At 40.4% G+C, this 288,358-nt stretch overlaps 2 protein-coding genes across 5 annotated transcripts; both read left to right on the forward strand.

Annotated features, from left to right (window-relative positions):
* Positions 1-42,393: 42,393 nt before the first annotated feature.
* On the forward strand, positions 42,394-202,054 carry LOC126262921 (UPF0415 protein C7orf25 homolog). Of its 4 annotated transcripts, XM_049959840.1 has the most exons (10): positions 42,644-42,660; positions 44,457-44,624; positions 94,024-94,123; positions 104,895-105,132; positions 131,734-131,828; positions 159,050-159,267; positions 159,440-159,603; positions 163,899-164,164; positions 201,504-201,576; positions 201,745-202,054. In XM_049959840.1, the coding sequence occupies exons 4-10, from the start codon at positions 104,919-104,921 to the stop codon at positions 201,756-201,758; spliced, it is 1,044 nt and encodes a 347-aa protein (XP_049815797.1). In that variant the 5' UTR covers positions 42,644-42,660; positions 44,457-44,624; positions 94,024-94,123; positions 104,895-104,918; the 3' UTR covers positions 201,759-202,054. The 4 variants fall into 4 exon arrangements, with proteins under 4 accessions (XP_049815795.1, XP_049815798.1, XP_049815797.1 ...); XM_049959841.1 differs by lacking the exon at positions 44,457-44,624 and having other exon boundaries at positions 42,524-42,660; XM_049959842.1 differs by lacking the exons at positions 42,644-42,660; positions 44,457-44,624 and adding an exon at positions 46,112-46,859.
* Positions 202,055-234,529: 32,475 nt separating this feature from the next.
* LOC126262660 (methylglutaconyl-CoA hydratase, mitochondrial) lies at positions 234,530-236,948 on the forward strand. Its single transcript, XM_049959429.1, has one exon. It carries the CDS (start codon positions 234,695-234,697, stop codon positions 235,580-235,582), a length of 888 nt encoding a protein of 295 aa, XP_049815386.1. The 5' UTR covers positions 234,530-234,694; the 3' UTR covers positions 235,583-236,948.
* Positions 236,949-288,358: the final 51,410 nt, after the last annotated feature.

The raw sequence follows: 288,358 nt of genomic DNA on the forward strand, positions 1-288,358 counted from the left end.
TTTTCAGTTCAATTTTTACTCGTAGAGTATCATGTTAATTAAATGGTAAAGACCTTTCTCTTTGGCTAGTAACATAGAAACTACTTAATTATTTTACGAATGTAAAAGTAAGTCATAGATATTTTTTATTCTATTAGTTACATTTTACATTTAGAAGCGAATTTATTTATTACCTACATAAATAAAAGTTGTGATTTCTTTTTCACTCACTGTCGTGAAAGATTCAAATGACAAAATGTGACTGAAGAACATTACATATAGTCTTTCCCCATGGCAGTGTAACATGATGTGGGTGGAGAGGAGAGGAAGAAGATTACGGCAGCCTCAGGGTGAGGAGGGGGAGGGGGGAATGTTTTATCTTTATGTGCATTGTTATCAACTCAGGCGCGACGCAACGAATAGCTGCTATGGTACAAAATGCACACGGGATTAACGTTTCGTGAAGACGTGTGAAATCGCAATTGTACGAGACCCAGATGGAGCAGGAATATCTTCATCGTCGTTAACCGCTAAATGCCTTGTTGATTAATACTGAACACACGTTCATAGAGCAGCTACAAAGCAACTGTTCGAACGTAGCGGCTGGCAGAATTTGAAAACATGATGTCATAGCCACGAAGACTACCAACTTGTGCCAATACGTATGAAGCAGCACTATGGAGCAAAGTGACACTGGTACGGCGGCAGGCGGTGGCAGCTGTTGTTTATATCGGAACCTTGTGGTGTTATGTTTTTGATTATAAGATATTAATGATTTCTCATTGTAAGTCTTATCACAAGTCTCTCTCTGTGGCCAGGGGATGGTGGGGTGGGGGTGGGGGGATTGTTAGAAGGGGGCGCGTTCCGTCACCTAAAAGTTTAGAAATTAAGCACTGGTGTGACGGTCTCGTGCGCAACTTATTTTTGTAGTCAGCACCATTTAAATCCCACAAACACCTATGCCTAGCACAGATATCCAATAAACGAACAATTTTCTCCGTTCCCCACTTCATACTTCAATTTGTTTATACTCTACTGACACAACGAGTTGCGTAAACTCGCGCCGCACACGCGCGGTGTCTGGTAGCACAGTTACTTGTAATCCATTGTTGTCGTGTGAACTTGACTTAATCGCGGGAGTCCTGAGTGAGGGGGAGCAGGCAGGCAACTTGGCTGTTGTGTGCACAGTAGAGTTGTGGCGATACGTGAATGAGTCGTTCATTTGAACGACTCTAAAGAAAGAATCGTAAGAATCGAATCGTGATACGGACGAATCGCCGTTCAAAAGAATCTTAAGAACAATTTCGTGTTTCCGAGTTGTGACGATTCCAAGTTCCAACGATTCATCGATTCTTAGTACGCTATGCTTCGAAGGCAACCTCCAAATCATGCCGAGTCGTGCCGAACGATTACGACCGCCAGATGGCAGTCAAGTGGAGGATGCGCGTGAACAAAGGAAGCTCGGAATGAACAAACGAAGTTCGTGGGCCGTAATATTACTCGTGAAAACCAAGCTGACACTTGGCGGTGGCTGACGGGAACGAGCGTAAAAGGCATTTCCCATTTACTATAGCTTTTTTTTTATCTTACTCTTCGATTTTCCTCTCTAATTGCATGCAGTGAAAAGTTGCTATTCCTTCACATGCGGACTTCCCACGCAGCGTCCTTCGTCACCCGGGTGGGCCGGTGACAGGCGAGTTCCGCTGAGCTTGAAAGAGTTAAGCCGACGGGTGTGAGGGAGTCGAGTGGATGCTTTCCAGAAGCCGACATTGTCATAAGAGCGGGAGCGACACGCCCAGATGCGCCGGAAGGGGCGGCTGGGCTAGAGATTCCGTTACTTCGCAGAAACTTAGTGAAAACCGTTTCTGGCGGGCTACCAGCGAAGCGTGGGAATGACTTGTGTTCCCAGGCAGTCTTGGCGGGCAAATTCCCGCGTTTTCTGCAAAATCGTAACTGTGATTGGCTTGCTCAGGGCATAGCTCCGTGACGTAGCAAAATCGGCGCAGAAATTGGCGCCAAGAATCTCCATTGGTGGAATGGTAGTGCTTTGGCAATAGAGTGGAATTCTCCGCCGGTTTTCGAGTTGCTGATTGGAACGTTTAACCACGGCCACTGTCGTGGGCGCGGGAATGTTCTGTGTTCAGTTTGTACGGGTGCTCTTGAAGGTAGTCGGCTCTCGCCTTTCGGTCGGAGTAGGTTACAAGACTGAGCTCTCGCTGCCCTGGACAGCCTGCCTTCCGTTGGCTGTCTAATATACTTTTATTTAATTGTAACTGTTTGACGAAGTTGCTGAAGTTTCGACTTCAACGTAACTTTCCAAGTACAGTTGGCAATTGAGCGTTCTGCGTACAAGTGGCCTATGTTGTCAGTCTTGAGCAGTTTTGGCTAAAGTTGACTGTATCGGAGTTACTGTATGACTTCGCTTGTTAAAATCAATCACTGTACCGTCAGTGATTGTTTGGGGAGCCTTCTTCGTCTCCCTCAGAGGCGCATTTGTATTGCTAGGAAGTCTTTAGTCTGGAACAACCAGACCAGGATAATTTGTTTCGGGCTATACTCGCGACATTATCATCACCACGACGGGACGTCAAAGCAACCAGCCATCGCCTCCAGTACACTACATCGTGTCCTTGCAGTTAAGAAGACAGCTTGGTAATGTATGTCCGCAGCACCGGCAGATAGGGATCTTCCTAGGTGATAATCAGAGCTCAGCAAAGCGCGCCTGTTCGACTTTTTCTAACTTTGTTCTGTCTTGGGTGTTCATTGTCTGAGTTCTCACTACTGTTGCAGGAATTAATGTTGGGTTGGCTGTGTGTTTCTCTTAAGATTTGAGTTGCAAGGAATTGGTTCCACATACCACTTTGTCATAAAAGTCACAATCTAGTTTAGGGACAACTTCACCTTCACAGTATTTATTTGAGTATCCAATTTGAGCCAATTTGATGTATTGTAAATGTTTCATGTGTTTCGTTTATGATTTTGAGTTTCGTCATAATAAATCAAATTGTTATTTTGGACAGAACTTTCATTCTGATAAGCGGTAGAGCAACCTTTTCTTTTCTCACTACGTTACTGAAACTTCCCTTTATTTAAGTAATGTCTATCAAATTAAATTATTGCAGGTGCCAAACTCTTTTCTACTCCACTTGCAGGGTCGATTACAGTCAGTTCGCGTTCCTTCTTAACCCATGTGCAACAGCAAAAGTCGGAGTTAGAATAGGGGGGGGGGGGGCTTAGAGCATCATTTACATATGAAGATTCTAGAAGAATTTAGTGTTAAATACACTGCTAGCCCTGGCACTTCACATAAAATGGCGACCCTTAGCCTTGGATGTTTCCTGTGAATCACTGATAAGCAAATAGTGTTCTTAGTAGGATAATGCAAATTCTTCTTCTCTATTTTTTAATAATTAATACCCAAGGTCTTTTTCTTGTAGTTCCGCGATTAGTTTTTAAGTAGCGGCGCATTATTACAGTTTTTGGTTTAGTGTGTATATTTTTTGTTTGTTCATTGCTTTTTGTGTTTCTTTGATGTGGTGTCCGTATCACATCATCACACTTTGTCGGGTTTGCGTGCGGTTTCTGTACCACAACAAATTGTGCATGTAACTACAGCGTTGGAACGGCGATGTTGAAATTTATGTCTATGTGTAAAAATGTAGAGAGTAGATTATTTTTATCGTGCATTTTAGATAAATTTGTTTTTCATGAATGATCACGAGAAGTAAGGCACGACTATTAGGGAGGGAAGCTAAAACAAAAGACGATAGCATAATGGATAAGGGGCAGGTTACTGACGGGGGTAGGTTCAGAGATGAGATGGGCACATTTTTAGCAGGACAGGACGACAGACTCATTGATGAGGAAGCTGATTTGGACGTGATCTTAGAGCAACGTCGCGGCCGTGATAATGATAGTGAGGTAGAGGATGAAACAGAGACAGGCACACAGGTCGAGACGGTAGCAGAAGTTTACAGTCAAACAAACGAGAGCAGACAGAGGCCAGCTCGGTCACGTCAGAGCTCTAGCGCCCAGGTGTCCAGAGTTACATCGCCCATGTGTGACGAGGATCAAAAAGATGACATAAACCCAATACTGAGCTTCCTACGATCAATGAAAGAAGAAGCTGACGAACGACGCAGGAAGGAGAAGGAAGAAGATGAGAAACAGAGTAAGAAGGAGAAGGAAGAAGATGAGAAACAGCGTAAGAAGGAGAAGGAAGAAGATGAGAAACAACGTAAGAAGGAGAAGGAATAAGCTGAGAAACAACGTAAGAAGGAGAAGGAAGAAGCTGACGAACAGCGTGAGAAGGACACTGAGGCAATAATTTCGCATATAGGGGAAATTCGTGGGGAATTACTGACAATAAAGAAAGAATGTGGAGAAGCAAAACAAATGTCAATGGTAGCACAAAAAGTAGCAGGCCTAGCCAAAACGCCAACAACAGGGGCAATGAAAATCGCAAAAGTAACTTCTCAACTCGCAGGGCGCTTGCGACGTGCGACACAAGCCCACTCAAAATCCCTAGCGGTCTTAAAGACTCAAGGTAATATTGTGGTTATGAACATCACGAAACGAATGAAAGAAGTAGAGAGTCGGATAGAAAAACTAGAGCGAAACGGGCGAACGAACACTGCGCGTTCGGATACCAATGATGGAGTACACAGAATTGTGTCTCCGAGGAAAAGCCTGCCGTGCTCTAGCCCAGTGACAGAGTGAGGAACTAACAATGCACACGCAGAAAAAGCGAGTAATAGCTCCAATAATTGCAGCCCACTTAGAAGAGTGAATGCTGAATGCCACTTCCACTGTGATACAGAGGTAGCACATCACAGTCATCAGCAAGATAGATCAGGACACTCAGCAGACGTGCAAGTATCGGAAACGAGTGACAACACCAGTGCGAGGATCGGACAGGATTTTGATCACAATCACTTCCTGTCGATACTAAAATTCCAGGAATTCAAAGATAATGGAGGGTCGATGCATCCGAAGAGCTGGGTGATGCAGTTTACAAATTCATTACCGTCGTCATGGCCAACCCAGGCAAAATTCGAATTCATGTGTGGACACATCGAAGGCCAAGCCGCGGGAAAGATGCGGGGTGTGGCAGCGACGTGTCGGACTTATCAGGAATTTGTTGGTGCATTCCTGCGGACCTACTGGTCAAAGGAAACGCAAGACAGGATTAAAGAGGAAATAATATTTTGTCCTGAACTGGAAGTGTCCGGGCATACGAGCGCAACCAAATTTTTTGATTATTTACTCAAGAAGAATCAGTTTTTAGGTACTCCATATAGCAACGGAGAAATCATTAAATTTTGCTTTTCCAAATTGCCAGTTAGGTATCAACAGACACTTGTCAGGAAGTGTGGATCTGACATAGAAGCATTCAAGAGTCTATTGCGCGTACTTGAAGTAGTCTTCGATAACCAATACGCAAAGGACAGGAAGAAGGCGCAAAATAACAAATACCACGGGCCAGCATTGGAAGACGACAACAGATCGCATCATCGCACTGGTCAGTTAGGAAACCAGATTTACGGAAATCAAGGTTACGCTATTCAAGGTTATGGAAACCAGAGACACGGAAACCAGAACGTCAGGGAACAGGGTCAATCTAGACAAGGAATCTGGGACAGGAGGAATAACGAACGGCAAAGTGACCGTAATTGGAGAGAGCGAAATCAAGGACAACAGGAGAACCAGGAGATTGAAATTAGACCTGCAAATCCTAATGCACGTCAGAGGAGGGGGAGTCTAACAAGGGATTGGCGCTAGTCCATAGGACTCCACCACATCTCTCACACAAAGAAGTTCGTGGAAGAATAGTAGTTTAAGTGGTGTACATAGTAGAATAGGCAAATATATGAACCTTTCTTCGGGGAACAATAATCGTTGCATTAATAGATTAAGATTGTTAAACTATTAACACGCTGTGTTGTCTCACATAAGAATTTACTGCTGCTTTCCTTTTTGGTTTATGCTCGCGACTTACAATGTTGATGGAGTAGGAGGCACTACCATTCCATGAGCAATGTTTTTGTCCTTTCCTGTGTGGTGTCCATGTTGAGGGATAATGATGAGTGAGGAGATGTCGCACAAACGGCGCATACAAGAACGTGCTCCGCGAAGCGTTCTGGGAAGTCGTGATACGCTGCATAGCGGCCACAACCAGTTCGCGAGACGTTCATAACAATGCTTGCAAGCACGCGTCAGTGCACTGCAAGATTGTGGTATATAGCGTGATTTCGAGGATGAATATGGGCAGTATTGTTTTTACAGTAGTGCGCCAGCATCGTTGTCTTGCAAGTCGGGGTGAACCAGTGAGCGTTTTACTCCAATGGTGCCCTAGACGGTAGAAATGCGGGCATAAAGCCTACCATGCCAATGTGCTGGTTGAGGATTTAACGTGCTGCTCGTGACTCGCTAGTTGTACATCGCGAACCGGGGGCTCAAGGATGCAACAGTTCGAAAATATTCCAAAGCATAGTGCAGCACTGCCCGCTGAGCGCCTAGCGAGTCGGTGACGCAACCCGCCCGACTTGGCTCTGCGCCACGTGGTCCGGACGCACCAGCGGAGCGCGCTGCTAGAGCTACTACAGCGCGCGTACGGGATAACGTCTCCGGCTGGAACGTGCAGAGTCTTAAAGTCCCGTATCAGCAGCTGACGTAATCAAGGTCACCCGTTCTCTATATAAGCGGGCAGTGCACGCCAGTGGAACCATTCCGTTGTGAGCTTTATCTGCAACAGCATCGAAGCGCTATGCCTCGTCGTCGTGTATATCGTCAACGTCTAGAAAGATAACTGTCACGTGCCATGCCATGCATCAACCCATGGATCTTGTAGTGCAATGTAAGAGAAGCACACCACTGAAGAATAACTTTGTCATCCCAGCCTCTGCCGTCTCGTTTAAGAACGGATTCGATGAATTGCGGATAGTTAACTGCCGCCGAGAACCGCAGATCCTTCCAAGACGCATGTTGTGTGGCAAATGCTGAGTCGTTAATTGAAGAACAGCTAAGTGTTATAGAAACCTCCCATGCCGAGTATGTGGGCGAAATTAGCGCTACCACTACGGGACAAGTTCTTCTAGCTCGACTATCACCAGGCCGCACTAAGGAACAACAGAAGAATCTACTTGCCATTCTTCAAGAGTTCTCTAAATGCTTCAATCCACAGGTGAAGAGCAAATTAGCCAAATCGATGGTGAAGCAGCGGATTAGCACTGGAGACCATCAACCAATAAGCCAGAGAGCATACCATGTGTCAGCAACAGAACGTCGAATAATTCACGACGAGGTAGAGAAAATGATGAATGACATCATTCAGCCTTCGCAGAGCCCATGGTCAACACCAGTGGTCCTCGTCAGGAAGAAGGAAGGCAGTTGGCGCTTTGTATTGATTATAGGAAGCTTAATAAGATAACTAAATAGGGCGTTTACCCTCTTCCACGAATTGACGTTACATTAGATTGTCTGAAGGGGGCTAAGTTTTTCTCAACCACGGACATGTATTCAGGATACTGGCAAATCGAAGTACATAAGGCTGATCGTGAGAAAACTGCATTCTTCATCCCTGAGGGCCTGTACAAGTTTAAGGTAATGCTGTTTGGTTTATGTAATGCACCAGCAACTTTTGAACGGATGATGGATAATCTTCTACGTCACCTGAAGTGGACGATGTGTCTTTGTTATTTAGATGACATTATAGTTTTCTCAGAGACTTTTGATGAACATATAAAAAGACTGAGGGCCGTTCTTAAGTGTCTCCAACAAGGCGGACTGAAACTTAATCCAAGAAAGTGTCTTTCTGGAGCAAAAGAGGACAAAATATTTGGACACCTTGTGTCAAAAGAAGGTGTGCGGCCAGACCCAGAAAAGGTGAGGTCTGTAACAGAATTTCCTATTCCTAAAAGTATTAGAGATGTGAGAAGCTTCCTCAGATTACGTTCTTATTACCGCCGTTTTATCAAAGACTTTTGTATCAGAGCCAGCCCACTCCAAGAGTTGTTAGAAGCTGATGCTAAATTTATCTGGGGTGGTGCTCAACAAGATTCTTTCGATGTGCTGCGGAAAGTTCTGACGACTGACCCTGTGCTTGGTCTGTATGATTGATGAGGGAGCACCTACAGAACTACACACAGATTCCAGTGGGTATGGGATTGGTGTTGTTCTGGTGCAAATTTCGGATAGAAAAGAGAAGGTTATAGCCTATGCTTCTACGAGTAGGACACTTACAAAAGCCGAGAGAAACTACTCAACTACAGAAACAGAATGTCACGCTGTGATGTGGGTATATGCAAATTTTGACAGTATCTCTATGGAAGACCATTCACAGTTGTTACAGACCATCAACGTCTTCAAGAGTATGACATTACCACAGTGTACAAAAGAGGAAGAAAACACCAAGATGCCGACTGTCTCTCAAGAAGCCCTGCCTGTATAGATCAACAAGACTTTGATGAAGATAGTGACTGTCTCGCTGCACTCCAAGATCTCTCTGCTGAGCAAAAGAAGGACGCCAAGATATCTCAAATTACGCTTGTCTTAAATCAGCCAGAGGATGTGAAAGGACAATTTAAGATAGTGAATGGATTACTTTGCAAGAAAAACTTTGATCCGTTTGGAAAGTGGTGGCTACCAGTGATTCCTAAACAAATGCGCTTAGATGTTCTACAGAAATTCCATGAATCACCTGAGGCCGGACATTTAGGATTTATTAAGACATACGATAGAATCCGCAAGAGGTTTCTCTGGTCAGGTTTATTTAGGACTGTCCGTCACTATGTGTCGCACTGTCGAGAGTGCCAGAGGAGAGAGGCAGTCCCTCAGAAACCACCTGACCGACTGATACCAATTTCACCAGCCGAAACGTCTTTCCAGCGTTTGGGGTTTACCTTCTCGGACGATTTCCGACGTCTGCTAGTGGCAATAGGTGGATTATTGTTTTCACTGATTATTTGACACGCTATGCCATTACAAAAGCCGTGAAAACAGCCGAAGCATCAGAGGTACCCAAATTCATCGTGCAAGACATTGTATTAAAACACGGTGCCCCAAGGTCGTTAATTACGGGCCGAGGGAAAGTTTTTCAATCGAATATTGTGACAGTGATAAACCGTCGGTGCAACATTTCTCATCACATGACGACTACCTACCATCCGCAAACTAACGGGCTTACTGAACGCCTTAATAAGACCTTGGCCGACATGCTATCAATGTTCGTCAATGTTGAGCAGAGCAATGGGATGAGGTGCTACCTTTCGTGATGTTTGCCTACAACACCGCCAAACAAGACACAACAGGATTTATGCCATTTTTCCTAGTGCATGGTAGTGGGGTGACTACGGCGATGAACACTGTGTTTCCGTTACATCATAATGACGTGGACGACGACTACATCGGCCAGGTGTTAACCAGAGCTGAGGAAGCTCGGCAGATAGCTCGACTCCGCACGCTGCAGACTCAAGAAAACGATCGCCGAAGGTATGACGCGAGCCACTGCCCTGTTGTTTACCTGCCTGGTGACCTCGTCTGGATCTTCACTCCTGTTCGGAAGATTGGTCTTTCTCAGAAGTTCCTCAGGCGCTACTTTGGACCTTATAACGTTGTAAGTCAGTTGTCTGATGTTACTTATGAAATTGAAGTTTTCGACCCCGACGCAAGACGACAAAAGATCAGAGATACGGTACACGTCCTTCAAATGAAGCCCTACAAGGATCCTGCAACCCAGGGTACATACGAAGGTTCAGTGACAGGCAACAAGCAGAAAGGTGACGAAGAGCGTAGCGGCAAAATAAGTTCTAAGAAGATCACCGCCAGGGCGAACTGCAGTCATCGGGAGTCAGAATATGCAGGACCGATCACTCGTTCCCAGACTAGGACGACGTAACAACGAGACGCTGTTCACGTAAGGAGGGAGCACTGTCGCAGCAACAGGTGAGTAGCACCGTGGTGGTGTGGTTATGATACTAAACCGTTGCATGGAGGGTCATGAGTTCAAAACTCAACTGCACTGTACACTTTTAATTTCTTTATTCGGTTCGAGTACATGCTAGAAGTATCCACAAATGTCAAGCATCATTGTACTGGAATGTTCTGTAGCTGTATATATACTGTATGTGTTCTGGCCAGAGGCAGTTCGCTCCGCGCTCTTGTATGTGCAACTTCTGAATAAACCTTCCTTAAGTGAAGTTAGTGTTCGTCATTCATCTATTTACACCTTCTTCGACGTGACAATATTACTGGTATTTTGCAATTAGCATAGTTTCTAGGTAATCTAATTATACCTATGAGTTCTAATTAACTAAAAGTTTAATGAATAATAAAGTTAAGATGTCTAACAATAAGACCTGAGTTAATATTCAAGATTTGGGCAACGTGCACAAACCATAAGAATAGGACTATCGAAGATATTTCGAAAAAATAAAATTTTTTGGAAAAGTAAAAAATAACAGGGAAAGCGCCCTCCTGCTTTGTTACACGCTCACTGAACCAAGTAGCGATACTCTGCAGGTCTTTCTGCATTGCGCTACACTTTTATTTTATTACAACTTTTTTATATTCAACAGCATCCTCCACGAAAATCCTCATGGAACTTCTGACGTTATCACTAGCTCATTTATATTTATTTTGGAAATGGTCGTATAACCCTCCCTTGGGACACACCTGTAGTTACTTTTGTCTGAAGATATCTCCCCATTCAGGGAGACATGCTGAGTTCTGTTTGCTAGAAACTCTTCAGTCCAATCACACAATTGTCCTAATAGTATGTACACTTCTATTTTGTTCATTAGGTGGCAGTGAAGAATTGTATTATCTTAGACCTCCTAAAAGCTTTAACTTAATACTGGTATCAGTTTACCTGACATTTAATAATAACATATTTTAACAAGAATGACATGTTTTTGGTAAATCTTCAGTGAGTTGTCGCCTTGAAGTGGCATACTTTCATAACAAGTTAAATATGATATGAAATCAACAAATCCTTAGATTGTTTAACTATTAATATGACGTTTTTCTTACAACTAATTGTGAAAATATCGAAGCAATTTCGAGAGATTCCCATTGAACTGGTGTTTCGAAACAGCATATCGTCATAGGAAGGAAGTTGCATCATAAAACCCACCAAATACAATATTAAAATAAGAAGGATGAAATCCAACACTGTATCTCCCTAGATATCTCAGAAGTCGATGACCAGCTCTTGCCCTCTTTAATACAGCATGTGACGTTACATTTGCCTCATGTGCTGTGATCTTACTGTTAACCAACTGTTGTTTAGAAAGCATCCCGCATTTATAGGCTCTTTGGCAGTAAATTTGTGCATTTACACAGATCACATACATATTATAGCTGTTAATGTACTAGCCGACTGTGTGTTGTTGGTAGTGTTTATTGCCATCAACACTTTTACACAGATATTATTTATGTGATTCTTCCATGTCAAACACACATCTATCACCTCACCCAGATATTTACAGCTTTGTCTCTTTTACATTTAAGTCTACAATCTTCAAGGCAATATTTTTTCTATTTCATCCTGTTCCACCCAGTTATTTACCAATGTGAATCCAACCATTTGAAATGCATTGTAGAATTTTTGATGTGACATTCCTTTCCTGTCCATCAAGTGTGTCTCGGACCGATGATGATCAAAATATAAGTTGTCGTTGTTGTGGTCTTCAGTCCTGAGACTGGTTTGATGCAGCTCTCCATGCTACTCTATCCTGTGCAAGCTGCTTCATCTCCCAGTACCTACTGCAGCCTACATCCTTCTGAATCTGCTTAGTGTATTGACCTCTTGGTCTCCCTCTACGATTTTTACCCTCCACGCTGTCCTGCAATACTAAATGGGTGATCCCTTGATGTCTCAGAACATGTTCTACCAACCGACCCCTTCTTCTAGTCAAGTTGTGCCACAAACTTCTCTTTTCCCCAATCCTATTCAGTACCTCCACATTAGTTATGTGATCTACCCATCTAACATCTACATCTACATCTACATCTATACTCCGCGAGCCACCTTACGGTGTGTGGCGGAGGGTACTTATTGTACCACTATCTGATCCCCCCTTCCCTGTTCCATTCACGAATTGTGCGTGGGAAGAACGACTGCTTGTAAGTCTCCGTATTTGCTCTAATTTCTCGGATCTTTTCGTTGTGATCATTACGCGAGATATATGTGGGCGGTAGTAATATGTTGCCCATCTCTTCCCGGAATGTGCTCTCTCGTAATTTCGATAATAAACCTCTCCGTATTGCGTAACGCCTTTCTTGAAGTGTCTGCCACTGGAGCTTGTTCAGCATCTCCGTAACGCTCTCGCGCTGACTAAATGTCCCCATGACGAATCGCGCTGCTTTTCGCTGGATCATGTCTATCTCTTCTATTAATCCAACCTGGTAAGGGTCCCATACTGATGAGCAATACTCAAGAATCGGACGAACAAGCGTTTTGTAAGCTACTTCTTTCGTCGATGAGTCACATTTTCTTAGAATTCTTCCTATGAATCTCAACCTGGCGCCTGCTTTTCCCACTATTTGTTTTATGTGATCATTCCACTTCAGATCGCTCCGGATAGTAACTCCTAAGTATTTTACGGTCGTTACCGCTTCCAATGATTTACCACCTATGGCATAATCGTACTGGAATGGATTTCTGCCCCTATGTATGCGCATTATATTACATTTATCTACATTTAGGGAAAGCTGCCATCTGTCGCACCATTCATTAATCCTCTGCAGGTCTTCCTGGAGTACGTACGAGTCTTCTGATGTTGCTACTTTCTTGTAGACAACCGTGTCATCTGCAAATAGCCTCACGGAGCTACCGATGTTGTCAACTAAGTCATTTATGTATATTGTAAACAATAAAGGTCCTATCACGCTTCCTTGCGGTACTCCCGAAATTACCTCTACATCTGCAGATTTTGAACCGTTAAGAATGACATGTTGTGTTCTTTCTTCTAGGAAATCCTGAATCCAATCACAAACCTGGTCCGATATTCCGTAAGCACGTATTTTTTTCACTAAACGTAAGTGCGGAACCGTATCAAATGCCTTCCTGAAGTCCAGGAATACGGCATCAATCTGCTCGCCAGTGTCTACGGCACTGTGAATTTCTTGGGCAAATAGGGCGAGCTGGGTTTCACATGATCTCTGTTTGCGGAATCCATGTTGGTTATGATGAAGGAGATTTGTATTATCTAAGAACGTCATAATACGAGAACACAAAACATGTTCCATTATTCTACAACAGATTGACGTAAGTGAAATAGGCCTATAATTATTCGCATCTGATTTATGACCCTTCTTGAAAATGGGAACGACCTGTGCTTTCTTCCAGTCGCTAGGTACTTTACGTTCTTCCAGAGATCTACGATAAATTGCTGATAGAAAGGGGGCAAGTTCTTTAGCATAATCACTGTAGAATCTTAAGGGTATCTCGTCTGGTCCGGATGCTTTTCCGCTACTAAGTGATAGCAGTTGTTTTTCAATTCCGATATCGTTTATTTCAATATTTTCCATTTTGGCGTCCGTGCGACGGCTGAAGTCAGGGACCGTGTTACGATTTTCCGCAGTGAAACAGTTTCGGAACACTGAATTCAGTATTTCTGCCTTTCTTCGGTCGTCCTCTGTTTCGGTGCCATCGTGGTCAACGAGTGACTGAATAGGGGATTTAGATCCGCTTACCGATTTTACATATGACCAAAACTTTTTAGGGTTCTTGTTTAGATTGTTTGCCAATGTTTTATGTTCGAATTCGTTGAATGCTTCTCTCATTGCTCTCTTTACGCTCTTTTTCGCTTCGTTCAGCTTTTCCTTATCAGCTATGATTCGACTACTCTTAAACCTATGGTGAAGCTTTCTTTGTTTCCGTAGTACCTTTCGTACATGATTGTTATACCACGGTGGATCTTTCCCCTCGCTTTGGACCTTAGTCGGTACGAACTTATCTAAGGCGTACTGGACGATGTTTCTGAATTTTTTCCATTTTTGTTCCACATCCTCTTCCTCAGAAATGAACGTTTGATGGTGGTCACTCAGATATTCTGCGATTTGTGCCCTATCACTCTTGTTAAGCAAATAGATTTTCCTTCCTTTCTTGGCATTTCTTATTACACTTGTAGTCATTGATGCAACCACTGACTTATGATCACTGATACCCTCTTCTACATTCACGGAGTCGAAAAGTTCCGGTCTGTTTGTTGCTATGAGGTCTAAAACGTTAGCTTCACGAGTTGGTTCTCTAACTATCTGCTCGAAGTAATTCTCGGACAAGGCAGTCAGGATAATGTCACAAGAGTCTCTGTCCCTGGCTCCAGTTCTGATTGTGTGACTATCCCATTCTATACCTGGCATTCTTCTGTAGCGCCACATTTTGAAAGCTTCTATTCTCTTCTTGTCCAAATTATTTATCGTCCATGTTTCACATCCATACATGGCTACACTCTATACAAATACTTTCAGAAACGACTTCCTAACACTTAAATCAATACTCGATGTTAACAAATTTCTTTTGTTCAGAAACGCTTTCCTTGTCATTGCCAGTCTACATTTTATATCCTCTCTACTTCGACCATCATCAGTTATTTTGCTCCCCAAATAGCAAAACTCCTTTACTACTTTAAGTGTTTCATTTCCTAATCTAATTCCCTCAGCATCTCCCGACTTAATTCGACTACATTCCATTATCCTTGTTTTGCTTTTGTAGATGTTCATCTTATATCCTCCCTCCAAGACACTATCCATTCCGTTCAACTACTCTTCCAAGTCCTTTGCTGTCTCTGACAGAATTACAATGTCATCGGCAAACCTCAAAGTTTTTATTTCTTCTCCATGGATTTTAATACCTACTCCGAATTTTTCTTTTGTTTCCTTCACTGCTTGCTCAATATACAGATTGAATAACATCGGGGTAAGGCTACAACCCTGTCTCACTCCCTTCCCAACCACTGCTTCCCTTTCATGTCCCTCGACTTTTATAACTGCCATCTGGTTTCTGTACAAATTATAAATAGCCTTTTGCTCCCTGTATTTTACCCCTGCTACCTTCAGAATTTGAAAGAGAGTATTCCAGTCAACATAGTCAAAAGCTGTCTCTAAGTCTACAATGCTAGAAACGTAGGTTTGCCTTTCCTTAATCTATTTTCTAAGATAAGTCGTAGGATCAGTATTGCCTCACGTGTTCCAATATTTCTACGGAATCCAAACTGATCTTCCCAGAGGTCGGCTTCTACTAGTTTTTCCATTCATCTATAAATAATTCGCGTTAGTATTTTGCAGCTGTGACTTATTAAACTGATAGTTCGGTAATTTTCACATCTGTCAACACCTGCATTCGTTGGGATCGGAATTATTATATCCTTCTTAAAGTCTGAGGGTATTTCACCTGTCTCATACATCTTGCTCACCAGATGGTAGAGTTTTGTCAGAACTGGCTCTCCCAAGGCTGTCAGTAGTTCTAATGGAATGTTGCCTATTCCCGGGGCCGTGTTTCAACTCAGGTCTCTCAATGCTCTGTCAAACTCTTCACGCAGCATCATATCTCCCATTCATCTGCATCTATATCCTCTCCTATTTCCATGATATTGTCCTCAAGTACATCGCCCTTCTATAAACTCTCTATATACTCCTTCCACCTTTCTGCTTTCCCTTCTTTGCTTAGAACTGGGTTTCCATCTGAGCTCTTGGTATTCACAAAAGTGGTTCTCTTTTCTCCAAAGGTCTCTTTAATTTTCCTGTAGGCTGTATCTATCTTACCCCTAGTGAGATAGGCCTCTACATCCTTACATTTGTCCTCTAGCCATCCCTGCTTAGCCATTTTGCACTTCCTGTCGATCTCATTTTTGAGACGTTTGTATTCCTTTTTGCCTGCTTCATTTACTGCATTTTTATATTTTCTCCTATCATCAATTAAATTCAATATTTCTTCTGTTACCCAAGGAGTTCTACTAGCCCTCGTCTTTTTAGCTACTTGATCCTCTGCTGCCTTCACTACTTCATCCCTCAGAGCTATCCATTCTTCTTCTACTGTATTTCTTTCCCCCATTCTTGTCAATTGTTCCCTTATGCTCTCCCTGAAACTCTGTACAATCCCTGGTTTAGTCAGTTTATCCAGGTCCCATGTCCTTAAATTCCTAACTTTTTGCAGTTTCTTCAGTTTTAGTCTACAGTTCATAACCAATAGATTGTGGTCAGAGTCCACATCCGCCCCTGGAAATGTCTTACAATTTAAAACCTGGTTCCTAAATCTCTGTCTTACCATTATATAATCTATCTGAGACCTGTCAGTATCTCCAGGCTTCTTCCATGTATACAGCCTTCTTTTATGATTCTTGAACCAAGTGTTAGCTATGATTAAGTTGTGCTCTGTGCAAAATTCTACCAAGCGGCTTCCTCTTTCATTTCTTAGCCTCAGTCCATATTCACCTACTATGTTTCCTTCTCTCCCTTTCCCTACTACCGAATTCCAGTCACCCATGACTATTAAATTTTCGTCTCCCTTCACTATCTGAATAATTTCTTTGATTTCATCATACATTTCTTCAATTTCTTCGTCATCTGCTGAGCTAGTTGGCATATAAACTTGTACTACTGTAGTAGGCGTGGGCTTCGTGTCTATCTTGGCCACAATAATGCATTCACTATGCTGTTCGTAGTAGCTTACCTGCACTCCTATTTTTTTATTCATTATTAAACCTACTCCTGCATTACCCCTATTTGATTTTGTATTTATAATCCTGTATTCGCCTGACCAAAAGTCTTGTTCCTCCTGCCATCGAACTTCACTAATTCCCACTATATCTAACTTTAACCTATCCATTTCCCTTTTTAAATTTTCTAACCTACCTGCCCGATTAAGGGATCTGACATTCCACGCTCCGATCCGTAGAACGCCAGTTTTCTTTATCCTGATAACGACGTCCTCCTGACTAGTCCCCGCCCGGAGATCTGGATGGGGGACTATTTTATCGCCGGAATATTTTACCTAGGAGGACGCCATCATCATTTAACCATACAGTAAAACTGCATGCCCTCGAGAAAAATTACAGCTGTAGTTTCCCCTTGCTTTCAGCCATTCGCAGTACCAGTACAGCAAGGCCATTTTGGTTAGTGTTACAAGGCCAGATCAGTCAATCATCCAGACTGTTGCCCCTGCAACTACTGTAAAGGCTGCTGACACTCTTCCAGAAAATTATGGACGATGGGGATGACACAGTCACACAAATCAAGATCTCTGGGATTACTGGCGTCAGAGAGGTACGTTTTTGGTCAGAACCAGGAACCAGGCATCTTGTTATGGGCCCCTCAAAATGCTTAAGGCTTTACACGTAAGTAAGATTAGCTAATTTCATCAGAAATAATGTAAAAGATCTTTATTTTTCTTTGGAAAATTCACAGAGATCTGAAAGGATAGACATCCCGAATCTATGTGAGCACCACATGAACACAGGGTCACAGCAGTTAAATACAAAGATTACACTCTAGCATCTTATTTGTGTAGAACTGATGTTGGAAAAGGAGGAATTGCTACATGGTTGGAGAAAGAACAGACGTTCAAAAACAATGAAACAACTAAATTTTGTAGTAACCAGCCCATAGAAGAGTGTGTTCGTGAATCAATTTTGAAAAATAGTTTCAGTTCCAATTTTACCTGTCTATGGACACACAATGCAAAATTTTTAACTGAGTATGTGGCATGTTGATTCATTATCATGCTGTCAGACAGCAACAAGCAGTTAATTGTCTCTGGTGGTTCCAATATAGTTTTTCTAAAGTAAAGAAATGAAACATGCATATGGTTTTTGTGGGCATGAGATCTTATTCAGGTTTTTTCGGATGCCTGGTGGAAATCTATCCATCCAAAACCACTTTGGTGACTTGCACATCGATGATGATGAGGACAACACACGCATCCAGTCCTGAGCAGAGAATATCAGTGGCCAAGCTGGGAATCAAACACTAGATCGTGTAATTGAAGGTCATCAGTGTTAACCAAAGACTATGAGCTGGAGACTTTCTAAGGTATTGTAATAGGATGAATTGGATACTACATTTTGATCTTAGTAATTAACTGTCCAACATGGATGGACAAAGGAAATAGGATCCTAATTGATAAGGATTTCTTTGCTGAAGTTCAAAGCAAAAAAAAAAACGACTGTATACCCAACAACAAATGCTCTCTCTGATCAAAATGTAGATCTAGTTAGGTTAAATAAAATAGTGTCAACAGTACAGGTACTCCTCAGCTGAAACCAGTTATTATTTAATGAACTGTGCACAAGAAATGATATGGGATGAAATTAATAATAAACCAAATACTGACATGAAAAGTAATCTATTCCAGAATAAAATCATATCATGATTTGAAAACAGTTTTCCACATTAGCTAACCAGAAAGGAGATTAAACAGCCACGTAAAATATCATGGATCATTAGAGGATTAAAGTGTTCAGTGAAATGAAAAGGGAAATGCATTTGTTAGCAAGAACTAGTAAAGATGCTGCAGTAGCTGCTCACTACAAAACTACTCAAAATTACTGAGTAAGTTACTTAAGCATCACAGAGCATGTACATTCTGTCAGAAATCAGTAATTATGACAACATACTTAAGGTTACACGGAATATAATAAAACAAGAGACAGGACAACAAGCCACGGATCTGGATAACATCACTATTAATTTATATGGAAAGTCACAAGCAGTGGATATGTTTAATGATTATTTCTTAAATGTGGTAGAAAATATAGGGATGAACAGTTTAAGAGAAAATCTAACAGAGTATGTTGAACAATCAACTTACATAAGATTCAGTTGTATGGATTCTCAACCTCTGCTCGTTCTAAAATTAAGAAAATTATATATTCTCTTAAAAATAAGAGCTCATCTGCATATAATGGTGTTTCCAACACAGTGCTAAAGATTTGTTCCCATGTCATAAGCACTGTCTCTTCTGAAATGTGTAATAAATCAGCACCTTGGGGCATTTTTTTAGAGAGATTGAAATATGCCATTGTTGAATCCCAAAATAAGAAATATGATAGGAGAAATGTCAATAACTTCCAACTCATTTCACCACTGACATCGTTTACCAAAATTTTTGAGAAGGTGATGTATTCTGGAATAGTATTCCATCAAAACCAAGATAATATCCTCGGTAAATCGCAGTTTGGATTTTCAGAACAGTTGCTTAGCTGAGAATGCCATTTACACATTCACTCACCAAATTTTACACTTACTAAGTACAAAACAGCAACAGTTTGTATTTTCTGTGTGTGACGTGTCTGATATATTTGACTGTGTGAATCACAATATTTTCTTGCATAACTAGTGATTTTGGAATTGATAGGATAGTCAACCAATGGATAATATCTATGCAAAAGGATGCAGAAAGTTATACTTCATAACTCTGCCAATTGAACCAGGGGAGATTCTGCTCACTGCGAAGAAATTACTTATGGGTTTTCATAAGCCTCAGTCTTAGGACCACTATTGTTTCCCATATATGTAACCGAAATTCTATCTAGGCTAGATGCTACTGTCGGACGTGCGTGCACTCGTTTTCTTAGTGTTGATTTCGCATTGAGTGTCACACTTCTACGTGAGAATCACATACTGAAGAATTGCCATGACGTTTGTCTTCATTCTGAGTACAGGGGATGTGTGCTTATTGTTCAAAAATCCGACGCTGTGGCAGAGGATCTCCATTTTTACGCCCTGGGTGGCATTATTACCCATCGTACTCGCATTTTCAGTGGAGAGAACCCTGGCCAACAGCATCCATCGACGAGGTAAGTACTGGCTCGAACAACTATAGTTCACTTATTAATGTATCAAGCGTTATGAGCCACGATACTCAGAAATGACTTCGTTGCACACGCATTTTAATGTCACCATACTTGACCATCCACTTGTTGAAAGACACATAAAGCTGTCCAAAACATTGTATAAATTTCTTGTCTTTAAAGTTCATTTCTTCACATGGAGTTTGGTTTCCAATGCAGATTCATACAAGGATTGATTTACAACAGTATATATAACATGATAGCTTATACCTATGGCTGACATTCCTTCCATCACTTATACTATGAACATACATTTCTTAAGTTTTAAAACGTAATAAAATTTTCGTTAACTGGGTTCTGTTACTACGGTTTGTTTGTTGGTTTTTAACTTATCCTGCTTCACATCACATATACAAAATAATTACATAACACATTATTATGATACAATACAATCATATGATACATTTATACTTCGTTTATAGATAGGCTTTTCTCACTTATGGGAGCTCATTTCTTCCTTAGGAAAACTGGGTTCTGTTACCACAGTTTGTTAATTAGTTTTAACTTATCTTCATTCACATCACATGTAGAAATTAATTACATACACATTATTATGATACAATACAAGAATATGATACATTTATGCTTCATTTTGTAGATAGACTTATATCACTTATGGGAGCTCATTGCTTCCTTAGGTAGAGAAGGGAAAAAACATTGGAAATAGAATTAAAACATTACGCATCGCTGGCCTAACTATGCTTGACGCCACCTCCTTTGTTAGGGAGAGAAGAAAGGAAATACTCATATGCTGGTTCAAGGATTTAAGAGAAAAAGTTACTTGTACAGTCGTGGATTAGTTGCCAAGGAACTTTTATTTCATGGAAATAATGTGTACTGACTAATCATTCATGTAGTATCATGCTGTTTCTTCATGTGCTAGTGCTGTTTACTTCAATTCACATGTAGCTTAGTGTGAAATATGAAGTTTTAACAATCCTACACTTATCTTTCTCAAATAGCTGGAAATCTCGTTATTCAAGCCTTCATGTGACACGATAAAAATTTATGGGTTTTTGTAAAATCACATACTGAAACGTTTATGTGTACTCTGCAGCGGATCAGTACTGATAAATGTCACGTAGATATGTTGCGACGATGCACATTTCATTTTCCATTTGCCTTATGACCTTTGTATAAATATCCTTATAAGCAAATTGTTTACTCAAGGTGAGGCCCTTTTCTTCATTTGGTACCTGTTACTCCATACACAATTCTCTTTTTCTGTGCTGTGACGATTTATCGGTCGCTGAAAGAAAAAAAATTTAAAACTAATAAAAAATTACATATTTTGTTTAAATTCATAGACATTTGTGATTCTTCAACTTCTCCCAGCGTATTTCTTGGTCGAACAGTCCACGGTACATCTAAATACTGGGACAACGTTGTTAGAGAGGGTATCGAAATTAGTACCAGGGATGGACTCATCAACAGTGATTGCGGTTATAACATCAGCAAGGCATGGGAACCATCACTGAGTATAATTAAAAAGAGGCTCAGCAAAGAAAACGAAAGAGCAATCAGGGCGGACGAGGCAGTTACACCAACGCCACCACAGACGCCAACGCCAGCCTCTCAGCGACCACCGACGCGCGGCCGCGGAGAGGACGCCTCACGGGGGAAGGGTATTTAGGAGGACGGCTGCCCGCCCTCAGAACCTCAGTTCGTCAGCGCATCTGACCATGGCGACATGTCTGATTGCCGAAATACTGTGCCCGTTGGACACTATGGACCGGCAGTACAACTGTGGACTGCTCTATCATAGACATTTGTTTATTCTGTTACCCTTTATGATCATTTACTCTGCAAAGAAAATTATTTTACATTACTTACGGTATTTGGTAGTTTTTCCTTAGCTTACACATATAATTTTTCATAATGCTTCCTTTTGCTTCTAAATATGTTGTACAAAGCTTAGTGTTTAATTTAATCTCTGTGTACATACTGTATATCAATAGGTTTCTTACTTCTTACATAGTAGATGCAATTGCTTAGTATTTCCATTTACTTTGTATTTAAGTTAAGTACCTGTCCATATTGCATTCCTATTTGGTTGCAGCTTCTGCCAGACTATCACGCATGCACACAGGTTAATGTCTCCTCTCCTACTACTGACGTCAGCGTGTACTGTGAGGTGGCTTACAAAACACTCATTCGACCTATACTTGAGTATTGCTCATCAGTGTGGGATCCGTACCAGATCGGGTTGACGGAGGAGATAGAGAAGATCCAAAGGAGAGCGGCGCGTTTCGTCACAGGGTTATTTGGCAAGCGTGATAGCATTACGTAGATATTTAGCAAACTCAAGTGGCAGACTCTGCAAGAGAGGCGCTCTGCATCGCGGTGTAGCTTGCTCGCCAGGTTTCGAGAGGGTGCGTTTGTGGATGAGGTATCGAATATATTGCTTCCCCCTACTTATACGTCCCGAGGAGATCACGAATGTAAAATTAGAGAGATTAGAGCGCGCACAGAGGCTTTCAGACAGTCGTTCTTCCCGCGAACCATACGAGACTGGAACAGGAAAGGGAGGTAATGACAGTGGCACGTAAAGTGCCCTCCGCCACACACCGTTGGGTGGCTTGCGGAGTATAAATGTAGATGTAGATATACTGTTGAGTGTGAACAGCTGAGCAATAAGCTAATTTTGTTTATACTTTCGCTTTGCTTGAGGCAGTGTATTACTTTTCATTGCTGTTAATTTTATGCCTATGTGTACAAATCAAAAGAATCACTTATACCTATACACATTACTTTATCTTAAAATGCACTCCAGAAGAAAAATTACTTTTAGAGTTATGTACACTATGTACAATTATCTTGTGATGGAAAGTAAAAATGCTACGTAGCCTCATCATTCTATAAAAGCTTTTATGTCTTTGTGTGGGTGGAGACCCTTGTCTCTCCCTGTTTTCTCATGGGCTAATCTGTATGTCCCAGGGTAGGGTATTTTGGAAATAATATATGGTCCTGAATAGAGTAATTGCTACTTCTTATTCAGTTTGCCAAATTTTGTCGATTTAGGGTGTGTCTGTAAGAGGACTCGTTGCCCTTCAAAAACTGTGTAACACGTTTTAGTTTCTTATTATAAATTTTCTTTCTATACTCGTCCCTGTTTTCTAGTGTAACACTGGCTTGTTTGATTTTGTCTTGTAGTGTCATTTCTGTAGTGGGTACTTTTTGTATGGGCGACTCTCACTAATTCGATTGTTTTGCATGGAACATCAAATCGTTAGGTGTCAAACCTGTTGAAGAATGTAGAACGTTATTGAGAACTTGGATGAAGGGAGTTTCTTATTCTACCCACTGGGTGTGTTTGTGAGTGGTGTATGTCATAATAAACCATTTAAACACCTTAAAGACTCGTTCTACTGAGCTTGCTTCTAGGTGAAAAAAACTTACTAATTTCTGGTTTTGTCATGGAGCTTTATTTGCCAATAGGACATCTTGAGGTCGAGTATACTGAAATATTTTGTATTGTAGAACTTTAGAAGCTGTTCATCCAAGTTGTCTGGTCTTATGTGTAGTGGTAGACTACTAAACTCTTGTTGACACCTCTAGCATAGAGAACTATCTTACAGATCTGTCTGGTTTACTTACTGGTAATATAGGACTACAATAGGGTGAAAATGAAGGTTGCGTAATTGCCCATTTAATCATATGATTGATCTCTTCCCTTAATGCCTCTCGTTTTGTCCACAGAATAGGATATGACATTACACAAAATGTTTCATGTGGATAGACTTCAAATTTTTATTCATAGTATTTGATTACTCCTGGCACCTTACTGAAAACATTTGCATACTTGAACAACAAGTTAGAAAGTTCGTGTCGTTGCATATCATTTAGTATCTGTGATTGACTTAGTTTCTGCTCTACCGTTTCGTAACTAACCTCAGTGTTTGCTTCTTGTTCAGTATCAAATTTATTTGTCAAAAATACAGCTGAAAAGGAATACTGTACTATTAAATTTGACTCTGGTTTGTTTTTGTTACTTTCGTCAGGTGTTTTGACCAAATCAATAGAAAAAATCTGATCCTATACATAAAAGTGGTATTTACCATTACCTATATCAATCTATGTTTTGTATGTTCTAAATGTGTCCAAGCCAATAAGATAATTAACTATAAGTTTGTCAATTACAAGAAAGTTGCACTTCACTGTAAAATGTTCAGTTTGTAATGGAATAAATGCCTGATGTTTAACCAATTTAGTCTTACTGCCTGTAGCAGTTTGCACCTTGCAATTTTGGAGAGAAAATGTTGGGAATTTGCCTCTCTTCTTCAGTTCACACGAAAACGCATTTGACATTAGGTTGGTATGTGGTATTGATAGCAACGATGTCACGGCATAGTTTCATAAGTTGGCACGATGAGACACTGACGACAGTGCACTCTAGCTGGAGCGGGAGAGCTCCACGAGCTCCGCTCCAGTTTCAGCCCATTTGATCAAGAGCAGACGGCTGGGACACTTCGCTTCAGCTTCGCCCCTCAGGGCAAAGTTATGTTTTACTATTGTTGCTAAAGTAAAGGTGATTTTAATTCACACTGCAGTACCTAGAGATTTTCGCCTTTTCCTGCGCCGCCTTCCAGGCAGGATACAAAATGGTAGTTGAACCTGTATCTAAAATTAATTGTGTGTCAATATTTAATATTTTCACCTTAATGATTGCTTGTATTTGTTCTTCCTGTATATTATTTGTTGTATTTAACTCATGCTGATGCAGATCATCCTTGATGTCACTTTGTTTGTCAAACCTTATGAAACATGTTTGTAGTTCTGCTGTGCCCCCAACCCCTGAGAGGTCAATAGCCTGAGGCTGAATTAAGACCGTTTGGAGCTTTCTGACGATGTAGTGTGACTTAATTCATTACCTGGAGTAATTTAAGTTAGTGGCACTGTGTGGGTATTTCGCCAATTTATGTCATTGGCTGTTGTGCAGTTATTTTGCTGCCCAAAGGTCGGCTGTGGTACAGCATAAGGCATGGCACTGTTGCCGCGCGTCGGTGACTAATGGCAGTGGCAGTTATATTCAGGTAGTGAAGGCAGACGAAAATTTAACAGTCATGGGTGACTGTAATTCGAGAGTAGGAAAAGGGAGAGAAGGAAACATAGTAAGTGAATATGGATTGGGGGGAGAAATGAAAGAGGAAGCCGCTTGGTAGAATTTTGCACAGAGCATAACTTAATCATAGCTAACACTTGGTTTAAGAATCATAAAAGTAGGTTGTATACATGGAAGAATCCTGGAGACACTAGAAGGTATCCTATAGATTATATAATGGTAAGACAGAGATTTAGGAACCAGGTTTTAAATTGTAAGACATTTCCAGGGGCAGATGTGGACTCTGACCACAATCTATTGGTTATGAACTGTAGACCAAAACTGAAGAAACTGCAAAAAGGTGGGAATTTAAGGAGATGGGACCTGGATAAACTGACTAAACCAGAGGTTGTACAGAGTTTCAGGGAGAGCATAAGAGTACAATTGACAGGAATGGGGGAAAGAAATACAGTAGAAGAAGAATGGGTAGCTCTGAGGGATGAAGTAGTGAAGGCAGCAGAGGATCAAGTAGGTAAAAAGACGAGGGCTAGTAGAAATCCTTGGGTAACAGAAGAAATATTGAATTTAATTGATGAAAGGAGAAAATATAGAAACGCAGTAAATGAAGCAGGCAAAAAGGAATACAAACGTCTCAAAAATGAGATCGACAGGAAGTGCAAAATGGCTAAGCAAGGATGGCTAGAGGACAAATGTAAGGATGTAGAGGCTTATCTCACTAGGAGTAAGATAGATACTGCCTACAGGAAAATTAAAGAGATCTTTGGAGAAAAGAGAACCACTTGTATGAATATCAAGAGCTCAGATGGCAACGTAGTTCTAAGCAAAGAAGGGAAGGCAGAAAGGTGGAAGGAGTATACAGAGGGTTTATACAAGGGCGATGTACTTGAGGACAATATTATGGAAATGGAAGGGGATGTAGATGAAGATGAAATGAGAGATATGATACTGCGTGAAGAGTTTGACAGAGCACTGAAAGACCTGGGTCGAAACAAGGCCCCGGGAGTAGACAACATTCCATTAGAACTACTGATGGCCTTGGGAGAGCCAGTCCTGACAAAACTCTACCATCTGGTGAGCAAGATGTATGTGACAGGCAAAATACCCACAGACTTCAAGAAGAATATAATAATTCCAATCCCAAAGAAAGCAGGTGTTGACAGATGTGAAAATTACCGAACTATCAGTTTAATAAGTCACAGCTGCAAAATACTAACGCGAATTCTTTACAGATGAATGGAAAAACTGGTAGAAGCCGATCTCAGGGAAGATCAGTTTGGATTCCGTAGAAATGTTGGAACACGTGAGGCAATACTGACCTTACGACTTATCTTAGAAGAAAGATTAAGGAAAGGCAAACCTACGTTTCTAGCATTTGTAGACTTAGAGAAAGCTTTTGACAACATTAACTGGAATACTCTCTTTCAAATTCTGAAGATGGCAGGGGTAAAATACAGGGAGCGAAAGGCTATTTACAATTTGTACAGAAACCAGATGGCAGTTATAAGAGTCAAGGGGCATGAAAGGGAAGCAGTGGTTGGGAAGAGAGTGAGACAGGGTTGTAGCCTTACCCCGATGTTATTCAATCTGTATATTGAGCAAGCAGTAAAGGAAACAAAAGAAAAATTCAGAGTAGGTATTAAAATCCATGGAGAAAAAATAAAAACTTTGAGGTTCGCTGATGACATTGCAGTTATGTCAGAGACAGCAGAGGGCTTGGAAGAGCAGTTGAACGGAATGGAGAGTGTCTTGAAAGGATGATATAAGATGAACATCAACAAAAGCAAAACTAGGGTAATGGAATATAGTCGAATTAAGTCGGGTGATGCTGAGGGAATTAAATTAGGAAATGAGACACTTAAAGTAGTAAATGAGTTTTGCTATTTGGGGAGCAAAATAACTGATGATGGTGGAAGTAGAGAGGAAATAAAATGTAGACTAGCAATGGCAAGGAAAGTGTTTCTGAAGAAGAGAAATTTGTTAACATCGAGTATAGATTTAGGTGTCAGGAAGTCGTTTCTGAAAGTATTTGTATGGATTGTAGCCATGTATGTAAGTGAAACATGGACGATAAATAGTTTGGACAAAAAGAGAATAGAAGCTTTCGAAATGTGGTGCTCCAGAAGAATGCTGAAGATTAGATGGGTAAATCGCATAACTAATGAGGAGGTATTGAATAGAACTGGGAAGTAGCGGAGTTTGTGGCACAACTTGACAAGAAGAAGGGACCGGTTGGTAGGACATATTCTGAGGCATCTAGGGATCACCAATTTAGCATTGGAGGGCAGCGTGGAGGGTAAAAATCGTAGAGGGAGACCAAGAGATGAATACACTAAGCAGATTCAGTAGGATGTGGGTTGCAGTAAGTACTGGGAGATGAAGAAGCTTGCACAGGATAGAGTAGCATGGAGAGCTGCAGAAAACCAGTCTCAGGACTGAAGACCACAACAAAAACACCTTTGATATTGGGTTCGTCCAGTAGCGTGTCTTGTTCAGGTATTTTTCAAAATATCTACGTAGACTACCATATTTGCCATTGAATTGTTCAGGGTTGAGGACATCACATCTAATACTTTCTTGCACTGGCTCACACCAGTAGTTGCCGAGGAAAGCTCGTTCACATTGGATATAAGTGGTGCAACGTTCAGCCACTTCAGTTGCTCATAAAAGAACGTCACCTTCCGTATGTCCCACGACAAATCTGATTTTCTATGCTTCCGTCCAGTTGAAGGAAATATATGACGGAAAGTACCGGTAAGTACTACTGGAATCAGTCTTTCACCTTCAGTAGTGAATATGGAAACTGTCGATGTCTCAGCAAACCTTCGTCTGCAAAAGTAGTTGATAGACACGTGGCATTTTCAGTCATGTTTATGTTGTTATTGTAGTTAACTGTAATTCCGGTTGGTAATTGTTCAGGTAACGGAGTTACGGGTATGTTTACATTTTGCACCCTTACAACTGCCACTGGTACTTGCTGTGGGACTCATGACAATTTGTGAATAAATACCGACAGGTTATGGTTTGCTCAGTGCAGCCTGTGTATTATTTACATGCATATTTCGAGATCCGGTAACAATTAACATTGTGGATCCTATTTTATGCTGCTTATAGGTTATTGTTTACTTTGGTCACTATTTCATTTTTCAACATGTTGTCACGATTCATATCTGTATCGCTCTCCAATGTTTCACTGATGAGCGGTATATCGCTGTGGGAGATACTTGGCATTGTCTCATCAGTTGTAAACATTGTGCCATTAAGGTTATTCTGTTGTGGAGTATCGCTATCATTTGTCACACCTGTGGCACTCATCTCTGACCCACTTAAACTTTCTGCAGTAGGCATGCATGGCGCTTGAATTTCAATTGTTTGATCATGCAATTTAACGCCATCTTGGCTGATTGCGTTTCCGCTATTACTATCAACAATGGACATATATTTTTCTGCCATGTTGTACGAATATGCAAAATAAATTTTCACAAGATGCTAAAATTTCAGAAGCTAATTATTACACTTGATAATTGTAATTTACGTGGTGTCAAAGCCTGTTTTATGTCTATTATGATTCACAAACTACTCTACAGCAATTCCTTACGTTTTACTGACAATTTGTATCACACTGACAAATTCCTGTAAATTTTTCGCAATAAAATTCAAGGAAGGGAATAATGAGGAAAAGATTTCTATCTACATCAAAAGAGGCAATTTCAAGCATAACCATGCAAGCAACTTGCATAGCCTCTGCTGCGCCAAACAAAACGGGCACTATGGAAAATTTTACATAACCTGTGTCCAGTTCTTATTCCTTTCCAAATTTTCTATTCATTTTTTGCCTTTTTGTTTTACTAGCTCCCCATTTTGATTTATGTACACATAATATACCGACAATTAGTTTTTATGGCTAATATCAATGTCATAGAAATTTCTTGCTGTAAAAATAGTTAACAAATTCTCCTCACAACTAGTGGTCTGAAGTTCTGGCACTCAGGTCGCCAGTTGTGTTAGAATAAATAAATATAATAATAATAATAATAAATATGGATGGAAAAAATTAATTTAAAGTATATTGCAATTGCATTACTAGAAATGTTGTGCTTGTACGATTTTTGGCTAATGGGACTTCCTGTCTTACATTTCAATTGAAGATGCTGGCAGCTGACTTCAAGGACACCAGTGTGTGTCAAAAATAAGAAAATCCTCCTTACATGATTCCACTTCAACAAAACATACTTAATACTGATATAAAATCTTCTCTTATTTCGCTACATATATGACACAAAACGCTCGTAGCTCGTCATTCTCTGAGTTGCACTTCTTAACATAAACTTCTACATACCAGAGAGTGAGAAAACAAAATCATCTATAAGGAAAAATGAATGATAATTTTTTTCATTTCTCTGCGCCTTCCATGTATTCATATCACAGGCCAATGAAGAAAAAACTTTTTTTGCTGAAAATACCTTATTCTTATGTTTTTTAGAGTGAGAAATCCAAATATGATACTTAAAAAACTTATCACGCACCTTTTCTTCGCATTTTACAGTTAAATTTATTAAATTAAGCAATTTTTTAAAGAATTTAACAGCTTTTATACACTTAAAATCATTCAAAAATGAGTTGTCATGAATGTAGATGACGTTGGTGGCACTGCTGAAAAATATTTGCTAGCAAAAAAAGGTCGATACTATTTTTGTGTTAACAGATGGTTTTTTGTTTATTGTAAACCTAACCTCACTTCCCCATTTCCTGTACATGTGCTTAGTACAATGTCTAATCGTGGTTGGAAAAATTCTATTGACAGTTTTTGTTATATTTGTTTTGAATTTGTGATTAAAAAACACCAAAGAAATATTACAGACTTTGTGAAAAAGGTTTATCTATCATGCTTTGGATCTAAACTTGCTGATCAAGATAAATCTTGGGCGCTGCATAAGACATGTTATGTGTGTGTTGACGATCTGAGATAATGGACCAAAAAGGAGAAGAAAGCCTTTAGATTTGCTGTTCCCGTGATATGTTGGGAGCCAATAAATCATTCCGATGGTTGCTACTTTAGCAGTGTTGATATAACTGGTCATAATTCGAAAAACAAGAAGTTAATAAGCTACCCTAACCTTCTGTTCTCCATCCGTTCAGTAGGGCATGGTTTAGATTTGCCGGTTGCTGAACCACCAGATGATTTAAATTCTATTCCAACAAAAGTATTTTCTGATTTACATGAACCAGATGATGATGAATTCCATTGTAATACATAAAGTGTAGAGCCCAAATTCTTTACTCAGACCGCGCTTAACAATTTGGTTAGGGATCTGAGCTTAATGAAAGAAAAAGCTGAATTGCTTGGCTCTAGTTTAAAGGAAAGGAACTTACTGGCAGTTGGAACCAGCATATCATGTATAGAGAGAGAGAGAGCAGCAATTTTTCAAGTTTTTCAAGAAGAAGGTGATTTTGTGTAGTGCTCAGAAATTCCCATCCGATGAATGAGTTTGGTATTGAATACAAAAAGGAAGACTAGAGGCTGTTTATTGATTCATCCAAAACCAGTTTAAAGGCTGTTTTATTACACAATGGTAACTTGTATGCATCTATACCTCTTGGGCATTCTGTACATATGAAAGAAAGCTATAAACACCTAGAAATAGTGCTACATAAAATAGACTATTCTGCTCTTGGTTGGATGATATGTGGCGACCTAAAAGTAACATATATGCTCCTTGGTTAGCAAGCTCGCTTTACCAAATTTCCATCTTTCTTGTGTGAATGGGACAGGAGGACTGCGGATCAACATTGGTGCAGAAAGAACTGGCCTGTGAGAAGAACATTCTATGCAAAAACCTTGTAGGTCCGAGAAACGTACTCCTACCACCTCTACATATAAAGTTGGGCCTAATGAAACAGTCTGTAAAGGCTTTGCCTAAAGATGGACCACGTTTTAAGTATCTCCGCCAAAAGTTTCCACACCTTTCAGAAGCTAAACTAAAAGAAGCCGTCTTTGTCGGACCTGACATTAAAAAATTGATGATTGATGTCAACTTTGAATCCACAATGACCTTAAATGAGAAAGAGGCATGGGTATCATTCAAGCAAGATGTTACAAAGTTCTTAGGACATGAAAAAGACCCAGAATATGTTTCTATTATCGCTACAATGTTAAAGACGTTTAAACGTTTAGGAAGTTTCATGAGCCAGAAAGTTCACTTTTTCAACAGTCACCTTGATTACTTCCCGAACAATATGGGAGATGTTAGTGAGGAGCAAGGAGAGGATTTTCACCAGGATATTAAAGTGATGGAAAAAGGCCGCTAGAACGTCAACATGATGAGGGACTAGTGTTTGTCACTTCAGCGAGAAATTAAGCAAGTGACTTATCATAGAAAAAGCTAAAGAAGAAACTTCAAAGAAAAAAGAGAAACAAAATACAAACCAAGTCCAACTGACAAGTGAAACCTCTATTAACATATATCATTGTTTTAAGTAGCTTACTGTAAATAAAAACCATGCTTATGTTGTAACAAAGCATTTCATTAATTTCCCCATTTACCGTATAGCACAGGATTTTTATACTATATACTAAAAAGCATATTGCTCGAAAACTATGGGTGATACAAAAAACTAAGCCTAGATTTGGATTCAGCTCATAAAAATCTATTAAGACCAGCTATCAAAGTAAAAAAAAGTTTTTCAAAAAAATTTTTCGTTGGCCTGTGTAATTAATATCTTTGCTAATGCTTATGGTCGACCATTTTGCACAGAGCATAACATAATCACGTCTAACACTTGGTTCAAGAATCATAAAAGAAGGTTGTATACATGGAAGAGTCTTGGAGATACTAGAAGGTAGATTATATAATGGTAAGGCAGAGATTTAGGAACCAGGTTTTAAATTGTAAGACATTTCCAGGAGCAGATGTGGACTCTGACCACAATCTATTGGTTATGAACTGTAGGTTAAAACTGAAGAAACTGCAAAAAGGTGGGAATTTAAGGAGATGGGACCTGGATAAACTGACTAAACCAGAGGTTGTACAGAGTTTCAGGGAGAGCATAAGTGAACAGTTGACAAGAATGGGGGAAAGAAATACAGTAGAAGAAGAATGGGTAGCTTTGAGAGATAAAGTAGTGAGAGCAGCAGAGGATCAAGTAGGTAAAAAGACGAGGGCTAGTAGAAATCCTTGGGTAACAGAAGAAATATTGAATTTAATTGATGAAAGGAGAAAATATAGAAATGCAGTAAATGAAGCAGGCAAAAGGGAATACAAACGTCTCAAAAATGAGTTCGACAGGAAGTGCAAAATGGCTAAGCAAGGATGGCTAGAGGACAAATGTAAGGATGTAGAGGCTTATCTCACTAGGGGTAAGATAGATACTGCCTACAGGAAAATTAAAGAGACCTTTGGAGAAAAGAGAGCCACTTATATGAATATCAAGAGCTCAGATGGAAACCCAGTTCTAAGCAAAGAAGGGAAAGCAAAAAGGTGGAAGGAGTGTATAGAGGGTCTATACAAGGGCGATGTACTTGAGGACAATATTATGGAAATGGAAGGGGATGTAGATGAAGATGAAATGAGAGATACGACACTGCGTGAAGAGTTTGACAGAGCACTGAAAGACCTGAGTCGAAACAAGGCCCCGGGAGTAGACAACATTCCATTGGAACTACTGACGGCCTTGGGAGAGCCAGTCCTGACAAAACTCTACCGTCTGGTGAGCAAGATGTAAGAGACAGACGAAATACCCTCAGACTTCAAGCAGAATATAATAATTCCAATCCCAAAGAAAGCAGATGTTGACAGATGTGAAAATTACCGAACTATCAGTTTAATAAGTCACAGCTGCAAAATGCTAACGCGAATTCTTTACAGATGAATGGAAAAACTGGTAGAAGCCGACCTCTGGGAAGATCAGTTTGGATTCCGCAGAAATGTTTGAAAACGTGAGGCAATACTGACCCTAGTGTCTTGAAAGGAGGATATAAGATGAACATCAACAAAAGCAAAACGAGGATAACGGAATGTAGTTGAATTAAGTCGGGTGATGCTGAGGGATTTAGATTAGGAAATGAGACACTTAAAGTAGTAAAGGAGTTTTGCTATTTGGGGAGCAAGATAACTGTTGATGATCGAAGTAGAGGAGATATAAAATGTAGACTGGCAATGGCAAGGAAAGCGTTTCTGAAGAAGCGAAATTTGTTAACATCGAGTATAGATTTAAGTGTCAGGAAGTCGTTTCTGAAAGTATTTGTATGGAGTGTAGCCATGTATGGAAGTGAAACATGGACGATAAATAATTTGGACAAGAAGAGAATAGAAGCTTTCAAAATGTGGCGCTACATAAGAATGCTGAAGGTTAGATGGGTAGATCACATAACTAATGTGGAGGTACTGAATAGGATTGGGGAAAAGAGAAGTTTGTGGCACAACTTGACTAGAAGAAGGGGTCGGTTGGTAGAACATGTTCTGAGACATCAAGGGATCACCCATTTAGTATTGCAGGACAGCGTGGAGGGTAAAAATCGTAGAGGGAGACCAAGAGGTCAATACACTAAGCAGATTCAGAAGGATGTAGGCTGCAGTAGGTACTGGGAGATGAAGCAGCTTGCACAGGATAGAGTAGCATGGAGAGCTGCATCAAACCAGTCTCGGGACTGAAGACAACAACAACAACAATAACAACAACAACATGGTCGATCGGCGTATCATTTTTTGTTTTTAATAAATTCTAACTTTATGATGACCTGTGGGTCTTTCGCCATGTTCCTACACAGTGTCCATATTGAAGAGACTTTAAATTGGAAAAAATACGTTTTAGAGCTCATAAAACAGCTTATGTCATTCACTATTACACTTCAAATCTTTGCAAATCTGAGGGGGGGGGGGGAGGAATCAGTAAGTTGACATATTTTGTATATTTCCATTCAATAATCTCATGTGGAAAAATAATCTGGCTTTACTCATCTTTAAGAAAGCATCTGCTCATTGATCAAAAACATGCTGTAAGAATAACATGTGGTGCTCACACACAATTATCTGGTCCACATCTGTTAGGCATTTTGACAAGTACCCCACAATGCATTTGTGAAAAGCAAAAAAGAAAGAGCTAACCCACAATATAGTATTTAGAGTTGTTGTGTGTTGTATGCTTGATTAATTTCAAAGACAAGAATATATATATGAGCGAGGTTTCTATGGCTGCCACCACCTCTCGCATCCCAATCTCCAATGTTCACCGGCGTTCCAGTCTCCTTCATTAAGACTTCTCGCCGCCATTGCTTCACTGATATCGTCTTTCCAGCATCTCGTATTTCTACCGCACTTTCTTCTTTGATGTGGAGTCCATTGCCATACATGTTTTGGCCATCTTGTGTCTGGCATACGCTGTAAGTGACCATACCAGAGTAATCGCTTCCTTTCTATGTGGTCTAGGGTTGTGCTTTCGACATTCATAACCTCTCTGATCCTATCATTGCTAATATGATCAAGCCTGGAATATCCACAACTCTGTCTCCAGAAAACCATCTCAACAGCCAGCAGGCGATTTTTCTGCCTCTAAGTTAGTTCCCTCAACTCTGTTCCATATATCGTGATACTTTCTATAATTGTGTGGTAGCTGGTATATTTTGTTCTGTGCGTTATGTTTTTGTTCCTGATAATACTATTTAGTTGTTTTATGGCTCGCTTGCCCTGGCCAATTTTGTTGTTTATATCGTCCATACTTCTACCATTGGACGACAGTGTCAGTCCCAGGTACTTAAAATTATGACACCCCTAAAGAGTATCAGCACTGAGTTGTAAGTCGTTAACAGCATTTTTTCCCACTTTAAGATATTCTGTTCTAGATACGTTTATGACAAGACCCCATCTGTCATATTGTTTAAGTTTATGAAGCATGCAATTTGCATCTTCATCATCTCCAGCCACTAACTCTTCGTCATCAGAAAAAAATAAAGTGAACAAGATCTCATTTTCTATGGGTAACCCATTCCTCTGCATTTCCTTTTCCAGGATTTTAGTGCCTCCTCTAGGTAGATCTTAAAGAGAGCAGGAGCGAGTGTGCATCCACGGTGTAGTCCCTTTGTCACCTCATACTCTTGAGATAGTTGATTTCTCACTTTTACCATTGTCGTACAACCTTGGTAGAGGAGTCCAACAGCTTTCACATAACTTGGTGACACGCCATTGTCAATTAGACTTGTCCATAATGCATTCTGTGGATCTGTGTCATAATCTTTCTGGAGGTCTATAAAGACAAGGTGGGTCGTAAGGCCTTTTGCTGTCCTTTTCTCTGCTATGTTTTTGTGGGTAAATACTCCATCAGTACAGGAGCGGCCAGATCTGAATTTGTTCTTCAGATTCAGTTATTTCTTCTTCTACCCACTTTTTTAGGATACGGCCATAGACTTTCGCCATGGATGGCATCACATTAATTTCTTCACCATATTGTACCACTATGTTGTCATTAGCTTTCCATCCTGTTCTGGCATTTAGGTCTACTAGTAAAATGATTTCTTTGCTATTCCCTATATTTTCAAGCGATCTTGTCAATTGAGTGTAGAATAAGTCTTTCTTCGCTACATCAGCGTCGTCGTTTGGTGAATGGACCACAATAATCACCAAAGAATGGCCCTTTATTTTCATCTGTACTTGCAGAATTCTATCACAGACATATTCCCAGCTGGTTTTCTTTAGTTGTTTCTTTATGGCAATGGCGACTCCACTTTGGGCTCACTGTTCCTGTGGTACGCCACTATAAATGTATATGTAATTAATTGTCTCTTCTGTACCATGCCCTTTCACTTTGGTTCCTGTAGTCCCACTATGTCAATGTCAAGGCACTTTATTTCTTTAAAGACTTCACATTTCTTTGTAGAAATTCCTTGTATATTCCATGTTGCAATTCTCATTATCCTTTTTCATGCCTGTTGTCGTCTTCATTTTGATCCATTCTGTTCCAAGGCTAAATTGGGAGGTTTTGCGTGTGATTTCTTTTGCTAGGGTGGGATGCAGGTCCAACGCCTAAATCCCTGACTTGGAGGACTAAGTGATTTTTAATCGTGGTTGTCTTCCGCTAGAAGATTGCCTTTCTGGGCTCAGGAACTCTGTCTGTCCCAGCCTTGGGTTCCTGTGGGAATGAAGCGCCACTTACCCCAAATCCGTGGTACTGAAGTTCATCTTCTTCGCCTTCCTTGCAGAAATAATAAATTGTATAGTAGAAATCTGCGTCTAGTGGTACACATGCAAAGAACATGTTAGCAACATAAGGTGGATTCAAAAACGTAGTAGATATCGTGAGCATTACTAAATCGAGGGTTAGATCTTTCTTCTGCCAACCCCTTTATTTATTCCCTCATGAAGTTTACTGTAAATAATTGATTGCAGTTTATGGGAACAATGATCTACATAATTACAACTCTAGAATAAAATATGATATTCATTGCACCATATTACAGTTGTCTCTAGCACAAAAAGGGAGCACAATGCTGCCACCAATATGTCTGATCACTTACTAAATCATATGATAGATAGCAATGTTAAATTTGAAAAAAAAAATGAAAATATTTCTCTTTGACAACTCCTGCTAATGTATAGAAAAATTTCTATTTTTGTTTTAAAAGATGATGGGTAGGAATTACTAACTTCCAATTGAATTAAAAATAACACAGTTGTATATGGTCAGCATGTAGGAATATTTAAATATGGATGTGTAATGTGACTGTAAACTGACTCATTATTCATCATTACAATTAATTATATACATGATCCATGGAACATGAAACTAACTAACTAAGTTATGTGTTTTGTTTGTATGTGTTTGGAAATGTGTGGTTTTGTTACCATTTATAAAAATACTATTTGCACTGAAGTAATTGTTTCCATTTTTCACATTTAGTGAAGCTTTCTTGTGTAAATCGTCTGTTGAAACACTACTGATAACAATGAAGTGTCATTCACATTCATGGTAGCATTTCCAATTACTATTTTGGCCATCTAATTTACATATAAAATAAAAAATGGGGGACCAAACACTGATCCTTTAGACACACCGTATTTGACAAATTTAAAAATCGAATAGATATTTGTAATGGTACTGCTCACTTTATACTTTATATCTGTGGACTTTTCTATACTTCTTTAATGCAGAATTCTGGTACTGTAGCATGAAACCTCAGTGTGCTGCAGATTCTTGTTGTCTTTGTCATCTGCCATTTTGTGGTTAGGTAAAATGTCTTGATTGGACTGAATGTGATTAAGGATTATTTACTTATTACTGGTGGTGGTGGTTAGTGTTTAACGTCCCGTCGACAACGAGGTCATTAGAGACGGAGCGCAAGCTCGGGTTAGGGAATGATTGGGAAGGAAATCGGCCGTGAACTTTCAAAGGAACCATCCCGGCATTTGCCTGAAACGATTTAGGGAAATCACGGAAAACCTAAATCAGGATGGCCGGAGACGGGATTGAACCGTCGTCCTCCCGAATTTATTACTTGTTATGCCATTGACAGTAGCAGCTTTTGAAACAAGGAACTGTCAGAGTAGCAAAAGATTGCCGTACTTTACTAGAAGACAGTCAGATACACAGAATAATTCTTTCATTAACACAAGCTAAATATTTTACATTTGATCTTACAGTTTTGTCCCCACAAATACAGACAGAACGTCACGACTGCTTATTAAATTTTATCGTGAAGGGTCATTTACTGAGTATATTCTGCAGGAAATTGACAAGTATTTCCAACACAATTCGAAAAAGCCATTGCTTCTTTCATTTTACAAGTCTCTCTGTTGTCGAAAATAAAGTACCTTTATGTGCAGATTATTTCCCGAAACCTCGAAATTTACTGTTCTGAGGTGGAAAAATACATTATCACACTTGCAGCACATGTTTCTTACATTCCTGCACCTAGTGGGAACACAGTTGCTGCTAGGTAATGCATCCTTTCACATACCAAGTATATGTTAATATCAGTTTCCAGTTAAGGAATACTCATGTAGTTGGTTCGAAATTTTTATCGTCGGTAGTGGCATATCTAAGAAAATGACATCAACTTTGCTCAAGAAGCATTACCATAGTTCGGTACGACTCGTCTCGCTAAGAAGACATACTGGTACTCTAATATTTACCTGATATACTATCTAATTTATTTATTTCAACTGTACCTCATGACTTTATTCTAACCTCCTTGGGTAGAACTTAATAATGATCAAGACTCCAGGAAGAACTGCAACAGTGATTTTGACTGATCATTATTGAAAGCAATCTTTCAGTCTTATGTAATTACTTATATTAATTGTTAGTAGTATGTTGTGCTGAATAAATTCAGTGTTTCAACAAATTCAAAAAATAAGTTTTTTACCTTCGGTTTACATTCAGCTATTTTCATTTCTCATTATTTTTGATAAAAAAAATACATAATTTGTAAGTAAAACTGTCGTGGTTGAACATGTACCATTGTTGTTGTTGTGGTCTTCAGTCCTGAGACTGGTTTGATGCAGCTCTCCATGCTACTCTATCCTGTGCAAGCTTCTTCATCTCCCAGTACCTACTGCAACCTACATCCTTCTGAATCTGCTTAGTGTATTGATCTCTTGGTCTCCCTCTACGATTTTTACCCTCCACACTGCCCTCCAATGCTAAATTTGTGATCCCTTGATGCCTCAAAACATGTCCTACCAAGCGATCCCTTCTTCTAGTCAAGGTGTGCCACAAACTTCTCTTCTCCCCAATCCTATTCAATACCTCCTCATTAGTTAGGTGATCTACCCACCTTATCTTCAGCATTCTTCTGTAGCACCACATTTCGAAAGCTTCTATTCTCTTCTTGTCCAAACTAGTCATCGTCCATGTTTCACTTCCATACATGGCTACACTCCATACAAATACTTTCAGAAACGACTTCCTGACACTTAAATCTATACTCGATGTTAACAAATTTCTCTTCTTCAGAAACGATTTTCTTGCCATTGCCAGTCTACATTTTATATCCTCTCTACTTGGACCATCATCAGTTATTTTGCTCCCTAAATAGCAAAACTCCTTTACTACTTTAAGTGTCTCATCTCCTAATCTAATCCCCTCAGCATCACCCGATTTAATTTGACTACATTCCATTATCCTCGTTTTGCTTTTGTTGATGTTCATCTTATATCCTCCTTTCAAGACACTGTCCATTCCGTTCAACTGCTCTTCCAAGTCCTTTGCTGTCTCTGACAGAATTACAATGTCATCGGCGAACCTCAAAGTTTTTACTTCTTCTCCATGAATTTTAATACCTACTCTGAATTTTTCTTTTGTTTCCTTTACTGCTTGCTCAATATACAGATTGAATAACATCGGGGAGAGGCTACAACCCTGTCTCACTCCTTTCCCAACCACTGCTTCCCTTTCATGCCCCTCGACTCTTATAACTGCCATCTGGTTTCTGTACAAATTGTAAATAGCCTTTCGCTCCCTGTATTTTACCCCTGCCACCTTCAGAATTTCAAAGAGAGTATTCCAGCTAACGTTGTCAAAAGCTTTCTCTAAGTCTACAAATGCTAGAAACGTAGGTTTGCCTTTTCTTAATCTTTCTTCTAAGATAAGTCGTAAGGTTAGTATTGCCTCACGTGTTCCAACATTTCTACGGAATCCAAACTGATCTTCCCCGAGGTCCGCTTCTACTAGTTTTTCCATTCGTCTGTAAAGAATTCGCGTTAGCATTTTGCAGCTGTGACTTATTAAACTGATAGTTCGGTAATTTTCACATCCACCTGCTTTCTTTGGGCTTGGAATTATTATATTCTTCTTGAAGTCTGTGGGTATTTCGCCTGTCTCATACATCTTGCTCACCAGATGGTAGAGTTTTGTCATGACTGGCTCTCCCAAGGCCATCAGTAGTTCTAATGGAATGTTGTCTACTCCCGGGGCCTTGTTTCGACTCAGGTCTTTCAGTGCTCTGTCAAACTCTTCACGCAGTATCTTATCTCCCATTTCATCTTCATCTACATCCTCTTCCATTTCCATAATATTGTCCTCAAGTACATCGCCCTTGTATAGACCCTCTATATACTCCTTCCACCTTTCTGCCTTCCCTTCTTTGCTTAGAACTGGGTTGCCATCTGAGCTCTTGATATTCATACAAGTGGTTCTCTTCTCTCCAAAGGTCTCTTTAATTTTCCTGTAGGCAGTATCTATCTTACCCCTAGTGAGACAAGCCTCTACATCTTTACATTTGTCCTCTAGCCATCCCTGCTTAGCCATTTTGCACTTCCTGTCGATCTCATTTTTGAGACGTTTGTATTCCTTTTTGCCTGCTTCATTTACTGCATTTTTATATTTTCTCCTTTCATCAATTAAATTCAATATTTCTTCTGTTACCCAAGGATTTCTATTAGCCCTCATCTTTTTACCTACTTGATCCTCTGCTGCCTTCACTACTTCATCCCTCAAAGCTACCCATTCTTCTTCTACTGTATTTCTTTCCCCCATTCCTGTCAATTGTTCCCTTATACTCTCCCTGAAACTCTGTACAACCTCTGGTTCTTTCAGTTTATCCAGGTCCCATCTCCTTAAATTCCCACCTTTTTGCAGTTTCTTCAGTTTCAATCTGCAGTTCATAACCAATAGATTGTGGTCAGAATTCACATCTGCCCCTGGAAATGTCTTACAATTTAATACCTGGTTCCTAAATCTCTGTCTTACCATTATATAATCTATCTGATACCTTTTAGTATCTCCAGGATTCTTCCAGTTCTAAGCAAAGAAGGGAAGGCAGAAAGGTGGAAGGAGTATATAGAGGGTTTATACAAGGGCGATGTACTTGAGGACAATATACCATTAGTGAGAAATATTTCTGCCAGCACAAAACACAGGTAATGGTGCCAGTACTGCGTGAAAGAGTCTTCTCACCATTCCTCTCTCCACGGCAGTCCTAAAGCCCTACCACACGCAACGATCTGTCTGCGCAGACATCGGCGCAGATGTCTGTACATGCAAAAGATCGCTGCAGATGTGGTGTGTTCACACGACACAAACCCCAATCTACTACTCGTCCGCCATCTGTCGGTGCAGAAAAGAAATTTCAGTGGCAAGCGACTACGATCCCCGTAAACTTCAAAAATTTAATTCAGTTATTTTGAAATATAGAAATGGAGGAAGTTCTGTTGTGGTCTGTGTTCGCAACTTGTGTTGCAAAAAACATTCAGACCAACCGCAGGAAACAGAGAAAGCGGTCAAAATGTTGTAGACAGTGGCTGCTAAAGCGAAAGCAGTTTTCTCACGTAAATTTACTGCGAGAGTTGCAGGGCGAACCTGTTTTGTTTTACATTACCTCGTGTTCCATTTCCTCGCACATTGACACTCCAATTTCATCTTCAATTGTACTCCTGCTTGGTCTTGGCGTTTCTTGATCACTAAGTAAGCCAAGCAGATCAACATACCATAACGTTGGCTGGTATACTTGATATACTCCTACATCAGATCTTCTAGATTTCTGAACCTTGGATAACTCTTTTCGGTAAACAGTTCGCTGACAGACTTAATTTACTTGACTTGCTTTCATGAACTCATCCTTCAGGACAGCGTAAATAGCTTCACATGTGTTGGGTATTATTTCACTCAACGCTTGTTTCGATATTGCAGTTGAAAATTCCAAATACTTGTAACTCCTTCCTGTTGCTAGGAATTTTAATAATACCGCCCGCCGTTCATGAGGAGAAATTGCCCTTCTCATACAACTATTTTTTCTCATACTGTGAGGGGTTACAAGCTGTAAGAGATAATTATAAGTTTCGACATTCATCCGCAAATAATTTCGCCAATTCGCAACGATTTTTTTTTATTACTGTTTCTCTGTTTGCCGAGGCGTCAACTGCCCGAAATTTTTCAACTAGAGCATTGTATGCTGCTGTCTTTTTGTCTCGGTCACTATTATATTCTTTACTTTTAATCTTCCACAAACCTGGCTGGTATCTATATATTTCAATGAATTCACTTACAAACTCTCGAGAACACTGACGAGTATCAGCCATTTTAATGCCCTGTGCGTACAAATACAAACACTAGACTGAGCAAACAGCTATTTCGCGCCAGATTTGCGGCGATCTCCTGTCCACACGCTCCAACTTGTCTGCGCAGATGTGGTTTGAACCCACAGATTTGAGACGTTTCGCTCAAATCTCCAACTCCAACTTCCAGGTTTGCACACACCTCAGGCTGTCCACACTGAACGATCTGTCTGCGCAGATGTGATGTGCGCAGACAGATCGTTGCGTGTGGACGGGCCTTAATGCGAGAGCAAGGCACATTTCCTGCCATTCCCTTATCCCTATAGCAGCCGTGCGAAGGATCAAGTTTATCGTGACCAGATTTTGTGGTTCACAGGCAGCGATTTTAAATCTAAAATAATTGCTCAACCATATAAATTCCTATTCTATCAGCTTAAATCTATTTCAAAACTTACAACTGGTTTTGAAACTCGAAAGTAAGGTCATCAAATCAAAGATTGTATTGTAGCAGTAATGATTACGACAAAGAGGTTAGATCATTACAGAGTGTTACTTTTTTGCTTTACGTATAGAACAACAACAACAACAGAGTAGAAGCACGTGTTGTCGTGTTGACATTTTGCTGACGTAGGTGATATTAGTAATGTCATCAGAAGAGCTTAAAACAGTTTTTGATGAAAAGATTCATGTGGGACAGGAACTACTGGCTTATTTGACAAAACATGGTAGTGTTAGAGGCATTGCGAAATTAAAGAAAAAAATTAATGTAGAAATTTGTTTTCTAACGAAGGTACGAGAATAAGAAAGTAGTCTACAGATTTAGTACTTTATTAACAAATGAATGTTACACGACTGTTCATTAGGTTATTTTAGCTTTGTTTATTGTGGCCGGTTTAAGTGATGTAACATGCATTAAGTAAGAGTTCACTTGCAGAAACGTTTTTAAGAAACTTAAAAATTCATGATGGTCTTTAAATTATCATTACGTAGTTATACGTATGTGGATAACATTCTTGGCGAATTTCCTTGGAAGTTCATAGTACAAAACAATTGTATTCTTTTTAGTACATCGGTTTCTTTTTTTTAATTTGTTGGAGACACTAGACAACTGTGATTGTATGGATGAGCTCAAAACAGACACTATTTCTGTTACATTGATGCAGACAGCGTTACACAAACGTGCCTTAATACAGTTAAAACCTTATTAAAATGTGTGTAGATAGAGGGCCTATACAGACACCCAATCCGAGAACACACTATCATAACCAAAAAAATATAAAAAAAACATGATCGATTTCCACTTTTGTGGCCACACAAATCCACACCACGATCTTAACATTTATTCACTTTTATGTTTCTGCTTCTGCACACTACATCAATACACTCACTAATCTTCACTATTGTACCCTTTGGCAGTGTCACCTATACAGCACCTTGTTTGTCCAAGGTAAATGTAACAAAGAACGAGCAGCAACAGCATCACTCATATAAAGGGAAAATATGTAGGTCCAACAGTGTATAAAATGATTCCTGGTTTATGAACACACAAAGATCTTGCTTGAAAGTGATCCTCTTTATTGCCTACCTTGTAGGTATTCTTTTAGGATATGTAGGAGTGATGAGACAGAGAACTTAAATTTATGAATAAATACAGATTTCTTTTGAACGTATTTTATGCTATGTGGTGTGTATGGCATAAAAAGAACTGCAAATCTGACTGCAAGGAAAAAAAATCACAGAACTTCATATCTGGACTGCCCTAATAATCATTCCTGTGTATCATATTGTGTTCGTTTATGTCTGTAATTAATTAAACAGAACAATTTTTCAAGCACTTGTTACAAATATATACCTGAAGGGGCAGTCATGATATGAAGTTCGGTGGTTTTTTTTTTTTTGTGTAGTCAGACTTGCAGTTCTTTTAAAAGTCTTCTTTTGAAGTTTCACTAACATCTTTACATGCATGTGTGGCACTTTTTCCATCCCATAATCCTGTGTGATATGATAGTGCTTATTTTGGAGTATGATATGCATGTGCTTATTTTTGAGCATACTTTGTTCATATTGTCCTCCCACGTGAAGTGTGTAGCAACTACAGCAACAAGCAGTTTGTGATTTCATACTACTTTTATAAAATTGCTATGGGATCCAGACCATTAGCTGCTTACAGGCATTGATAAATATCAACGAGCATAGTTGAAATGTGTGCCCCAACCAGGACTCAAACCCAGGATCTCCTGCTTACATGGCAGATGCTCTACCCGACTGAGTGAGTAGTTGGATGGAGTGTCTGCCATGTAAGCAGGAGATCCCGGTCAGGGCACATATTTTCAACTGTCCCAGTTGATATTTATCGATGCCTGTAAGCAGCTTATGGTCTGGATTTCATTGTAATTTCATTCTTTGAGAGCTGCAAGTTCACCAATTGTATCTGTTCTTTCAGACATGTCTTCATACTACTTTAATAGCTGAATCGTCTAGTGCAAGCCAGATATCTTTAGTCTACAGTTTTATTTGTTTGTCTTTGTAAGTGTGTTGCCTTATTTGTGTTTACAGACAAGTTGTTCTCACTGAAATATTTGTTAGTCTGCTTCAGATTTAGAGAAGCTTCTGACTCCAGTACTTTTACTGAGTCACTTTTTGCTGTGAGTGATGTCTCATCTGCAAACATTATTACATGGTCACCTGCCAGTGATGGTATACCATTTACATAGAGTTAAATGAAAAGAAGGGATTACAGATCTGAAGTTCAAGGTATGCGTAACTTTATCGGCTCAAAATTAGTGCCACTGTTTTATGCTTTACTTTCACGAACTGCTGTGTGTTTCCCACAACAGATTTTAGGCCCTATAATGTCAGCTGCTTTACACCTGAAGCCATAACAATTTATTTTGTGTATTACTATGTTGTGACAAACACACAAATGAATGCATTTGGAAGATCAAGGAAAACTCCACAGATGTATAAGCTCATCTAATGCTTCAATTACATCAGCTCCAAAATTAGCTGAGGCTGTGGTTGTAGACGTACATTTTATAAACCAGTGCTGTGGCTCATTGAATGTTATTTTTGACTTTGACATTTTACTTGCCAAACTTAGCAGCCTAAATTTCTCACCAATGAAGTGGAATCATTTCTGTTATACCTGATGTCTCACCAGCAATGCATCGTGTCACGCACTGTTAAGTTACAATGGAGACAAGAAGTATCTGGCATCCTCCATGGTTCACTATTAGGTCCTGTACTGTCGTGATTGCAGGCTTTATCGGCATATTCCTATGATGAAACCTTTTTCCTTGAGTGATCAGCTGAGTGGTGGCATTGTCTTGTCACAATGTTTTGATGAGTTTTATACCCATCATCTTCAAGCAAAGGACATTGTAACCAGACAACGCCACCCCTCGGATCATCACCTGAGATTTCATAGTCCTATACTCTTTTGTTGTATGTCAATGATGTGTCATCAGTTTTCCCCTTCTGCAAATACTACATGTATGCTGATGACCTCCAGTTGTATTAAATTATAAAACCAATAAACCTGAAGAATTTCAGTAATGACCTTCAGCCATTATCAAAATGGGCACAGAATGTAGGATTAAAGCTCAGCCCATCCAAAACTCAAGCTGTCCTCGTTAGTCATCCCAGTCTCATTAGCCTAAATATCAGGAATTATTACTATCTTTAATCCTTTATTGGACAAATATCAACTTCTCTCCCTAAGAAAGGAGTCCAGGAGTAATAAAATATGAAAATTTAAATTGGACTGAGCACACAACTGCAATGTGCAAGAAGGTATCAACATATCTCCATGCCCTACAAAAATATAAAAAACTCTACCCTTTTGAGCTAAATAAGGAGCTTGTACAAATGATTATACTTCCTATTATTGATTACAGTGATGTTATCATGCAAGTCTCTTTCAGGAAAGCTCATGGTACCTGGTACTAGTTATGAATGCTTGTGTTTGTTTTATCTCTGATGTTCAACTCTTTGATCATATGCACGATTATCCTAGCTGAGTGCAGACAAGTGTCTTTTCAATGTAACTTTCCCTTATACAGGGTGGTCCATTGATCATGACCAGGCCAAATATCTCACAAAATAGTGAGATCTACAAAGAACGAAACTTATCTAGCTTGAAGGGGGAAACCAGATGGCGCTATGGTTGGCCCTCTAGGTGGCGCTGCCATAGGTCAAACGGATATCAACTGTGTTTTTTTAAATAGGAACCCCCATTTTTTATTACATATTCGTGTAGTACGTAAAGAAATATGAATGTTTTAGTTGTACCACTTTTTTTCCTTTGTGATAGATGGCACTGTAATAATCACAAACATATGGCTCACAATTTTAGATGAACAGTTGATAACAGGTAGGTTTTTTTAAGTTAAAATACAGAACGTAGGTACATTTGAACATTTTATTTCGGTTGTTCCAATGCAAGCCTGGGCTCTTCAAGACCCAAAAAAGCGAGAGCGAGACAGGTGAAGAGCAAAGTGAAGAGCATGATCATCATTTTCTTTGATACCAAAGGAATTGTGCACAGAGAATTCGTCCCACCCAACCAAACAGTGAATTCTGCATACTAATGTGCCATTTTGCTCCGTGAAAACGTGTGGCAACGACAGCCCGAACTTTGGCATCTAGGGAACTGGCTGCTGCATCATGACAATGCGCCCTGTCACACGTCCTTACTCACTAGAACCTTTTTGGCAAAAAAAAAAAAAAACATGGCAGTTGTACCCCACCCACCGTATTCACCAGATTTGGCACCTCATGACTTCGCGCTATTCCCAAAACTGAAACTCAAGTTGAAAGGCCATCGGTTTGACACTCTAGAGAGGATTCAAGAAGCATCGCTGGCGGTGATAAACACCCTCGAAGAACAGGACTTCTAGAAAACATTTGACCTGTGGCAGAAGTGCTGGGACCAGTGTGTATGTGCAGATGGGAACTACTTCGAGGATAATGGTGACCATTATCCCAAAGGTAAGGTTTTCAACAGATGGCAGCACCTGTTCCGAAAACTTTGGATAGCACCTCGTACGTATCAAACAGACAGAACTCCCAAACCAACCCCAAACTACCCACCTAACCCCCCCCCCCCAACCTAATATCAAAACAGGCAAACAAATAAAAAACACCTCCCCCCCCCCCCCGACACTTGCACATACCCAATCCCTTCAACTAATCAACCTCTACATCGTACCCACATCCCTCAAAACCCCACAGGAAATACAATAATATCGAGGCGTGCTCTTCTGCCAGCAATACTCATTTAAATGAGATCGCAGGTTAGAAGACCGCCTCTTCCCCCTTCCTATAACTGATTTAACTAGTCCCCAAAACCCCTATACCCCTATTTTGTATTGGTGCATGCCCCAATTTTATAATTTAACTCATGACTGTGGCTGACAACTAAATGATCATAACCTCTGTTCCCCAAACCTGTATATGATGAAAAATCATCTGATACAACAGTACACCCCTCCTCAACACATTCTTCTTTCAATCCTACCAATTTCCTCTTAGTACACCTCTCCAAAACCCTGAAAATGCAGCCACCTCCCAAAATGACAACCCCCTACACCCGCAAACCAACCTGAGAACCACCCCTCCCATACTTCCTTTTCCCAAACTATGACTCGTCATCTCAACCACCACCCCCAACCCGTCCAACTTTCCCCTGTAATTCATGTATTCAGAACAAACTTCCCTGTTGTTGTTGTCGTGGTCTTCAGTCCTGAGACTGGTTTGCTGCAGCTCTCCATGCTACTCTATCCTGTGCAAGCTTCTTCATCTCCCAGTACCTACTGCAACCTACATCCTTCTGAATCTGCTTAGTGTATTCATCTCTTGGTCTACCTCTACGATTTTTACCCTCCACACTGCCCTCCAATGCTAAATTTGTGATCCCTTGATGCCTCAAAACATGTCCTACCAAGCGATCCCTTCTTCTAGTCAAGGTGTGCCACAAACTTCTCTTCTCCCCAATCCTATTCAATACCTCCTCATTAGTTAGGTGATCTACCCACCTTATCTTCAGCATTCTTCTGTAGCACCACATTTCGAAAGCTTCTATTCTCTTCTTGTCCAAACTGGTTATCGTCCATGTTTCACTTCCATACATGGCTACACTCCATACAAATACTTTCAGAAACGACTTCCTGACACTTAAATCTATACTCGATGTTAACAAATTTCTCTTCTTCAGAAGCGATTTCCTTGCCATTGCCAGTCTACATTTTATATCCTCTCTACTTCCACCATCATCAGTTATTTTACTCCCTAAATAGCAAAATCCTTTACTACTTTAAGTGTCTCATTTCCTAATCTAATCTCCTCAGCATCACCCGATTTAATTTGACTACATTCCATTATCCTCGTTTTGCTTTTGTTGATGTTCATCTTATATCCTCCTTTCAAGACACTGTCCATTCCGTTCAACTGCTCTTCCAAGTCCTTTGCTGTCTCTGACAGAATTACAATGTCATCGGCGAACCTCAAAGTTTTTACTTCTTCTCCATGAATTTTAATACCTACTCTGAATTTTTCTTTTGTTTCCTTTACTGCTTGCTCAATATACAGATTGAATAACATCGGGGAGAGGCTACAACCCTGTCTCACTCCTTTCCCAACCACTGCTTCCCTTTCATGCCCCTCGACTCTTATAACTGCCATCTGGTTTCTGTACAAATTGTAAATAGCCTTTCGCTCCCTGTAAATTACCCCTGCCACCTTCAGAATTTGAGAGAGAGTATTCCAGTTAACATTGTCAAAAGCTTTCTCTAAGTCTACAAATGCTAGAAACGTAGGTTTGCCTTTTCTTAATCTTTCTTCTAAGATAAGTCGTAAGGTTAGTATTGCCTCACATGTTCCAACAATTCTACGGAATCCAAACTGATCTTCCCCGAGGTCCGCTTCTACCAGTTTTTCCATTCGTCTGTAAAGAATTCGCGTTAGTATTTTGCAGCTGTGACTTATTAAACTGATAGTTCGGTAATTTTCACATCTGTCAACACCTGCTTTCTTTGGGATTGGAATTATTATATTCTTCTTGAAGTCTGTGGGTATTTTGCCTGTCTCGTACATCTTGCTCACCAGATGGTAGAGTTTTGTCATGACCGGCTCTCCCAAGGCCATCAGTAGTTCTAATGGAATGTTGTCTACTCCCGGGGCCTTGTTTCGACCCAGGTCTTTCAGTGCTCTGTCAAACTCTTCACGCAGTGTCGTATCTCTCATTTCATCTTCATCTACATCCCCTTCCATTTCCATAATATTGTCCTCAAGTACATCGCCCTTGTATAAACCCTCTGTATACTCCTTCCACCTTTCTGCCTTCCCTTCTTTGCTTAGAACTACGTTGCCATCTGAGCTCTTGATATTCATACAAGTGGTTCTCTTCTCTCCAAAGGTCTCTTTAATTTTCCTATAGGCAGTATCTATCTTACCCCTAGTGAGACACCGAGCGAGGTGGCGCAGTGGTTAGACACTGGACTCGCATTCGGGAGGACGACGGTTCAATCCCGCGTCCGGCCATCCTGATTTAGGTTTTCCGTGATTTCCCTAAATCGCTCCAGGCAAATGCCGGGATGGTTCCTTTCGAAGGGCACGGCCGACTTCCTTCCCCGTCCTTCCCTAATCCGATGAGACCGATGACCCCGCTGTCTGGTCTCCTTCCCGAAAACCAACCAACCAACCTAGTGAGACAAGCCTCTACATTCTTACATTTGTCCTCTAGCCTTCCCTGCTTAGCCATTTTGCACTTCCTGTCGATCTCATTTTTGAGATGTTTGTATTCCTTTTTGCCTGCTTCATTTACTGCATTTTTATATTTTCTCCTTTCATCAATTAAATTCAATATTTCTTCTGCTACCCAAGGATTTCTATTAGCCCTCATCTTTTTACCTACTTGATCCTCTGCTGCCTTCACTACTTCATCCCTCAGAGCTACCCATTCTTCTTCTACTGTATTTCTTTCCCCCATTCCTTTCAATTATTCCCTTATGCTCTCCCTGAAACTCTCTACAACCTCTGGTTCTTTCAGTTTATCCAGCTCCCATCTCCTTAAATTCCCACCTTTTTGCAGTTTCTTCAGTTTCAATCTGCAGTTCATAACCAATAGAATGTGGTCAGAATTCACATCTGCCCCTGGAAATGTCTTACAATTTAAAACCTGGTTCCTAAATCTCTGTCTTACCATTATATAATCTATCTGATACCTTTTAGTATCTCCAGGATTCTTCCAGGTATACAACCTTCTTTTATGATTCTTAAACCAAGTGTTAGCTATGATTAAGTCATGCTCTGTGCAAAATTCTACAAGGCGGCTTCCTCTTTCATTTCTTCCCCCCAATCCATATTCGCCTACTATGTTTCCTTCTCTCCCTTTTCCTACTGATGAATTCCAGTCACCCATGACTATTAAATTTTCGTCTCCCTTCACTACCTGAATAATTTCTTTTATCTCGTCATACATTTCATCAATTTCTTCATCATCTGCAGAGCTAGTTGGCATATAAACTTGTACTACTGTAGTAGGCATGGGCTTTGTGTCTATCTTGGCCACAAAAATGCGTTCACTATGCTGTTTGTAGTAGCTAACCCGCACTCCTATTTTTTTGTTCATTATTAAACCTACTCCTGCATTACCTCTATTTGATTTTGTATTTATAACCCTGTAATCACCTGACCAAAAGTCTTGTTCCTCCTGCCACCGAACTTCACTAATTCCCACTATATCTAACTTTAACCTATCCATTTCCCTTTTCAAATTTTCTAACCTACCTGCCCGATTAAGGGATCTGACATTCCACGCTCCGATCTGTAGAATGCCAGTTTTCTTTCTCCTGATACACACTTCCCTACAGAAAGAAAACCAAACTAAAACCGTTCTCTTACTTCAGCCTCATGCGCACAAAAACTAATTGAAGACCTATAACAGAAATAATACATTAACAAAACAATCTCTCTCATGGCCAACCTAGTTTTCTCGAACCATTTACTGTGTTTAATGGAGCACTAGATGTTAGTATGCTGATACCACCATATATACGCATCTCTGGTGCGAGATGTGGGAACTCTTTCAGCCTCATATTCTCGCCATAAACGCTGCATCTCACAAATACTGCGATAAGCCCAAACAACTGAAGGAACTTAATGTCCAACAAGATATCCTTCCCTGTCTCGCCCCGCAATGAAGCACTGTTACATGATACTTCCCCAAATGCTAACAATGCAAGTGACTTTACACTGTCAACACCAAAGCCCAAATGAACCCAATACTACATGTTAAACTCAGCATGTCCATTTCCACCACCAGAGGGCACTGGCATCTACAAATACAAACAACTCTAAACTCTGCACCGAAATGACGCCACACACGACAACCCCAGGCTTGTGTCATAGGTCGAAGTGGATTGGTGGAATCGGATGCTTCTGGTGACCCCAAAATTCTGTCTATCCCATTGCATCACTCAGTTGCTATCTCAAAATTTCTTTCAGCAGCAGAAACTTGGCTCTGGTATAACTTCCCTCACTATATCAGGGAACCAAATAACACAACCAGTTTCAAAAGACCAATGATGACATATCTACTGATGCAACAATAATGTCTAACATCATTCCCATATGCACTTGTTACCCCATTACATTTTTCTTTCCAACCAGATCTGCCTCATTTCCCAGTGCTCTTAGCTGGCGCAGTCTACTTAAATTTGCTTCCTCAGAACTTGTTACATCAGATAGTATCAATTTTGTACACATATACATATAAATACTTTTTATATCAGCCAGCAAGTATTAACTGCTTAGTCAGTACTGTTTATTCACATTGTCTCTACTTACACTCAAATCATTTTGTTGTCATTTGTCATATTAAAATTATTGTTATTTCTTAGGCAATTATAATGTAAGCCTAAAAAATATTGTATGTGTGAAACCCTGGTCTGAAGTAAGAGAGGGCCTGGAGGCTCTAATTTGATCAGGTTAAATAAATGAAAGTTTTTGTACCTTTTTGTGGCCACAAACATCCTGTAATCATTTCTTCTGTTCCCTAATACTCTCATAATAGACTTCAGACTTGATAGTTTGACCATTAGGGAGGATAATGAACAGAATAACCCCTTCAAGAGTCCTAGAAGCCTGTAGACTTGACTTTACCAAATGAGGGTGATGTTTTGAACTTTTGTAGCAAAGGAGACCTTGTGTGGCACCGCTCCATGGATTGCCATTATATTTCAGACTTAATGTGGTGAACCCATGTTTCATTGTCTGTGACAATGTTCAACAAGAAATTGCCTCACAACAAACAAGCAATTTGATACAGATGTTCTTTATTTCCTCTTTATGCTCTTCAGTTAGGCTTTGTCACGTCGGTATCACCGGTTCCTGCCCAATCACCGAAGTTCAGCAACATTGGGCCCAGCTAATTCTTGGATGGGTGACTGTCCGCAGAAGGTCAGCTGCTGTTGGTTTCAAGGACACACAAGTCACATGAGTGGCTATATACAGTTGAAAGACTTGCGCCAGGTTGTCATGCCACATGTCTCTGAGGAACTCTCCAGGCACAAACTTTTGAATATACTAACTGGTGGACAAGTCAGCACTACCAATAGAGGTGACAAGTTGGGCACAGAGTTGATCCACTGCCCAGTGTCCATAGACATTCAGTAAAGTCTTGTGAATATTTGAGGTGACCTGATTTCTTGCCAGAAGAATTTCAGTAACTGCTCTTTACTGGAACACACCTCTGTTGCAGACACAGTTTGAAGACTGGAAGTATATGGTGTGACATAGGAATGTGTAAGGACATTGCAAACAAAATTACAGTTTTTTAATCAAAACTCGTTGAGAAAAAAATTTGGTGCATTACTTGTTGAATGCCTCATATTATTTAGCTATCTCTGATTCATTTGTTGGCAGCATAACACTGAAGTTATTATTTGCACTTTTTGGTTTGTGGGAGGCACTGATATCTTTTATGAATTTTCCACTGTCAGCTTAATGTTGATTAAAAATATTGCTGATATCATTTGGTTTTCTCCATTCCTTCTTTGTCTACTTCTCTCTTATGATTCATTTATGTAAGGGCATTCAGTCTTATAAATGTTGTTGGAACCTGACATTTCATGTTGATAAATGCTGGATTTTGTTTATTTTAGTAGCCTGCCATAAACTCTCTTATTGTGTCAGTGCTGCCTGTAGTTTTATGTGGCAATTTTTATATTCAATTTTTAGTTTCTTCCTTGGTTTTATATCTGTTGAGACAAATCTTTTAGTATTATTCATATTTAGATTTTTTAATACATCGGGACATGCAGTTTTTATGTAGTGAACTAATATTGAACAGACGTATTCCCATCTCACCTCTGTCTTACTAGGTCAGTGTATTTACCTCCAGCCTTCTCCCTTTAGTAATATCTGTAGAAGATTTTCCAGCGTCAGCTGCCTGATTGCTACCAATAATTTTTTTTGTGAACATTGATTCTTGATATTTCAACTAATTTCCCATAATTATCTGAAATTTCAGTATTCATTATTTGCACAATTTGCGTACGCTGAGGAATTGCTTGATTTATCAATACCTGTGAGGTCTTGTTTACCCATTTACACATACATTGAGATTGTAGGTAGTGATAAGATCAAAGGAACTTTTGTATGGGTGCTATCTTGTAATGTATCAATATTTGGATCAACATTATGGCCTAATCTGTAAGCACTTCTAGTTATTCTAGAAAATGGTTTGAGAGCTGGGTGATGGGTACAGATGTAATATCAAATCCTTACCACTCTGTAAATTTATCTCCAAAGCAGCTACTTTAAAAAAAATTATGAACTATTTTCTACCAGCCATGGGGTATTTTCAATCTGATCAGTCATAAAATATTGGAAATGCTATGCATGCACAGTGGACAAGGTGATGTTGGTTGGTGACTGGGCTGCCCCTGATGGTTGACTTGCAGAGGGCACCATTTGAATGTCGGCATGCCCTACACTTGCCATAGCGGCTCAACTTACATTAGCTGTGGGTTGTAGGTGTAGTAACTGGCGAGTTATTACATTCTTCCTCCTTTATGGGGGAGGAGGAGGAGATGTCAAGCATTACTATTCATGATGCTTTGACTGAAGAGACGTCTATGGCATCTGTGACTGTGGCAGCAGCCAAAGGTACTAGAAGTTCCTGATCCACGCAGACCAGTGCATACAGGTGAAAGTAAGTGGGATGAGGACATCCCTGCTGTCCACGGGCCTCAGGGTAATTGGTGGATAAGAGGACCAGTGATGGGGATGGGAGCCATCTCGATGTCGGAGTCTACAACAAGGGGCACTGGCTTGGGCAGCAACACCAGCGGACTGGAGAGGAGAGGCTCTGGTGACACAGACCCGGCCTACCACAGGAAGCAAACACACTGTCAGTGCTGACAAAGCTCCAACTGCCACAATAAGTAGACACCACATGACGTGCATGACACCCAGCGTGGCCAGTGCTAACAAAGGACAAAGTGTGGGGCCACGGCCCAAGGAGGAGTCCCTGTGCCCATTTGGGACGCAGTTGGTTCTGGTGATGTGCCATGAGTCGATCTTCAGTGTGAACCATGAATCTGTAGGAACCATGCCGACTGTGTATGATGGCTGGAATCCAGTGTGGGTACTGTCCAGACACTGTGGTCGAGATTGTGTGTCAGATGCAAACATTGAAGCAACTGGTGCCCCTGAGAAACGTCTGCCTGGCAGCAAGAGAATGAGCAGCGTCCACAGCTGTGCATGAGTTTGGGAGGGCTCTTGGACCCAGTGGGCGTTGTTCTGTAAGAACTTAAAAAAAAAAAAAAAAAAAAAAAAAAACACTGTGGGTGTTTCCTTGGTTGTGAAGTCTTCTATATACTTGAACACCTGCATCTTAAACGTTTGGACAGGGCATTGCACCTTGCCATTCAAATGCGGATGGAAGAGAGGTGCCATGACATGGCAAATACCATTATGTGTACAAAAGTCCTTAATGATTGTGCCACAAACTGAGAACCATTGTCTGAAACCAGGGTGCAAGACAAGCCTTCTGTGGAGAATATCTTTGACATGCTGTTGACAGTCACATCTGCTGTCATGAATGGTGAACAAATGACATATGGAAAATCAGAAAAAGCATAAATTGCTAATAACCGAAAAGTGTCTAAAAAGATCAGTGAAATTGATGTGGTCTCTCCCAAGGCTGTGGAAGGTCAGCAACGGCAAAAAAGATGCACTCCACCACTGACTGGAACTCTTGTGGCTGGCCACAACAAGGTGTTCCACCTCTGGATTGATGTCTAGCCAAAACACATGGCAGTATGCATACAGTTTTGTGCAGGAGCTCTCCCAGTGCTCCTAATGTAATAAGCGGAGGATCTCCCACTGCAGAGCCACTGGAACCACAACCCAGGGGAGTGAGCCCTTCCATCTACAGAATAACACCATCCAAGAGGGAGAGGCAATGGTGCAACACATAAAAATTCCCAAGCGGTTCTAATACCCAACCCATTTTGTATAATGCATATTTTTATAAACCCTCATTGCCAGTTTTGTAAAGTCCTCATCGCTACTGCTTTGAAGGCTGAGTCATCACTGTTGTTACGGTAGGCCAAGTGTGTGAGTTTGTGAAATGGCTTCTGGTGCAGTACACCGCTAAGACAGTTACTCCTTGCCACTACTACACAGCTACGCCCCAAGATAACATAACAGGATATGAGAACGAAGGTTCTACAACACTCCAACAAATTAGTAACAAAGTCACACAAATGAGTTAAAAAGGTTTACTTATATCGTGACTTCTTGAACAATGAGGTCTGCAGTAATCCATGTATTATAATGCAGAAAAAGACCAAGTGAGGTGGCACAGTGGTTAGAACACTGGACTCGCATTCGCGAGGACGACAGTTCACCCCGCGTCTGGCCATCCTGATTTAGGTTTTCGTGATTTTCCTAAATCACTCCAGGCAAATTCTGGGATGATTCCTTTGAAAGGGCACAGCCGATTTCCTTCCCCATCCTTCTCTAATCCGATGGGACTGATGACATCGCTCTTTGGGCCCCTCCCCCAAAACCAACCAACGAACACAAAAAAGGCCCTCAGTGGCTAAGTGCAAATAAATGTGGGTAAACTTCACAGTGCATAGCAAATGCAATTTACAACAACTGTCTGTTCACTTCTAAGAGTTCGCTATACAACATTTCGTGTTTAAGTCAGCCCTAGACAATGATCTATAACCAAGGGGGTGAGAGCTGCTTGTCTACCTTCCGAGCAGGCTTCTGTTCGTTGTTGTTCGGTCATTGGCGTATTGTACTTGGCTGGCAATTGACTGAGGCATAGTTGTTACTCAGTGCTGCCAGTGGCATTGGTGGAACTTGCGCAAGTGGCAAGTCTCTGTGGTACTGGCACCAGTTCGCATCTTTGTGCTTCTGGTGGTATTTCCCTGGTCGTGTCTTGTTCAGACGACATGGCACATATAACCTGCAGGAGCACTGGATCTGATACATCAGAGGCAACATGGGAATAGTGATGGGGAAGCCATCCACTGTGTGCCTCACCTCCGTATCCAGTTATAAGCAAAGCAGTTCCTCGTGGACAGGTGAGGGTGTCAGGATCCATGGGGAGCCAGGACAGAGCAGCTACATTCACATGTTATGATGTTGAATGAAAACGGATCTCATAACTCTACTGTGAGAAGAACAGAGCCCAATGCTGAAGACAATGAGCGGCTTTCTCCAGTAAGGAAGCTGATGAGCTACACAGGCAAATCAAGGTCTTATGGTTGATAATTAAATGACATTTTGCAGAATACAAGAGAACTTAAATTTTTTTAAAGGCATATACAATAGCAAGAGCTTTTTTTTGCACCTGAGAATAATGTTGCTGAGCCAAGTTGAGTGATTTCAATGCACAGGCAATAGGCTATTTGGAGATGTCTGAATAGGGATGGGCCAAAACTGTCCCCACCCCATAAGTGGAAACATCCATGGCCAGGATCAGGTGCTTGCCAGGTTGAAATGTTGCAAGACATGGTGCGAAGCAAAGACTATTCTTAAACAGCACAAAAGTGCACTCAAAAGCTGCAGACCAAACAAAAGAAGCATGTTTCTGAAACAGCAGATGCAAGTTTGGGTAATAGTAGTCACTCTGAGAATAAATTTGTGATAGTAAGCCACTTTGCTGAGCAATGCCTGAATTTCTCATAGAGTAGACAGATGGGGCAATGCCATAATGGTGATGACATTTTGTTCTGTGGAGCGCATGCCTTGCCCAGAAATTTCATGATCCAAATACACAATGGAGGGCTGGAAAAACTGAGACTTAGTGAGAATACATTTGAGGTCTACTGCCTGTAGAACGGTAAACAAAGAATGGAGGTTATATAGGTGATCCTCTGTGGTAGCACCTGTCACACTGATATCATCAAGATAGTTAATGCAGTGAAGAAGAACTGTTATAGTCTGTTCTAAAGAACATTGAAAGAGAGCAGGCATATGAGGGACCTCTAAAATTAGCCAGTGACACTGATAGAGGTCGAAAAGCATAATAACCACAATAAATTGTTTTGAGGCCTCGTCCAATGAAATCCGAAAGTAGGCTTCTGCCATGTCTGTTTTTGAAAAGAATTGATGCCCAGCTGGCTTTGTGATCAACTCTTCCAGATGAAGCAGGGGATAAGTATCTATTACTGATTGACGCCATTGATAGTGACCTCAAGTCACCACAGAGCTGAAGCTGACAGCAAGGTTTCTTAACGGTCACTAAGGGCGGAAGAAATTGGTCTAATCACTCCCAGTGGCATTAAGCTATTTGTCTCTGACTTAACCTGGTTACACAAAGCCACAGGAACTGGCTGCTTCCTAAAGAAAACGAGGTTGGGCGGTGGGTTTGAGTGTGATGTGTGCCATGAAATTTTTTCACAAGCTAACCCTGGGGCAAACAGACCTGAAAATTCGTAACACAAAGAATACAATTTGCGATCTGACACCGGGTTTGAGTGTGATGTGTGCCATGAAATTTTTTCACAAGCTAACCCTGGGGCAAACAGACCTGAAAATTCGTAACACAAAGAATACAATTTGCGATCTGACACCAGATACATCGCATCCATAATAGAAAAACCAAAAGCAGCAACGGCGTCCAACCAAATGTCTTTTTAGTACTTGCTCTCGTAACCACCAATTACATAATGCAGTGGACAACTGAGTTGTAATCTGTGTCACCTTTGAATTGGCCAAGAATAGGAATCTGCTGTTTGTTACAGCTTACCAATCAACTCTTGACGCATGCCGACAGTGGGGACTCGAGCCTAGCATTGAGTTGAGTAGGGACACAGTGGATCCTGTGTTGACTTGTAGGAATAATGGATAATCCATTACTTGCACTTCAATGAAAAATTTGTTCTGGCCTGCAGATAATGGTGAACATGATGACGGAACAGTAGAAATGTCGACGTCCATGAATTCTTGCTATAACTTTGTGGGGGTGGGGGTGGGGGGTCTGAATTGGCCTGGTTGGCTTGTTTGTACTGTGATTACCTCCTCTTTTGTCAGTGTGCCATGCTCCATGCCCTGGGGCTGCATGCTGTCAACAAAGGTGACTTCGCTCTAAGCCTCTAACTGGTAGCCTGTGGCTAGGGAACGACTGTGCAGTATTCAAAACCATTTCCAGTGTAGGATCCTCAAGCTGAAGGTTGATGCAGCTACTTGCCTGGGGCCAATAGAATGATTACATCCCTAACCTTGTTAACCCCATAAGACTCCTGAGACTTCGCTGTGTTGGACTGACATTACTGAAGCTGTGAATCTTGACTTTCCAAGTGCAGTATGATTTCTGTGGCTGTTTGCAACATTGGTAGAATTCAAAACTTGCAGTGATCACATAAGTACACTTTTGGTATTAGTAGCACAGCAAACTACACATACTATCAAAAGAAAGTGATGCTAGTTCCTGCATAGGAGCTAACTGGCAGAGTAAGTGATGCATACAAGGGGATACCCATGATAAGAAAATAGCTTTACAGACCTCCTTGTTGACCACTCGGAATGCCATGAAAAGTTCACACCTGAGTCGCTATAGCCAACACCTGTTGCGATATGGCCATATAAGCCTGATGCTGGTGCAAAAGTGACTTGAGAAAAGCCTCTATCGAAGAACCAAATGGCAGAAAAATCACAATATCTGAAACGAAGGAAAATTTAAACCTCTCATGTCACCACTTGTGTTGTAACTAGGAATGCAACGAAATACATGAACGTAAAAGAGATATAATTTATTGGGTCACAGAATGACAGCAACAAGAGTAGTGTGTAGGTGTTGTGGAATGGTGATAGTTACACACCTCAAAAACATTAATGACTGAGGGCCTGGAGGACTGTGCCTATCCTTATAAAGATGCTGTCCCCGTCTGGTGTCGCTGACGTAGTCCTGCACGTGCACATTGGACCAGGTGATGCCCCTGGCAGCTGCCTCATGTAGTTGCATGTGCACAGTTTGAATGTCAGTGTGCACTATGTTTGCTGTGGCTGTTAAGTGTAACCAGCTGGTTACTGCGAATGAAGGCAAGACCCCTTTAGGATATATATTACAAGTAATCTTTAAAAGTTGTTTGACTACAGGTGAACCAAAGAGAATATGTTACACCAGGAAAGGCATTTTGCATCTTTGTTTCAATTATATAGTATATTTAGAATTATTCAGTATATATATTCATTTGAAATGGTGATGACAACTCAAAAAATAATACAATGTTTCCTAATACATCTTAAAGTAAAAAACAAAGAATCATAATGAACCAGAAATTCAGTAACACCCAATTATTTATTGCCCAGAAACAGTTCATTAAAATTCTGTGTGTTGTTGTTATTGTTGTGGTGGTGGTAGTGGTCTTCAGTCTGAAAACTTGTTTGATACAGCTGTCCATGCTGGTCTGTCCTGCGCAAGACTAAGGGACTACCCTATCATGTTGCACAATTAGTGGAAATAAAAAATATGACACATTGCAGCCCTCTGAGGCAGGTTCATACAAAGCAGTGAGGCTTATTAATGAGTACAGGATACGATGTTTTAAGACTAAGTTAAGAGATGGTATGGGATAAGGCATATATAGAAAGAAGAGATGCTAATATCAAATTCAATTTATTCCATAGTAATTTTGTGTCATTCTTTGAAAGTTGCTTTCCTAAAATGTTATCCACGAGATAAATAAATAAAAAAAAGTCATGGATGACTAAGGGAATTAAAATCTGATGTAAGAGCAAGAGGGAAATTTATATAAAGGCCAGAGTAAATTGAGATCTGACATTACTTGCATACTACAAAAAATAATCAAGAATTTATTTATTTATTTAGTCCTTCAAATCCTACATGTATAGAATATATACAAGGATATTGGACATGGTTAGGTATTCACAAGATAAAATACAGTTTGCATTGCATTCCTAAGGACTAGATATTGAAGTAATTTAGCAAAGAATCATACATACAACAAACATTAGAGGCAACATACAAAGCAGAATATTCATAATGCATCTTTATGTTTTTTGTTTGGCTTCTAGGTACTCTGTCAAACTGTAAAAGCAATGATCAATTAAATATGCCTTTAGTTCAGCCTTAAAACTACTGAGTTAACCTACTGATTTAATATGGTTAGGCAGATTATTGTAAATCTTTATCCCAGTGTGTAGTGTGCCTTTTTGGCACAATTATGATCTCACCTGTTTCATATGAAGGTCAGATTTTTGCCTTGTATTGTATGCATGTATATCTTCATTTTTTAATAAGATATCTGGGTGTCTATCAATATATTGTTTGATGAAAACTGATGTTTCGTAGATAAAAATGCAAGGAACAGGAAGAACTGACAGTTTTTTGAATATGGGTCTGCATGATTTCATATTGTTTACCCCTTCAATAATTCTTAATATTCTCTTTTGCATCCTGAAAAGTTTAATATTTGTTATTTCATTGCCCCAGAAGATTATGCCACATTTAATTACAGAATGCACATATGAGTAGTATACATTTAACAGGCTGGCTTTGCTGCAACAAGTTTGTAAGATCCTTATCATGTTGCAGGTTTTGCTTAGTTTTCTTTGCAAATATTCAGTGTGTACCTCCCATTTTGTGTTGTTCTGGAGCCAGAGTCCCAGAAATTTTGTGCGGTCAACACTTTCAAGAACTCTGTCCCTAAGTTTTATTTGTATGTGTGGATGGTGTCTTCCTTTTAGATTATAGAAGTTCAGTGCTACTGTCTTTTCTTTGTTTATAATTAGCTTGTTATAGCTGAACCACTGTTGTACACTGTTCATTGTTTCGCTAGCAGAGTCTTTTAGTTTTTCTTCTGTTTTACTGCTAATAAGAAAGCTTGTATCGTCTGCAAATTGGAGGGTAATTTGGCAATACTTGTTGTACATAAGATCATTGACATAGAGGAGAAACAGAATTGGTCCTAATACTGATCCTTGAGGGATGCTATATTTTACATTTTCATAGCCTGAATAGTAGTAGCTGATTTTGTTATGGTCAGTATATTGCACTTCAACCACCTGTTTGCGACCACATAGGTATGTCCTGAGCCACTCATTGGATATACCTCTAATTGCTAATTGGTCAAGCTTCTGCAATAGAGCATTATGGTCAGGTTAATTTGTAATTTTAATTTGTAATTCTTCAGGTACAAATGAAATTAATGAGGCACATTCTGTGTCTTTGCTATATTGTGTAATCGTCTTTTCTCTGCACAAGAGATGCTACCTGTTGTAACCCATGTTAAGGACAGTCATTCAGAATTATGCATGTCCTAACAGAAATAAATAATACAGGTAACAAGATTAAGACTATATGGAATATTGTTAAACTGGAGGCAGGACAGCCAGTCAGTGTACAAGATACCCTAACGATTAAACTAAATGACAATGTTGTGACTGATAACTCATACACTGCGAGTACTTTTCATTATCACTTTCTAAATGTAGCAGGAAAAATAGGATTAAATTTTTCAACTGAAGAAGCAAGAGACTAGATTAAAAATGTCATTCCACAAAACTTATAGCAACTAGAAGTAGCACCAACATCCTTCACTGCAATTATGATGGAATTTCAAACAAAATTATGAAAAGTTGTTCCATCTGAATAAGAAAGGTCCTAGTGGCATATCTAATGCATCATTGGCACAGGTTAAAATATGCAGTTGTTAAACCTCTTCACAAGAAAGGTGATAAGACAGAAATAAACAATTATTGTCCAATTTTCTTACTGACATATTTTTTCAAAATATTAAAAATGGTCATGAATTTAAGAGTAGTCTCACACTTAAATAGAAACAATTTACTTATCACAGTTTGGATTCCAGAATAATTCATCAACTGAGAATGCTATTCATCCTTTTAATCATAAAACAGTACAAACATTAAATAATGAAATATCACTTGTTGGAATTTTTTGTGATCTTTCCAAGGCAGTTGGTTGTATAGATCACATTACTATCTTAGAAAACTCATGTTTTATGGAATTGATGGTTTTACAACACAGCTGGTTTCGATCATTCTATACAAACAGAATTGGTACTTTTTGCAGGCAACACTAAGTGTTATAATAAATTCCGTCAGAGAGAAAACAACAGAAGAGATTGTAAACAATATTTTCCATATAATTATAAAGTGGTCCTTATAAAATTGACTCTCCCTAAATTTTGAAAAAACACTATATTCAGTTGTCTGCAACAAATACACTCATACCAACAGTTGATATAGCAAATGAGCAGCAGTCAGTAAAAAATTTAGGATGCTCCAAATTTTTGAGCATATGTACTGATGAAAATTTGAACTGGAAGAAGCACATTACTGAGCTTCTCAAACAAAGTTCAGCTACATTTGCTCTTTGTATAACTGATAATCTTGGAAACTAGTGAATTAAGCTCCTGATGTATTTTGCATATTTCCACTCAGTAATGTCTTATGGACTAATTTTCTGGAATAACTCATCACCTAGAAGGAAAGTATTGATTACACAAAAGTGAGCAGTGGGAATAATGTGTGGTGCATATCTACAGGTGTCGTGTGGGTACCTCTTTAAGGAACTAGACAGTTTAACTGCACTTTCACAATACATATATTTGCCAATGAAATTCATCATATAGAATTTGTCTTAATTTGAGAACAGTGATGTCCATACCTACAAAACTAGAGGGGGAAAATGACCTTTATTGCCCACTGCTGAAGCTGTTAGTGGCCCAGAAAAGGAGTTCATTGTGCAGCAAAAAATTTTTTTGATCATTTGCCTAATACCACATGTCTGACAGGTAGCAAAGCAAGTTTTTAAATCTAAATTAAAATCATTTCTCCTGGGCAACTTCTTTTATTATGTTGACAAATTTATATTTAAAAAGCTGATAGCCAGTCAAAAAAATCTTATTCAAAGTCTATTTTCATGAGTAGGACTAAGAAAATAATGTGTTCATTAATGTTAACACCAGTCATGTGTACACATCCTGTAAACTGAGTCATTTCACATCATTTCTATAAAAGAATTGTTCAAACGATCCAGGGAACTTTTAACTAACTAACTACCAAGTCTCATCAACTCAGCATGACCACTGCAACCTACAGCCATTTGAACTTGTGTGCTGCACTGAAACCTGGCTCTCTCTCTACAATTTATACCCCCAATCCCCCCTCCATCACCACTACATTAATAAATTAACTATTAATTGAAGCTGCAGGATGTGTCTATCATCATGTACTTCCTTTAATTATATGAGATGCACAAATAGACCTACATATATTGTAGACATTTACTCATTAACTGAAAAACTGAGAGCAACCACCAATTTCATTTAGTTAGAAAATAAATTGATAAAATTTGATTCAGAAAAATGGTGAATTTCATTGCCTTGACCTTAGATTAACAAATTGTCAAGTGGGCGTATGAAGGCAGATGCTGGGGTGATGTGTAGTGGCAAGGAACATCTTGTGTTGTCATGCTCCATCCAGTAGCACCATTCTGCCTTGTCTGCCTGTAACATATACATCCATATGTGCATAGAACCTTTAGTTTTGATTTTCACATTAGTTTAGATATGGTGAAGTTACTTAGCTATTATAGGGTTTATTATGGGCGGCATAAAGCAATTACAAAAAGCAATGTGTTAAGAAATGACAACTTTATTTAACTGAGCTTATGAATATTTCTGGGGAGAGTCAGAAATCGAAACATTGGCCCAACACGGCATTATCCCATTGTTACCAGTTACCAGGGTGGCCAGTGGCTGGAGCTTGTGTTGTTGGACAGGGACAGAGTGTACACTGGCAACACTGGAAAATATTCTTTGTCTCTCTGCTTGCAAAAAGCTTCACACACCCACATTTTTATTTGCATGTGACTAGGACTCCAATGAAATAGATACTGATGAAGCCATTTGGTAATCTAGTCACAGATGTAAAATTGCCTGCAGGTGGAGAAAAGTGCTTAGAACCATATTACAGTACTTTCTCTAGTTTAAATTTTGTTCTCGTGGACAGCTGTAGCAGTGCTCCATAGTTATGAAATGTGTTATTCCTTGGTAACTCTTGTATGGTACAGTGGTTCCCCAGTAGGAGTACATACTCAGTGACACCGCTGTAAATTTCAAACTTTTAGGGCACCTTTAGTTAGTGACTTACATGTTCCATGGATCATTTTGCACAATAGATCATAATGATGTGGACAAGTCATTTTACATTCACATCACAAATTAATTTGTATGTATGGTTATATTAAGAACATTTCTAAGATTTTCTATTTTTACTTATTTGTTTATTACAAAAAGAAAAGATGTACAGATGTGTGTTAGTAATTCCTAACCACCATCTTTTATGCATTATAGTAATAGAAATTCTTCAACAGAATAAAAGGAGTTGTCAGGGAGAAACTTTCTCAGTACATTTTCAAATTTTAATTTGCTGTCTGTCACACATTTTATATCACTGGGTAAGTGATCAAAAATTTTTGTTGTAGCATTGTACAACCCCTTTTGTGCTGAAGACAACCTTAATGTTGAGCAATGAAAGTCATCTCTGATTTTAATCCAATATGAATAAACGTTGACAAATAACACATTGTGCGCCACAGTTTGTAGCATTGTTTATAATATTTTTGTGATTTTTTTCTACACGTAGGTTTCGATTTTAGTACACTGCACTTCACTGACACTGAATATATTTTCATATTGTGTAGATCCATTTGCACCTTGTGGTATAAAGTAATCCTGCACAGCATAAAAGGAAAATATAGTCATTGTCAGTGAAGTGCAGTGTACTAAAATTGCACACTAATATGTAGAAGTAAAGAAGTAGAAACAAAAAATCTGACCTTTTAAGATACTGTGAAATAAAAATAAATTAATGTAGTCTAGATAAGAATTTTTTAGTCACAAAAGATGGTATCTGACATTTATTACTTGTATAAATATAACTGCAGAAAGGAGACCTAACAACAAAATAGACAACATTAAAAGCAATGTTGAATATCAAGCCCATTGGGTTTTTGAAATTTCTATTATTGAGGGATCAGGGAAAGGGAAAGTGTATGTTCAGGCTCCAAATCGAGGGAAAAATCATTTCAAATCTTGAATCCAGTAATAAAAGTACAGCAAAATTATTATTTTAAGCTTCTGGCTGTTTCCATACTTGTATCTAATGTTTTTGAGGGCAGTTTGTTAAAACTTACATGCATCCTCATACCCAATAAAATTATTGCTTTACAGCTGTCCAATCATTTTATGCCACAAAAATCTGTTGTTACAAATTTCAGTAGTGACAGTAGGAATCGATCAGACAACAGACCTGCCAAATCAGTCATAATGCTTAGGAGATCATGTGTGTGTGTGTAACATATGTAGTGTTAACATCAACAGTAGTGTAACTACTTTGTGAAACAGCATGCAGCCAGTCAAATGAGATCCTAAGTAATTTGCTTACATATATAACTACCAGCTGAGAGTGAAAGGAAATGTTTAAGTCAACCAGTAATATTCATTTGGTAAGTAATCATTATTAGAAGGAATTTCCAAATTTGGTACAGAAATTCTTGTACAGTTAATTTTGTGGCTTGCTCTTCTGTGTCAGCAGTTATTTATAACACATATGTAAGTACAAGAGTGTGTTGATAAGTAATACCTCCAATTTTTTATACGAAAACTTTTAAAACTTTTTAAAGAAAATGTTGTTAACATTCTACATCTTTAGTCTTCATGTACATATTTGCAGCCCTCTGCCACTAGAGTGCTCCGAATCGTAGCGTTTAACGTGGAGGTGTGTAATGTTACTATGTTGGTGCATGAGAAACATTGTGCTGTAATCGAGCTTTGAATTCAAAGAGTCCATACACATGTGGAGCATCCTCTCCTTCAGCATGACAATGCCAAACCACACACGAGTGCTGCGACACCTGTAATAATCTGATGCCTTGGGTTCACTGTCATTGATTATCTTCCACACAGCCCAGCTTGGTCCCATCAGATATTCATCTGTTTCCAAAACTTAATGCCTTCAAGGACTTCACTTAGAGAATGACAAACTGGTGCAAGCAGAGTGAGGTTCTGACTCCGTCAACAAAGTCAAAACATTCGACAGTGATGGTACCGACAAACTAGTCCCCTGGGAGAAATATATTTGTAGCCAGGGTGACTATGATGAGAAATAAAAATTTAGACATTATGGATAAAGATGTAGAATGTTAATAACTTTTGTTTTATTTAAAAACCTCTCCGAGATTCCACGTAAAAAATTAGAAGGCATTACTTTTCAGCACACATTCTCACTTTGCACCATGAAACAAAAGTCAGTAAGTTTACATTAAAATAAGTGTCCTGAACCACAAGAAAATTGAAAAAATTCACATAACTAATTCACTGTGCACATTGGTTAAACTGAATACAAGCAAGTAGACAGGTCTGGCAAAATTGATAGACATTGGTAGAAACTTCTGCAATGGTTAGTTTGCTTGACACAGTGGTGGGAACCTTGACAATAGTTATTTTGCTTGAATGGACAAGCATACCAGTCCATAGGTGCCAAAACATAACTTCAGTCTAGCAATCTCATGCGCAAACTTAGTCAACTTGCATAACAATAAGAGGGGTAAAAATGTGAAACACAAATACTGGCACCATTGAGTTTGTATAGTGTACACTGATGATGATGCAGAGGAGTGAATTGAGAGTGAGTGACAAAGGAAGAGAGTTTGAGAGGAAGATTGTGTGGATGCAGGTTGAGTGTAGTGAAGGTTCTGGAGCTGGACATCGGCCAGGGGGTTAGTGGAAGTTGAGGCCAGGAAGATTGCAGGAAAAACTGTTTGTTGCAAGTACATCTCCCTTCTATGTAGTTAGTGGTGGGGGGTAGGAACCAGATGGCAAAAATTCTGAAGCAGCTACTGAAATCAGCAGTGCTGGCGGCTGTGTACTGCTTCCCTCTCCCACCTGCATTTCTGTTCGTACACCTGCTACCTCCCTCCAAGCCATCAGCTAACGTTCTCCAATCCTCTGCGCTGCTCCTTGCTTCCTATCTCCCCTTTCCCATTCCACTCAACACAATTTCTCACCCCATTCGACAACTCAGTGCCCCTACTATTTGGTGACTTCTTACTTTGCCTTCTAAATTACATTCTGCCAGAACTTTCCATACCATATTTATGTACATGTTTTGCTCTAGCCAGCTTTTGTTTATTGTTAATCTACATCTACATCCATACTCCGCAAGCCACCTGACAGTGTGTGGCGGAGGGTACCTTGAGTACCTCTATCGGTTCTCCCTTCTATTACAGTCTCGTATTGTTCATGGAAATAAAGATTGTCGTTATGCCTCTGTGTGGGCTCTAATCTCTCTGATTTTATCCTCATGGTCTCTTCACGAGATGCACGTAGGAGGAAGCAATATACTGCTTGCCTCCTCGGTGAAGGTATGTTCTCGAAACTTCAACAAAAGCCCGTACCGAGCTACTGAGCGTCTCTCTTGCAGTCTTCCACTGGAGTTTATCTGTCATCTCCGTAATGCTTTCGCGATTACTAAATGATCCTGTAACGAAGCGTGCTGCTCTCCATTGGATCTGTCTCTTCTATCAACCCTATCTGGTACGGATCCCGCACCGGTGAGCAGTATTCAAGCAGTGGGCAAACAAGTGTACTGTAACCTACTTCCTTTGTTTTCGGATTGTATTTCCTTAGGATTCTTCCAATAAATCTCAGTCTGGCATCTGCTTTACTGACGATCAACTTTATATGATCATTCCATTTTAAATCACTCCTAATGCCTACTCCCAGATAATTTATGGAATTAACTGCTTCCAGTTGCTGACCTGCTATATTGTAGCTAAATGATAAGGGATCTTTCTTTCTATGTATTCGCAGCACATTACACTTGTCTACATTGAGATTCAATTACCATTCCCTGCACCATGCGTCGATTCACTGCAGATCCTCCTGCATTTCAGTACAATTTTCCATTGTTACAACCTCTCGATATACCACAGCATCATCCGTAAAAAGCCTCAGTGAACTTCCGATGTTATCCACAAGGTCATTTATGTATATTGTGAATAGCAACGGTCCTACGACACTCCCCTGCGGCACACCTGAAATCACTCTTACTTCGGAAGACTTCTCTCCATTAAGAATGACATGCTGCATTCTGTTATCTAGGAACTCTTCAATCCAATCACACAATTGGTCTGATAGTCCATATGCTCTTACTTTGTTCATTAAACGACAGTGGGGAACTGTATCAAACGCCTTGCGGAAGTCAAGAAACATGGCGTCTACCTGGGAACCCGTGTCTATGGCCCTCTGGGTCTCGTGGACGAATAGCGCAAGCTGGGTTTCATACGATCATCTTTTTCGAAACCCATGCTGATTCCTACAGAGTAGATTTCTAGTCTCCAGAAAAGTCATTATACTCAAACATAATACGTGTTCCAAATTCTACAACTGATCAACGTTAGAGATATAGGTCTATAGTTCTGCACATGTGTTCGACGTCCCTTCTTGAAAACGGGGATGACCTGTGCCCTTTTCCAATCCTTTGGAACGCTATGCTCTTCTAGAGACCTACGGTACACCGCTGCAAGAAGGGGGGCAAGTTCCTTCGCGTACTCTGTGTAAAATCGAACTGGTATCCCATCAGGTCCAGTGGCCTTTCCTCTTTTGAGTGATTTTAATTGTTTTGCTATCCCTCTGTCGTCTATTTTGATATCTACCATTCTGTCATCTGTGCGACAATCTAGAGAAGGAAGTACAGTGCAGTTTTCCTCTGTGAAACAGCTTTGGAGAAAGACATTTAGTATTTCGGCCTTTAGTCTGTCATCCTCTGTTTCAGTACCATTTTGGTCACAGAGTGTCTGGACATTTTGTTTTGATCCACCTACCGCTTTGACATAAGACCAAAATTTCTTAGGATTTTCTGCCAAGTCAGTACATAGAACTTTACTTTCGAATTCATTGAACGCCTCTCGCATAGCTCTCCTCACACTACATTTCGCTTCACCTAATTTTTGTTTGTCTGCAAGGCTTTGGCTATATTTATGTTTGCTGTGAAGTTCCCTTTGCTTCCACTGCAGTTTTCTAACTCGGTTGTTGTACCACGGTGGCTCTTTTCCATCTCTTACAATCTTGCTTGGCACGTACTCATCTAATGCATATTGTATGATGGTTTTGAACTTTGCCCACTGATCCTCAACACTATCTGTACTTGAGACAAAACTTTTGTGTTGAGCAATCGAGTACTCTGAAATCTGCTTTTTGTCACTTTTGCTAAACAGAAAAATCTTCCTACATTTTTTAATATTTCTATTTACGGCTGAAATCATCGATGCAGTGACCGCTTTATGATCGCTGATTACCTGTTCTGCGTTAACTGTTTCAAATAGTTTGGGTCTGTTTGTCACCAGAAGGTCTAATATGTTATCGCCACGAATCGGTTCTCTGTTTAACTGCTCAAGGTAGTTTTCAGATAATGCACTTAAAAAAATTTCACTGGATGCTTTGTCCGTGCCACCAGTTATAAACGTTTGAGTCTCCCAGTCTACAATTAAGGTTTCTAAGAAACTCCAGTGAAACTCTCTCTACTTTTGTGACAACTTTCTAGTATTGTTTTTCTCTCATAGTCATTACATTTTTATATGGAATGAAGTAATATTTTTGTAGTCTCAGTGTGAAATGCCTGTACAGTGAGGGTATGTTTTCTTGTGATACACAACATCTTTCTTATTGCAGTTCCATTGAATTCATTAAACATTCCTTGGTTTTATCACTTTGAGGATACAAACCTGCAGTGAAACCCACAGTTTTTCTTCGTCTCTTAATTGAACCGATGAACCATATTTAAACACCAGTCATTGTGATATTTTGTAGCTGCCTGCTCTATAAAGCAGTTAAATTTTATTGGAATCATGGTTTGGTATCTGCCTCCAACATAACTAGCTTTATGTAATTTTTTGTAAATTAAATCACACCAGATAGGTACCCAGTTGTAAAAGTTGTAAATGATCAATTACTGTAATCTCTGAAAGAGTAGTTGAACAGAATCAGGTCATTCTGTGTATTTGTGCACACAAGTTTGAAACATCAGTATCTGTTTTCTGCAGGTCACTGTGAAGTTCGAGGCGAGGATACTTTTTATCGTATCATATATTAGTTTCTTCCCATTCAGTTTATCAATCAAACATAGGGAAAATGACTACACACGTCTGTGTGACTTGTTATTGCTCCGATTTTTTTGAAGCTGAAGAATAATCATAGTTTCTGCCCTGAAAGTAAGTTCTTGAATTATTGTAAGCAGGTCCTCATGAGATGTATGATGTATTCTCAGAGTGTCAGCGAGTTAAGATGTTTTGACAGTTTGTTACACTTTCTGCCCAGTCATCGAAGCCTGTGATATTTGGACCATCCTTCTTTGTATGTCCTTGATGTATCCTTTTGGTTCACCATACTATACACTTCAGCAGTATTGAAGTATGGGTCACGTAGGATTTGTTTGCAGTCTCTTTTGTAGGCTAAATGCAGTTTTCTAGTGCTCTGCCTGTGAATCCCTGCAGCTGAGCGTATGTGGTCATTCCCAGTTCATCTCTATATGTATTGTTAAGTGCAAATCTTTGTGTGACATGACTGACTCTAGTTTTGACTTATTAATCATGTGGTCAATTATATCACATTTTTAAGGGCCGTGAGAGCACAGTTTTGAATTTTTCATTATTAAGATCCTATTACACTTCTTTGAGACCCATCAGTGTTTGTACATGAGTCTTCATCCACGATAAGAGAGGACGTGGTTTAAATTCCCAACCATCCATCCAGATTTATGTTTCCCATTATTTACCTAAATTGCTCCAGGTAAATAGTGGGATGGCTCCTTTGAAAATGGCATGGCCAATTTCCTTCCCCAACCTTTTGTAATCCGTGCTTGGACTCTGTCTCTAATGACAGCACTGTTTTTGGGATGTTAAACTCTAATCTCTCGCTTTCAGGGTAAGGTCGTGTGTCCCACCTGTCAGTCCATTAGCAAACCATGTTAGATATTGTATAAGAATGTTTTCTTGAGAGGAAGTTGATTTACTGCTGAATCAAACAGTTTTTGAAAGGCTAGAAACACCGAATCAGCTTTTATTTCCTAAATCCACAGCACTGAGAATATCATTAGTGAAGAGAGCGAGTTTAGAAGCACTTTCAGTCTATTGTTTGACTGGTCCACTCTTGAATAGTGTATGGGAAAAATGAACACTTAAAATTTTCCATGCAAGTTCTGATGTCTCATATTTTATAATGATGATCATTTCTTCCTGTGTAGGTGAGTCAATAAAACATTTTGATATTCAGAGGGAAAAGTCAGTGCTTGAAATTTCATGAAAGATCTTACATCAGTGAAAAAGTCTTTATTTTATTGACTGCCACCTTAACTTGCTTATCATCTCTGTGACAATCTCACCTCTATTTTGTGATAATATTAAACAAGCTCCTCTTTGAATTTTTTTCAATGTTCTTGATCAGTCTTTTGAGGTAAGGATCCCTTACCACACTTCAGTACTCCAGAAGAGGATGTACATACATAGTTCAAGCATTTCCTTTAGTAGATATGTTGCATCTTTGAAGTGTTCTGTCATTAAAATACACTCTTTGATTTAACTTCCTCTGAAATTTGCTGCGTGATGATTCCAATTTAAATTGTTTGTAATTGTAATCCCTCAGTATTTTACTGAGTCTACAGCCTTTAAATTTGTGTTATTTAATGGAATTTTTTAGTATTCATGTGGAGGACCTAACTTTTTTTTAACTGTTTAGCATCAAGGCTACTTTCTGTATAATATGTATATCATGTCTAAATCAACTTGCAATTTGTTTTTATCTTCTGATGACTTTACTAGACAGTGAATTACAGGATCATCTGCAGACAGACTAAGATGGTTGCTCACATTGTTTCCTTATTTGTTTATATATTTTAAGAACAGCAGATGACTTGTAATGCTTCCTTTGTGAACCTCGGGCATGGTAGATGATTTCCAGTCAATTACTACAAACTGTGACCTTCAACTGGTCCTTCACTACAACACATCTTCATCCTTCTGACCTGAGTATTTATTACTCCCTCTTCCTACTTCTCACTGTCTTTATGACATCCCTCTTAAATCTTCTCTCTCCTGATATGTCTTTTAACATCTTCCACAGTTTTCTCTTTGGTTTCTGATTTTTTCTCCATCTCCCTTTCTCTTTCTTCCCTCCCTCCTTCCTTCCTTCCTTCCTTCCTTCCTTCCTTCCATCTCCCCTCCCTCACTCCCTTCCTTCCTTTGTATGATGTCCCACTTTCTGTGCTTGCACTTGGGAAAACTGTCATTGCTCACATATTTCAGTCCTTCTTCTTAGCTATCTCTGTCTCCTTACACCTCTTCTGCATTCAGTACAGCATCCACATTGAAGACAACTTACATATTGTTCTGTGTGAAATGTAAATAAGATACTGAAATTTCATTTAAAACTGAGAACAGAATGATATTTCATTCTCTAGTTGTTGGTTTTTATATCTGATGGATGGTCATGGACAACATTTCCATCACTGTGCATTGGTAATCATGTGTTCATAACAATCATCACATTTCATAAAAGGTTTAAGGTATCAAAAGGAGTGTTAATTTTCAAATGATACCATGCAAAAAGGCATGAATATTATGTGATAAATACAGGGTGTTTCAGAATGAACATACCAGTTTTAAGGCATTATAGCATTTATTATATTCATCTTACAATTGTAAATAATACACCAAATGAAAGATAAACTCAAACAGTTTTGTTTGTGTATCTGTGCACAATGGGAAGAGTATGGAATGACAAAGAGTGACTGCAAAACATGTTGAACGAGTGTGAGCCGTTCATGCTTAACCCCAAGAAATATCCCCTTGGAAAGTTTACGGGCCTTTCGTTTTGGTGAATCAACTGTCACTGATGTTCAGCATCTTGATGTGCTACTGCTATGGCCTGTGCCTCTATGGGAAGAAGCTGAACAACACATCTTTATTTGGGAGCAAGATGGTGCGCTGCCTCACAGGCATAACTCGGTACGTGACTGGTTGAACGATATTGTATCCGCCTGATGGATTTGGCCCAAGGGACCGGTTGACACAGAATTTTATGCATGACCTTCACATTCACACACGATCTGACATGATCATGCGTATGTGCCTCCAAAACCAGCTGATCTATCTGACTTTAGAAACAGTGTTGTTGCAACAGTTACTCCTGACACATTGTTCAAGGTTTCAGAACAACTCACCTACCCACTCGATGTGTGATTGGTGTTCACACTGAATAATAGTAAGAAAAACTGTTTGAGTTGCTCTTTCAAGTGGTGTATTATTTACAGTTGTAAGGTGAATGTAGTATGTGCTACAAAGCCTTAAAACCTGTATATTCATTTTGAAACACCCTGTACTTGAAACTTTTTTTATTCACCAAGAACTCATCCTCAGCAGCGAGAGGGTTGGACCCATAAATATCCCAGGAGTGCATAAGTTCTCAAAAAATTTACATGTAGAGTGTGAGCTATTTTCGAGTGGCAGTTTGCAAATGGGACCCCTAGCCCAGCAGTCAGACACTCTGAATGTCAGTTCATTGGCTCCCCAAGTTTGATTCTTGCTGCTACCAATTCTTAATTTTTGTTTCCATCTTAGTGCTAAACAGTTAATTACGCAATTTAAATATATTTAAACAGTTCAAGTTGTTGTGGTCTTAGCCCAGAGACTGGTTTGATGCAGCTCTCCAAGCTACTCTATCCTGTGCAAGCTTCTTCATCTCCGAGTAACTACTGCAACCTACATCGTTCTGAATCTGCTTAGTGCATTCATCTCTTGGTCTCCCTCTACAATTTTTACCCTCTATGCTTCCCTCCAATACTAAATTGGTGATCCCTTGATGCCTTAGAATGTTTCTGCCAACCAATCTCCTTTTTTAGTCAAGTTGTGCCACAAATTTCTCTTCTCCCCAATTCTGTGCAGTATTTCCTCAATAGTTACGTGATCTACCCATCTAATCTTCAGAATTCTTCTGTAGCACCACAGTTCGAAAGCTTCTATTCACTTCTTATCTAAACTATTTATCGTTCATGTTTCACTTCCATACATGTCTACACTCTATGCAAATACTTCCAGAAAAGACTTCCTGACAGTTAAATCTGTATTATATGTTAAAAAATTTCTCTTCTTCAGAAACACTTCCCTTGCCATAGCCTGTCTACGTTTTATATCCTTTCTACTTTGACCACCATCAGTTATTTTGCTCCGCAAATAGCAAAACTCATCTACTACTTTAAGTGTCTCATTTCGTAATCTAATTTCCTCAGTATCACCTGATTTAATTTGACTACATTCCACAATCCTCATTTTGCTTTTGTTGATGTTCATCTTATAGCCTCCTTTTAGGACACTGTCCATTCCATTCAACTGCTCTTCTAAGTCCTAATTACAATGTCATTGGCAAACCTTCTCCATGGATTTTAATTCCTACTCCAAATTTTTCATTTAATCTATCTTCTAAGATAAGTCATAGGATTAGTATTGCCTCAGATGTTCCAACATTTCTATGGAATCCAAACTGATCTTCTCCGAGGTCGGCTTCAACCAGTCTTTCCATTTGTCTGTAAACTATTCGTGTTAGTATTTTGCAGCCATTACTTATTAAACTGATAATTCCTGAATTTTCACACCTTTCAACACCTGCTTTCTTCGGGATTGGAATTACTTTCTGTGGAGAGGCTTTGAATTTAATGCAGGGCATTGGTGCAAAGTCTGGTGATCAGTAATGTTTGCCACTATCTCTTCTCCCAGATACTAGAAGTTTCAAGATGAAAATTTCTTCCGCTACCAGCATTTTAACTGCCTTACTTCCTAGTTGGATGCCACCACAGTGGAGTGTGTTAATGACCTCTCATACTGAGATAGGTAGGAGAATAATTAGCATGTGTCTTTGAGCATCTGCCAATTCAGAGTTTTCACCATATCTATGTCGGGCTCTCAACAATCTAATAAATTTGTGACTGTTTTAAAAAGGATAGTTTGCTACTCACTGCAAAGATAAGATGCTGAATTGCAGATAGTCACAAAATAAGACTATTACACATAGAGTTCTCAGCCATAGCCTTCTTCAGAAAAGAAAACACACACACACACACACACACACACACACATTCACACAAACCGGCACACCTCATACACGCGTGACTGCTATCTCCGGTTGCTCTACCCATGAACCAAAATATGGCAACGGCTTTGCTTATCATTTAATGTATGTAATCATACCATTTCATATTCCCAAAAATTGTGTCATCCAGATAGTTTTAGGTGTTGCCTGATTCCCATGTGGCTCATTAATATTGTAGTCGTGGGATACTACATCAATTTTTACATACTGCGAGGTGTAAAATGTAAAGATTCACATCTGGAAATATCACATTTGCTATTATATTGTTGGGCACTTATCTAAAAGCTAGAAGGCTTTCATTGTTGTTTGTGTACCTGTCAATGACTCAATGTCTGTATTATTTGCTAAGTTGTTACTTTTACTCCTAAATTATTTACTTATGATATGATACACTGCCTGACAAAGAAAGTGAATCAACCATAAGAGGAGGAGGAAATGAAATGAAACTTCACAAATCAAGAAGGTGTATGATGGTACTGCAGTGATTACAAAATATAGTCAACTTTATAAAGAACTTGACAGTATGAGCCCATTTATCAGTATGACATTGCAACCCTCTGGCCTGGATGCATGCTCTGAATTGGCTGAGAATGATGCTGTAAAGCTGTTGTGTCCTCTCCTGGGGCAAGCTGGCCCACAACTGCCGAAACTTGTCGTTGATTCATGGGCACTGGGATAGAACTGACATTTGAGCTGATCCCGCATGTTCTGTCAGTGACAGATTTTGGGATCTCACTGGCCACAGGAGTACCTCAACATCAAGCATACACTTCATAAAGATGTGTACCATGCATGGATCAGCATTGTCCTGTTGAAAAATGGCACCATGAGCTGTAACACATGAGGATGGTAGGGTGCCCATGATGTACTGTTGTGCTGTTAGAGTTTCCTCAGTTGGTACCAGCAATAACCCGAAGACATACACAGTGGCTCCCCAAACCAGAAGTAACACCGTTGTGCCTCTCCAAAATGTTGCAAGAGTGGGACTTAACCATGAATGCTGCCATACTTGCTGATGATGTAATGTTGTAATGTTAAATGGCATGTAACGATAAGTCTCTAATCCAGCTGCTGCTTGTGTCTGGTCAGTGGTGTGGGATGACACAGAATGTTGCCAGGTGTCCATTACTTGTTCTACACTGAAGAGCCAAAAAAGCTGATACACTTGCCTAATGTAGTGTGGGGCCCCTGCAGCACACACAAGTGCTGCAATATGATGTGGCATGGACTCAACTAATGTCTGAAGTAGTGGGGAGGGAACTGACACCATGAATCCTATAGGGCTGTCTATAAATCCGTAAGAGTACGATGGGATCTCTTCTGAACAGCACGTTGCAAGGCATCCCAGATAGACTCAATAATGTGCATGTCTGGGGAGTTTGGTGGCCTGCAGAAGTGTTTAAACTCACAAGAGTGTTCCTGGAGCCACTCTGTAGCAAGGACATGTGGGTGTTGCATTGTCCTGCTGAGATTACCCAAGTCTGCTGGAATGCACAATGGATATGAATGGATTCAGGTGATCAGACGGGATTCTTATGTATGTGCTACCTGTCAGAGTCATACCTAGATGTATCAGGGGTCCCATATCACTCTGATTGCATACGCCCCACGCCTGGAAGGGAAGTGCCATTCTAAACTGAAGCCTACACTCACACTCACATTTTTTGTAAATATTAAGTGGAGCCCATCCATGCCCACACTTCAAAGGCAACCATTCAAAATGATCTACTGTAACCTCTGCTTTGGTTAATATCTAGAAATAGTTCCAAAAAATGCAACAAAAGCAGCAATTTAATTTCACCAAGCTTGTTGTTAACCCTTTGTGACTTTCAGAGAAGTGTCATGAGTGGCTAATTTTGGGTGAAACCTACATTTCTCTTGTTGCCATGTTAAAATTTACTTCTTTTGGCAAAACACAGTGGATCTTACAAAATGTCACCTCACTAACATGTTGTGCAGACAAAATTGTAGAATTCTGAAACCATGGTTTACTAAATTTATTAAGTGAGGAACTGAGGAAAAGTAAAGTCAATAGCTTATGAAAAAGCACATACTCAGTGCAAAAATAAATGTGTAATGTGTCTACTTATGCTGTTCCAAAACACACAATATTTCTCGTGTAACCCGCTAATGATGGCCCTTAAAAATTACATTCTTTCATGGAAAAAGTCTGTAGTTTGTGGAATAATACAGTACATAATGAAGTTCTCCATAATAACCATATGGCAATAGATGCTCCTCTTTGTGTGCTATCATTTGCTAAAATCTCATTTCAGTATCTCAAACCATTTATGAAATATGAGGAATGCTGTGGATATTTCATTCTGGCTTTATCGCTGGTGCGCATGATCGCTAATGAGTTTGCTACACCAGATTGATGACAGGTAGAGACCTCTACCCAAGTGTAAAGAAATATTGGTGTGTTAGCCAAATTTCATACACAGCAACACATTATATAATATGCACCAAACACAAAATCATAGTGACCTCTATTTTTTCTTGCAAACTTTTTCTAATTTCATGCAGTGTGGTACTTAAATGTAAATCCTCCATCCTCGGGTGGCCAAGGCTGGCGTATCTGCAGTGACAAGAAGTTCCTTGCCCAGTACACTGAGGGTCTTACCAAGGCCTTCACAGACAGGCACAACCCCCTCCCCCCAGACCTAGTCCACAAACAGGTCTCCTGTGCCATTTACACTCTCACCCCCAGTCCTTCCACCACCTCCAAGGAATGCTCCCTTTGTCACCCAGCACCAACATGGACTGGGACAACTGAACCACATCCATCGCCAGGCTTTGATTACCTATCATCATGCCCTGAAATGAGGGACATCCTACCCAAGATCCTTCCCAAGATCCTTTCCCACCCTGTCACAGGTTTACCGTACCAAATCTGGGACTGGACCATCTACATCTACATGATTACTCTGCAATTCACATTTAAGTGCTTGGCAGCTGTGAAAGCAGCCATGTCATTTACCAGCTCTGCTGCAATCATTGCACAGCTTTTTATAGTGGTATGACTACCAACCAGCTGTCCGTCAGGATAGACAGCCACTGCCAAACTGTGGCCCACAGCGAAGTAGACCACCCTGTGGGACAACATGTCGCTGAACATAACATGCTTGATTTCAATGCTTGCTTCACTACGCGAGCCATCTGGATCTTCCCTCCACTACAAGCTTTCCTGAACTGTGCATATGAGAGTTATCGTTACAACACACACAGTCTCTACTCCCGTGATTATCTTGGGCACAACCTGTGGTAACACACTTTCCCCACGCCCTCCACCCAACAGTTTCCACTCCCTCTCATCTCCTCCCCTTTCTTGTCTTCCATCCTCTGCTAATTCATCTTCCCATCTTTCCCTGCTCCTCTGCTTTTTTTCTCCCTTTATCCCCATGTCCCTGTCCCAAAGCCTCTCGACACTGCAGCTGTTGGCTTTCTAGTCCCTGCACTCTCTGCCAGATGGTGTTGTTTTCTTCCCCCCATCTGTACACTACTATTCCTTCCCTTTCGCCACCTCCTCCAGATTGCTTCTACCATCACACGTGATAGTTGATTTCTGGCCTGAGCTGTCGGAGTTGGCGGTCATGTATGCATAAGGTGTGCTTGCTTATGTGTATGAATGATGTGTGTTTCTCTTTTGCTGAAGGCTGTGGCTGAAAGCTTTGTGTAAGTGTCTTTTAATTGTGCCTGTCTGCAACGTAATGTGTCTTCTTTACGGTAAATAGCAATCTGTCTTTTCTTACATTGTTGATATTCCTAGATGGAGTTTCCATTGTTTACTACTACTAATACTAATACTACTACTACTAATAATAATAATAGCACATTTTTGAATTGTGTATTAATGTTAGTTTGGCACCAAGATTGTGAATGACCACTGCAGTTCCATAATAAAATATAAAATGGTTATCATGGTGTATGAAACAACTATTGTAGTTACCAACATTGCACTTTGCAGTAAGTTGTAGCACATTGTATTGATTGTACATCACAGTTGTCTTTAACAGTTGTTCATAAGGCCCAGAACATTTGAATACTTTATTCACTTTTAGAGCATTATTACTTGTGGATGAAAATACATCTCTTTTTCTTCATGATATTGATAGATATCATTAAGTGAACATATAGGCTACAGCAGAAAGAATTTTCTGATTTGGAAGAGACATAGCTTCAACCGAGGATTGAATGATTGAAAAATGATGTATTTGCCATTTCAGTGTATACCAGTGTCTTGTTTGGCAAATAGGAACCTTTTACTGTTGAGGAGTTTATAAAACAGGGTGAGTTTGTGTCTGCTTTGCAATTGGTCAATGGGGGAGAGTTCCTGATAATAAAATTATTTAGTATTGGCTGTCAAATTTTAGACAAACAAGCCCTACATTAAAAAATAACATGTCTAGTTGGATCATGGACTGCAACAAGACCGGACAGTTTGCAGTTGGTCAAGGCTTTGACTCAGAAATCATCTCAGGGTTCTGCGTGGAAACATATGATTGCACTCCAGTTGTCTGACAGAAGCATGAGGAGAATTCTGCACTAAGATCTGTGATGGTGCAGGACAAGTTAGGAACAGGATACTGCATACCACGCCACAAGTATTGTGCAGCCAATTGTTAGCCTCAGCCAGGTGACAAAGGACATATGGAATTTGTGCAAAGGTTTTGGCAAAGAGGATCAGGTTATTATAATAGGTGGAGCAGGGAACAACCTGACTGAGAGCAGTAATTACAGCATTAACGGTGACGTGGGTGAAATAGGAGTAGCAGCTGCACACACACGTGTGAGTTTTGTGGAGGTACTGCAATGCTGTGACCAGCCCTGGATAAACACTGCTGTGAGCTGAGCAGGCAGCCACTGACTAAAATGAAATCTGATGTGAGTGCAGTACCTGTTGCAATAATTGGGAGATGGGGATATACTAGATGTGGCGCACTCCTAAACAGGAGTGGGAAATGTAGGTTGGCTAGCTTCTTTCAGATAATATATGGGGGTTACTGGTGTCAGAGGGGCACCTTTTTTATGATAGAATCAGGATTCAGGCAACCTGTTTTAAAAGAAGTGAAAATAACAGAAGAGCCCCTCAAAATGCTTATGAATACACAGAAAAGTAAGGTTAGGTTAGTTCATCAAAATATTAGAGGACTGAGTAATAATGTACAAGAGCTTCTTGTCTGTTTGGAAAATTCAGAGAGCTCTGGAAAGATGTAAACATCCTCTGCTGTCTGAGCACCACATAACCATAGGGTTAGATAAGGTACATATTAAAGATTACACTCCATCTACTTACTCATGCAGAATTAATATGGAAAAAGGGAGAAATGGTTACATATATTAAGATGGAACACAAGTTCAGAAACATTGAGACAAGCAGAATTTTTATTGATCAACACAAAAATTTGCACTTGTGAATTAATACTGAAAAATAGTTCACTTTTAATTGTAACTTTATATACAGTGTGGCACCAATAAAAGAGCCCATGTAAGTACGAGGGTTGACTGAAAAATAATGCCTCCACCCTTGTAACTCTTCAACAGTTGGCAGCATTGCTACGCGGCAGGTGCTGACTTGTTCTGTAGCCTCTTCTCTACAGCTCCAGTTGACGGGAAACCTTAGCCTTGAACAATTGAGTTGTTACAGTGTAAAGTATGGAACCCCGCACATACGGTCGGTCAATGTGATTTAAGTAATGTGCAGTCATTGAATTCTTGACAGCAGAAGGTTCACCCCAAAGGAGATTCATCAGAGAATGAATGCAGTTTATGGTGATTGTGTTGAAGTGAGTACTGCATGTCTTTATTCTCGTAATACGAGAGGAGTTCCTGGCAAATTTCAAATCTGTGCACTTTCATTTTAGGAGTCAGCATCCAGGGTACGCATCATGCACAGATCTTCCGATAGCCAAGCAAAGCAATAATGTGACCAACACTTTCTTGTGAAATGCCAATTGTGCTTGCAATTTCTCTATGATCAGGATGATCGTCGTATCACTCAGTCTGTCAACATTTTGCTTGTGAAACTTGGTGGTTGCTTTCACAGGACGTCCAACTCTTCCTTTGTTATGCAGGTCAGATGCTCCCATCTCAACATCTTTAAACTTATTTGCCCAACAACGCACAGTACTCACATCAGCACAATCACCATAAACTGCTTTCATTCTCTGATGAATCTCCTTTGGGTTGACACCTTCTGCTGTCAAGAATTCAATGATGGCACATTGCTTTAAATCACATTGATCGACCATCTGCGCAGGGTTCCATACTTTACACTGTAAAAACTCAACCATTCAGTGCTAAGGCTTCCCGCCAACTGGAGCTGTAGAGAACAGGCTACAGAACAAGTCGGTATCTGCTGCATACCAATGCTGCCAACTGTTGAAGAGTTACGAAGGTGGAGGCATTACTTTTCAGTCAACCCTCGTATAAAGGAAATGCAGTGAAATTACAGAAAAGAAGAGCTGAAATAGATGTACCATTTATTTACAATGAAAAATACAGTGAAAACTAAATTTATAGAATATGTTGAAAGTGACCCCCTGAAACATCAATATACAGCTGTACACATCTAAATGCATTCAGATATACCCGGCATAAAGTTTACATATCGATGACAACTTCATGGCTGATGTTATCTTTCAGTACCTATACTGTGTGTGGATTTGTTCATAGACCTTGCTCTTCAAGTTTCCCCTCAGAAAAAAATCGTGTTGCTAGATCCAGTGAACTTGGTTGCCATAAATGTTTGTTGACAGTTTGTTCCTCAGTGAAGACATCATGGACTCTTTCCAGGGATACTTTAGACATGTGGCAAGTTGCCCCGTCTTGCTGGAAGAAGCAGTATTGTTTTTCATATTCAGTGAGTTGAGCACGAAAGTATCAAAAATTTACGTGTATGCAACCATTTTGAGGGATGCGTCAAAAAATATCAGTCCAATGATGTACATTCCTGTTACACCGCAACAAATGCCGATTTTTTCATCATGGAGTGGTTGTTGACACATGGTGTTAGGGTTCTCCATTGCCCAGTACCTCATGTTCTCTGAATTCACATGACTGGAAAGATGAAACCACACTTTATCACTCATGATGTAATGGAAAGGATCTAACAAGCCATCATTGATGTTATTCTAAAACCACTTGCAGTAATCTTCACATTCCTGACTGTCATCCTCCCATAATTGCTGCACAACTGTCACATGGTATGGCTTCAAATGAAGACTTTTCAATATCCGCTGGCAACTCCTCCTACTTAGATTTGCCTATTGGGCCAATTTATGTGAAGACTTCTTTGGGCTCTGAGTAATTCTTCAAGTGTCTGCAATAATGTCTGGTTTGCAATCTGAAAGAATCCTTTGTCATTTTAACATTTGCACAGATCCATAGGCGTGCCAGTTTATATACAGACTCTGTGTTGCTCTCTTTGCTGGTGGTCCCCTGTCTGAATACTTGACCCCAAAAATTTCATGAATTTCCTTGATTGAACCTGTTTCCACATATGCTTCCACAATCTAAATTCTTTCTTCTATCAAGAAAGTCATTTTGCAGACCGCAAAGAGAAGCATCTAACTACACTGATTAATTAAACTGAAATGCTGGCAGAAGAATGCTAGCAAATGATTATTTCATAAAACTGTCTATTGTAGTTGGAAGTCCAAATATTGCATTCACATTCAAAGCGAGGTGGGCTATTTTTAACTGCGCTGCCCTGTAGATCCACATTCGGAAATTTTGAACTGTTTATGAGGAATCTGGATTCCTTACTGTGCTGTCTAGCAGACAGTAGCAAGCAGCTGATAGTTTGTAGTGACTTTTTGGTAAGAAAAATGATCTGGAAACATTATTTGGATCCTCATATTTGATCTCAGTAATTAACTTTCCAACAGGGCTGGATAGAGACAGTAGGACACTAACTAATAAGTGTTTTCTTTCGTGAAACTCAGAGTAAGAAAATAACTGTTTACCCAGTAACAAATGCTCTCTCTGATCAAGATGCACAGTTAGGATAAGAAACATAGTACCTTACAGTATGGACATTATCAGTGGAAATCAGTTAAAATAATTAATGATTCCAGGACAGATATTTTAGAATAGTTTACAGGAGATGATATGGGATATAATTTGTAATGAAACAAATGCTGACGAAATTTAATCTGTTCCATGATAAATTTATACCGTCGTCCAGGGTTACTTTGGGCCAGTTTTTCATGTTTTCACTTTCATATTAATGAATAAAAAAGGTAATAAATAGATATTCAACATAAAAATTGAGTTTTAACTAATTAAGAAAGCATAAAGAAGTAAACAGTCTCAACTTTTTAAAAAGAAATTATCATTTTAATTTTTTCACTATTTTTTAAATGTTGGAACAAAGTAACCCCTGCTCGGGCCTACTTTGGACCACTCACTTATTTTAATGCAAATTGAATACAAATCACATGTTGGGCTATTGTAACCCCTTACTCAACCAGGCTGTTGTAAGCCCTTACACAACCATCAGGTAATGAAATGACAATACAAAGTAGTTGTTGTTGTTGTGGTCTTCAGTCCTGAGACTGGTTTGATGCAGCTCTCCATGCTACTCTATCCTGTGCAAGCTTCTTCATCTCCCAGTACCTACTGCAACCTACATCCTTCTGAATCTGCTTAGTGTATTGATCTCTTGGTCTCCCTCTACGATTTTTACCCTCCATGCTGCCCTCCAATGCTAAATTTGTGATCCCTTGATGCCTCAAAACATGTCCTACCAAGCGATCCCTGCTTCTAGTCAAGTTGTGCCACAAACTTCTCTTCTCCCCAATCCTATTCAATACCTCCTCATTAGTTACGTGATCTACCCACCTTATCTTCAGCATTCTTCTGTAGCACCACATTTCGAAAGCTTCTATTCTCTTCTTGTCCAAACTGGTTATCGTCCATGTTTCACTTCCATACATGGCTACACTCCATACAAATACTTTCAGAAACAACTTCCTGACACTTAAATCTATACTCGATGTTAACAAATTTCTCTTCTTCAGAAACGCTTTCCTTGCCATTGCCAGTCTACATTTTATATCCTCTCTACTTCCACCATCATCAGTTATTTTACTCCCTAAATAGCAAAACTCATTTACTACTTTAAGTGTCTCATTTCCTAATCTAATCCCCTCAGCATCACCCAATTTAATTTGACTACATTCCATTATCCTCGCTTTGCTTTTGTTGATGTTCATCTTATATCCTCCTTTCAAGACACTGTCCATTCCGTTCAACTGCTCTTCCAAGTCCTTTGCTGTCTCTGACAGAATTACAATGTCATCGGCGAACCTCAAAGTTTTTACTTCTTCTCCATGAATTTTAATACCTACTCTGAATTTTTCTTTTGTTTCCTTTACTGCTTGCTCAATATACAGATTGAATAACATCGGGGAGAGGCTACAACCCTGTCTCACTCCTTTCCCAACCACTGCTTCCCTTTCATGCCCCTCGACTCTTATAACTGCCATCTGGTTTCTGTACAAATTGTAAATAGCCTTTTGCTCCTTGTATTTTACCCCTGCCACCTTCAGAATTTGAAAGAGAGTATTCCAGTTAACGTTGTCAAAAGCTTTCTCTAAGTCTACAAATGCTAGAAACGTAGGTTTGCCTTTTCTTAACCTTTCTTCTAAGATAAGTCGTAAGGTCAGTATTGCCTCACGTGTTCCAACATTTCTACAGAATCCAAACTGATATCTTCCCCGAGGTCCGCTTCTACCAGTTTTTCCATTCGTCTGTAAAGAATTCGCGTTAGTATTTTGCAGCTGTGACTTATTAAACTGATAGTTCGGTAATTTTCACATCTGTCAACGCCTGCTTTCTTTGGGATTGGAATTATTATATTCTTCTTGAAGTCTGTGGGTATTTTGCCTGTCTCATACATCTTGCTCGCCAGATGGTAGAGTTTTGTCATGACTGGCTCTCCCAAGGCCATCAGTAGTTCTAATGGAATGTTGTCTACTCCCGGGGCCTTGTTTCGACTCAGGTCTTTCAGTGCTCTGTCAAACTCTTCACGCAGTATCTTATCTCCCATTTCATCTTCATCTACATCCTCTTCCGTTTCCATAATATTGTCCTCAAGTACATTGCCCTTGTATAAACCCTCTATATACTCCTTCCACCTTCCTGCCTTCCCTTCTTTGCTTAGAACTGGGTTGCCATCTGAGCTCTTGATATTCATACAAGTGGTTCTCTTCTCTCCAAAGGTCTCTTTAATTTTCCTGTAGGCAGTATCTATCTTACCCCTAGTGAGACAAGCCTCTACATCCTTACATTTGTCCTCTAGCCATCCCTGCTTAGCCATTTTGCACTTCCTGTCGATCTCATTCTTGAGACGTTTGTATTCCTTTTTGCCTGCTTCATTTACTGCATTTTTATATTTTCTCCTTTCATCAATTAAATTCAATATTTCTTCTGTTACCCAAGGATTTCTATTAGCCCTCGTCTTTTTACCTACTTGATCCTCTGCTGCCTTCACTACTTCATCCCTCAGAGCTACCCATTCTTCTTCTACTGTATTTCTTTCCCCCATTCCTGTCAATTGTTCCCTTATGCTCTCCCTGAAACTCTCTACAACCTCTGGTTCTTTCAGTTTATCCAGGTCTCATCTCCTTAAATTCCCACCTTTTTGCAGTTTCTTCAGTTTCAATCTGCAGTTCATAACCAATAGATTGTGGTCAGAATCCACATCTGCCCCTGGAAATGTCTTACAATTTAAAACCTGGTTCCTAAATCTCTGTCTTACCATTATATAATCTATCTGATACCTTTTAGTATCTCCAGGATTCTTCCAGGTATACAACCTTCTTTTATGATTCTTGAACCAAGTGTTAGCTATGATTAAGTTGTGCTCTGTGCAAAATTCTACAAGGGGGCTTCCTCTTTCATTTCTTCCACCCAATCCATATTCACCTACTATGTTTCCTTCTCTCCCTTTTCCTACTGACGAATTCCAGTCACCCATGACTATTAAATTTTCGTCTCCCATCACTACCTGAATAATTTCTTTTATCTTGTCATACATTTCATCAATTTCTTCATCATCTGCAGAGCTAGTTGGCATATAAACTTGTACTACTGTAGTAGGCATGGGCTTTGTGTCTATCTTGGCCACAATAATGCGTTCACTATGCTGTTTGTAGTAGCTAACCCGCACTCCTATTTTTTTATTCATTATTAAACCTACTCCTGCATTACCCCTATTTGATTTTGTATTTATAAATCTGTAATCACCTGACCAAAAGTCTTGTTCCTCCTGCCACCGAACTTCACTAATTCCCACTATATCTAACTTTAACCTATCAGCAAGTGAATCAGATAACTCTAGTTCTTACAGTCTTCATGATCACAGTGCTTCTGATGATGGCTCACACCTTTCTGTAACTGAAAGTGAATCTGAAGATTTCTATGAAGAATTTGGTACCATAAAGCCTATCAAGGAAACACCACCGGCACTGGACCTAGAATCATTAAAACGTAACTTGAAAGATGTTGACTTTGTTATTGTCATGTATGAAGGAAAATACTAGCCAGGTTTGATAACAAAAGTGCATAATGGGGGAGAGTTCAGCACTACAGTAGACTGTATGAGCAAGACCAAAATGTCCTGGAAGTGGCCCAGCAAAAAGGATATTCTTGTTCACGAGTGGACTGACATGAATAAAAAAATCAACCCCCTCGGGCCCCTTTTTTCAGCTTAGGTGTAGAAGTTGATGCAGCTTCAAAGTCCATTTCATTTTCACTCAACTCATCAAACAATTTTGAACAAGAACTTTTTCCAGCTGGAACATCCAACTTCTTATGCTTCTGAGTTGGCCTAGTACTTTTTGTCACATCCTTCCTTTTTTCTGCAAGTGTTGCGTGAAACTTTCTCCAATTAGACTTTTCATAGTTCAGTTGAAGTTACCATGTTGAGGCAAGCACTCCAGTCAAAAGGTGTCATACCTGTTTTTTTAAAACCATGTATCATATTTTCCTTCTTTTCCACATACAATCAACTAACCAGTTGTTTTAGCAGTTTAGGAAATTAATCCTTGGGCAAGCCTGTCATTGGCTTGTTTCTTTCCTTCCACGATGTCAATATCTTACTTCCTTTTCATAGGGCCATAGTAGGTGATGTCCAATGGTTGGGTGATATGTGTCAAGTTGGATGGCATACACGCAAACTTTACATTGTTATCCTCACAAGCGAAGTTGATATGGGAACTTAACTTGTCCCCGATCACAACCTTGACACCAGGCAGCTTTTTCAACCGAGGAAGTAAGGTAATTAAGAAAGCATAAAGAAGTAAACAATGTCAACTTTTTTAAAAGAAATTAGCATTTTTAAATGTTGGAACAAAGTAACCCCTGCTCCGGCCTACTTTGGACCACTCACTTCTTTTAATGCAAATTGAATACAAATCACGTGTTGGGCTATTGTATCCCCTTACACAACCAGGCTGTTGTAAGCTCTTACACAACCACCAGGTAATGAAATCACAATACAAAGTATCAAAAAACAATTATTTAATGTCCCCAAATCAAACCACCCACTCTTTGTTCTTTGGTACCTGCATCCTGCAGGACCACCTTCAGTCCATGTTGACCATAAATGCTCAGACTTATACACCATGTAGGGTGGTAACATCTCTCCACAGCCACTTCCACAAACCATTAAAGAAATACAAAACTTTGTAGACTCCATTATGTGTTCAACATTTTTCTGGCCCCTTTTACAATATGATCTTGCTTGCTCCAGGGTCATCTTGCAGGGTCATCTCATCTTGTCATAATTCCATATGTTGCTTGCTGTATGCACCATTAACTTATGGTGATGTTTTCTAAATGACGCTGCCTGATTGGGACCTGGAAAGATGTTTTTAAAACTCTTTACTGTATGCCCCTGTTTGTCAAGATAGTATTTTATGGAGTATCTTAGATCAAGATCAGTGATAGGAAATACAAATGTAGCTAATGAGCCTCAAAGGCTTGTTCTTCTTCTTGATTTAAAACTGTAGGATGGCCATGTCTTTTTGTAGGTAGGCTTGCCAGTACCAGTAAACCATAGGTCTTAAGCTTATTTATTATTGTGCTTCTAGGTTCATTGTAATACTGACTTGCACTTCATTGTGTCCTTACTCCACTTCGTGAAAGAAGCTTCCATGAACTTAGCATTATAATCAGTGTACTTTCTTGAATCTGGCTTTCTCTTGTAGATTCTCGTCATTCTGCGAGCAGAAACTGGAACAAAAACAACCAAAATAATATTGCACAACAGTAATGTATACAGCAATGTCAGTAAAAATATTTTTGTTTTAGTTTGGAAGTAAAAAACATATTTGTAAATTGATTGGGCTACTTTAGTCCAAATTAGGCCTGGTACAAAGTAGCCCCAAAAAACTAGCTTTTAGGTGAAATTTACAAAAAGTTAAACATGTACTGTTTAAAAAAAGAATAAGGAAAAACACTTATCACACATTGATAAAAGAATACGAAAGATAATATTTTGACACTTACCTTATTTTTATTTTGTTACTGAATTCACCCATGATGAAAAGTTTGGAGGTAAACAAATCTTACATCATAACAAAGATTTACAAAAACTCCAGTGTTGCCAATGGCAAAAATTTTAAATTACCCAAAACTACTAAAATACTCTCAAGCAGGGTATAAAATATATTTTAATCCCAAAAATACCAATATATCTTGTTTTGTTTCTTCAGCACAAAAATTTAATTTTGTGTGTGTGTGTGTGTATGTATGTGTGTGTGTGTGTGTGTGTGTGTGTGTGTGTGTGTGTGTTGGACTAAAGTAACCCCAGTCGACATTACCATTATCTGCAAATAGCTTTCCGCATAAGCTAATCAGAATGGACACTAAACGGCCATTTAAAAAACTGTGGCTCACTAGAGACATTAAAAGTATCTTGTGAAAGGAAAAGGGGTGTGTAAGTTTTGGCAAGAACAAGTAGGGATCCTGCAGTAGTTGCACTCTACAAAAACTACTCAAAATTACTAAGAAAGGTTGTTTAAAATCAAGGAACATGAACATGTCAGAAATCAGTAAATGTGACACCAGACATAAGAGTATATGGAATGTAGTGAAATGAGAGACAGGACTACCATCCACAGAACAACACATCATCACTACTGAACTGAATGGAAGGGCTACAAATGACAATTCACAGGTAGCAATTGTATTTAATAATCATTTGTTAAATGTAGTAGAACGCATAGAGAGAAATATTTCAAGAGAACAGTCACAGCAGATGTTTTGAAAAGTAACTTCCATAAAATCCAACCAAATGAATGTATCACCAACTTCTGCTTCTGAAGTTAAAAGAAAATTATAAAAGCCCATCTGGTTTTGATGATGTTTCCAATAGAGTACTAAAGATTTGTTCCCATATAATAAGCCCAGTCTTATCTGAAATATGTAATGCATTATTAACTCAGTCTTTTTCCAGAGAGACTGAAATATACTGTTGTCAAACCCCACTTTAAGGAATTTGATAAAAGAGATGCCAATAACTACTGCCCTGTTTCACTGCTGACATCATTTTCCAAAATTTTTAAGAATGTGATGTTTCCTGGATCAGTAGCTCACATTAGCAACAGTAATATCCTCAGCAAACCACAGTTAGGGTTTCAGAAGGGTTGCTCTACTGACAGTACTATTTACATGATCACTCGCCAGATTTTAGTTTTGTCTAGAGCAACATATAGAAACACGTGCCTGTCAACATAAACTGAAGGAGGGCACTTTTATAATTGTAACAGTATATAGGCCCCCTTCAGGAAACTTTCATTTATTCTTGGAAAACTTGGATGCCTTGTTGTGCTATCTGTCACACAGGGGAAAGCAAATTATTATTTGTGGGGGACTTCAATGTTGATTCACTGAAAGAGTGTAATAGGAAGAATGACCTGGAAGTCTTGCTTGGTTCTTTCAGTTTGACATCTGTCATTAATTTTCCTACTTGGGTAGTAAAGGACAGCAGCACATTGATAGATAACACTTTTATACACCAAGATAAGTTTAATAACATAAATTCTTGTCCTTTTGAGAATGGCCTTTCTGATCATGGTGCACAGCTAGTTACAGTATATGACATAGCTCCATTCAGTAATTCAAAACTACCCTCCAAAGTTGTGTGTTCAATTAATGACTCAACAATTAGAAATATCAGGGAAAATCTTCAGCAGTCAGACTGGGATGAGATGTACAAGGAACTCGGTGCTAATTTAAAATATAACTTATTTCATGATACACTTGTAATAGAATTTGAAAACTGTTTCCCCAAGAAAGTAGTTAAATCTAATTATAAGAAACCATGCAAAAAACCTTGGCTCACTAAAGGAATAAAAGTGTAACCACAAAAGGGAAATGTATCTAACAACAAGAAAGAGTAATGACCCAGAAACAGCCAAATATTGTAAAAACTACTGTGCTACATTAAGAAAGGTTATTAAAAAGTACAGAAGCATGTGCATCATGTCTGAGATTAATACCTCTGATAACAAAATCAAAACAATTTGGAATCTTATTGCAAGGGAGAGAGAGCAACCATGAGTACAGGATGACGGCACTACCATCAAAGTAAATGGAAACTTGACAAACAACAACCTGGAAGTCGAAAACATTTTGAATAATCATTTTTTAAATCTTGTAGAGAAAATAGAATCTAAATGTTCATTAGAAGAAGCAAGGCAGTTAATGGAAGAGGCCTCACCCACACAATTTGATACAATTGAAATTCCACCTACCTCTCCTTCTGAAATTAGGAAGATAATAAACTCTCTCAAGAATAAAAGCTCACATGCAATTGATGGCATTTCCAGCAGGATAATAAAAGCTTGTTCCCAAGAGATAAGTGGGATTCTTAGCCACATATGTGATAGCTCTCTGAAGCAGGGTATTTTCCCAGATAGACTGAAGTATGCCATTGTTAAACCACTGCATAAAATAGGGGATATGTCTGATGTCAACAACTACTGCCCAATCTCTCTTCTGACTGCCTTATCCAAAATTCTTGAAAAAGTAATGTATTATAGAGTAGCTTCACACCTTTGTAAAAATAAAGTTTTAACAAAATGTCAATTTGGTTTCCAGAAAGGTTTTTCAACGGAAAATGCTATATATACTTTCACTCATGAAATATTAAATGCTCTGAGTAACCGGAAGTCACTCATTGGGATTTTTTGTGATCTCTCAAAGGCTTTTGATTGTGTAACTCATGGAATACTTCTAGATAAGCTCAAGTACTGTGGGATGAATAGGACAGTGCGCAAATGGTTTAAATCATACTTAACTGGAAGAGTGCAGAAAGTTGAAATAAGCAGTTCACATAATATGCAGAAAAACTGGTGATTTCTCAAACTGGGGAACAATTGAGAATGGGGTGCCACAAGGTTCGGTCTTGGATCCTCTGCTGTTCTTAATACACTCCTGGAAATGGAAAAAAGAACACATTGACACCGGTGTGTCAGACCCACCATACTCGCTCCGGACACTGCGAGAGGGCTGTACAAGCAATGATCACATGCACGGCACAGCGGACACACCAGGAACCGCGGTGTTGGCCGTCGAATGGCGCTAGCTGCGCAGCATTTGTGCACCGCCGCCGTCAGTGTCAGCCAGTTTGCCGTGGCATACGGAGCTCCATCGCAGTCTTTAACACTGGTAGCATGCCGCGACAGCGTGGACGTGAACCGTATGTGCAGTTGACGGACTTTGAGCGAGCGCGTATAGTGGGCATGCGGGAGGCCGGGTGGACGTACCGCCGAATTGCTCAACACGTGGGGCGTGAGGTCTCCACAGTACATCGATGTTGTCGCCAGTGGTCGGCGGAAGGTGCACGTGCCCGTTGACCTGGGACCGGACCGCAGCGACGCACGGATGCACGCCAAGACCGTAGGATCCTACGCAGTGCCGTAGGGGACCGCACCGCCACTTCCCAGCAAATTAGGGACACTGTTGCTCCTGGGGTATCGGCGAGGACCATTCGCAACCGTCTCCATGAAGCTGGGCTACGGTCCCGCACACCGTTAGGCCGTCTTCCGCTCACGCCCCAACATCGTGCAGCCCGCCTCCAGTGGTGTCGCGACAGGCGTGAATGGAGGGACGAATGGAGACGTGTCATCTTCAGCGATGAGAGTCGCTTCTGCCTTGGTGCCAATGATGGTCGTATGCATGTTTGGCACCGTGCAGGTGAGCGCCACAATCAGGACTGCATACGGCCGAGGCACACAGGGCCAACACCCGGCATCATGGTGTGGGGAGCGATCTCCTACACTGGCCGTACACCACTGGTGATCATCGAGGGGACACTGAATAGTGCACGGTACATCCAAACCGTCATCGAACCCATCGTTCTACCATTCCTAGACCGGCAAGGGAACTTGCTGTTCCAACAGGACAATGCACGTCCGCATGTATCCCGTGCCACCCAACATGCTCTAGAAGGTGTAAGTCAACTACCCTGGCCAGCAAGATCTCCGGATCTGTCCCCCATTGAGCATGTTTGGGACTGGAAGAAGCGTCGTCTCACGCGGTCTGCACGTCCAGCACGAACGCTGGTCCAACTGAGGCGCCAGGTGGAAATGGCATGGCAAGCCGTTCCACAGGACTACATCCAGCATCTCTACGATCGTCTCCATGGGAGAATAGCAGCCTGCATTGCTGCAAAAGGTGGATATACACTGTACTAGTGCCGACATTGTGCATGCTCTGTTGCCTGTGTCTATGTGCCTGTGGTTCTGTCAGTGTGATCATGTGATGTATCTGACCCCAGGAATGTGTCAATAAAGTTTCCCCTTCCTGGGACAATGAATTCACGGTGTTCTTATTTCAATTTCCAGGAGTGTATATTGTTAATGACTTGCTATTCTATATTCACAAAGATGCAAAGCTGGTACTTTTTGCCGATGATACAAGTATAGCTATCACACTCAACAGACAAGAATTAACTGGTGAAATTGCAAACAATGTTTTTCAGAAAATCATTAAATGATTCTCTGCAAATGGGCTCTCATTAAACCTTGAAAAAACACAGTATATAACTCCATTCTTACAAATAGTTGTTACACAAGCATAGAAGGCAAGTGATGAGAGAGAGAGAGAGAGAGAGAGATTTCTGATATCTTCTTTACACATATAAGCAATAGACCTACAGTCTTTGTGCTAATGTTTCACTTGTAGCGTGTAAAAAAGAAAAGAAGTTTCATTTACATCTTTTGATGGCATTAGCTATTGAAATAGAGTAACATGATGGATTGCTGTAAGGTAATGCTTCTTTCAAATTGAGTTGTGTAAAATTAACAAATTGTCTATTCTGTTTTCAGAAATGTTGCTCTGTACCGTGAATTATGTGCATTCTATGATATACAGTGTGAGTCACGTAAGATGTAATACCGCTTTTATTTTGTGAATGGTTCCAGGTATTGATACGAGATTTCTGGCAAATGAAAGTACACTGGGAGGCATGTACTTTTATATGTGATACAGTGCCTTAACTCTTGTATTGATCAAGATATTGAAGTAAGTATGATTTTTTTAAATAGAATGTTATACTTTTTATAGTGACATACGAAAGTGCTTCAAAAGATGAGTACAGTGATGTAGTGCTTGTTAATGCTGAGGTTGAAACTCTTTGCAAAAGAATCCAAGAAACATTCTAAAATTGGAAAGCAATGTGACCAGAGTCAGCTGTTGTGGTGTAAACACTGCCAAGCAGATCTCTCATGCAAGGCTGTGTTGTTATATGCAGCATCACAGGTCAATGCCAATCTCATTTCCTATATGAAGTAGATACAGGGTCAGTCATGATTTTTGTGTATGGAACTATGGCATATGCTATTTTGTGGTGCATCAAATAGGGGCTTAGAAAAACTATTTCACATGTGTGTACATTTCCAGGTTTTTGTGTAAACTAGAGTTTAGACATCCTATTTTCCATTTAACCCTCCCCATTGGTGTTTACTTGTCAGGGGCAAAACAGAAATGTCGGTCACGCATACTCCATAATAATAAACACTTCTGTTCAATGGGAAAAGGAAACTACTATATAACTTCAGTAGATTATTTTTGTGTGTGTGTGTGGGGGGGGGGGGGGGGGGGGGGAGAAGGAAAGAAAGAAAGAATGATGTCTGTCTGGTCTTTATCTGCAGACACCAGAACACTTCTGAAAGTAAACCAACTACTGTCAGACAAATGTGTCTGCAGATATTACATGAAATTATAATTGAATAGAATATGCTTTAAATAAACTAAACAGTTTATTGAGAATGAGTGAGAACCCATCACCAACAAAATAAGTACATTTTTCAACTAAACGTAGTGCTGCACTTTACTTAAGTGTGTGCTCAAATGGTTTACCATTGACTGCAGTGCACATTTGCAGTCACTTTCAATAGATAGGTGAACAGACGAAAAACATTGGATGATAGGCCACTGCATGCTGAGGCAATTTGATGGTGCATATTGTCTGGTGTAGTTGGAGCTTCATGATAAACTACATTTTTCAGTGCTCCACATAGAAAAAAATCAAGAAGAGTCAAATAAAAAGACCTTGCCAGCCATTGTACTGTAGCATTCTGTCCTATCCACCAGTCAGGAAACTTTTCATTCTTCACTTGAATTTCAACATGGGTAGTGTAAGTTGGGCAGCCATCATGTTTGAGCCACATATACTGTTGCTTGGAACTTCTTCTGGGACAGCAGATAGAATTTTCATATGAAAATGTGCATATGTATTTGCATTTAACATCCCTAGAATGAAGTATGGTCCCACAATGGAATTTTCCATGATGTTGCACCACAGGTTTATGCTTCATGGTTGTAGTTGTTGTACCTGACAAAACCAGGATGCATTTTCAGCTACCCAGGTAGTGCATGTCATGTAAATTTACATTACTGTTCCTCATAAGCATTACAATGTCAGTAAAGAGCACACAATTTGGGAATAACAAAGTATAATATCCCAAGTGATGCAGAGAAAACCAACAAAAAACTTTCAAAATCACATCTGCCAAGAGCCTGATGTAGTGACAGATGATAAGGGTGGAATTTATGTTGATGCAAGATATAGATGACACTCCCCTAGCTGCTCCCACATTTGTTGGCAATACGTCTCATGCCACCAATTTCTGTGTAGAAGTAGCATGTCTAATTTCTCCTCACTGGTGTACATCTCTGCATGCAAGAAATGTCGAAGTGAAAATGACCTGCCAATTGACAACGTACTTCCTGCTAGTTCTGCAGTACAGAGAAGTAAACAGTTGAAAGGCTTGATACAACAATGTAGTGTGTGTGCAACACAAATAGCCGATTCTGGCTGACTTGCTTTTCAACTTTAGGATGTTCCTCGGATTCTTTTGCAAACATTTTCAGCTTCAAATTAGCTAGCATTATATCACTGCACTTGTCTTTTTAATGGACTTTTTATCACGTACTGAAGTACAGGCTCCTTAGTGTACTATCATTTGCTGAAAACCTTGTTTCAATATCTGGAACCATTCCTGAAATAAAAGGGGTGTTACATCTTACGTGACTCGTCCTGTATTTAAGACATATTTTTCAGCATCTTTATTCCACCTAAATACTTTTACTTAAAGGTTTTGAGACAATAGTGTGTGAAATTTGTAATGTGAAACTTTAACTTCACCTTGTCTTTAAAAAAGGAAAAAAAAAAAAAAAGAAATTTCTTTGTATAACAATGCTGGCAAAGACTGAAAAATTATCTGTTTGCATAATTATTCTGACTGTGATGAGACATTACTGCTTATACTGCAATCACTGCTTCACTGGATGCCTTTGTGCTTCTGTTAACTCATACCTTAGTGACTTTGGAATAGGAAGTTTGGTATAAGGATCTGTCGAAGCAGCAGAAAGTGGCTTTAAAAAAATGTTGTTGTTGTTGTTGTTGTGGTCTTCAGTCCTGAGACTGGTTTGATGTAGCTCTCCATGCTACCCTATCCTGTGCAAGCTTCTTCATCTCCCAGTACTTACTGCAACTCACATCCTTCTGAATCTGCTTAGTGTATTCATCTCTTGGTCTCCCTCTACGATATTTACCCTCCATGCTGCCCTCCAATGCTAAATTTGTGATCCCTTGATGCCTCAGAACATGTCCTACTAACCAGTCCCTTCTTTTTGTCAAGTTGTGCCACAACTTCTCCCCAATTATATTCAATACTTCATCATTAGTTATGTGATCTACTCATACCTTAGTGACTTTGGAATAGGAAGTTTGGTATAAGGATCTGTCCAAAAAAATAAAAAAATAAAGATTGCCATATGTATGAGTAGCCAGATATCACTGTATGCATCAGTACCCAAGTGAGAAACTGGTGAAGCCACAAGACAAAAGGGCTGGCTGCAGATGAGATCATGATACCAAGTGATAGTCAAGCTGAACATAGCCGACAGTGGACAATACACAGACTACAATAAGCCCAGAACGTTGGTGGAATGGAAGGCTATGTAGTGCTGGAGTGGGAGTAAGGAAGGTGGTAGGTGAGTAATGGAAAGGTATAGTGAAGGTTGATGCCAGAGGGTTTATGGAAACGTAGGGTATATTGCAGGGCTAGTCCCCACCTGCAGAATTCAGAAAAGCTTGTGTTGGTAGGAAGGATCCAGGTGGCACAGACTGTCATTGAATTGAGCACATTGTATTCAGCAGGTGGTATGTTTATGGCCATTCATGCAGATATACAGCATGTTTGCGTACATTAAGTGGATTATGGAAACCATCATCTCTAGTGGATTATGGATAACCATCAGCTCTATGAATGATTGATGACAATGAAAATATATTTCAGACCAGAAGTCAAACCCAGATTTCCCACTTACCACAAGCAGTCACCTTACCATTTGGCTACCCTAGCATGCTCCAAGGGCAGATCAAAAAGCTCCATATGTCACCAACTGTTTGTCTACAATCTTAATGCAAACATTCATTATGTATATTCCCAGGGGATGAGACATTGTAATTGAAGGTTGCTTTTCTGGTGTCAGTGAATAAATATGCTATTGAAGTGCCTATGTTGTTCAGAAGTATGGTGCAGTGTTCCTTATGACGTGCTTGCATGTACAAAGGAACAGCATGTTCGTTCTCATGCCCATGTAGAAAGCAGCACAGTGGTTGCAGCTTAGTTTGTGAATCACATGACTGATTTTACAGGTAGCCCTGCCTGCAGGAAATGGACAGATGACATAATGGCTGTGACATGCTGCTCCCTGTAGATGGCTGGCGAACTGCTTACCATGGCTGGTGTTGACCTGGTCATGAATTTGGTCACTTGTTCTCTCTGACAGTTGTGGAATTTACCAGAGTGATCCCGACTGGCATGGGCACATAGGAGGTTTAGTTGTTCTTGGGCAAGATGGACAGCCAGGGGTGTTCATGGGATGTCCTGGAGCCACAACCCTATTTTAACTAGTGGGGCTACATCGGATATACTCCGTGTATGATGCCATAGTAGCAGTAGCAATTTGCTACACGGAAGGGAGACTGGGAGGGGCAATGTGATTGGGGCTGCACAGCAGTAGGTTGCTGATCAACAGGACAACTTGTGATATAGTGGGAGTGACTCTCCAGCATCTGGCCAATCACCAGGATGAACATAACTTGGCCACTGTTGTACTGGCTGAATTGACCATTAAGGGTACACCTAGTGCAGAACCTGACTTACCCGCATAGTTCTCTGGAACCTAACCTCATCCTCTCCATGAACCACCTCCATCCCAGGAGAGGCGTATTTCTGCGAATCAGATGCTGCAGCACATACAGTTGTGACAATGAGCATCACCATATCCAGCACCTTACTCAGTTCTTTGTACCCTTCATCTACCTTAGGTGGAGAGCCATTCACCAATGTGATTCCCATACACCAGATACTAGTAAAATGGACAACCTGTTGGGTGCAGAATATGATTAAATGAGAAACGATATGTTATGAGAATTTGTAAGAGTGGAAGAGTCTAACAGTGTTACTTTTAGTTTTATTTGTATTTATTGCAGCTAGTGATAGTGTTATGTGCATTCATAATTAAGGTTATCCAGTTAAATAAATGGAAGATTGTACTAAAGACTGTTAAGGGATATCCAACAGAAGAGAGGATTTTGGTAGCATTATTCTTTTAGTTGATAAATTATTACTTAAGAAAATTGTAGATCATGTAAATAGAAAGCCAGTGGGCTGATGCTATAGGCTTAACCTTGTGGTTCAAACAGAATGGACATAAGAAAAATGCATTGCACACCACTGTGGAAGTATATGCTGAGTCTTTACAGAACTACCCTGAGCTAAGATTCAGGGACTGGATCTGCTAGAGGAGGGATGTAATGTAGTGGTGCTGTTATTTTTTGGCATTACTAAGTAAAATAGCAGCACTGCCACAGCTACCACTAATGGACCACAGATACCAGTAGGTGCAGAATGAGACAAACACCATAGCAGGTGATGCAGCAATATCACCAGCCTGTTTCCATATTGTGGACCAGGGGCCAGCACTCACAGTACCAGTGATGCAACAGAAAGACAAACCAACCATGGCAATAACAAGCGAGTTGACACACCTTCTCACCTTGTTTCCATGTATTTGGTTGGAAGCAATGTGTTGGCACAACTAGTGGGCAAAGGACGTGTATAAATATCAATAATTTTTAGTCAAAGGGATCACAGTCTCTCAGTGCCAACCACAGGGTTGGTAGGGAAGGTGAATGGTTGACTTCGGTGTATCGGAATAATTTTAGGAAAATGTGGTTCACCTGTAAAGGAGACTGCATGTAGGATGCTGGTGCAACCTATTCTTGAGTACTGCTGGAGTGTTTGGGATCTGTACCAAGTCAGATTTAAGGAAGATATTGAAGCAACACACAGGCAGACTGCTACATTTGCTACCGGTGGGTTTGAACAACATGTAAGTTGAGATGCATCCAGAACTGAAATGGGTATCCCTGGAGGGAAGGTGATGTTCTTTCTGAGAAACACTGTTGAGAAAATTTAGAGAACCAGCATTTGTGACTGCCGAACAATTCTACTGCCACCAGCTGGTGATGTTCTTTCTGAGAAACACTGTTGAGAAAATTTAGAGAACCAGCATTTGTGACTGCCAAACAATTCTACTGCCACCAGCATGCATTCCATGTAAGGACCACGAAGTTAAGATGCGAGAATTTTCGGCTCATACAGAGACATATAGATAGTCATTTTTCCCTCACTCTATTAGCAAGTGGAAGAATAAAGGAAATGACAAGTAATAGGACAGGGTACCCTGCGCCAAGCATTGCAGGTTGGCTTGCAGAGTATTTATGTAGATGTAGATGTAAATCATGAGCCCTGGGTTCCACGACCGAAAAGTTGACTTCTGATTTAAAGTCCACTCCGTTGGACTTGGTGCCTTCTGCCAGTTTGGCCACCTCAGAGTGCACTTCAGCTACAACTGGACTTCTACCTAGGAGGGCAGCCATTCATTTCATGAATGGAGTAGTGTAGCTGCCCGTCTGCCTGTACTTGTGCAAGCAAACTGACACCATAAGGCACCACCCACAAGGACAGATACCACCACCGGTGGCTTGGCTATCTTCCTTTGCAAGAATCATAGTGGGATTTTGTGTCTGCTGGTGCACCTTGCCCCGAGCTGCAGATTTGTGATGGGATGGTGTGTGTGCTGCCACAGCCATTTCATGCCAGCATTCTGACCTGGCTACCATCCGACTGCTGGCTGCTTGTTGCCTCCGCACTACTGTCCACATGCACCGAGGCAGTTTGCTACTGTGGAATGACACTACGAGTGATGAGCTTGTTTTCTAATAAAACTGGTGACTGTTTATGGTGGTCTCTTGAGTCACCACCAGACAACACCCTGATATCAACCCACCACCTTAACTCGACCCTGTCACTGTTGAGGCCATCCACCCAGGGCTTCTACGACAAGGTGGTCAAAATAAACTGGTCCAGAAAATATTTACAATAAAACTGATGCAGGACTGACCCTCATTAATAAATATCACAGAAGAACCTGGAAATAGTCATTGATAATACTGACACAGTACTGTACTTGATTTATCAAACTGTGACACACACATAACAGGTCTGCCTGGGGGATAGGAGCAGTATTATTTTCAATGTTCTGCTGTAGCTCTTGCAGTATGTGAGGATTACGTGAGTGAACCTGACCCATTAAGTTTTGCACCACATGTAGAAATCACAGGGGGAGAGGTCAGGTGATTGAGATGGGCAGGAGACTTCATTGTCTCTTTTGATTGTATTCCGTTCACCAAAAACACCTCCTGTGCTCTTTACTAGGTTGCCAAGGTGGTACATGCTGTTGCTATATTTTGCTGAACATATCCATACAGTCATTTATCTTCTGTGAGTTGATCCACATATGGATTAACCAGTTTCTGGACTTACCAGTTACCATTAACAGTTTTGGACCAGTTTTATTTTGCCCAATTTGTACGTATAGGGCACGCAGTATTATATACACCACAACAAGCAATATTAGAATATCAGTTATAATATGATATATGTTTTACATATCATACAGCTTGAGAAATTGTTTCAGCTTGCTGTTAATCATATAAGGGTTGTTGGTGTCCTTGTTTGTGTTCAGTCGAAGTTTATTGTAAATCCATATTCCAGACTAGATAACTGCTTTTCATATTACACTCCTGGAAATGGAAAAAAGAACACATTGACACTGGTGTGTCAGACCCACAATACTTGCTCCGGACACTGCGAGAGGGCTGTACAAGCATTGATCACACGCACGGCACAGCGGACACACCAGGAACCGCGGTGTTGGCCGTCGAATGGCGCTAGCTGCGCAGCATTTGTGCACCACCACCGTCAGTGTCAGCCAGTTTGCCGTGGCATACGGAGCTCCATCGCAGTCTTTAACACTGGTAGCATGCCGCGACAGCGTGGACGTGAACCGTATGTGCAGTTGACGGACTTTGAACGAGGGCGTATAGTGGGCATGCGGGAGGCCGGCTGGACGTACCGCCGAATTGCTCAACACGTGGGGCGTGAGGTCTCCGCAGTACATCGATATTGTCGCCAGTGGTCGGCGGAAGGTGCACGTGCCCGTCGGCCTGGGACCGGACCGCAGCGACGCACGGATGCACGCCAAGACCGTAGGATCCTACGCAGTGCCGTAGGGGACCGCACCGCCACTTCCCAGCAAATTAGGGACACTGTTGCTCCTGGGGTATCGGCGAGGACCATTCGCAACCGTCTCCATGAAGCTGGGCTACGGTCCCGCACACCGTTAGGCCGTCTTCCGCTCACGCCCCAACATCGTGCAGCCCGCCTCCAGTGGTGTCGCGACAGGCGTGAATGGAGGGACGAATGGAGACGTGTCATCTTCAGCGATGAGAGTCGCTTCTGCTTTGGTGCCAATGATGGTCGTATGCGTGTTTGGCGCCGTGCAGGTGAGCGCCACAATCAGGACTGCATACGACCGAGGCACACAGGGCCAACACCCGGCATCATGGTGTGGGGAGCGATCTCCTACACTGGCCGTACACCACTGGTGATCGTCGAGGGGACACTGAATAGTGCACGGTACATCCAAACCGTCATCGAACCCATCGTTCTACCATTCCTAGACCGGCAAGGGAACTTGCTGTTCCAACAGGACAATGCACGTCCGCATGTATCCCGTGCCACCCAACATGCTCTAGAAGGTGTAAGTCAACTACCCTGGCCAGCAAGATCTCCGGATCTGTCCCCCATTGAGCATGTTTGGGACTGGAAGAAGCGTCGTCTCACGCGGTCTGCACGTCCAGCACGAACGCTGGTCCAACTGAGGCGCCAGGTGGAAATGGCATGGCAAGCCGTTCCACAGGACTACATCCAGCATCTCTACGATCGTCTCCATGGGAGAATAGCAGCCTGCATTGCTGCGAAAGGTGGATATACACTGTACTAGTGCCGACATTGTGCATGCTCTGTTGCCTGTGTCTATGTGCCTGTGGTTCTGTCAGTGTGATCATGTGATGTATCTGACCCCAGGAATGTGTCAATAAAGTTCCCCCTTCCTGGGACAATGAATTCACGGTGTTCTTATTTCAATTTCCAGGAGTGTATATTGAGAATTATCGAGTCTGAATATATCTGACATTGACAGAATATGAGAAAGCAATCATAAGCAGATAATCAAATGTAAAATATAGAAATTTCAAAAACTTCCAGTTAAACTTTTTAACACAATCAAAAATTTTCTATATATTATCTCAGTCACATTTAACATTAAAAGTTTTTTACAAAGTGATGACCAGTCTCAGTAGCTTAACTACCACCTTCAGGTCTGAGAAAAAAAAAGAAATACCTTAAGTAACAAAGTAATGTAAAAATTTCTATTACCTTCCTTTTTTAAAAAAATATAGAGAATTAATATAGGGCATGTAGTATTATAAGTGCACTCACAGTATACAACACCACTGCATCATCTGTGGTATGTTAATTTTTTTTTTTTAAAGTAAGCCAGTAGCTATTTGTGGTGTCACCGCTAGACACCACACTTGCTAGGTGGTAACTTAAATCGGCCGCGGTCCTGTAGTACATGTCGGACCCGCGTGTCGCCACTATGTAATCGCAAACCTAGCGCCACCACATGGCAGGTCACAAGCCACGGACTTGACCTCGCCCCAGTTGTACGGACGACATAGCTTGCGACCAGACCTACCAAGTCTTACTCTCATTTGCCGAGAGACAGATTAAATAGCCTTCAGCTAGTCCATCGCTACTACCTAGCAAGGCGCCATGTGTATCATTGCTAATTGCTTACTACTATGCAAGAGATGTATTTCAACAAGAACAAGACTACATTAAAGTTAAGTATATTAAAATCTCTCTTCTTTTCTTTATAGTTTTCATCCAGTCTCCTGTTTCAGAATTTACGCCCGTCTGCGTTAGTTTCGCGTGCACCTAGCCACTCATTGTGTCGAGACCTTAGGGAATCGACACAACACTATTTTTACACAACTTTGTTATTTAAGCCAATTTTTCTTTTGGTTTGTCTGTTCCCAGTTCTGAAGATGGTAGTTAAGCCACAGAAACTGGTCATCACTTTGTAAAACATTTTTAGTTATTGAGTCTTTGTGAAGGCTTTGCATCTGCCTTGTCTTTTGTTTGTGAATGTCACAGTTAGTTTGCAAAAATGTTTTATTGTTGATTGCAAATGTCATCAGTGAGTAGCTGTCCAATTTGTAACACAGATCAACCTCACAGCTCTTTTTTGTAGTCTAAAAATGATTTTCAATTTTGCAGCATTTACCCGGAATATTATACATTAGAGGAAAGATAGAGTAAATCTCAAAATATAACTCAATTATTATTTCCCTCTCAATATGGAGTAAAACATTTCTTAGTGCAAAACACTACTGATATTAGTTTCTTGAGCAGGTGCTTAATATATTCATTCCATCATAACCAATTATCTATTTATATGCCTAGAAATTATATGTCAAGTTTTTAAGTTTTTTCCTCAACAATATTTATTTCAAGAACAGGTAGTGTGTTTGCTGTTGGAAACTGCATTAGAGTTGTTTTTGAAAGGTTTAATGATAGACTATTGGCTTTGACTTGCTTTGTGTACTTGCTGTGTTATTATTTGAGTTGTAATTTGTATCAGCAGCAGCCAACACTGTATTTGCTTTGTTATTAGCTGATGCTGGTAGATCATTAATGTACACCATGAAGATCCGTGATCCAACAATCCAGCCCCAGCGAATGCCATACATAACAGTTCAGCATTCTGATTTTGTTCTTCCACCGGCACCTGTTAAGGCAACTCTTTGTTTCCTGTTATTTAAGTGAAATCCAGGCCAATGTAGTGGTTTGTTTTTGATGTCATGTGGGAGTGAGTTTTTGTGCTAATGTGTTACGTTTTACACTGTGAAAAGCTTTACCAAAGTTACAGAAAATCCCCACAGTATACCTTCTACATTACAATATGATAAGTCAATCACAATATCTGGTGAATGAATGTCATTAAAAAATAATAATAATCGTCAACAGAGGAATATGTAAAGATACTTGAAGCTGTATTGTAACGGCTATTTACTTCATGTATACTGGGTTTAAAAAATATTTCACTTACAAAACACAAGCAGATCATAGAAGCTTAATCTCTATACTGTATCAATGCAATATTTGTGGTGAAAAGGCTGATATTCAAGTCTAACAAAGATTAAGAAATACACAGTGTAAAACTTAATTTACAATAATGAGCTTATTAGTTGTCTAACAAATTATTATTTTTATATTTTTATTATGAAGCTGTCAAAATGTTTCAGGTTTTGAATTCAGGGCATGCAAAAATGGAGCATGCTCTGACATCCAACATTACTTGGTATGAGGCATTAATATCTGTGATGAAACTTCATGATGATATTACTGCAGTTCTTGAAGCATTTTCAGTGGAACTCGAAACAGGCACTAAAAAACTGTCCATTGATATTGTTGTTAAACATGGTTATGAGTGGATAAAAGTCATAGCAAAGAATGCAAGAAATGTCATATGTTCCTTGGAGGGTAAGTAACATCTTTTTTTCATGAAGTACTGGGAAAAAGAGATTATGTTTCAAGAAATATGGCTGAATTCTTCCAATGTTAAGTCAAGATATATTTTCTCTCTCTCTCTCTCTCTCTCTCTCTCTCTCACACACACACACACACAGAGAGAGAGAGAGAGAGAGAGAGAGAGAGAGAGAGAGAGATTTTGTGGGGAGGGAGGTAGGGAAAGAAGTGAAACTAGTTGTTCTTTTAACACAGGGCAATTTAAATGGGAACAGTACGGATTAAAGAGAAAATATATCATAACATCTACTTCTTATAATTATTTGTCAGCACATGGGAATTGAGTTAGCAGAGTTTCTATCAATACACCCTCACCACGATTGTCTAGAGTACGAAATTGGTCCAGTGGTTGGAACACGTCTCATTTAAAGGAAAGATGTCCAATTGCTTATCTCGATTTATGTTTCCTGTTATTTGCATAAATCAATTACTTGAACATACCACAGCTGCTTCCTCCCGGTATTCTCCAACTTAGCAGCTTATTTCTCTTTAATAACTTTAATACTGATAAGATCATAACCTTTTGACCTTCCTCCCTTTGACAGTCTTATAGAGAATGTTTGCAGAAATTTACGTTTTCAGTTAAACAACACATCAACCTGTATTAATTACTTAGTGCAGTCAAATAATAATTAGGTAACCAGTCTGACTGACCAACAACCGTCTTCATATCATCACTGTAATTGATATCTTAAGACATCAAACAGTGTTAACCACCACAAAATTGTTTCTATGAGTAACTTGTCATCAAAGTATAAAAAATCTGACCATATGTAATATTTGAAACTCAGTATATCTTTTACGACAAAAATCAAACAATGGAAAATCCAGGATGGAATGCAACAACATTATTAAGTCTGGCTTCAGCTGCCAGAGGGTGCAGTCATGTGTGCGAGAGTCGCATTTACATGTGTGTGTGTGTATGCGTGCGTGCGTGTGTGTGTGTGTGTGTGTGTGTGTGTGTGTGTGTGTGTGTGTGTGTGTTCTATTTTCAACAAAGACCTTGTTGAGCGAAAGCTTATATTGTGACAGGCTTTTTTTTGTCTGCAACTCAGCATCTCCTCTATATGGTGAGAATTTTTCATCATCATCATTTTCCAATTCCAGTTTCCTTGCCATCTCGCTCTGTCTTCACAGATCTTCTGTTCCAGGACACCTCCCCATTTGTGTCCTTTCTTCTCCACATCTGATCTTACTGTCTCTATCCAGCATTTTCTTGGTCTTCCCTGTGGTCTTCTTCCTAATGAGGCTCGGATTGAAATACCTTTTGGCACGTCTTTGGCTGTTCATTCTCATTATGTGCCCATACCTCTGAAGCCTGCATTTCTTTATGACACTGGTAACAGGAATGTAAATACCAGCTACTTTTCTGTTCACTTCATTCCTGATTTTATCCTTTCTAGTTGTTTGATTCATGGTTCTAATGAATCTTATTTCTATTGCCTGAATTCTACTGAATTCTTTGTTTAGTAGGGTCCATGTTTCTAAACCATATGTTAGGACTGGCACAAAATAGATGTGGTGCATAGTCTCTTTTGATTGTCATGGAATTTTATCATCCCAGAGAAGAGTTCTGATTTTGCTGTAAAAATTGGATGCTTTATGTGTCCTGCTAAATATTTCCTGCTTAATGGTATTGTCTTTTGAGGTCATGCTTCCTAGGTACTTGAAATGTGAAACAGATTCTACGTTGGCTCCTTCTAGAAATATATTTGAGGTTGTTCATTGCCTGATGATAGTCATTTCTACTCTCTTTGTTTTACTTGTTTTCAGTCCACAATTTTTGAATGTGTTGTTCCAATCATTAAATTTATTCTGTGCTTCAGCTTTTATCTCTCCCCATACTATCAAATCATCACCAAAAAGCTGGGGATTCGGTTTGATGTCAACTTTCTTGACAGATTTTTATGATCTTGTCCATTGGTATTACAAACAGGAGTGGTGATAGGGCACTTCCATGTTGGACACTTCTCTTGGTTTCAAACCTGTCTGGACACAACTGTAACACTTTTGGTATAGCATCTTGTCTTTGTCAATAAGGTACTTTGGCACTTTTAGGACATCCAAACATTCCCATATCTTGTTTTGAGGAACACTGTCATACACTTTTTCTATGGCAAGTACAATCACGAGATTTCTTCTATATTCCCAGTACTTTCCTGTCGACATTCGTACTGCAAAAATAAGATCCACAGTATCTTGGTATTCCCTGAATCCATGTTGCCGTTATTCAAGTGAAGGTTCTACTACCTTTCTAATTCTCATTTCTATGATCTTTTCTAGCAGCTTAAAGATGTGTGACAGCAGAGTGATGCTTCTGTAATTTTCAAATTTTCATCGATTGCCCTTTTTGAACAGATGTAAGAGGACTTCTTTACCCAAGTCCTCTGGGATTTTGTTTTCTTTCCAAACCACTCATAACACTCTATATAGCCAATTTAAGCCTAATATACCAGCTGCCTTTATCATGTCTGAGCTGAGATCATCAAAGCCTGTCGACTTTCCATTCTGCATGCTCTTTAATGCTGTTTCTACCTCACGAGGCTGATGTACTTGAGGACAATATTATGGAAATGGAAGAGGATGTAGATGAAGATGAAATGGGAGATACGATACTGCGTGAAGAGTTTGACAGAGCACTGAAAGACCTGAGTCGAAACAAGGCCCCCGGAGTAGATAACATTCCATTGGAACTACTGACGGCCTGGGAAAGCCAGTCCTGACAAAACTCTACCATCTGGTGAGCAAGATGTATGAAACAGGCGAAATACCCTCAGACTTCAAGAAGAATATAATAATTCCAATCCCAAAGAAAGCAGGTGTTGACAGATGTGAAAATTACCGAACTATCAGTTTAATAAGCCACAGCTGCAAAATACTAACACGAATTCTTTACAGACGAATGGAAAAACTAGTAGAAGCCGACCTCGGGGAAGATCAGTTTGGATTCCGTAGAAATACTGGAACACGTGAGGCAATACTGACCTTACGACTTATCTTAGAAGAAAGATTAAGGAAAGGCAAACCTACGTTTCTAGCATTTGTAGACTTAGAGAAAGCTTTTGACAATTTTGACTGGAATACTCTCTTTCAAATTCTAAAGGTGGTAGGGGTAAAAGACAGGGAGCGAAAGGCTATTTACAATTTGTACAGAAAGCAGATGGCATTTATAAGAGTCGAGGGACATGAAAGGGAAGCAGTTGTTGGGAAGGGAGTGAGACAGGGTTGTAGCCTCTCCCCGATGTTATTCAATCTGTATATTGAGCAATCAGTAAAGGAAACAAAAGAAAAATTTGGAGTAGGTATTAAAATCCATGGAGAAGAAATAAAAACTTTGAGGTTCGCCGATGACATTGTAATTCTGTCAGAGACAGCAAAGGACTTGGAAGAGCAGTTGAATGGAATGGATAGTGTCTTGAAAGGAGGATATAAGATGAACATCAACAAAAGCAAAACGAGGATAATGGAATGTAGTCAAATTAAGTCGGGTGATGATGAGGGAATTAGATTATGAAATGAGACACTTAATGTAGTAAAGGAGTTTTGCTATTGGGGAGCAAAGTAACTGATGATGGTCTAAGTAGAGAGGACATAAAATGTAGACTGGCAATGGCAAGGAAAGCGTTTCTGAAGAAGAGAAATTTGTTAACATCGAGTATAGATTTAAGTGTCAGGAAGTCATTTCTGAAAGTATTTGTATGGAGTGTAGCCATGTATGGAAGTGAAACATGGACGATAAATAGTTTGGACAAGAAGAGAATAGAAGCTTTCGAAATGTGGTGCTACAGAAGAATGCTGAAGATTAGATGGGTAGATCACATAACTAATGAGGAAGTATTGAATAGGATTGGGGAGAAGAGAAGTTTGTGGCACAACTTGACCAGAAGAAGGGATTGGTTGGTAGGACATGTTCTGAGGCATCAAGGGATCACCAATTTAGTATTGGAGGGCAGCGTGGAGGGTAAAAATCGTAGAGGGAGACCAAGAGATGAATACACTAAGCAGATTCAGAAGGATGTAGGTTGCAGTAGGTACTGGGAGATGATGAAGCTTGCACAGGATAGAGTAGCATGGAGAGCTTGCATCAAACCAGTCTCAGAACTGAAGACCACAACAACAACAACAACAACAACAACCTTACGCCATGTTAATGGGTGTCCGTTAGTTTGGACTTTGTTAATTTCTCTACAGTTGTTGATGGTTGTGTTGTCACCATCTCCATTTAACAGCATGTTGAAGTACTTTTTCATTTCATCCCAGATCCCTTTCTCTGTTCGTATTAAGTTACTGTCATCCATTTCCAGGGCAAGGATATTTACATATTCATTTTGTTTGCTCTTCAGTACTTTGTATAGTTATTTCCCACTTCCCTGAAAGCCTTCCTTTCACCTTGCAGTAAAGCATTCACAGCACTTTTCCTTTTCTTCCGATCATTCCACCTTGGTGTTCCCTTCGCTTCTGGTGTGGCACTTGTTTTTCCACAGATGTCCGTGGCATCTGTAACAAATCAAACAATGGGAAATCCAGGATGGGTTGTACAATATTATGAGAGTCTTTTTATTGTGCCTATCTGCAACTCAGCATCTCCACTATATGGTAAGTAGGAGCTTCTCTAACAAAGATTTCTTTGAATACAGACCATTCTTCTTCTGCTCCCTCTTTCTCAGTTTTGGGTAATTTGGCTGCTGTTCATGCTTTACACTTTCTATTCTTTTCCACATCCTTCAACAACCAAGTCTTAATCTTTGGTGTTCTCTTTTGTTTAAATTTTGGCACTTGATCATCTTTTAGGTCAGCAGTTACTAGCCGGTGGTCGCTATTAGGCACTCACTGGGTATGACTTTAACATCTATAACATACTGACCAGCTTTTCTATCAGTGATGATGAAGTCTATCATAATCCTAAGCTTACCATACCAGCTGTATCTCATAACTTTATGAGTTTCCTTCTTCTGATACCAAGTGTTCTTTATGGCTAAGATGTTTCACACACAGAAAAGGAACCCATGCCCAGGGTTATGGACAAAGACCTTAACGGCACCTTCGGCAGAGAAGGAGACCTACGGAATGGCAGAGATGGCAGATGAGGCAACCCATCCTCCCTAGGGATAATTAGAAGAGGGCACCACTGCCTTGTGGAAAAGAGCAACCTTCAAAGCTAAGGGAGTAAGCCCTGAAAGAAAATCCTCACTTGTGTTAGGTGTAGCAAGACAGCAGTTGAGCAAATAGATACTGCTTTCAAAACTAAACTAAAGCTCAGATGAATATTTTTATGACAAAAAATAATTTATATTTATGTTTGCACTTAATGGTGCACCTCATTTATACAATAACTACACATGAAAATGCTCATTTATGCTCAGAAATTCACTAATTGAGTTGAATGAATTTTGCAGTAGGTACTCTTCCAATTTGCTCTTGAATTCTGGTTTCCAAGTGCAAGTTAGATAGAGCATCAAAAACTTTCATGCCTGAGTTATGAACTCCTTTCTGCACAAGGCTAAAATTTGCCTGGTTACTATGTAAACCCTGTTTTGACCTCATGTTATGCCCATGATAGGCACTATTCATTTTGGAAAGAGAATGGATTTTGTTGATGAAATATACAGGGGGAAGATATACTGAGATGTTATTGTAAAAATCTTTAGTTTCCAGAACAGGTTAATGCAAATATATCTTGGATAGCCCACCCAGCTAGCCACATGGTCTAACGCGCTGCTTCCCAAGCAGGAAGGCATGTCAGTCCGCAGCACAAATCTGCCCGGCGGATTAATGTCGAGGTCCAGTGTGCCGGCCAGCCTGTGGATGGTTTTTAAGGCGGTTTTCCATCTGCCTTAGTGAATGCGGGCTGGTTACCCTTATTCCACCTCAGTTACACTATGTCAGCGATTGTTGCAAACACTGTCTCCACATACATGTACACCATAATTACACACAGACATTTGGGGATACACTCGTCTGGTATGAGACGTACCCGGGGCGGGTCCACTGGGGGCCGAACCGCACAATAACCCTGGGTTCAGTGTGAGGCAGCGGTGGGGTGGGTAGACTGCTGTGGCTTGTGGGGTTGTGACCCACTGAGGACTACAGCAGGATGAAGCCTCTCCGTTGTTTCTAGGTCCCCAATTTAATACACAATATCTTGGATGAACAACAATATAATGCATGTAACTCCTTTCTGAGCACCAAATTTATTTATTTATTTATTTTATTTTTTGCCTATGGCTGAATACCATGAAAGATTACGCTGTAATACAGCAACACATGGGAATATCCAAAATAGATATCTTTGTTGGCATCCTTATATGTAGATGATCCATTTATGTGTAAGGCAGAAGCTAGAAGCTGCAGAATGAAGTCTCTTGCCAGATCTATGATATAGTCAGATAAGTCTAATGTGCTTCATTGTACACACCCAAGAACTTAGCAGGTCTCACTTGCTGTATTTGTTGTCAAAATAATAATAATAATAATAATAATAATAATAATAATAATAATAATCTGCAGCAAATTGTGTGCCTAAGCTACTCCAGTTATCCATCCAGGGAAAGGGGATCTACAGTTTAACATGGAATCTAAACAATGTGTCATTCCTGGTCGCTCCTCACATCATTGAGAGATTGAGGTTAAATAAAAAATATATAGACTGAAAGATCAAAGGCCTGACCAGGAGTCAGACCCATAATATCTTGATTTCCAGTCATGCACTTCACTGCTAGACCACCAGACTTCACTGTTGTTCATTACATTTTATATTTATGTCGTCTTGTTCCTTCTGTGTCACATGAGATTGTACATAATGACTTTGTTTGACACTCAGAGAGAACCCATTATAAGTAAATCAGTTGAGGTTATCATGAAATATGCTGTTAGCAGAGGTTTGCAAGTTTTTCCCTTGTGTTTTATCCACTAGGAGACAAGTTGCATCTGCAAAGAGGGTGAACTTGCTCAGTTTAGTGGTAAGGAGTGGTAGGTCACTTATATGAGGAGAGTTCAATAAGTAATGCAAAACATTTTTTCTGAAAGCAAGTCAGTTTTATTCAGGATTCCAATACATCATATTATTCCCCACTCTTTGGGCTACAATATCCTATTTTTTAACATAATCTCTGTTCAGTGTAATGACTTTGCCACCTTAATGGAAGGGCCTGTATGCTCACTCCACTGGTTGATGTCAGAGTCAGTGTCTGGCTGCATCAATAACCTCCCATCATCCACATACTGCTTCCCATGGAGTGCCAAACAGATAGCAGTTGAAAGGTGTGAGATCCGGACTTGTAGCTGAGGACGAACAGCCCAATGTAGTTTTGTGAGCTCCTCTCAGGTGTGCAGACTTGTGTGAGGCCTTGTGTTGTCATGGAGAAGGAGAAGTTAATTTGCATTTTTGTGGTGGTAAACACTCCTTTTCCGCTACTCCTCCCCCCCCCCCCCCCTCCCCACACTCTCCGTCTGACCTGCAGCACTTCATTGTTTGCCAGGCCCACCATCCTGTCCCTCCCCCTCCTTGCTCCAGCCATCTCCTTATCCCCACCCAGTCACCACTCCCATCGTGCACTGGTGCTGCTGCTCACAGTGTGGTTTCAGTTGCCTGAGACTGCAGTCGTGTATGTGAGTTGCAGTTGTGTGTGTGAGTTGCCTTTGTGTGGGTGTGTGTATGTGTGTCTATTGTTGATGAAGGCCTTAATGGCCGAAAGCTTTAAGTGTGAGAGCCTTTTTTTGTACCTATCTGCGACTCAGATCTCCGCAATATGGTGAGTATCTACTTTCTTTCTCCTAATATTGTTACATGTTTTTCCTATATAAACCCTATAAACTGTCTAGTATAGTTTTCGTGACTGCAGCAGCACATCAGAGGACAGTGTTTCATTTTGTGAGTTTGGTATAGCTTCTTGTAAGAAGCTACTTACTTTAAGTTTCCTCTGTGTTCTTTAATTTTGTGTGTGCTCATTTATCAGGCACAGTGCCATGTTTATTGGCTGTCTAGAGTATATTTTTGCCATCTTTAGTATGGATAGGAACTGTGGTTACTATGTTCAGATGCAGGCTGAGTTGGTGACCCTTTACTCACAGCTCCAGGCAGTGTTGGCTTCAGTCACACAGCTTGAAGCTTCTGTTAGCAGGCATCACTGTGGGGGGCTGGTCATGGGGATCCAACGGTTGTCCACCACATCTCGTGTGTTCCTGATCACTTGACTGCTGTGACTGGCGGAGGTACTGGCTGTTGAGGATGACCCCTCACTTGTGGCCGAGTGGGACATCATTCCAAGGTGTGGCAGACAGTGAAAGACTGTCTGAGGGGCTATTGAAGAGGCTCCCCAGTTCATCTGATGAACTGGTTTTGGGAACTACCTGTTACTGTCGAAATCCCCGAGCCAGATGCAGTTGCTCACCCTGTTCTAGAGGAAGCCTCTCGACCTGCAAAGTCTGGGCATTCACAGAAGGCAGGCTTAGTGGTAGTTGGAGTTCCAACATTAGATGTGTAATATGGCCCATTAGGGACATAGCTGCCAAAGAGGAGAAGGAAACCACTGTGCACTCTGTGAACATACCAGCAAGAGTCATTCCAGATGTGGAAATGATGCTGCTGGATACTGTGAAGAGCACAGGGTACAGCCAACTGTAGTCTGTAGCTCATGTCGGTACCAACAGTGTGTATTACTTTGGATTGGAAGAGATTCTGTCTGGTTTCGAGCGGCTAGCTGAAGTAGTAAAGACTGCCAGTCTTGCTTACGAGATGAAGTCAGAGCTCACCTTCTGCAGCATCATTGACAGAACTGACAGTGGAACTTTGGTACAGAGCTGAGTGGAGCATTTGAATCAGAGGCTTATGCAGTTCTGTGACCATGTAGGTTGCAGATTCCTTGATTTGCACCATTGGGTGGTGAGTGTCTGAGTTGCGCGTAATAGGGCAGGGATCCACTACATACAGGAAGTAGCTACATGGGTAGCAGGGGCTATGTGGAGGGCATTGGGCAGTTTTGTTTTTAGGTTAGAAGGTCTCAGGAAACTACAGAAAGGGCATCAGTCTAAAAGGGCACAGGGCAAACACAGGAAGGTAGACCTAGCAACAATCAGTATTGTGGCTGTAAACTGTCATAGAAAGCACTGAAGTTCAAATCGTTATAGGTACGGAAAACTGGCTAAAGCTGGAAGTCAGTTCAACCAAAATTTTTTCAGAGAACCTAAGAATGTTGAGAAAGGATAGATTAAATACAGTTGATGATACCCCTACTAATACAATTACAGGTGTTGGTGACTTCAATCTACCCTTGATATGTTGGTGAAAATACATGTTAAAAGCTGGTGGTAGGCATAAAATGTCATCCGAAATTGAACTGAATGCATTCTCAGAAAATTATTTCAAACCTTCAGTTCATGAACCCATTCAAAGTGTAAATGGCTGGGAAAACATACTTGACCTATTAGCAACAAATAATTCTGAGCAAACATGGAGCATCATGATGGATACAGGGATTAGTGATCACAAGGCAGTTGTAGCAAGACTGAATACCTAGTAAAAGCAAAGTACACCTATTTAAAAAAGCAGATAAAAATTCTCTTGATGCCTTTCTAAGAGACAGTTTCCACGCCTTCTGATCTGACTATGTAGGTGTAGACCAGCTGTGGTTTCAATTCAGAGAAATAGTATTGATGCAATTGAGAGGTATATGCCATGTAAATTAATGAGAGATGGTACTGATCACTCCGGTATGCAAAATGGGTCCATTGTTGCAAAATCAATGAAAAAAATGCCAAATTTAAAAGAGTGCAAAATCCCCAAGATTAGTAAAGTTTACAGAAGCTTGAAATTGAGCCCGAACTTCAAAGTGAGATGCTTTTAATAGTTTCCACAATGAAACTCTGTCTTTAAATCTGGCAGAAATATCAAAGATATTCGAGTCATATGTAAAGTACACCAGCAGCAAGACACAAGCAATACCTTCTCTGTGCTAAAACAGTGGTGATGTTACTGATGAAAGTGCCACTAAAGCAGAGTTACTAAAAATGGTTTTCCAAAACTCCTTCACTAAAGAAGTCAAAATAAATATTCCACAGTTCGAATCTAGAACAGTCGCCAATGGCAAATACTCAGCATGGATTCAGAAAATACCATTCTAGTGAAACACAGCTAGCTGTTTAGTCTCACAAAGTAATGACTGATATTGATAAGCAATGACAAATTGATTCAATATTACTAAAATGTCATGTTCATTATAATTATCCGGGCTGTTATGCCGTGGTCGGTTGATGAATTTTGTGTCAATTTCCAACGTTTTGTCCCCGTCTGCAGAGGACATCTTCAAGGGGGTCTGTAGCTCGATGGAATTTCCAACACACCCACTGGCTCACTACTCAGTCAGTAGCGAGGCAGTGGGTGTGTTGGACCTTCTGTCGAGCTACAGACCCCCTTGAAGATGTCCTCCGCAGACGGGGATGAAACATTGGGAATTGACACAGAATTCATCAACCGACCACGGAAAAACAACCCGGATAATTATAATGGGCTTGATTCCATATTCCAGAATGAATGATTCCATATTTTTAAATTTCCAGAACACTTTTGATATTGTTCCTCACAAGTGTTCTCTAGTCAAACCTCTGGCTATGGAGTATCGCCTCAGTTGTGTGACTCAATTCACGATTTTCCATCAGAAAGGTTACAGTTTGTACTAACTAACAGAAAGTTATAGAGTAAAACAGAAGTATTATCTGGTATTCCCCAAGGAAATGTTACAGGCCCTCTGATGATCCTGATCTACATAAACGACGTAGGTGACAATCTGAACAACCCTCTTAGATTGTTTGCAGATGATGCAGTCATTTATCGTCTTGTAAAGTCATCAGATGATCAAAATCAATTGCAAATTGAGTTAGACAACATATCTGCATGGTGCAAAAAGTGGCAATTGACTCTGAATAATGAAAAGTGTGAACTCATACACATGAGTCACTTGCTATGGCAGCATGACTAGGTGCTATGTTTCAGTGAAATAAATGGGCACCGGAGTCATATAAACAAGTCTCAATTTTAAGGCAGGGATCACTCGTCATCACTGGAAGCCAGAAATAGCATTACAACACCAGACAATGAGGCAACTGGGCTCTGCCAGCTGCAACCATGGCTTCGAGACCAGGCTGCACTTGCTTTCTACCCAAAGTTCTTACTGGAAGCTGTGTTACTACGTGACTATTATGTGAAATAACCCTTGCACAGAAGTTAGTAACTTACCTAATAAATGATTATTATTATAATTTCCTTCACTATCAGAGGATTACATACTAGCTTCTACTTTCTCTAGCCATTCTTCCATCTCATTGCTAATTACAGAAAGTATTTCAACTTTCTTATTTGTGATGCTTTCTAAATTAACTTTCCACCTAATTGTTCCTATTCACTAAAATATTCTGTACAGATTTAATTATGTGGAAATATCCTACTTTCTTTTCCAATCTTTCTTCCATTTATTCTAGAGGTTCATATACAGGGTGGTCATAAACAGTCTGAAAAGCTTGCAAGGGTGTTGAACGGGAGGTTGTGCTGACAAATAACTGATAAGGGGGAGGGGGGGGGGGGAATTCAATACATTGTGCCGTTTCTGCGTTATTTATCATTGAGTTTAACCAATCATGTTTTTTGTTTAGTTTGCTCAAACTGTACAAGCATAGCTTTTGTTTACCTAGCTTAAATTTAACACTTCCAAAAAAGGGCACATTTTAACTAGTAATGACCATTTGAACAATAAGTATCTAAGAAATGGAGCATCATATCCAATTTTTTTCTTATCAATTATTTCTCAGCACAGCCTCCCCTGCAACAATCTTAGAAGCTTTTCAGACTGTTTTAGGCCACCATATATTTCCTTTCCTTGTTATAATCCTAATTACGACCTCCTTTCTAGCTTGTCCATCCTTCCATGTAAATGAGACATTATCTCAAACAGTGTTTTGTTCATCTGAGCAAATCTATTACCTATTTTGCTAGAAAACCTTTCATCCATTTTTAAAAATTTTTTTTGTTCATTTCTGCTTTTATTTCTGTTGATTGATTTAAAATCACCTGCTTAAATTTATTATACATTTCATTCATTTGTGTTGACTGCAATGAAATCACTGTTAAGTGGTTACTGTGCAATGAATTCTTAGTTGCAATTATGACACTGACCTTGTCAGCTGAATATCTAGATATACAGTTGATTTATTTAGACAATGTTCTACATAAACAGTGAAGTTATTTGTGGAATTTCATTAATTAGTTAATAATGCAGACAAAGCAAGTAAAGATCATTTACTGTTAATATCTTACACATCACAAAGAAACACTATCCACTGGGTTGTGTATAGCAAGCCCCACTTAAAGAGTTTGTAGATGCTGCAGAATGCATCTGCGTCTCATCTGCAACTGCCTCGCACACCCACCTGTCATAGTTGGTTGCTGACTGCACCTCCTGGCCACACTGTGTTTGACTGCTAACTGTGAATTGTAGGTTGCCAATTACCACTGAGGTGGGTGAGGATGTTCACTGTGCTCTCTGTCACCATTTTCTCAAACTATTCTTCTTGTAGACTGATGGACAACCATGTCACAGAATTAGTGCAGGCCAAAACTCTGTATGTAGCTTTGATGATCAGCATTTTACTTTCCAGTGTTTAAGAATAGTGAAAATGAAATACAGTTTGCAGAAAATTTTTATTTGATATTGATTGCTAAATGTTGCTGAATAATGTTTATCAGTACTTTTTTTTTTTTAAATTCATATTGAATATTTTAAAATCAATTCAAGTTCAAAATATGTGGCATTTAAAAATATCTTAATGTATTAAATATTCTTTTATGTCTCTTCTGGTTAACGTTAATTCCTTAATGGTGTAAATGTTGTATGTACGTATTTCACACCATGTAATAACAATACTTCAGCATTGCTTTAAAATGATGTCTTAATTCACTTTAGAGGTGAAACATGAAATCCAGTCTTCAATTTTATATCACATTCAATGGAATCACAAAGCTTTTAGTCCCTTTTATGTCATGCAGATGCCTAGCTTTTCTCACTTTATGGCAGTGCTCACATACGTAGTTATATTATCTGCACTACTAAGTAAAGTATTCTTCAGTAAATCATTTCTCCCTTTTTTATAATATTTCAATCTTCTTAAAAAAAATTCCAAAGTGAATTACTTCACTGCAGATTCATTTTTCACAACGGTCACCACATGGAAGGGTTCCAAGTTGCAAGACAGTAAAGATCTTTGATATGGAATTCTTCTTAAAATATTACTTAATAATTATTCTTCTGTTTATACTTTTTCAGAATGGTTTTCAATAATTTAAAGTAACTGTGAACATTTATTGAGGATTCCACTACAAACATCTGCTCTGAGAGGAGTCTAACTCCCACTAATTCAGATTATTCAAAATTTTTCAATATCAACATAAGTCATTATTGTCTTGCATGTTCTTTAACAGCTCATGTTGTTTACTGTTCTGAGAGCCCCCTTTATGCAGTCCAGGCTGTGGCTAAGCCACGTCTCCGCAATATCCTTTCTTTCAGGAGTGCTAGTTCTGCAAGGTTCGCAGGAGAGCTTCTGTAAAGTTTGGAAGGTAGGAGACGAGGTACTGGCAGAAGTAAAGCTGTGAGGACGGGGCGTGAGTCGTGCTTGGGTAGCTCAGTTGGTAGAGCACTTGCCCGTGAAAGGCAAAGGTCCCGAGTTCGAGTCTCGGTCGGGCACACAGTTTTAATCTGCCAGGAAGTTTCAAATAAAAGGCTGTTTGTATTGTGCTGTAAGTGTTTTGCCTCCTGTTATTTGCAAATTATTTTCAGTGGCTTGTAACACAGTAATTTTTGTATAAAATAATTGTTTTGTCTAACACTTACAGATTTATTACCACACCACAGTTTTTTGTTATTCTTTTGTTGTATGATGAGAAGCAGCTTTTTGTAGCACAATTTTCATGACGTTAAATTGTTATTTATTTATATGTAGGATATATGATCTTATTAGTGCATATGTCCTGTCCTGAAGTACTTAGTTGGTCTGCATACATATGTTGTCCAGTTTTTATCATTTTTCAGACACACTAAACCAAAAAATGGTGGACAGTGAATGTAAGGTGTTAAGTTGATATATGTTGGAAAATGCCAAAAATCAGACGTTCTGAGGAAACGGGCTGACTAAGTACAACTCCAGGACATCATATATGCACTAACGAGATCACAGATCATAAGTAGAAACAAAATGTTATTTAACCTCATGAAAATTGTATCTCACCTAACAACAAGGGGATAACAAAAAAAACTAATTTAGTAACAAATTTATAATTATTATATGATGCAGTTATTGTGTACAAAAACAAACAAGTACATTGATCAGCCAGAACATTATGACCAGCGACCTGCTATTGATATAAACCCATTCAGCCGATAGCAGTGTCTCCTGGCAAGGAATGACTGCTAGTCAGACACATGCATGGTGCCTGTAGTATCAGTGAATGTGCCATCTGTGTGTAGAGTGGAGAAGGCGCCCAATCTGTCTGAGTTTAACTGAGGGCAGATTGTGGTGGCCCGGAGGTTTGGCATGAGCATTTCGGAAACTACACAAGTTTTCGGGTGTTCGAGGAGCACTGTGGTGAGTGTCTTCAACATGTGGTGAAAGCAAGATGAAATCACGTCGAGACATCATGGGGTTCGGCGGCCACCCTTTATTACAGATAAGGGTAGACTGATAAAACAGGACAGGTGGCGAACTGTGGTTGAACTAACATGAGACTTTAATGCTGGGCAGAGTATAAGTGTAACTGAACACACAGTGCACCGAACACTCCTAACGATGGGCCTCCAGCCAACAACCCATGCATGTGACAATGTTAACACCATGACATTGGCAACTATGACTGAAATTGTCATGTGGCTATCAGAACTGGACATTGGTGCAGTGGCAGAGTGTTGCACAGTTTGATGAATCCCACCAATAGGAGGGCATGAATCTGTCATCTTCCAGTGGAACAGCTCCTTGACATCTGTACTATAGGAAGGAGACTAGCTGGTGGCATTTCAACTATGCTCTGGGGAACATTCATGTGGCCGTCTGTGGGTCCAGTTGAGCTCGAAAAGCCAAGGAGTATCATATCCTGATTGCAGACCATGTAACCCCTTCCCAGCAATCGTGTTTTTCGATGTCAGTGTCATTTTTCGACAAGATAATGCACCATGTCTCAAGGCCAGGAGTGTGATGGAGTGGTTCAAGGAACACAGTGGCAAGTTCCAGTTGATGTGCTGGTCCCCAGACTCGACCAGCTTTTAACTTGATCGAACACTTCTGTGATGTGACTGACCGTGGTGTCAGAGCTCATTGTCCTCCTCCCTGGAATTTGCAGGAATTAGGTGACCTGTGTGTGCAGATGTGGTGCCAGCTCCCTCTAGTGATGTACCAAGGCCTCATTGCTTCCATGCCATGAAGCAATGCCACTGTTATCCATGCCAAATGTGGACGTACTGGCTGTCAGATACAAGGTCATAATGTTCTGACTGATCGGTGTATAACAGACCACTGAAGATACTTCACAAATAAAAAGAAGCAAAACATCTAAGCCATAATATGTACAACCTTTCATTTAGTTGCATTAGATGATCCACATCCCCAAGAATGTGGTAATTTAGCCAACTGAAAGGAGAGCATCAAACTTGAGATCTAAGGTTCTTGGCTAATCTATAGCCATATTACTCGTACTTCCATACAGCAAGCAGAGTGATACCAGTCTTGTTGTTCATCTAGAGCAGTAGTTGTCTTCACTCCTCCTCTGTTATATGCGTAGGCAGTTATAATGTGTACAAGATACATGTAAGCTTGTCACCAGTGCACCTGGGTCATGGCTTGGGTGAGGTGACGACAGACATATCTGAGTACAATGACATCTCTTTCAGTATCATTGCTGCTCTCTGTGCAGATGATGTTAAGCAATCATGTGGCACATTCTACAATAATTCCCTGGCATCCTACTTTCATCTAAAGCAAATTCCTTTCACATATCAACAGCTAAATAATATTTACAGAGCCAGTGCAGTTTGTGTTTTGCTGCTTTACAAAAGAGGCATGTAGTGGCAAAGCTGCTAACAGTTACTACATGAAGTATTTGCAAAACAGCATTTTTGAACTGAAACAAGTTAAGAGTATGAAATGAGAGAAATTACGTATGTGTTGCAGCTTCTCCTGTCTCCACAGTACATTACATAAGTACACAAATCCACAGAATAAACTGTCTCCCTAACTCATTCCAGCATTAAACAGACTTTTAATTAATAAATATTAAAAAAAAAATTACTTTGAAAGTAGGAAGAAGATAGACATGTAATTTGTGTGTGTGTGTGTGTGTGTGTGTGTGTGTGTGTGTGTGTGTGTGTGTGTGTGTGTGTGCGTGCGTGCGTGCGTGTGCGTGTGTGTGCGCGTGCTGGCTGGGTTCTTTCTGGCAGTGTTTTCCACATAAATGCCATTATTTGCATTAGTAAAGGGTCTTGTTTCATAGCTTAGGTGGCAGTGGTTTCGTATTGGTAAACCTTCCACTACCAAGCTGAAGTCCATGTCAAGTTGAACACATACAATATAAACAATAACTTGTTTAACAAAGTTCAACATTTGCAAATGGGAAAGCGCATTTGTGTTTGCATGTTTAATAGTTGATTTGTAATAAATTTGACAATTTTATTCACTGAGAAAAGCAGTAAACACTGGGATGTTTTCCCAGAAGTGCCATCACGAGACCCAAAATTGGTTACTACTGTTTTAGTTTCTGTGATTAGATTAAACTTGTAACATTGCCTTCTACTTCAAAGTATGTAGACTACATTCAGAGGATGTCACAGCAAGATAGTTTGTAGTATCTATCACTTGAAATTTGGTTGTCCATCTGTTTATTAACTACAGAAGCTCTATGTTGCAAATGGACTTCTGCAGGCATGCAAATACAAATATTTTAGTTTGAGAAGGAGTGAATCCACACCCCTCATGTAATTGTTAAACAGTATTTGAGAGCCTGGAAAAAATTTGGTTGATGTAAACTGATAATCAAATGTATTCCGAACTGTGAGTTTGTGTTTTACTTTTGGTTTGATGCACAGAAGTTTTATGGCCATATTTTTTACAATAGTTACATTCAGCCTCATGAAATGAACGTAGTGGCCAATCATGCAACTGTAAACTGTGATCACGAGATTGCAGTTAAGAAGACTGCTGGCATTTACCACAAATGTAATGATGTTAAAGTGATGTGCTTACATTTGGGCAGAAATGTGGAGCTAGTTGAGTTATTTGCTGTTTGATTGCTGCCACAGCTTGATACAAGGGAGGTAATGCTGTTGTGCTTTAGACAGGTCAGGGTAGGTAGCAGATGTGAGATGTTGCATTTAGGGAATTTTCTTTGTTCTTGCAGCTGTCATATGTATCCTTTGCTATTTTAAACAACTGATCAGTTTGTAGACACCTGCTAAAAATAATTCAGATATTGTTACTGACTCTTTCATTACCTCCTCATCTGGATGAATTAATTCCTCTTCATACAATTACCAACATTTAGGCAGACAAATCTACACTTACAGCTTAATCTGCTGAGATCTCTCATTCATCTGTGATATGATTAACTATATTGGCATTTATACTGGTGGAAATTTAATCTGAAACTAACAGTGAGAGTCTTGTTATTGAAACATACACTTAATCAGTCACAAATTTCATCAAAGAATAGTGTTAATGAGTCCACTACAGTGGTGAGTTTCTTTAACAAGTAAAAAGTGCCACCTTGACCAAGATACAAGAAAGTGTTATTGAGTATTAATAGCTTCTGGGTGTTCTACTGAGTTTTTCTTTCCATTTTATGCACAATATTTTGATGATGAAACATAAAATGGAAACAACAACTCAGCAGAACACCCAGAGGCACACTGTTAATCAGTCACCCTGAGGAAACCTGAGAGATCATATTCCTGAATACTGAAGTGAAATAAAAGAGCATTCTTGTAGTAGAACTGTGCCAGCCAAATTTACTTTCATTCTATCATCCTGATGCTACTCATAAAAAATGTTACCTTCTTCAGTTTTGACAGTAACCTTTGTGTAGTTTCTTGATGCAGTGGACCTGCTAGGCAGTGCCACTGTGACTACTCCAACTCACTATGAAATTGTGTGTCCACTTTTAACAAACTCTTGTGTATTCTGCTTCTTTCATAAAACATATACAATTGTGGGTATACAGATCACAATGCTATCACCATCATGTAGTTAGGCTCTCATTCATATATGTTATGACGGAACAGTCAATAGACGACAGATTGTCCCTTCTTCTGTTTCTGTATGTGGTTATTGTTGCCAGTGCCCCTTGAGTTCCAAGGCACTGCCAAGCTGTGACTTCACAGAATAAGCGGATCACCACAGTGATGGAGACATGCAATTGCTGCTACGCCTTGTTGATGTTTAGAGTTTTTATATGTACATTAGGAATCTGCAAATCACTGTGAAGGGCATGGCAGAGAGTATCTCCCATTTTGCCAGTTATTAGGACATCTTCCCATTCCATTCACATATGGAGCGCAGAAAGAATGATTGTTTAAATGCCTCTGTGCATGCTGTTATTAATCCAATCTTGTCCTCATGAACTATATGCGAGTGATACATAGGGGTTTGTGGTTTATTCCTAAGGTCATCATTTAAACACAGTTCTTGAAACTTTGTAAGTTGGCTTTCATGGAATGGTTTATGTCTATCTTCAAAACTCTGCAAGTTCAGTTTCTCCGGCATCTCTGTGACAGTCTCCCCCAGGCCAAACAAGCCTGTAACAATTTGTGCTGATGTTTCTCTTTACATGTTCAATATCCTCTGTTAGTCCTCTTTGGTACTGGTCCCACACACTGGAGCAATATTCTAGGATGGGTCACACAAGAGATTTGTAAGCAATCTCCTTTGTAGACTGATTACACTTCCCCAGTATTCTACCAGTAAACTGAAGTCTACCAGCTGCTTTACCCGTGATGGAGCCTTTGTGTTCATTTCATTTCATATTCCTGCAAAGTGTTACACCCAGATATTTATATGAGTTGGCCAATTCCAGCAGTGACTCATTTTATTACATTCATAGGATACTATGTTTTTATTTTGTTCTTTGAAGTGCAGAAATTTACATTTCTGAACATTTCAGGTAAGTTGCCAGTGTTTGTACCACTTTGAAATCTTATCAATATCTGACTGAATATTTATGCACCTTCTTTCAGACAGTACTTCATTTTAGATAATTGCATCATCTGCAAAAAGGCTGAGGTTACTATTAATATTGTCTGCATTGTAGACGCTTGTGACCTGTGCTTTCTTCCAAGACCTGGGACGGGGGTTTTTGTCAAGGGATCTACAATAGATTGTAGTTAGAAGAGGGACTAACTTAACTGCAAATTCAGTATAGAACAGCAAGGGTTCCAACACACTTCCCTGGAGCGAACCCAAAGTTACTCCTACATCTGACGATGACTCTCCATCCCTGATAACACGCTGTGTTCTCCCAATCAAAAGAGCCTTAATCCAGTCACAAATTTCACTTGATACCCATATGATTGATCTTTTGGCAATAAGTATAGGTGTGGTACTTAGTCAAATGCTTTTAGGAAATCAAGAAATACTGCATCTACCTGACTGCCTTGATCCAAGGATGTCAGTACGTCATGTGAGAAAAGTGAGAGTTGGGTTTCACATTATCTATATTTTCTGAATCCATGCTGGATAGCATAGAGGAGGTCATTCTGTTAAGAGATAACTCATTAGCTTTGGACTGTCAACATGTTCTAAGATTCTACAACAAATTAATACCAATGATATTGGACAGTGGTTTTGTGGCTCACTTAGACCACCCTTCTTGTAGACGCTTGTGACCTGTGCTTTCTTCCAAGACCTGGGACGGGGGTTTTTGTTCAAGGGATCTACAATATATTGTAGTTAGAAGAGGGACTAACTCAACTGCAAATTCAGTACAGAATCTGATAGAGATTCCATTGGGCCCTGGAGATTTGTTGATTTTAACTGTTTCAGCCATTTCCAGGGTGGCTACTTACTTGGAAAAAAATTCCCCAAGAATTCCAAGTGTGAGGAGGAAGATGGCATCAAGAAGCTCCTGATAAATTAATAATTAATGGTGAGCAGCAGCAGCAGGGGGGGGGGGGTCAGCATACCCTGCAGGGAGGGGGGACACCATACCCCTTCCCCTCCCACCAGTGCAGAATATGAGGGAAATGAAGGAGCAGCACCGAGGTTGTTGAGGCGATGTGGCAGTCAGTCTGCATCAGGCATCGTGTGTGGGAAGTTTGCCTGACCAGCCACACTGTGATTGGCCATGAAGGGGAGGGGGAGTGGCTGGGCCATTTCTCACAGGTGTGAATCTCTTCTGGCCAACCATGTCATGGCTGGGGTAGGAACTAGGCATGGCTGAACCATTTCTGATAGGCGATGAGGCACAGATATGTGTGACCAGATGTGCCATGGTGGGCACCTTCTAGACACGAGTGGGCCTTTTCGCAACGTTGCAGTGTGTGTCATACAAATACTGAACAGTATCAGTTGTTGACATGGGGAATGTCCAATGTCCACACGGAACTCTGGTGGTGTGACCAAAAAGAGGGGGTGATGGGGTGTTGGTGGTGAGGATGTTGGGATATGGAGGCCACATGTACCAAAGGGACTCTGATCTGATCAATGTGACAGCGTATATTAGGAAGGCAGTACTGTTGATGTGAGTCGCTAATTTATTAACTTTAATGGGTGTAGCCTGTGCAATGACTGGCCTTGATGGGCTGGAGGCCAAGAGGAGGCAGGAATGCTGGGTACTGATCCGTTTTGAGTTGTAGTTGAAACTGGTATAGGTGGAGATGCAGTTGTAGAGTCTGGCATTTTTGTGTTGAACTCATCTCAGGAAGAGGAGTTGTAGTTGTCAGCGACAGTAGGAGGTGAAATGTGCAACTAACAGTGGTCATACAGTGTCATGTTGTGTTTGATTCCTCCAATGTGTACCGAGTGTGGCATTGTGGTAGGTGTGCAGTAATTGAATGTGGAACCAGGCAAACATAGTCAGTGGAGTCAGTAATGTAGTATGAAGATCAGCAGCAGATGGTGATTGAGCTACGTTCTGGTGAATCACGGCAGAAGAGATGGCGACAGTGTACTGTCCAGTCAGAGGGGCATGCCCGAAGATGCCAGTGTGGAGAAGCCACTTGGTGAGGAGAAACTTGGTGTACGGTCATGTGTGTTATGTTGCATGTCCAGGATCGGTGACCATGCAGATGCTGGGTGGAATGGGGAATGGGCATGGTAATATATCAGGTAGGCATGACCAGTTGGTGGTTCTGGGGTCACGCATGGACAGCCACACTCATTGTCATGATGACTGTGTGCTGATCATGAGCTTCTCACGTGCTGTGGTGAGATGGTGAGAGCAGTGGATGTCGTTATTATGTTGTGGGAGTAATGCGGTCCCCATATGAAGTGTGCCTGATAATGCACGGCAGTCATTATAGTGATGGTGAATCACGAAGAACTCATCTTATGAGGAGTCACACTGCTTAAGTGTGTTAACAGCTATACGATTGTCTTCCTGCTGTTGGTCTCGAATGAGCAATGTAACATATAGGAGCACAGGTGCCAGGGCCAAAGGTCCTGGAATGCAGCAGCCTATGTCGAAGTACAGGAGTGCATTGTGGTGTACAGACAAGGAGAGTTGGAATTGGTATAAAAGGTCCAACGCTAGGTCCATTTTTGTGATGTCCTTATGAGAGAGTGTCCATATGAGGCAGCGAGATGATGACACTTGGAAAGTCTGGGTCATGGATCCATGAACTGTGATCGATGGGCCTACAGCATCGTGCTATTGCAGTGCTGTAGGTTTGTCCATTGTTGATGAACCATCAAGCAGTAGTGAGTTGATATCAGAGCTGATGTCTGGCAGAAAATGATTTGTTGGAAGTGGGACGGGGTGAAGGTGGAAGCCTCACTGAACAGTTGTCAGAATCCGAGTCGGTGAGGAGATGATATTCATGTATGCAATCGAAGATGTGATATCCAGTAGCAGTCATTGTTAGTGGTGTGAGAAAAGATTCACTGCTGTGCGGCATATAGAGCCGACCAGGACAGCCTTACTGATTGTATGAACTTGTTGTGAACAATATCAAGTTGTAACAAGATTGGGGGGGGGGGGGGCAGTTATGCAGTGTGTCAGTGAACTGCTCTCGTATGGATATTGCAGGGGTGTGGTGGCATGGCATGAAGTGCTGGCCAAAGCAATTCGCCAAGGTGCAATGCAGTCGATCACATAGAACTGCTGTGTGGGCACGTTGTGGTTGGTAATGTTCTGTACAGGTGAGAATGCAGCATACGTGGTGGCCTTCTGTGCAGGTCTGGGCATGATGAGGATGGGAATGGTCTGTGCAGGTGTAGGCGTGGTGTACTCGGTGGCGTTCTGCACAGGCCTGCGTGTGATGCAGTTGGGGATGCTTTGCGCAGGTGTGAGAGCAGCATGCTCAGTGGAATCCTTCACAAGCCCGGGCATGACACAGATGCTGATGTTCCGTGCAAGTGTGGGCACAGAGCGGGTTGCAGGGAGGTGAGCTTTTGTTGTTGCACAAAGATCGTCGATCAGGCCAGGGGCAGTGACATCAGAGTTGGAAGTGATTGGGCAAAGATGGTCGGTCTCAGCTACTGCGTGGAAGGAAGCAAGCAAACCGAGGCTGATTCTACTGCACATGATGGCCAGCATTGTCTTCAACAGTGGGAATATATTGTCGGGGGGGGGGGGGGGGTTCTTGATGTGAATATTCAAAATAGCTCCATAGAATGCCTACCATCATAGTCCAATTCGTGCAGGTATTATCTTAAGAAAACCTTATAATTGTAACAGTGAGAATGCTGTAGACCAGATGTGGGCAAATAGCAGCCTGGAGGCTGCATGTGGCGCACGAGTGGTTTCTGTGTGGCCTGCCAAGACAATCATAATTTTTATGCAACAATTTATACCTTTTCTGACTTTCAAAGTTAACTAATGCCTGCAATTATTTTAAATGGTGTTACCCTCTGCTAGCCTCTGCTTCCACAGAGTGGCCCTGCCCGAGCCAAAACTATTGCTCACCAATGCTGTAGACAATAATACTACCAACTTCTAAGATCAGCTCATGCTATGCATGTCATGGTCAGATGATCATGAGTAGTTCAACTGATATGAAATAGTGATGCATGTAATGTGGCAAAACCCATATCAACTGGTCAGCCTTCATCAATTCTGCAGTTATATTGCTGTTTATATTGAGCAATATAACACAGACCTTCCATTATCCCACTTCAGTGAGGAATCTACGTATGGAAGAAACATTTGACACATTGTATTTACCTAAAATCAGAATATGTAAAAAAATAATTGTATTTATGATCTAAGAATCATAACCTTTCACTGCCATGCAGAGAACTTTTCATCTTGCCCACGTAGTATAACATTCCAGTCTCCCAATACTATTGTCTCCATCTTTTTACATGTTGTTGTTGTTGTTGTGGTCTTCAGTCCTGAGACTGGTTTGATGCAGCCCTCCATGCTACTCTATCCTGTGCAAGCTTCTTCATCTCCCAGTACTTACTGCAATCTACATCCTTCTGAATCTCCTTAGTGTATTCATCTCTTGGTCTCCCTCTACAATTTTTACCCTCCAATGCTAAATTTGTGATCCCTTGATGCCTCAGAACATGTCCTACCAACCAGTCCCTTCTTCTTGTCAAGTTATGCCACAAACTCCTCTTCTCCCCAATTATATTCAATACCTCCTCATTAGTTATGTGATCTACCCATCTAATCTTCAGCATTCTTCTGTAGCAGCACATTTCAAAAGCTTCTATTCTCTTCTTGTCTAAACTATTTATCATCCATGTTTCACTTCCATACATGGCTACACTCCATACAAATACTTTCAGAAACGACTTCCTGACACTTAAATCTATACTCGATGTTAACAAATTTCTCATAATCAGAAATGCTTTCCTTGCCATTGCCAGTCTACATTTTATATCCTCTGTACTTTGACTATCATCAGTTATTTTGCTCCCCAAATAGCAAAACTCCTTTACTACTTTAAGTGTGTCATTTCCTAATCTAATTCCCTCAGCATCATCTGACTGAATTCGTCTACATTCCATTATCCTCGTTTTGCTTTTGTTAATGTTCATCTTATATCCTCCTTTCAAGACACTGTCCATTCTGTTCAGCTGCTCTTCCAAGTCCTTTGCTGTCTCTGACAGAATTACAATGTCATTGGCGAACCTCGAAGTTTTTATTTCTTCTTCATGGATTTTAATACCTAATCCAAATTTTTCTTTTGTTTCCTTTACTGCTTGCTCAATATACAGATTGAATAACATTGGGGAGAGGCTACAACCCTGTATCACTCCCTTCCCAACCACTGCTTCCCTTTCATGCCCCTCGACTCTTATAACTGCCATCTGCTTTCTGTACAAATTGTAAATAGCCTTTCGCTCCCTGTATTTTACCCCTGCAACCTTTAGAATTTGAAAGAGAGTATTCCAGTCAACATTGTCAAAAGCTTTCTCTAAGTCTACAAATGCTAGAAACATAGGTTTGCCTTTCCTTAATCTTTCTTCTAAGATAAGTTGTAGAGTCAGTATTGTCTCACATGTTCCAATATTTCTACGGACTCCAAACTGATCTTTTCCGAGGTCGGCTTCTACCAGTTTTTCCATTCGTCTGTAAAGAATTCATGTTAGTATTTTGCAGCTGTGACTTATTAAACAGATAGTTCGGTAATTTTCACATCTGTCAACACCTGTTTTCTTTGGGATTGGAATTATTATATTCTTCTTGAAGTCTGAGGGAATTTCGCCTGTCTACATCCTTACATTTGTCCTCTAGCCATCCCTGCTTAGCCATTTTGCACTTCCTGTCGATCTCATTTTTGTGATGTTTGTATTCCTTTTTGCCTGCTTCATTTACTGCATTTTTATATTTTCTCCTTTCATCAATTAAATTCAATATTTCTTCTGTTACCCAAGGATTTCTACTAGCCCTCGTCTTTTTACCTACTTGATCCTCTGCTGCCTTCGCTAATTCATCCCTCAGAGCTACCCATTCTTCTTCTACTGTATTTCTTTCCTCCATTCGTGACAATTGTTCCCTTATTCTCTCCCTGAAACTCTGTAAAACCTCTGGTTTAGTCAGTTTATCCAGGTCCCATCTCCTTAAATTCCCGCCTTTTTGCAGTTTCTTCAGTTTTAATCTACAGTTCATAACCAATAGATTGTGGTCAGAGTCCACATCTGCCCTGGAAATGTCTTACAATTTAAAACCTGGTTCCTAAATCTCTGTCTTACCATTATATAATCTGTCTGATACCTTCTAGTATCTCCAGTATTCTTCCATGTGTACAAACTTCTTTTATGATTCTTGAACCAAGTGTTAGCTATGATTAATATATGCTCTGTGCAAAATTTCATTTCTTACCCCCAATCCATATTCACCTACTATGTTTCCTTCTCTCCCTTTTCCTACTCTCGAATTCCAGTCACCCATGACTATTAAATTTTTGTCTCCCTTCACTACCTGAATAACTTCTTTTATCTCATCATACATTTCATCAATTTCGCCATCATCTGCAGAGCTAGTTGGCATATAAACTTGTACTACTGTAGCAGGCGTGGGCTTCGTGTCTATCTTGGCCACAATAATGCGTTCACTATGCTGTTTGTAGTAGCTTACCCGCACTCCTATTTTTTTATTCATTATTAAACCTACTCCTGCATTATCTCTACTTGATTTTGTATTTATAACCGTATATTCACCTGACCAAAAGTCTTGCTCCTCCTGCCACCGAACTTCACTAATTCCCACTATATCTAACTTTAACCTATCCATTCCCCCTTTTAAATTTTCAAACCTACCTGCCCGATTAAGGGATCTGACATTCCACGCTCTGACCCGTAGAACGCCAGTTTTCTTTCTCCTGATAACGACGTCCTCTTGAGTAGTCCCCGCACGGAGATCCGAATGGGGGACTATTTTACCTCCGGAATATTTTACCCAAGAGGACGCCATCATCATTTAATCATACAGTAAAGCTGCATGCCCTTGGTAAATATTATTAAGCTTCATTTTTAATTTTTGTTTGGAGGAACCTTTTTATTTTAATTTATTTTTTGTGTTAGTTGTTTATTTTAGAGTGTTTTCTCAAAATGTGGAATCTGCAGTTTTGATACTGTGTTTTTGAATGTGATGAGACTGATAAAATGATGGTTTACAAATTTAATAAAGACTTTTAAATTAAATTTGTCTATTTGCTGCTCTTACTGTGGATTCTCAAACACTTGTTTGAATTTGTACTTGATGTTACTGTATTGTAGAGACTTATAAACTTCAAGATGATCTAAAATCTGAGCACTATACATTCTAAAGTCTCTTAGTGTCTGTTGTGTCTGTTCACATAAATAAAACCTGAAACAAACAAAGTTAGTGTGTAATGATTGTTATACATCTCTTCCCCTCTTCCATAGGTGATTGCAGTTACGGGAAACGAACCTACATTGATCAAGCAAAAGATATACTTCTGTGTGCAGAGAAACATGCCCTTTATTTCAAAACACCTAAGGTAGGTGTAGTGTCATGTAGTGTGTGTGTGTGTGTGTGTGTGTGTGTGTGTGTGTGTGTGTGTGTGTAGGGTGGGGGAAGGTGGCAAACTTCTACTGTTATGTCTATCTATGTGTTCAGTATAATGCTGCCAAAACGTAGTTCAAGCAGAATTCAGATATTAGTGAATGATAGCCCACCTGTTGTTGAAGTGACTGAAAAATAAAAAAAAGACTTAGTAAAAAGAACTGGAAAATAAGTGTTGGATGGGCTGTGTTATGGTAGCTGTAACTCATTCAAATGGATCAAAATGATTACGGATTATCATCTAGTCATCTGATTCTTTATAGTCTCCAGCAATGTCTCCAACATTTGGTGATAAAATGTTAGGCACAAAACATGCCTTAGATCATGACCTAATGCCCATGTAACAAAAATCAACAAGCATGTGTTTTCCAGTTCATGTTATTATCAGTGCGAACACGTAAAAATGTAGAACAGGGATGTTGAACCTTTTATCTTATCTGGGCCAACTGGAAGAAAATGAATTTTTTGGGCCACATATAATATACTTAAAGAAAAAAAAATTGAGATGTACTGATGAGAGAAAAGCATCACGTAGAGGGATATTCATATTGAAAATATTCAATTTATCGTAACTTCACATCAATAGAATTTTTTGGAAAGTTTCTTTTTTGCCAGTCTTGGGGTAGATGCTTACTACTTAGACCACTTTGATACTTGTTATAGGTTGCAAGCAGGCTGCAGGTTGGGTACCCCTGATGTAGAATGCTGTGTTTCGTTTATTGATTTACACTCGTACGTTATGTCCATTGGTATGGTCAGACTTGATTCTAATACTTGCATTGTCAGCAGAGAGAACTGGCTTTTTAAATTTATGTTGGTAGGTCATATATAAAAACAAGAAAAAGAGTGAACGTCCGTCCTCAGAGACCAAAAACAGGAAAAGTTAACATAATATTGGTAAACTGCAGGAGTATCCAGGGCAAGGTTCCTGAATTAGTATCGCTTATTGAAGGAAATAGTGCGCATATAGTATTAGGAACGGAAAGTTGGTTAAAACCGGAAGTGAACAGTAACGAAATCCTAGACACAGAATGGAATATATACCACAAGGATAGGATAAACGCCAATGGTGGAGGAGTATTTATAGCAGTAAAGAATTCAATAATATCCAGTGAAGTTATTAGCGAATGCGAATGTGAAATAATCTGGGTTAAGTTAAGTATCAAAGGTGGGTCAGGTATGATAGTCGGGGGTTAAGTTAAGTATCAAAGGTGGGTCAGGTATGATAGTCGGATGCTTCTATAGACCACCTGCATCAGCAACCGTAGTAGTTGAGCGCCTCAGAGAGAACCTGCAGAACGTCGTGAAGAAGTTTCGTGATCATACTATTGTAATAGGGGGAGACTTCAATCTACCAGGTATAGAATGGGATAGTCACACAATCAGAACTGGAGCCAGGGACAGAGACTCTTGTGAAATTATCCTGACTGCCTTGTCCGAGAATTACTTCGAGCAGATAGTTAGAGAACCAACTCGTGAAGCTAACGTTTTAGACCTCATAGCAACAAATAGACCGGAACTTTTCGACTCCGTGAATGTAGAAGAGGGTATCAGTGATCATAAGTCAGTGGTTGCATCAATGACTACAAGTGTAATAAGAAATGCCAAGAAAGGAAGGAAAATATATTTGCTTAACAAGAGTGATAGGGCACAAATCGCAGAATATCTGAGTGACCACCATCAAACATTCATTTCTGAGGAAGAGGATGTGGAACAAAAATGGAAAAAATTCAGAAACATCGTCCAGTACGCCTTAGATAAGTTCGTACAGACTAAGGTCCAAAGCGAGGGGAAAGATCCACCGTGGTATAACAATCATGTACGAAAGGTACTACGGAAACAAAGAAAGCTTCACCATAGGTTTAAGAGTAGTCGAATCATAGCTGATAAGGAAAAGCTGAACGAAGCGAAAAAGAGCGTAAAGAGAGCAATGAGAGAAGCATTCAACGAATTCGAACATAAAACATTGGCAAACAATCTAAACAAGAACCCTAAAAAGTTTTGGTCATATGTAAAATCGGTAAGCGGATCTAAATCCCCTATTCAGTCACTCGTTGACCACGATGGCACCGAAACAGAGGACGACCGAAGAAAGGCAGAAATACTGAATTCAGTGTTCCGAAACTGTTTCACTGCGGAAAATCGTAACACGGTCCCTGACTTCAGCCGTCGCACGGACGCCAAAATGGAAAATATTGAAATAAACGATATCGGAATTGAAAAACAATTGCTATCACTTAGTAGCGGAAAAGCATCCGGACCAGACGAGATACCCGTAAGATTCTACAGTGATTATGCTAAAGAACTTGCCCCCTTTCTATCAGCAATTTATCGTAGATCTCTGGAAGAACGTAAAGTACCTAGCGACTGGAAGAAAGCGCAGGTCGTTCCCATTTTCAAGAAGGGTCATAAATCAGATGCGAATAATTATAGGCCTATTTCGCTTACGTCAATCTGTTGTAGAATAATGGAACATGTTTTATGTTCTCGTATTATGACGTTCTTAGATAATACAAATCTCCTTCATCATAACCAACATGGATTCCGCAAACAGAGATCATGTGAAACTCAGCTCGCCCTATTTGTCCAAGAAATTCACAGTGCCGTAGACACTGGCGAGCAGATTGATGCCGTATTCCTGGACTTCAGGAAGGCATTTGATACGGTTCCGCACTTACGTTTAGTGAAAAAAATACGAGCTTACGGAATATCGGACCAGGTTTGTGATTGGATTCAGGATTTCCTAGAAGAAAGAACACAACATGTCATTCTTAACGGTTCAAAATCTGCAGATATAGAGGTAATTTCGGGAGTACCGCAAGGAAGCGTGATAGGACCTTTATTGTTTACAATATAAATAAATGACTTAGTTGACAACATCGGTAGCTCCGTGAGGCTATTTGCAGATGACACGGTTGTATACAAGAAAGTAGCAACATCAGAAGACTCGTACGTACTCCAGGAAGACCTGCAGAGGATTAATGAATGGTGCGACAGCTGGCAGCTTTCCCTAAACGTAGATAAATGTAATATAATGCGCATACATAGGGGCAGAAATCCATTCCAGTAGGATTATGCCATAGGTGGTAAATCATTGGAAGCGGTAACGACCGTAAAATACTTAGGAGTTACTATCCGGAGCGATCTGAAGTGGAATGATCACATAAAACAAATAGTGGGAAAAGCAGGCGCCAGGTTGAGATTCATAGGAAGAATTCTAAGAAAATGTGACTCATCGACGAAAGAAGTAGCTTACAAAACGCTTGTTCGTCCGATTCTTGAGTATTGCTCATCAGTATGGGACCCTTACCAGGTTGGATTAATAGAAGAGATAGACATGATCCAGCGAAAAGCAGCGCGATTCGTCATGGGGACATTTAGTCAGCGCGAGAGCGTTACGGAGATGCTGAACAAGCTCCAGTGGCAGACACTTCAAGAAAGGCGTTACGCAATACAGAGAGGTTTATTATCGAAATTACGAGAGAGCACATTCCGGGAAGAGATGGGCAACATATTACTACCGCCCACATATATCTCGCGTAATGATCACAACGAAAAGATCCGAGAAATTAGAGCAAATACGGAGACTTACAAGCAGTCGTTCTTCCCACGCACAATTCGTGAATGGAACAGGGAAGGGGGGATCAGATAGTGGTACAATAAGTACCCTCCGCCACACACCGTAAGGTGGCTCGCGGAGTATAGATGTAGATGTAGATGTAGATCAGTCCCTGTGGTACTCCTGTAGTGATTATTATCCATTCTAAAGATGATGTTTTGTTTGTGTGCACTCCCTGATGATGGAGCTTTCACTTTGATATGTGTTTCAGAAATGAAGCCTAAAAAACTGAAATACAGACTGTCAACCAGACAACTGGCTTTTGTTCATAAAATATATACTTCTCATTGTCTCTGGATGCAACATGAAACTATTATGGATTTCCAAAAAAGAAAAAAAAAATTGTATTGTGTTCTGAAAAGCTGATGTCTGTCATTTCAATGTCATAATCAAATATTTGTTCTGAGTTGAATATCTGGACAACTGTTGTTTTTGATTCCATGTCCATATTTTATTGTTTCTTGTAATGTTGACAAATTATAAGTGTTTAATTAGTTAACCTGTTGATCCCTTCTGTAGTTATTTAGAGTCTGACTTAAATATTTGTACTGTTATAATTACAAGATGTACTGTTATAATTACAAGAGAGACCAAAGAATGAACCACAGCAAGGTGTCAGTTGTCTCTCCCCCTCACCCCCCAACAAGTTTTCAGTTCAGGATGTTAATTCGTAAACTGCAAGTTCCATGGTTCACAGCACCTCTGATGCTTAATACTTGTCAGTACATTCATCAACAAATTGACTTGCTGCTTGTCGGTACTGATAACTCGAAACTGAACTTCCTCCATTCATTAATTCATGAATATAGTGGTGCCTCACGTCAGTTTGTTTAGTTCAAGTGTGATGCACCCTGTTTTGACTCAGTGCAATGACACATCTATTATCACAGAGCACATTGATTTTTCGCTGTGTTTAGTACCAATGGAACACTAAATAAAATACACTGCCAGAAAAAAAAAATAGTACACCCTTTTAGAGGTTTCCAATTCACTCAAGATTTAATTGTTGCAACAGTCCATAAGAAGTACATGAAACGATTAAAATTACAGATCAGTAGCAAAGACAGTTCTGAGGTACCAGGTGTCGACCCATACTGAAACACCCTGATTTGTATGTGGTGTAGCCTCCACGGCTGGCAATGCAGACGGTGACTCTGGCGTCAGGCACTGACTCTGGCATCCAGATAATTGTATGGATGGTGAATATTGTCCTGGGATACGTAATTCCATGCCTACTCGACATGTTCATTTAGTGTTGTTGATTGATGTGATGCACAAGTCATTTCTTGTCCCAGCATGTCCCACACATGCTTGATAGATTGTGCTGGCCAGGGAAGTTGCTGCATGTCTTGAAGAAATGTCGAGTTTTATGGACAGTGTTTGGTAGAGCATTATCCTGTTGGAACAATGCATCGCCTTCCTGTTACAAGAATGGCAAAAGAACTGGTCTAATAACATTCTGCATATACCAAGTGCTGGTTAACACCCCCTCCAGAAACACCAAAGGTGAACAAGAGTTCCAGCTTATCACACCACAGACCACAAGGCGTGAGGTGAGGCCAGTGTGTCCTGAATGAATGCATTCCACGAGACAACACTCACCTGGTCTAGACCATATGCGCAAACGACTATCACTTGTATGCAGGCAGAGTCTGTTTTCATCACTGAAGACCGTGCCTTGCCATTCCATCTTCCAACTGATCCTCTGATGGCTCCAGTCAAGCCATGTATGTCGATGCTGCAGCATGAGTGGAAGACTGGCTAGAAGTGTGCATGCGTGTAGTCCCACTGCTAATAACCAGTTTGCCACAGCTTGTGTGACACGTCTTGGCTCACAAGTGCTCTTATCTGTGCTGTGGTAACTGTATGATCTGCCCTGCCACTGCTGCCCTTACAATACGACAATCCTGGCAGACATCTGTGCTGCATGGAGGTGTGAAAATGTTCTTGTGACCACTGACACCAGCATCATTGCACAACTGATGCAGCATGTCCAACTTGGGTGGCAATTTTGCAAAAGGACCACCTGCCATGTGGGCAGCCACAATTTGACCTCGTTCACACCCGTTGTAGGAAGCATGAATGCAGCTCTGTGGCATGGTTGCCTGCTTGCTTCACATGTTTGCACCACAGTGAGCCTTCTGGCTGTGAGCATTCGCTATTAAAAGGTAGACACAGATGGTACTCTGGTAGCTATGCCACCGTGCTATCTGTTGGCACATGATGTTGAAGACATTATCAGTGTCATCTGCTATACCCCAGGTGGCATATGCCACCAAGGGATCAAAATCGACATCATCTTTCCAAATGTACTGTTCTCCCCACTTTGCACAGCACCCTGCTGTGTGGAATTATATTCAGCACTAACATGCCACCTAGTTCAGTCATTTTTCTTAACTCAGAAAGGAATTTTAAGAGTGATGCAACAGGCTCAACAAACAGAAAGTCTTTAAACTGTGACCAATCCTCGCACTTTCCTGTGTATATTACAAACTTGTCAATGTGATGGAAAGAATTAAAAGACATAATTAAAAATTTTAATATTCATGAGCATGATGCAGAGCAAAAAGAAAAATTTCATGTCCATTGGGTAAGGTCACCAACTTTTAAAACTTGCACTACAAATAGTACAATACAAGTTTACGATAAGTGTTCCTCATAGGGTAAAAATTGTTTCATTATTCTCACTTTAATAATTCTAGATGTTTTGTAAGGTTATCTGCTATACTTGTTGGTGAAAGTGTTTGCTGTTTGAATGAGTGTGTGCTGTCTGTGTTGGTGTAAAAATTGGAAATACTGTTTTAAGTGCTTTGTGTATGTTGCTGTGCTCTGTCTGTGTGTCTGTATTCGTCATGTAATGTCCTTGAGGCATCATTAGCAATTTTATTTATTACATCCCATTTGTCTTTATCCCTTATTCCCCATATCATGTCATTGTTGTACTGGTGTTGGTGTCAGGTGTGCTGCTCTGTATTGGTGACAGTGAAAAAATGTGTGTTCTGGGGGTCCATGTTCTCCACATATATAAGCAGCACTCTGGCTGCAGCATACATGGAGTAAGTGTGCATGGTAAGGGCTGTGACCTGTCAGAAAGTGAACCATACCCTGACTGGGAGTGATGTGACTCAGTCTCAGATGTTTCCTGATGTCTGGGAAGAAATGATAAACCCTATGGCCTTTATAGGTTAGCTCCCATTCCATTTGACAGGTATCCACCTGCCATTTAATGACTTGGTGCTTCTCGGTGATGTTCTGTCCAGTAATCTCGATTACCTTATCCTGCCTCACCCTCCTTAGCCAGTACACTGCAGCCCAAAACCAAATGGTTATGTCGATACAGAAGGTTACAAGCACCACGCAGAGTGATTACACTGACATGGTGTTCAAAGCTCCAGACAGCCTTACCAGGACATTTCTCTGCCTTATCTGCATGATGTTCCTATTCATCACCAGATATATTCAGTGGCCGCATGCACAGGACTGGAGCAACTGAATCACTTTCTCCACCAGGATTTTGACTGCCTCTCACCATGTCCTGAAATGAGAAGTATCCCCCCCACTACCCCCCCCCTCCCCCCCCCTCCAGAGTGGCATTCTGCTGCCCACCCAACCTGTGCAATAGTGTTGTCTATCCTTATTCCACACCTGCTCCCACCCCCTGGTCTCATGGCTCATATCCTTGCAGTAGACCCTAGATGCATCCATCTTCCCATTATTGCCTACTCCATCTCTGTCACACATCTCCTAACCCATTGAAGGAAGGGCCACCTGTGAAAGCAACCAAGGATGTGATCTACCAACTTATCTGCAGCCACTGTGCCACAGTCTATGTAGACATGACAACTAACATGCCGTCTGTTCACATGAATGAATACCACTAAACTGTGGCCAGGAGACAGCTGGAGCAGCCAGTTGCTGAGCCTGCTCTCCAACACATATGACTTTAATGACTATTTCACAGCTTGTGATATCTGGATTCTTCCCACCACCACCACCACCACCACCACCACCTTTTCTGAAGTTGGCACTCTGTTCCAACATACCCTTCATTCCCATAAAACGCTTGCCTCAACTTTCACTAGTGCCTATCCTCCACCTGCATATCCCCTTATCTGCTCCCACTCCAGTACTACCCACAATTTCTATCCCACTAATGGACCTGCATAGTCCTTTTCCCATCTGTACCTCCCCCCCCCCCCCCCCCCCCCCCCCCCGCTAGCAGCCCTACCGTGTCTCCACCATGTACTTCATGCTTTCTCAGGCTGCACTAACACTTTTCACCATCTCTACCGGGCTCTCCCTCCCTACCCCATTCCTTTTCTATATCTGGACTGAACAAAGTGACAAAGTGGTTGGCACATTGGACTCACATTTGGGAAGACGACAGTTCAACTCTGTGTTTGGCCATCCAGATTTACATTTTTCATGGTTTCTGAAATCACTCCAGGCAAATGATGGAATGGTTTGTTTGAAAGGGCATGGTCATTTTCCTCCCCAATCCTTGGCAAAAAAAGGAGCGTGTGCTCCATCTCTAATGACCTTGATGTTGATGGAACAATACAGTCTAATCTTTTGTTCTTCCCCTATACCCCCACTACCCACTCCAGCAAAGATTGCCCACTACCCACTCCAGCAAAGATTGCTGCTTACCTCAGATACAGTCGCAGTCAGCCTTAGTGCCTGAAGATGACAGTGGCCATGTTTGTGGGAACTGTGCATGTGTGAAGTGAGTTTTCTACACCTGATGAAAGGGTTAGTCTGATAGCTGAATATTTTCTCTTTCATTATGCCTGTATGTGACTCAATGCCTCCCCTGTGTGGCGAATAGGAGTCTATCCTTCCCATATTGTTGTTATTCCAAACTGAGTGTTCCATTGTGTGTTTTTACTATTGGGAAATGTTAGTCCTAGTATGCTACCTTGGTGAAATCCTGTATAAATACATTTTGGTTATGTTAGCTGCTTCATTAAAACTTTAACATTATTTGAGGTTTGTGTTAAGTCTTCATACTCTCTCTCCTAGTTATGATTCGAACAAGTCAGTAGCTATGCCTCTCATTCCTAAAGATTTTAGATTATTCAGTAGAATCAACAGTATCAAAAGCCTAGATCTGATTTGATCTAACTAACACATGGAAACAAAATCAACATTGGTCTTAGCCCACTGTTGCCCACACCTAAAATGAGTTTATTGTGGGGTTTTGTTCCCTGTGATTCTAGTAAAGCCAGTGCCCTCAAAAAGCAGTAAGAGACAGTTTACTATTTCCTTATTAGACATGTTTTCTTGAGGACATAATGATCTGAATATTGTGTTTCTCATTTCCTCCATTGCTTCACATTGGAAGATTAAATGTGGTGTGGTTTCTTCCACCTCACCTCATAGTCTACACTTATGGACTTCTTCCTCTATACCCACTGTTTGTAGGTGTTTTCTTAAAGTTCCCATGACCACTCGTAAGTCCCACCATGTTCTTCATTTGTCTCCTGCTCAGTTCCAGAATTACAGAACTTATCTTGAAACAAGGCTCAGGCATCATTAGCTTACTGTGTTTTGTTTTTGGATCATAGATCCAGTTCTTTGTCACTAATTCCTGTGTGTTCAGGGATCCACAGCAGGTTTACCCCATTGCTTTCTGCGCTAGGGCTTCATGACGTTTTGCAACAATCTTTGATCTCATTGCAGGGGTTGATAGAAGCTTTAGAGCTGCTTGGCTGTGTGAATAAATGTTGTAGCATGTATGAAAATTCTCCCATGGGCACGTTTGATAGCAGATATTTCTGCCTGGAGTACTGTGGCCAGCTTCCCTAGAGAGATTTCCCTCTCCAGTCTAGGCTGCAGCCCATATACTCTGGACCCAGCACCTACATCTGTTTTCTACCCATCAGTAAACCAGACTATGTCTCCTGAATCATGAAGCTGTTTTCTTCTTCCAATTGTTACTCTGAAAGGTTTATTGAATGGCTTCTACAGGTCATGAAAAAGTAATGGAAATGATCAAGTGGTCATGAAAGTAATGAAAAGGTAAAGAAATTCAGTTGGTGGTCATGAATTTCATTTTGTATGTCAGTCAGGTGTGGTTCTAGAAGGCTGTAGCAAGTTAGAGCTACCTCAAAAAAACATTCCACGTAGGAAAAATATATCTAAAAACATAGATGATGTGACTTACCAAATGAAAGTGCTGGCAGGTCGACAGACACACAAACAAACACAAACATACACACAAAATTCAAGCTTTCGCAACAAACTGTTGCCTCATCAGGAAAGAGGGAAGGAGAGGGAAAGACGAAAGGATGTGGGTTTTAAGGGATAGGGTAAGGAGTCATTCCAATCCCGGGAACGGAAAGACTTACCTTAGGGGGAAAAAAGGATGGGTATACACTCGCACACACACACATATCCATCGACACATATACAGACACAAGCAGACATATTTAAAGATATGTTGTGGGTCAGGATGAAGCTGGCTAAGGTAATGAGGAAAGAGGTTTTAGGTATGGTGGCAGGTGATCAGCGTGAAAGGAAATGCTCCATCGCAGCGAGGCCCTGGACGTGCGGAATATTTGTGTATAAGAAGAGAGTACGAGAGTAGGACATATCTTTAAATATGTCTGCTTGTGTCTGTATATGTGTGGATGGATATGTGTGTGTGTGTGTGTGTGCGAGTGTATACCCATCCTTTTTTCCCCCTAAGGTAAGTCTTTCCGCTCCCGGGATTGGAATGACTCCTTACCCTCTCCCTTAACACCCACATCCTTTCGCCTTTCCCTCTCCTTCCCTCTTTCCTGATGAGGCAACAGTTTGTTGCGAAAGCTTGAATTTTGTGTGTATGTTTGTGTTTGTTTGTGTGTCTGTCGACCTGCCAGCACTTTCATTTGGTAAGTCACATCATATATATATATATATATATATATATATATATATATATATATATATATATATATATATAGAGGAAAACATTCCACGTGGGAAAAATATATCTAAAAAAAAAAGATGATGTGACTTACCAAACGAAAGCGCTGGCAGATCAATAGACACAAAAACAAACACAAACATACACACAAAATTCAAGCTTTCGCAACAAACTGTTGCCTCATCAGGAAAGAGGGCAGGAGAGGGAAAGACGAAAGGATGTGGGTTTTAAGGGAGAGGGTAAGGAGTCATTCCAATCTCGGGAGCGGAAAGACTTACCTTAGGGGGAATAAAGGACGGGTATACACTCGCACACACACACATATCCATCCACACATATACAGACACAAGCAGACATATTTAAAGACAAAGAGTTTGGGTAGAGATGTCAGTCGAGGCGGAAGTGCAGAGGCAAAGATGTTGTTGAATGACAGGTGAGGTATGAGTGGCGGCAACTTGAAATTAGCGGAGATTGAGGCCTGGTGGGTAACGGGAAGAGAGGATATATTGAAGAGCAAGTTCCCATCTCCGGAGTTCGGATAGGTTGGTGTTGGTGGGAAGTATCCAGATAACCCGGACAGTGTAACACTGTGCCAAGATGTGCTGGCCGTGCACCAAGGCATGTTTAGCCACAGGGTGATCCTCATTACCAACAAACACTGTCTGCCTGTGTCCATTCATGCGAATAGACAGTTTGTTGCTGGTCATTCCCACATAAAATGCATCACAGTGTAGGCAGGTCAGTTGGTAAATCACGTGGGTGCTTTCACATGTGGCTCTGCCTTTGATCGTGTACACCTTCCGGGTTACAGGACTGGAGTAGGTGGTGGTGGGAGGGTGCATGGGACAGGGTTTACACCGGGGGCGGTTACAAGGATAGGAGAAGGTGGTTTGGGGATTTCATAGGAATGAACTAACAGGTTACGAAGGTTAGGTGGACGGCGGAAAGACACTCTTGGTGGAGTGGGGAGGATTTCATGAAGGATGGATCTCATTTCAGGGCAGGATTTGAGGAAGTCGTATCCCTGCTCTGAGAGCCACATTCAGAGTCTGGTCCAGTCCCGGAAAGTATCCTGTCACAAGTGGGGCACTTTTGTGGTTCTTCTGTGGGAGCTTCTGGGTTTGAGGGGATGAGGAAGTGGCTCTGGTTATTTGCTTCTGTACCAGGTCGGGACGGTAGTTATGGGATGCGAAAGCTGTTTTCAGGTTGTTGGTGTAATGGTTCAGGGATTCCGGACTGGAGCAGATTTGTTTGCCATGAAGACCTAGGCTGTAGGGAAGGGACCGTTTGATGTGGAATGGGTGGCAGCTGTCATAATGCAGGTACTGTTGCTTGTTGGTGGGTTTGATGTGGACGGACGTGCGAAGCTGGCCATTGGACAGATGGAGGTCAACGTCAAGGAAAGTGGCTTGGGATTTGGAGTAGGATCAGGTGAATCTGATGGAACCAAAGGACTTGAGTCTGGAGAGGAAATTCTGGAGTTCTTCTTCACTGTGAGTCCAGATCATGAAGATGTCATCAATAAATCTGTACCAAACTTTGGGTTGGCAGGCCTGGGTAACCAAGAAGGCTTCCTCTAGGCGACCCATGAATAGGTTGGCGTACGAGGGGGCCCATCCTGGTACCCATGGCTGTTCTCTTTAATTGTTGGTATGTCTGGCCTTCAAAAGTGAAGATGTTGTGGGTCAGGATGAAGCTGGCTAAGGTAATGAGGAAAGAGGTTTTAGGTATGGTGGCAGGTGATCGGCGTGAAAGGAAATGCTCCATCGCAGCGAGGCCCTGGACATGTGGAATATTTGTGTATAAGCAGAGGGTACGAGAGTAGGACATATCACTTTGCCACGAAGAAGAAAAATGATCCTAATCCTACTCCCAATGATCCAACTCCCCAGGACACTATCCAAATTGAATCCTGCATGGAACAGTTCCGTCCTCCGCCGCAGCGGGACCCACCTCCTCTTCCTCAAAATCACCCTCTCCAAACCTTCCAGGAATTTCTGACTTCCAGCCTTGCATCTCAATCCTTTTTAAAAAACCTTAATCCTACTCCCAACATCACCACTGCTGAAGCCCAGGCTATCCATGATCTGAAGGCTGACCGATCCATCGTCATTCTTCCGGCGGACAAGGGTTCCACGACCATGGTACTTGATCGTCGGGAGTATGTGGCTGAGGGACTGCGTCAGCTTTCACACAACACCACATACAAAGTTTGACAAGGTAATCCCATTCCCGATGTCCAGGCGGATCTTCAAGGAATCCTCAGAATCTTAGGCCCCCTGCAAAACCTTTCACCTGACTCCATCAACCTCCTGACCCCACCGACAGCCCGCACCCCTACCTTCTTCCTAAAATTCACAAACCCAATCATCCTGGCCGCCCCATTGTAGCTGGTTACCAAGCCCCCACAGAACGTATCTCTGCCTACGTAGATCAACACCTTCAACCCATTACATGCAGTCTCCCATCCTTCATCAAAGACACCAACCACTTTCTCGAACGCCTGGAATCCTTACCCAATCTGTTACCCCCGGAAACCATCCTTGTAACCATTGATGCCACTTCCTTATACACAAATATTCCGCACATCCAGGGCCCCGCTGTGATGGAGCATTTCCTTTCATGCCGATCACCTGCCACCCTACCTAAAACCTCTTTCCTCATTACCTTAGCCAGCTTCATCCTGACACACAACTTCTTCACTTTTGAAGGCCAGACATACCAATAATTAAAGGGAACAGCCATGGGTACCAGGATGGCCCCCTCGTACGCCAACCTATTCATGGGTCGCCTAGAGGAAGCCTTCTTGGTTACCCAGGCCTGCCAACCCAAAGTTTGGTACAGATTTATTGATGACATCTTCATGATCTGGACTCACAGTGAAGAAGAACTCCAGAATTTCCTCTCCAACCTCAACTCCTTTGGTTCCATCAGATTCACCTGGTCCTACTCCAAATCCCATGCCACTTTCCTTGACGTTGACCTCCATCTGTCCAATGGCCAGCTTCACACGTCCGTCCACATCAAACCCACCAACAAGCAACAGTACCTGCATTATGACAGCTGCCACCCATTCCACATCAAATGGTCCCTTCCCTACAGCCTAGGTCTTCGTGGCAAACGAATCTGCTCCAGTCCGGAATCCCTGAACCATTACACCAACAACCTGACAACAGCTTTCGCATCCCGTAACTACCGTCCCGACCTGGTACAGAAGCAAATAACCAGAGCCACTTCCTCATCCCCTCAAACCCAGAAGCTCCCACAGAAGAACCACAAAAGTGCCCCACTTGTGACAGGATACTTTCCGGGACTGGACCAGACTCTGAATGTGGCTCTCAGAGCAGGGATACGACTTCCTCAAAGCCTGCCCTGAAATGAGATCCATCCTTCATGAAATCCTCCCCACTCCACCAAGAGTGTCTTTCCGCTGTCCACCTAACCTTCGTAACCTGTTAGTTCATACCTATGAAATCCCCAAACCACCTTCCCTACCCTCTGTCTTCTATCCTTGTAACCGCCCCCGGTGTAAAACCTGTCCCATGCACCCTCCCACCACCACCTACTCCAGTCCTGTAACCCGGAAGGTGTACAAGATCAAAGGCAGAGCCACATGTGAAAGCACCCACGTGATTTACCAACTGACCTGCCTACACTGTGATGCATTCTATATGGGAATGACCAGCAACAAACTGTCCATTTGCATGAATGGACACAGGCAGACAGTGTTTGTTGGTAATGAGGATCACCCTGTGGCTAAACATGCCTTGGTGCACGGCCAGCACATCTTGGCACAGTGTTAAACCATCCGGGTTATCTGGATACTTCCCACCAACACCAACCTATCCGAACTCCGGAGATGGGAACTTGCTCTTCAATATATCCTCTCTTCCCGTTACCCAATCTCCGCTAATTTCAAGTTGCCGCCACTCATACCTCACCTGTCATTCAACAACATCTTTGCCTCTGGACTTCCACCTCGACTGATATCTCTACCCAAACTCTTTGTCTTTAAATATGTCTGCTTGTGTCTGTATATGTGTGGACGGATATGTGTGTGCGTGCGAGTATATATATATATAAAAACAAAGATGATGTGACGTACCAAATGAAAGTGCTGGCAGGTGGACAGACACACAAACAAACACAAACATACACACAAAATTCAAGCTTTTGCAACAAACTGTTGCCTCATCAGGAAGGAGGGAAGGAGAGGGAAAGACGAAAGGATGTGGGTTTTAAGGGAGAGGGTAAGGGTCATTCCAATCCCGGGAACGGAAAGACTTACCTTAGGGGGAAAAAAGGACGGGTATACACTCGCACACACACACATATCCATCCACACATATACAGACACAAGCAGACATCTCACAAGCAGACATATTTAAAGACAAAGAGTTTGGGCAGAGATGTCAGTCAAGGCGGAAGTGAAGAGGCAAAGATGATGTTGAATGACAGGTGAGGTTGAGTGGCGGCAACACCCGGAAGGTGTACACGATCAAAGGCAGAGCCACATGTGAAAGCACCCAAGTGATTTACCAACTGACCTGCCTACACTGTGATGCATTTTATGTGGGAATGACCAGCAACAAACTGTCTATTCGCATGAATGGACACAGGCAGACAGTGTTTGTTGGTAATGAGGATCACCCTGTGGCTAAACATGCCTTGGTGCACGGCCAGCACATCTTGTCACAGTGTTACACTGTCTGGGTTATCTGGATACTTCCCACCAACACCAACCTATCCGAACTCCGGAGATGGGAACTTGCTCTTCAATATATCATCTCTTCCCGTTACCCACCAGGCCTCAATCTCCGCTAATTTCAAGTTGCCGCCACTCATACCTCACCTGTCATTCAACATCATCTTTGCCTCTTCACTTCCGCCTCGACTGACATCTCTGCCCAAACTCTTTGTTTTTAAATATGTCTGCTTGTGAGATGTCTGCCTGTGTCTGTATATGTGTGGATGGATATGTGTGTGTGTGCGAGTGTATACCCGTCCTTTTTTCCCCCTAAGGTAAGTCTTTCCGCTCCCGGGATTGGAATGACTCCTTAACCTCTCCCTTTTAACCCACATCCTTTCGTCTTTCCCTCTCCTTCCCTCTTTCCTGATGAGGCAACAGTTTGTTGCGAAAGCTTGAATTTTGTGTGTGTGTTTGTGTTTGTTTTTTGTGTCTATCGACCTGCCAGCGCTTTATATATATATAAAACAAAGATGATGTGACTTACCAAACGAAAGCGCGGGCACGTTGTTAGACACACAAACAAACACAAATATACACACAAAATTCTGGTTTGCAACCTTGAGGGGAAATTGAGAAATTTGGAGGTGTGGCTTTGTTGAGCTATGTGTGGTGTATACACATAGTGGAAATGACTTACAAATTATAGCTCTGCTCATGAAAGTACTGCCATCTCATGTATTGCTGGAGGATTATCAGTTAGAACAGCTGTTTTTTAATTTGTCCACTCCCACTGCAGTTTAAATCTCTGTGATCTCCATTTTTTTGGAAAGACATTTCCTTAAAATTTTTTAATAGTTGACATAAAATTATTGTAATTTAATCTCCTTTTAAAGGTGTAAAGGACAATTGCAGTAAAATTGATTACTCGCTAGCCAAAATGTTTCCCACATCATATTAGTATTACTCATGAACTATACCTACCTCTGTCAAGCATTTTGTGCAAATCTGACTTTGAAATTAGAGCCAGTGGCATTTCATGTGTATGAGCACATGAAAGAGACATTCAGCAGTGGTTCATTCACTAGTTTCAAGGCAACAAAACAAGTTGTTTTTTGGTGTAGTAAAAACAGTGCCAGCACACTCTCAAGTTTCACAAGTTTCTTCTGAACAGAATTTGAATGGCAGTAATGAATTACAATCACTTGCTCCCGCTACAATTGCTAGAACTTCAGCTGAAGAGAGTTATAAAACAAACTCAATAAAACTTTTTTAGTTGATGATAAGACAGTATTGTATTGTATTGTATTGTATTGTATTGTATGTTAACCGGGGACCTAGAAACGATGGAGAGGCTCCGTCCCCACCACAGCCCCAGTGGTCCACAACCCCACGACGACTATCGCAGTCCACTTCACAACCCCTCCGCCCCACACCGAACCCAGGGTTATTGTGCGGTTCGGCCCCCAGTGGACCCCCCAGGGAATGTCTCACACCAAACGAGTGTAACCCCTATGTTTGTGTGGTAGAATAATGGTGGTGTACGCATACGTGGAGAACTTGTTTGCGCAGCAATCGCCGACATAGTGTAACTGAGGCGGAATAACGGGAACCAGCCCGCATTCGCCGAGGCAGATGGAAAACCACCTAAAAACCATCCACGGAGTGGCCGGTTCACTGGACTTCAACACAAATCCGCCAGGCGGATTCGTGCCGGGGACCAGGCGCTCCTTCCCACCCAGAAAGCCATGCGTCAGACCGCACGGCCAACCGGGCAAATTACAAATTATGTTTCCTGATAGTGTGATGGCCAAAGAAATATAGTTATGCAAGGGTAAATTGTCATATATAATTACTTATGGACTTGGCCCTTATTTCCAGAATCTCCTGGCTAACATAGCCAGGTTAGATTAGATTAGATTAGATTAATACTTGTTCCATAGATCATGAATACGACACTTTGTAATGATGTGGAACGTGTCAGGTTAATAAAAGATGTCTGTACAAGATATTACATTACACAAAATATTGCATGACGCTAATGTTTAAGTTGGTTTTTTTTCCCTCCCTTGATTTATATCTAAAAATTCAGCCAATGAGTAGAAGGAGTTGTCATCTAGAAATTCTTTTAATTTATTTCTAAATGTTGGTTGGCTATCTGTCAGGCTTTTGATGCTGTTTGGTAGGTGACCAAAGACTTTAGTGGCAGCATAATTTACCCCTTTCTGTGCCAAAGTCAGATTTAACCTTGCATAGTGAAGATCATCCTTTCTCCTGGTGTTATAGCTATGCACACTGCTATTACTTTTGAACTGGGTTGGATTATTAACAACAAATTTCATAAGTGAATATATATACTGTGAGGTTACTGTGAGGATCCCTAGATCGTTAAATAGATGTCTGCAGGATGACCGTGGGTGGGCTCCAGCAATTATTCTGATTACACGTTTTTGAGCAATGAATACTTTTCTACTCAACGATGAATTACCCCACAATATGATGCCATACGAAAGCAGTGAATGAAAGTAGGCATAGTAAGCCAATTTACTGAGATTCTTATCACCAAAATTTGCAATAACCCTAATAGCATACGTAGCTGAACTCAGACATTTCAGCAGACCATCAATGTGTTGGTTCCAGTTTAACCTCTCATCAATGGACACACGCCTAAAAATTTTGAAAATTCTACCTTAGCTACAGACTTCTGTTCAAAGTCTATATTTGTTACTGGAGTTGTGCCATTTACTGTACGGAACTGTATATACTGTGTTTTATCAAAATTTAAAGAGAGTTTGTTTGCTGAGAACCACTTAATAATTTTGTGAAAAACATCATTTACAATTACATCACTTAGTTCTTGGTTTTTGGATGTTATTACTATACTTGTATCATCAGCCAAAAGAACTAACTTTGCATCTTCATCAATGTGGAATGGTAAGTCATTAATGTATATCAAGAACAGTAAAGGACCTAAGACCGAACCCTGTGGGACCCCATACTTGATAGCCCCCCAGTTTGAGGAATCAGCTGTTGTTTTAACATTACATGAACCACTTATTTCAACTTTCTGCATTCTTCCAGTTAAGTATGAATTAAACCATTTGTGCACTGCCCCTATCAAGCCATAATGATTTAGCTTATGTAAAAGAATTCCATGATTTACACAATCAAAGGCCTTTGAGAGATCACAAAAAATACCAATGGGTGATGTCCGGTTATTCAGAGCATTTAATATTTGATCAGTGAAAGCGTATATAGCATTTTCTGTTGATAAGCCTTTCTGAAAACCAAACTGACATGTTGTTAGTACTTTATTTTTACAAATATGGGAGGCTACTCTTGAATACATTACTTTCTCAAAAATTTTTGATAGAGCTGTCAGAAGAGAGATTGGGCGATAGTTGTTGACATCCGACGTATCCCCCTTTTTATGCAACGGTTTTACAATGGCATATTTCAGTCTTATCGGTGAAAACACCCTGCTCCAAAGAGCTATTACATACGTGGCTGAGAATCCTACTTATCTGTGGGGAACAAGCTTTAAGTACCTTGCTGGAAATGCCATCAATTCCGTAAGAGCTTTTACTTTTCAGTGAGTTTATTATTTTACTGATTTCAGAGGGAGAGGTTGGTGGAAATACAGTTGTTTCAAACTGCACAGGTATGGCCTTGCCCCTTCTAGTGAAGATCTAGATCCTATTTTCTCCACAACATTTGAAAAATTATTATTGAAAATATTTTCAATTTCTGTTTGTTTGTTAGTACACTTGTCATTCAGTTTTATGGCACTAAAGTCTTCCTGTGCTCTTGGTTGCCCTGTTTCCCTTTCAATAATATTCCAAATTGCTTTAATTTTATTATCAGAGTTACTGATCTCAGACATGATACACATGCTTCTGGACTTTTTAATAACTTTTCTTAGTACCGCACAATAGTTTTTATAATATTGAACAGGGAAGTTGTGTTCTTCTGTGTGTCATATGATGAGAGTTAGAAGTTGTCCAAAAGGTACAGACAGATTTGATGGTTTGTTTCTGGAATGAATAAAAGCAGTCTACTTCTAGAAGATATTTAACATTTACGTTTTTGAAATCTGCCACATATTCTGATTTTCAGTCAAGTTTCCTGGAGTGTCTGAATAGTTTGAATTTGTCACCTAAGAACATACCTGTAATTGAAATTTCAATTCATGGGCCAAATGTGAACTTGAAGATGTTACATTATCTGCAAGGCTTCTAATCAATGAAAAAAGTAATCAACCACAAATGTTTCATTGTGGCATTTGCTCACTTCATGTAGTGAACGGAGTTTTGAAAACTGCTCATAATAAAAGTGGTTGGAATGTTCATGAATTTCTTAGATTATCTGGTACTTATTGAAGGATTTTCCCTCAAAGAGGGCAACCTTTTCAGATATCACTGGGGTTTCCAAATTTCTATTCAAATATGTTCTACAAGATGGACAAGAAATATGGAATACACGAAGAAAGCACTTGAACTTATTCCACATTTGAAGAAGTAGTTGCTGAAGTACATAAAAGACCACCTGAAAGTAGAAACTTTGAAAATATTAAACATCAGTAAGAAGATAAATTTCTTTGTGCAAAACTTCAATTTCTTGTATCATTATCAGTTAGCCTTGAGGGGTTTTTAACTAAGTATCAGTCAAATGACTCTATTATCCCATTTTTGTACAAAGATTTGTTCAGTTTAATGTATAGCATTGCTTCTCAGTTCAAAAAGAAAACTGTTGTGAAAAATTCTAGCAAATTACTTGCTATTGATGTTACTAAAGTATGTAGCTGTAAAACAAGTCATCATGTAGAGATTCGATTTGGTGTCACTGCTGCTAGCAAGAACTACGTGGAAAAGTTAATCTTATTTTCAGAAATAGGTGCAAAAGAATTTTTCAAAATCTATGTCTGAAAATTGCAAAGCAGAGTCCTTTGAAATTAAAGGTAGTCAAAGGTGGCTTATTTTTATCATCCAAAGTTAAGCAGAGCATCATTTTGAGAAATTCTTGAGTGGCAAGTGCACTGGAAAAATTTGTGTCAAAAAACATATGACTCCATCAACTGCTGACATAGTGAAGAGAGAATACTTTAAATTTTGTGAATATTCAAAAAACTGAACAATTCAATCCTAAGGAGGAAAAACTTGACCACTTCCTGAAGAATTTACTGCTAAGTGTGAACCATGGCTTCATCAAGTTCATGAAGAAGTTTCTATGCATGTTTCATGGAAATGCTGCAGATGGAAGAGGCGTTTGGGTTAATAAAGCAATTTTAGTTCAAAAATTAGAAGAAGATACAGCTGTTGCAGAAAGAATTTTTTACAACGCTATACAGTTGTTAGGTGGTTTACTTAATAGTGAGAAGCAGCTGAGGGTGGACATTGCAAAATCAATCAGTGATACTAGCTGTGAAGAATGCTTCATCAAAAAGAGTAGAAATCTTAAAAAGAGGAAATCTGATTAAAATGAAGTGGCCAATCTTAAAACAAGAACAGTTCATGAAATAAAAGAGCAAAAAAATGAGGGGCCCAGTGGAAAAGGGGCACTTGGCACCAGAATATGTCATGTCAGGAAATGGGAATTAAGGAAATATGATTTTGTATGGTAATGTGAACTCCTGCTGTGATACCAACAGTTGTTACAGTAACTAGATGGTGTTCTGCAAATACTATTAAATATTAGGCCACTTTATTACAGTTTAAAGTACAGAAAATGAAATCCTTGACATGTAGACACATTACATAGCATGTCATTAATAGTCAACTCCTCATCAGTGTTTTGCTGTTCTATTGTATTGTCACTACCATCATTTATCGATGACTGAAAAAACTTGAATATATTGGAGGCACAAACTGCAGTAAACTTTGAAGGCCCTTGAACTTTGCTGCCTTAATTTGACGTCCATTTGGATACTTAGGAACTAACTGGCAGTCTGCAAGCTTCGTAAATTGTCCATGACACTTCTGTAAACTAACTCGCACAGGTTTCTCAGTTTGATTGTGTGAATATTTGATATATACAGAATGTTCACCACTCACTAATCTAAACATCATTGCGTTTCTGATGTCTGCAGGCTTTTTGTCAACAGTAACGTTACATCTGATGATACTGTTCATTATAGACAACAAAGACACGAAGTCGTGTTTCTTCATCAACCACAATGAATGGGTTTGTTTGTTTGCTTGCTCTTTCTCATAAGTTCAATCCATTTTTCTGTAGTGTACACAGCCTGTGTCTTTCTTTTCAGCTTCTCAATAACTCCAAAATCCTTGTTATATGGCAGGAACATGTGACCAGGGAGGAGAAATTTGTGCTCAACAACATCAAAACATTTTTTATCTAGGAGGTACAACCACAGACCTAGGATAATATAGTTTTTATTTTGTCCAACACACAAATCAGAATAAATGATGAGCCTTTGATGACGTTCTTCCTCCACCATGTCTAAAGCATTTAAAATGCAGCTAGCTACTTCATCGGCCCCTTTAGATGCATCATTCTTGGACCAGACACACATCACTGCCTTCTCATCACTACAACAGTGAATACAGAAATTATATGTCCAAAGTTATCTCTTACAAAAAACTCATTCTGTCAAAATATGTGGTATTGGCAACACTTGTTGTAAGTCCATGCACCATCCTGTTTTGACTCATTTGAGTCACTATTCAGGGCACTATATGCAGCTTCAGCTTTCTCAAGGTGTAGTTTGATGTCTGTGGATTTGATGTTATTGGGTACTCCAGCAGAATCACAAATACGACATGTATCACTTGACGGCAGTTTAAAACCAATATTATATTCTGTGTTGAAAATGGTTTCATACACATGTTGTTTCACTGGGACTTCATCTGTATTTTTAAGATCTTCACAGTACAAATGATACAGTCCAGCAATCGAGTGAACAGAGGTTATGTAGGACTTGTTCGGATTCTGTGTTCTACTATAATATGATGTGTACCTTGGAAACATTTCGATGTGATTTCTAACCTTATTTTTTCTCTTGTTATCAATGGCAAGAGTTCTGTTAGAATGCTTGCCTCTTCTGTACCGTCTAGGTGTATGTACAGATACATGTGTTGTAGATTCATGACACTCTGTGTCACATTCTTCATTGCTACAGACAATATTCAAACGTTTAAAAGAAATGACATGAACAGCTAAAAATGCAGTCCTACACACTTCAGCTTCAGTAACTGGAGTGTCATGAATGAAATACCTGAAAGAAACATTCCTCTGACTTACTGTTGGAACCTTCCTCTTCTTCGGACACACTTTTTTGCACTTGTTAGGCCACACTAATCCAAATAAATAAGCATTTTGCTTATTATAATCTCCCAAACAATAAAACTCAATAAATATCCCTCATTCTGTCCTTCATTCAATGTTCAATATTTGTAGAAACTAGTTTTGCACTATGGATCACTGGCACTACGAAACACTTTCTCGGGCACAATCTTATTTTTTTGGGATTTCTATTCTTTTCCATTTTTTCTTAACCTCTTCCTTTCATTATCTTTCCACTCATTTTCTTTACAAATTCTTTTTGTTTACAAGTACTGTTGCATTTTCTTCGCAAGTAACATTAATAGCAACACCTATTGCCGCCATCTTATCCTGTTTTCTGCACCAGTGCGCATTGTTCTAGCAGTATGAGCAAATTAGTCAAATATTGCTATGACTAAATCGTCTGTATATCCATGGTTAAAGTAACCTCTAGTATTTAATTTTAGTGGGTTAATTCACCACTAGGTTCCATGGTAGTGGGGACAAAACCTCTCCTTGCAGACACCCCCTGGTGGTGTTGATCACTATTATCATCATTCGTCATGGTGGCTTGTACCATTCTTCTGCTTAAAATGCTCTTAATCCATTTGCATATGATGATCGCAATGCCGTGCTGTTCTGCAACTCTAGGTTGTGTTGTTAAAATCTCCTTTGATATCCAGGAAGATACAGAGAGCAATTTCCTGAAAGAGTAAAGCTTTTTCCACATTTCAAACAGATGGAGAAGTTCTGTTTCACATAATTTGCGTGGTTGATATGTGAGTTGATTTACATGTAGAAAAACCTCAGTGAAGCTCTTTTTCCCTAACTTCTACATACCGGATGAAACCCCTCTGTTCGGAGCATCAGTTACTGCTGTCATGTCCAAGCAATGGATATTAAGTGGACCACATTAAACCTGTTCTCTTAACACTCCCAACAGCATGTGGACTGTGAACAAAACACTGGTGGTCATGGAACACATACAAACTAACTTAAAAGATAACATCAACTATGGCACTTCATGGATGGAAGGAAAGGTGAAATATATTGCATACAGTTGCATAGTAACTCAAGCAGGAGCAGAGCAGGTTACATACTAGGGATGAGAAAAACTGAACATTAAAACTGATCCTGGTAGTTTAGTTCTGAATAACTGATACTCTTTGGTATTTGGCCTCATTTATAGTAGTTATCTTGTTTTTTTTTTTTTTTTTTTTTTTTTTTTTTTTTACGTATAACTGAGTAATAAACCAAACTAGTGATTAGCCATAGCAGCAGTTCTAAAATTGTTTTAAAATAAAACTTTTTTAAAAAAAGGAGTACTTTTTAAACATAAAATTTGGATTGGTTTGAAATATTGTGTTGTTATAGAAAATGGGAAAAGCGATCAGTGATGTTTTAATAACAATGCTGACAGAAACAAGCAACAAACACATGACATAAGAAATGGTACAGGATTGATGAAGAAATATTATCCTCTTTGTTGTGTGTTGTAGCTTAAGGTAAGCATGTATGTGCAGTGCACAAGACTTGGCCCTGCTGGACATCCATTGTATTGCAGGATGACACTAATCCTAGTCTGGATATATCTTCTCAAAGTGATGTACAATGCTTCATATGCTTTAAAAGAGTAAAGCTTTGTCTGTCACTTGTATGAAATAATAAAAGAGGAAGTAAATTCTTCTTCTTCTTCTTCTTCTTCTTCTTCTTCTTCTTCTGCTTCACATGACAAGTTCTCACTGAAAAGTGCCCTTAGGTATTTAAATTCATGCACTCTTTTGTAGCACTGGTCTCCCACCTGCAGTGATTGTAGATGACCAGCAGTCTGACAGTGCATCATAATGAGGTACTCTTGTCTTGGCTTCATTTATGTTTAGCCCAAAATTGCTGGCAGCCTACTTTAGTGCTCTGGTCATTAGCTCCAATTCCTCTTCAGACCTAGAGATTAAACAGATGTCATCTGCATAGGCTAAGTATGCTAGTCTCTTTCCTTCAATTTAAATCCCTTTGTTCTCTTGAAAGGCCTCACGTACGATCTTCTTGAGGGCAATGTTGAACAGGATAGGGGACAAACCATCTCCTTGCCTGAGTCCTGTCACATTTTCAAATTTATCAGTTGTGCGATTTCCCATCTGCACGTTTGCACGTGTTTCATCCAGACAGATCTTTATCAGATTGATGAGTTTCTCTGCCATGCCAAACTCCTTCAAACAGCTGAGCATGCTCTTGCAATGTATACAATCACAGGCCCTCTTAAAATCAACGAATAAAATATGCAAATCTTTACCATATCACACAGTTTCTCAGTGAGAACAGAAATCTCCCCGGTACTCTCCAATCACTGATTCTGCCACTGGCTGAATTCTATGTATGAGTTAATTGGACAGGATCGCCTTGGACAGAAAAATGGCTCTGAGCACTATGGGACTCAACTGCTGTGGTCATAAGTCCCCTAGAACTTAGAACTACTTAAACCGAACTAACCTAAGGACAGCACACAACACCCAGCCATCACGAGGCAGAGAAAATCCCTGACCCTGCCAGGAATCGAACCCGGGAACCCGGGCGTGGGAAGCGAGAACGCTACCGCACGACCACGAGATGCGGGCTTTGGACAGAAATCTCCCCGGTACTCTCCAATCACTGATTCTGCCACTGGCTGAATTCTATGTATGAGTTAATTGGACAGGATCTTTAGTAGACATTAAGCAGGGGGATTCCTCAATAGTCGGCACATTTCAGTTTGTCACCCTTCTTATGTATTGGACAAATCAGAGCTGTTTTCCATTCTTCTGGTAGTTCTTCTATGGTCCATATTGCCCATATCAGTCAGTGTACTCTTTCTGCAAGTTTCTATCCCACTGCCAGGATCATTTCAGCCATGGTAACAGCAATAAATTAAAAACTTACATCAATTCATTCTTAGTATACAATAAAAACAGAAAGTATCTGATCTGCTGCCTGTGAATACATAATATGCCTTTTTCTGCTTGTAGCCCTTGAAAATGGAAAAATTAACACGAAAAATACAAGTTCTTCAACCTCAGTTTTCACCCCTAATTGACTACTCATAATGCGCAAATGGTGGTATGACCCCCGATTACATCATTTTTCAGCAGTTTCAAAAAATTAGAATCAATAGGAGAATATTGGTGATTTTTTGGTAGTATCTTAAAACTGAGAGTCAAAATTTTTCAATCTTTGTTCGAGATTTATACATTTATTATAGGAAACAATGGGAATAAAAAACTGGAAATTGGTTATTTCACAAACCAATTATTTTGAGCAGTTTTAACAGTTAGGTTAAACTGGCGTGGAAAAAATTAATAATTCTGGAAACCAGTTGTTTCAGTGTAACTGCCATCCCTGTTATGCACAGAGCACCTGCAACATTGTACCAGTAAGCGTACCACACAAAAGACATGAAAACAGTGTCAGTATTGTGCCATGTGTAAGGAAGAGAGAAGACAACACATTTAAAGATGAAAGGTTCAATCTACAATTAGGATGTACCTGATGTTGGTGATGAGGTATGTTGCTGAAACATTGCACCAATGAGTCATTATCACCTGGCTTCACACCTCAGAAATCTTCATAAAGATGCATGCCTGGTAAAATTTCTATGTAAACTTTAAACAATCTTAAGTATTCTCTGTTATCGATAGATGAAGTTGCAAACAGGCGCAATGAAAAGACACTAACACAGTAGCGTTTGGCCAAAGCCTTTGTCAGAAAAGGAAATGCACACACTTTCATTCAGACAAGCAAGTTCACGTCATGTACAGGTCATGTGTGCAGAGGCTGCAACTTACTGCGTCATCTTTATGGTAAGTAGCGGTCTATTTTTTCCTTATATTGTTGGCATTCTGACTTGGAGTTTCCACATCAGATCCTGTGTGTTAAGATGATTCAGTCAATGAGATCATTATTTTATTGTTTATTCCTGCATGATAGTGTAGTGATATTTGAGTAGTGTGGCCATTAAAGTGTTGGTCAAGGTTACAGTCATTAAAAACAGTTTATATATATATATATATATATATATATATATATATATATATATATATATATATATATATATATATATATATAAAAGTGACTTTCCTGAGAGCAGAAAATATGTTCATGAACAAAAGGGAAAACATAAATTATGCAGACTTTTGAAACTTGATGGTTCTTAATCTTTTTAAAGGGTGATAATTTGTAGAAAAAAGAGCTATTCAACAATTAATCCAAAAATTAGATAGAAAATTTACCCTCAACAGTGTGCAAAGGGGACACAACAGGACAGAACAGGAGAAAAATTAACTGAGAAATGACAGCAAACAAGGGCTGGAGACCTCAGATGTGAGAACTGTCAGGAAAGACAAGGAAGAACATAGTGGAACTAGAAGCTCACAAGATGAAGGAACATCTGATTACAAATGCAACTATTCTAGTTACGTCATGTTAAAGGTTACATCATGTTAAAGTGTATGCATACTGCTACACGAGAAGTAGAACCTTTTTATATTGTAGGTTTATTTGCAAGAATTAATTTGGCAAAATAAATATTCCACACATCTCCACATTTAAACAAAATATTTATAGTTGTGCTTCTTACCATGTTATTAAGCCTATTTTAAAAAATCAAATGAATAATGATGGACATATTTACAGGTTGTTTTTGTGTTTACACGTGGTGTGGATGAAGAAACTGTAAAGTGCCTTACTGACCTTGGTGTTACAGTTAGGAGTATAGGAAATGAATATGACTGGTCTGAAAAAAATAAAGATGAATCTAAAGGAACTCTAGAAAATCAGAATCAGCATAACACAACAGTTTTCAGCTGCAGTTCATTAAAGGAAAACAAAAATGGTTTGCTAGCACATGTCAGGTATATTAAACAAAAATGAAATGAATTAATTACGCATAGCAGTTGTTGCTAATAGGCTGTCATTTCCTACACATACAATTTCTGTTGAGTTGCATTATTGTATTACACCATAAAAATTAGGGACATGCAAGTTGTTTCTGTTTCATGGACTCAAAAACTGTTTTTATTTCAGTGATATTCAGTGCCTGAATCTTGATGTAACAACTGTACTTGCTTATGTGTCTGATTTAACCAATGGAGGATGTTACTTTGATTTTGATGATCCTTGTATTAATTATCAAGCTGAGCAGGAAAGGAAAGAACCATTGAAACCTCTTCTGGATAAACTGTTTGTTGGTGAGTGCTATATTATTGTATACTAATGTGTAGTAGTTGAATGTATGGATGCATGTATTTTTAATGTAACTGCTATGATATGACATTCTACGTCATGCTTTATGCTGTGTATTTACTTCTTGAGTTTTTATTTTACTCTCATTGTAGGCATACACTTCTGATCACCACCACAACATATATTAACCTTTTAGTATTACGTTAAGGAATAATGAAAATATTTAGTGTATGGGGATCGAGATTTTACATACAGTAATATCGAACCCAACATTAAGCATTCGCTCATTTATAATGAATTAACTTTACTTTGATCATGTCGGTATAAACACATCCGCTCGAATACAGAGTTCGGAACACACTGAGATCAACAGTTTTCAAAGAAGTTCGTTCTCAAAGATGAGACGGTCGACTATTGCAGTCGATAACCGCCACTGAGCCCCCACCAGTAGTGCAGATGATGAGAGGAGTGTGTGTGCACCCGGCCGGCCGATGGAGCAGGTGCACGTGACCGATCGTGTCATGGCAGGCACTAGTGCGAGGCGCGATCGGACTGTTCCTCGATGTCTTGGTAGGCACAACCAGTGGAGGGAAGGAGGCATGGAAGGTGTCCACAGGTTGACTGTGCCATGCTGCCGATGGCACGGTGGAAGCAGAAGGCGGCGGCGTGTCAGTGGGGAGAACATTGTCGTGCCGAGGCCGTGCGGCGCAGTGGGGTTTGATCCGATCAAAGGCGCGGAGTGCGTCGAAGATGCGATGCAATGTATTGCCAAAGTATTTGCCGGCGAGCACCGTGGTAAGTGCAACGTGTCCGGTAACAGTTTAATATTGGCCGTATGACATAAAGGAGCAAGCATGCCGTGGCTTAACAGGTTGCATAATAGATGCCAGATGAGCAACACTCGCAGTAATGATAGAGTTATAGAGGTGCTCGATGTTGCAGCAGGAGAGAAAACAGCAAGCTGCACATGACTGACCTTGACGGTGGATGACTTTGGTGTAGACGGAAGCGTCACCTCAGAGTCCGTGGACGGTGATTGTGTTACAGCGGTAGATGGCAGGATGTTCCAAGCGGAGTTGACAGTGTCGGTGTTTTGATGTGCGAAACAGCCGTGATCAAAGGTTGGGGGGAGTGGCTGTGAGCCCCGTGCACGAGGCGCGGCGACGGCGAGAGGTGGTAGAAGGCGGACGTGGTCGACGAAACCGTGGTCTGAGCAGGAAGGTGATGAGACGTAATGTGAACGCGAAGAAGTCGAATCGGCGAATGAACTACTGGTCCGTGGCGGAGAGGCGGACACAGTTCGATGGAACTGGAGCTGCGTGTGTGCTGTCGCTGTCAGCACTGCGGTCGAGTCATAAGGCTGCAAGCTGCTCCCGTGAAACTGCTGCACGGTTGTGTGTCAGAGCGGAAAGATGCTCACTCGTCGAAGCAAAAATTGCAGATGTGTTGGCCGTACATTGCGGAGGTAGTGAAGAGGGTGGCAAAACAAGCGGCACTGAAATGCGGCTGGTTGGTTATGCCGTGGTACAGAAACGAAGTGTCTGGAACTACCAAGGACAGGTGGCAGCGGCGTAAATAAGTTGCTTGTATCACATCAGTAATGTAGAATTTCCACTTGAGGCGGCGTGATGATGACAGTTGTGACATCTGGGACATAGATCCACGTAGCGTGATTGTCAGGGTATTAGTTGTAGCTGATGGTAACGGCAAAGGATCGTCAGCAGTCGGAAGTGGAACAAGGACAGGAGCATCTCGTTGCATGTTGTGCTCGGTCGGTGTCGGCTGCAGCATGTGTAACTGATCTTGTACCAAGAAGTTGTATGTCGCAATTTGCTCACGTAGCTGTCGCAGTTGTTCAGGCGAAAATGCATCTCGTTGCATGTCGTGCTCGGTCGGTGTCGGCTGCAGCATGTGTAACTGATCTTGTACCAACAAGTTGTATGTCGCAGTTTGCTCACGTAGCTGTTGCAGTTGTTCAGGCGAAAATGTATGTCACGAAGCAGTCTGCTGTGTATCACTGAGTAAGATGCAGTCGAAATCAGAATCTGTCTCTATCAAAGGGTAACCTGGCGTACAAGACAAGGTCAGTGGCAGAGTAGTGACGTAATAGTTCGAGTAGAAGAGATCGTGTGTGCGATCGTGAATGTGAAACTCAGTACTTGGCAGCGGCGGAGTGAGAACACGTTCACTGCTGTATGAAGCATTGATACGACTGAAATCGTCTTCTGGGGTGGGTGAACAAGTTGTGGGCGCGATCGAGTAATGAATGGCCGGGCAGTAAGCGTGCGTAGTGTCAGCGAGTTGTTGAGAAGATGTAGGTGCGGAAGCTGTGGCGGAATAGTATGTCGCGCAGCTGCGGAATCGTATGTCGCGCAGCTGTTTGTTTTGACTGTGTCGAGGTCAGTGAGCCAGCAGGCGGCGGCCGTAGCGGTCGAGCAGAGTCGGTGCAGCTCGAGCGCTGCGTAGAGGGAGGTGTGGCACGTACAATGTTGAACTGAGAAACTGCCGGCATTGTCGTCGGTGTAATTGGTGCATTGTCGTTGATTGGTAGGATGCCCTTGATGAAATTGTTCCTGTGATGTTGGTGACAGGTGCTGAATTAAAGCGGCTTTCGCTCTGGTGTACTTGTCACTCAAATTGTCACAGGTAATGTCCATAATTATATAATGATAGTCCTTTAGGTGCCTGAAGAGTACGAGGTATTTTTCACTTTCATCGGTGATGCCATAAAAGGAGAATATATACTCCGTGGCCATGAACCACATTGGAAGTTGGTCCGAGAGTAATGTTGGTAGTTGAATACTACAAATGAGGGACAAGCGCGGAGAAGCGGCAGAAAAGTTGGCACGAACATTCGAACTCTGGTAGACAGGCTGTGCGGAAACTGGGTCGAACGAATTTGCATGCGACGCGAAAGATGCGGTAGCTGTGATGGGCGTTTGTGAATTCGACCAGGCATGCGATTTAGCCGTAGTTCGGAGTTCGCGCAGACTGGGATTTGCAACATATTCCCCGTTTGTTGCAGTCCATTGTTTGGCATGATTGTCCGATGTCGAAGCACTGCACAGAGTTAATTCATTACACAAAAGCAAGTAAAAATTGTCCAAATTAATTGGCGAAGGAGCACTGCACTGTCCGGACGTGAAATTACCGACGTGTTGAGCGGGTTTCGACGGACGACGTGTGTGTCTCGGTCGCATTGTCGATGTGTGAGAAGGTGACGAAAGTTACCAAAAAGCACGATTCACACAAGAGTTGGGAATTTACACACTATTTACACTTCCTGTACACTGCATCCAGATGCGGCGCGATGCGAAATCGATGGACGTAGAAATCCGACAAAGGGTTGCTACATTGTTTGTCCATGGCGATGTTCCAGTACACATTTCTGGCACCATAAGCAGCGTTCGTGAGCGTCGGGGTCACCAATATGGGGATTGAGATGTTACGTACGGTAATATCGAACCCAGCATTAAGTATTCGCTCGTTTATAATGAATTAACTTTATTTTGATCATGTCGGTACAAACACATCCACTCGAATACAGAGTTCATAACACACTGAGATCAACAGTTTTCAAAGAAGTTCATTCTCGAAGATGAGGCGGTCGACTCTTGCAGTCGATAACCACCACAAGTGTGTCATTTGGACAATGTTATTTTTGTAGCTTTCAGTCTGAAGACTGGTTTGATGCAGTTATTCACACTAGCAAGCCTTTTAACCACCGCATAACTTCTGCAGCCTACATTTACTCGAATCTGTTTACTGTAGTTAAGCCTTGGTCCACTTCTCTAGTTTTTACTCCCCACACTTCCCTCCATTACAAAAGTTACTATTCCTTGGTGCCTAAGGATGTATTCTATCAACTTATTCCTTATTTTAGTGCAGTTGGACCATAATTCATAAATGTCTTCTCCTCCTATTTGATTCATTACCTCTTCATTAGTTATCAAATATACACACACAATTTTTGGCGTTCTTCTGTAACAGCCCATTTTGAAAGTTTCTGTTTCCTGCTTGTATGTATCTTTTATTGTCCTTGTTTTTCTGTAATACAATTCTTCACCCCAGACATATACTTTAAGACATTTGGAAGATAATGTGTCAATATTCTATTTCTTACAGATTTGGAGCTTTACTGATTTAACCATTTTGTGTTATAGAGAAGAATTAGATTCCATTTTTATGACATGTGTGCATTGCACAATTTTGTCTGCAAAATTTTGATTTGTCAATCTTTTTTTTTTTTTTTCTTGCATTTTCCTCATTATTGATCATTTATTGTCATTTGTGGTTCCAGGGAAACAGTTGATATGCTGTCAAAGTGCATATGAAAGCTTCTCATCCATCATTGATACAGTTGGTGGTGAAAGTGAGAAGAAATCTGCATCACAGTTCATGGAGAAGGTTTTGGTTGTTAATGATATACTTTCACAAGAATTTGAAAATATTAAATTAGGTGGAAAAATTAAGAAACGATCACTTATAGTTTTTGCAACAGGGCATGCTATGAGATCAGTAACAGTAACAGCAAATGAAGGATTTTGTAGAGCATCACTCAATAAGGTGATTAATTATATAACTAATCTTAGTGCCTATGAACAAGTAATGTATCATATTGCTGTGAGCTTTGCTGCACAAAATGAGACATAGTGGTTAGCATCACTGGTTGCAGTGCTGCCTGTTGCCATGTCAAAGCCAAAATTATTGGAATGTTCCTGAAATATCTTATGTTTGTAGTGTTTGTATATTGTGGAATACTCAGTGTTTATATAAAAACCAGCATTCTGGAATATTTTATGCTTGTGTAAATAGCTGTGTTAATCTGTCCAAAAAGTCAGTTCTGTTCTGGTTGCTCGCTGGTGTCAGTAATAAATGTTCTTTCAGTACTAAGTGTTCTACATCACTGATGGCTCCACCTTTGATGTTTTCATTACATATGGGAAAGAAGGTCTTTACAAAAAAATTTCAATGATGAAGTCTTTGTGGGTAATAGCCAGGCCAAAGCTTCATTTTGTAGGAATGTTTCAACAAGTTTCCAACTCATCCTCTTCAGGCAAAGTGTCGGATTCATGATCAGTTTGCATCTTTGTAGACCCTAGACCATAGGCTCCTCTGCCTCATCTGTAATACCTGAGCCAATCACATGCTTGCTAGCACTACATCCCATGCAGAGCTCAGCTGTAAACCACCATCCTAGTTGACAAGGTCATTATGGACCGGTATCTCCACTGCTTCTTTGATAATCAAGTCCCAGAACCTGGTCAATCGGCACAATACATCTGTCTGTTCAAATATATGACCTTCCTTGAGGCTGTGCTGTGCCACTACAGATTAATCAGTTTGGGCGAGGTGAATGCTTCCACATGTTCTGAGTGGCACTGTGAAATACACCGTTGTGTCTGGCCAATATAATGGTTGCCATATTTACAACTCATGCTGTAGACTCCAAGTGCCCATGGTCCTAGTTGTCTATCATTGAGTCAAGCTATTTCATATTTTTATTCTAGCCAAAGATTAGAAAATGGTTTTAATGCTGTTCTTCTCCAATATCTTGGAAATCTTGGCTGTGGGCAGCCCAGCATACAGAAGGAACACCAGATGCTCAATGTCTTCTTCTGGATCATCTTATTCTTCTTGCTCAGCTGGAGGGCGTATCATGTCTGTGTCTCCAAGTAGCCATTCTTGTGAAAGGTTTCACTCAGATGGTGCAACTTGATGGGTAGACTCTCCTTGTCGCATATCTTTCATTCTCTGTGCACCAGGATGGTGAGCACAGATTTGCAATGTGCTGGATGGTGGCAGCTACTGGCATTTAGGTACAGGTCCATGTGTGTCGTATTTCTATGAACAGAATGTCCCAGCATGCCATCAGCTTTCTTCCTTATTAGGATATTTCTTCAACGTTAATTGTGAACTCCATACTGCCATGTATGCTGTTGAGATATCAAGAAATGCCTGCAGGTTTTCTTCACCATGTGGCCGCATCACGAATGTGTCATCCACATGTCAGTAGAATGCCTTTGGTTTCAGACACATGGTTTTGGGAGCTATTTTCTCGAAGTGTTCCACATACAGGTTTGCAATGCCTGGCACAAGGGTGAGACCATAGTCACTGTGTCTAACTGCTGGTAGAGCTTTCTACCATGTTGGAAGTAGGTGGTGGTGGATGTGTGGTGGAACTCCACAGTGTCTTTGTCAAAGTGGCTCCCTAGTAATGTCAAGGAATCCTCTAGTGGTACCCATGTGAAGAGAGACGTGATGTGGAAACTTACCAGGAGGTCACTCTTGTCCAGACGTATCCCCTGAAGCACCTTCACACCCTCAGTTGAGTGTGTGCAGTGACACAGGAGAGGTTTTAGTAACTGTGCCAGGTGTTTACCTACCCCATATGTTGGTGAAATTGGACGTACTCTACTCCCATACCACTTGTGACTGGCATCCAGTCTCCTGCGCTGTATGTGGGGGTAGGTAGATAGTAAGACCTTTGCATCCAATGAACTCTGCAAGTTCAAAGCTACCTTGAAACAACACAAGAAGTTCCATTGACTTCCAGGGGCACACATGCAGAATATTGACACCAAGGATTTGAGGACCATCATCAGTTTGCTGGAAAAGAACTGGAAAAGGTGACGATGTCCTTGCTATCAAAAGGATTAAATTTTTCACAGGTTTCAAGCACTTTATCTAAACAGGAGATTCTCAGCAATGTCAAGCAAGCCATTCAGGCTCTTCCCTCTGAGATCATTGAAGAAGTGATAGGGGAGACCTAAGGGCCCTTGACAAAACAAAAATTCCAAAAACTAACATCTCCTTGGCATAACTCAGGGCAATACACAACCTCTGAGAAGATGAAGAGGAGCTGACAAAGGAAATGCGACAGTGCTGCTATGTTCAGTTGACTATGGGCAGGAGATGAAGATGCTATTACAAGACCTTGCTTACAAGTCAGTAGGAAAGGATCCTACACCAGCTGTGACTAGGAAGACCATCTTACCCCTGAACAACTCTGGAGTGGACAAGGATATGGTCAAAAGGCTGTACCCCAAGCAGCACTACCACCACAGCTGTAAGGCCTACCAAAGATGCACAAGAAGGGAGTTCCATTGTGTCCATAAGTGGACACACTGCATTTACCAGTGTATGGAATAGCTAAACACCTGTCACAATTACTAAAGCCTCTTGCACACACCCTATCAAAAAATTCAATTTAGTTTGTGAAGATGCTTCAGGGGTACATCTGGACAATGGTGACTTCCTGGTCAGTTTCAACATCATGTCTCTCTTCACACAGGTACAGCTAGAGGATTCCCTGATGTTACGAGGGGGCCATGTTGAGGAAGAAACTGTGGAACTGAAACTTCCTGGCAGATGAAAACTGTGTGCCAGTCTGTGGCTTGAACTCGGCACCTTTGCCTTTCATGGGCAAGGGCACTGTCCTTTCTTTCAGATGTGCTAGTCCAACTTTTCCAGGAGAGCATCTGTGAAGTTCGGAAGGTAGGAGATGAGGTGCTGCCAGAAGTACAGCTGTGACAACACGTCGTGAGTCATGCTTGGGTTGCTCACATGGTGGAGCACTTGCTCATGAAAGGCTAAGGTCCCAAATTTGAGTCTCGATTCAGTACACAGTTTTGATCTGCTAGGAAGTTTCATATCAGTGCACACTCCTCTGCAGAACGATATTTCATTCTGGAAAGTGTGGAACTGTTCCGCGCTGTGAGCTCACTAACACTTACAATGTGGTGGAAAGTTCTACCAGCAGTGAGACAGAGTCCCTATGGGATCCCCTGTTCCACCAGGCATTGCAAACCTCTACATGAACACTTTGAGGAAATGGCTGCCAAAGCCATGTGCCTGAAACCAAAGGCATTCTGTTGATACAAGGACAAAACATTCATGGTGTGATTGCATGGCAGAGAAACCCTGCACAAGTTTCTTGACAACCTCAACAGCATACACAACAATATAAATTTCATGAGGGAGACAGAAGAAAACAGATGCCTGCCTTTGCCTGACATTCTGATAAGCAAGAAAACTTATGGTGTGCTAGGACATTCTGTGACTAGAAAAAAGACACACACGGACCTGTATCCAAATGCCAGCAGCCGCCACCATCCAGCAGAAAACAAATTTGTGCTCACCACTATGATGGATAGAGCATGAGAGACTTGTGACATGGAGAATCTACCCACTGAGTTGTGGCATCTAAGGGAAGCGTTTGGCAAGTTACAGCATCTAAGGGAAACCTTCGGCAAGAATGACTACTCGGAGACACAGATGAGATGCGCTTTCCATCTGAGCAAGAAGAATAGGAAAGAATACAATATGGATGAAGACATAAGGCATCTGGTGTTTCTTCCATATGCTAGGTTTTCCATGGCCAATATTGCCAGGATACTAGAGAACAACATTAAAATCATTTTCTGCTCTTTGGCTAAAATAAAAAATATACTTGGCTCAGTGAAAGACAAGCTAAGACCATGGACACCTCGAGTCTACAGCATCACTTGCGAATATGGCAAGCAGTATATCTGCTAAACACAATGGCATGTTTCACAGCACAGCTTAGAACACGTGAGACACATTCACTTCAGCCAAACGGACAAATCTGGAGTGGCAAAGTACAGCCTCAATGAAGGTGATATGGACACAAGCGTAAGCCAATTGAATGGGTTTTGGTACCTGATCATCAAAGAGGTAATGGAGGTACGGGTGAATGATAATCTTGTCAACTGGGATAGCAGTTTTCAACTGAGCTCTTCATGGGATGTAGTGGTAGAAAGAACATGTCAAGAGCAGTCTGATATAAAAGTGGTAAAGGCAGCGTCAGGACATGACAGTTTCATCATCATCATCATCATCATAATCATTGTCGTCGTCATCATTGTACTCATTACATGTGCAAGTGTCATCTGACAATGGTGCTAAATCACAAAATTACATACTGTCAGACCTAAGACAACAACCACTGCCTTCAATTATTAGGAGCTGTTACAGGATGTGATCCAGTGAAATGCATGATCATGATCTGCATAGAATGTTTGAAGACCATCGAAGATTTTTCTTTTTAGGTAGTTCTCCACAAAATAGTTGCTTGTCTGCACAGCTCTAGTCCTATAGATGCTTCTCTTGGAGACCATATTTGTGCTTGATGTACATTTACCATTCATAGACAGTGCAGCAGAGGCCCACATGGGTTCACAATTTCCTCAGTCCCTAATTGTGAGAGGGCCAATACTGAGCTTTTGTCTCAGTCCTCCTTGTGCTGAAAACCATCTTGTAACAATCATTTACTAGTCCTACTGGCTTCAGCTACTTTGGTTGTGGGACTTGAAGTTCTACCCAAGAATGGATATATTTGTTGTGCATGCCCTGAAACTCATTCAACATCAGAATTTTACTGCACCAGAAGCCATTTGATTTCCACATCTGTAGCTGAATGGTCAGCATGGTTGAGTGCCATATGGAAGACCCATGTTTGATTCCTGGTACTGGTGTGGATTTTTCTTCGGTGAGAGGAGTGGAACAGGGTGCACGCAATCTAGTGAGGCCAATTGAAGAGCTACTTGTCCAAGCAATAGTGGCTCCAGATCACAAAAACTGATAACGGCCGGGAGAGCAGTGTCCTGACCGCACACCCCTCTATACTGAATCCAATGACGCCATTGGTAGAGGATGACGTGACAGTCGGTTGGTATCAATGGGCCTGTCAGGGCTGTGAATGTTTGTTTCCAAAGCCACCTGATGTGACACTGAATAATCCCAGTGATTGCACTCCTTGTAGCATTTTGTTGCACTTCACTTTGGCTGTTATGAACACTTCACAGCTGTACTAGTGCATAGTATTCTGTAGCAAAGAGAACAAGATATTATTCCAAGCTTTATGATGAGCTTAACTTGCAACAGCAATGTTATATAAGCAAGAATGAAAAGTTAAATTAGATTATATATGCTATTTTCTTAATGATTTTTTCATGATTTACTGTATCAAAGAACCACCATAATTTCAGTCACTATTTATCACAGGCTGTTTTGATCCATTAGAAATGGTTTGTGAAAGACTGTGACCATATAACAATGGGTTTATTTATGAATAACTTTTCTGTTACTAGTAATGATTTTCTTTTATTTGTATTTTGCGTGATGTGTCTAAGGAAATGATTCCCACTTTCAAGTGCGTTTTCGGCCTGCTAGGCCATATATCCATCATGTCTTCAATGTGTGAGGTACTGCATTTTTCTGTTGTATTAAAGTATTCTTGTAGTTCACTTGCACAGAAGCTCACACACATTAAACAACACACACAATTTTCTTTGCACAGTACACACTGAAAATAACAAACGTTTCAGTGTGTACTGTGGACAGAAAACTGTGTGTGATATTTAAAATGTGTGAGCTTCTGCACAAGTGGACCACAATAAAACTTAAACACAGTACAACTGTGCAGCACACCACACACTGAAAAATCATGAATAAATGGCAAAACACATGGAAAATATACCTGAAAATGGGAATCATTTACCAAAATGTGTCAACAAAAATATAAATAAAGGAAAATCTTGACTGGTAGCAGAAAACTTATTTTTAGGGAAATACATATAAATAAATGTTAAATAATGACTGGTTGTCGTTAGTTATTTATCTGACTTTGATGTACTTTGGAATCTAATTGCCCCAACTGGCACAAAACTTGGCCTCATCTGATGAGCTGCCAAATAATTTGATAGATGAAAACAGCACATTTCTGTTCTAACAATGTTGGGACTGAGTTTTGAGTGTGGTTAAATGTTCTTAGAATTTGGTTAGACTATTCATTAATTCACTTACACACTTCCTGAAATTTCTGCTATGATATGATACTGCAGGACTGTATGCATATTGAAAATTGTTACTTGACATCTCAAGAATAGGCCGCACAAATAGATTGAGCAACAACAGTTTTCAGATCCTCTTTATATATACATGGTTAGCAGCAGTGCCCAGTCCCAGAAACTTCTGTTAGGTCAAAACACAGCTTGTGCTAATGACGTCAAACTATTTATGATGTCCTGGATCCATAAAAAAATTGTGTGTTCCAGCTGTTTACAGTCTGGTACTCTGTTGGGATCTTGGGTGATGATGTTATGATGCTACAGTCTGCCTTTGTAATTACAGCTGACTTGATGCTTTTGAGAATTTTAACAGAAGTTTTCCTGTACACAAGTTTACATTAAAAAAGCTAAAATTAGTTTCTGTGTTGCTGTGTTGTTATGTACTAGGAACTCAGGCAAGTTTTTATGAAACCTGCAGATTTTTTTTAATATTTTTGCTGGGTTCTGTGTTTAGGACAATGGTACTGAGTAGGTCTAAGAACTTTACATTACTTTTCTTGGCTTGAAATAATGCCTGCTTTATTAGATGTGTAGAGATCTTATTTGCAAGATCTTTAGAGGCTCTCAATTAGTTGTGAGCTGTAGCATCACAAGAAGTAAGAAGTCTAAATGTCCAAGCCTTCCTACTTGAATGTGTATAAAGACATTTCCAGTTAAGTAGAAAAGCAAGTGAAGACCCACCCTAATCTAATGGTACCATTTGGGGGATGTTGCAAATACTGAGTGAGATTACTAGATTCACACTACAAAAGAGACTAAAAGGAAACTAATGAAGAAAATGTGATCTCTCAAAATTTCTTGGAGCAGTACATTAATGGTTTGCTTCCAGGTGTTCTACCGAGTTGTTTTCATTTTACGCACAATATCTTGATGACTGACCCAGCCATCTTCTTCAGGTGCTACAAGTTTTGCTGTTCTAGATACTTGTTGTCTGGACCCCAACCAGACTGTTAAATATTGTTTTGTTTCGTACTGCTATTTATAGATGAGTTCAATTCCTGACATCCACTATGCCCTTTGATGCTCTTTTATTTTTCAGAGTTTGCACTGATATTCTATGAAATAAATTCTGTCATTGTTTTTCAGCTGTTGTGGATGTGATGGCCGGTGAGATTTAAAAACATGGCAAAATCTCTCTTATCTTATTTTAGTGATCCCTATGCAAGATATACTCTGGTGGGTGCATAATGTTCACAAAGTCATCTACAAATACAGGTTCTCTAAATGTACCCAATGTGGTTTTGCAAAAAATAACCATCTATCTTACGAAAATATCCATTTAGGTACACCAATGATTTCTGTTACAATTTTGTATGAACTGTAACAACCTGCTGCAGTCCTACCAGCATGTCTCTAAATTCATTTGACTTCTCTTGTCGTACTTCCTTGATAGGGAATTCAAACACTGGATCAGTTCTCTAGATTTGGTAGCAGTAGCATCTTTTATTCAATTTAATTTACAATGCATTGCATTTTCCCAGAACCTTTGTAACAAATCTAAGTCTGCCATTCATCTACCCTTATTCTAATTTTATAGGACTGTTCCATTTCATATCACTTCTTAGTATTACCCTTAAAAACTTGCACAATGCAATATGTGCACGAAGTCCATCACTAATCTTGTAATCAGATATTAGCAAGTTCTCTCTTTTCATTATAAGTACTATTTTACATTTATCCATATTTAAAGTGGGATGCCATTTATTACACCAAGTGGAAATTTTGTCCAACTCTTTCTGCACCTCCTTACCATTCCTCAATGATAGTGCTTTCATGTTCACAATGACATAGTTACTGAACCATTTTATAGCCCAATATATGGGTCTCAGGTCTGCCCGCAGATCATATATTGTAACTTCCATAATATGTCTTGGCATCATCAAGTGGCATCATGTGGTGGCTGCTGATTACTGCTAGTAAGTAGCAACTGCCAATGTCCACATTGCCATGGTCTTCTTATGGAGGTCTCCTTCGACAGCTACACGTTATAAGCTTTCCCCCATAATTCTAACTAAACTGACTGGGTTCCTAAGGATTTGCTATCAGACTTTTAAGGCAGAGACTTACATCAGACCATGACCGATAATGGAAAGTAAACTGCAGAGATCTGTGTGTGTTGTGTCTGTAATTATCTACCATAATATTAATCACAACTGATGGTTGGTTTCTTAGAGATGATGTTCTTTCACATAGAAACATGCCTAACTTCACTCTAAAAAGCCACAGACTGCTTTAAGTTATTATTTCAGTTAGCTACATCCCTCAATGTCCTATTAAATACTTTCCACTTTAATGTTGCATGTTCCTGTTTCGCACCTCTTTCAATAGATGTACGCCCGACCGACTCCACCTCACTATTGCCGAAATGTGCACACTACTGACTTGCATTGTCGGCATGAAAGAACAACGTTCTGTTCACCAGAAAAGGTGTAAAATGACAGAAAGTTCTAGAAGCTAAGGTTCACCAACTAGCGCTTGCTACTAAGTGGCTCGTTGGCACTGATATCTATCACAGTATCCTTGCATCCACATCCTTAAATGTTTTGCAAAATGCAAATTTTGATAAAAAAATAGAAACCCCATGAAAATTTCAAATGCTTCATCTAGATCAAAGAACAACACTAAACAACAAAACAATCTACCAATGCCTGTGGCTTTACTACATTTTTCAATAAGACAACACTCCAACTCAATCACTCCAACTCAATCACACCCATGGGTAACTGCACCTGTCTTGTTGCTGTCCATTATGCCACTCTTCGTTCTGTCTATTGTTGCCACACCACTGCTGTGCTGATCATTCACCTCTGTATTCATGATTTGGGTAGCTCCGGTCCTCGTTATTTTTGTTACAACTGTGATTTTCCCTTGCACTGTTCCTTTCTGTAGAATTTACTCTTCAAAAGTATCTATGTTATTACTGTTAGAGCAACTGTATTTACTAATGTTTATAGCTCCATCTTGACCTCAGCACTATCTGCCTCATTGTTCTCACTATCTTTGGTTGTTCCTTCTGTTATGGTTTTTACCTCTATATTTCTATTAAGAAGCTTCGACTTTTCTTCTCATTGTCTGTCACTTCATTTCACTTATTTTTGCATCTGTCATTCTATTCTCCATATCCTATCCCAGTTTGAGGTTCTACCATCAGCTCCTGCATGATTTCTTTCATCTCATTCTTCAAGTTGTTTATTTCTTTCAAGTCTGAGGTCAAATTACCCATTGGTTGCGTAGTGTTTTCCTCCATCTTTCTCGTTAGTGTCACTAAGAGTGTCTTCACATTTTTCACCTACAGTACCCTACGTATTGGTGTGGGTATCTGTTCTGTATTATTGTTTTCCACTCCTACTGTGTCGCGCATTACACAAGACTCAGTTTTCCAGGTTCCTGACTTTTTCACCATTCCTAAATTTGCAATCTCTTTTTCCTTGAGTACAATTATTTCTATTCCCAGTTTGTATAACTTCAAATTCCTTTCATTACCTGTCTCGATATTTTTCTTTATGACTTCTGCTACTGTAACATCATTACACTGTTTCTCACTTCCTGAGATAGTGCATTGGTTTTTCACAACACAAGTGCAAAATACACCTCAACTTTTGTTCAGCAATGCTTACAACAGCAATGCCATATGCAACATACTATGCCAGTAAAGCTTTTGGGGCACACACACATTTTTCTGTTTGAGGACACAGATCACTGCACCGACATCGACTATGTATTGTCATGTACCACTGTAATCCATCTTTTTTCTGAACGATGATGAAGTTTGCTGTTTCATTTACATGATGCTTCTCCCTCACATATCAGAAACCACTGCTGCATGTGGACATGGTATGTTCCCTACTGTTGCCTTTCATAGTTCAGTACACTTACTTTTCATAGTTATTGAACCCAAAGACTGCTTCATGGCAGAATACGCATGTGGAAGCTCTCCCTCAGCAATATTAAATGAAAATACTGTGGATCCCAAGGATTTTGGCTATAGGATTTTTTAAGGCAGAGACCTATAACAACCCAGAACAGATAATGGAAACTAAACTGCAGCCTATCTGTGTATGTCATGTATGTAAATATCTACCATAATATTAATTATAAATGATGGCTAGGTTCTTCTGGAATAAAAAATGACATTCTTTCATGCAGATTATTAAACTTTCAACAACAACAGAATCGTGCTGAACACCTTTTCACTCATTCATGTTGAGGAAACTGACGAATCCAAAAAATTATTCACTCAGAAAAGTCGCAAATTGCTTTATGTTCTTATTTAAGTTAACTATGTCCCTCCATACCCTATTACACACTTCCCATTTTAATTTCATATATTCCTTTTCCTGGTTCTTTCAATAGATACTCACAAGACCAACTCCACCTGGATACTGCCAATACGTGTTCACTACTGATTAGCATTGTAAAAACAACATGATAATGTCCTGTATAAATGGCAGCATCATTCATAAAGATTGAAATCCTTTATTTTACAGATCAGTTTCGGTCACTGTGTGACCATTTTCAGTGCAAACTATTTGAACCTTGTAGGCCCACTGTATGTTGGACTGGCAACTGCAAAAAAAGAATTATACAGGGGCTGAAAAAAAAATAAGGAAACACCACAAGAAATGAATGCTGAAATAAATACAGATGCTAACTAATCCTGCAGTTTGCAGTGTTGTATTTGACTAGGAAAGGCACCTGTACAATTCATATCAGTATCCTCACAGATCCCTGACCTAAGTAATTCTCAGGTGCATAACAATACCTTGTACAGAGCACACCTGAAAACAACTGAGTTGCGCATGCACCATTTTCAGAGGAGGCCTCCATAAGACATTACCAGCAGTAACCAATGACCTGACAGTGTCAAGCAGTTATCTCAAAGAAATTACATGAGAGTTACAAAATGTGATCTGCTGACAGACTGAGAGCCATATAATGAAAAAAATACACTGGGAAAGCGTGAAGAATCTTACAGAGCTGCTATCCTGTCTGATAAATCATTTACGTATACAAAAAACATTACATGTCATATTCTGGTGTCTTTGGGGCCACACCTGATATTGCTTTCAATTCTGCAGAATATTTGGTGTCCACTATTGTGTAGTATTTCTCAAGCCAATCACTATTTGTCAAGATAGTCCATATGATCACATCTTCATTAGTAGCTGACACTGTGGTACAGTACCAAACACCTTTCAAAAATTGCCGAAGATGGTATCTGGTTGTTGACCTGCATTTATTGTCTGCAAGATGTCATGTATGAATAAAACAAACTGCCTCTCACATGAATGGTTTTTCCTGAATCCAAGCATATTCTTTGAGAACAGCTTGTTTTCCTGCAGAGACATCAGAATGTGTGAACTAAAAATATGTTCTAGAATCCTGCAACCACCGGATATCAGAGATATTGGTCCGTAAATCTGTACATCTGATCTTTTACACTTTTTGTGTACAGAAGTGACATTCATTCATTTCTAGTTACAAGAGACTATTTGCTCTGGAAATTCTCACTGAATATGAGTTAAGAAATAAGCTAATTCCATGTACAATGTAACTGCCTTATTTGTTTTAGGTAGTCTTAGTTTCAATACCTGATGTACTAATATCAGTATCTCTCTTTTGTCTGTCTAAGCAGTGATCAAACATTGGTAGTCTCCTGTTGTGTGAATATACATGGTCTGGACAAAAATAATGAAACACCGCAAGACAAAAGTGACATGCATTTATTTCTAGATACAAGGGATTGTTTGCTCTGCAAGCTCTGAATAAATAAGAGTTAAGAAATGAGCTAATTCCATGTACAATCTAACTGCTTTATTTGTTTTAAGTAGTCAGCTGTTTTTCAATACCTGGTGTACTAATATCAATATCTCTTTTTTGTCAGTCTGTGTAATAGTCAAAACATTGGTAGTATGCTGTTGCTTGAATATACAGGGGCTGGAAAAAATAAGGAAACAACATAAGAAATGACTGCTGAAATAAATACAGATGCTAACCAATCCTGCAGTTTGCAGTGATGTATTTGACTACAAAAGGCACCTGTGCAATGCCCATAATATGCTGCAAGTGACAGTCATGGTCAGAACAATGTTCTGTATAGTTATAAGTGCATTCTGTTGGAGCTAAGTAATGCATACGTGATGAATTGTTGGTGCTCATATGGTGAGTGCTTCTGTAACAGAGATAGTCAAAGTGTTTGGCATTTCAAGAGGCACGGTGTCGAGGATTTATACTCCAAACAGGAAAAGCAGAAAAACATCATCCACTAATGCACAACTTAGATGAAAGTGTATGCTGTGTGGTCGTAATAGACAGACATTGAAGAGGAGTGTGATGAAAAATACGAGGATGACAGCTGCAAAAGTCACTGCAGAACTGAATGTTGTACTTGTGAACCCTGTCAGCACTAAAACAACAAGAAAGGTACTCCATAGTAGGGAATTTCAGGGCGAGCTGAATTTCCCAAATGCGCTCATTAATGATGCAAATGGGCATAACAGTAAAACCTGGTGCCAAAGCCATAAAACCTGGAGTATAAAGCAATGGAAGAATGCCATTTGATCAGATGAGGCTGAATTTTGAAACACAACGGGGCTTTGGTGATGATCTGGGCAGTCATGTTGTGGTATTCGATGTAGTCCATGGTTACTCTACAAGGCTGCATTATGCATTACTGCCACAGCGTATGTGACTATTTTAGCTGATCAGGTCCATCCCATGCTAGTGTTTGTCCCCCAATGGCGATGCTGTGTCCCCAGATGAGAAGGACCTTGTTCACACAGCTCACATCCTCCAGGACTGATTTTGTGAGCACTAGAATGAACTGCTGCATCTCCCCTACCACTACAGTCACCATATCTCAATATTATTGAGCCTTTGTGGTCTACTGTGGAGAGAAGGGTGTGTGATCATTATCCACCAGCAATCATCATGACATGAACTTGGCACTACTTTGTGCAGGATTGATATGAGTTTCCCTTGAAGGCCACAGGGGACCTGTATTCATCCATTCTGAGACAACCAGAAGATATTTTGAATGCCAACAGCTTCCTACGAAGTATTAGGCATGGTAATGTGTTACGTTTTTAATGTTTCTGAATTTTTTTCAAATCCCTGCATTTTTAAATGTGGACTTCTAAAATTTAAATAATGTACACTCCAGATTGGAATATCAACAATGTAAGGAAAAGATAGGTTGATACGTTAGACGGGAACAATTAAAAGACTCTTACACATTAGGTTTTAGCCACAACCCTCACCAGAAAAAGAAAGAAAACCACACACCAGCCTCTAACGCAAGCAAGTACATCTCACGTATGTCGGTGGTTATATGTGCATTAGGTGTGCTTGCTTGTGTGAGTGGGAGGTGTGTATTTCTCTTTCTTTAATGATGAGGGCTATGGCTGAAGTATCTTTTAACTTTTATGTCTAAGTATCTTTTAACTGTGCCTGTATGCAATGTAATGTGTAATCTTCACAGTAAGTAGCAATCTATCTTTTCCTTAGACTGTTGATTCTTAAAATTTCTTCTTTCTGTCTGCTGTCTTCAGTTTTAACACTAGATGAATTCGTGAGGGTGAACAAAGTTTATGACTCATTTCCTGATCTATCTTTCAACTGGATATGACTGTAAAACTTATTGCAGGCTTCATGCATGGCCTTTATTATAGACACATGAGTTGCTTGTTAACCTTTCTCCATCAATTTCATGCATCTAGGTTTCCTGCTGAGGTGTTGTTTCCATTTCTTGGACAATATTTAAACAGCCAACCCAGCTGTCATTTTAATATAATCACTGTATTTCATTACATGATTATATTCGAGGCAGTGCAGCTGATTTGCTTGGTTGTTTTAGTGGGTGGGTCACTGATGTGCCTCAGCTATCTCCTCAACTGTTCTGATGTACTGCTTTTCGTAAGGCATAGCACATTCATGGGGAATGCAATACCCATCTGACTTTTTGGGACCTAGATCCTCTTTAACATTACAAAACACTCTTCAATCTTCGCTGAAGGGAGTGAAATACACTAGATGCCATGTTTCTGTATGAGTCTAGTAATCTATCTGGATACTGATTTTCACAAGTATTTGGGTGTAATTTTGAGTAATTTTTCAGACGTAATTCTACTTTCTTACATAATTTTTCACATTTTTTGCACCACCATGGATCCTTGCTCCTTCCACCTGCGTCAATACAGAAAAGTTTCCTTATCCCTAGCCAGATCCCAGTCCCACATACTGTTACTGCTTTGTTGCTTGGCTCATGAAAACCCCCCTAATGGCCTTACCATCAAATTACCCATCTCTGGTTGCCGCCCCTCCTTCCACAATGACCTCCACCTGTTGAGATTCCACCAATCCTTAGCCCTCACCAACATAGTCCTGCAAAACCATATCAACCCAGCCCAATCCTCCTTGCGGTACCTTCTCTCATCCGCAAAATTCTCCTGCTTTGTAATCCCAAAATCCTGGAACCCATAACTCACACTGAAACTCTTGCCCTGCAGAAACATGAGCAACATGCACAATGCCACCTCAAAAAGCTTTCCTTCCTACTCACTTCCTACTCCTGCCTCGGAGTACCACTGTCCACCACTTCTAAAACAACCTCCAAACCTCCCCCACACCCCCTCATAGCTGACAAACCCTGTCTCTCCAACCTACTACACTTACCCCACCCTCCAAAACTCCCTCCCACCACCACACAGAACCCAGAACCTAAGCAGACCCGCAACACAGTTATGAACCTTTCCTCCAGAAGCCTTAGGCCCACAGAAATATCAGTCCTTTCCAAAGGCCTCACCTTTTGTCCCACTCCCAAATTCAACCATGCAGGACTATTAAAGACCTTCTCACCTTCTCCCGGTCCCTACACTGGAAACACTTTTTCACCAACAACCCGACCAATCAGACTCAACCAAAGACCAATATTGAACCTTGCCTAACTCAGTTCACTCCTCCACCCAACTGTGATCCACCCCCACTGCCTGCAAACCACCCCCTGTTACTTCCCAGCATTTTTAACCTCGAACCTTGCCTCAACATCATTCCCCAAATCCCTCAACATGCAAACTAATCTTACATCTGCAGAAAGAACCGCACTCCTCCATCTAAAAACAGATCCCGACCTTATAATCCTACCTGCTGACAAAAGCTCCACCACCGTTGTTTTGAACCGCAAGGATTATGTGGCAGAAGGACTCCATCAGCTGTCAGATACTTCCACCTACAAACCATTCCACAGTGATCCCATTCCAGTAGTCCAGCAAGATCTCCAGTCACTACTCAAATCCTAAGGCCCATCCCAGAACCTCTCCCCAGAGTCCATCTCTCTACTTACCCCTACCACTACCAGAGCTCCCACCTTCTACATGTTTCCTGAAGTCCACAAACCTAACCACCCAGGACGCCCCATTGTGGCCGGTTACCGTGCCCCCACTGAGAGAATCTCTGCTCTCGTAGACCAACACCTTCAACCTATTACCCGGAACCTATACTCCTATATAAAAGATACCAACCATTTCCTCGACCAACTCTCCACAGTTCCTGTCCCTTTACCACACGGTGCCCTGCTTGTCACTATTGATGCCACCTCCCTGTACACTAACATTCCTAACGCCCATGGCCTTACTGCTATCGAACACTACCTTTCCAGACGCCCTATGGATTCCAAACCAACAACCTCCTTCCTAGTCTCCATGACCAACTATATCCTCACCCAAAATTACTTCTCCTTTGATGGCATTACCTACAAACAAATCCGCAGTACGGCTTTGGGCACCTGCATGGCACCATCCTATGCTAACCTATCCATGGGCCATCTAGAGGAATCCTTCTTAAAAACCTGGAATCCTAGACCCCTCACCTGGTTCAGATTCATTGATGACATCTTTGCTATCTGGATTGAAGGCGAGGACACCTTATTCACATTCCTCCAGAGCCTCAACAACTTCTCCCCCATTTGCTTCACCTGGTCCTACTCAACCCAACAAGCCACCTTCCTAGATGTTGACCTTCACCTCAGAGATGGCTACATCAGTACCTCTGTCCATATCAAACCTAATAACCACCAGCAATATCTCCATTTCGACAGTTGCCACCCATTCCATACCAAGAAGTCCCTTCCGTACAGCCTAGCCACCTGAGGTCGTCGCATCTGCAGTGACGAGCAGTCCCTCTCAAAATAGACCAAGGGTCTCACTGAAGCCTTCACTGACCATAATTATCCTCCCATCCTTGTACAAAAACAAACTCCCGTGCCTTATCTTCCCAGTCTCCCACCACCTCCCAAAGTCCCACAGTGCAGCCACAAAGGAGCATTTCCCTTGTAACTCAGTACCATACGGGACTGGAGCAACTGAATTACATTCTCTGCCAGGGTTTCGATTACCTCTCATCATGCCCTGAAATGAGAAATGTCCTGCTATCCTTCCCACCCCTCCTAACGTGATATTCCACCATCCACCGAACCTACACAATATACTAGTCCAACCTTACACAACCCCTGCTCCCAATCCCTTACCTCATGGCTCATACCCCTGCAATAGACCTAGATGCAAGACCTGTCCCATACATCCTCCTATCACCACCTACTCCAGTCCGGTCACTAACATCACCTATCCCATCAAAGGCAGGGCTACCTGTGAAACCAGTCATGTGATTTACAAGCTAAGCTGCAACCTCTGTGCTGCATTCTATGTAGGCATGACAACCAACAAGCTGTCTGTCCACATGAATGGCAACCGCCAAACTGTGGCCAAAAAACAACTGGACCACCCTGTTGCTGGACATGATATCCCTCATTTCAATGACTGCTTCACAGCCTGTGCCATATGGATCCTTCCCATCAACACCAGCTTTTCTGAATTGCGCAGGTGAAAACTTTCCCTGCAATACATCCTCCGTTCCCGTAACCCTCCTGGCCTCAACCTTCGTTAGTCACTGTCCTCACCCATCCAGCCTCCTCCCTGTTCCCATTCCAGCACTACACAGCCGTCATTTCACCACCACACCCAGTCTTTCAATTTCTTTTTATTTCTTTTATTTCTCTCCTTTCCGCTACTTCCCCCCTCCCCTCTCTGCACCTTCTCTCCTGCCCTCCGTCTAAACTGCAACACTTCACTGTCTGCCGCTTCCACCATACAATCCCCCTCCCTCCCTGCTACAGCCTCCTCCTTATCCCCTCCCAGTCGCCACTGCAGGTGTGTGTGCAAGTTGCGTTTACGTGTGTGTGTGTGTGTGTGTGTGCTGCTGCTGACAAAGACCTTAATGGGCGAAAGCTTTAATTGTGTGAATCTTTTTGTTGTGCCTATCGCGACTCGGTATCTCCACTATATGGTGAGTAGCAACTTTCCTTCTCTGGTATTGTTACATTCCATCCTGGATTTTCCATTGTTGGGTTCTGTAATATAATATTTCTCATTGGACTTTTCTATCAAGATATTATCAATGGCTGACTGTGAGAAATTGGCTACCCTAGTTGGGAGCTTTACAGTGGGAATTTAGTTGAATGATAGTCTTACTAACTCAGGTAAGTTCTTATTGGGAGAGTCTTTAAGGAAATCTACATTGAAGTCACCAGCAACTACTATTTCTTTGTTTTTTGTTGTTAACTGGGCCAGTACAGCTTCGAGGTGGTTTATGAACAGATTAAAGTTGTCTGCAGGTGTTCAATATACACTTATTATTACGAAGGATTTTTTATGAAATTATTCTTCTGTTGCACATGCTTCCATATGCTGTTCTAGGCAAAATTTATGAATATGTATGTTTTTAAATTTATGACAGTTCCTGATGAATGCGGCAACTCCTCATTTCTCCATTTCTGCTCTTCAAAAGTGATTCTGCTGATTGTTGAAAATTATTAACCAACAGCTGTATATGCTGATGTAATAAGCTAGAATTATGTTTTTTGGTTTCTTTCTCAAACTGAAGGTTTGTCTCAATCCTAACCTCTCTTAAAACTTGGTTTCTTTCTGTTCTCCCTACCATAAAAAGGGTCTTTTCTGAACCCTGTAACCACTGGTATTTTATCACTTATGACAGTGCCTCCCCCCTTTAACTTACCTGCTATTTTCCCAGCCAAATTACCCTTCCCTTTCTTGTTGAGGTGAAGGCCGTGCCTAGTATAATCCCACCTATTAAGAGAATCAACAGGAACCACACCAATGTGTGACCCTACACCCGACATAAGCAGCCGTTCCAACTCCAAATTAACTCTCCTGGCAGAAGAGTTCAAATGAGGTTGGTCATGGCACCCAAGAACAGATACAAACTCAACACTAGAACGCTTCCATGCTGATGCAACCTTTGCAAGGTTACACTCTGTCAATACTATTACCTGGCCCACCCACTATAATCAGAGTGTCTTCCTTAGTGAAATCTTAGCAAAGTGATCCTAAATCCTCTGTCACCTGCTCCAGACCAGCAGGAGGTTTAAAAAAATTGATGACCTGGTATTTTGATCCTAGTTTATATTGCAAAAGTTGGCCAACACCTCTTCCATGGGAACTACCTAACACCACCACTTCCTTTCTCTTTACTGATTTCCCTACATTCTTACTTTTCAATTTGCTGCTGGAAGTTTGTTGTGCCCTGTCTACACCTGCAACTGCTTGAGGCTCACCAGCTTCTAACAGCTCAAATCTATTTTCCACATTCACCACAAAACTGTCGGACAAAGTTCTAGGCCTGTTCCTACTGTTGTCTGTTGCCACTTCCCACCTCTCTTTACTCTTATCCTCCTTAATCCGTCAAGATCTCCCCTGGCCTTGTCTAACTCAGCCTGAAGGGCAGCAATTTTCCCCTCTTGTTCTAGTATCTTCCTATCTCTACTACATATCCTACAAAACTGCTGATAAGTCTCATTTACTTCCCCTACTGCCACGCCACCACAGTTACCCACATGGAAAAAACTACAGCACCCGTCACACCAAAGCCCCGACCTAACAATTCTACAGCAAGTCAAGCACTTTCACTCATGATAAACGTAATAGTTTATTAAGAATAAGTCAGTTAAATTACAGATAAACACGAAAATATGATTCCACAAATTTGTCCTATACACAACTATGTGTAAACAAAAACAACAGTGCAAAATTTGTGAAACAACAGCTTAAATTTTACACTACTTTCTGGAAATGTGAGTTAAATAGTGAAGAGATACGCTACAGTTAAATTGCTGGAGAGAGCAAAGAACAATTAAACAAAATTCTATAGATTTGCTGAGGCAAAATGTAAAAAGAAAATATTACTATAACCCGACTGTATGATCTTTTCGTGTTTTCTGATATATTACATAAGAAAAATGAAACCTTTAACGGTACACTTAAAAAGCACACTAATACACCTACTTACCATATAATGATTACTAAACTAAATGTTTTTATGGTCTAAAATGACTTATCTTTACGAGAACATCAAAACTCGTGCTAGTCGCCTGGCTGCAGGGCTGTTATAGTGATGATGTTTACTCAAGGTGATAAGTTTATCTACAAGACTGAGAGAGTATTTGTTTTCGATAAAAGATGTAGACAACCATTAACATCAAATGTTAATGATGAATTGAGAACATTTGGTTCAAATCGGACAAACAGAGTGACTTGGTACAGTGGTTAGCACACCGGCTGGACTCACATTTGGAGGGCAGCTCAAATGCATGTCTGACCATTCAGGTTTAGGTTTCCCTTGATTTCCCTAAATTTCTTAAGGCAAAAGCCAGAATGGCACTTTTGAAATGGCATTGCTGATTTCCTTCCTCGTCCTTCCCTAATCTGAGTTTGTACTCTGCCATTAATGATCTTGTTGTTGATGAGAGGTTAAACACTAATCTTCTTTCTTTTTTTATCAGGTCAGACAAACATACAGTTGGGATCACAGTGTAAACCCATCATAAATTGTACTTTAGATAAATATATACTAACCAAGAAAGGTCATAAAAGACAATAAAATCCAACTTAGTTTAACAGTGCCATTCAAAGAATATTGTAAAAACAGACACTGTTACACATTTTCTATTTGAAGAGAATGTAGGGAAACCGGTATAGCAAGCAGAATATTGATTATGCATCCACAATAAAGCCTATACATAAAGCCTACAATTTTCACAATCATGTCTGGGCAAAATGTGTTTTTGAAAAGTCTATGAAGTTCCAGTTCTGTGTAAATTTGATAATTTTGTCCTCTTAGATCATTCTGGTGTTAAAACTGTGTAAACCACAATTGAACTGAAACTAGGTTTAGTATTATTGCTAAGAATCACTGTACTGGGAAATAAATTTAAAAAGCCCAAGAGCTTGGAAGAGGCATTGGCAAAATAAGCAATTACCTACTTAAAATTCTTACTACTTGCATTTGCTGAATGGATGCTAGATTCGCTTTAGCTGTATTGCTCCAGAATACAATTCTTTAAGACAGCAGGAAGTGAAAGTGTTCACAATAGGTTAGGTTAGGAACAGGAGTGTCCAACAATGAATACTGTGAGTGTCCGCGTTTTTATGTTCCTCTATTATGAGTTTGGTTTTATTCCTGTCATGCAGGTTGTCAGTATAACACTTTGTTTTCTGTTATGAAGTGAAGAATCAACCCATGCATGACAGATGCCATTAAGTTTTAGTTTTCCAAGTAGAATTTTATGGTCCAAAATCTTAAAGGTGTTGGCAAAGTCACACAGTATACCAACAGGATGGTTTTCATTGTTTAGCTGTGACAGCACTTGGGTGTTTCCTTTGTAGAGAATCCTGTTTAAAAGCAAGGACAACAAATGACAAGTTACAATGTTAAAGTTGAGTCTATACTTTATAGAAGGCCACCTTCTCAAATAATAAAAAGGAGCTTGAAGAAGTGAGATGCTTTAAGTAGATGCTTCTGTTATCTCTGTTTTAGTCTGCTGGAACTGTGTCCTGAACTTTTAATTGATTAAAAAGGTAACTCAAGGATACTCATGCAAGTAAATAAAGAATTTTAATACTCTAAAAACAAAGATGATGTGACTTACCGAACGAAAGCGCTGGCGGGTCGATAGACACACAAACAAACACAAACACACACACAAAATTCAAGCTTTCGCAACAAACTGTGCCTCATCAGGAAAGAGGGAAGGAGAGGGAAAGACGAAAGGATGTGGGTTTTAAGGGAGAGGGTAAGGAGTCATTCCAATCCCGGGAGCGGAAAGACTTACCTTAGGGGGAAAAAAGGACAGGTATACACTCGCACACACACACATACATATCCATCCACACATATACAGACACAAGCAGATATGTCTGCCAATCCCGGGAGCGGAAAGACTTACCTTAGGGGGAAAAAAGGACAGGTATACACTCACGCACACACACACATATCCATCCACACATATACAGACACAAGCAGACATATCTGTATATGTGTGGATGGATATGTATGTGTGTGTGTGTATGCGAGTGTATACCTGTCCTTTTTTTCCCCTAAGGTAAGTCTTTCCGCTCCCGGGATTGGAATGACTCCTTACCCTCTCCCTTAAAACCCACATCCTTTCGTCTTTCCCTCTCCTTCCCTCTTTCCTGATGAGGCAACAGTTTGTTGCGAAAGCTTGAATTTTGTGTGTGTGTTTGTGTTTGTTTGTGTGTCTATCGACCTGCCAGCGCTTTCGTTCGGTAAGTCATATCATCTTTGTTTTTAGATATATTTTTCCCACGTGGAATGTTTCCCTCTATTATAATTTTAATACTCTGTTAGAAATATTGTCATACATAGGAGAACTGCCATTTCTTAGGGATATAATTACTTTTTAAAAATTTCATGGCTACCACAGTAAATTTAAAGCATCTTACATCTGACTCTTTATTAGCAGGTACAATTTTGGCTGCAGGGGTGAAGAAATAATTATTTAACTTTATGGCACTGTTTTTAAGTATCATGCACAGCTAGTTTCTAGGAATTCAGTATAATTCACCTCACTGTTTTACTTATTGCTTTATTCTTGGAGAGTTTTATAGCATGCACGTAGTATATGTTATGCCTGTTGATCCATGCTTCTGGAGGAGGAACCATTAAACTTAAAATTCAAAGCTGACCTGTCACTAGTACAGGCAGGAATAGAACAGTTGAAAGCTACAATTGAAAGCAGTAAGATTGAGGATAGAAGAGATGAATGGATTGTGGGCAATACTTTCAGCTCAGACAAGAGGTTTAAGAGATGTTGCAAATCTGCTGTCTTCAGTCTAGATATCTCCAACACCTTAACTCCTCTGAAGACTGGTTAAAAGCATGCAGACTATTGAACTATGAGTTCAGGAACAGGCTGAGAAGAAAGAGAAAAAAGTGCAAGTAGTCAGGGAATTAAAAATATCACTAAGAGGTTTCTGCTAGATACCAGTCAGTGGAGGGGAATGTAAGAACTATGCAGTGCACAAATCTCTGTGCCGTGAATACCAAGTAACTAGTATCTTTAATTCAAGTGTCTTGCTCAGCAAAGACACCTGTGATGTAAGATATTTGTGGAAAGACCTTAGCAAAAAAGATAATTGAGGATGACATGGGGCACATTTTAGAGGCTGCTCCACACAGTAATGTTATTGTCGCTCTTTGAGTGATGCAAGAAGCCTTGGATAAAATTTGCCGTTGAGTGTGTAAATGTTTTAGGGTACAATCAATTGAATGGAGCTATCACACATGGGTGTGAAAGGTGTGTCAGCCCCCTCCCCCATGTCTCACCACAGAGGGCATGGTCTGCATCAGAATATTTTGGTAAAAGACTGTTTGCACAACTGTTTCCAGAAGCATTCCTTGCAACTGAAGCAGTTTCTGTACAATCCCTGTGACCTCCAGTATTTTCATGAGGCACATAAATTGATATGTTCACTGCTGTAGATTATGGCATATCTAAATAATGCTGCCAGGCTGTCTATCACTTCTACGAAAAACAAAAAGGAAAACAGTGAAATTCATTTGTATCCATCATACCCATATAACACAGTTATAAAACTCAAAACTAAACACTATACTTATTATGTGCTTGTGTAGCTGAGAACTTTGAAACAATATCATACCTGAGTCAAATTTTTATTAGAGAATCCAGTTCAATAGAAAAGAAAAATTTCGTAAGTGTACATGACACTGTTTTTAGGACATGTGAATAAAATCGAAATTGAAGGATTAATTGCCTCTAGAGTTTGCATTAAGTCTGCTATAGTTCTCCCACTGTAATGACAGATAATGCTCTTTGCCTTTAGTCCTGTGAGATCATTTTCAGTCACTGTTACATTTTCTATCAAAATAGATACTATGGAGATGCCTTACTTGGTGTTCAGAAACCATCTTCTTCTCCTCTAGGTACAATTTCAATTCACAGAACACTCACAGATGATGGAGATAATGAGTGATAAAGGAAAAGGAAAAAAAAAAAAAGTCACAGCCCGTCATGCCTTCGCCCAAGAAACTTGGAACTATTTCATATAAATAAAAATATTTAGAAATTATTTAAAAACTTTTACAGCCTCCATTGCAATTATATAACAATAATAAGATAACTGTTTTGGCTGGGAAAAAAATAGTCAGTCATCTTCAGATCTGAAAGGAGTAAGCAAACAGAAAATTGCTGTAAATGACAAGTATTTTTTACATTGATGGTGTTACAAAAAAATTATATCACATTGTTTCAGTAAAGAGATAGAATATAACCAGTTTAGTGAGAAATTAGTGTAATCATTTGTGAATGAGATAAAACACAACATCTGAATTGTAGGAAGCATTCCATCAAAAATATATGAAATGAACATTTGTGTACCACAGTGGAATCTCATGAATGGGATATCTTCACAAACAATAGATCAAATCAACAGAAGATACACCTTATGATGAATTTCTATAGTTAATTGCTAGATAGAATGTCACACTGTTTTGTGGTTCCAGGTAGCTGCTACCAGATGTCAGAAGGGTGGTACAAGTGTGTTTTTGTAACTTTATTTGTGAATAGCACCTTGTGATATGCTGTTGAAGCAAGTTTAAGCATGCTGAGGTTTGTGAAAGCCCAACAGACTACTCTCGTCCCATAAGAAAGAAAAGTCAAGATATTTATTTCATTGAATTTTTATGCATACTTAGCATAATATACAGGATATTTGGCCGGCCGCGGTGGTCTCGCGGTTCTAGGCGCGCAGTCCGGAACCGTGCAACTGCTACGGTCGCAGGTTCGAATCCTGCCTCGGGCATGGATGTGTGTGATGTCCTTAGGTTAGTTAGGTTTAAGTAGTTCTAAGTTCTAGGGGACTTATGACCACAGCAGTTGAGTCCCATAGTGCTCAGAGCCATTTGAACCATTTTTTGAACCAGGATATTTGATTGTATACTTAATAGCAAGTATTGATATGAATATAATAGAGGGAAACATTCCACGTGGGAAAAATATATCCAAAAACAAAGATGATGCAACCCACCAAACGAAGTGCCGGCAGGCCGACAGACACACAAACCAACACAAACAAACACACAAAACTCAAGCCCTCGCAACAAACTGCCGCCCCATCAGGAAAGAGGGGAAGGAGAGGGAAAGACGAAAGGATGTGGGTTTCAAGGGAGAGGGCAAGGAGTCACTCCAATCCCGGGAGCGGAAAGACCCACCTTAGGGGGAAAAAAGGACAGGTATACACTCGCGCGCGCGCACACACACACACACACACACACACACACACACACACACACACAGAAGGTCTGTATATGTATGGATGGATGTGTGTGTGTGTGTGTGTGTGCGAGTGTATACTTGTCCTTTTTTCCCCCTAAGGTGGGTCTTTCCGCTCCCGGGATTGGAGTGACTCCTTGCCCTCTCCCTTGAAACCCACATCCTTTCGTCTTTCCCTCTCCTTCCCCTCTTTCCTGATGGGGCGGCAGTTTGTTGCGAGGGCTTGAGTTTTGTGTGTTTGTTTGTGTTGGTTTATGTGTCTGTCGGCCTGCCGGCGCTTCGTTTGGTGGGTCGCATCATCTTTGTTTTTGGATATATAATAGCAAGTATTGTTATATATGGATTATTATGAGCTAGAAGGGGCAAACTGCAAGCATCGATTGATCACATACTTGATTTGGTGCCATTTGATTCTGATGGTGGGTGAAAAGGATGTTGTTATCATCAGTGATTGTGACACACAGACAGAGCAGGAAGAAGAAGGAAACGATGAAAATGAGGTCAGAGATAGTTATTATCTGCAAAAAGGAGGACATACTAATCAGAGAAAGGAATTCCCATGACCAAATGTTTGAACGAAGTTGCACAACATTATTACCCATCTTCTAGGTGTTGTTGGTGATGCCAAACAATGTGCTACACCATTACAGTATTTCAGTCTCTTTATATTTCCTGACATTATTGAGCAAATTGTTTTGTTTGTACTAAACCCTACAAGGATGCACCAAATAATGGGTGTAATAGGGCTCCTGTCTTTAGAAGGGACATACAAAGCAATGAGACTGAACTTGGAACACATTTGTGCATCTGATGGAACTAGGATAAAGATTTTTTGGACCACTATGTCCCTCCAAGCATTCCAGTTTTTGCTTTGTCATCATTTTGGTGACCAAGATACTAGAGCAGCCAGGAAAGAAGCAGAAAAATTGGCTTCATTTAGAGACATTTTTTACCAGTTTGTGAGTAAATGTAAGAAACATTTCTCTGTCAGTGAATATGTTATGCTGAATGAGAAATTAGAACTGTTTTGTTGGAACTGCACCTTCAGAACGTAAGCAAATTTTATGTGCCCACAAAGCCAGGAAATTGTGGTTTGAAAATCTTTGCCTTAGTTGTGCCAGGATGTATTACACCATGAATTTAGAAGCCTACTTAGGTTAGCCTGGATGAATGAAGGAGTTCTATTTTCCAGTATTATCCAACCACAGATAGTCACTGGGTTTAGTATTTAACATCTGGGAATTGCTGAACAAGATAAGGAGGCCGGAGGAGGTATTTTCAGGTTGCTGTGAACAAGGAAAGCTCATGGGAGCAAGATTTTTGGAATTTCAAGGCAGTGGATTGTTGATCAACTGGGCCATCTCTGATATCATGGAGCCTACATTCCATTTACCAGCTACAATAACTGAGGTTACTCTGATTGAAATGCACCTAAAACTGCATTAGCAAGATGAACCTTGAGAGAGGTCATCCAAACAAAACTTACCCTCCAAAATGACACCTGGAAACCAGGCCTGGGACATTCACTAAGATAATAGCCATGCAGGAGGAGTGAGCCACTGTAGAGCAGTTGTTGCAGCATGTGGAACAGTATATAGATTGTAGATCGTAGACATCAGATAACCACGATCTTCAGTGTTGCAGTTCATAGCGCCATAGTGACTCTGATTTTACTCTGCTTACTTTTTGTGTATCTGAAACAATGAGTCCTGCAGAAATCTGATCCAGGGTAATTCAGATTCCCGTAGACTTTATTCCATGAGTAAGGGATGAAAACTAGATTTATGAAGTTGAAGATTAGTAAAGTAATTGTATAGTAGTAAAAAAAATGCAATCTGGTACAGATTAAGGGTGAAGGTAATTTCAATAGGGAACTGGGCTGAAGCAAGGGTCTGAGGCTTCTCAGTGGAGTGGGGAGGATGGGGGTGGGGTGGGGGGTGGCAGTATAGTGTTGCTATCCATGCTTTTAGCAAAGTACTAAGTAAAGTAAATAAGTATTTTAGCAAAAGTGGTGAGAAAGCTGCCATGAAGTGTCACTTTAGCAGCTGTAGGCTATTTGCTGTAGCGTGATGACTTGGGTGTCAGAATAACATGTACAGATGGAGGTTGCAAGACGAGGCTATCCATGCTCAGTGGAAAACTGCACCACACAGCGGTAATAACTGTAGCAGTTGGATCGATGTTACCACACCAAGGCAAGTATCTTGTTATGGGCAAAGTGACTAGGTGCCAGGTTTTAGTGAAATAATGTACCTTGGAACAAAATAAATATGTCTGTGTTTTGAGAGAAGCACTTCACTGAACACCAGCAGCAGCACCACCATGATGCCAGAGCTGCACTAGACAGCAACACGATTGGGCATCACTAGCAGTGGCCATGAGTTTGAGACCAGGCTCTGGCTGTTGCTGCCAGTGGTTAGTTCCTCACAGGACTTAGTGCCACAGTACCACCAACCTGCCAGCTGTGCCTGCTGCTGCCAGTACTGAGTTCCCCATGGGACTTAGCTCTCAGCACCAGCTGCTGGCCAACTCCTGCAAGAGGGCAGCAGTTCAAATCCCATGTACTGCAGTCTTTAGCTGCCACCGTGGGAATGTATGTGGGGCTGAGGGCTCACTCCAAGTGCCATTGCCAATGGAGAAGTAGCGTGCTGCTGACATCGTGGCCCTGTCTTTGCAGAGGCCACCAGCCATCTATGGGCAATGCAGGGTGCCTACACAACCTTCTTTCACCTGGGCAGAAGCCACCCCATACATCAGCGCTAGCCAGATTCAACAGAGTGAGGCGTGTTTTGCCTCACTGAGCTATGGCAAAGCACATACCGAAGTTGAATAGAGCATTCTTTACTGTCAGCACTGTTTCCACTATGCTCATGAACCGTCACCACCACTACCACCACCACCACCACCCACCCACCCACCCCACAGGATGCAACTGCACTCTTCAGTTTGTTCCAAGTCATGTCAAATTTGTTTCCTTACCTTTATATGTTTAGAGGCACTTTGTTCTACTTCTGTTGAAATGATCCATTTTTAATGAACATATATCGTTTATGGGATTCCACAATGGTACACAAATGTTCATTTTAATATTTTTTATGGGAATGCGCCCTGTTACCCACATTCTGTGTTTTATCACATACAGTTAGATAAATTTCCCATCAAAGCTATCAATGTAAAAAGCTTTCACTGAGTTTCATGTTTACTTATTCTTTTCAGATCTGAAGATGGTTGGTTTTTCAATCAAATCTAGTTGTCTTATTATTGTTATCTACTTGTGATCTAGACAGAAAAAAAGTTTTTAAATACATAAAATAAAGGAAATGCAACCACTTTTTTATAGCTGACTGATATGTGGAACATAGTTTCTCCTTTATTTTTATGTATTATTCCATTCAAGAATATCCAAAGTCTTTAAATAATTCAAAAAAATTGTAGATAAAAATGTAATTGAAATTGTTTCTCTTCACCCTCACTATATCAGGTAATAAAATGAAATTATTTTTGTACACAATTTTTTAAAATTAGATCAAAAGTCTATGCATTTGAACATATGGCATCATACAATTTTTAAAAATTACATCAAAAGTCTATGCATTTGAACATAAAGCATCATAAATAGCTACTAAGCTACAACTCATATTGTTAATAAAGTGCACATCAGAATGGCCAGCTTTAAAATATTCTGGAACTAAACAGAACAATTGAAAACTAGGTTGTACATATCTGAAACACATGCTTGATTTTTCATCACCCAAGTGAATATTTAACTGCAGACACTGGCTGCTACATGTCTCTTCAGTATTTTAAATGGCTAGTAATTGTTACAGTTTCACAGTCTCCATTGATTTTAAACATTCAGTCACTTCATTTTATAAGACCATTTAAATATTCCATCATCAGTCTTTAGTACCTATGTCTACAATATTTTTTGTCCCGTCATACTAATTTATTCTACCAACCACTTTACATTGCTTGGCAGAGGGTAACTTGAACCACTACTAGTCATTTCCTAACCTGTTCCACTTGCAAATAGAACAAGGGAAAAATATCTGTCTAAAAGCCTCCGTATGAGACCTAATTTCTCACATCACATCTCATCTTCATAGTCTTTACACAAAATGCACATTGGTGGTAGTAGAGTCATAGTGCAGTTGGCCGCAAAATCCCAGTTCTCTAAATTTGTGCAATAGTGCCTTGCGGAAAGAGCAACATCTTCTCTCCAATGATACCCATTTGAAACTTCCTGGCAGATTAAAACTATGTGCCAGACCGAGACTTGAACTCGGTACCTTTGCCATTCGCGGGCAAGTGCTCTACCATCTGAGCTACCCAAGGAGGAGAGCTTGTGTGAAGTTTGGAAGGTAGGAGACGAGGTACTGGTGGAATTGAAGCTGTTAAGACTGGTTGTGAGTTGTGCTTGGTTAGTTAAGATAGTAGAGCACTTGCCTGCAAAATGCAAAGCTCCGGAGTTCGAGTCTTGGTCTGGCACACAGTTGTAATCTGCCAGGAAGTTTCACATTAGCGTACAGTCCACTGCAGAGTGAAAATTTCATTATGGATTCCCATTTGAGTTCACAAAGCATCTCTGTAATACATGCATGCTGATCGAACCTGCTGCTAAGAAATCTAGCAGCCTGCCTCTGGCTTGCTTCAGTGTATTCTTCTAATCTGACGTGGTGGGTATCCCAAACACTTGAACTATGCTCAAGAATGAGTTGCACAAGTGTTCTGTATGCCATCTCCTTTATGGATGAGATACACTTTCCCAGAATTCTCCCAATAAAACAAAGTTGAGCAGTCGCCTTCCCTACTACCAACCTGATGTGCTCATTCCATTTCGTATTGCTTTGCAACATTACACCTTTAATCAAAGTGACTGTGCCAAGCTGCACTCTACTGATGCTGTATTTGAATGTTACAGGACTGTTTTTCCTACTCATCTATTTTAACAAACATTTTTCTGCACTTAGAGCAAGCTGTCATTCATCACACCAACTAGAAATTTTGTCTAAGTTATCTTGTATATTCCAGTCATTAAACAACACCAAATTCCCATACACAACAGCGTCATTAGGGTAAAGTGCTGCTCACCCTGTCTGTAAGGTCATTTATGTATATAGAGAATAAAAGTGGTCCTATTACACTTCCTGGGGCACTCCTGATGATACTCTTACCTCTGATGAACACTCGCCATTGAGGACCATGTTCTCAGTTCTATTACTTAAAGATTCTTCAAACCAATCCCATATCTGGGGGGTAAGCCGTATATTCGGTCCTTTGTCATCAGTCTGCAATGGGGGAACTACGTCAAGTGCTTTCTGGAAATCTAGAAATATGGAATGTGCCTGTTGCCCTGCATCCATGGTTTGGAAGATATCGTGTGAGAAAAGGCAAGCTGAGTGTCACACGAGTGATGCTTTCTAAATCTATCCTAATTTGTAGGAAGAGGCTTTTCTGTCTCAAGGGGAAATTTATTACATTGGAACTCAGAATTTGTTCAAGAATTCTACAGCAAACCGATGTTTAGGGTCTTGGTCTGTAATTACGTGGATCAATTCTTTTACCTTTCTTACATACATGAGTCACATGCATTTTTTTTTCATTCACTTGGAAGATTTCACTGGGTGAGACAGTCGTGATAAATGCAGGCTAAGTAAGGGGTCAATGCTGCAAAGTACTCCCCATAAAATCAAATTGCGATTACATCTGGACCTGGTGACTTACTTGCCTTCAACTCCTTCAGTTGCTTCTGCAAATTACAGATCCCAATTTTACGTCGTCCATGCAGGAGTCTGTATGACAGTCAAATGACACTATGTTTGATTTTATGTATGATCAGTATTTTCTTGTGTTCTCAGCAAGATCTTTCATTAAGATATAATGCTGGAAGTTGCTGTATGCTTCATACATTGCTCTTCTTATGGATGCATGAATTTCTACTAATTTTTGCCTATCAACATTTGTGCACTCTTTTTTGAATCGAGAGTGCAACAGTATCTGATTCCTCAGCATTTTTCGAATTTGGTTTCCACAGCATTTTTCGAATTTGGTTATTAAGCCCTGGAGGATATTTGCCATCCTTACTTGGCACATATGTCTCCATAGCACGATTTACAGTCAAGTTCAACTTCACCCATAATCCCTTTATGTTTGTCATACTGGAGCTAAATGGTGTTCATTCATTCTCTAAGTGGGATGCTAACGATTGCTTATCTGCTTTTTCTAGCATAAACACACTCTTAGCCATCTTGGTGTGAACTTAAGTAACCATTGTTGCTATGATGACATTATGATCACTTATTACTGTTTCTATACTGACACTGTCAATACCATCAGGCCTCTTCGTAGCTACAAGGTCAAAAATATTTACATTACATGTGGGTTGTTTAGCCAGTTGTTCCAGGCAGCTTTTGGAAAACATGTTAAAAAGTACTTCACTAGACTGCCTGTCCATAACACCCGAATTGAATCCGTAGATGTTTCAGGCAGAGCTCGGTAGGTTAAAGTCATCCCCAGCTAATATTACATGATCTGGGTATTTCCGCAATATTGACCATCGACTTTCCTTAAAATTCTTTCAGTACCACATTGCAGTTTAACACTTACTGTCCACTAAAGCTTTCTACCAACTAACTCACAACTATACTTAGCAATAATAACACTGGTGTCCACATGTATTATGACAATCCAGCATCCTTAGACAACAATAAACAGAATTTTAAATCAAATTCTTAATATTAATGACATAATTTGTAAATTATTATTTTTGAAAAAATAAATACAGTTATTAGTATGCTCAAATGTGGCACAGTTTTATCACAATTCTGCAGCTGTCAATTGTGTTTACAATGCTTGTTGACACCATGCTCTACTTAACCTGTTGATACTAATTTCCATTGAATTTGGAGACACAGATTCCCATTACACCCTGCTTCTGTTCTTCATCAACATATATGAATTTTCTTGATCAACATAAATGATTTTTCTGAAACAAAGAAGAACTCTTCAAAAATTGTGTTTTTCATGACCCAGGGGTAGTAATAAAGGGTACAATCACATCCATACCGATCACAACTACACAAAAAGAATGTTACATATTTTACCCTCAGGTTACACAAGGACTTATGAAAATATCTTAATCCATAATATTACAATGACTCATATTAAGCAATGCCAAACAAAAATTATTCAGTTCAATTCAATTTATTATCATCCATTTTATCATATACATGATATAGGAATTGTCATATAGAAAGAAAGAAAGAAAGAGAGAGAGAGAGAGAGAGAGAGAGAGTGCATGATTTATATTTTTATCAATTAAGGGAAATAACATTTTGTTAATTACACTTTACATATTTTGTCTTCTTTTTGCATGAAAGATGAGAAAAAAAAATTTACAAGGTTTATACAAAGAAAAATCCATTAAGGGGAATAACATTTTCGCAATTACACTTTAATATTTTTCTAAATTAAACTTCACATATTTTGTCTTCTACTTACATGCCAGTTGAAAAAAAAGGAGGATTATGCAGAAAAATCAAAAGATGAGCACTATCTGTTTAGATAGCAAAGAAATTCATCAACATTATAGAAATTCTGGCCCAATAGTAGCCTCTTTAACTCTTTTTTAAATACATGTAAGTTTTGTATGCTTTTTATTTCTTTTGGTAAGGCATTGGACATTATTTTGGGTAGATACATCACATTATTTTGGTACAGGGATTTTGAATGTATGTTTCTATTGAAAATCGTGCCTGTTTCTGGTCTGATAGTCATGTACTTCACTGTTTAGAGAAGAGAATTCTTGATTTGACTTTAGGAAACATATTGATTCATAGATGAATAAACTAGGGAGGGTCAAAATTTTCAACTCCTTAAAGAGTCCTCTACATGGATCTCTGTAGGCAACACCCTTCAGAATACGAATAGCTCTCTTTTGGAGATTAAAACAACTTTTTGCAAAACCTGTATTCCCCCAAAATATAATACCATATCTTAGATTACTATGAATGTAAGAGTAGTAGGCACATGGTACTGTTTCAAAATTGCAGTTTTCTTTAAGTTTTCTTAATGTATAACAGTATTTACAAAGTTTTTTTTATTCAATAGTTCAACATGTTTTCCCATCTCAAGTTATTGCCCAGCCATACACCTAAAAATGTTGTAAAAGAAGTTTGTTCTATCAGACATTTCCCAATCTCTACTCTTATGTTATTTTTTACTTTGTTCCTTATGTGCCTAATGTTCATCCAAGTGTTTTTTTGTCATTTATAATTAAGTAATTGTCCTTGAACCATTCAGCTGCCTCATTCATTGTTGAAGCTATTTTTTCTTGTAGGTCAGCTTCATTAACTCCCTTAATAAAAAGGCTCATATCATCTGCGAAAAGTACTGATTCTGCTCTTGTTAGATGGTTAGGAAAATCATTAATAAAAACTAAGAAGAGCAGAGGGCCTAGAACAGAACCCATAGATACCATAAGAAGAAGTCAATGGGCACACACTAGATGAAACTAAGTGTGTGACATTCCTAGACACCCAGATGGATAATAAACTGAAGTGGCATTAGCATGTGGATAAGTTAACCAAAGAGCCCAGTTCTGTGTGCTGTGTGCTCATAAGTCCCTCTCGATGTTGAACTGAGATGGAATTGCTGGCATACTTTGCATACATTCACTTGAGGATTTCCTATAATATAATCTTCTGGGACAATGCAATCAAGTTCTAAATAATGTTCTACAGAACTGTGCAGTAAGCATGTTGCATGCAGTTGAGAGTGAAACACTGTGCAGAAATCTCTTCGAAGACATTGGATTGTTATATGTACGTATCAATACATTTGCGATATGAGTGAATGTACACTGAACTGTGAAATTCACAACCACATTCCTACATGTGAAAATATTTTCCACTCAGACTATGCTTCACTTTTTAGCATTCAGAATTGACTTTTGTACTCTATTGCAAAAGTATGTAACAGGCTGGTGCTGGGCATCAGACAGAAAATTGGAAATCCCCAGACATTCAAAAACAAAGCAATGATGTACATTGTTAGTCACTCCTCCTGTAACTGTTTAGAATATTTAGATTCCGGAATTAAATTCCAACGAACAGTTAATTTTCACATTAATCATGTTTTTAACTATTTGAGTATATAGAATGGTATAGTGGTCTCTGAAATAAGGAAAGTTACAGAAACACTTCAATTAATAATATAATAGATAAAACAGAAGCTTATTAGTGTAGAAGGAGAAGCAGTAATTTTTTTTCCATTGCATTAATTATTCTATTGTCTTAAACCAGTTTTCTTTACCTGTATGTTTCTATATTTCTTGTGGCATCTATGGTTTTCTTGGTTTGATTTTTCTTTCACTTAATGTACTAATCCATTCAGGATTATAGCCTCTGTGTATTCTCAATAACTGAACACTATCTACTTGTTGTATTCTATTGTTTGAACAGATTATTTGAGTAAACAGTGGAGTTCTGTAGGAAGTAAAGAATTATATTATTGAGTCTTTTCAAATCTTAGTAGCAATCTGTGCATATTGGTGTTTTCAGGTAATTCACAGGGTATCACTCCATGTGAAATCAACTAATAAAAAATAAATTTCAACCTTGAATTCAGGATTATGTAATTTTTTGTCATTTTAGTCTGCCCATTAAACTAAGGTAGAACAGAAAATTAAAAATTTTTGTGGATTTCATATTTGAGTTATTAATTTTTAAAGTTTCCAAAATTGTGTGATTTCTTAAGTGTGTTAACACCTTAAAAGGAGAGAGAAGAGAAGAGAAGCAGAGAAGGGAAAGGACTATGCAGGTGTGCTGGTGGGATAGTAGGTGAATGTAGTAGCAGTGTAGGAGAAAGGATGGCAATAGGGAGTTGGAGGTCAAAGATGGGTGAAAGCTGAGACCAGGGGGGGGGGGGGGGGGGGCTACAAGAATGAAGGATATGTTGCAAAGTATGTTTGCACCTATGCAGTTCAGGGAAACTGATGATGGTGGAAAGAATCCAGATGGCACAGGCTATAAAGCAATCATGAAAGTGAAGCACATAGCATTTGGTGTATTCTCAATGACTGTATGATACAGTTGCCTCTTGGCCACAGTTTGGCAGTGACCATTCATGCAGACACACAGAATGTGCCCTGTTGGAGGCAGCTAATTTGGTAGATCACATGGCTACTTTCACAGTTGGCCCTACCTTTGATGGATAGGAGATACCTTTGACAGGACTGTGGTAGTAGGCAGTGGGAGGATGTATGGGACAGGTCTTGCATCCAGGTCTATTACAGAGATATGCGCCACAAGGCAAAGGGTTGGAAGCAGGTGTGGAGTAGGGACAGACAAGGATACTGTGTAAGTTGGTTGTGTGACTTAATACCACTGTGAGAGGTGTGGGGAGGATATTTCTCATTTCAGGGCACAATGCGAAATAGTAGAAACTATGGCAGAGAATGAGATTTAGTTGCTCCAGCCCTCGATGGTACTAAGTCACAAGATGGGTGCTCCTTTGCGTCTCTGGATAGTGGGTATGTGAGGAATGGTAGATGAGTTGGGAGACAAGGCATGGGAACTCTGTTTCCGGACAAGTTGGGGAGGACAATTTTGGACTGTGATAAACTCAGTGAGACACTCAGCATATATGGAGAGGAATAGTTCATCACTGCAGGTGCGCTGACTACAGATGACTAGGCTGTATGGAAGAGACTTCTTGGTGTGAAATGGGTAGCAACTTTTAAAGTGGAGGTATTGCTGGTGATTGGTAGCTTTGATGTAGATGGAGGTGGAGGTACTGATGTGGCCATCCTTGAGATGGCGGTCAATATCGAAGGTGGCTTGTTGGGCTGAGGAAGACCAGTTGAAGAGAAAGGGGAGAAGGTGCTTAGATTCTGGAGGAATTAGATAGGTGTCATCAATTAATCTGATTCAGGTGAGGGATTTGGGATACCGCGTTGTGAGGAAGAGTTCCTGTACATGGCCCATGAACTGGTTAGCATAGAATGGTACCCATTGTTGTACCTCAGATTTGTTTGTAGCTCATGCCTTCAAAGGAGAAGTAACTGTAGCTGGGCATATAGTTGCTCATGGTGACCAGGGAGGTGGTTGTAGGTTTAGAGTCAGTCAGGTATTGGGAAAGTCGGTGTTCAACAGTGTAGAGGGAGGTGACATTGACAGTGACAGGTAGGGCATTGGTTGGTAAAGGAACAGGAATTGTGGATAACTGGTAGAGGAAATGGTTGATGTCTTTTATGTAGGAGAGTAGGTTAATGGTAATAGGTGTTGGTCCGCAAGGGCAGAGATTCTCTCTGGGGGATAGGGGGTGAGGTGCAGTAACCAAGCACAATGGAGCATTCTCAGTGGTTATGTTTATGTACTTTAGGGAGCAGGTAGGAGTGTGGGGAGTGGTTGTGGTGAGGAAGAGAAAAGGGGGGGAAGGGGGGGGGAGAGAGAGAGGGAGAGACGGGGAGGGGGAGGGAGAGAGAGAGAGAGAGAGAGAGAGAGAGAGAGAGAGAGCGGAGGGGAGGGGGGAGGGAGAGAAACTGAGTGGAGGGTTTCTTGGCTGGACTTGTGGATTTGAGGAGGGACTGGAAATCTTGCTGTATATCTGGAATGGGGTCTCTGTGGTGTGACTTGTAGGTGGATGTATCTGACAGCTGGTGCCAAATAATCCCTATGCTTCATAATCATAGTGGTGGAGACTTTGTCAGCAGGTAGGTTTATAAGATCTGGAGCAATTTTTTAGGTGCGGGATCGCAGTTCTACCAGCAGATGTGAGGTTGGTTTCCATGTTGAAGGATTCAGGCAGTGATGGTGAGGCAAAATTTGAGGTCAGGAAATCTGGAAATTTAACAGGGGTGAGTTGGAGGGGCAGTGGAGTGTATAATACTTAGATGGAGCACTAAATTAACTCAGGTAGGCTTTCATATTGGTTTTTGATTGAGTCTTCTTGGTAGGGTTAGTGGTTTTCCAAATGTTTCCACTATAGGTACTTAGTGAAGGAGAGGAGGTCTTTAATAACCCCAGCATGACTGAATTTGGGAGTGGGAAAAAGTTAATGCCTTTGGAAAGAACTAATACTTCTGTGGGACTGTGGCTGTTTATATTTTCAGATTCAATCAGTGTGTTTATTATGAAATTGACAAATAACGATTATACAAAACTAAAGCTCTCTCTGCTGTTCTTTTTGAGCCGCCATGTCTTGTTTTGCAAATGGGGTCATGTAGATCAGCTTTTGTAAATTCTTTATGTGTTTAGTTCACTGGTCAATAATTATTATAATCCAACTTTATATGTTCTCACTTGTATACTGTTTACCATTAGACTGTAAAGGATGATACATGACCCACTACATGACTTTTTAAAATATCTTACAGGGTATTAGATTTGCTGTGTTTCTGCATCAACCCAGGGCACTAACTGAAAATATGAAGAAAAAAATTATATCACGTAAGTAAGCTGATATTTTCTTTTTATATAATGCTGAACATGACTATTCAAGAAGAGCAAAGAGATTCAGTTTCCATTCATTTGAAGTTTGTGAATAAAAACTGGTAATTTGGAGTAATGATTATTATTTGTTACAAGAAGCTTTTTGATACTTTCCTTTGCTTTCAGGCAGCAAGACCTAATTTTCTTCCATACAAAGGAAAGCAAGATAATTGGTATGTGAAGAGACCTCACTGAATATGTCAGTCTATTTTTGACAGTTGTTAGAGTTTTTTGGTATTTTCATATTTAATAATATTGCCTTAGAGCTATAACTATATACGATAGGCGTATATTTCCGTCTGTGATATGCATTTACACTGCATTAACATTTTTTTTATGTTTTGAGGAAATTTTCTTGTACCTGTTGTTTATTGATTGTCAAAAACACCCACTTCTGAAAGTGGGTTGTATTTTCTGTTAGTCTGCTATGTAATAAAAGAGGAAGTTTATCATCTCAATGCATTACTTTATTGTAGATTTATGTTTACATGATCTCAATATTCCATTTATTTGGTCTACATAAATGACTCACGCGTGAATTATTGTGCACTCTACACACATAGAGAAGATAGTCATTTGTATGTTTTATAACATTCAACAGATGTATTTCAACTTTCAAACTTATATCTTGTCCAATGACTGGAATACTCTCTTTCAAATTCTGAAGGTGGCAGGGGTAAAATACAGGGAGCGAAAGGCTATTTACAATTTGTACAGAAACCAGATGGCATTTATAAGAGTTGAGGGGCATGAAAGGGAAGCAGTGGTTGGGAAGGGAGTGAGACAGGGTTGTGGCCTCTCCCCGATGTTATTCAATCTGTATATTGAGCAAGCAGTGAAGGAAACAAAAGAAAAATTCGGAGTAGGTATTAAAATCCATGGAGAAGAAATAAAAACTTTGAAGTTCGCTGATGACATTGTAATTTTGTCAGAGACAGAAAAGGACTTGGAAGAGCAGTTGAACGGAATGGACAGTGTCTTGAAAGGAGGATATAAGATGAACATCAACAAAAGCAAAACTAGGAATTAGGTTAGAAAATGAGACACTGAAAGTAGTAAAGGAGTTTTGCTATCTGCGGAGCAAAATAACTGATGATGGTCGAAGTAGAGAGGATATAAAATGTAGACTGCCAATGGCAAGTAAAGTGTTTCTGAAGAAGAGAAATTTGTTAACTTTGAGTATAGAATTAAGTGTCAGGAAGTCGTTCCTGAAAGTATTTGTATGGAGTGTATGGAAGTGAAACAAGGACAGTAAATAGTTTGGACAAGAAGAGAATAGAAGCTTTTGAAATGTGCTGCTACAGAAGAATGCTGAAGATTAGATGGGTAGATCACATAACTAATGATGAGGTATTGAACAGAATTTGGGAGGAGTTTGTGGCACAACTTGACTAGAAGAAGGGATCAGTTGGTAGGACATGTTCTGAGGCATCAAGGGATCACCAATTTAGTATTTGAGGGTAGCGTGGAGGGTAAAAATCGTAGAGGGAGACCAAGAGATGAATACACTAAACAGATTCAAAAAGATGTAGGTTGCAGTAGGTACTGGGAGATGAAGAAGCTTGCACAGGATAGTGTAGCATGGAGAGCTGCATCAAACCAGTCTCAGGACTGAAGACCACAACAACAGAAACATCTTGTCCGATATAACAATTACACTCCTAGACAGTATAGGCTAAGGTTAGATGTGAGTCTCAGTAAGATGGTCAGTGTATAGGAAGCTAGCTTTGGCTTTGGAGAAAGGTCAGGTTAACTAAACTAAGGCAAATGAATTAAGCTTTTGTAGGAAGTAGAGGAGTCGCTCTTCTCCATGAGTCCAGACCAAGCCAGGAGTACAGCTTCTGACAATTAAGGAATGCCTAGAACATGTGACCCATGGAAATTGTGAAATGTTGCCATCTTGGTTACCATTGCCATTTTCATAATGTGTTTGTAATTCTGGCCTTAGAAAGTGAAGCACTTTTGGGTAAAGATGAAGTTCGCCAGTGCAACAATGAATGTGGTTTTTAGATTTCTTTCCATTTGGTGTTGAAATAAGTGTGGAATGTTGGTGGAGAGCAAAGTTGCATCAATAGTAAAAAGGAAGTTTCCAGGTGTGAGAGAGGTCAGAAAGATGTAAAATGTTCCATGAAGTTATTTGTGTAACACATGTAAGACGAATCAGGAGTGCTGGTCCACCACAACCGATAAGTGAAATGTATTCGTTAGCACTCTGAAACCTTGTACAATGGGACCTCCAGAATGACTTCTTTGTGTTTTTTTTTTAGGTAGTAGGATGAGGAGTAAGAAGTATTATAGAGCCAGTTGTGGGAACTTGTGAGGAGCCTAAGGGTATATGGATTTTCTGCTGCTCTACATGGATGTAAAAAAGGGGTCATTGTGAACAGTTTTATACGTTGTGGCTTACAAACCTGTCAAAGTCCTTTTACTACATGCTCTGTGTTTCAGAAAAGATGATGATGGCACAGTCTGCCTGCAGATCAAAGACAACTCAGGGCTCATCTGGGTTATATTTGAGGTTTTGGTGTTTTTTTTGAAAGAGCTGGTGAGTGGTGCCGGAAATGAGGTTTTTATGGAACAGTTGAAGAGAATGCTTTTTTTTTCTTTGTAGGGCAGGCGAGAATTCCTTTGGCTTCTGGATTGTATTTTTTCCAGGCAGAGTTCAGTGACTTGCTGTGTTTTTTGTGGGCTGAATCTGGGTGATGAAATTGTATTTTTCCATTGATACCATGGCAGGTGGTTTCTAAATAAGGCATTATGATTGAATTTTGTTGTAGAACTAATCTGCCCCCCCCCCTTCCCCCCCCCCCCTTCCCCTCCCCCCCCCCCCCTCTCTCTCTCTCTCTCTCTCTCTCTCTCTCTCTCTCTCTCTCTCTCACACACACACACACACACACAATATTTTAGGCAATACATAATTATACGGATAGTACCAAGAGTACAAAGGTAAATTACACAATATCTCTAGAATTTCCACTGTATTTGTTCCTCACGTATGGCTTAATACACCCATAAAATATAAAATAAAAGCCCACCTCCAGTCACAACCATATTCATTTTATTCACTATGCAGATATGTAGCTTCAGTTTTGGATGCTGTAAACATAATGTATACGAACAAGTTTGCTAGTTTGTTGTAGAAATAATTCAAAAGCCAAGATTCCATAAATACTGTTTACTGAATAACCGGTTTCAACACACTAAAGGTGCCATCATCGGATCTGAATGTAGATTAACATTTAGAAACCATTTGGATATAACGATACATGAGGCAGACCTGCTGACACAAAATCAAAATCATTGTCACAAAAAATAAATAAAAAACAGGGACTGATGGAAAGAAGGGTTACAGCCAGAGATGGGAACTTTAAGTGTGAGGCCTTTGGGGGTAATGCCAAATTTACTTAGGCTTGTATGACATTTGGCATTACCCCCAAAGGTCTCACACTTAAAGTTCCCATCTCTGGCTGTAACCCTTCTTTCCATCAGTCCCTATACCAGTTCCAAACTGAATAATCCATTGCCCTCACCCAACTAATCCTTCACCTACACATCATCTCAGCCAATGAACACACCCGTCAACTCCTATCCTTAATAAAAGTCCTCAATCTTTCCTCTCCCACATCCACACCGGCTGTTCAGAGCATCCTCCTACAGGCCAACCACAAATTAGAAGAGCATGCCACCCTCCACCTCAAAAAACTATCCAATCTCCTGGTTTCCCACCTCCAGAAAGGCAACTCACTCACCCTTCACAACCTTTCCAGCAAACCTCAACCTCCTTTCGTTGCGCACAGACCCATTCTCTCCCATCTACTCAGTCTCCCACTTCCAGCTCCACTCCCCCCAAAACCTCAAAATTCTAATCAACACAATCTGGGACCACAACACCCTAATTCAGTAGTTAACCTTTCCTCCAAACCTCTCTCCCAATCCGAAACCTCTGTCCTATCCAAAGGCCTCACCTTCAGCCCTACTCCCAGATTCAACCAAACAGCTCTCATCAAAGATTTACTGTCCTACACTCGTACTCTCTGCTGGAAATATCACTTTGCCACGAAGAAAAATTATCCTAATCCTACTCCTAATGATCCAACTCCCCAAGACACTATCCAAATTGAACCCTGCCTGGAACAGTTCTGTCCTCCGTCACAGCGGGACCCACCTCCTCTTCCTCAAAATCACTCTCTCCAAACCTTCCAGGAATTTCTCACTTCCAACCTTGCCTCTCAATCCTTCTTAAAAAAACCTTAATCCTACTCCCAACATCACCAATGCTGAAGCCCAGGCTATCCGTGATCTGAAGGCTGACCAATCCATCGTCATTCTTCTGGCGGACAAGGGTTCCACGACCGTGGTACTTGATCGTCAGGAGTATGTGGCTGAGGGACTGCGTCAGCTTTCAGACAACACTACATACAAAGTTTGCCAAGGTAATCCCATTCCTGATGTCCAGGCGGAGCTTCAAGGAATCCTCAGAACCTTAGGCCCCATACAAAACCTTTCACCTGACTCCATCAACCTCCTGACCCCACCGACACCCCGCACCCCTACCTTCTACCTTCTTCCTAAAATTCACAAACCCAATCATCCCGGCCGCCCCATTGTAGCTGGTTACCAAGCCCCCACAGAACGTATCTCTGCCTACGTAGATCAACACCTTCAACCCGTTACATGCAGTCTCCCATCCTTCATCAAAGACACCAACCACTTTCTCGAACGCCTGGAATCCTTACCCAATCTGTTACCCCCGGAAACCATCCTTGTAACCATTGATGCCACTTCTTTATACACAAATATTCCGCACGTCCAGGGCCTCGCTGCGATGGAGCACTTCCTTTCACGCCGATCACCTGCCACCCTACCTAAAACCTCTTTCCTCATTACCTTAGCCAGCTTCATCCTGACTCACAACTTCTTCACTTTCGAAGGCCAGACATACCAACAATCAAAGGGAACAGCCATGGGTACCAGGATGGCCCCCTCCTACACCAAACTATTTATGGGTCGCTTAGAGGAAGCCTTCTTGATTACCCAGGGCTGCGAACCCAAAGTTTGGTACAGATTTATTGATGACATCTTCATGATCTGGACTCACAGTGAAGAAGAACTCCAGAATTTCCTCTCCAACCTCAACTCATTTGGTTCCATCAGATTCACCTGGTCCTACTCCAAATCCCATGCCACTGTCCTTGACGTTGACCTCCACCTGTCCAATGGCCAGCTTCACACGTCCGTCCACATCAAACCCACCAACAAGCAACAGTACCTCCATTATGACAGCTGCCACCCATTCCACATCAAACGGTCCCTTCCCTACAGCCTAGGTCTTCATGGCAAACAAATCTGCTCCAGTCCGGAATCCCTGAACCATTACACCAACAACCTGAAAACAGCTTTCGCATCCCGCAACTACCGTCCTGACCTGGTACAGAAGCAAATTACCAGAGCCACTTCCTCATCCCCTCAAACCCAGAACCTCCCACAGAAGAACCCCAAAAGTGCCCCACTTGTGACAGGATACTTTCTGGGACTGGATCAGACTCTGAATGTGGCTCTCCAGCAGGGATACGACTTCCTCAAATCCTGCCCTGAAATGAGATCCATCCTTCATGAAATCCTCCCCACTCGACCAAGAGTGTCTTTCCGCCATCCACCTAACCTTCGTAACCTCTTGGTTCATCCCTATGAAATCCCCAAACCACCTTCCCTACCCTCTGGCTCCTACCCTTGTAACAGCCCCCGGTATAAAACCTGTCCCATGCACCCTCCCACCACCACCTACTCCAGTCCTGTAACCCGGAAGGTGTACACGATCGAAGGCAGAGCCACATGTGAAAGCACCCATGTGATTTACAAACTGACTTGCCTACACTGTGAAGCTTTCTATGTAGGAATGACCAGCAACAAACTGTCCATTCGCATGAATTGACACAGGCAGACAGTGTTTGTTGATAATAAGGATCACCTTGTGGCTAAACATGCCTTGGTGCACGGCCAGCACATCTTGGCACAGTGTTACACCGTCCGGGTTATCTGGATACTTCCCACTAACACCAACCTGTCAGAACTCCAGAGATGGGAACTTGCCCTTCAGTATATCCTCTCTTCTCATTACCCACCAGGCCTCAATCTCCGCTAATTTCAAGTTGCCGCCGCTCATACCTCACCTGTCATTCAACAACGTCTTTGCGTTTGTACTTCCGCCTCGACTGACATCTCTGCCCAAACTCTTTGTCTTTACAAATGTCTGCTTGTGTCTGTGTATGTGCAAATGGATATGTGTGTGTGTGTGCGAGTGTATACCTGTCCTTTTTTCCCCATAAGGTAAATCTTTCTGCTCCCGGGATTGGAATGACTCCTTACCCTCTCCCTTAAAACCCACATCCTGTCGTCTTTCCCTCTCCTTCCCTCTTTCCTGATGAAGCAACCGTTGGTTGCGAAAGCTTGAATTTTTTGTGTATGTTTGTGTTTGTTTGTGTGTCTATCAACATGCCAGCACTTTTGTTTGGTAAGTCACATCATCTTTGTTTTATATATATAATTAAGGCGAGATACCACATATATTTAATTAAGGTATGAATGACCAGTGATCCCTTCAGTGCAGATGCACACCAAGCTCAAACTCTTACAGCAATCGGCAAAATGCCACGAGAAATGAGGATAATGAGCAAGGGGCACTACGTCAGTAGACTGTATAGATAATTTGAGAATTTAGGTTTGATGAGAGGCATGCTAGAGTTAATCCATGCAGTTACGATGACCACTGTGTTCGGATAGCATAGTGATCACTGCATCTGCCTTGTAAGCAGGAGACCCAGGTTCGAATCACAGTCCGGCACAAATTTTCAACTTTTTCCATTGATATAAATCAATGCCCATTGCATTGCCTTTGTGTCTTGATTATTCAGGGTGATTTAAGAGCTGTGCAGTATCACATCAGGATCCTTCAATCTATTGGCCAGTGCCACAGTCAACATTTCAACGATATTTCTTATTTTGAGACAATAAAGCGTGAGTACATCACACCCACCTTGTTATTGCCTTCATTCAGAAGAGAAGAATGGGAGGGCCTGCAGTGTCTGCTGGCATAAATCTGACTGAGCTGCTTGAGGCCTATTGAAAATAGAGTGCATTGTCACAGGAACTCTCCTTACATACTATATGACATCAGGAGAGCCACCATCAAAGAGTGTAATACACTTGAGCAGCAATGTTTCACTCACCTCGTGGAAAGCATGGAAAGAAGAATAAAAGCTCAAACAGACTGCCTTTATTTTAGTAGTTTTGTTTCAATTTCACAATATTTTTAAGACCTATTCTGTCACTCCTTGCCCTCCTTGAAGCCACGCCTACACATAGTTGCAGATGTGCAGTTCATGAAAAATGTTTTAGTGGCAAACTAATAAAAAGCATTTGTGAACTGCAGAGATGAAGCTTTGTCTGTAATATACACTCCTGGAAATGGAAAAAAGAACACATTGACACCGGTGTGTCAGACCCACCATACTTGCTCCGGACACTGCGAGAGGGCTGTACAAGCAATGATCACACGCACGGCACAGCGGACACACCAGAAACCGCGGTGTTGGCCGTCGAATGGCGCTAGCTGCGCAGCATTTGTGCACCGCCGCCGTCAGTGTCAGCCAGTTTGCTGTGGCATACGGAGCTCCATCGCAGTCTTTAACACTGGTAGCATGCCGCGACAGCGTGGACGTGAACCATATGTGCAGTTGACGGACTTTGAGCGATGGCGTATAGTGGGCATGCGGGAGGCCGGGTGGATGTACCGCCAAATTGCTCAACACGTGGGGCGTGAGGTCTCCACAGTACATCGATGTTGTCGCCAGTGGTCGGCAGAAGGTGCACGTGCCCGTCGACCTGGGACCGGACCGCAGCGACGCACGGATGCACGCCAAGACCGTAGGATCCTACGCAGTGCCGTAGGGGACCGCACCGCCACTTCCCAGCAAATTAGGGACACTGTTGCTCCTGGGGTATCGGCGAGGACCATTCGCAACCGTCTCCATGAAGCTGGACTACGGTCCCGCACACCGTTAGGCCGTCTTCCGCTCACGCCCCAACATCGTGCAGCCCGCCTCCAGTGGTGTCGCGACAGGCGTGAATGGAGGGACGAATGGAGACGTGTCGTCTTTAGCGATGAGAGTCGCTTCTGCCTTGGTGCCAATGATGGTCGTATGCGTGTTTGGCGCCGTGCAGGTGAGCGCCACAATCAGGACTGCATACGACCGAGGCACACAGGGCCAACACCCGGCATCATGGTGTGGGGAGCGATCTCCTACACTGGCCGTACACCACTGGTGATCGTCGAGGGGACACTGAATAGTGCACGGTACATCCAAACCGTCATCGAACCCATCGTTCTACCATTCCTAGACCGGCAAGGGAACTTGCTGTTCCAACAGGACAATGCACGTCCGCATGTATCCCGTGCCACCCAACGTGCTCTAGAAGGTGTAAGTCAACTACCCTGGCCAGCAAGATCTCCGGATCTGTCCCCCATTGAGCATGTTTGGGACTGGATGAAGCGTCGTCTCACGCGGTCCAACATAGGCGCCAGGTGGAAATGGCATGGCAAGCCGTTCCACAGGACTACATCCAGCATCTCTACGATCGTCTCCATGGGAGAATAGCAGCCTGCATTGCTGCGAAAGGTGGATATACACTGTACTAGTGCCGACATTGTGCATGCTCTGTTGCCTGTGTCTATGTGCCTGTGGTTCTGTCAGTGTGATCATGTGATGTATCTGACCCCAGGAATGTGTCAATAAAGTTTCCCCTTCCTGGGACAATGAATTTACGGTGTTCTTATTTCAATTTCCAGGAGTGTATAATGGGCTTTCATCATCCAATTAATTTATGCTCTTTGTGTCTCTCAGATCAGGGTATTCAAACAGTGCCCCAGGGAGGAGGAGTGCTCCGGAGCACTTACTGCAGTGGCTCAGAGCCTGTGTGGTGGGAGAAAGCAAACTCACTGCCCCCTGACTACATTAAGCCTCAGATGATGCAACAACCCATGTTAAATGGCAACTATGGTCAGTCATGGAAGTGCTGTGCCTCAATTGGAGGTTATATTTCTATTTATTGAGAGGGATGGACGTCCAGAGTGTCTTGTATGTCACGAGTGTTTAATCCTGCTAAGAAATACAACATACAGTGTCATTTTACATGTCTTCATGCAGCCCATTATGAGCAGATAGAAGATGAAGCATGCAAGGATCTAGTAGCCAGGCTTAAGAATGACATGCCATGAGATGTAAGTTTAAAAAAGAATTCATAGGACAGAAGTTATACAAATACGCATCATAGTTCATGTACTGTAGTATGTTTATACAGTGAAGAAAACGGAACTGAAGCAGCAGTTTGTGCAAGCTACCAAGTAGCTCACATTATAGTGACAAGTGCTATTTTCTGTGGGACCTCTCGTAAAATAGTGCGTGGTAGCAATTGCAGAATGTTTGTTTCCAAGGGTGCTGCAGGCAGCTGAAAGGAATTAACCTTTCAAAGCAAACAGTGTCTCGTCAAATCCTGGACTTTGCAGTAAATTGTCTTGATATGGAGCTGCAAGTAACTGAGGAACTCTTGGATGTGGTGCCGCTCAATTACACCACAACAGCACTCTATATTTTTTGAAGCTGTTTGTGAATCAGTGGACAATATGAATTCGCCTTTGGTTACCTCCATTCTGTAACCATAGACAGTTCAGCACAAATGGTTGGGCATAATCAAGGTTTTGCTTCTCATTTAAAAACAAACTCAAGTATTACTTTAAAAAAAAGACATTTTGATTGTTCATTGCTTCATTCACAGAGGCACTGTGTGCTGAAACAGTGGAACTAGGTGAGGTAATGAAAGTTGTAGTCAAGTGTGTGAATCACATGCATCAACACTATGTAAATCATCAACAATTCAAAGGATTCCTGAAAGATATGAAAGTACAGTATGGGGACAAACCTTACCACAGCACAGTTCATTGGATGAACTGGAAAAAGTTCTTGATGTTTTCTTTGACATACATGAGGAAATATCTTTCTTTTTGGAAATGAAAGGGCAACAAATGAGCTGCCTGAAAGATTTAAAGTGGACATCAGACCTAGCTTTCTTAGCTGACATAACTATGCACCTGAATAATTTAACTCTGTCACTGAAGGGCAAAGAGCACCTAATAATTGACATGCACAATGAAATCAGAGCTTTCATAGAAAAGTTACGTTTGTTTGAGAGGCATATAGATGAAGGAATTATAACATTCTTCAATTGTCTAGCTTCTTTGAGAGGCAGTTAGATGAAGGAATTACAATATTCTTCAACTGTCTAGCTTCTTTAAAACTACCTGAAGGTACCAGTTTCGGCAATTATCAAGCCAAGGTAAGGCAGCTCATCACATCTTTTGAATCAAGATTCCAAGAGTTCGTAACTTTTGAAATGGAAATTAAATTGTTCAGTACTCTCTTCTTGGTTTCACTCAATGATTTGCCATTTGTCCAGCTGAAAATTATTGATCTGGAAAATTCAACTTTGCTGGAAGACAGGTGCTACAACACATTAGATTTATCGCCTTGGTATTGTTCATTATAGCAAAAACATCTCCCAAGCTCCACAAAAATGCCGCACAGATCGTGTGCATAATTGGATCTATGTATTCTTGTGAGCAGCTTTTCTCACACCTGATATTTCTGCTCTTGTTAAGGGGGAAAAAGTCTAATTTCAGATACCCAATAAACATACGCAGTTTCTTTTAAAACAGTTCTTTCTTATTTATTTCCTTAAATTCCTATTTTCCCAAGGTAGCATGTCGCTATGTTGTAGTTCTAAGAGTATGATGTTGGCGATCATGTAAGATGCAGCAGGCAGAGCCAAAGGTTTGCTGTACCATGTGCTTCCAGTCCATTTGATTGCTCACAGCAAGTGACCATGCTCCGCAGAGCAGGAAGTGCTCCACAGCTCAGTGTGGAACTCCTGAGCGGGCACAGGTCTGTAGATTTTATTTCTCCTCCACAGTCCTCTTTGTCTCTTTTCCGCTTTCAGTCTTTATTCCCTTCCTTTATATCTTACTTTTACACAGAAAAAGAAAGTCACATAAAGAAGGATGGACTGGTAAATTACTTTCTACTGCAGCTACAATTTCTGTCATCCTCACCCCCCCTTATTCATGTCACTTGTGGGTCATTTTAACTTGGGTACTGAATGTCTGTTCCCCTAAATTATTTGCTGAATTTTTTTCTGTTTGTATATCTGTTTCCTAACTTGCATCCTTGAATTTAATTTCTGTTTTATAACATTTTATCTGTTTATGATATTTCAGTCTGAAATTATTTCTCAATTTGACTCATTATTTACCAACAGCATGTAACTAGTGATCTAATAATGGAAATTCAGATTGGAATGTCACTGCTGTAAAGAAAAGATAGATTGCTGCTTACCGTAAAGATGATACATTAAGTTGCAAACAGGCACAATTAAAGGACACTTACACATTAGCTTTTGGCGACAGCCTTATCAGAAAAAGAAAGAGAAACACACACACACACACACACACACACACACACACACACACACACACACCATTTACATAAGCAAGCACACCTCACACACATGACCAACATCTCTGGTAGTTCCAACTAGAATGCAACTATCATGTGTAATGGAATCAGCAATGTGGAGTAGGCAGGGATGGGGAAGGGATACCAGTGTATGGGTGCAGGGAGAGAGGAGCGCTGTCTGGAGGAGTGTTCGGGGACGAGACTGCCAACAGGTGCAGTGTCAGGATCTCAGCCATCTGAGCCCTCCCCTACACCACCAGCTTTTCTGAACTGTCCAGATGGTAGTTATCCTTATAACACATTATCTGCTCACAAAATTACCCCAGACTCAACCTACAGTAACATACAGCCCCAACACCCTCCACCCAACAGGTTCCATCCCCTCTGTCCTATGAACTCCTCCCTATTCTCAACTCCCATGTGCTTTGTGTGCCACCCTCTGCTAACGCATCTGCCCTTCATTCCCCACTACTCTCCTTTTTACTCCATCTCCCCCCCCCCCCCCATTCCTACCTCCGTGCCCCAAAGCATACCGAAGCTGCACCTGCTGGCAATCTAGCCTCTGCATACTCTGCCATAGAGGGCTCCTCTCTCTTCCCACCTGTACACTACTATCCCTTTCTCTTCCCTTTCCCCTCCAGATTGCTGCTTCCATTTCACATGACAGTTGCATTCTGGTCTGGGTTGTGGGTGACAGTGGTCATATGTCAAGTGTGTGAATTAATGTGTGTGTGTTTTCTGTACACTGTAGGTAGTGATCTGGACAGTAAAATGTAGATTTTGCTTGATTGTTACTTCTGAGTTTTATTTCCCCCACCATTTTGTTCTTTCTGATTGAATATTTTAAAAGACTTTTCCTTTTTCCAGAATCGGTATGTTTTCTCTTTATTTTGAACACTGTTTAAGTCAGATATTCAGCTTCTGCTTTCCACTAGCATGTCTCTCAGCTATCTACATGTTTCCTTTTGTGTGGCTAACAAGTATATCCTCTTCTTTTCTCTTAAATACAATGTGTAGCACAGCATTTTATTGGAGTGGTGTTACGACTGGGGGTTGTGCTGGCATGGGCTTGTTTTGATCAAAAAATTTATTAAAATGGAAATATCTCCCTCAAACAAATTACAAGAGCAGAATATAAAACAATAATGACAACTCAATGGTACTAATTGAGCATCAAATAACCACAGAATAGAGTAAAGACTCTTTAAACAATATCATAAAAAGACTCAATGTTAGTTACAGCCCTAGTGAGACATAAAGGGGGCACCAAACAAGAACAACCAATACAGGATAAAATATTCTCACTCTTGGCTCGTAGACATTACAGTTGGCCACCAGCTCAGTATAGTAGAATAAACGAATAAAATCAGAATAACATCTATGTCCACTAACCAGCAGCTTCACCAAATACTCAATACTATGCAATCAACCAGGCTACGCATCTGCCTATCTCTGAACAACAGTAATCACTAGAAGTTCTGTCACCTATAGGTATATACTATATGGATTACACCCTCAGCATGACAAACAAATAATGCACAGAACTCTCATTTTGAGAAATGTTAACATATGCCAGCAGCGTATACAGAAACACCATACAGGACCGACTATTCTGTATGGCTGTATTCTGTATGGCTTTACTGTGTAATATGATGGGAGTAACGAACTATCACAATCAAAACACAAATACAGCCTCCTTCACTGTACACAGTACTTGCAACTGAATAAAATGGTGCAGTTTAGCACACAGGACTCCCATTCAAAAGGATGATTGTTGGAATCTGTGTCTGGCCATCTAAATAAAGGTTTTCCATGATTTCCCTAAATCGCTCCATACAAATGCCAGTATCGTTCCTTTAAAAAAGGGCACAGCCAATTTCTTTCCTGAATCTTGAACATTCCAAGCTTGTGCTACGCCTGTAATGACCTCAATGTCGACAGGACATTAAAACCTTAATGTTCTTTCCTTCTTTCATTTTACCTGCTATACACAGATTTGAATTTGACTACTTGCTGACTAATAAAGAATCACTGCATACCACTAAAGCACACTTCTAGTGCTCTGCCGCTATGGTATTAACAAAGCTTCTCTTGTGCGTATCTCACTGGGGTTGCTGTTCTCTTTTACCACTGGGATAAAACATTAACTGCCCTCCTGATCGATGATGTCCATAAACATCCAGCTACAATGTGTGGCACCTGTTTGTTCTTAAAATTACCCAGCTCCACAGCATGCCAGGTCCTAACTGACTCTGTCTCCATTCACTATGCACTCTCCTCGTAGCTTCAACCATGGCCAGCAGCTGCTATGCTTTAGGCTTGCCATTCCCATCCAAAACTAATCAGACCACTGACCCACCCAGGCCTGACCCATGCTCTAGTAGTCATTGCCCATGCTCTAGTAGTCATCATTGAATCCTGATTCACTATCCGACACCTCCAGGCCCTGCCATTTTCCATCAACAACCTTGGCCATCACTGCCAGCTTGTCCATGCACCGTTTTGACCACCAGCGACATGCCCCTGGCTTCCTGGCCACTCCTCCACAGCCACAGTGCTAGACTCCAGAAGATATTTATCATTTGTAATGGAGTCGGTGACTTCCCTCCACCCCACATGGTGTCAACTCACTTTGGAATGGTGCTAACAGCAGCTCAAATGCTGCTGACCCGTGCCCAGTGGCCACACTACTAGTGTCAGAACAGTGCTGCCATGCCCACATGTGTGGGAAGGGAGAAAAAGTGCCATGAATTTCAAATATAACACACTTAATAAACAAAACAAGTACTAAAATTTGTCTCCACTGAGGCATCAATCAAAACAATTTACAGATAATATGTGCTAAAGGCAAGATGTTGTGTTTGGCACACCCTTGTACCTTAGTGCCACAACCAGCCATACAGCCAAACCATGCCCACACAACAAACACACTATAGCACCTAAAGCAATCATGCTGATGCAACAATGGCACAAAAACACTGTATAGCTGCCCACTGAAAATGCAAATGCTACTCTAGCACACTTGGCCCCAGAAAACCCACAATTTTTATTAGCTCCTTCTATTGCTTTGAGCAATCCAGCTTAAATGTTTTTATTTATTTATTTATTTACATTTTCTTTGTGTGGAGCCATCATAATGATGGCTTTTACAAATGTCAGACTCAATACTATGGTTATATTTACACTTATAAAATACGCTATATTCTGTAGCTGTTGCTTCTTATGTCTAATTTTTACATTTATCACATTACAACTGATATGCTAATGCCTCATGTCACAATCACTGTCTTAAAATTCATTGAAAGAATAACCTTTTTTCTATTAGAAAATATTTTAATTTTGTTTTAAAAACATTTCCCGTGTACATTCTTAGAGAGTTTGGTAGCTTGTTATACCAAATCAAACCACTGATATATGGACTTCTATCAGTCATTTTTAACGTTGTACTGTTACTGAAATAGTTACACTTTGTTCTAGTGTTGTGGTCATGTACATCACTGCCCTTGATAGCTTCTGTTGGTTGACTTATAAAAAATACAACTATTTTAAAGATGTACAGAGAATATATTGTAAGATATTTGTGCTGCACGAACACTTCACGACATGAATCTCTATGTCCCATCCCATGCTATATGTCTTATTGCTCTTTTCTGTAGTAGTAGTATTCTTTTTAAATGTACATCAGATGCACAGCCCCACAGTTCAATTCCGTAATTGAGAAAGGGGTAAAGTGTTCCATAATATACTAATTTCAGTGCTTGGCTAGGAACTATCTTTGCGAGCTGGCTGAGGAGATATATGGCACTACAGACTTTTCCACATACGAAATTAATGTGGTATGTCCACCTCAAATTTTCATCAACATACACACCCAGGAATTTACAGTTACCATTTTCTGTTGCAGAGATATTACACACACTATTCATATTGTTGTGGTGAGAACTGCCTGTTTTAAATGTCAGTAGTTGAGATTTGGTGACATTCACCTTGAGTCCCTGATCATTGAAGTATTTTGTTACTTCTGTTACACCACTAGTAGCAAGAGATTCTAGCTCATTAGATTCACTCCCATAGAATAAGATTGACATGTCATCTGCATAGCTTACAATATGGGAGTTAATGGGTTGTGTGATGTCGTTAATTATATCAGGAAGAGAAAGGGTCCAAGGATTGAGCCCTGTGGTACACCTTGTAATACGGGTTCACTGGTGGACTGGGAGTTCATGATTTTATTATCTAGTTTGTATGACAATTTAGTGCTTTGCTTACAATTCAGCAGGTATGTGGTTAGAAGATTCATGGCTTGATCCCCAATACTACAAGATTTTAGCTTTTTAAGAAGTACCCTATGGTTTACCGTATCAAATGCTCTTGTCAGATCCAAAAATATTCTTGCAGTCTGCATCTTCTGGTCCAACAGATAGTAAACTTCATGGATGAACTGTGTAACTGCTGTGGTTGTACTTAGCTCTTTTCTGAAGCCATGCTGCGAATCTACAAGCCGTTTATGTTCTCTGAAAAAGGCACTTAGCTGAGAAAGGATAATGCTTTCGAATATCTTACTGAAAGTGGGACTTAATGATATTGGTCTATAGTTGGTGACATCTTCCTTACTTCCCTTTTTATACACTGGTTTCACTACACTCATTTTTAGAACCGTTGGATACATGTTTTCTCTAATGCTGCAATTAATCAGGTGAGTAAGAGGTTTAGAGATTTCTTTTAAGCATGCTTTAGTAATAGCACTGGATACACCATCCCATACAGGTGAAAATTTTTTCTTTAGCATGTATATTGCCCTGCGATCCTCCTGTTCATTCACTTCCACAAATTCAAATTCGGTACACTGGGTGAGATGACATCGGGTCTCTACCTGTGAATCTATAATATGGGTTGATTGTTCACCAGAAATGTAGTAGTTATTAAAAATATTACATACAGTATCTGGGTCTTTTATAATGTTACCATCAAGTCTTATGCTGAGTGGTTCCATGTTCATCTTGTTGGGACCTTTTTGGTATTTGTCAATCAGTTTCCAAGATGCTTTGCTTATGTTGTGAGACTATTCTATTGTTTTACTGTTAATCTGCTTTCTTATGTTAACAATTTCAGTTTTAAAAGTTTGCGTAGTCCTATTGTATTTTTCCTTGAAAACCTGCATAGTAGTAGCTTTATAAAGCTGGTTTAGTTCATGTACTTGCTGCCTGAGCATAATCAGATTTGTTGGGAGTTTTAGTCTAGGATTACTTCCATTTTGACAGTGTTTAACTACCTTCTGGATTTCTCTGACTGGACAACTATCTTCATAATGATGCAGTAGGGTTGAGTAGAATTCATTCCATTTCTCAACCTACCCTTTTACCTGGTACACAGAATCGCATTTCTCATTTGCTAGTTTGTCTTTAAGAGCATAAATATTTGAGGTATTCAGCATTCGTTTCTGTAGCACAATTTTTGTTATTTTAGACACAGCTGAATTGTTGTATTCTATCACCTGACAGGAGTGGTCAGAATAAAGAAAATCTAACTTACTGTAATTTACCTTATCTATAACATCTTTGTTGATTGTAGCATAATCTATTCTAGTGGAACATGTGTCCGTCACTCTGGTGTCAGAGTTCACTATATTTACAAGATTGTATGAGGTCACTACATCACTGAGTTTCAAGTTTACTGTACTATTTGAGTTTGCATCTATATTAAAGTCACCTAATATAGTAAGGTCATTAGAACCGGCCTGACCAATAACACTACAAAGTTTATTCATAAACAGCATTACATCAGCATTTGGTGGTCTATATACTCCAATCACTTTATGCTTTGGTAACTTAAGATCATTACTGTGGAGTACAATACCTGTCATTTCAATTGATCCTTCTTTGGTGTAGTGTTCAAGAAAGGAAATTTTTTTAGCTTTTATATCCTACAGCACCACAGAAAACAATCATGATGTTTCATGACTCGGTCCCACTACACATTTCCTCCATTTCGGATATTTACTTGCTGTTCACTGCCCCACCAATGGTCCACATACTTGAGTCCTTCGATTTGATATGCTAATTCCTCTAGGTCTTTGAATGTATGAGTGAACATCACATGCAAATGATCACATTGCTCCAACCCCTCCACGATATTAACTACCACTTTGACTTCTGTCTCCAGGAGACAGAATGCATGTGCAATAGTGTGTACCTTGTCAACGTAATCCTAAAATGGCTCCTTTACTTGCTATTTACACCAGTAATGCAGATCAACCAATTTTTGCATTACCCTATCTGCAACTTCTTTCTGGATGCCACTGGACAGAGAATGGCAAGAAAGTTGTTTTCTTATTTTAAAGAGGACTGTTTTGACAGTAACGACTCTCTACATCCAGAGAGAACTTTGGGGTTTGATGAAGATCATTTAAACGCATTAATCAACAATGACCCATGCCGGTGTACCCAAGAACTCGCAAATATGATGAACTGTGATCATCCCAACATAATGCAACATTTTCATGCAATGAGAAAGGTTAAAAAATCAGAGATCTGAGTACCGCATGCTCTAAACCAAATCCACAAAAATCAATGGATGGCCGTTATCAATTGGCTCGTGAACAACATTAACCATTCCTGTCCTTTATCACAACTGGTGACGACAAATGATATCTTTACACTAACATAAGGGAAAGAACAAAATGGCTGTGCCCAACCAAAGCAGAAATCCCCATACAAGCACTGCACACATTCATAAAAGATAAATGTTATGCATCTGGTGGAAAATGTAAGGATATGGTGTGCTATTAATTGCTTCCCAGAAGTGTAACCATCAATACTAACATTTATTGTCAACAACTGAGAAGTCTTGCAGATGCAGTCCAAGAACAAGGACCAGGAAGACTGCGTGAATTGATGCTACCCCATGATGACACCTGCCCGCATTCTGCAAGACTGACAAAAAACACTATACAGGCATTGTGTTGGGAAGTCATCTGCACGCACCTTATTCACGTGATTGATCTTGCGCCCTCAGATTTTCACCTTTTCCATTCTCTACCGAACCACCTTCAAGGAATTTCCATTCACAATGAAAATGTGCTCCCAACATGGTACAAGTTCTTCACCTCAAAACAACATGAATTTTAGTCGTGGAACTGAAAAGTTACCCCAGCACTGTCAGACTGCTGTAAATAGTGAAAGAGAATACTAAAGTCTCTGTTATGTTTATATATTGTGTGTATCAAACTAATAGGAGAATGCTACAAGCATGTGGACCACCCTAGTAGATACAATGTGAATTATGCCCTCAGTGCAATAAACAAATAATGCACAGAACTCTCATTTTGACAAACATTAACACATGCCAGTGGCATATAAAGAAACACAATAAAAAACAGACAATTCTGCCCTCACAGCTTTGCTGTGTAAGATAGTAACTGTAATGAACTGCCTCACTCAAAATGCATATACAATCTACTTCATTATACACAGTATTCACCATATGCAACTCTGAATTTGACTACTTGTTGACTAATTAGGAATCACTGCAGGACATTAAAGCACACTTCTACTTCTTCTCATTTACAGTATTAACAAAAATACTCATCAGCTTGTCTTGCTGCGGCTGCCATCCTCTCTCGTCACTGGGGAAAGACATTGACCGCTCTCTTGATTGGATTTATTTATTTGCTGCTACCAGGTACAAATGACCTGTCACCTACTTACTAGACAGGTTGTATTTTCACAGTATGAAACTGTACATGTACGGCATGTCCACAACTGCTCAGCTGAGCTCTGCATCAATGCTGATTTTTCAAAGCTGATTCTATCTTGGCTGCTGGCCACCATCTTTCTCCATCATCTCCATAACCTAGATGCAGCTCTAATCATGAACCACTGTGATGCCTTAGGATGCGACGCCCATCCATAATGAGTCAAACCGACAACCCAAATCAGTCCTGGTGCTGCCCTCAGACTTACCAGTTGTTAGCACCACAGGCTCAGTGGAAGCTCTAGTATTTGTTGATGCAATTCCTACTCCACTATCTAACACCTCTATCCCCAGCCCTCTTCCACCATCCACCTCAACTGTCATTACGAGCTCAGCTGTGCCCTGCACTGACTACCAGTGATTTGCCTAGGCTTCCCTGCTGCTCCATTGCATCCGTGGCACTTGCCTCCAGTCATTCAGAGTAGAGCAGGTGACTGACTTTCCTCCATCCCACACTGCGCCACCCTACTTTGTAGCAGCACTACCTGTGTCTCAAATGCCACTGACCGTGCTTTCTGGCCACATTAATAGTGCCAGAGCAGCACTGTCACTGTCAGTTGGTTGGGAAGCAAGAACAAGATGCCACAAATTTCAGATTCACAGCACAGTGTAATTATTCAAAGATAAGTGAAGTGGTGAATCAGATAATCTTTACCCCTATTTTTCTGTAGCTGAATTATGGCTTTAAATGCAAAGTCAAAATATCCATTACCAGCAGTAGACATTTCTCGGAATGGCCCAGCCTTAACTGTTGGTAGCTCCATGGCATGGCACTGCTGTCAGTTGTTGAAGATGGTAGTTGTGCTTCACAAATCCACTGTGTATGAGCAACAATATGTGATGTGTTTTCCATTAAGCAAGGGACGGATATTCATCAAAATTTGCAGCCCATGTATGGAGAAAAGTGTATCACTTTGAGAACTGTGAGGTGGTGGTGTTGTGAGTTTGCAAAAGACCATGAAGACTTGGATGACAATGACCATTCAGGAAGGTTGTGTTCATTGCTGACTGATGACAATATTTCCTGCATGGATGCAACGCATGATATCACTTACATAGGCGTCATTATAAGATTTGTAATTTGTTTAAATCTATTGAGAAATACTGTTATTTTGTTGCATTTTGTTGCATGTGAGACTAGTATGTGTGAAAAACACAGAGTGATTAGTGAATGGACATTTCTATGTGATTTATAAACTTTTATGGACATAACAAACCACTCAGGCTCTGTCATTGTTATTGACGTAAGTGTTAACATGTTGTATGTGTTTCAAATCCATTACTCTAAATTTGTTTGCTTTAGTTGCTGGACAACCTTAATCACATCAACTGTTGACTGGAATACTCTCTTTCAAATTCTGAAGGTAGCAGGGGTAAAATACAGGGAGCGAAAGGCTATTTACAATTTGTACAGAAACCAGGTTTTTTCACAGAGCCAACCGTGTCTGACGTGTCAATATGTGGACAGAACAGTCGAGACCAACGTTAACATACTAAATTTATTCCCCCCCCCCCCCCCCCCCTTGTAATATTCTTTAAACTCTGTTGTAAACTGGACCTTAGGTACATTTTCAGTGCGATTGACTTCCGGGAATTTCTTAGCAAACTTCACTTCTCATATATGTTGCTTCCCCTTCGTAATCTGATGCTTAATAATAATAATAATAATAATAATAATACATACATACATACATACATACATCGCTCGCACAAAGTCTAATGGTACGCGGCACTTTCTAAACGGGAAAGGGAGCCACACAAGTATATGTTGCTTCCCCTTCTTAATCTGATGCTTAATAATAATAATAATAATAATACATACATACATACATACATACATACATACAAGTATGCACCACAAAATGTACTGCAGAATGATGAATACAAATTATACTGGAACAGAACCATTATAACAGATAAAACAACACCACATAACAAACCTGACATCACACTCACCACTAAAAATAAGAAATTAACACAACTAATCGAAATATCCATACCCAATACAACAAATATACAGAAGATAACAGGCGAAAAAATTGAAAAATACATCCAACCGGCTGGGGAAGTCAAGGACATGTGGCATCAGGATAAAGTTGACATTATATCAATTATAATATCAACTGTTGACTGGAATACTCTCTTTCAAATTCTGAAGGTAGCAGGGGTAAAATACAGGGAGCGAAAGGCTATTTACAATTTGTACAGAAACCAGATGGCAGTTATAAGAGTCAAGGGACATCAAAGGGAAGCAGTGGTTGGGAAGGGAGTGAGACAGGGTTGTAGCCTCTCCCTGATGTTGTTCAATCCGTATATTGAGCAAGCAGTAAAGGAAACAAAAGAAAAATTCAGAGTAGGTATTAAAATCCATGGATAAGAAATAAAAACTTTGAGGTTCACCGATGACATTGTAATTCTGTCAGAGACAGCAAAGGACTTGGAAGAGCAGTTGAACAGAATGGACAGTGTCTTGAAAGGAGGATATAAGATGAACATAAACAAAAGCAAAACGAGGATAGTGGAATGTAGTCTAATTAAATCAGGTGATGCTGAGAGAGTTAGATTAGGAAATGAGACACTTAAAGTAGTAAAGGAGTTTTGCTATTTGGGGAGCAAAATAACTGATGATGGTGGAAGTAGAGAGGATATAAAATGTAGACTGGCAATGGGAAGGAAAGCATTTCTGAAGAAGAGAAATTTGTTAACATCGAGTATAGATTTAAGTGTCAGGAAGTTGTTTCTGGAAGTATTTGTATGGAGTGTAGCCATGTATGAAAGTGAAACATGGATGATAAATAGTTTAGACAAGAAGAGAATAGAAGCTTTCGAAATGTGCTGCTACAGAAGAATGCTGAAGATTAGATGGGTAGATCACATTACTAATGAGGAGGTAATGAATAGGATTGGGAAGAAGAGGAGTTTGGGCACAGCTTGACTAGAAGAAGGGACCAGTTGTTAGGACATGTTCTGAGGCATGAAGGGATCACCAATTTAGTATTGGAGGGCAGCATGGAGGGTAAAAATCGTAGAGGGAGACCAAGAGATGAATACACTAAGCAGATTCAGAGGGATGTAGGCTGCAGTAGGTACTGGGAGATGAAGAAGCTTGCACAGGATAGGGTAGCATGGAGAGCTGCATCAAACCAGTCTCAGGACTGAAGACCACAACAACAACAAATATCAACTACAGGAGTCATACCACACAATATCCACCAGTACATCAATGCAAAACAGCTACATCCAAACATATATATACAACTACAGAAATCTGTGGTTATTGATACATGTTCAATTACCCGAAAGCTCCTAAATGCAATGTAACATATACTGTACAGTTAAAAGGAAGTCACACTTGATCAAGGTCAGCATCACTTTCCATTTTTAACCAGACATAACATCTGAGAAAGGAAAGAAATAATAATAATAATAATAATAATAATAATATTTCCTTACATCAGAAACAGTGAAAACAGTGTGTCATGTGGACCTCAAAAATATTTCCCAGGAGGGCAGGATTTTGTACAGGAGTGTTTATGACATTGTTCACAGTTACTTAGTATACCAAAAGATTTCATGCCAGTGGATGCCTAAGCTGTTGGCTGACATGATGAAAGGAAAGTGAATGATGCTTCAATTAATCATCATCTGCAAATATACTCCAAGGATGGTGACAGTTTCCTGGACCGCACTGTTATTGGCAATGAAACATGGGTGCTGGATTTCACATTGCACCGAAGCAGCAGTGCACATTGAGGAAACATCCAGTTTTTACATGTGACAAACAAAAATTCTGTTCAATGCCAACTGTTGGGAAAGTGATATTAATGGTCTCCTGAGATCACCTTGGGCTGCTCTTGCTGGATTTCATGCCACTAGGTTCTGCTGTCAATGCTGACAGTTATTGTTCCACACTGTCACATCTGCAGCCTGCCATCAGGAAGATGTGCCGAGAGATTCTCAATGTTGACAATATGGCTATCCTCTGCAACAATGCTATGCCACATGTGGCAGTCAGAACCATCAACAAGTTCCGAGAGAGTCTAGGCCACCCAACATACACTCTGCACCTTAGCACTAATGATTTCCATACTTGTGGTCCATTGAAGAGTTTATTTGCGAGACATTGATCCACTTGCAATGATGAAGCCAAGACAGTCATCTGACGGTGGTTCCAGAGTCAGCTGGACAATTTCTACCACAGAGGAATCACAAATTTAGTGCTGCAATGGGACAAATGTCTGAACCGGTGTGTGGTCTATGTGGAAAATACAGTGAGGTGACAAAAGTGATAGGATACCTCCTAATATTGTATCAGACCTTTTGCCTGGGGTAGTGCAGTAGCTAAATGTGGCATAGACTCCTCAAGTCGTTGGAATTCCCCTGCAGAAATATTGAGCCATGCCGCTTGCATAGCCATCCATAATTGCGAATAGCCACCCCTAATTGTGAAAGTATTGCTGGTGTAGGATTTTATGCACAAACTGACCCCTCTATTTCCTCTCATGCTGGGCGGACTGGATGGCCAAATCATTCGCTCCAATTGTCCAGAATTCTCTTCAAACCGGTCACAAACAATTGTGGCCTGGGGATATTGTCATCCATAAAAATTTCATCGTTGTTTGGGAACATGAAGTTCATCGATGGCTGCCAATGGTCTCCAGTAGCTGAACATAAACATCTCTAGTCAATGATCAGTTCAGTTGAACCAGAGTACACAGTCCATTCCATGTAAACACAGCCCACACCATTTTGGAGAGCCACCATCAGCTTTCACAGTGCCTTGTTGACAACTTGGGTCCATGGCTTCATGAGGTCTGTACCACACTCAACCCCTATCATGAGCTCTTACCCACTGAATTCGGGACTCATCTGTGCAGGCCATGGTTTTCCAGTTGTCAAGTGAAGGCCATTGGCCACTGCAGTCTGGTGAGAGGTATTGCCTAAAATTTGGTATTCCTGGCACATTCTTGACACTTTGGATCTTGGTATATTGAATTCCCTAACACTTTTCCATAATAGAAAGTCTCATGCATCTAGTTCTAACTACCATTCCACATTCAAAGTCTATTAATTCCCGTTGTGCTGCCATAATCTTGTAAGAAACTGTTTCACATCAATCACCTGAGTGCGACGACAGCTTCACCAATGCACTGCCCTTTAATACCTTGTGTACGCATTACTGCCACCACCTGTATATATGCATATTGCTATTCCATGAATTCTGTCACCTTGGTGTAGTGTAAGGTATGTAAAATAGTAAATGTATTTCTAATTAACATTATGTAAGGGAAAAGACATTCTGATTTGTCCTTGTATTAACAAACTGTCCTTGTATTAACAACTGTTTATTGAAACACATTTGACAAATATCAGTTGAGTAATATTGAGATCTTGAAAGTGTCTTTTCTTTGAACTGTTCAGTCAATTTCCTGAGGATTTTGGCTTTTTAATCCAACCCATGCATAAAATTTGATAATAATGCAAACTCTATTAGGCAAAAGACTACCGCATGAATATATTTTAGATAATGAATGTTATCTTTGCTGTATTGAATTTTACACGTTTATTACACTTCCGTATCTACGCTCAATGAGTTACAATATTTCACTGATAACTGTTGATTTGTATCATAATATGCCCTGTAGTATGGCATTCATCTGTAGTATGATATATGAAATGTAAAAGTTATGAATTCTTTGCGTTTGACTGTATATTAGTTGAAAACTAAAACTGGTGAAAAATTCAATACAGCAAAGTTAACATGAACTTTGTAAAACTGACAATAAGGCACTGTGCAGTGAAGACTGCTATCTCTTTATCAGATATCATGATAAAGACTAATGACGGAAGTGCAGCAGAAGTGAGCAACCCCATTCAACTGCTGCCCCCCCCCCCCCCCCCCCACACACACACACAAACACCCCCACCCAACACTGGGAGTGGGAACTATAACATGCCAATAATGCACACACAGGGCCAAGAGTATTGCTTATATTTGATTCACCGTTGTATTGGACAACAGGTGCTAAGAAACAACAGAATTTCAGGCAAACATATTAATTCTGGATATCTGAAGAGCAACCCACAAAGCATTCCATGGCCTGTATAGCATAATAATATGCGGGATTTACTCATTGCAACTAGTTTTTTATGCATGTGAAGGCTACCAGTGGGGCAAATTTTAGTATCCAGACAGTTGTAGATTACACACAGAAAGAAATACATAACAGATGAATTTCTGAACTCCAGCTACAAATGTTCCTTTTTTGTTATTGTTGTGATCTTCAGTCCAAAGACTACTTTGATACAGCTCTCCACACTAAGCCTCTTTAGCTCTGCATGACTATCACAACCTATATCAACTCGAGCCTGCTTACTCTAACCAAACCTACTCTCTCTACAAATTTTATTATCCGCCCTGCCCTCCATTATCATATTAACTATTTTTCCATGCCTCACAGTGCTATTTATCAACTGATCCCTTCTTGTAGTCAAGTTCTTTTGTTGATTCATTTCAGTACTTACTCATTAGTTGTGCAATCTACCCATCTAATTTTCAGCCTTCTTCTATTGTAACATATTTCAAAAGCTACTAATCTTATCTTTACTTTTTATCATCCATGTTTCACTTCCTCATAAGGCTACATTTGAGACTTTGAGAAAAATAATTAAATTTACGCTGGCTGTTAAAATATTTCTCTTTTCGAGAAACATTTTTATTGCTGTTGCCAGTGTGCTTTATATCTTCTGTACTTTGGCCACTGTCAATAATTTTGCTGCCAAAATAGCCAACCTTGTCTGCTATTCTTCATACCTCATTTCCTAACCTAATTCCCTCTGGATCATCTGATTTAATTTAACTATAATTAGTTCTTGTACTCTCCAAAGATGAAATATTAGTACTTGTAGTGTAGATAAACAGCTTACAAAACAAAACTCTAATACCTCACAGGGAATTCCAACCAGTGAAGTAGGCCCATTTTCAAACTTAATTTAATGCAAATACATTATGAGAGAATTTTTCCCAATAATTTGAAGAAAGCAATAAGCGACACCAACCAACAATAGAGGGCAGTAAAACTAACTTACAAAACTAGTGTTCTACTTCACTCAGTACTGAATGTAACAAAATTTTAAAACTTATTCTGACTTCAAACACACAGCACCTCAATGAACACATCAGGCATGTATGCCTGGGTCAGGCCAACACATCTGCCCCAGCAGAACATAGTATTGATGAGAAGTATACCTTCGATTTCGAGGACACAAAGAAAATATACAGTACAAACGGATTTTGGGACTCAGTAATGAAAGAGCCCATAGAAATACAGTTACACGACAACCTAATCATCTGTGACAGTGGCTACCATCTCAGCGCAGCCTGAGAACCCGCAATCAGGAAAATCAGAGAAGAAATTTCCGTTCTACCAAGGGCCGCAGACGGAGCAGACAGGGCGATTCCACAGGCATGTGATTGGTCGACAGTAGGATGCAGAGAGCAGTTGAGCAGAGCTATCAGCATGCGACCGACGATATCCCGATACTTCGCTTGAAGATGATGGAGACGCATTCCATTGAAACGTTGCTACGAGACGACGACGCTACTCAGCTGACAACCAGTGAAGACTTCATATACCACTGATCAAATTACATTCAAGGCTCATTTGCCTACCCTCTCTGCGCATCATGGAGCTGGAGGGTTTGTACTGTTGTTTGTATGCATTCCTAGAGGCTAAATTGATCATGTGGAGACCATTGTCTACTGTCTGGGCCAACAAAGCCTTCTCAGTTGCCTCCAAAATGGTAAAGTGTAGTTGTATTGCATTCTCTTTGGGGCACCTGTGAGCAGTAATTTATAGATAGTAGTCATCATCTGATGTTTTTGGCAGCCAGTGACCACTGAGAAGCTGATCTTCAGTGTTTTGTATCTCACTATAGTGGCTGAACAAATGAATTATGCTGCTGTGGTGGTCACCAATTTGGCAGGTAACTTTTCTACTATATAAGTGGCTGTACAAGGATGATCTTGCTTGAAATGACTCTTTCAATGAATGTTGCCAGATAACAGTGTACACAAACTACATTGTTTATTTAAAGTACAGTTAAAGCTATTTAACAGTACTGGTTTACTTTTACCTCCATTATTCGGGTGGTTGTACATAGCGATTTCCTGTGGTTGAAAACAATTATCAATAGAAAGTTTTCTAATATTTAAAAAAAAAAACACATGAAATATGGAAGCCATGAAGGTGGTTCAAAACTTTCTTTTTCTTGCATGTTTCATTATAATATTCATTTGTCAAAAAATGTGACTGTATGCTTAAGAACTGAATACAACAACAATGCAGCACAAATTTCAAATGTCTAGTTACAAAGCACCAAATACTCTTAGGATCACATATGTAGTTTGATTGTAAGTTCTGATTACAAACTAGCAATGAACACATCGTGCGTAGTGGGGAGATCACTCTGTTGTAGAAATAATTCCAAAGCCAAGATCGCTTAAATACTGTTTACTGGGTAACCGGTTTCAATGCACTAAAGGTGCCAACATCGGATCTGAATGTAGATTAACATTTATAAACCACTTGGATATAACGATACATGAGGTAGACCAGCTGATATAAATCATTGTCACAAAAAATAGAAAACAACTGCTCTCATGGTCATTCTTTTCCATAAGATATGTAAAACTGAAGTCTCAAGATAAAACTATTTGGTACATGAATGCTGCTTGACTTATAATGGTCGGCATGGTGGGACAAGGAGCACCCTGCACAATTTAGAAAAGTTTGTGTCAGTGGGAAAGATCCAGATTGCACAGGCTGTGAAGTAGTTACTGAAATGAAGAACATCGTGTTCGGCAGTGTTCTCAGCAACAGGGTGGTCCAACTGTTTCTTGGCCACAGTTTGTCAGTGGCCATTCATGTGGACAGACAGTTTACTGGTTTTCATACTCACATAGAATGCAGCACAATGGTTGCAGCTTAGCTTGTAGATGAGATGACTAGTTTCACAGTTAGCCTTGCCTTTGATGATGTTTATGACTGGACTAGAGTAGGTGGCGGTGGGGGGATGTATGGGACAGGTCTTGCATCAATGTCTATTACAGGCATAAGAAACCTGAGGCAAGGGGTTGTGAGTAGGAGAGGTAAGGATGGACAAGGGGACGGTGGGACTTCGGGAAGTACCGTAGTGAGTGACAGTCTAGCCCCTTCCCTGTTCCCATTCCAGCACTACACAGCCCTCTATTCCTCTAATGCACCCAGTTTTTTACTTCTCTCCTTTTCCGAAATCCCCCCCCCCTCCCCCCGGCCTCCATCTAACCAACTGACTGTACCTAGCTGCCCTATCCTCTCTCCACCTGTTCACTCCCACAAGCAGCACTTTATCATCCTCAACCCCTACTCTGCTATCCCTCCCCCTTCCCTCTCCAGCCTTCTCCTTACCTCAGTACATGGTTGCCTCACCCATCATGTGCTGCTGCTCGCAGTCTTCAGTTGCCAGAGACTGTGGTCTCGTGTGTGTGTGTGAGTGTTTTTTGTCTATTTTTGACAAAAGACCTGGTTGTGCGCACTCTCACTTTCCGACAGTCATTTTGTTGTGCCTGTCTGTGACTCAGCATCTCCGCTATATGGTGAGCAGGAACTATCCTTTTCACACAGTACAGTATACCAATATGCAGACAAGCAACAGATGTACACATTCCGGAGGATTTTAAAACTTCGAAAGAAAGCCATCAGGCGTGTAGCAAAACTAATACTACAGGGATACTGCAAAAACAAATTCAATTAATTTAAAATATTATCTGTACTAAGTTTTTCTTTTAATGGTAAATTGTTGAGCATTTCTATATAAAGAGTTTTATGACCACAACATGAACTGGAGACAGTTACCACATATGCAGGAAAAGATTGAGGGTGACTAATAGGTACCCTACAAATGTATGATGCCTATTTTATGATGACTGCCTCATAGCACAAAGAGTGTAAAGGAAATGAGCACCTTCAAAAGGAAACTGAAGAAACACCTCCTCTCAGGATCTAGTTGCAGGCAAATCCATAACACAAGTTATGTGATTTTAAAATTGGGAATGGAGTTAAGTACTCCACTTTTCATGTGGAAACAAATTTCCCACAAGAAGGAAAAAGAAAAGCAAAGTGTAGTGCTGAAAATACAGAAATGAACGTATAGATTAAGTGTATTCGTGCAAATATGATTAACATAAATTTTCACTATGTATAAATGTCTAAATATTTTCTGCAGTAAGGCTAACATATATGATCTAAAACATTAGTTTTCAGTTTGTATAAATGATTAGTATTTTCTGCAGTAGGACAAAAGCATATAATTTGTAGACTTTCCTTACGTATGCAAAATTGTTTCATAAATCAATGCAGGTTATTAGCATTTATCATCACAGTGCATTGCTATTAACTGTCTGTTAACATTATTATTACAAAAAGTTGTGTGTATATATCAGCGACAAATTTCTAATAAATTTGTTTATCTATATAAAATTGGCAAATGATATGTCTATGTTGGAAATGAGAATCTATGCTTTTGCTGTTGTATATGCTCTTTGCTGGTACTGTGCAACGTATGATTTTTATTCTTGGTGATCGCTTTATTTAATCGCATTACGCCTACTGAATATCAAAGCAAAATACACGACAGTCTAATATAATCGTAAAATATGATCTATAGGCAAAATGATAAACTAGCCAAGCAAGAACATCTTGACACAACTGAATGTGGTTGAAGTTTTTGGGCAGATCACATGTTAATGGATTCTAAGATTTTGTTGGTAAATGAGGATATGGCGTGTTCACTTGATATTACCTGAGGAAGCCTAATTGGTTTTTGTATAGCACATTGTGTTTGCTGAGGTTACATCGCTGACCTATATGCTTATCATCTTTTACTTGTTTAACTATTTATTATACTTGCCATTCACTTAACTATGTAACACATTTATCATGTAATTACTCTATTATGTAATTATTTGTTTCTGCCTTTTACTTAAACATGCAGTGTATATATCTTTCATTTTTCTTGTACTAAATGACATTTGCATTTTTTTCTGTTATTGTTATTACTATTATTATTATTTTTTAATTTTGATGAGACTGATTGCTTGTAAAGATGCTCAAAGGTGAGTAAAGCATTTGCATTTTTATCTGTAACTAACCTTCTGTGAACAATTTTTTCTGTAATTTATTGGAAGCATACTAGAAGGAAAACTGGGCAAATTAGTTACCTCTCTTTTACTATTACATGGCATTATAACTCTTTGAAAGGTAGAACCCTGCCTTCATTCTGAGTCTTTTTTTGTAACTTGAATCTTATTCACATTTCTTTGGCGTTATAACGCATCCTAAAACCCTCAAATATTTTACTGCATATTTACTATCCTATGTAATTTCTACATATCAGTATCTCCACTCTTCTTCTTCTTCTTCTTCTTCTTCTAATTCTAATTCTACTACTGCTATTACTACACTACTACTGCTGCTGTTGCTACTACTACTAGTACTACTACTACTACTACTACTACTACTACTATTATTATTACGCCACTGTATTAAAAAATAAAAGTTTTAAACTGCTGTCAATCACCTGCAGATAAGTCCCCAGGGCTCTAAATTCATCGTGCATTGTAATAAAATCACAATTAGTGACTCAAGGCGGTTTGACTTACGATTTTGATGAAGCAATAGGCACAGCAACAACAATGTCAATATGTAAAAAAATGTAAATATGTAAACGAAAAACAACGTCGGTCCAAAACTTGTACTGCAATGCATCCAGCCGCTTTTCTAGTCCCCTTACTTTACTTTACTATATCTTCGTCATTTACCAGCCATGGCTGGACAGACTGCGTCACAAATACAATGTTTATCAACTAAAATTACACAACACCATATACAAATTTATATTACAAATAAAAGAAAATATTTATGCAGTGCACAAAAACACATAGAACATAGCGGGAATGAAATATAACTAAACAGGAAAGCAAAACTTCACAGCAGCAAATGAAAATACCATAAAGCAAAATGTCACACACACAAAGTTTCATTTCGGCAAAATATGTACTTTAAGTAAAACACAAAATTAAATGTGTAGTTAACATAAGAAGAAGATTAAATTTAGGCAAAATTATATATAAAACATAACAATATTTATTATTTTGTCCATTCAGTAGAACCACTATTGAAAAACTCTTCCAATGAATATAGTGGATGTTGTTTCAAGTCCTGAGCAATTTTTTTCCGAAATAATTCAGGTGGCAGGGATTTCACTTCTGGAGGCAGTTGACTGTACATTTTTAGGGCGACTGTTGGAAAGCTGTCTTGTGTATTTGATAGGCGACACCTTGGCGCTTCAATGTTCCTCTTACAGCGAGTGCCATGATTATGTATTTCTTGTCTTATGCTAAAATTCCCTTGATTTTCTTTTATATACATGAGGCAGAAAAACACATACTGGCTAAAGACAGTCATTGTGCCTAGCCTGGTGAAAATAGGCTTACAGTGGTCCAGTCTTTTGCTAGAGGATATGATCCTGATGGCTTTTTTTTGTAATAGCAACACATCTTTGCTGCCTGAGGAGTGTCCCCACTACAACAGTCCATAGCTAATGTGGCTGTGGAAGAGTGCATGGTAGACTATTGTGAGAAACTGGTCAGTTATCACCCTCTTCAGCTTCCTCAGGAGGTATATCACACGAGAAAGTTTGGTGCATACATATGCAGTGTGATCATTCATGGAGAGTTTGCTGTCAATCTTGAAGCCCAGTAGTCTGGCAGTCTCCATGTTTTCTTGGTCTTCAATGTTGGTTAGACTGCATATCAAATGTTGGGTTTTTTCTTCATTGATCTTCATTTCGTTTATTACGAACCATTCTTTTATTTCTTCAAACATCAAATTTGATGCACCAAGAGCTTCTGCGGCTGTATGTCCTTTGGCAATAAGGGTAGTGTCATCTGCAAACTGCAACATTTGACTATTACAGCTCATATCATTGACATATATGAGGAATAGGAGAGGTCCTAAGACTGATCCTTGGGGCACTCCATGTTCCAGTTTTTGTTCAAGAGAAGTTGCTCCATGCACTGATACTACCTGCTTTCGGTTTTCCAAATAAGATTGGAGTGTTGATAGAACAACACCTCCTACACCATAGCATTTTAACTTGGCTGTTAGTGTTGTGTGTGAGATGCAGTCAAAGGCTTTGCTGAGGTCACAGAGTGTCAGTGCCACACTCTCTCTCTTCAAAACTCTGTCGAATTGTTTTTAATAAGTCCAGTGTGGCTGTCACTGTTGATCTCCCTTTGCAGAATCCGTGCTGTGTGTTTTGGAATAAGTTGTTTTCCTCAAACTTACAAAAGCAACACGATCATTGTTTCTTGAAACTGGCCGAGTGTCAAAATCTGTTCATTTTCTCATCTCTAAGGTTTTTTTAAAAACCGAAGATCATGGTGAACATTTAAATGTGCCGCCACAATTCATCTTTCGTCATCTCCGCCATGCACCAAAACGGATGTTTTCATCTTTTGATTGTTGATATCGACTGTGTGTGATTATGTGCAAGGAGGTTATTCTAACGTCCTTGAATTACTGATTACGTCGTGTTGTAAAGGAAGGGGCATGTTCATCAATGCGTTCGCAGTTCTCGCTGAAACATAAAGTGTGTGTTGTGTGTGTGCCGTGCTAGCGATTTAAGTTGTGCACTGTGAAAGCCACAACTACGCTACAATGCTTGTACCTAAAACGTTAATTAGACACTTGATTAAATGCAGCTTGAGTGTTAGAACATATTCATCTGCTTTAAAATCAGCGAAATTAAGTGAAGTTTGTGTAGATTCATTAAAAGGAAATGACAACGGAATAATAGTTCTTGGATTGAACAGGCCGAAAGCAAGAAATGCGTTAGGAAAGACAATAGTCTCGGAACTAACAGATTTACTGGAGAATTTAAAACATCTCGATGATGCTCGTGTAGTAATATTAAGAAGTTTGGTGCCTGGTGTGTTTTGTGCTGGTGCTGATCTTAAGGAAAGATTGGAAATGAAAGAAGATGAAGTATTGCCATTTGTTAATCGGCTTAGGTTTATTGTGAAATCTACGGAAAGTTTACCGATGCCGGTAATAGCAGCTCTTGATGGTCTTGCTGTTGGCGGAGGATTTGAGATGGCTTTAGGCTGTGACATTATAGTTGCGTCGAATACGTGCAAAATGGGACTAGTAGAGACAAAAGTTGGCATCCTTCCGGGTGCAGGAGGAACACAGAAGTTACCTCGCCTCGTTGGCCCTGCGTTTGCAAAGGAATTAATTTTCACCGCCCGAACTATCAGTGGTGTTGAAGCTTACGAGAGAGGCATTGTGAACTACGTTGTGGAACAGAATGAACACAACGATGCTGCCTATCAAAAGTCACTAGCAGTTGCTAGAAGTATACTTCCGAATGCGCCGGTTGGCATTAGGATGGCAAAAAAGGCAATTAATAAATCAATGGACGTAGACATCAACACAGGTTATACCATTGAGGAAGCTTGCTATGCTCAGGTTATATCAACCAAAGACAGAATTGAGGGACTTGCAGCATTTAGAGAAAAACGACCTCCTAAATTTACTGGCAGCTAAGCCCTTCGTCATTTGTAGAACGAAAATGAACTACAAACCACTTGGAGGTTAAAGGACATAGTCCAGTTTCATGTTACAATTACATAGTGACTGACTGCAGATGAAAACTCTTTCATTAAATATGTAAAGCTTGTTTGAAACAGCTTCATGTAAAATGGTTTCAGGTTTTCGGGTAAAGCTGTTAGTAGTTCCTTTAATCACAATCTGTTATTGTTACTGCATTTTTTAATTTGAAATTCTTATTTGTGCAGTAACAGAAAAAAATCCTGAAGTGTGCACGGTGTTCACTATAAGCATTGTCTCAGTGTACTTGCCTTCCTTTCTTAGTCCTTCAAATCACTTTTCTCAGAAACAATTATTTTTTATTCAAAAACATTGGTTTTGCCGGTTCACAAACTCACATTTCCAATCTAGCTTACACCATAGATGCGTTTCCACAACTAATATTTCTTTAAATTGTAATTTACTCATACTGATAATTCTGGGAATTCATTCTAGTTTCCTTTTTTTATGTTAGGTACAAGAAAGTAATTACTTTGAACAGAAAGAACGCTGCTGTTCCTTATTTTATATCAGTCAGTTCTTGTTTTTATATGTATTTAAAACAAAGTATTTATGTAAGTTGACACAGTCCACCATCAGCTGTTTATATACTGTGAAGTCGTACATTATTAAGTGGGATATAATTCCACTAGTCCAAGTTATGGAGTTGAGCCAGGCATTAAGGCCTTCATTGGATATTGTCATTTTAATGAAAGATTCTGGATCTGGTGTCGACCTGAAGGTTGATTTGAGCACGGTGATGCTATACTAGGGACGGTTCTATGGAGTTGACGTGCCTTTGCTTTCCTGTCATCTTTCAACAGGCTTATCTGCCTGTTATAGGAGAGTTACAGTTTAACATGGGCTGTGAACTGTTGTGCAACTTGATAGGTTTTTTCCCCACATCACTGTTAGAGATGCTGTTACTGAATCTTGAGTGGAGACAGAGCCAATACAGAAGTGTCTGATTCCACCTGTCTGCTTTGACCCATGACGTCATCAAGATGGCGGACACCCCTTGTCCCAGTATATACAATACGGCAAACATAAAGTCTAGATACACCCACAGCAAAATATTTCACTTCAACAATAAAATGAAACAGTGAAAGTATAGGGTCTTGGGCAGAGACAAGGTAAATATACCATAATAATGTCAATATTCATAAACAACAATACCGAAAAACAACAAATATGAAAACCTCGAGAATAAACCAGACAAAAATGTCCGAGAAATCTGGAACCAAATATTTCACTTGACTTACAATGCTCCAAGGAAAACAATGATACCAGCCAGCTCTCCCCCCCCCTCCCCCCTCCCCCCCCGCCACCCACCACCATACTAAATAACCATTACTGAAACCCACTGTAAACATTGCCACACACACTTGTCCTTGGTTTGAGAAGCAGAGACTCAGTGCAGTGTCAGGATTTCCACGCACTGCTGACACTTCACGCATTTCGCCAAGTGACCATATAAGTGGAGAACTTTATTTGTATATGCCATATTGTCACCCATTGAGGCAACCAATTAATGAGTAGTAAACTTCGTTGTAACATCCATATTGTGCTACGTTTGGTATATTAAAACTTTTCTTGAACTTTTGGTTAAAAGTATTTTGTATTGAATACTTAGTCTGAGAGCTGCAGGCTGTTAAAGTGAGGTCAATAAAAATAGCAAAACTGTCTATTTGGAATTGTTTAAAAGTCGCTGTTTGAAATATTTTTTGTCAGTCAGGGGTCTCCTTTGACAGTGTAGTTGACTTTTATTTTTTGTTTCAAGGAAGTGCACGCAGTGGAGACTGCTTTCCATTTTCTGGTTATCTGCTCAGTTTTGTATATTATAAAATAAAGCAATTTTTATAGTTTTATATTTAATACAGTTAGCTGCTCTGTGCAGTTTGTTAATGTGAAATTAAATACTGTATCTATTGATTGATTAGTTCTCACTGTTATTTAGTTAGTGAAAACTTGGCAATTATTTTGAAGCTCCTTCAAAATCGTGGAAAAAGTATAACAGCTATTAAAGTTGAAAAGATCAATAATAATAATATTTAATTGTCGTTAAGCTCACAGAAGCAATAGACAACGTCAAATTATAAAATATAAACAAAATTATATGCAGGAGTTATAAGTACAATATTACAATAGTTTTATAAATAGTCAATAGACAGGAGACGCAATATATAGAGTGAGGTAGTATAACCAAATCAATCAGAATGTACCAGTACAAAATACAAGAAAAAGTCAGAATACAGAATATGATCCAGCATTGATAAAATAACAATAATTCATGGATTTAGTATATACTTACTAAAAACTGAAAGCTAAGTATGGTCTGATTAACATTACCAATTTCTGGCACTCATTTCATCTAATTGTTTGTATCTAAAGTTAGTATCAGTTTTCATTTTGTAAAATATAGTAATTGCTGATTGCCTGAGGCTGTTGACATTTGCTCACGGAATTCATTAAATATTTCACATCCAATATTACATCCAAAGTGAATGAGCAGTACCAATGAGGGTGTAGCAATTGCTGGTCTTCGGAAACTGTTGACGAAGTGTTGTGATCTATTTTTTGCATTTGTTTGATAAACCAATTTTTGTATTATATTATAAAATATAAAATTAAGTGCTGAAAATCATATCAGTGTAAAACTTTTTCATTGTTTGTATAAAGTACGAAGTGTGTAAAAACACAGTTGGTGATCTGAGGTGCATTTCAGAGTGAAACTTATAATTTAAATGGTTTTTAAGCTTCATGAAACTATTTATGTATATTAATCTTTTATACGAAACTGTGTTCAGTATATTTTAAATTTTGAATAAATTTATTTTTTTAGTAATGGCAATTGTTATTCTTGAAAACCTAGTCAAATCAAACTCAAGGTTAATAAATAAAAGTGAAACCATATGTTATATGCTATTTTCCAACAAGATCATTCTGTCAAACAGTGAGGTTATGATTTACAGGAACTGTTTCTTACTGAAATGTATGAAGACCCCTAGTTTTTACACCATTGTCCCGACGTGAGGTGAGCATAGTTAGCCACAGGATGCTAGTTATTATTGTGTATAGAATTAATATTAAATTATTCTTTGTGACCAAGGCAACTATACACACAGAAGAGAATTTGCAGGAAATGGGGGGAATTCATCTTATGCCCTAGTCAACAATCCTAAAAAGTAGGTAAGTGAGAAACCATTTTTAGGAGTAACTGTGTTTCAGTTGATACATTCTACTCTTGAAATTTGCAACATTTCATTAAATCTATTTATTAAAGAAACAGAATACGTGTGTCCTCACTTGACTATTTGTCATGCTCGGCTCTTGTTACAGTTGTTCTCGTACAGGGTGAACAGCAGGTCATTAAAGTTGCTTTTTTTCTGTGAAATTGCTATATATTGTGAATTGGTATACAGACTAGTGATGCCCTTCTTGCACAATACAATTTAGTTTATTTATTTATTTATCACCCGTATTATCACATTCATGATATTGGACTTTAAAGTACAGAACAGTATAAAATATTACATATTTACATCGTGTACAAAATCTTATCATTGCTATTAACACATCTTTATAAGAAAAACATTATTCTGTGTAATTTGATTACAAAATTATACACTTACATACAGATAGAATAAAAACTAGCAAAACCCCTTGGTTGATTTTACTGAAACTATTAAGTACCAGTGCTTTAGTTAACTAGGCATAGTAACATATGACACAAAAGCTAGATGCGTAATTAGATACATATATGGATGAAAGAAATTTGGTTTTATCTAGGAATGGTTGGTAATTATGAATTTTTGTTTAGAGAGTTACGAAGCAGACCTACAGATTTGAGCAAAATTACTGGTATTCATTAATCCTGAGAAGCTGTTGTTTATTAGTAAATTTTTCAGTTCTTTTTTGAATGTATTAATGTTTTTTTTATGCAACCTGGAAATGCACTTTACAGAATTTTTGGTTTGTAAACAGCACTGTTCTGATATATTGATTTTCTGTGCACATCCCTATGATAATCATCCCTGTTCCTTGTTTGATCATTGTGGATCTCACTATTCAAAGCTGAAACTTGATGGTTTTTAATGAAGCAGATGCTTTCAAATATAAATATAGATGGTAAGGTCATGATTTTTAATTCCTTAAAGGTACGTCTACATGGTGCTCTGTAAGCAACATCACTTATTGATCTTACAGCTTTCCCTTGGAGCTTAAAAGACTGCTTTGCAAAAAGAGGTATTTCCCCAGAACACTATACCATACTTCAGTAGACTATGAACTTAACACTGTTTCGGTATTGCAGCAATCTTTAACCCCTCTTATGTAACAGTACTTGTTTAATTTTTTGTTGCTGAATTTGGCTATTCGGTAATGTGAATTTTACATTGGTCCTATTTTTGTTCCTTATGTAGTTGAAATTCATCCACAGAATTTTTTATGTGATTGACAACTAGACAGTTATCTTTAAACCATTTTTCTGCGACTTCTGCTGTTTTGTTGATTTTTTGCCGCATCTCTTAATCATTCTTCTCTTTTATAATGTAGTTGGTGTCATCAGCAAATAATATGGTATCAGCTGTTGAAAACTGTTGTGGTAGGTCATTAATAAAAAATCAAGAATAACAGTGGTCCCAATACCAAGCCCTTGGGCATCCCATAATTAACACTCTATATTCAGAATGGTACACATTTCCATCCTGAGAAATTTGTACTCTTTGTTTCCTATCAGTTAAATATGACTTGAACCACTTATAGGAAATAGGACACCATAATTATACAGTTTTAACAGCAATAGATTAAGATTTATAACATCAAATTCTTCAAAAAGGTCCAAAAACAACCCACAGATCAGTTCCTTGTCTGCAGTAGCTTTTTAAACTAGTTTTAGGAAACTGAAGAGAGCCGTTTGTGTAGATTTGCCTTTTTATGAAACCTTTCTGTGCATTTACAGGAATTTTATTTCTGTTTTGGAAGCCTAGCAATCTGTCATACATGATTTTTTTTCAATTATTTTCGAAAATACAGATAACAAAGTGTTTTTTTTTTTTTTTTTGTCATCAGTCTACTGACTGGTTTGATGCGGCCCGCCACAAATTCCTTTCCTGTGCTAACCTCTTCATCTCAGAGTAGCACTTGCAACCTACGTCCTCAATTATTTGCTTGATGTATTCCAAACTCTGTCTTCCTCTACAGTTTTTGCCCTCTACAGCTCCCTCTAGTACCATGGAAGTCATTCCCTCATGTCTTAGCAGATGTCCTATCATCCTGTCCCTTCTCCTTATCAGTGTTTTCCACATATTCCTTTCCTCTCCGATTCTGCGTAGAACCTCCTCATTCCTTACCTTATCAGTCCACCTAATTTTCAACATTCGTCTATAGCACCACATCTCAAATGCTTCGATTCTCTTCTGTTCCGGTTTTCCCACAGTCCATGTTTCACTACCATACAATGCTGTACTCCAGACGTACATCCTCAGAAATTTCTTCCTCAAATTAAGGCCGGTATTTGATATTAGCAGACTTCTCTTGGCCAGAAATGCCTTTGTTGCCATAGCGAGTCTGCTTTTGATGTCCTCCTTGCTCCGTCCGTCATTGGTTATTTTACTGCATAGGTAGCAGAATTCCTTAACTTCATTGACTTCGTGACCATCAATCCTGATGTTAAGTTTCTCGCTGTTCTCATTTCTACTACTTCTCATTACCTTCGTCTTTCTCCGATTTACTCTCAAACCATACTGTGTACTCATTAGACTGTTCATTCCGTTCAGCAGATCATTTAATTCTTCTTCACTTTCACTCAGGATAGCAATGTCATCAGCGAATCGTATCATTGATATCCTTTCACCTTGTATTTTAATTCCACTCCTGAACCTTTCTTTTATTTCCATCATTGCTTCCTCGATGTACAGATTGAAGAGTAGGGGCGAAAGGCTACAGCCTTGTCTTACACCCTTCTTAATACAAGCACTTCATTCCTGATTGTCCACTCTTATTATTCCCTTTTGGTTGTTGTACATATTGTATATGACCCGTCTCTCCCTATAGCTTAACCCTACTTTTTTTCAGAATCTCGAACAGCTTGCACCATTTTATATTGTCGAACGCTTTTTCCAGGTCGACAAATCCTATGAAAGTGTCTTGATTTTTCTTTAGCCTTGCTTCCATTATTAGCCGTAACGTCAGAATTGCCTCTCTCGTCCCTTTACTTTTCCTAAAGCCAAACTGATCGTCACCTAGTGCATTCTCAATTTTCTTTTCCATTCTTCTGTATATTATTCTTGTAAGCAGCTTCGATGCATGAGCGGTTAAGCTGATTGTGCGATAATTCTCGCACTTGTCAGCTCTTGCCGTCTTCGGAATTGTGTGGATGATGCTTTTCCGAAAGTCAGATGGTATGTCGCCAGACTCATATGTTCTACACACCAACGTGAATAGTCGTTTTGTTGCCACTTCCCCCAATGATTTTAGAAATTCTGATGGAATGTTATCTATCCTTTCTGCCTTATTTGACCGTAAGTCCTCCGAAGCTCTTTTAAATTCCGATTCTAGTACTGGGTCCCCTATCTCTTCTAAATCAACTCCTGTTTCTTCTTCTATGGCATCAGACAAATCTTCACCCTCATAGAGGCTTTCAATGTATTCTTTCCACCTATCTGCTCTCTCCTCTGCATTTAACAGTGGAATTCCCGTTGCACTCTTAACAACGATAGTGATCTGAAATATTTAATGTGAAACTTGTCACCACTTTTATAAGCTGGTATTACTGTTGTCTACTTTAGTTTACTTGGAAACAAACCAGTTTCAAAGGTGTCATTGATTATGTCCGCAAGTTGAGAGACAACATTATGAGTATTATGAGTACTGTATGTAATAATTTTGTCAGGGATACCATCAAATCCACAGCTCATTTTACTCTTTAGTTTGCTGGTAGCCATTTGTACTTCTTTGGGTGTTATGGGGTATGGGTACATTGTCCATTCATTTTTTGGAGATATTACCTTTGTCTTTATATTATATTTAGTGGTGATCAGGTTTTGGGCTATGTTAATATAATGATCATTAAATATATTAGCTATTAGAACTGGATCATCAACAATTTCATTTCTGTGTTTTATGGTGATTTTATTACTGCATTTTCATGTTTGCCTGTATGATTATTAATAATGTTCTACATAGATTTAATTTTGTTGTTGCCCTTTCTGATATACGAATCATTGTTCTTCTTTTTTGCAGCAGCTATAGCTTCCCTGTGCTTTTTCCTATAACACTTTACGTATGGTTTCAAGATAGTATTTTGCTTTGCACACATATATAGCATTCTGTGACTTTCTGATGACTCTTTGATTTCATTTGTGATCCATGAATTTGATTTTTTGTTCATTTTCATTCTCTTCAGAGGAAATGAAATATCATAGCAGTATTTATAATTTGATAAGAACTTGTGGAATTTTATATCTACAGAACTATTGCTTTCCATGTACCAATTTATATTTTTTAACATTAGATTAAAGACCCTAATGCTGTCATTAATTACTCTTCTCTCTATATATCTCCTGTTGTCACTTTGATCGTGAGATTTCTGTAGAGTCAATTTAACCCTTGATGGTCAGAGAAAGCAGTATACAATACCTCAGATTTAAGGCCACATTTTGATTTGTCATCAATATTTGGTCAATAGTATTTTCACTTTTGCTGCCATATCTGGAGGTATCTTTTACATACATGTCCATATTGTATGATTTTAGTAGGTTAAAAAGTTTCTGCCCTTTTTTACTGATGTCCTTGAAATTAACATTGAAATCCCCAAGAACAATTATGTATTTAGCCTGACTATTTAGATAGTTCAGAAGATTTTCCAAATTTTTAGACAACTCTGAAACAACTGTTCCTCTAGTGAAGATAAGGATAACTCTTTATGCATAATTTCGTACCCTCTGCACAATTTTAAAATATTTTATCTGCAATGAGATTGTCAGGTTCTTATATTTTTCTATTATTAAAATATTTTCATTTTCAGTGCCACTTTCAGCTTGTTATATTTTTATGTTAATCATGTTCATTACATACTTGTGAAAGGTACCATTTTCACAGTAATTGCGTTGGTACAGTAATTTATGTGAGATATTGGTGAGATGAGAGAACTTCAAACTACTCTTACATTACTAGTGTCTACAGTGTATCTAATTTCCATTGATGAATTGTTAAAAAATTATTGGCTTTCTTTAGCAGGTTAGTAGTATTGAAAAATGTAGTCAGTTTCTTATTCAGGATTTTATGGTGATATTAGATATGTCAGCTTAATACAATAACAAAACACAAGTAAAAGTTAACAAAATTGCTGACATATAATTAAATACAGTTCTAGATAATCCCAAAAGTAGTGTCACACTATTTCCTTCTCATTATAAGTCACTGTGTGCACTGGACTTGCTACCCATATGTCTGTCTGCTGTCACAAGGAACATGACATACTTGCCTCTGCAGTGCATTATTTGTGCATTTCCATTTATCTGTCTGAAACACTGGGCCAGCATACCTCTGCAATGAAAATGTTGAACTCAGGAAGATAAAAAGTGGTTACAATTTTCTGTAAAACATTTTGGGCATACAGTTTTTCAGTAACATGCATCATACTCTGCGTGTATTGTGAAATGATAAAAATCTTTTAATTTTTGCAAACTTTTAATAGCGTTTCTACCATATGTGTGTTGCTTAAGTAAATCTTTACCATGTAGCGTGTTTAATTTGAAAGGTAAAATTTAACTGCCTTTATGTTGGCTTAAGTTATGTTTCATTTCTTTGTGTGCTTTATTATACAGTTTGATTTTGTGGTAGAAATTACTATTTTGATTTCTATAGAAAGGTTTTCCTTCTAGTCTAGTCATGTGTGTTAATGCTACAGTTTTTCTCTTACTGCTCGTTCTTTAATAATTGATTTCATCATACGATTAATGTTGTGTGGAGCTTGAAACAAATCCCTAGGTTGTGCATAGGTAGGTACCCCAAAGTCAATTCTCATTTATTTTCTCCTTCTTACATTGAATTAGTCAAATTACTCAGAAAATAGTAACCTATCTGATGAGAATAGATAGAAACCGTGAGATACATTCACTTTCTGATTATTGTATGCCCAGAAGTAATAATTATTTTTATGGTATAACTGCCTAAACATGATCACTTTATAACAGTGAATTGAAATATGATTTATCCATTTTTTTCCTGACTACATGCCACACAAAGACTTAACAACATTCTACTCTGTCTACTGATTGATGTTGGTATTTTATTCTTTTGGTTGTTGTTGTTGTGGTCTTCAGTCCTGAGACTGGTTTGATGCAGCTCTCCATGCTACCCTATCCTGTGCAAGCTTCCTCATCTCCCAGTACCTACTGCAGCCTACATCCTTCTGAATCTGCTTAGTGTATTCATCTCTTGGTCTCCCTCTACGATTTTTACCCTCCACGCTGCCCTCCAATACTAAATTGGTGATCCCTTCATGCCTCAGAACATGTCCTAACAACCGGTCCCTTCTTCTAGTCAAGCTGTGCCACAAACTCCTCTTCTCCCCAATCCTATTCATTACCTCCTCATTAGTTATGTGATCTACCCATCTAATCTTCAGCATTCTTCTGTAGCACCACATTTCGAAAGCTTGTATTCTCTTCTTGTCCAAACTGGTTATCGTCCATGTTTCACTTCCATACATGGCTACACTCCATACAAATATTTTCAGAAACGACTTCCTGACACTTAAATCTATACTCGATGTTAACAAATTTCTCTTCTTCAGAAACGCTTTCCTTGCCATTGCCAGTCTACATTTTATATCCTCTCTACTTCGACCATCATCAGTTATTTTGCTCCCCAAATAGCAAAACTCCTTTACTACTTTAAGTGTCTCATTTCCTAATCTAACTCTCTCAGCATCACCTGATTTAATTAGACTACATTCCATTATCCTCGTTTTGCTTTTGTTTATGTTCATCTTATATCCTCCTTTCAAGACACTGTCCATTCCGTTCAACTGCTCTTCCAAGTCCTTTGCTGTCTCTGACAGAATTACAATGTCATCGGCAAACCTCAAAGTTTTTATTTCTTCTCCATGGATTTTAATACCTACTCCGAATTTTTCTTTTGTTTCCTTTACTGCTTGCTCAATATACAGATTGAATAACATCGGGGAGAGGCTACAACCCTGTCTTACTCCCTTCACAACCACTGCTTCCCTTTCATGTCCCTCGACTCTTATAACTGCCATCTGGTTTCTGTACAAATTGTAAATAGCCTTTCGCGCCCTGTATTTTACCTCTGCCACCTTTAGAATTTGAAAGAGAGTATTCCAGTTAACATTGTCAAAAGCTTTCTCTAAGTCTACAAATGCTAGAAACGTAGGTTTGCCTTTCCTTAATCTTTCTTCTAAGATAAGTCGTAAGGTCAGTATTGCCTCACGTGTTCCAGTATTTCTACGGAATCCAAACTGATCTTCCCCGAGGTCGGCTTCTATCAGTTTTTCCATTTGTCTGTAAAGAATTCGTGTTAGTATTTTGCAGCTGTGACTTATTAAACTGATAGTTCGGTAATTTTCACATCTGTCAACACCTGCTTTCTTTGGGATTGGGATTATTATATTCTTCTTGAAGTCTGAGGGTATTTCGCCTGTCTCATACATCTTGCTCACCAGATGGTAGAGTTTTGTCAGGACTGGCTCTCCCAAGGCTGTCAGTAGTTCTAATGGAATGTTGTCTACTCTGGAGGCCTTGTTTCGACTCAGGTCTTTCAGTGCTATGTCAAACTCTTCATGTGATATCATATCTCCCATTTCATCTTCATCTTCATCTACATCCTCTTCCATTTCGATAATATTGTTCTCAAGTACATCGCCCTTGTATAGACCCTCTATATACTCCCTCCACCTTTCTGCTTTCCCTTCTTTGCTTAGAACTGGGTTTCCATCAAAGCTCTTGATCTTCATGCAAGTGGTCCTCCTTTCTCCAAAGGTCTTTTTAATTTTCCTGTAGGCAGTATCTATCTTACCCCTAATGAGATAAGCCTCTACATCCTTACATTTGTCCTCTAGCCATCCCTGCTTAGCCATTTTGCACTTCCTGTTGATATCATTTTTGAGACGTTTGTATTCCTTTTTGCCTTTTTCATTTACTGCATTTTTATATTTTCTCCTTTCATCAATTAAATTCAATATTTCTTCTGTTACCCAAGGGTTTCTACTAGCCCTCGTCTTTTTACCTATTTGATCCTCAGCTGCCTTCACTATTTCATCCCTCAAAGCTACCCATTCTTCTTCTACTGTATTTCTTTCCCCCATTCCTGTCATGTGTTCCCTTATGCTCTCCCTGAAACTCTGTACAACCTCTGGTTCTTTCAGTTTATTCAGGTCCCATCTCCTTAAATTCCCACCTTTTTGCAGTTTCTTCAGTTTTAATCTACAGTTCATAACCAATAGATTGTGGTCAGAGTCCACATCTGCCCCTGGAAATGCCTTACAATTTAAAACCTGGTTCCTAAATCTCTGTCTTACCATTATATAATCTATCTGATACCTTTTAGTATCTCCAGGGTTCTTCCATGTATACAAACTTCTTTCATGATTCTTAAACAAAGTGTTAGCTATGATTAAGTTATGCTCTGTGCAAAATTCTACCAGACGGCTTCCTCTTTCATTTCTTAGCCCCAATCCATATTGACTCACTATGTTTCCTTCTCTCCCTTTTCCTACTCTCGAATTCCAGTCACCCATGACTATTAAATTTTTGTCTCCCTTCACTACCTGAATAATTTCTTTTATCTCATCGTACATTTCATCAATTTCGTCATTGGTTATTGATCAGTAATAATATTCTTTGGCTCTCTCCAAAATGAGGTAGGCTCCCTTCCTATATACGGATGCACATTGTAAATACGTTGTCATATGAACAGTGTTTGAGACTGTTCTATGAAACACTGTGAGTTATGCTTAAATAATCCAGAGCTTAATTAAACAAGGAACAAATGAAAACAGTGTGATGAATAAACTGAGGTCTGGAACAACAGCTTTGGCAGAAACGATAACACTTTGAAATCACTGGCTGTCAAGTTCAATGATTACTTGGGTAGTGGCAGCAGGCACTAAAGTTAATAAAATAAACAACTCAAGGCAAATGCAAGTCTCTGGCAGACTGCTCACCATCAAGCAGCACTTGTTTCAAAAATTATGTTTCTGAAGTGATTGTAAAAATAATTAGGTCTTGTCTTTATTGTGGTTGTCCCAGTCTGATGATGATGAACTTCACACATATGTTGACATTATGTATGCATTTCTCCATGTTTCTCGTTAGATCACTGTAGTCTCCTCTCAAAATAGCCATGTTGTACTATACAGTTGCATAAATTTGAACAGCTTAATAATGAAATGCATTTTGTGTGTAGTTCAAAATATAACTTGTGGAATGTTAAATTTTAGGCTGGCTCGATAGGACCACCCTCGAAATATATTGGCAGTGGCGCAGGGCATATTTCCTGGCAAACTCGAATATTCAGCCTTTTCCCCTTCATTTTCTCCTCTGTTTTTCCTCATTCTAAATTGACCCTATCAGGCTGGGTTCTGAATGACCTTTGTCAACTCCTACCCACCCACCACATTCATTCTCATCCATGTAAGAGAAACCTGTAATTCTGAATGGTACTGTCAAGAAAAGAAACATCCTATGTGGTGGATGTGAGATGGGAAAGTCACTGATGAACCTTTGGGCGTTTTTATTAGGGTTACTGAGCTGTTGTGGCTCTTGAAGGTAAGCACTGAGCAGCTGTTTTTGAATTTCACATATACTGGATATGCATTATTATTATTATTATTATTATTATTATTATTATTATCAACACATACACAGAACAAATCACAATGATGGAAATATATTTGATTTAATGGCAACAAAGCCCATTGAGGATGTGCTCATTGAAAATGTTAAAAGTGCTCATGAGCTAGTTGTAACACTAATTAACGAAGCACAAGGGCAACTAAAACCAATAGAAAGGTCAGCATGTCCAGTCAAGTAGATAAAGACGCAGTAGTATCACATTTCAAGAAAGAACTTAAAACCTTTAGCTTTAGCAATGAAAATCGGGAAGAACTGTGGCTTACGTTTAGGAAAAGAATAGACAGAGCACTGAATAGATACGTGGTACCTAGTAGAACACTTCTCTTTTTTTGGGCGGGGGGGGGGGGGGGGGCAGGGATTAGATGGATTATTTCACCATCCAAGGTATACAGTCTATAAAGAAACAACTACTACTGAAAAACAGGTGTAAAACAAGTATAGGTCTTCAGATAGGTAGAGAGAGAGAAAAATAAATATATGTTTGTCTTTTAGAGGGGCTATGTGTGAAGTCTTAAATTCTACCAACCAAAATCATCAAAAGACCTCTGGCAATACCGAAAGAAATTGTGATCATATGTGAAGGTTGTAAAGGAAACCTAATTTAGAATCCAACCACACATAGATGACACAGGAACTGAAATTGTGGGCTGCAAAGAAAAAGAAGTGAAATCTTTTTTTAAATGTTTGTTTGCAAAGGAGAATCCAGGAGTGCTGTACCACTGCAGATGTGAGTAATACAGATGTTAGTGGCAGTAGTTTTGAAAAACAGCTGAAACTGAACAAAGTTATAATGCCTATGGAATCACCATAATATTCTGTGCAGAATTTGCAACTGAGCTATATTCTCTGTTAATCATAATGTACCAGATATCCTTCATATGAAAAAACTGCCCTGCGGCTGGAGAAAATTCAGATCACACCCAGTCCCTCGGAACTACGGAGATGGGAACTTGCACTCCAACACATCCTTTCAAACCCGCCATCCCCCTGGACTGAACCTACGTTAAACAAACTCACTCCCATTTACTCTTCAGTCTTCTCCTCTTTCCCTTTCCTCTTTAGCCATTCACACATCTTTTCATCCTACATAGTTGTGTTTATCTTTATACTATATACCTCTTTACTTCTGTATGCACCCTCTTTCATTTGAAGCTGGCACAGTACTTACAGTAGAATATCTTTGGCTTCCCTCTGACAACCATGCCTCCATCCTTGCTACCCCCCCTGTTTTCCTTTCCCTGTTGCTTCATAACCTGGGTTGTGAGTAACTGAATCCACTTTCCCTTCTTACCTTTCTTTCGCCTCTCTCCTCCCTGATGAAGGAACAAAGTTCCAAAAGCTAGGAACGTAAATTTTCTGTTCCGTTTTGTGTATCTTATCAGCTGTACTGAGCTGAGGTAAGTACTGGCCAGCCCCTCTATCTCTTTGTTAGTATTTGTTTCACATCTTTATATGAGATTTTCCATTAAATATTTAAATTATTCTATTCATAAAATAACCAAAATGTGTAGTTATCTATGACTACAATATAAATTATTTCTTGTTAGAATCAGTCAACACCTGGATATAATAATTTGCAGGGATATGAAAGGGAATAATCACATAGACTCAGTTATAGGTAAGACAGGTGGGAAAAATTTAGGCAGTCTATACAAACGAGACTGCTAACAAACTGTTCACATGTCTCTTCTTACAAGGGAACCTGCCCATCGCACCCCCCTCAGATTTAGTTATAAGTTGGCACAGTGGATAGGCCTTGAAAAACTGAAAACAGATCAATTGAGAAAACAGGAAGAAGTTGTGTGGAACTGTGAAAAAATAAGCAAAATATACAAACTGAGTAGTTCATGGGAAGATAGGCAACGTCAAGGACACTGGGAACGCAGGAGCGCCGTGGTCTCGTAGTAACGTGAGCAGCTGCGGAACGAAAGGTCCTTGGTTCAAATCTTCCATCGAGTGAAAAGTTTTAATTTTTTATTTTTAGTTTATGTGACAAACTCTTATGTTTTCATCACTTTTTTGGGAGTGTTTATCACATCCACAAGAAAACCTAAATCGGGCAAGGTAGAAGAATTTTTTACCCCTTCGCCAAGTGTACAGGTTAGGTGGGTCGACAACATATTCCTGCCATGTGATGCACATGCCGTCACCAGTGTCGTATAGAATATATCAGATGTGTTTCCTTGTGGAGGAATCGGTTGACCTATGACCTTGCGATCAAATGTTTTCGGTTCCCATTGGAGAGGCACGTCCTTTCGTCTACTAATCACACGGTTTTGCGGTGCGGTCACAAAACACAGACACTAAACTTATTACAGTGACCAAATACGTCAATGAACGAATGGACAGATAATAACTATGCAAAAATAAAGAAAATAAAATTTTCACTCGAGGGAAGACTTGAACCAAGGACCTCTCGTTCAGCAGCTGCTCACGCTACCACGGGACCACGACGCTCCTGAGCTCACTTTGTCCATGATGTTGCCTATGCGACCCGTGGACTACTCAGTTTGTATATTTTGCTTATTTTTTCACAGTTCCACACAACTTCTTCCTGTTTTCTCAATTGATCTGTGTTCAGTTTATCAAGGCCTATCCACTGTGCCAACTTATAACTAAATCCGAGGGGGGTGCGATGGAGAGGTTCCCTTGTTAGAATATTGCTCAGGTATGTGGGGGCCTATACTAAATCACACACAAAGACATCACAAATAGTCACAGGTTTGTTTGACTCACATGAGAACGTCACAGGAATCTTAAAAATTTTAAATTGGCAGACTCCTGAAAATAAACTCAAACTATTCCACAAAAGCTGACTTATAAAATTTCAAGAATTATGATATTGATGAATAAAGAGCCATCTACATGTCACTCTCATAGGCACTGTGAAGACAAAGTTAGACAAATTACAACTGGCATTTAAGCAGGCATTCTTCCCATGCTCCGTAGGTGACTGGAATGGGGAAGAGACACTAATATGTAAAATTGCTAAGTACCCTCTGCCTATTAGTCCACAGTGGTTCACTGAGTGCCTATGTAGACATATACTTCAAACAGCTGCTAGATGCCAAGGTCCCAGTGATGGCAGATGTCTTCTTTGTTTCATTTAACGGCTCTTGGCTGCTGCCTCCCTGGGTCTGGGTAGCATGTGGTCCTCTCTGTCTCACGTGCAGTTAGAAACATTCATCACATGGATTCAGTTTTGAATGATTCTGTAAATTCAATGTTGCATTTCAGAAATTTTCATTTGTTTTTGTAGCTGTTTGCCTGTAGCCTGTGCTACAATATAGCAGTTTGTCAATATTGTCTGCTGCAATCGGCAAAGCCTTAGGTACACTGCACATGTCGAGCAAGCAACTGAATTTATTGTGTCTACATTTAAATGAGTATAATTACACATACTAATTAAATTAAATTAAAATTTGTTCCCATCTCTTGGTTCTGATCAAGGTTTTTGGAAAGTCTCCCTTGACTTTAAGGTATATGCTGGAACTGGAAATTCCATCCCAAATATTCATTATAGGGACAGACTGTACACCACACTAACTCGTCTGGTTTTTAGCTAGACATGCCCTGGCACTATAATGAGTTATTACTGGAACAGTTCAATATACCTAGAGTGTGGAGAATGGCAGGGGGTAAACAAGCTGCTAAATAATAACAATAATTTTAGTTGTTCTTTTAATACTTTATATGAGGAAAGGTGGAGCACAACAGTATAGATTAATTCCTCTGCAAATGATTCTTGGCACTAGTAGATAAATTTATAATTGCAGCTTAATCCATGGAAAGGTGTTATCCAGGTGTGATATAACTGATTAATTGCCTTTCATGCTGATGTAAATTTGAGCTAGACATCACAATGTGCATCCAATTTTTGAAGTACAAATTTAAATAGTCACAGATTTAATCAAAGTATAGCTTTAATGAGTCTGACATATAGCCAAGTTTCCTTAACAAGTAAAAAACTCTAACTTTGACCAAGATATAATAATAATTTTTCAATATAATATTTTATGCGCTGTTTAATTATGCTATTTGTGGTGTTACCCCACTATCATTTACCAGCTTTATCAAGACTCATTTACTGACTGTATTAAAAGTCAAGCATTGTGTATTTTCAAACACCGGCTTACAAAGGGCAGTATCAAAATCTTAAGTCTGCCTCCTTAGCGTTACCGCCTACCACGCAGGGGGTGTGGGTTCAGTTCCTGGCAGGGTACTGGGTGTTGTGTGTCCTTAATCATTATTGACTCACAAGTCGCCAAAGTGGCGTCAACTAAAAAGGACTTGCAAAATGGCAGCTGAACTCCCCCGAATTGGGCCTCCCACCCAACAATGCCATACAATCATTTCATTTCTTTCCAAAATCTTAAATAACCTGGATCCTTTTTATGCTGCCAGCAGCTTCTGTAGGAGTAGTTTAACTCGAGGAGGATCGTGCATACTTGGGGAAAGATCAATGGAATACAGAGCTAGACTTGATTTTGATTCCCTTACTGAAGAATGTATATTTGAAAGTTGCTACGTAGAGTTAGGGCAAAATATTGTAATTTTATCTGTGCATAGAATTCCAGGCGCAGAAATAACGAAACATTTTTTGTTGAAATTGCAGTGTCTATTGCAAAAACTTCAAAAAGAAACTAAGAAAAGAGTCATAATAACTGCTGATTTCAATGTAGATCTAGCCAGTGAAGCCAATAACTGAACAAAATTCATTGATATGATTCAAGTATCAGGTTTCAGTGCAAATTCCACTGAATTTACTCAAGTAAAAAAAAATGTCTGCAACATATATAGATAAAATTTTAACCAATTACACTTATAATGAGGCAAATAAGTTTTGTTTAGATTTAGGACTTTCTGATCATTGCGCTTTGTTTATAGAGTTACCAAAAACAATAGATCCTTGCTAAACAAAAATCTACAACTAACGCCAGTTCAGCAAAGAAAATATGAACTTATTCTATCATAGATTAAATAAGATGGAGTATTTCATGCTCTAAATATTTTGCAACTTTCTTGGAAAACTTCCTACACGTTTTTAATTAAACTTCCCCCTTACTTTACATCATAAAAAAGTAGTAAATAAAGAAAAGTGGATTACTGAAGGAATAAAAATCTCGAGTGCAAGAAAAAAATGGCTAATAGGGAACTAAAATGTAACAAAAGTCCTGATTTTATTGCCTATGTAAAAGAGTACAAAAATATTTTTAAAAAAGCTGTAAAGGCAGCCGAACAACTGGCAAATAATTGATTTATATTGGATAGTGAAAACAAATCAAAGGCATTATGGTCAGTGATCAAAGCTGAAATAGTCACCACAGGTAGAGGCCATGATATTTCTGAAATCAAGATAGAAGATAAAACTATTGTAAATTCTGCTCAAATTTCTGATTTATTTAATATTTCTTTATAAATGTAAACAAATCTAACGTCAGTGTAGCAGAGTACCCAGACAAGGTAAATTTCTTCAACAGTGAGCAATTTGATGGTGAATTTTTCAGTACATTTACTAAAACTACTGTAAAAGATGTAGAAAATGTGATACTATCACTGAAAAGTAAAACATCAGCAGGATGGGATGGGATACCAACGAAAGTGTTAAAAACAGTCTCTAAAATAATTGTGCGGCCACTAGCTACAATATTTAACAAGTCCCTTGATGAAGGTTATTTCCCAGACACAACAGTTAAGCCACTATTCAAAAAAGGCACACAAGAACATATGGGAAACTATCACCCAGTCTCTCTTCTTCCATCACTATCAAAAATGTTTGAAAAGATAGTCACCATACAAATTCAAAATTTCATAGAAAACTTTAAAATAATCTCAAAAAATCAGTATGGGTTTCAAAAAGGCAAAACCACAGTATCTGCTATAGATAATTTTGTTGATAAAATTAGCTCACCTCTAGAAAACTCACTGCATGCCACAAGAATTTTTTGTGACCTATCAAATGCCTTTGATAGTGTGAATCACTCCTTCCTACTCTGTAAACTGGCTAAGTATGGAATTAGGGGCACGATATTAGAATGGTTTAAGTCCTATCTAACCAACCGAAGACAAAGAGTGGTTATAACATCAGAGAGAGGAACTTCAAAATGGAAAACCATTTCACATGGAGTACCCCCAAGGTTCTGTCTTAGGCCCCATTCTGTTTTTGTTTTACATAAATGATCTGCCACTTAACATTGAGTGTCACTCAGTTTTATTTGCAGATGACACATCTTTTATCATTGAAAGTAACAGTGCTGATCAAATTCCACAAACTGTATTAAATAATTTAGAAAAAAATTAGATACTTGCTTTGATTTAAATTGGCTAAAATTAAACATGGAAAAGACTCAGTTAGTGCAGTATAAAATGAAACAAGCAAAATTAAATGATACTCGGGTCAGTCACAGAAACCAGGATTTGCAGGAAGCCAGCTGTGTGAAATTCCTGGGAATGATACTAGATAAAAATCTATCATGAGGATCACGTATACAGTACTTTGCAAATAAATTTAATCGCCTAACATTTGCAATGAGAATATTGTACAATGTTACCAGTATGGGCATAAAAAAGTAGTATATCACAGCTACTTTGAGTCAGTAATAAGGTATGGAATTGTATTTTGGGGTAACTCAAACCATATGTGTCGAATACTAAAATTTCAGAAAACCATCATTAGAAATGTGCACAATGTAGGGCGAAGAAAATCTTGTCACCCACGCCTAAAAAATCTAAGAATATTAAGTGATCCCTCACTATACATATAACACCTGATTATCTTTGTACAGTAACCCTGATTTATTTGTAGCAAATCATTTTCAATATGATTACAACACCAGGAATCAAAATAATTTTATGCTGCCCACTCACCATTTAAAAATTTATGCTCAAACTCTACATTATATGGGTATGAAAATTTATAACAAAATGAAAGGAAGAGAATTGCTCAGCATAAATTTAGAAACACTGAATAAATCCTTATATGAGAAACCAGGGCAGAAATGTTACTGTTCAGTAGAGGCATTCATAAATGACAACCTGAAAATTTGAGAAGGAGAGAGCAAGTACTTAGGGCTATTAATCATAAAAATTAGCTACTTTTGAAGAAAAATTATTAACTGCTTAATTAAGTAATTATTTAATACTATTAATACAGCTCGTAGTCTTGCGGTTGCGTTCTCGCTTCCCACGTACGGAGTCCCGGGTTCGATTCCCTGCGGGATCAGGGATTATCCCTGCCTCGAGATGACTAGGTGTCGTCTTCTTCATCATCATCATCATCATCATCATCCTCATCATCATCATTCATCCCCATTCTGGTCGGAGGAGGGCAATGGCAAACCACCTCCGCTAGGACCTTGCCTAGTAGGCGGTGTGGGTCTCCCGCATCGTCCCCTACGCTCCTCGGAGTTTGAGACCACATCATCATCATCATCATTTATTATATTACTAGTATATGAACCATGGACCTTGCTGTTGGTGGGGACACTTGCGTGCCTCAGCGATACAGATGGACGTACCGTAGGTTCAACCACAATGGAGGAGTATCTGTTGAGAGGCCAGACAAACGTGTGGTTACTGACGAGGGGCAGCAGCCTTTTCAGTAGTTGCAGGGCCAACAGTCTGGATGATTGACTGATCTGGCCTTGTATCACTAACCAAAATGGCCTTGCTGTGCTGGTACTGCGAACGGCTGAAAGCAAGGGGAAACTACAGCCGTAATTTTTCCCGAGGGCATGCAGCTTTCCTGTATGATTAAATGATGATGGCGTCCTCTTGGGTAAAATATTCTGGAGGTAAAATAGTCCCACATTCAGATCTCTGGGCAGGGACTACTCAGGAGGACGTCGTTATCAGGAGAAAGAAAACCGTCGTTCTACGGATCGGAGCATGGAATGTCAGATCCCTTAATCCCTTGTGGCAACAATGATTTCCAAAGTACAAAAGACAACTAAACCAAGCAGTAAGATACATATGTTCAGTAAACTAGATAAAAAAATTAGAAGTGTCATATCGCAGTGAGAACTTGAAACTTTCAGCTGAGGGCAGAAGCATGTAGAGGAACTATAGCTCAATTAAAAGAATAGTGTGCAGACCATAGCAAATGAGATAGGAACTGAAATTGAGGGTAGCAAAGCAAAAGCTAGATTGCTCAACTCCACATCCTCGTACCACTGATAAACGAATGAAATAAATATTAGTGTCAGTGGTGTTGGGAAACAGCTGAAATCATTAAACCATACAAAGTTCCAGGGCCCGATGGATCCCCTGTCAGATTTTATACTTAATCTGCGGCTGAAATAGCCCCTCTTCTAACTATAATGTACTGTAGACCACTTAAACAAAAAACTGTGCCCAGTTCTTGGAGAAGAGCACAGATCATACCTGTCTACAAGAGGGTTAGTAGAAGTGATCCACAAAAGTACTGTCCGATATCCTTGACATCAATTTGTGGTAGAAGCTGAGAACATATTCAGAGCTCAAACATAATGAGGTATCTTGAACAGAACGACCTCAATGCCAACCAGCACGACTTCTGAAAACATCAATCATGTGAAACCCAACATGCACTTTTCTCACATGACATACTGAAAGCTTTGGATCAAGGCAGACAGGTACATGAAGTATTTCTTGATTTCTGAAATGCATTTGACTCACTACCACATTTACACTTATTATGGGAAGTTCAATAAAGTATCAAGTGAAATTTGTGACTGGATTGAGGACTTTTTGGTATGGAGGACATAGCATGTTATCTTGGATGGAGAGTCATTGTCAGATGTAGAAGTAACTTTGGGTGTGCCACAGGGATGAATGTTGGGAACTTTGCTGTTCACATTGTATATTAATGACCTTGCAGACAATATGCAATATGCAACACAAACAGCAAGGGTTCCTACCCCCTTCTCCTTTTATCAGTGACTCTCCGTGCAAGATAATGTACTGCATATTCCCTACTATGAAATCTGCCACTGCAATCGAGTGAAAATTGCCATATCTCTTTTGTGCTTGATAATGAAACTTTGCTGAAATTCACTGCTCTTATTTGGGTCTTCTCTATTTCCTGTATCAATACTACATGGTGTGGACCCCAGACTGTTGTGCAGTATTGAAGTATTGGTTGAATAAGGGTTTTTTAAATCAAAGCCTGTGTGGGTGAAGTAAAGTTCATCAAGATTCCTCCAATGACTCTCAGTCTGGCATCAGCCTTACTTTTGATTAGTGTTATGTGGTCATTTCACTTTAAATCACTCTGTGTGCATTGTGTACATAATTGACAATTCAAAATATAAACAATTATCTCATTGACATCTTGGGTTGTCAGGTGTTCTGCCGGATATCAGTGTCGTACTTGCACGATATTTCGGTCACGTAGCTCGTAACCTTCATCAGGTGCGACCTGAGACTGCTCCTCGAGTGGACCTGGTCCAGTATTTATGCCTATGGCCTTCCCCCTCCACCAACGGCTGCAGGCGCTTCCTCTGTGGTCTGCGACCATTCCCTGCGACCTGCTGGAGCGTTGCTGCTCCGTTTTCCGTCCGCTGCGGTTCTAGGTGTTCCCTCTGCGATCCGCGCCCACCAAACCCGCTCCTGGGGGTTTCATCTATGGTCTGGGGTACCAAGCGTTCCCCCTGCGGTCCGCGCCCGCTCACCACGACCTGTTGGAGCGTTGCCGCTCCGTTTTTCGTCTGCTGCAGCTCTGGATGTTCCCTCTGCGGTCTGCGCCCATCAGTCCCACTTCTGGATGTTCCATCTTCGATCTAGTGGGCCTGGCAGTCCGTCAGGGGCTCGTTTTCCATCTCCATGTCTCTGGTTCTTCTGTTTGTGTAGTGTTGCAGCTGGCCCCGTTGCTCATTTAACAATTCCAGAGCCGGATCCCAGGCTCTGCTTAGCTGGTACCCTGTGTCACGGTTCATAAGATCGTCAGCCATTTTAATTTCTATTGATTCTCTTATAACACTGTCCCAAAATCTGGGTGTTTGTGCTAGAATCTTGGTATCCTCATACTTCATGGCATGATTTAGTTCTAGACAGTGTTCAGCAATGGCTGACTTAGTCACCTGTCTTAATCTAGTGTGCCTCCGATGTTCTTTGCACCTGATCTCCACAGTTCTTGTCGTATGGCCAGTGTAGGACATGCCACATTGACAAGGTATATTGTAAATCCCTGGTTTTCGTAACCCCAGGTCGTCTTTGACACTCCCCAGCAGTCCCCCGATCTTGTTGGATGGACAGAAAACACACTTGATATTGTTTTTATGGAGGATCCTACTGATTCTGGCAGAAATAGAGCCAGCATCGGGCAGATATGCCACCTTCTTTGCTTCGTCTTGGTCTTCTTCAGGAACCTGTGGTATAGTGGCTGTTGGAGTGCCCTCTCAATTTGCCTGTCTGTGTATCAATTCTTGGAGAAAACTGTTTTGAGACGTTCTATCTCTATAGGTAGATTCTCTTGGTCTGACAGGGCACGTGCTCTGTGGACCACAGTCTTCAGAACCCCATTCTTCTGTGCAGGGTGGTGACAGCTGCTGGCCTGCAGATATAAATCAGTGTGTGTTGGTTTTCGGTACACACTGTGGCCAGTTGATCCATCTGCTTTCCTCTGGACTAGTACATCCAGAAATGGCAGCTGGCCATTCTTCTCCAGTTCCATGGTGACCTTGATATTAGGGTGGCATGAGTTAAGATGTTCAAGAAACTCATTGAGCCTGTCCATCCCATGTAGCCAGATCACGAAGGTGTCATCCACATACCTAAAGAAGCATGTGCGTTTAAATGTGGCAGTCTCCAACGTCCTCTCCTCAAAACTCTCCATAAACATGTTGGCAACCACAGGGGACAGTGGGCTGCCCATAGCTACACCTTCAGTTTGCTCGTAATATTGGTTTCTGTACAGGAAATACGTGGATGTCAGTGTATGACTGAACAGGTCCAACAGGGCACCGTCAAATTTCTCTGCAATCTGTTCTAGTGAGTCCTTCAGTGGGACTCTGGTGAACAGCGATACCACATCAAAACTAACCATGATGTCCGAATCTGTGATGTGCAGTTGCTTGAGGCATTGCACGAAATCTTCTGAGTTGCAGATGTGGTGAATACATTCCCCCACATATGGAGACAGGAGACCTTTCAAGTACTTGGCTGTTGTGTACGTAGGTGCCCCAATATTACTGACAATTGGACGTAGGGGCATGCCCTCCTTGTGTATTTTAGGCAGACCATACAGTCTAGGTGGCACCGGCGCTTTTTCCCGTAGTTGTCTGATGATCTTATCGGGCATCCCTGTTTCCTTCAAGAGAGCACTAGTCTTCTTGGCCACCTTGTCCGTGGGGGTCACACTCCAGAATTCTGTATCAGGGTCCTCCAGAAGTTGGCGTACTTTCTCATCATAATCCACCCGCTGCAAGACAGTGGCGTTCCCTTTGTCTGCTGGCAGTATCACACCACTGTTGTCTTCCCGGAGTTTCTTGAGTGCAAGCCTCTCCTCGGTTGTGATGTTGAATTTCGGCGGCCTGGCCTTGGTGAGGGCCCTGCAGGTCTCTCGGCGGACTTCCTCTGCCACATTAGGTGGAAGTGTGGCTGCAACTTGCTCTACCGCACTGACGAAACCTGAAATGGGTACGTTTCTAGGGGTCGTAGCGAAGTTGAGACCCTTGCTGAGTACCTTTAAGGTTGTATCATCAAACTGTATGCCACTCAGATTCGTCACAGAGCGTGTCTCTTCTATCTGCTGTGCTTTCTTACTCATGCGGTCAAACTTTGCAGATTGGCAAGATGAGGCATTCTTTCTAGCACACTCAGCTAAAGGCCTGGGGGCACGGTCTACGCAACGCCAGTCTTCTCTTGTTAAGGAGGCTGCCATGTACAGATGAATGTGTAATAGCTCCCTGGCCACAACATCTAACCTGTGGCGCATATCTCGAATCCTCTCTCTCACCAGTGCCATGCTGGTTCTGTGTTTTATCTTGTTCGCCACTCTGGAGTTGATGTGATGTTTAATTCTGGCAAATACTGGTACCACTTCTCCATCTCGACACCTCAGCAAAAAACTGAGAGAACTCAGCATCTTCCCTTTCTTCTGCCGAAGCTTGTCCAGCTTCTTGATATTCTGATACATCTCCTCCACGTAGAGACTTTTGATGTAACTCTTCAGGCTTTCCCGGCGATCTAATGACATCTTGGGTTGTCGGGTGTTCTGCCAGATATCAGCGTCGTACTTTCACGATATTTCGGTCACGTAGCTCGTAACCTTCATCAGGTGCGACCTGAGACTGCTCCTCGAGTGTTTTTTTTTTTTTTTTGCACTTTTCATTCCCTTCTCAGATGGAGAAGGGCGGGCTGTTATAGAGCGTGCGTTGAGCTCTTTTCAGCCATGGGTTTTAAGTTGTTCTTTTTTGGCACTGTTTATTTCTTTTTTGCTGCGGTGCAAGGAAGGGGGGGGGGATTTCTCCCAATTGGGAATTTATATGCAGGAATTTGTTGGGGACAGTTCCGGTAGTTACCTTAGCGGCCAGGGAAAACCTGTAAAACCCGGCCAGAACTGCTTGTTATGGCTCTCCTTCTCTTTATTTACCGTGTTGCCAATGTTGGCGCTGGCGTTCACGGCGGGCAAGGGCGGCTTCGCGTCTTCTGCCACGCTCCACCTCTTGCTCCTCTTGCTTTCTTCTGAACTGCTCGTCTCGGGCTTCCGCCTTTCTTCTTATGAGCTCCTTGTCTTGCAGGAAGCTCATTTGGTGTTCATCTCGGTCGGCCAAGTTTGGGTTGGTGACGTCCAGGATTTCGCTGTCCACAAGGGCGGCCCAGAGATTGACGAACTCCTTGGTTTGGACGCTTGAGTCCTGACGTGCTACCGGTGCTCCCTTGCCTTCTGACGAGACCTGTGTGGCTCGACTGATCGTCATCTTCTTCGGCCAGGCCGTTTGTGTGGCCTGGTCACGACTGGGGTGTGCTGTTTCCGTTGCCGGCCCGTCGTCTTTGTGCTGCTCATCCGTCTGCAGCGCCTGCGTCTCCTTGGTGGTATCGCGGCGGAGGGATTCACGGAGAGTGAGGCAGGCGGCCTCCATCTCTGCATGGAGAACCATGCGGAATCGTGTTTCCGCCTCCTGGAGTGCCGATTCGATGTCGGGACCAGCTGTCGCCGCCGTCTTCCCACTCGCTGCGTCGCGCCGGCCTCCCCCCCCCCCCCCCCCGCCACGCCATTGCCACAGGCGGCGGGGGAAGGCGGCCGCACGTGAGCGGTGGCCGTCGTCAAATCTCCTCCGGGTGCCGCCGTTGTTCCGCGGCGTTGCCTCCTCTCGCTGTTGCCTCTGTCCCTCCGTTGCTCATAGCAGCTGCAGAGCGTTGCCGTCTCCTCCTCCTGTGGCGTCGCCTCTTTGCCTGGGGCGCCGTTTCCCGTGCAGTGGCGGGATTTCGGCCGTTGAAGGCCTGGCATCCGTGCCAGTTAGCAACGTGCTCACCGCCGCAGCGGGCGCACGTCAGTTGGACTTCTTTGGTGCTGGTACAGGTGCGGCTGTCATGGTGACGTCCGCACTTGACGTACCTGGCGGAGTTGCGACAGTGCTTTGCCACATGCCCTTCCTCCTGGCACTTGAAGCACTGTGGCTTCGTGTCCAGGTGGGGGGGGGGGAGAGTCTCCGGCTGCACGTGGAAGCCCAAGAGCTTCCGGATGTCAAGAATGTTCCGGCCGTTGTCCGCCGCTGGTATGGTGACAATAAACAGCGGCGGTTTCTTCCTATTGGTTTTGTTGTGAAGCCTGATGGTTGCCTCAACAAAACCTTGGTGGCGCAGTCCTTATTTTACCGCTCGCTCCGTGAGGATCCAAGGCAGTCCCCTCAGGAGCGCCTTGGTGACTTCTTTGCGACGAGTCTTTTGACCCAATGCACCTCTTTCCGGGGCGTCCACTGTGTGAGCGGCCACAAGGGCCTTCAGGGCCCTGTAGTCGTCCCAGTCAGCGGCCTGGAGCTTGATGGTGGCGTCGGAGTCGACGGACTCAATGACGACCTCCTTGTCGCAGCTCTGCCCCATCTCATCATAGAGTTCCACCCACTCGACCTCCCTGCACTTGATGTACATAGCGGGAGCGGGGGAAACTACTTCTGTCGCCGAGTTGCCGCCTCTCGCGACATCTCGTCCCACGCTGCTCATCTTTACCATACTGCGCGCTAGGGTTTGACAATTTGCATCGAGTGGACCTGGTCCAGTATTCATGCCTATGGCCTTCCCCCTCCACCAACGGCTGCAGGCGCTTCCTCTGCGACCTGCTGGAGCGTTGCTGCTCCGTTTTCCGTCCGCTGCGGTTCTAGGTGTTCCCTCTGCGGTCCGCGCCCACCAAACCCGCTCCTGGGGGTTTCATCTACGGTCTGGGGTACCAAGAGTTCCCCCTGCAGTCCGCGCCCGCTCACCACGACCTGTTGGAGCGTCGCCGCTCCGTTTTTCGTCCGCTGCGGCTCTGGATGTTCCCTCTGCGGTCCGCGCCCATCAGTCCCACTTCTGGGTGTTCCATCTTCGATCTGGTGCGCCTGGCAGTCCGTCAGGGGCTCGTTTTCCATCTCCATGTCTCTGGTTCTTCTGTTTGTGTAGTGTTGCAGCTGGCCCCGTTGCTCATTTAACAATTCCAGAGCCGGATCCCAGGCTCTGCTTAGCTAGTACCCTGTGTCACGGTTCATAAGATCGTCAGCCATTTTAATTTTTATCGATTCTCTTGTAACACTGTCCCAAAATCTGGGTGTTTGTGCTAGAATCTTGGTATCCTCATACTTCATGGCATGATTTAGTTCTAGACAGTGTTCAGCAATGGCTGACTTAGTCACCTGTCTTAATCTAGTGTGCCTCCAATGTTCTTTGCACCCGATCTGCAGTTCTTGTCGTCTGGCGAATGTAGGACATGACACATTGACAAGGTATATTGTAAATTCCTGGTTTTCGTAACCCCAGGTCGTCTTTGACACTCCCCAGCAGTCCCCCGATCTTGTTGGATGGACAGAAAACACACTTGATATTGTTTTTATGGAGGATCCTACTGATTCTGGCAGAAATAGAGCCAGCATCGGGCAGATATGCCACCTTCTTTGCTTCGTCTTGGTCTTCTTCAGGAACCTGTGGTATAGTGGCTGGTTGGAGTGCCCTCTCAATTTGTCTGTCTGTGTATCAATTCTTGGAGAACACTGTTTTGAGACGTTCTATCTCTATAGGTAGATTCTCTTGGTCTGACAGGGCACGTGCTCTGTGGACCAAAGTCTTCAGAACCCCATTCTTCTGTGCAGGGTGGTGACAGCTGCTGGCTTGCAGATATAAATCAGTGTGTGTTGGTTTTCGGTACACACTGTGGCCAATTGATCCATCTGCTTTCCTCTGGACTAGTACATCCAGAAATGGCAGCTGGCCATTCTTCTCCAGTTCCATGGTGAACTTGATGTTAGGGTGGCATGAGTTAAGATGTTCAAGAAACTCATTGAGCCTGTCCATCCCATGTAGCCAGATCACGAAGGTGTCATCCACGTACCTAAAGAAGCATGTGCGTTTAAATGTGGCAGTCTCCAACGTCCTCTCCTCAAAACTCTCCATAAACATGTTGGCAACCACAGGGGACAGTGGGCAGCCCATAGCTACACCTTCAGTTTGCTCGTAATATTGGTTTCTGTACAGGAAATACGTGGATGTCAGTGTATGACTGAACAGGTCCAACAGGGCACCGTCAAATTTCTCTGCAATCAGTTCTAGTGAGTCCTTCAGTGGGACCCTGGTGAACAGCGATACCACATCAAAACTAACCATGATGTCCGAATCTGTGATGTGCAGTTGCTTGAGTCATTGCAGGAAGTCTTCTGAGTTGCGGATGTGGTGAATACATTCCCCCACATATGGAGACAGGAGACCTTTCAAGTACTTGGCTGTTGTGTACGTAGGTGCCCCAATATTACTGACAATTGGACACAGGGGCACGCCCTCCTTGTGTATTTTAGGCAGACCATACAGTCTACGTGGCACTGGCGCTTTTTCCCGTAGTTGTCTGATGATCTTATCGGGCATCCCTGTTTCCTTCAAGAGAGCACTAGTCTTCTTGGCCACCTTGTCCGTGGGGGTCACACTCCAGAATTCTGTATGCAGGGTCCTCCAGAAGTTGGCGTACTTTCTCATCATAATCCACCCGCTGCAAGACAGTGGCGTTCCCTTTGTCTGCTGGCAGTATCACACCACTGTTGTCTTCCCGGAGTTTCTTGAGTGCAAGCCTCTCCTCGGTTGTGATGTTGAATTTCGGCGGCCTGGCCTTGGTGAGGGCCCTGCAGGTCTCTCGGCGGACTTCCTCTGCCACATTAGGTGGAAGTGTGGCTGCAACTTGCTCTACTGCACTGACGAAACCTGAATTGGGTACGTTTCTAGGGGTCGTAGCGAAGTTGAGACCCTTGCTGAGTACCTTTAAGGTTGTATCATCAAACTGTATGCCACTCAGATAAATACTGGACCAGGTCCACTCGAGCAGTCTCAGGTCGCACCTGATGAAGTTTACGAGCTACGTGACCAAAATGTCGTGCAAGTACGACGCTGATATCCGGCAGAACACCCGACAACCCAAGATGTCATTAGGTCGCCGGGAAAGCCTGAACAGTTACATTTATCTCATTCTCAGTATGTAGTGCTACTTGAAATGCTCTTCTTTGTACAAGGTGTAAAACTGTTGCATTTATGTCACAGGTATTGAGGGGAATTAGAATACAAAATTATTTCCAATGATCATTTACATATTTATACAGTAATTGTGAAATAGATGTATTTTATAAAGTTTAATATAGCAAAACTTTTTAATTGACAAGACTGTTATTTGAAACACATGTGACACATGTAAAATTATTTGCATTACTCTTTTTTATTATAATTTACGTACCGTGTAAATTCTAATAATAGCTAAGATTGTTTACATTGTCAGATGAGAGGTAGTCAAAACCCTGGCAGAGAATGTGATTCACATTATGCCCTGAAATGAGGAATGTCCTACCCACTATCCTCCCCTCCCCTCCCACTGAGATATTCTACTACCTATCGAACCTAAACAATATCTTCTTCCATCCCCATACAACCCCTGCTCCAACCTCTTGTCTTGTGGCTCATATCCCTGTAATAGACCTAGATGCAAGATCTGTCCCATACACCCTCCTACCATCATCTACTCCAGTCTGGACACAAGTATCATCCATCTCAATAAAGACAGAGATTTCTTGTGGAACGAGTCAGGTGAGCTTCAGTCCCTGACTAATTTATTAGGTGCACTGCAGTTCTTAAGCAAATTTTGATTTATGTCTAACAAAATTTGTTTTTTTTTTAATACATAAATTGTGATAAAATGATTATGTGTAGTCTACTTCATAACTAAGTTGATATAACAAATAAATAAAACATAGTAATTGTTGAAAATATTTTATTTCAATAATTACAAGAAACATTAATATATTATGAAAGTGAAAACATTAGTTTTAATATCTTGTTGAGCCGCCTTTTGCAGCTATGAGAGTCTTAATACAATGTGGTATGCTGTCAGTGTAGACCTGTACTGTGTCCTGCATTTGTGTATGATGATACCACACCTGGATGATCTTCTTTAAGAGCTGTGTTTTTGTTGTGACAATATATTTTGCCACCTCCCTCTTCATTAGTTCCCATACATTTTCTATGGGGTTCATGTTGGGACAATTACCTGGCCAGTCTAACAGAGGAATAGTTTGTTCCTTCAGAAAGGATTTAACTGACCTGGCTGTGTGACAGGGAGCTCCATCCTGCATAAAAATAAATGGTTCCCCATTCAGGAACTATTCTCTGAGTTGTGGTATTAACCATTTTTGTAGAACTTCATTTTACTGGTGTGACCTCATTATAGCTATAACCACGTAAAGACGTCCTGTATCCTTGCCACAGATGACAGACCAAATCATCACCTTAGTTCCGTGTTTTACAATCTGAATAATGCATTTGGGATGAAATTTTTCTCCTGTTTGATGGTGCTTATACTGAGATTTGTTAGTTAAAATTTCAAACGTGCTTTCATCACTGAAGCATACCTGTAAAAATCAAGAAACGTAATTAATATACTATGAATAAATGTACATAGGTTATATCGTACCATAAATAATAGTTTTAAAGTTAAATTACCAATTTCCAGAAGTCCACATTCCTATCACACCACTGTTTAGCCCACTTCAGACACTTTCCTTTAATTGTGGCTGTTAACTTTGATTTTATGCAGGTTGACAGGCCTTGAAATCAATATCCTTCAACTTTCTGTGAACAGTGCATTCAGATGCATTCACATTAGCCTCTTCCAGTTGAGATTTTATCTGTTTCATTGTTGCAAATCAGTTTTCTAGGCAAATTCTTTTGAGAAATATTTCTGGCCTTGTGGTGAAAATTGTTTTTCTTCCACATTTAGTCTTCCTTCTGGGGTTCAGTTCTTCACCTGAATCAGTTTTCTTCTTTATGCACCTTATGATAGCTTCTGACATTTCCAACCTTCGTGAAATTTCCAGATTGGAATACATTTTTATATTGGCGAGGGCTTTGAGCTCAGCTTTTCTATGTGGTGAAATGTCCCCTCTTTTATCCATTTTTAAAGGTCACAATGAGTAATATCTGGCTGTTAAACAGTCAATTGTGATGTCAATATTACAAAATTGATAATCAAAGTATTACACCAGTTACACGCGAGAACACCACTGAACAAGTCCTTTCCTGTATGCTGTACTCTGCACATTGATACCTACAGTAAGTCAACAATCCAATGTCACATAGCAACAACAGATACAAAATTCAACTATGTAATAAGTGCCCTCAATAACTGTCATAAATTTTCAGATTTTCACATTAAATGTAGTACTCAACATGTAATTATTACAAATAACATTAAAAATGTGCAGTGCATCTAATAATTTGGCCAGGAACTGTACAAGGTAATCTCCAACCATTGGATTTCATTCTATGTGGCATGATGACTAACAAGGTGTCTGTTTGCATGAATGGCCACCGACAAACTGTGGCCAAGAAACAGCTGGACCATTCAATTACTGAGCATGCTGCCCAACACAGTGTTCATTTTAATGTGCACTGAGTAGCAATCTATCCTTTCCATAATATTTAGACACCAAAATGCTTCAGTTCAGTTAAATAATATTTGTGACTACAGTACCAATTCTGTGACTTTTTTACTTAATTGCTCATGTGCACTTTTAATTTCTGAAGAGATAGGAACTATTAAGCTCCACATTTGTCCATACTAACTATCTGTCTGTAAACATCATTAGATACTATAAGAGACCTGGTCATCATCCATGAACCTCAAAGATGTGATCAAAGATTGGTGAACTTCCAATTTTTTAACTTCAAAAACAAGCTTATGACTATTCATTTTAAGGATAGATGCTACAACAGAAATTTCATGTGTTGATCCAGTGTAACTGTACAGTTACTGAAGGCTTATACCACAACAGATAGATTTAGTTATGTGACAAAGGTTTTTCATGTACTCTATGTGGAAACACAAGATATCATAACAGGCCCAGTCATCTTTCCTCTGTTGAGCAATGTCAGTTTATTTTCTGTTGCATGGTTACATATTTGATATCTGACCTATTAACATTCATGTGGCAATTTAAAGCAGAAATAGCAGTTTGATCTTCCTGACTGAAACAATTTTGGTAAAAGGAATTGATGTTTGATCCCACAAAATATTCTATAATCCTGCAATCATTTGATGTCAAAGATATGGAACAGTAGTTCTGTGGATCACTTCTGCTATCCTCTTTGGAGACAATTATTACCTGAGATTTTTCCAACTACAGGGCAAAGATATTTACTCAAGAGATCCACAGTATACTACAGTTAAAAGATGGACTAACTCATATGCAAATCCTGTATAGAAGCCGACAGGGATTCAATCGGGCCCTGTAGCTTTATTTAATTTTAACTTTCTCAATGCCATTCACATTCATTTTTCACATTCATGTATCATTCATATTTGCAGTGGTGCAAGAGTCTGTGGTGCCGATGAGGTCGACACTAGCATCAATATACTTTTGTCTCTAGACTCCGAGCATCGTCTTTGGACGCTGAAAATTGTCTTTTGGCTATTCCGCCATGTGAGTTGTCTGTGAGCCTTTGATGTGTTTAGGTGAATAAATGAACTACTGTAAAATTGGTGTTTTTGGTGTAACCAACCCGAACAATCTCCTCACTGGTGACCCCGAGTTGTAATGTCTTCCCTTTTCGCCGTTTTACTGTGTCCACAACCTCTGCGTCGGTTATTTTCACGTGTATTACATCGACGTAGCATTTGAACAATGACTTCAGCCCAGCACCAAATGCTGGATTTTGTGATTGACATGCATCTTGTTGCGGGCGATGTACACCCGCCAGGATTGCAACACGATGCCTCTCACTTGAGAATCACACCGATTTCGCCGGACGTGTTCGAGCCTGCAACAATAAGTGAGGTTAGGAGTGTGCATGACTCCGGCTATCAGATGTCTTTGTTCCCACCACATGTGCCCTCTCTCATTGACGGTGCAGTTACCTCTTATGGATCTCTGTGCAGTGCGGTACCAATGCCGATTTCTGCAAATGCTTCGTTGGACAACCTACCACTGCCAGGACAACGATTTGCCACGCCGCAATCCGTGCAGTACCATGCAGATTCCTGCCATGTGGCTGGAACTGCTTCGTTCACAGGTCAACCTCCTCAGCATCTGACCAAGCCCTCGCCTGCCTCGGTTCAGCGTCAGCACATGCCTTCCTGCTTCGACACTTCGGCCTGCAACAGGATCAATAACTTGTTATCTGTGCTGACCTCCATCTCCATCCCACTGCTATGCCTCAGTGTTTTGTGCCACGGCATTCACCTTATCCGCACACCGTTTTTTGAGTGGAGTGACTATGAACAGTGAACCTTCACACATTCTGTTCCACGTTCGACAACATTTCCCACACTGCGCTTCTGGACAGCCCGCACCTCCACAGTCTTCCTGCAACACAGGTGGCCCCAGCTCTGATCATACGTCGAGCTTTCTGCGGACTAACATGTGTTCTCAAACTTTGAACTTTTTCTCACCTGTCGCCCCCGTGCCAGCTCCAGTCGAGCTTCTGCTACCGTTCTCAGCACATTTTGGTGCCTCATCCATGTTGGTCTTCTGTGACACGTCAATCCAAACACACCCGCAACGTGTTGAGCTACCGCAACCGCAATCGACACATTACGGTGTCTCCCCCGCGTCGGTCTTCTGCGTCGCGACGGATCGCACTCAACCACAACACTTCCCTTCACGCTGCCACCTGACCAGCCATCGTTGCCATATCCCCTGGAGGCACACTCTCCTGGAATACTACAGCAACAACAGCTCGTTTCAGGCAGTTCCCCGACGAACTCAACTCAGCCTGTTCTTCCAAACATTGTACAACACTTACTGAGACTGCTGCCGTTTAATCCCGACAGAGCAACAACCTGGTTGAAGAATGTGGATGAAGTGTTCGACCATTAGAAACTCGATGAGTCAACCAGGTTTCTGAGCCTCATCACCCACCTGCACGACCAGGAGGACTTGATTGCTGCCCTGGTCTATGCCCCGGACTCAGCTACCCGGTACACTCTAACCAAAATGACAGTTCTACATCGGCTTGCACGCTCAACTGAGGCAGCAATACGGCAAGTGCTCCACGTCGAGCAACTAGACAATGACAAACCTTCCCAGCTCTGGAGATGGCTACGTGCCCTGTCAGCGCCGATCTACTCTCTGACACAGCTCTCCTAGCCATCTGTTCAGATAAACTATCTCCTCACATCCGCTTTGCTCAGGCTCAGAGGTTCCGGAACCTGTCGAGCAAAGAATGACAATTGCTGACAAGCTACATGATGCATCACTGCTCTATTTCACCAGCCACTGCATACCTGACAAGTCTCACGTTCAGGCTCATCGTCCTGCGGCTGGACGTGGCCAGGGCCGCACTGTATCGTCTGTTCCGCTCGCTCCAGGAAGCAGTAAACAAGCAACTGGGACATCACCAGCTGTGCCCACGCTCACGCCCCCTCCTGCAACTGAAACTGCCACGGCCACCGAACCTTGGCCACCGCCTCTGGCAACGAACTTTCCACAGAAAATGCAACCGCACTACCCTTACTGTTACTTCCACACATGGTTTGGTGAGGCGGCACGGAACTGCAGACCACCCTGCTACTTCCCAAACGTCAATTGCAGTTAGGTCCAGGTGCCACCTCCTGCACACAACATGACAGGCACCCCCCAGTGCTCCATTCTGTCCGGGAACGGCCGGATAATTGCGGACGACTTTATATTAAAGACATTTCGTTGGGATACTTCTTCCTAGTGGACACAGGCGCCGATGTTTCGCTGCTGTCTACGTCCTTAGTGTCGTTGAACATCCGCCCTCATCACACTTCACTGCAAGCCATGAATTCAACAAAACTACAATGCTTGGGTTCAACTTCCCACATCGTCTCACTCTCCGCAAACTGCAAAATCGAGTGGACTTTTTTAGTGTGCGAAATTGATGAACCTATACTAGGCATTGACTTCCTGCAACACCACAAACATTCACCAGACCTAGTGCGAAACACCGTGTTTCATCACCCATCCAAGACTCACTACCCCTGTGCTCCGTCGAGCAAACCCCACCGGTGACACATCGGTCCGGGCTCATCTCATCCATACATGCTCGTCTCTGTCGACGACGTTACAAGAAACAACACACAAGTGCCTTGTCGAGCTTGAAAATGTCGCTTGCCTATGCAAGGAAAACTCTGAGCTCTCCCTCCGGCTCCATGAAACTCAGCTCCAGCTCTCCGATGCAGGAAAGGAATTACAGACACTACAGCAAGGACAAAGCAAGGTCAGTAAGTGCGCCGAATCTTCTTGCAGTCCCAGCAATCGAGCCTCCTAGTGCTTACCTCCCGCTACCCCTCACAACTGTGCTATCAAGTCTGCTATAACGTGTACTGACAGCTCCACAGTGCCACACCCTCCTAACATGGCAACGTTTGACACTCGGCCGGACACAAGTGCGCATGCACGACGAGCGTCACGTGTTCCCGAACTGACGGCTCCTACCCCGCCATCATGGACAGCACCTTAAACTATGAAACTCCGGCTCCTGTGCACCACCATGTGACCGCCACTGACAACACAAACAGTGCACCCGCGGCTGGCATTTCGCCCGCAACCGTGCTACCACAGGCCGCGCCCTCAGACAATGGACTCACTAATGACTCATGAGCTCTACTGTGCTCACCTGACCACGGTGTCTCTGCTTCGGGCTGGCGGCCATCTTGTCACGTTGACTCCTGTGACACTTTGCCGCCTCAGCTCCCGTCGGATCAGCGGAGTGGTTCCGAACACCATGATCACGCTTCGCCTGCCCTGCCCGCCACACATTGTAAACAAACCGCCTCCCGCGCTGCCAGCAACATTTCCGTCGTCATCAACGGCACGGTTCACAAGCTTCACCTCACACCAGGTCCCCCGATCTCCAGTAAACCACGTTGACTTTGTCCCGAGCGCCTTTCCGACCTTAAAAATCAGATTTCTGAACTACTACGGTCCGGCGTCATTGAACCCTCTGCCAGTAGCTGGTCTACGCCCATACACATGACACCCAAGAAAGATGGGTCCGGGCGCATGTGCGGAGACTACCGTTGACTAAATGCACTAACTATTATGGACACCTATCCCATACCCACGTTCTCTGTCATTGATTGCAAACGGGCCTACCACCAGATCCCCATGGCACCTGAAGACATCGAGAAGACAGCAATCACCACCCCAATCAGGTTATTTCAGTTTCGATTCATGCCCTTCGGTCTGAAAAACACAACCCAGACCTGGCAACGAAGTGCTATTCGACCTAAAATTCTGCTTTGCATATCTTGATGACATTCATGTGTTCAGCTCCTCCATCGAGGACAACATTCGATATGTACAAACTGTGATGAACACTCTTGCGGCAGCAGGCATCGAGACCAACCAGGACAAATTGCAGCTACATCAACCCGCTGTCACTTTTCTTGGTTTTTGGGTCTCTGCCGATGGCATTTCGCCGCCCCCTGAGAAAGTACAAACAATACTAAACCTACCCAGACCTTCGTCATTCAAAGAGCTCTGGCGCTTCCTGGGGACGGTTAATTATTATCGTCGACATCTACCTTGGGCTGTGGAGATTCAGGCTCCACTGACGGATGCCTTGACAGGCACCAACACTTCTGGATCTCGGCCCATTCCATGACTGACTCTTTCACGGCCCTCAAAAATCTTTTTGCTGAGGCACGCACCATCACGCATCCTCATCCCAATGTGCAGCTTTTCATCACCACAGATGCGAGTGATACTGCCATCGGCGCGATCCTTAGCCAGACAATCGACGGCCAAACTTCGCCTCTGTAGTTCTTCTCGTGCAAGCTCACCAATGCACAACGGAAATATTCCGCGTTTAACAGGGAGTTGCTTGTGGTCTACGAAGCAATTAAGCATTTTAAGACAGATGTTGAGGAATGCCCTTTCTATGTTTTAACGGACCACAAACCCCTGGCTGCGGCCATTACAAACCCGCCAGCTGACCCGCCTCCTCGCCACTTCAGACACATGGACTACATATCTCAGTTCACCACCGATGTCAGACACATAAAGGATGCTGACAATATAGTTGCTGATTTCCTTTCATGAGTCAATGCTGTCCATTCGCTGTTAGAACTCTCTGAACTGCCTAATCTCCAACCTGCCAACGAGGAAACACAAAACCTGATTTCAGACTCTACCTCTTCACTACACTTCGTTCGCACCACCTTCCCTGGCCTCTCTGATGAGATGTGGTGTGACGACAGTACTGGCACGTTATGCTCCCTCATCCCAACCATGCTCCATCGAGCTGTCTTAGCGGAGCGCTTTGTGTGGAGAAATGTCGACAAGGACTGCCAGCAATGGGCATGCTCCTGCGTCACATGCCACCGCTGCAAAGTACACAAGCACACTTCACCCCCCCCTCGGCACCTTTTCGATCCCTCCTGGGCTTCTGCAACATATTCATATTGACATTGTCGGCCCTCTCTGCCCCCCCCCCCCCCCTAACAGCTTTTGTTATGTTCTCTCATCTATTGACCAAACAACTCGCTGGGTCGAGGCTGTCCCCCTCCCCAATATTACGTCAGAAACTGTTGCTTGAGCTTTCGTCGAGTCATGGGTATCGTGTTTCGGATGTCCAGCTATCATCACGACTGACCAGGGCAGGCAATTTGAGTCAGCTCTGTTCAACGAGATTTGTAACATTTGCGGCGCGCATCCGTACCACAGCATATCGCCCACAAAGTAATGGGCTAGTCGAGCACTGGCACCGCACTTTCAAGGCAGCTCTCCAATGCCACGACTCTCTATGGATGGAGACCCTTCCTCTTGTGCTATTCAGCATTTGTGTGATCTATAAGGAAGACCTCAAAGGCAGAATAGCAGAGTTCGTATACGGCCAGAACATTGTTCTCCCTGGCGAACTCGTGAGCCCTTCTGCTTCTCTCCCTCAGTCTGACTTACCTTCCTTCATGGACCACGTCAGACGCCACTTCATCAACCTCCACATCCCTCCGCCCGCCCGCTATTCCCGCCCTAAGGTTCACGTCCCAAAATCTCTGGACAATTGTGAGTATGTCATGCTCCGAGATGACACTGTCCGTGCTCCCCTCCAACCTCCATACACCAGCCCATACTGAGTTCTCCGGCGCTCAGCCAACACCTATGACATCCAGATGAAAGATTAAGCTGTCACAGTCTCTCTCAACAGACTTAAGCCTGCTCATGTTGAGCCTTCTTCTACCTCCCTTCAGGCCATGACCATTCCACTCACTATTGTGGCTCATGATGCTCCGACCACTCCCTCCATGGTCGGACTTACACACTCGATCGAGTAACTTCCAGCTCCAATCGTTGAGCTCTCCTCCAACTTCACCCACCTGTCAGTTTCTTTGTCATGGTTGTTCATTGCAGGTTTCTTTATTGTAGTTGTTCACTGCTAATTTGTTTACTGAAGAGGCTTCTAAGAAATCTGAGGCCATCCAGTGAGTTCTGTTTTCATGAGGAATTTGGCAGTTGTTGCAGTGTGTTTTGTGAAAAGGACTGTTTGAAATGTCTTCTGACTTGGGCCGCAGGAGAGTGAAGTGTGCTGACTATTTGCACATCCATAAAAGAGTGATATATAAGACAAACAAAAAAACCGACTTTGTTCAGGGTGGGAATAAGTGTTATCATTTGAAGACTCTGTTTCAAAGTGAAGATGTTTCCATTGACGACTTTTTGTATTCTAAATGTTTTGACAGAATAACAACAATGATAGTATCAGAACAAGGTGAAGCCTCCCATGGTGCAGATGATTCAGATTTTGCATCAATAGAGGAAGAATTAAATACCCTGAATCAGTCAGCTACAGAGGTAGGTGATAGTCCTGTTAGGAAATCGTGGTAATAATAATAATAATAATAATAATAATAATCCCATGTGGAGTTGATAGTCTCCCATCGGGCGCCTCCCCAGGTGGCGGATAGGGGAATGCTCTCCAGATATGGAGGGTACCGGGGAAATAAAATACCTGGGGTGGACCAAAACTATCAACCGAAATCCACTAACGTCCGCCTGGTATCCAGCAGTTAGGGGTCAGCGTCTGTTCGCCTAGATGGTGCGGCTGCAGCAACCTTCTTGATCTCAACAATCAAGTCGTATTCCTCGTGATCTTTCCTCGGAAGGACCACCACCAAGTTAGTTTTCAACTTGAAAACCAAACATGATGATAACACAAGGAATGAATCCACTACCCCGGGCGCCAGTCGCAAGGCTGGCTTTACCTGGTCATCGGATTCCGGGGGACCCGGAGCATCATGTTACGCCTAAGGTTGCGAACCAGACGACGTCCAAATTATTACACACAAAACAAAGACACTTCATCGGTACACTTAATACTAATACTCTTTTCAAACTGGGCAAGATCAAACAACTTACAGATGTGCTGCAAAAATTCCAGATCAAAATCCTTGCAATCCAGGAAACACGATTTACGGACGAAAACCATTTTTATACAGACAACTACAGGATCTACAAAGGAAAACCAGCAGTTAAAACTAATGAGAAAGGACTCAAACAGTAGAAAACTATTTGGAGGGAAAAAAGAAATTATGACAAACGGCGACTAGATGAGATACAACAAGACTTTAAGAAGAACAACACCAGGAATTTTTATAAGACGTTTAAAGAACATATTACAGGATACCAGCCACCCAATCTTTGCTTCAAGAAACCGGATGGTTCACTAGAAACTAACATGAAGAATAACTGCCAAATCCTCGCAGACTATTTCAACAAACTTCTCAACTGCGAAAGACCTACAGAGGACATTCACTACGAGAATTCTACACCAAATCCTGATGCTAGACCCCCAACCATCAATGAAATAGTAGAAATTATCAAGACACTGAAAAACAATAGAGCCCCAGGAGAAGATGGAATTATTGCAGAACTATGGAAACTAAATGATGAAAGATTAACAGGAAAAATTCACAAAATCATATTAAACATTTGGGAAACAGAACAGATCCCATCTGAATGGAAATGCGCACTCATCCATCCACTCCACAAAAAAGGGGACAAAACTGAACCAAATAATTACAGGGGTATCTCACTCGTACCGGTCACATATAAAATCCTATCAAAAGTTCTCATGAATAGATTAGAAGAACAAGCTGACCCACAAATAGGAGAATACCAGGCTGGTTTTCGCAAGGGACGATCATGCATAGAGCAGATCTGGAATCTGAAAATGATTCTCCAGATGAGAAACACCCGAAACACAGTGGTTACTTTTGTAGATTTTAAAAAGGCCTACGACTCAATAGACAGAGTAGTGCTCTGCAAGATGCTAGAAGAATTCAGCATTGACAGAAAGACAAGAGCAATGATTCAGGAAACATTAACTGACACAGTCTCCAAGGTTAAATTTATGGGGGATATCTCGGAACCATTTGTAATCCAAACTGGAGTGCAACAGGGTGACGGACTTTCACCATTACTCTTTAATATCATTCTTGAAAAAATCATCAGGACATGGGAAAAAGAAGTCAAAGAAATCCAAATTGGCATTAGAAAAGATAATAGATTCAATGTGAAGTGTTTAGCTTTTGCAGATGACCTTGCAATCCTCACAAATAATAGAAAAGAAGCCACTAACGCCATAGAGAAGTTACACAAAATTGCACAAAGAACTGGCCTGCAAATCTCATATGAGAAAACCCAGTACATAGAAAGAGTGCCACAAGACAAATTGCCTATTGTGACAACCCATGGGAAAATCGTACAAGTACCACATTTTAAGTACCTGGGAGAAATCATCCAGCCATCAGGGATCAACCTAAAGGCCAATGAGGAAAGAATAAAAAAACTACAGAAAGCATATAAACTCATGTGAAACTATTATAACAAAAAGTCCATATCCATTAACGCAAAATTGAGGCACTACAACACTGTCGTACTTCCGGAGGCACTGTATGCATCTGAAACAACACAAATAGGTGGGCAAACTAAAATCAAAGAAATAGAGAAACAAGAAAGGAAAATTCTCAGGAAAATTTTTGGTCCGATACAAGAGCAAGGAATCTCGAAGAAGAGACCAACATCAGAATTATATAAATACACAGACAAGATTACGGATACAATAAGCAAAAGAAGAATGCAGTTCTACGGACATATCCACAGGATGAATGAAAACAGAATTTCAAAGCAAATTCTTAAAGTCATCAACTCAGGCAGGGGAAAAACAAAATGGATAAAAGAAGTTGAAGAGGACCTCAGACAAGCACACATAACAGTAAACAATGCAGAAAATAGAACTGAATTCAGGAACATCATCAAAAAACATAAATTTGACACCACAACACAGAAGAGACCAGGATGCAAATGGACAGCGGAGCGAAAGAAACAACACAGTGAACACATTGAAGAAAATTTGGGCTCAGAAAAAACATAAACAATCATCATAAAGGAATTCAAGTTCAAACGCTCTCTTAAATGGGAATAATCGAAAATAATAATAATAATAATAATAATAATAATAATAATAATAATAATAGCTATATTCAACATCGAATGGTGCACTGCACATGTACAAAGAAACAGTAATGATTACAGTTATTTGGACAATACACAAGACACATTATTCTGAATACATCATTAATTTACAACTAGATTACAATAAGATGTTTACTGATTTCTATTTACATAATTTCACAAAGCATTTGTTGTTCTTCATATAAGTGCGGTACTCTTCTAACGTGTAGAAAAGGTGTTTTACTAAAAATTTTTTAAGCTGATGTTTCAGTTTAATTATAGGAAGAGCCATGACTGCACTAGGCAGTGCATTAGCTAATTTTATACCTGAGTACTGAGGCCCCTTTTCGTAAAGTGCTGTTCTGTGGCTGCCGATGTAAAATCTTTCTATGTTTCTAGTATTGTAACGGGTGGGAATCCAAATAGATGTTTGGGTGCAGTCTTTTTACAAGCAATATGGCTTTTAGAATCTATGTGTTTATAACAGTTAACACCCCTCTTTTTGGAAACAAGTTACGACAAGATTCCCTATATTTTGCTCCACAGATTATTCTCACACACCTTTTTTGTAGAATGAGTAGCTTATCTAGATTAGCTTTGGTTGTTGCCCCCCTAATTTCAATACCGTAGCTCAAGTGAGAGGAGAAATGAGCATGGTATGCAGTCTTTAGGACTACAGAGTCTTTACAGAACTTGCTAATAGTACTGATAGCAAATATATTTTTTGATAGCTTAGTTGCTAGGGAGTCAATATGTGTGTCCCATTTCAGGTTGCTTTGGATTGTTAGGTCAAGGAATTTTACACTAGACTCCTTCTTTACCAGTTCATTGCCAATGTATAATTTAATTTCATTATTCAAACTACTTTTGTTAAGCTCCATCAAACATGTTTTACAGGTCCTTACATTTAAGTGGCATTCATTAAAAAACTGTACAATTTCTTTTGTCACATTATTCCACTAGGCCTCTAGTTCATTACATGATTCCTTTTTACACACAATGGAATTGTCATTGGCATACAGAAAAATTTTGGAATATATAGCACAGTATTTAATATCATTTACCTAGATCAAGAACAGAAGGGGGCCCAACACCGAGCCTTGGGGTGCACACCATATTTTATGTAAGTGATCTCTGATTTGTAGACACCACTTTCCATTTTAAGCAGAACAAACTGTTTTCTATTGCTCATATAACACTTTATTAGGTCATAAGCAGCACCTCTAATGCCCATATTCCATAGCTTGTTTAATAGGATGTCAACATTTACACAATCAAAGGCTTTTTCCAGGTCTAGGTAAACACCCACCACATGTTCCTTGCTTTTGATACCCCCTAACACCTCTTCATTTAGTTGAGCAGCTGCAGTGCTTGTTGATTTATCTTTTAGGAATCAATTTTGATTTTCAAACATCAGGTTGTGTTTGTTAAGAAAGTTTATAATCCTATTGTATGTAACTTTCTCAACTACTTTGGAAAAGACAGGAAGGATCAAGACTTGTCTTTAGTTTTCTGTTATATTATTCTCACCTTTTTTTAAAAAAATGTGTGTTAACTGTGCTATTTTTTGTCTGTCTGGAAAGGTGTCTGATTCTATTATATTGTTGACTACTACAGAAGGAGGTACAAAGACATTTTGGCTACAGGCTTTTAAAACATTAATATTTAGGCCATCATGCCCAGCTGCATTAGAAGGTTTTAGAGAGCTAATGATGTCCATTATTTCTGCACAGTTTGTGGCGGCTAGATATTACTATTGTCACCTGCATTACCTTTAAAACTGTAGTGCATGTTTTTATGTTTGTCATTTATGGCTTCCCCTATGGAAGACAAATATTCATTAAAAATATTTACAATTTCCAGTTGCTCTTTTATGAGCATGCCATTGTGGTCAATAGTAAAGTCTGTAAAGTATTTGTCTTGCAGGTTCTAAAACTGTTTATGGCTGCCCAGATGCCAGCAGTAACGTTGTGTGAGTTTTGAAGCTTATTTGCAACATAATTGCTCCTGGTTTGTGTGAGTAAGTCCTTATAGTGTCTTGATATATTTTGAAGGCTTCCTTTAGCTCAGGAATCTCTCATTTATTCAGCATTGCACTGTGGAGTAGTTTTAATTTTTCCCTGAGCTTCAGTGACATTACTATTTACCCAAATATTTTTGTTTATATTTTTTATTTGTTTCATTTTTGTGATTACAACTGGACATGTGGTATCAAAGCAGCAATAGAAGTCAGCAGCAAAGCTATCATATGAAAAGCTATTATTTTCAAACCATTTTATATGTGCTAGCATGCAGTTTAGTCTATTTATGTTGTCATTATACATTATTCTTTTAGTTACAAACTGTTGCTTTGTGGTGACAGTGGGGGCCTCTTGTAGCTCCAATTTAAGCTGTACTGCATGGTGATCTGAGATGGCTAGTTTTAAAACAGATGCACTGTGGGACAGGTGGGTCATGTTTGTTATTATGTTGCCAAGACATGTTTTACTATTGCCAATTTCTCTAGTGGGTTCCCAAATGAGTGGGGTCAGGTTAAATTCATCACACAGGCAATGTAACTTTTTGGTGCTGACATCATTTGCAAATAAATCTATATTTATATCCCCTTTAACTATAATATTTACATGACCATTTGGCCCAGGAAATGTTGTTTCCATATATACAAGCAAGGCAGAAAGATTTACAAAAAAAAATGTATCTGCATTTGCTGCAGGTGGCCTGTAAACACTGATAACTGTTATCTTATCTCTACCCCATTTTAGGATTGTTGCAGCAAATTCTGAAACTCCTTCCAGGCAGAAGGCACTCACATCAATATCATTAAAATTACTTTCATTTACAGTGAAAATTGCTACACATCCCCCAGTCTTGTCTTTTCTACTGAAGGCTGTGCAAAATTTCATATGCAGTGGTTGACTAATGCTAATCAGAGCTTAATTGTACCAATTTTCAGTTACAACTAATATATCGGGTTTGTCAATTCGTGAAATTATATCTAGATCATTATGCTTATTTCTAAGACTAACAAGATTCTGGTGTGTGATTTTAAGGCTGAGTTTTACTTATTGGACCATAGAGGGTGATTTTGGACTAGCAATGAGGCCAGCAGGCTTTATAAGTTTCCCTGGCTTGCCAGCGGTGACTGGTGTTGTGGCAGATTTTGTTGAGGTGGGTTGTACCACCTCATGCCAATGCACTTCTTTTCATCACTTTGTGGACAATGTCACCTGACTTCCTCAATAATTTTACTACTAACTATCTTTTTGCCTGTTTTGTTCATGTACAGAACATGAGATGTGTGCAGATCCCTTTCTAGATTGCTGACATTTACTAGACACACATTCTGAAATTTACTACATAGAGCTTTAATCCTATCATTTGTTTTATGAACTTCCTGGTTCACAGTTCACATTAGACTGGTTCATAAGATCATGCCTCTGTGGAATGTTGACAACAATTGTTTTAGTGCCATTTAACTTACCCAGTACCATTTTCATATGTCTCATTGCATCATTTACTTGATTTCTTGCTACATCATTTGAACCTCCCATAATAACGACACAGTCATTGGATGAGAAGGAGTCACAATCCTGCATGCATGGCTTCACCACAGCAGAAAGAGGGGCTCCAGGCTGGATGTGGCCTACAGCTGCAAAGTTGTCTTGCAAATTTGTGATGTTTTGCACTATTTCATGTCCATGGCTGTCTCCATATAATAGAATCTGGCCCTTATTGTGTTTCTGATTCTTGTCGTTTCTTCTGTTTTTCTCTAGGGAAGATTTCTTGTATGTACTTTCCATTTCCTTGGATGGTTTGTTTATGTTCACTTTCACGGTTTGCACACGAGTTTGGGACTTGGTGTTTTCCAAACTTATCACTAACAGTTTTTTTGCTGCTTGAAGGACTACTTCTAGTTTGCATGGATTGAACTTGTTCTTGTTCCACTATTTCATTGAGAATTTGAAACCTGTTTTGTGTAATGATGGCAGGAAAGCTTTCCTTGATTTTTAGTTTAGGCCTACAATCATTCATCAGGTGCTGTTGTTCAATTCACACACCTTCTTATTTAAGAGAGTAATTTCAGCTTTTAGTCTCTGTATTTCACTTAACATATCATTGACTAGTCCAGATAATTCACACCTACAGTCACAAGTTTTTGCTTTATGATAGTTATCTGAGTTCTTAACGCAGCACTGACTACAGTTCCAGCATTTTATAAATTCATTATTTTCTTTCACAGATGAGTCCACTTTTGCACATGATTCTGGTTTTCAGTACTTTTTCACATTTTTTATGCTTTTCCTCATCAAAACATGAGTTTTTACGTAAGATAAGAACTTTACCATTTCTATTTGCCACCATCTTGCCAAGTGGTCAGTGAAGTTGATTCATAAGCTCTGTGAATCAAGAGAGTGCAGAGAAATTATTAAAGCTTTGGATGAACACACTACAGCAAAACTGACCACACTCTTCAAAGTAGAAATTACATCTTCAGAAGAAAATGAACCAAAGCACTCTTGCACTTCTTGCCAGGAATTTTCACAAATATCAGTTCAGCCGTTGAGTACTGTGCATCCTACAGTGAAAAGGTGCAAGTTTTAACTTATTATTCCAGAGACATTTTCAAAGAAAGGAATTTTGAACCATGTTCCATCAGTATCAAAGTACGTGGTAGACAAATCAAGAAATGTGAGGTCTGTAAAAGGAGTCTTTGGAAGACCAGTTCCCTATTATGGTCATCCTGTAGAAGCAACTCAAGTTCAAATAGTGCAGTCATTTTATTTGGAAGATAAATGGGACTGTTCTCGCCAGAGTGTCAACTGAAAGGACACTATAACTGTAACAGTTGAAGGTCAAAAAATTGTGAAAGTGAAGAGGTACATGACTCGCAGTATTAAAGAAACTTCTGCAAGTTATAAGAGCAACTATACAACTTCAGATATTGGAAGATCAAAATTTTATGCACTTGACCTAAGTGGGTAGTTCCACACCCACCTAGATATGTCTTTTTATTTGTGTACTGTGCGAATTTTGAACTTTGTGTGCTAACTTTGAAGAACTTACTGGAGCACATGGCATATGACACCTTGGTTGGGTGTGTCGAGTCATTAGTAGTCTGTGACATAAAGCGAGAGACTTGTTTGTTTCAAGAATGTGGTGGCTGCCCTGGAAAGGGAGGACTGTTTTTACGGACACTTGGCCTGGAAGACATAGCGGATAACTCTGCAGAAATTATGTATGCGACATGGGAAGAAAATAAAGTAATTAATAAAACTGTTGCCTTTGAAATTTTCATTGATGAACTTGGTAAATGGTCAGTGAAAGCAGTAACACAGCAGCATCTGAAGAAATTGCAACAACACCACATCACAGAAGTGAAAGGGTGTGTACAGGCTGAAGAACTATGTTTAGTGCTTCACTGTGATTTTGCTGAGAACTGATCTGTAATTCTCCCACAAGAAGTACAAGGGTATCGTTGGAGTAATGACCAGGTTTCAATTTTTACAGGAATGACATATTTTCAAAACAAGACCACAAATGTTACAGTTATAAGTGATGAGACACGGCATGACTCAGCACATGCTTTCCTAGCAATGCACAAAATTCTTCAACTGTAAACAGAGGTTCATCATTATTTCTGATGGTGCTCCCAGTCATTTTAAGAATCGTTAGCAGCTGTTTGAATTGAGTAAGTTGCTTGTGTCAACTGACTGGGTATACAGTGCTGTTGGTCACGGGAAGGGCCTTGTGGTGGTGTAGGAGGCCTGCTGAAGTACCATGATACAAAACATAACCTTTCCAAACCAAATACAGCTGCAATTCAGAATGGTGAGGATTTTACGAGAGTCGTGAAACCTTACACATCCACAGCCCTCATTCTTTTGTCCAATGAGGAAACTGTAGAATTCCATAACAGAAAAAAGAAGAATAGTCCAAACAAACTACTCCTATGAAAGGAATTCAGAAGACACATATTTGAACTGAAAGTGATGGGCAAACTCATATTGCACACACTTTAAAGAGCAAGAAAGAAGAAATTTTGTTCGTTCAGCCAAAACCTCAGAAACAGCAGGATAATATTCAGATTCACAACCTGAGAAGGGGGATGCTTGTGGCGTGTGTGTATGAGTGTGCCTGGTGGATTGTGCAGAGGTTATAGACACCAGTTATGAGTTAAACGAAATTGTAGTGGACTTTATGTGACCACGTGGACCAGCTGCTGGATATAGGTTTCCAGCTGGAGGACAGAAGAACGCCATCAGTGCTCACTTCCTGTTCACAATGTTTTGAAGATTGTAAGTGCTCCAGTTCCTATTGATTCAACAGGAAGGCATCACTCTATATCAAAAGACGATACTGAAGCAGTGGAACACATTTTTAGTTCATTGACTGGCTAATTTCAGTACAAAACAGAGTGCACAGAAGTTGTATAAATTGAAACCTTTAAGTCTTTAGATCTATCACCTACATTTTGGAACCATTTAAAATGCTTGAAAAATGAGTCTCTTACTCATATTTCAAAACTAAAATTATGTTAAATAAGGCTAGATTTTGATTTTTATGAGCCTGTTATGTGATAATGTGGTAATAAAACAGGTTTTATGTATGGCAAAAATTTCTGTTGTTTATAAAACCTGTTCAACCTAAAAGCAGAAGCTCTCCTTTTCAGGAAATGTAGAACTATCTTTCAAATAAAAAAAAACCAACAAAATATGTAGAACTGTTCCAGAGATACAGCATTTTAAATTTTTTTCAAAATTCGCATTCTCAAAATGGTATGCACAGTGTCATCTTCGGAGGGTTGTATGTCTAGCAGAAATTTTTTTGGAGAAAACAAAAAAAAGTGTTCCTTACTTAGTCCTTCATTTTAACATAAACTAAATTCAATAACATCTGAGACTATGAAGGTAAGATTTTTTCCTAGCTTGCCTGAATTGATATGGACTATGCTAAATGCACAAATAATCATACACAATACAGAAGAGCATTCACACATTTGCACATCTATTTTCCAATCTGATCAAAGGAGATAATACTGAGTGTGGTTTCAGTTGCCTAAGACACTGCAGTCATGTGTGTGAGTTGCGTTTGTGTGAGTGTGTGTGTGCGCATATGTGTGTCTATTGTTGACAAAGGCCATTGGCCGAGAGCTTTAAGTGTGAAAATGTTTTTGTTGTGCGTATGTGTGATTCAGCATCTCCACTATAAGGAGAGGAGCAACTCTCCTTCTCATAATATTGTTACATTCCACCCTGGTTTTCCATTGTTTGATACTAAGATAATTCATATTTATACATTATGACTGCTTTTGTGGTTAGCTGTACTGTTACTGTCACTACATTAGCCCCCCCCCCCCCCAATACCTCGGTATTTAGGAACTGAAGGGAGTGGCACTGCAATTTCAACACAAATCACTATATTATATGCCACTGTAACCTGTAACCCCTTTGATATGGAAAGCAGCACTTAATCTGTCTGCCAGTTCATGAAAATGTGTGTGACCAGTTGGGGGGAGGAAGGTGCTGAAGAAGGTACTAAAACAGCCAGAGAAAAAGCAGGAATGAAAATCTTTGTGACAGAAGACAGGTTTAGAACCATGATACACAAGTTGCAGACACAAGTGTGTTCATATATAACTACATTTATGCTAGAAGAATTCAAAATTGCCAAGTTGTGGGTCAGGGATGGGGGAAAAAGTAAAAAAGATCACCTGGAACCCTCAGAGATTCGCCATACGCTGGGCAGAGAAATGGCCAATATCTTCTTTAAGGGCTGTGTGCAGCCGAAGGAATACCATGGGAAGGGCATATGACCATGAGACAGACTGACAAGTCTGGGCTGCTTTTAAGGTGTGGTGTAGGCATTCTACCGTACCGCTACTTGCAGGATGGTAAATGGTAGTGCGAATGTGATCACACCTACACAAATGCAATACCTCTGCAAATAATTAACTCTCAAACTTTTTGCCTCCATTCATGACAGGGATAGCTTCTGGCCACCAAGTAAACCTGTCAACTACTGTTACAATGTAATGGAAACCTTGTGAAACAGCAAGAGGGCCAATGGTAGCCGTGTAGATATGAGTGAAACATCCTGAATTAGCATGAAAGGAGGATACCGAGGCAGATATATGCCAGGAAATATTTGTAGACTGGCAGTATTGGCAACATCTCATCCATTGGTGACAATCATGCTGTAAACCAGGCCAGACCCCCTGATTCACAAGTGAGCTAGGTCATGGTGAATACTGAAAATAGTTCGGCACCACTGAACATGGATGAGGGGGTGTACCTTGTTGCACAGTGTATCACACCAAACTTTTTGTTGAGAACTGTGTATAGGGAGGAGCTTGAGATGTAATCCAATGCATTTCAGAGATTTGAAGACACTGCCAGAGGAAAAGGTCAGCTTTCTGATCAGTGACCACAGTATCCCAATCAAAGATGGTGAGCAATACACAGTCCCGAGACAGGCAGCCGGCCACAACATTGACATGGCTGGCACTGAGCTGGACATTTGTGGTCAAATGTGCTATGAAATCTGATTGACAGCATTGTCGAGCAGAATTGAGCTCAGTTACTTGTTGTAACAGGGATGTTAGAGGTTCTTGGTCTGTAAATATTGTGAAAAGTGTTCTTCAAGTCATGGCCTGAAATGCTTGATGGCCATAAAAATTGCAAGCAGTTCTCAATCAAAAGCAATCTAGCACTGTTGTTGCTGTGAGATATTTTTGGGAAAAAATGCCAGAGGTTGCCAAGATGATGACACATGTTGTAATACAGCTCCCACTGCAGACTAGCTAGCATCAACCATCAAAGCCAGCAATGTCCCTTGGATAGGACGTACAGTGCCAATTTCATAAAATTAAAGGCAGGAGTTCCTTCAGATGTCCATAGTACATGTTCGTTTCAGGAGGTGTGTTTGCCAGATAGCAAAAGGTTGCATGGTGCCTGAAGTGATGCCAAATATAGAATATAATGTCTGTAATAATTGAGCATTCCCATGAAATGCTGCAGGTGTTTAAATGTTGGAGGCAGAGGGAGTTGTTGGATGCTATATTCCCTATAGGGTAGAGGTATAAATCCACACTTTGAGACCTTGTAGCACAGGAATTGTTCCTCTTGCTTGGCAAAACTGCATTTTTCTACATTTACTATGATGTGAAAACTTCGCAGTCTGTTGAAAATTTGTTATAAATGGTAGTGAAGGTGTTCAAGACTTCGTGAAAAAATAAGAATATCATCCATGTAACAAAATGTGAATGGTAAATCTTGCAGGACTTCATGCTCAAAATGCTTCCATGTTTGTGCTGCATTGTGAAGGCTGAATGGCATCATGTTACGTTTGAAGAGTCCTAATGATGTGATTATGGCAGTTTTATGCTTATCTGTCTTTGCCATTGGTGTCTGCAAGAAAGCTTTGGCACAGTCTATAGCTCTAAAGTACAGGTACCCACTAATTAAAGTTAACGTCCATGACATTCGGAACAGTGTACCTACCCAGTGTAGTACATGCACTGAGGACCTGACAGTCTGTGCACAAACTTTTGTGCCATTTTTCTTCTTGACCGTTTGCAAAGCAGAAGCCCATGAGCTGTGGGATCTAATCGCTGAGCCATCTGATAGCATTTTAACAAGCACAGAATTAGCTACTTGCAACTTATCCAGAAGGGGGTGGGGGGAGGGGCATTGTGGTTCCACAGCCACTGAATCACTGGATGCCAGGGAGCAATGGTGACAGAATGATTTTTACAGTCCAGTGCAGGATCAGTAAGCACAGGATAGTCTTTTAGCAACTCTCTGCTAAGGTCACCTCCCTCCAGTATGCAGGCAGTGAAAGAGAAGGGGTAGCACAGCAAGCTTTTCCTGTACTGGTCATACACTAGCAGTCATGAAGAGCGGCACATATGGTTGCTAATTCTGCAGAGTTAGTAGGAGAAAGTGCCACTTTGTGAATACATTGATGTACAAAATCCAGCATAACAACAAAATGACACCAAAATCATTGCTGACAATTGCACCTTTGACACCAGCAACCATTAAGGTCCAGATGGGCTGCAGCTCATCGCTGAAAGCCAAAATCAACTGCACCATTCCAAACATTGCAATGTGGGAGCCATTAGCTGCAGTTGTGTGACTTAGGGTAAACACTAATCTCAGGTCCTGAGTCCACTAAGAAATTGTCCTTAGTATGTTTTTCCTTTACAAAAAGTCTTTGTGAACCTATCACTGTAGATATAAGTCTCTTGTGTATGACTTGTAGGTGCTTTAATCAGTCTTGAAGAGTACACACACCTACTGGTATTCATCTGGGAAGTTTGGGTAAAAACATAGTTTCATAAAATATTGAGCACCTTTGCTGAAGTGTTTATGAAGCCAGCACCATCTGTATGTTCAGCTGTCAGTTGACGGCTAGCATGTGGCCTGTTCTTGTCACTGCAACCTGCCATTAACCCTTAAGCCATCGCGTGGCTTTTCGTAACATTAATAGTCACACGGGGTGTTGCTAACACCCCAAATAAAGGTGGCTATAATGACACTGTTGTGCAGCATATCACTGACGTGAGTGTGTTTACTTCACAAATGGATATTTAGAATGTTATCTCCCAGTACATTATTGTTTTGACAAACTGCCTATTGGCTTCTGTCTCGGGTTCTTCGGCCGACGTTCATCTAATGATTTTTCTGACGTTTCGCCAGCACGAGTGGCTGGCATTGTCAAAGCTTCACCCTCCATTG

This window comes from Schistocerca nitens, chromosome 6 (assembly GCF_023898315.1).
Source record: "Schistocerca nitens isolate TAMUIC-IGC-003100 chromosome 6, iqSchNite1.1, whole genome shotgun sequence".
Classification (NCBI taxonomy): Eukaryota; Metazoa; Arthropoda; class Insecta; order Orthoptera; family Acrididae; genus Schistocerca; species Schistocerca nitens.

Coding starts and splice junctions, on each gene's coding strand:
- LOC126262921 (XM_049959838.1), top strand. CDS start 42,514: ATGTCATCAGAAGAGCTTAAAACAGTTTTTGATGAAAAGATTCATGTG. Junction 42,661..104,894: donor AAATTTGTTTTCTAACGAAG/GTACGAGAATAA, acceptor AAAATGTTTCAG/GTTTTGAATTCAGGGCATGC. Junction 131,829..159,049: donor TTTATTTCAAAACACCTAAG/GTAGGTGTAGTG, acceptor ACATATTTACAG/GTTGTTTTTGTGTTTACACG.
- LOC126262660 (XM_049959429.1), top strand. CDS start 234,695: ATGCTTGTACCTAAAACGTTAATTAGACACTTGATTAAATGCAGCTTG.